The 288,358-nt window shown below is 43.0% G+C and overlaps 1 protein-coding gene, 1 long non-coding RNA gene and 1 other non-coding gene across 8 annotated transcripts; 2 read left to right on the top strand and 1 right to left on the bottom strand.

Annotated features, from left to right (window-relative positions):
• Nucleotides 1-71,854: 71,854 nt before the first annotated feature.
• Nucleotides 71,855-182,200, top strand: LOC130281834 (uncharacterized). Of its 6 annotated transcripts, XM_056529507.1 has the most exons (19): nt 71,855-71,925; nt 100,838-101,323; nt 104,201-104,245; nt 104,331-104,387; nt 107,418-107,492; nt 109,383-109,960; nt 118,756-118,894; nt 121,280-122,098; nt 132,199-132,377; nt 133,937-134,084; nt 134,907-134,977; nt 136,779-136,797; nt 153,661-153,722; nt 154,705-154,836; nt 156,062-156,232; nt 161,284-161,384; nt 172,379-172,532; nt 180,208-180,374; nt 181,868-182,200. In XM_056529507.1, the coding sequence occupies exons 6-19, from the start codon at nt 109,661-109,663 to the stop codon at nt 182,184-182,186; spliced, it is 2,781 nt and encodes a 926-aa protein (XP_056385482.1). In that variant the 5' UTR covers nt 71,855-71,925; nt 100,838-101,323; nt 104,201-104,245; nt 104,331-104,387; nt 107,418-107,492; nt 109,383-109,660; the 3' UTR covers nt 182,187-182,200. The 6 variants fall into 6 exon arrangements, with proteins under 6 accessions (XP_056385482.1, XP_056385487.1, XP_056385486.1 ...); XM_056529512.1 differs by lacking the exon at nt 104,331-104,387 and having other exon boundaries at nt 121,280-121,339; XM_056529511.1 differs by lacking the exon at nt 104,331-104,387 and having other exon boundaries at nt 121,280-121,792.
• On the top strand, nt 79,457-79,646 carry LOC130283547 (U2 spliceosomal RNA). Its single transcript, XR_008846733.1, has one exon. It is a non-coding gene; the product is annotated as a U2 spliceosomal RNA (small nuclear RNA).
• A 21,164-nt stretch (nt 182,201-203,364) lies between the features above and the next one.
• On the bottom strand, nt 203,365-266,183 carry LOC130281892 (uncharacterized). The gene is made up of 8 exons (XR_008846155.1): nt 265,763-266,183; nt 254,075-254,098; nt 236,596-236,631; nt 230,758-230,793; nt 228,098-228,133; nt 208,782-208,823; nt 204,342-204,446; nt 203,365-203,544 (listed from the first exon to the last, which is right to left on the bottom strand). It is a non-coding gene; the product is annotated as an uncharacterized LOC130281892 (long non-coding RNA).
• Between the last annotated feature and the right edge of the window lie 22,175 nt (nt 266,184-288,358).

Here is a 288,358-nt window from a genome sequence, read left to right as displayed (position 1 = left end):
TATTTGATAGAGGACAACTCTTTTCATTTGAGCACATAAAAAGGGGGTATGACATTAGTGATAAAGATTGGCTGTACTATTGGCAAGTTAGTCATGCAGTCCATAACACGATAGATAAGGAGATATATGTAGCAAAGAAACACAATTTCATAGAAGCACTAATTCAAATAGAGCACTTTAAAAAAAAGGAATATCAATTTTGTATAAGAAATTAAATAAGATTATTGGAGTAAGGGGCACCGATAGAATTAAAGAAAAATGGTCCGGGATAGTGGGTACTGTGTCTGAGGATGACTGGGACATTATGGCCCAAAATATAAGCAAGGTTTCTCGTAATATGGAACATAAAATTACACAATTTAAGATATTACACAGGACCCACGCTTCATTTACATAGGATAGGGGTGAAAATCACATCACAGTGTGTTAAATGTGGTTTGGAAGAAGCGGACTATCTACATAGCTTTTGGTCGTGTGAGAAGATATCTGTTTTCTGGGAATCTGTAATAAAAGAGGTAGAAAGTAAAATCCATTTGAAGGTACCTCGTACGATAGAGTTTATACTGCTGGGAGCTATTGTTAAGATGGGCAAATTTGAGTGCCTACTACATCGGATTTTGTTCTTCGCCAGACTGACCATATTAAGGAATTGGATATCCCCTAAAGAACTGCAAATAGAGGAATGGAAGGAAGGTTTGAAAACCATGAAAAATAAGGAGTTTAGATGGATGAGGAGTAGGGGGGGGGGGGGGGCAAAGAGAATGTAGAAAAATTTGGAATTTATGGTAGACTTAAAGGTTCTCCTCTTTTTTTTTTTCCCTCTCTTTGCTCTTCTCGGTGCCAGTGGGTGGGGGGGGGGGTTATGGGGGGGGGGGATTGTTGATTAGGTATACTCTTAGATGTAAACAAGCATAGCTATTTGGCTTCTATGGCTTTTGTTTTTCTCTTGATTGGTAATGTTGTTTTATCTGAATTGTACAATGTATTTTTGTAATTGTTTAATATTAAAATAAAAATGTTAAAAGAAAAAAAAAAAGAGTCTTCTAAAATGCTGTATATGCGCTTGTTTTTAACCCTTTAAGGACCCAGCCAATTTTCACTGTAGGACTCGGCCATTTTTTGAACATCTGACCACTGTCACTTTAAACATTAATAACTCTGGAATGCTTTTAGTTATCATTCTGATTCCGAGATTGTTTTTTCATGACATATTCTACTTTAACATAGTGGTAAAATTTTGTGGTAACTTTGGCATCATTTCTTGGTGAAAAATCCCCAAATTTGATGAAAAATTTGAAAATTTAGCATTTTTCTAACTTTGAAGCTCTCTGCTTGTAAGGAAAATGGATATTCCAAATAAAAAAAAAATTTTGATTCACATAAACAATATGTCTACTTTATGTTTGCATCATAAAATTGTCAACTTTTTACTTTTGGAAGACACCAGAGGGCTTCAAAGTTCAGCAGCAATTTTCCAATTTTTCACAAAATTTTCAAACTCACAATTTTTCAGGGACCAGTTCAGGTTTGAAGTGGATTTGAAGGGTCTTCATATTAGAAATACCCCACAAATGACCCCATTATAAAAACTGCACCCCTAAAGTATTCATAATGACATTCAGTCAGCATTTTAACCCTTTAAGTATTTCACAGGAATAGCAGCAAAGTGAAGGAGAAAATTCACAATCTTCATTTTTTACACTCGCATGTTTTTGTAGATCCAATTTTTTACAAGGGGTAAAAGGAGAACATTTATACTTTTGTAGCCCAATTTCTCTCGAGTAAGCACATACCTCATATGTCTATGTAAATTGTTCGGCGGGTGCAGTAGAGGGCTCAGAAGCGAAGGAGCGACAAGGGGATTTTGGAGAGTACGTTTTTCTGAAATGGTTTTTGGGGGGCATGTTGCCTTTAGGAAGCCCCTATGGTGCAAGAACAGCAAAAAAAAAAACACATGCCATACCATTTTGGAAACTAGACCCCTTGAGGAACGTAACAAGGAATAAAGTGAGCCTTAATACCCCACAGGTGTTTCACGACTTTTGCATATGTAAAAAAATAAAAATAAAATGTCACTAAAATGTGTGTTTCCCCTCAAATTTCCCATTTTTGCAAGGGTTAATAGCAGAAAATGCCCCCCAAAATTGTAACCCCATCTCTTCTGAGTATGGAGGTACCCCATAAGTTGACCTGAAGTGTACTATGGGTGAACTACAATGCTCAGAAGAGAAGGAGTCATATTTGGCTTTTTGAGAGCAAATTTTGCTCGGGGGGCATGTCGCATTTAGGAAGCCCCTATGGTTCCAGGACAGAAAAAAAAAAACACATGGCATACCATTTTGGAAACTAGACCCCTTGAGGAACGTAACTAGAAATAAAGTGAGCCTTAATACCCCACAGGGGTTTCACGACTTTTGGATATGTAAAAAAAAAATAAAAAATCACTAAAAGATGTGTTTCCCCCCCAAATTTCAAATTTTTGCAAGGGTTAATAGCAGAAAATACCCCCCAAAATTTGTTACCCCATCTCTTCTGAGTATGGAGGTACCCCATAAGTTGACCTGAAGTGCACTACGGGCGAACTACAATGCTCAGAAGAGAAGGAGTCATATTTGGCTTTTTGAGAGCAAATTTTGCTCGGGGGGCATGTCGCATTTAGGAAGTCCCTATGGTGCCAGAACAGCAAAATAACCCCCACATGGCATACCATTTTGGAAACTAGACCCCTTGAGGAATGTAAACAGGCGTAAAGTGAGCATTTACCCCCCACTGGTGTCTGTCAGATCTTTGGAACAGTGGGCTGTACAACATTTTTAATTTGCACAGCCCACTGTTCCAAAGATCTGTCAGACACCAGTGGGGTGTAAATTCTCACTGCACCCCTCATTACATTCCGTGAGGGGTGTAGTTTTCGAAATGGGGTCACATGTGTTTTTTTTTTTGCGTTTGTCAAAACCGCTGTAACAATAAGCCACCCCTGTGCAAATCATCTCAAATGTACATAGTGCACTCTCCCTTCTGGGCCTTGTTGTGCGCCCCCAGAGCACTTTGCGCCCACATATGGGGTATCTCCGTAGTCGGGAGAAATTGCATTACAAATTTTGGGGGTCTTTTTTCCCCTTTACCTCTTGTCAAAATGAAAAGTATAGGGCAACACCAGCATGTTAGTGTAAAATATTTATTTTTTTACTCTAACATGCTGGTGTAGACCCCAACTTCACCTTTTCATAAGGGGTGAAAGGAGAAAAAGACCCCCAAAATTTGTTAGGCAATTTCTCCCGAGTACAGCGATACCCCATATGTGACCCTTAACTGTTGCCTTGAAATACGACAGGGCTCCAAAGTGAGAGCGCCATGCGCATTTGAGGCCTGAATTAGGGATTTGCATAGGGGTGGACATAGCGGTATTCTACGCCAGTGATTCCCAAACAGGGTGCCTCCAGCTGTTGCAAAACTCTAGAGGGCTCAGAAGCGAAGGAGCTACAAGGGGATTTTGGAGAGTACGTTTTTCTGAAATGGTTTTTGGGGGGCATGTTGCCTTTAGGAAGCCCCTATGGTGCCAGAACAGCAAAAAAAAAAACACATGCCGTACCATTTTGGAAACTAGACCCCTTGAGGAACGTAACAAGGAATAAAGTGAGCCATAATACCCCACAGGTGTTTCACGACTTTTGCCATGTAAAAAAAAAATTTTTTCTTCACTAAAATGTGTGTTTCCCCCCAAATTTCACATTTTTGCAAGGGTTAATAGCAGAAAAGACCCCCCAAAATTTGTAACCCCATCTCTTCTGAGTATGGAGGTACCCCATAAGTTGACCTGAAGTGCACTACGGGCGAACTACAATGCCCAGAAGAGAAGGAGTCATATTTGGCTTTTTGAGAGCAAATTTTGCTCGGGGGGCATGTTGCATTTAGGAAGCCCCTATGGTGCCAGAACAGCAAAAACTAGACCCCTTGAGGAATGTAACAAGGAATAAAGTGAGCAAGGAATAAAGTGAGCCTTAATACCTCAAAGGGGTTTCACGACTTTTGCATATGTAAAAAAAAATAAAAAATTTTCACTAAAATGTGTGCTTCCCCCCAAATTTCACATTTTTGCAAGGGTTAATAGCAGAAAGGACCCCCCAAAATTTGTAACCCCATCTCTTCTAAGTATGGAAATACCCCATGTGTGGATGTCAAGTGTTCTGCTGGCGCACTACAATGCTCAGAAGAGAAGGAGCGCCATTGAGCTTTTGGGAAAAAAAATTTTGGAATGGAAGTCAGGGGCCATGTGCGTTTACAAAGCCCCCCGTGGTGCCAGAACAGTGGACCCCCCCCCCCCCCCCCCGACATGTGACCCTATTTTGAAAACTACACCCCTCACAGAATTTAATAAGGGGTGCAGTGAGTATTTACACCCCACTGGTGTTTGACAGATCTTTGGAACAGTGGGCTGTGCAAATGAAAAATTTGAATTTTCATTTTCACGGACCACTGTTCCAAAAATCTGTCAGACACCTGTGGGGTGTATATGCTCACTGTACCCCTTATTACATTATGTGAGGGGTGCAGTTTCCAAAATGGGGTCACATGTGGGTATTTATATTTTTGCGTTTATGTCAGAACCGCTGTAAAATCAGCCACCCCTGTGCAAATCACCAATTTAGGTCTCAAATGAATATAGTGCGCTCTCACTCCTGAGCCTTGTTGTGCGCCCACAGAGCATTTTACGCCCACATATGGGGTATTTCTGTACTCAGGAGAAATTGCATTACAAATTTTATTTTTATTTTTTTCCTTTTAACGCTTGTGAAAATAAAAAGTATAGGGCAACACCAGCATGTTAGTGTAATTTTTTTTTTTTTTTACACTAACAAGCTGGTGTAGCCCCAACTTTTCATTTTCATGAGGGGTAAAAGGAGAAAACGCCCCCCAATATTTGTAGTGCAATTTCTCCTGAGTTCGGAGATACCCCATATGTGGCCCTAAACTGTTTCCTTGAAATACGACAGGGCTCTGAAGTGAGAGAGCGCCATGCGCATTTGAGGACTAAATTAGGGATCGCATAGGGGTGGACATAGGGGTATTCTACGCTAGTGATTCCCAAACAGGGTGCCTCCAGCTGTTGCTAAATTCCCAGCATGCCTGGACAGTCAGTGGCTGTCCGGAAATGCTGGGAGTTGTTGTTTTGCAACAGCTGGAGGCTCCGTTTTGGAAACACTGCCATACAATACGGTTTTCATTTTTATTGGGGGGGACAGTGTAAGGGGTGTATATGTTGTGTTTTACCCTTTATTATGTGTTAGTGTAATGTAGTGTTTTTAGGGTACATTCGCACTGACATGTTACAGTGAGTTTCCCGCTAGGAGTTTGAGCTGCGGTGAAAAATTTGCCGCAGCCCAAACTTGAAGCAGGAAACTTACTGTAAGCCTGCCCGTGTGAATGTACCCTGTACGTTCACATGGGGGGGGGGGGGGGCAAACCTCCAGCTGTTTCAAAACTACAACTCCCAGCATGTACTGACAGACCGTGCATGCTGGGAGTTGTACTTTTGCAACAGCTGGAGGCACACTGGTTGGAAAACCTTCAGTTAGGTTCTGTTACCTAACTCAGTATTTTCTAACCAGTGTGCCTCCAGCTGTTGCAAAACTACAACTCCCAGCATGTACTGATCGCCGACGGGCATGCTGGGAGAAGTAGTTATGCAATAGCTGGAGGTACGCAACTACAACTCCCAGCATGCCGAGACAGCTGATTGCTGTTTGGACATGCTGGGATTTGCAGTTTTGCAACATCTGGAGGGCTACAGTTTTAGAGAACACTGAAAAGTGATCTCCAAACTGTGGTCCTCCAGCTGTTGCAAAACTACAATTCCCAGTATGCACTGACAGCCAACAGTTGTTTGGACATGCTAGGAGTTGTAGTTTTGCAAGATCTGGAGGGCTACAGTTTAGGGACCACTATACAGTAGTCTCAAACTGTAGCCGTCCAGCTGTTACAAAACTATATATTCCAGCATGCCCAAACAGCTGTAGTTTTCCAACATCTGGAGGGCTACAGTTAGAGACCACTGTATAATGGTCTCAAACTGTACCCTGCAGATGTTGCTAGGCAACTCACCGTCTTCCGTCGGATCCAGCCGCACGTCATCGCCGCCCGCCAATCTCCGTCGCCTGCAGCCTCTGTTGCCCGCCCAGATCGGTAAGTGGATCTTCGGCGCCAGTCCCCGTTGTTTCCCCGTCCTGCCCCGCCTATTGTGGGAGGGCAGGACGGGGAAAATGAAAGTAAACCCCCCCGCCCCCGATCTGCTATTGGTGGTCGCGTCCAGACCACCAATAGCAGGGATAGGAGGGGTGGCACCCATGCCACCTCATTCCTATCGCTTCAGGGGGAGGATCCTGGGTGTCTTAGACACCCGCAATCCCCCTTACATTCCGGGTCACCGGGTCACTATAGACCCGTAATGACCCGGAATTGCGCAAATCGCAAGTGTGAATTCACTTGCAATTTGCCACGATCGCCGACATGGGGGGGTCTAATGACCCCCGTGGGCATTTGCACGAGATGCCTGCTGAATGATTTCAGCAGGCATCCCGGTCCGATCTCCGCCCGGCGCACGGCGGGGACCGGAACTGCCCATAGTTACATAGTTAGTATGGTTGAAAAAAGACATACGTCCATCAAGTCCAACCAGGGAATTGAAGTGAAGGGTGTAAGGGGATAAGGGAAAGGGATGTAATGTTATAATTCTGCACAAGCATTAATGTTATTTTGTTCCAGGAATGTATCTAACCCTTAAAAATAAGGTGCAGCTCACAACAGAAGGACCGAGGCAATTGAAGCTTAAAGCCGGCAACAATAATGTAAATTAATAAAAACCTATAGCTTATGCCTCTGTTTTAAAGCTGTTAATTGTTCCTGCTGTGATCAGTTCCTGAGGTAGACCGTTCCATAAATTCACAGTCCTCACGGTAAAGAAGGCGTGTCGCCCCTTTAGACTAAACCTTTTCTTCTCCAGATGGAGGGAGTGCCCCCTCGTCCTTTGGGGGGGTTTAACCTGGAACAGTTTTTCTCCATATTTTTTGTATGGGCCATTTAAATACTTATATACGTTTATCATATCCCTTAACTTAACTGTACGTCATGGGTCCTTAAGACCCAGTGTGTCGGGACATAACGTTACGTCATGGGTCCTGAACGGGTTAAAAAACAGGTATTTTGTCATGCTTCGCGGCAGCTTACCTTTCCGGGAGTTAGCGGGTTACCAGCACCGGTCGATGAAAAATAGAGACACGCTAATCCGTACAGTGGAGCTCGCCTGCGGCCCCGGAAATCTGAGGGAATAACACACATGGTATTGCTCGATCTCGCAATTGATCATGCAAAGGTAGGGGGTTATTAAAGCCTCTTGTGTACTGCTGAGGCCTACTCCTGACTGCTCCTGGTGTAATGTATGGGGTAATTAAACACTCTTGGGTAGTGTTTTTTTTTTTATTTACTGATAATTTTATCGGTAATAAAATTGAATTTTCCAGAATGCTAATCGTTACACAACAGAACGCTTGTTGCGTGTGATTTTTTAATGAAAATAAAAATTTTAAAAATGGACAGGGATTAACTGCTTCATCATTTTGGGCGAAAAAAGTCCTTTGGTGATCTGATCTTTTGAAGACACACATAGTGAATTCGTTTTTGTAAAAAAATTTCAAACATTGTGTGGTTTATTATTTTTGAGAAGAATGTCTTTGGTTGGTCCACCGTCCTGCATTATAGAGTCTTGTCAACTGTTGGATATGCGCTTGTTCTTACACAAAGGTATTTCTTTAAAAAATTTCTAAAATGTTGTTGTTTTTTGGAGGGGATTGTGAAGCCCGGGTGTGTACTGGTGCATCAGCCAACTCCAGGCTGTGTCCTTCAGGCAATATATGGGTTCCTGATGCCGCAGAGGTGGGGCCTGGATCTGGAAATTTCAAATTTTTGGATAGCGGGTGCTACCAATGAGAAATCTTTGACAAAAATTTCTCATTGTGTTGTTTTTGGAGGGGGGCGAGTGTGAAGCCCTGGTGTGTACTGGTGCATCAGCCAACTCCAGTCTGTGTCCTTCAGGCAATATATGGGTTACTGATGCCGCAGAGGTGGGGCCTGGGTCTGTCAATTTCAAAATTTTGGATAGCGGGTGCTACCAATGAAAAATCTTTGTCAAAAATTTCATATATTGTGTTGTTTTTTTGGGGGGGATTGTGAAGCCCTGGTGTGTAGTGTACTAGTGAAAGTAAAGAAAGTTTCCGGCTCTATCCCTGGTCTGGATCCCAAGCAAGGAGAGGGTGTGGACCTCACCCAGAACAATGGAAATAAAGAAAGCGAACTCCAGCTCGGCTCAGGTAAGTGCGGCTTTATTCATATCAACGAGGCAACAGGTACAGGGAGGAAGTGACGCGTTTCGGCCAGGTGCTGGCCTTAGTCGTACAATGATTACAAATTCCAAGTACTCTTATATATGGAACCAGGGGCGAGGGGAGGCACCCAGGGCTAATTGGCCAGGAGTGGCTCCCGTTCACACCCGGATCCACTAGCATAGAGAACAAAATACACTTATGCACTGTTATATTAATCATATGATGCGATCGGAGTTAAAAAGAAATAACAACAAATTCTTTATTAACTATATATAGAAAAAATAAGTGCAAATGTAATAAAAAATATAGTAACTATGCGATTGCACACCGGCAGCCCAAGAAAAACATAGGCTGATCCGCTGTGCATCCGCTAGAGCTATAAAAAGTTCTCCAAAGCATTGTGTGAACTGCGACATGGAAATATGTATTGTATAATAATGATTAGAGAAATATATATATATAAACGCAAATGTCGCAATTCACACAACGGCATAGGAAGAATTGCAATACATGAGATATTATATAGAAAGAAAATAATAAATTTGTAAATATCAAAATATCTTAGATCTCATGCAGTAATAATGAATATAAAAAATGGAGGACCTTATGCAGGTAATGGTGAGAGATATAATATTTGTATAATAGTATAATAAAAAGTATATAATTATATATATATATATAAATAGTATTAATACATATATTAAGGCAAAACTTGAAAAATATAAATATTCAAGAGCATAGTAGGGACAAACCTCTATCAATGGGCGAATATCATGAGTAAACTAATGAGACCAAAAAATGAGAAAAATGAAAAGAGGAGAAAAGGGGGAAAATAATAATGGACCGCTAATAATGGAGCACTACGTCCAACCTTTTATTAAGACCCCTAGGAAACCTAGTGTCTAGCCTAAGGATCCAGTAGATTTCTCTGTCCAAAAGTTTCTTTTTATGATCTCCTCCTCTCTTCGGGCAAAATACTTTTTCTATACCCTGCAATTTAACACCTGTCCAATTCCCGGAGTGGCATTCTGCAATATGTTTAGTTATCATGGAGGTGTTTCTACTGTCAAAGTGTGGAGTATCGGACAGATGTTTTCTGACCCGCACCTTTAAAGTATTGGTTGTGCACCCCACGTACTGCATATTGCATGGCTCGCATGTGAATAAATAAATCACGTACTTTGTATTGCAATTGATATAATGCTTTATCGGAAAGGAGTCATGATTAGTGCAGGACGTGAAGGTGGAAGATGGTGATATTACATTACAGCATTTACATACTCTATGGCCACATTTATAGGTTCCCCTATGTTCAAGCCAAACCGGGTTCATTTGAGTTCTTTCAGAGTATAAACTGGGAGATAATTTTCGTCCCAGAGTAGGTGCTCTACGGGCCACACAACTATATCCTCCATCCAGAGCAGGCGCTACTGTGGGATCCGCTAGGAGTATGGGCATGTACTTATTAATGATTTTACAGATTTGCCCATATTGTGTACTATATGATGTAGAAAAAACTACCTTATGTTAGACAGTGTGTGCAGGAGCACAAGGTTTGGTTCCAATGGGGGAAATCATATGTTTCCTATCACTATGTAACGCTACATTGTAGGCCCTGTCTACATTCCACCTAGGGTATCCTCTCTGGCTTAATCTTTCTTTTATGTCGTTGGCTTCAAATTCAAAGTGTTCCAATCTCGTACAATTTCTCCTAGCCCGTATCATTTCCCCAGCAGGGATATTTTTAATTACGTGGGCAGGATGGCACGAATGGGCATGGAGGATTGAATTTACAGCTGTATCTTTTCTATAAGTTCTGGTAACTATAGAACGAGATTGAGTATCCCCCATCAAAAATAAATCTAAAAAAGAAATTTCACTGGAATGAAATTGGATGGTAAAAATCAAACCTAAAGGATTATCATTGAGATAATCAGAAAATCCCTGTATGGCCGCCACATCAGACCCCCAAATAAATAGGAGGTCATCAATATAGCGGCCATACCAGGAGATGGACTTGGCATAGGGGTTATGGGGGGGCGAAGAGATTCTCCCTCTCCCACCAACACATATAAATGTTGGCGAGAGAGGGCGAAAACTTCGCCCCCATCGACGCCCCAGTGATCTGTAAGTAGTATCGGTCGTTGAACACGAAAAAATTATGAGATAAAAGAAAATCAACAACTAGGACCAGGTACTCCTGCAGATCACTGGGGTAGGATGTAAAAGTGGAAAGAAACCAACTCAAGACCTCTAGAGCCAGACTGTGGGGAATGATGGAATACAGAGCAGTAACGTCTGCAGTGATCCACATATGACACTCTTGCCACACAAAATCATCAAAGGCTGCTAAAACATGCTGTGTATCTTTAATGTAACCGGGCATGTGGGGAACAAAAGGTTGAAGCATACTATCGGTCCAGGCGCAAAGCCTCTCATTTAGTGACCCTATGCCTGCCACGATAGGTCTCATCTGTGGTGGGAAAGAGTTTTTATGAACCTTGGGTAAAGAATGGAATATAGCCACCACCGGACACTCAGGTACAAGATAATCTGCAATTTTTTGTGATAGTATTCCACTCTTTACCCCCAACTGTACAAGATTAATAAGGGCTTTCTTAAAAGCGGGTGTCGGATTCCCCGACAGGGGCCTGTATGTGGTGCTGTCCAACAGCATGGCGGTGTTTAACTTGCAATACAGGCCACTGTCCAGGAGAACGACACCCCCTCCTTTGTCCGCCTGACGTATAATCAAATCATCCCATTTACCCAGTTGCATGAGAGCCTTGCGTTGCTTTTTATTAAGATTATCTTTGTGATGCATATCTTTCACTGAATGTGATAGCATAGCAAGTTCACGCTCCACCACATCCTGGAACATGTCCAGGGATGGGGTTCGTGATGCAACTGGGTAAAATTGGGGGTTCGACGGCTCAAAGATAGGCATGTCATCTATTTTGGTGTGGTCCTGTAAGTCTTGTAGATTAGATAAAACAACCAAATCATCAAATAAAATGTTAGTACCACTAGAATTACTTATGCATCAGCCAACTCCACGCTATGCCATTCAGCCACTAAATGGTCTCCTCTTGCTGCCAACATGTCCACGCTATGTCATTCAGTCAATATATGGTCTCCTGACACTGATGCCACCACCAGGCTCTGTCATTGTGCTGCTGTGCGGCAGTGATTCTAAGAGCGATGCCGGTAATCTGCATGCTATTCTGAATAACAGTATTATTTCACTACCCCAGCACACTCCATATGTGTTTTAGGACACAGCAAAGTGTTCTATACCCCTATAGAGGCTGTATGTAGGCTAGAAATAGCCTTTTTTAATATTGATTCGCCGCGAACAAATTCGGATCGAAACAAACTTTTCGGGAAAATTTGGCGAATTGGCCGAATCAAATTTTTGAAAAGTTCGCTCATCTCTAATGATAGGATATCAGAGAATCCAAGGTTGATGCTGAGTTAGAAATGTAAGTTTGGGCGCTGAAGAAGATGGCCGCACAGTGCTAGTGCTCCGCCACCACGAGGTACCTTGTCCGCTGAATCAGCTGAGAACGCCGCCTGCTTTATGGGGAAATCCTTGTGGAGGACCCCTAGGAAACCGCCTGCCACTTCCCAGCCACCTCTGACGCCCGGCGGCATCCGGAGATACCTCGCCCCGGCTCCCGCTCCTGGGTCTGTGGGCCTGCACGCTGCCGACAGCCCGGCGTATGGTCTCCGCTCCCGCCCGAACCTGCTTGCACCTACTCCGGAGGCTGCACCGAGCTCCCTGCACAAGCGCCTGTACCCGGACCCCGGGGCGAGCCACTTACCTGCCTCAGGACCCTCTGGCTCTGTCGACAAGGACCCCCGCCTGCCGCCGAGGGAGAAGCATCAGCCGGAAGATTCCCTGGCATCCCAGTGGGACGCCGCTGAGACGCAGGTACAAGTAGGACCTCCGGGAGCACAGCTGAGCTCTCCCCTCCTGCCGGGCCGCTCTGCTGCTGTAACTCCCTGCTCCCCCTGCCGCTCTCCACCACTGCTGCGCCCTCCACATAAAGGGCTTCAGGACACCACCCTAAACTCCTGGGCTGCTGTTGCTCGGGGGTCCCCCTGCCTCTCCTTCCCAGCTGCCAGTTGTGCTGTCCGTTCTGGTTATAGGGGCACCCCTGTCTGCCTCTGTGGGCCCCCTGTTGGACCCCCCGGATCGGTCTGCACCCTCTTCTGTTCTACCCCTGGGGGATTCCACGGCTTCTGCTGCCCCCAAGCTGCCTCGGACACCCCGCCACCCCACTTCACAAGGGGGTCATCTTTGCCTGCGGCCTCATCTCCAAAGATATTGCAGGTCCTGATGTATGGTTCCAGCTCACCCCCTGCTGCGGGGAGGTCCCCATCCTGGGATGATTTGCCTGGCTTAGCCCTGGAGTCCTCGGGCCGGCCGGCCCCTACAACTACTCCTATTGATTTCTTGCAACATTTATCACTCATCCCTTCTAAGGAGGACTTCCGTTCTATGGTGGACGAGGTGAAGAGGCTTGCCGGGCTGAAATCGTCTCCTTGCGCAAGGACTTACAGCATGTCTCCGACAGGGTTGATACGCTGGAAGATACTCATAATGCTACCAGGGTGTATGTTGCCCAACTTCAGTCCACGATGGTGGCTCAATCTGAATTTCTCAGTGACATGCACAACCATCTTGAGGACCTTGACAACAGGGGCCTTCGCCACAATATCCGGGTGCGGGCCTGCCTGAGGCTACCAGGGATGAGGATCTTCCTGTCACTCTGGAGGCCATCTTTAACCTCCTCCTCGGCGAGTCTCCCCCTGTTCAGATCCAGCTGGACAGGGCGCATCAAGCTCTGCTCCCTAGACCCACCAATGGGCCTTCCAGGGATGTCATCTGCTCTGTTAATGACTTTCGACTAAAGGAAGCTATTATGGCTAAAGCTCGCACTATCCAATTGTACCAGGACCTCTCCTGGATTACTCTCAGGAAGAGACGCTTGCTTCAACCACTATTGGCTACCCTCCAGCAGCTTCAAATACCCTACCTCTGGAGCTTCCCTTTTGCCCTGCAGGCTAGAAGGGATGGACGCTCTGCAGTTATACGTGCCCATGCGGATATCCCCGCCTTCTGTTCTGCTCTGGACATCCCTGTGCCTCAAGTGCTGGACTGGGGTCTCTCTCCCCCACCTCCACCCCTCCCTCCTGTGTGGCAACCTGTCCGTCGGCGACGATCAGGTGGGAGCAAGAGCAAGCTGTTCCTGCACCCCCGGTGACCTGAACTTTGGCAGCCAGATGATGCCCACAAGTTGACTTTTGCTTATTTTAGTTCCATGCTCTGCCGTTGGCGCTGCCTTAATGGATACTCAGGCTCCTGTGCTACTGGGAAACAGTGTTTTCTACAATGTTGTACTGCTGATTTTGATGTTTGCTGCTTATGGCAGTCTCTTTATACTTTTGGTAGCTTTTGGCAAGGCCTCGTGGGGTGGTCCTTACTGGGCTGGTTTTGTCTTCCCATATGTGAGCTCTCATTACCCCGCTGAGACTTTCCCAAACGTTATGGTGCCCTTATGGTGCCGAACAGTATTGATGTGGTTTATGATCTTAGCCTTTTGGCTAAGTTGGTTTGTTTTTTGATTAATAGTTTTTTTCTGTGTTTGCCTTGTCGGTCCAGTTTTATGTTGTTTGTCTTGTCCCTCCATTTACTTTTGTGTTTTCCTTCTCTCCCCCCCCCCTTCTCTCTTCCTTTTACAGGCTATTTCTGTCATCAGGGCTCTCGAGTGCACCTTCTCCTGCCCATCTACCTACGGGGTGTGGAGAACTCTTCTGCTGCGTATGGGTGAGTCTACTCTCTCCTTTTGATGTTTTCCCCTGTTATTTCTTTGATCATGGCTAAATGTGTCTCCTTGAATGTAAAGGGTCTCAACTCCCCCCCCTAAACGGCGCCTTCTGCAATGGGAGTTGGTTATGCAGAAAGCCGATATAGTCTTTCTTCAGGAGACGCATTTTGACCATTCAGGCTCTTTTCAATTTCTTCACCATCTCTATCTCCTTGCCTTCTCGGCCACCTCGGGTAGGAAGGTGGCCGGGGTAGCAATACTCGTCTCTAGATCCTGTCCCCTCCAGGTTTCCTCTACATTTTTCCCTGGGCGGGAAGCCCCTTCTTCTTTGTAATATCTATGCCCCTAATTTGTCTCAGATTCCTTTTTTGCGACGGGTGCTCGCGCGGCTACATAAACACCCTCCGTCGGTGTGGCTGCTAGGCAGTGATTTTAATCTTATTTTTTCCCCGACTATGGACCGCCATTCCGCTACGGGTGCTCCTATCCCTCCGGCCCAATTGCGCCTTGCTACCCTATTCAGGCGGCTTATCCGCTCATCCTCCTTATATGATCTGTGGCTGATTAACCACCCTACTGATCGGTTGTCCTCGTTTTACTCTCACCCCCACAAGCTCCACACTCGCATAGACTATTTTTTCGGGAACTCGCTTATGGTACGCATGCTCTCCTCTGCTTCCTTGGACCCCATCTCTTGGTCTGACCACGGTCCGCTGCTTCTGTCCTTCTCTCCTTTCTCCTCCTCTCCCCGGCTCTGCCATTGGCGGCTAAATGAGTCTTTGCTTAAGTCTCTGCCACCCCGGGACTCGATTCAGGCTGCTATCTCCGAGTATTTCTCACTCAACCAGGGATCGGTCTCTTCTCAATCGATCCTCTGGGAGGCTCATAAATTGGTCATCCGGGGGCATTGTATTGCTTGGGTTCCTGCTTGAAACGTAATGCCCTGGCCCGCTCCCAGGAACTGCAGACGCAAATTCACTCACTGGAGGCTGACCTCCTTACCTCACCCTGCCTTTCGATTCTGAGGCTTCTGGTGGCGGCCCGTGCCCAACTAGGTGAGCTTGCGCTCGAAAAAGTGGAGAGGCAACTTCTTTACACTAAACAAAGGTTCTACGAAAAAGGTAACAAAGCCCATTCCCTACTAGCTAAATGTTTAAGGGACCGGGCTGCCGCTCAGATGCCCTCGGCTTTGAAAGATTCCTCAGGTACTCTCCATTACCATCCCGATGCTATCTCTCGTCTCTTTACAGACTACTATTCTAAACTTTACTCCCTTCCCTCTCGACTCCCCTCTGATCCCGGGGAATGGGACGCCCTATTAGATTCTTTTCTCACTGAGTGCCACTTTCCCTCTCTTACTCCTGCTGATCAAACTGCTCTTAATACTCCAATCTCGCTGGAAGAGGTGACGGAGGTGCTCAAATCATTGCCCTCTGGCCGTTCCCCGGGACCAGATGGGTTTACATTTCTGTACTACAAGACTTTCTCCGCTTTGCTCCTCCCTCATCTTGTGTCGCTCTTTAATTCTTTTCTTGGGGGGGGGATTGGATCATGTTGGTCATGCTTGCGAGCAGGGATCGGGGGGGGGGGGGGGGTTTGTCCATACCAGATGTCACAAAGTATTATTGGGCTGCTCACTTGCACCATCTAGCTGCATGGACAACGTACCGTGCCTATAGTCGCTGGATGGAGCTGGAGAAATTATGGTTAGCCCCGATCCACCCCAATACGTTCCTATGGAGTCATTTACCCCCGACCTCTGTCCCAGGCCCCTGGTTAGGTCCCATAGCCTTTTCTCGATATGTTTGGGGGTACTGTTCTAAGAAGTTCCAACTCGCTTCCCGTGTCTCCCCTCTACAATCTTTTCTTTACCATCCATCTTTCCCCTCAGGTCTTACTTCTCCTATGGTCCGAGAATGGGGGGGTAGGGAGCTTTTCTGCTGGGCAGATTTGGTTAGTCCCCTCAATCGTACGCTACTCTCTTTTGAGGACCTAGTCTCTCGTTTTGGTCTTCCCTCCTCCGAACGGCTTCATTACCTTCAGCTTAGACACTTCATGTTGTCATCCTTGGGTACCTTTGAGGTATCCCTCCCGTCAGCTTTCGAGCGGCTATGCTGCTTGGGGCCGCAGTCAAAGGGCCTGCTTTCGGATATTTATTCAATTATTTTAGCCTCACCGGGTTGGGATTCCCCACCCACTGATACATGAGCCTTTGGGAAGAGGCATTGAACACCACTATCACTTTTCCGCAGTGGCGGATCATTTGGGAAAGGGCGTCTAAAGTGGAAGGGTTGACGGGGGGTTGAGGTCCCATTAGACACTTTGGTATATTTATTATTCCTTTCCTGTAGATCTCTCCCTAAGAAGCTCTTTAAACTTTTCATGCACATAGTCCTAGCGGCCAAAACTCTAATTGCCAAGCATTGGAAGTCCTCCCTTCCTCCTTCTGAGCAATGCATGCTGAGATAGACCAATGGAAGAAGAAAGAAGTGGTACAGGGCAAAGACGGCATCTGGAGAGTTGGTAAGAAACTGTGTGTGCCAGCAGTCTTGTACCCCATGGTTACATATATGACCCCATACACTAAGCAGAGGGGAGCTATGTGTGTAGTAATGTCCGTACATTGGGTTGCCTCAGGATTCAGCAATGCAGAAAGAAGGTTTGTACAGACGTCATCATTTACATCTGTTATGATCTAGGTAAAACAATAAAGGTACCTGACTAATACACTCCATAATCATCTTACCTGTTTCAGAGAATATGAGTTAGACTTCATCTAACTGCCTGGGGTGGGCCAATATCAGTATATCCTTGTTTGATTGTACTGATCCCTAACCATAGATACAGTAAAGAATACAATTAAGAACCTTTTACAAAATTGTGCCTAGTTTAGATTCTGTAATTGTCACCCATTTCTTTAAAACCTATGAGTGTATGTCAGGAAATAAGTGAGGAAAGAGACGCTTTCATATGATGATCCCGTATAGATGTGTTACGCCTAGCGCTCCGGGTCCCCGCTCCTCCCCGGAGCGCTCACGGCGTCTCTCTCCCTGCAGCGCCCCGGTCAGTCCCGCTGACCGGGAGCGCTGCACTGTCATGGCCGTCGGGGATGCGATTCGCACAGCGGGACGCGCCTGCTCGCGAATCGCATCCCAGGTCACTTACCCGTCCCGGTCCCCTGCTGTCATGTGCTGGCGCGCGCGGCTCCGCTCTCTAGGGCGCGCGCGCGCCAGCTCTCTGAGACTTAAAGGGCCAGTGCACCAATGATTGGTGCCTGGCCCAATTAGCTTAATTGGCTTCCACCTGCTCCCAGACTATATCTGCTCACTGCCCCTGCACTCCCTTGCCGGATCTTGTTGCCTTGTGCCAGTGAAAGCGTTTAGTGTGTCCAAAGCCTGTGTTACCTGAACTTCTGCTATCCATCTTGACTACGAACCTAGCCGCCTGCCCCGACCTTCTGCTACGTCTGACCTTGCCTCTGCCTAGTCCTTCTGTCCCACGCCTTCTCAGCAGTCAGCGAGGTTGAGCCGTTGCTAGTGGATACGACCTGGTTGCTACTGCCGCAGCAAGACCATCCCGCTTTGCGGCGGGCTCTGGTGAAAAGCAGTAGCCTCTTAGAACCGGTCCACTAGCACGGTCCACGCCAATCCCTCGCTGACACAGAGGATCCACTACCTGTGAGCCGAATCGTGACAAGATGTATCTAAGATATATTCTCTGATAACTGTTAAATCTATGTCTGTACATAACCATGGTTGTTCCAAAGGGAAAGATAATCACAACGGATTGTTAGGAAGCGACAATGAATGTGGAGAATCAGTGGGTGAACATGTACAAATAGCGGGGTGAAATAAGTATTTCAGTGGGTGATAATGTTATAAAGAAAAGGAATACTTGGTGTAAGATTATAGAAAGGATAGATCTAGCTAGCAGGATGAGTAAATGGTAACTATCATAAAGTATGGGATACTCGGGAATATGAAGCTTAGAATCGGATTAGAAGGGAATTGAACTGGAGAATGCACATTAGTCAAGACACGTCTGCCCATACACACTTCCACACACTAAATGTGCAGCCCCTGCTGGGAGTCTTGATCCCTTTGTGTATATTGATGTTATAGGAGTCCCAAGGGGGGTCCCAAATGAGTTTAAAGCTATAGGTCAAGTAAAAAGCCAGAGTTGAGTCAATAATATCCCAGATTTCCATGAGCAAGATTAATTATATCTATTATAACCAACAGAAATTAATACATTTCTTTGTAAATGCTCTGAAAGGTCAGGCCAAACAACTAAGAGCCACATACGCTTTAACATTCCAAAATGGTACGGCATTAGACATGATGTATGGTGTAAGAGGAAAAAGGGGGTATGTAAAATGTTTGGGGAGACCTGTTGCACATATATCCCAGCCAATACAGGACCGGTAAAATAACCATACTCATAATTCTGATAATCTTGCTTTGTTGTGTGTTGTGTTTTGCCTTGCCTAAAGAAGAAGTGTGAGACAACCATCGACAATGCCACGCCAGTGATGACGAATGTGGACTTCAAGATTACAGATGAAGCCTATACCCCATTACAGAGCTTCAATGCCATATATAAAACCAGTAAACCTTAGGGAAAGCATCTGATTCCATATGTGTAAAGTCTGAGGCTAAGGAGGTCCATGGACAAGTACAGTGAAACGTTCGAGAAAACATATTAGGGAAGATTAGTTAGGATGATAGAAATTAGGGAGAGCTAAAATGATAAATTTAAGGGGGATTGTAATGGATGTATATATATGTGTATATGTATACTCATATATGCTTACGTATGTTTATGCATAAAATGTTCATTGAGGAGCCACCCCTCCCCCTAATGCTATTTTGCTCCTTCCTGTCTGACCCCTCCCATCATGTAGAGTTTCTGAACAAAGAAGCCGCCAAACTTTTCGGGAAAGGCCAGGAGTAAGATAGTTACAAGAGCACTGATAAAATCCATATCAGAGGAGGGAGGAGGGTCCCCTTATCTGCCACCTGCCATCCAATTGCAGATTTACTGATGTTGCCAGACTTAGCCAGGCTTTATCAGTGGATCGTCTATCACACTGTATAATGCTATGCAATAGGCATAGCATTATACAGTAAATGCAATCTAATGATTGCATATCAAAGTCCCCTATGGGGATTTAAAAAGTGTAAAAAATAGAATGTAAAAGTTTTTCAAATTACATAAAACTCCCCTCGCTAATAAAAAAATGTAATCCCCCTTATTTTCCCATTTTACAAAAAAAAAAAAAAAATAAAGGAGGGAAAAACAAAAACACAAAAATGTAAATTGGCCTGGTCCTAAAGGACAAAATGGGCTTCATTCTTAAGGGGTTAACTTAAAAGCTTTTGATACAGTAGGTTAAAAAGAACTCTAGAAATTGTTTTGCACCAAGATGCTGGATCATCCATTTACAGCACATCAACTGAAACACAAATGTAAGAAAACTTATCCTGATCCCTGTTGTGTTAGAATAACGAGCCCCGTGTACCCAGTCTCGCTCAGACCTTTGAGGTGACAGTGGCTGACAGAACCTTCGATCATTACCAGACTCGACTCGGGCAAGCTTGGCCATGGCAATAATAATAGCAGAAAGGATAAGGAACACATGGCACTTTGGCACCTGAATGAAAAGAGAAAGTATTGGAAACACTGAAATTATTTCAGGGTAGCCCAGCATACCTTGCGGCTATCAGTACCCCGCAATCAGACACTTATCCAAAGGATAAGGGATAAGAAGTGAGATGTAATACTACCCCCTTTAACATAACTACACATTTAAAAATGTAAAAAGTGAATGCCATCTAAGGCTAAGTTAAGTAAGGCTAAGTTTTGTATTTCCTGGGTTTAATCAGACATACAGTGATCCCTCAACTTACAATGACCTCAACATACAATTGGAGATGAGTGAAGTTACAGTGATTTGTTTCGTCATGAACCTCGCGGCTCAGCAGTTGCTGACTTTAGCCTGCATAAATTAGTTCAGCTTTTAGGTGCTCCGGTGGGCTGGAAAAGGTGGATACAGTCCTAGGAGACTCTCTCCTAGGACTTTATCCACCTTTTCCAGCACACCGGAGCACCTGAAAGCTGAACTAATTTATGCAGGCTAAAGTCCGCAAACGCCGAGCCGAGAAGTTCATGACGAATCGAATCACTGTAACTTCGCTCATCTCTACATACAATATTTTCAACATACAATGGTCTTTTCTGGACCATTGTAACTTGAAACCAGACTCAACATGCAATGCTATGGATAGTCCAGATCTGTGAAACATGTCAATGGCTGGAAGAACTGACCAACCAGAATGTGCATTCACTAGTAACAGTACCAATCACCCTGAAGAATGGCAGTGAGGTGGCAGGGGTGCCACCTCCTCCTAGCCCCTGTGATTGGCCGGTCAGGACTGACCAGCCAAAAGCAGGGCAAGGGCGAGGGGATGGGTAATGTTAAGAACAACGGCTCTGCCCACCCATGGAAGTTCAGGCAGAGTGGGGGAAAACGGCGGTGGCGGTCTGCGGCATCTTACTGGTGGTTGCATTAGTGGGCTCCCCTGACGTGACCTGCGGCGGACTGCAGAGTTGTGACGGCGGGCGGCAGTAAAGATCGGTAAGATATCTTCAAACTGTGCCCCACCAAAACTACAACTCCCAGCATGCCCAGGCAGTCTGGGCATGCTGGGAGTTGTAATTTTGCAACATCTGGAGGGCAACAGTTGGGAGACCACTGTGCAGTGGTCTCCAAACTGTGCCCCTCCAGATGTTGCAAAACTACAATTCCCAGCATGCCCAGACAGTCAGGCATGCTGTGCGTTGTAGTTCTGCAACATCTGGCCCTTCAGATGTTGCCAAACTACAGCTTCCAGCATGCCTGGACAGTCTGGGCATGCTGGGGATTGCAGTTTTGCAATACCTGAAGGGGCACAGTTTGGAGACCACTACAGTGTGGTTTCCAAACTGTGCACTTCCAGCTGTGGCATAAGTACAACTCTCAGCATGCCCTTCGACTGTCAGTGCATGTTGGAAGTTGTAGTTAAAAAAAAAAAAAAGTACAGAGTACATTCATCTGGGCAGGGGTTTACAGTGAATTTATCACTGCAAGTTTGAGCTGAGGCAAATTTCCCGCCATAGCTCAAACTCCCAGCGGGAAACGCATTGTGAACCCTGCCCAGGTGAATGTACTCTAAAAACATTACACTACACTACACTACACTATACTATACAAAATAAAGAGTAAAACACTACATACACACACCCTTACACAGTTATACCACCCCCCCAATAAAAATAAAAAACGTCACGTATGGCACCATTTCCAAATTGGTGCCTCCACATGTTGCAAAACAACTCCCAGTATTGCCGGACAGCCATTGACTGTCCAGGCATACTGGGAGGTTTGCCACAGCTGGAGGCACCCTGTTTGGGAAACACTGTCATAGGGTATTTTTGGTAAATCTGGGTCCACCACTATGCAAATCCCTAATTTAGGCCTCCAACTGTGGAGCCCTGCATATTTCAAGGCAACAGTTTTAGGCCACATATAGGGTATTTACATACTCAGGAAAAATTGCATTACAAATTTTGGGGGCTTTTTCTCCTTTTACCCCTTATGAAAAGGAAAAGTTGGGGTCTACACCAGCATGTTAGTGTAAAAAAACAAAACATTTTTTTTTCACTAACATAACATGCTGGTGTTGAACCATACTTTTTATTTTCACAAAAAGTAAAAGAAAAAAAGACCCCTAAAATTTCAGAAATGTACAGAAATGCCCCATATGTGGACGTAAAGTGCTCTGCGGATGCACAATATGGAGTGAGAGTGCACCATGTTTACAGCGGTTCTGACATAAACACCCACATGTGACCATTTTGGAAAAGACACTCCTCAAGGAGTGTAACAAGGGCTACAGTAATCCTTAACACCACACAGGTGTTTGAAGGTGTTTGACAAATTTTCGTTAAAGTTGGACGTGAAAATAAAATGCTGATGTTACCCCACGTTTTTCATTTTCAGAAGGGGTAATAGAAAAAAAGACCCCCAAATTTTGTAACCCCATTTCTTCTTAGCATGGAAATACCCCATATGTGAATGTAAAGTGTTCTGCGGGTGAACTACAATGCTCAGAAGAGAAGGAGCAAAAAGTTTTTTGGGAGAGAGAATTTGTCCGGAATTGAAGGCTATGTGCGTTTACAAAGCCCCCATGCTGCAAGAACAGTGGCCCCCCCCACATGTGACCCCATTTTGGAAACCACACCCCTCACAGAATGTAGTAAGGAGTGCAGTGAGCATTTACACCCCACAGGTGTCTGATTTTTTGAACAATAAAAATGAAAAATGTAATTTTTATTTGCACAGCAAACTGTTCCAAAGATCTGTGAAATGACAGTGGGGTGTAAATGCTCACTGCACCCCTTATTGCATTCTGTGAGGGGTGTAGTTTCCGAAATGGGGTGACATGTGGGGGAGTCCACTGTTATGGCAGCATGGGGGCTTTATAAACGCACATGGCCCCCGACTTCCATTACAACCAAATTCTCTCTACAAGCCTCTACTAGCCGAGTAGAGCCTGCACCCTTTCAAATAACGCAGCGGAAAACTCGCAAAAACAAAGAGCGTGTGAACACACCCTACAATTGTATTGTTTTGCTGTATTGCCCCAGTGTTTGCTTGGGCTCTTGAATTCGAGGAGTCTTGTCACGGACACATGTTTCACAGGACCGAACAAAATCAGAAACATCACGTTTGTCACGATTCGGCTTCCAGGTAGTGGATCCTCTGTGTCAGCGAGGGATTGGCGTGGACCGTGCTAGTGGACCGGTTCTAAGAGGCTACTGGTGTTCACCAGAGCCCGCCGCAAAGCGGGATGGTCTTGCTGCGGCAGTAGCAACCAGGTCGTATCCACTAGCAACGGCTCAACCTCGCTGACTGCTGAGAAGGCGTGGGACAGAAGGACTAGACAGAGGCAAGGTCAGACGTAGCAGAAGGTCGGGGCAGGCGGCAAGGTTCGTAGTCAATGTGGATAGCAGAAGTTCAGGTAACACAGGCTTTGGACACACTAAACGCTTTCACTGGCACAAGGCAACAAGATCCGGCAAGGAAGTGCAGGGGAAGTGAGGTAATATACACAGGGAGCAGGTGGAAGCTAATTAGATTGATTGGGCCAGGCACCAATCACTGGTGCACTGGCCTTTTAAATCGTAGAGCGCTGGCGCGCGCGCGCCCCGGAGAGCGGAGCCGCGCGCGCCAGAACATGACAGCCGGGGACCGGGACGGGTAAGTGGCTTGGGATGCGATTCGCGAGTAGGCACGTCCCGCTATGCGAATCGCATCCCCATCGCGAATGTCAGTGCAGCGCTCCCGGTCAGCGGGTCTGACCGGGGCGCTGCAGAAGGGAGAACGCCACGAGCGCTCCGGGGAGGAGCAGGGACCCGGAGCGCTCGGCGTAACAGTTACCCTTATTCAAAAAGCTATTTTTCAGTGAAAGTTTGTGAATAAAGGGACGTATATTTTGCAAGTGCTGCCTTGGACTCTATTTCTGTGGATTGCATGGTCCATGGACCAGACCCAATGAGGCGTGCACCCATATTCTATTCATTTGAATTTACCAGTGCTGTTTGTATTTTATTATCAGTAAGCAGTTGTAGTCACATAACTATTAGTATAACAAATATATTACCACCTATATCATTTTACTATGCTGTATATATATATACAATAAATAGAAAATATATTTAAAAAAAAATCAAGCAAGCAAAAAATCAAACAATGGCAATTGAATATAAGGTATAATGGCTGTAAATGGATAGATAAATAGATATCAAAGGAAGGCAGCGGCACTCACGGAATGCAGGTGAATAGTGTGTGGCTTTGATATTTACCTGGGACTTGGGACCGAGTCAACCAGCGAGCACCATCCTGCACACTGTAGTGCTGCCCGTTTCTTTTTAGATAAATAGATAGATAGATAGATTGAAATATATCAATCCAGAGGATAGGCAGCACAACCACAATATTGGCAAAATAATCCTGGGGTGCAGGCAGGTGAATACAGTCCCAGTCGCAGACTGTATAGATACATCCAAGAAAGAACTTCAGCAGCACACCCGTCAATTCAAGTGGATATGGTGGTAACTTATTGACCCATGTCAGATACAACATTTCAACGGTATCACACCATCTTTTTAAAGTATGGTGTGATACTGTTGAAACGTTGTATCTGACATGGGTCAATAAATTACCACCATTTCCACTTGAATTGATGGGTGTGCTGCTGAAGTTCTTTCTTAGATAGATAGATAGATAGATAGATATTTGTTTGAAGAAAACAAATATATTCCTTGGATCCCTGACCAGGATCAATGGTGGCAGGCACCCACGCACTTTATTTGAGAGTGCTACCATCTCTACTACTAGATAAATAGATAGATAGATAGATAGATAGATAGATAGATAAAGATGTAAAAATGTTCCTCTGTGCTCCCTGCACTGATTATATTGTGGCACAGAGAGAAAAAAAAAAAACCTCAGCAAAAGAAGGCAAGAGGAGAGTGGGAGACAGCCATAGCTTTAGCTCCAGATGATTTTTCTTTCTGCTCCATCAGCAGGCACATTAATGTTGGACAAACAAAGTTTCTTTCCCTTATCTTTGTGTGAGTGAAGGTGACAGCAGAGGAAGTCCTGGGATAATAATGCTGCCACGATGTGTACAGCATGACAGTGCATACCAGGGAAGTGGGGGGGGGAGGTTTGTTGGTATTGGCGGTGGTGGACATCCTTAACTTAGGGAAGTGGAAGCAACTATGACCTCTACAACCCTAGCGTTGCGGATCCGCCAATGATGGACCCTACAGTGCTGCCTCCTCTGCGCCTGCTCATAGCAGCAATCTGCCGCTATGAGCAGACATGCTGTGATGTGTGAGTCGCCTCACACATGCGCAGTGTACTCACACACATCGCGGCCACTCCCCCTGTTCCCTGAGCTAGGCCGAGAGCAGTCACAATGTGTGCGAGTATACTGCGCATGCACGCAGCGTGTCTTCTCATAGCGGCGGATTGCCGCTATGAGCAGGCACAGATGGAGGCAGCACTGTAGGGTCCATTGTCAGTGGATCCACAGCATAAAATACGCTGCAGATTCGTCTGTGTGAATGAGCCCTTATAGGTTTTACCCTTTTTCCAAGTGGCAGATTATATTATATGCCCCCTAAACAGCTCATATTATAATCCACAACTGGCTGATTTTATGAGATCTTTTGCATAATAGTCATTGTTGGCTTCAGGGGACAGTTTTCCTTCTTTTTAAATCAGATCTGCACTGAAAATAATGCCATAGTTACCTAATGGCACAACTGAGCTACAAATGACTCTGAGCATGAGACTGTATTGTTGCTGCTTTGTTTTGATTTTAACATTGTCTAATATTATACAAGTACGATTAAAAACACAATCTTCAGGAAACATTATGAGTAGTGTTGCTCGCGAATATTCGCAATTCGAATATTATTCGCGAATATCGCATATTCGCGAATTCGCGAATTTCGCGAATATAGCGCTATATATTCGTAATTACGAATTTTCATTATTTTTTTTATTTATTTTTTTTTTTTCTTCACAGTACACATCACAGTGATCACCCCTCTCTGCTTCCAGCTTGTGTGGTGTAAAGAAGGCTCTAATACTACTGTGTGAGACTGGCGTTCGAAAATTCGCATCTGCGAAAATTAGTGTATGCTAATTTTCGAATATGCGAATTTTCGGGTATGCGAATTTCCTATATGCTAATTTTTACATATGTTAATTTTCGCATACGCGAAAATGCGCATATGCGAAAATAAAACGAGAATATAACGAATATGCGAATATTCGCGAATATATGACGAATATTCGTCCATATATTCGCGAATATTCGCGAATTCGAATATAGCCTATGCCGCTCAACACTAATTATGAGTAAATGAAAGTGAAGACCGAGAGCAAGACATGTGTTAATGTACTTTAACCCGTGTTCTATGAGTAATCAGCCAAAGATTCACAAACAAAAACCACCATAAATTCTGGGCATCTGAAACTTTCACACCATAAATTCTGGGCAGAACTACGTGTGAGCAGCAGCACGCACACAGTTTTTTTGTACTAATTCTTTAGAGAATTTTTTTTTCAAGTATTGCACAAGAAATGCATGGTAAAAATGCAAGTGTGGTTGAAAGTATTTTCAGAAGTAAGTAATGGGCTTTGGTATTGCTGGTTTTCCTGGTTTAAAACAAGAAAATGGGGAGTGTACTCCTTCCAGGCTGTTTCATGATGGTTTTATTAAGAAGATAATATATCTGAATCCCACAAATGCCCAAAGTAAAGGTTTTAGACCTTAAAGGGGTACTCCGGTGAAAACCATTTTTCTTTTAAATCAACTGGTGGCAGAAAGTTAAACATATTTGTAAATTACTTCTATTAAAAAATCTTAATCCTTCCTGTACTTATTAGCTGCTGAATACTACAGAGGAAATTCTTTTCTTTTTGGAATGCTCTCTGTTGACATCACGACCACAGTTCTCTGCTGACGTTATTATAATAATAATAACGCTTTATTTATTGTTGTCCTTAGTGGGATTTGAACCCAAGTCCCCAGCTCTGCAAGGCAGCAGTGCTAACCACTGAGCCACCATGCTGCCCTTATGATACATCTGCCATGCATCTGCTATGCATGGTTGCTAAAATGGACAGAGATGTCAGCAGAGAGCACTGTGTTCGTAATGTCATCAGTGTCCCAATAAGAAAGGAATTTCCTCTGTAGCATTCAGCAGCTAATAAGTACTGGAAGGATTAAGTTTTTTAATAGAAGTAATTTACAAATATGTTTAACTTTCTGCCACCAGTTGATTTAAAATAAAAAAGGTTTTCACCGGAGTACCCCTTTAAAAGTTTTTGTTTTTTTTTACCTCTTAGTAAAGGTTCCCTCTGAAATGTGGCCACCTCAGCCTAGATGACCAAGATGTACACTAAGGGTCTATTCACATGGCAGAATTTCCGCATATCTGCACCACATTCATTTGGGTGGTGCGGAACTGGTGCAGAATGTGCATGCAGAAATTTAGAAGAGTGAATAGGAGTGCGGAATCCCGCAGAAGTCTATTGGGCTTTGATTTAAGGTGGAATCCGCATGCAGAAATTCTGCCATGTGAATAGACCTTAAGAGCCCCAATTCTACATACAAAGGAAGAGTAGCAGTAATGCAGTTCTGGAGCCTCTGAGCGCCCCATTTGCGCCTGTATCCGTCATCCCTCTACTCTCGTTTAAGGAATGAAGTGAAAGGAGACATTGTTGCGGTAAGTGCTCTCCATTTATTTAATACTTATTGCAGTTCTGTTGTAAATTCTGTGTGTTTTACTTTTATTGGTTTGGAAAAGTGTTGTGTCAATTTTACAATACAAATTAAAATAAAATGTATTATGAAGAAAAGTAGTTCATTTAAACTATGTACAGGAGGGGGCAAGTACCAAGTTTTGATAATCACATGCGGGTGAAACCGTGCCCACATGCAAAGTCCAACTGCTGTACAATGTTGCCGATGTTATGGTGATATGGTTTCACCCACATGCCATGATCACAAACTGGTACCCGCCTCCCCTCATCTCAGAAAATATACTATGAAGGTGTGGGCAGAGTCAAAGTCTTGCTCCCTGAACAACCCTTTATCCACTTGACCATGAGCGCTGCTTAGCCATTGACAATGAGTGCTAAACATTTAGGGCATGATTTTGCTTTTATACTATGAAGTGAGCTCTAAAGCTGACCTTTTTTCATAGTCGGTGAGCAAGGGCTGTTATCAGCAGCTGACACACACCATTAACGTCAGACATCAATAATCATGCTGCGGAAATTCCACTGTGTGCACTATGCAGCAGCAGAATTCCATTGAAGTCAATGAGACTCTGCTGCAGCAGAATTTCCAAGCAGAATATTTCAGTGGAATTCCATTTGGAAATTCTGCGGTGTGAACATTGCCTTACAATCACAGTCTAATGTCATGTGTGCAGTAAAGACCAGAAAGGGCTGGGGCACTTGAACCTACAAACAGTGTATCACAACCAAAAGTAATGTGTGTTTTTAAGTGTGTCACTGGCTCAAGGGAGCAAAATGTGCCCAAACTAACAGCATAGCGATAGGATATAACATATATATATATATATATATATATATATATATATATATATATATATATATCTTTATCCCTATATATTGTTATCTTTAATAGTTCCTGTTATTTTTGCAATTTTCGAGAAATTCCTATGCAGTTTTTTAACCCCTAAAGGACCCATAAATGTTAATTTATGTCATGGTGTCCATGATGTACATTTATGTCATTAACATGAAGCAAGCACTATTTCTGGACTAGGAAGAGCCTCAATAGGGGTGTAGAACACTCTGCCTTGCCGTAACACGCATAGAGGGTGCTGTGTTATTGAAATAACACTGTTATTCAGTATGACATGCAAATTAGAGGCATCACTATTAGAATCACTGTTGCAGAGTGGCACAATGACAGAGCCTGGAGGTGGCATCAGTATGAGTAGACCATATAGTGGCTTAATGACACAGCGTGGTGGTGGCGGCAGCATGAGGAGACCATAGAGTGGCTCAATAACCCAGCCCGGGGTTGGCAACAGCATGACGAGACCATAGGGCCTCACAATTGAAAAGATTAAAGATATTTTCTAACATTTAAATTGAAGATTTAAATTAGATGAAATTAAAAAGTTGTATGTAATGTGCCAGCAGCATGGGGAGACCACATGGCGGCACAGTGACACAGCCTGGAGGTGGCAGGAGGATGAGGAGACCATAATCTGGCAGAATGAAACAGCCTGGAGGTGGCAGAAGCATAAGGAGACCATTTAGTGGCTGAATGACAAAGCCTGAAGGTGGCAGCAGTAAGAGGAGACCATATAGTGTCTGAATGACACAGCCTAGAGGTGGTGGAAGCATGAGTAAACCATATAGTGGCTGAATGGCACAACCTGGAGTTGGCGGCCGCAAGAGGAGACCATATAGTGGCTGAATGACACAGCCTGGAGGTGGCGGCAGCATGAGGAGACCATATAGTAGCTGAATGGCACAACCTCGAATTGGCGGCAGCAAGAGGAGACCATATAGTGGCTGAACAACACAGCCTGGAGGTGACGGAAGCATGAGGAGACCATGTAGTGGCTGAATGACACAGCCTGGAGTTGGCGGTAGCAAGAGGAGATCATATAGTGGCTGAATGACACAGCCTGAAGCTGGCATCAGCATGAGGAGAACATATGGTGGCAGAATAAGACAGCCTGGAGCTGGCATCAGCATGAGGAGAACATATGGTGGCAGAATGAGAAAGCCTGGAGTTGGCCTAAGCATAAGCAGAACGTATGGTGGCAGTATAAGACAGCCTAGAGGAGAACATATGGTGGCAGAATGAGACAGCCTGAAGTTGGCACCAGCATGAGGAAAACATATGGTGGCAAAATGAAACAGCCTGGAGCTGGTATCAGCATAAGGAAAACATATGGTAGCAGTATGAGACAGCCTGGAGGTGGCATCAGCATTAGGAGAACATAGTGTGGCAGAATGAGACAGCCTGGAGTAGGCATCAACATGAACAGAACATATGGTGGCAGAATAAGACAGCCTGAAGTTGGCACCAGCATGAGGAGAACATATGGTGGCAAAATGAAACAGCCTGGAGCTGGCATCAGCATAAGGAAAACATATGGTAGCAGTATGAGACAGCCTGGAGGTGGCATCAGCATGAGGAGAACATAGTGTGGCAGAATGAGACAGCCTGGAGTAGGCATCAACATGAACAGAACATATGGTGGCAGTATAAGACAGCCTGAAGTTGGCATCAGCATGAGGAGAACATATGGTGGCAGAATGAGACAGCCTGGAGCTGGCATCAGCATGAGGAAAACATATGGTGGCAGAATTAAACAGCCTGGAGCTGGCATCAGCATGAGGAAAACATATGGTGGCAGTATGAGACAGCCTGGAGCTGGCATTGGCATGAGGAGAACATATTGTGGGAGTATGAGACAGCCTGGAGCTGGCATCAGCATGAGGCGAACATATGGTGAGAGAGTGGGGCAGTGGGTGGCAATACCATTACCCCGGTGACAAAGGTGGGTGTAAAAAGGAAAACTTGGCATCAGATGTGTGGCATCAGGCGGGTGACAGGATCAGAATAGTAGCTGAGGCTGGTACGCAAGTATTGAGGATATGCATTATGTAAAACAACTTCATAATAAACTTAGGATAAAATATATGTACCCCCAAAAATGTATTTATTTAACAAAAGGAACGGTGTGCAAAAAACACCATGTGCCACCTACACCACAAAGTATTGATGTGATGCAAAGACCTCTAAAAGGTGGAAGGGAACAATGAATGGTCCATAGTAACCGGTGGGGGTAAAAACTTCCCCTATAAGGCCTTACTCTTGAACTATTAATTCCCTTCTTGGCAAGTGTTACTCACCCTAAAAAGGGCAGACCACACAGCAACCTCTCCCTATTTCCACCTAGAAACACTGCCATTTCCCAGGGTTTTTAGGTGGAAATAGGGATTGGTTACTGTGTGAGACCGCCCTTTTTAAGACGAGTAACATTTTTAACACAGTTTTTACCCCCACCGGTTAAAATGGACCATACGTTGTTCACTTACACCTTTTAGTGTTGTAGGTGGCACATGGTGTTTTTTGCATACCTTTTCTTAGATATAAAAAAAAATGCGGTCCATATATTTTATCCTAAGAAAAGTTAAGTTTTAGCTAATGCATATCCTCAAAACATATTTGTGGACTGATGCGGAGGAATTTCTGAAACTGGGGAGCAGCACCTTAAATATGTTTTGCACTATCCATATTTGTAAAGTGTTGGTGTGGCACCATGGTCAATCTACTCGAAATCCTGGCTGATCACCCGCTCTGATGGCACACTACTGGCCGGCCAGGACAGCTTTTCCAGGGCAAACTAGTTGCGGCCACAAATCAAGTTTGGCTGCCATCACCTGCTTGTTCAGGTCCTGCTCCAGGTCTACCTGCTGCTGATGATTCGCTTCACTATGCAGGTGAAGAAAGCTACTCATCAGCAACTGTAGACTCAGGCAGCTGCTGATGGAGTTGGTGCTGCTCCTGCCCCCCACCCCTCCCCAGCAGCCATGGCAGTGGAAGGTTTGCAGAGGGCCCCACGAGTCAGACCTGCGAGAGGATGGACGATGGCGCAGATAGGCATCGGCCAACTGACTACGTAGGATGTCTCTGTAGTAGGTCAGTTTGTCCTCCCTCTCAGTGGGTGTAAAAAAGGCCTCCATTTTTGCCAGTAGTGAGGGTCTAATAAGGTGGAGAGCCAGAAGTCATCCCTCTGCCGAATGGTGACAATTCGGCAGTCACTACGCAAGCAAGTGAGCATGCATCGTGCCATTTTTGCAAGTGACTCGGAGGGACTCCCTACCTCCCTCTCCACTGCATACTGCGATGGTGTGTCTGGGTCCTCTGTCTTTTCTTCCTCATAATCCTCTAGCTCCTCTGGCTGCTCCTGCTTCTCCTCCTCCTGTCAGATGACTATAAAAACCACCCATTTCGCGAAACCTAAACTGTACTCTACTGTGCCCCTCCCCCTCCTTTTCCAGTTCAGCCCCCACAGGGCTCATGTGGCCATGAGATGTAGGCGCCATGTCTCCAGTACCCTGACCAGGCATAGCTTCCAGCACGTGTTGTGGTAAATGAAGCAGTGGAATGACATCATTCATCCTGTAATCCTGGCGACTGACTAATAATGTGGCTTCCTCAATGGGCCTGAGCAAAGGGCAGCTGTAACATATTAGCTGCCACTGGTTGACATTGAAGTTACACAGGGGACTACCCCTATCTGCTTGGATCATCAAGAAATCGGTGATTTCTTTTCTCTGTTCATATAGTCAGTTCAACATATGGAGGGTGGAATTCCAACGTGTGGAAACGTCGCAAATCAGACTATATTGGGGATACCGTTCTGACGCTGCAGCTCAATGAGGGTGTGCTTTGCAGTGTACGAGTTGCTGAAGTGCATGCAAAGCTTCCTTCCCATTGTTATGAAGTCTTGCAGATGGGGGAACACTTCAGGAACCACTTGACAACCAGATTGAACACTTGTGCCATGCAGAGCACATGGCTCAGGCTTCCTTGTCGCAGTGCAGACAAGATGTTCTTCCCGTTGTCGGTCACCATGGTTCCCATTTCCAGTTTTCATGGAGTTAGCCTTGATTCGATTTCTTGATGAATGGCTTTTAGCAGTTCCTCCCCTGTGTGACTCCATTCGCCAAGGCAAACCATGTGAAGAACAGCATGACACCGCCGTGCCCTGCACACATGGTATGCTGGAGGGGCACTGAGACTTGTCCGTGCAATAGAGGTTGAGGACACGGTGGAGAAAGAGGAGGCAGAGTCGCACACTGTCACAGGACCAACGGCCTGAGAGCGTGGAGGCAGAAGCGGCGTGACCTGTCCAAGTTGCTGTCGTGTCTGTGCAGGAACCACATTCACCCAGTTGGCCATAATGGACATGTATTGTCCCTGACCATAGTTACAGCTCCAGACGTTGGTGCTGCCGTGCACATTGGTACACACCGACAGGCTCAAGGACTGGCCCACCTTCTGTTCCACAAAATTGTGCAGGGCTAGTACTGCCTTTTTCGCAAAGAAATTACGGCTTGGGACTCTCCACCTTGGATCGGCACAAGCCATCAGTTCTCTGAAAGGTGCAAAGTCCACCAATTGAAAAGGGAGGGACTGCAGCACCAGCAACTTGGACAGGAGAACATTCAGCTTCTGCACCGTTGGATGAGTGGGCGCATACTGTTGTCTGCTGGACATGGCTTCGCCGAGTCGAAGTAGGAGGAGCAGTAGCATCGGGAACGACAGAAGATAGGTATGACAGACAGCTCCCTTTGGCTGAGGTGGTGGAGCCTTGGCTGAAACAGGGAGTGGCATTCCACTGGGTGATGCAGCAGGCTGGAGCACCCCATCAGAGCCACAGTTCTCCCAGGCCGCATTATGGAGACACTGCATATGTTGACACAGGGCCGTGATGCCAACATTGGTACCCTGACCATGCTTCATCCTCTGTTGCTTGATGAAAAACTGCCTCACCACCGAGTAGCTGATTTTCCCCCCAACAGTCCGCACTGATTTACTGCTTTTGCAGTACTCCAGCAACCCCTGTTCCACTACCTTCTGAGAAGGTAGGCTGCCATGAAGCAGGTGGTCTACCCCGGCACGTTTGGCTCCAGACTTCCCACTTCTGCCACCATGCTGAATGTAACCATGCTGCCTGTAAGGCAGCTGCTGCCTTATGGGCAACTTTCAACCCTCTTCTCCTTATGATGATAAAGCCCCTTCTGCACCCGGCTCCCAATTGCGATCGGCTTCATCATCATTAAGTGTCTGCACTTCACTGATGTCCTCCTCAGGTTCCTCAACAGTGTCTGCATTAGGAGTAGTGTTGCTCGCGAATATTCGCAATTCAAATTTTATTCGCGAATATCGCATATTCACGAATTTGCCAATATTTGCGAATATAGCGCTATATATTCGTAATTACGAATATTCTTTTTTATTTATTTATTTATTTTTATTTTTTTCACAGTACACATCACAGTGATCATCCCTCTCTGCTTCCAGCTTATGTGGTGTAAGAAGGCTCTAATACTACTGTGTGAGACAGGTGTGCGAATTTTCGCATATGCGAATTTTAGCTTATGTTAATTTTTGTATATGCAAATTTTCGCATATGTTAATTTTCGCACACGCGAATATTCACATATGCAAAAATAAAACGAGAACATTACGAATATGCGAATGTTCGTCCATATATTCGCGAATATTCGCGAATTCGAATATGGCCTATGCCGCTCAACACTAATTAGGAGCACGAACGCTCGCAACACCACCTCCCACGCCACTGTCCTCATCACTACTTGCCTGCCTAGCGGGAGAGGCGGCGGATGTCTCCTCTACTTCTTGGCTAGGCAGTAGCTGCTGACTGTCCTCTATTAGATCATCCTCACTAAATAGTGGAGCTGAACCCACAGCATGCAATACTTCTGTGGGGTAGGGAACAGCATAGAACAGAGGCAATGGAAGGACAGGGACTGCTCACAGGCCATGCCAACTGAGGGTTGTGTCTAAGGAACCCACCAACTGTTGACTGGGGATGTCAGATGTCACTTGTGATGAAGGGGATGACCAAGTTAACCAATTGATGACGGCAGATGGGTTGCTGGTTAAGACACGACCGCTAGCTGATACCGGGAGCTCAGGCCTCTAACTGCGACTCCTGCTGCCACTCGCCCCAAGTCTTCTGCGACCTCTGCCTGTGCCTGATGAATTTGCCTCTGCCACTCCTCTGTGCACGTCCTGGCACTTCTCTGCCTGACATACTTAGTGCGAATATGATGGGGGACAATACTTTTGGCTGGCCTTTCACAGTAACTAGGCCCTTAAGACTTTAACAGGAACAAAATGGTACACCATGTAGATGTACGTACGCGGTATGTACTTATTAGGGAAGGACAATACGCTCCACTAAGCTTAAAACAGTATTTGTCTACAACACCAGCAGGTGGGTAGTTTTGACTGGCCTTTCACATTAACTAGGCAGGCCCTTAAAAATTTCACAGTTGGGGACCACTGCTTAAAAGGGGAACTCCGCTGGCAAGCTTTATTTCTTTAAAACAACTAACTACTACAGTATTCAAAGGGCTGAAATATTTCAGTCCGTGTGTTTTGCAACAGCTGGAGGCACCCTGGTTGGGGACCACTGCATAAAAGGGGAACTCCGCTGGCAAGCTTTTTTTCTTTAAAGCAACTAACTACTACAGTATTCAAAGGGCTGAAATATATCAGTCCGTGTGTTTTGCAACAGCTGGAGGCACCCTGGTTGGGGACCACTGCTTAAAAGGGGAACTCCGCTGGCAAGCTTTTTTGCTCATTATCACACCAGTGCAAATCACATTAGGTGTGACAGTTGTAAAAAAAAATAATAAAACCTTTTTTGGCTGTTAAATAAAATCAGTAGTCACTGTCAGTTCACGTCACAGTTGCCAGTTTTTTTGCCTGCAGGGCAAATTGTGTCACCCTAGTGCAAATCACATTAGGTGTGACAGTTGTGCAAATAAAAAAAAAAAACTTTTTTGGCTGTTAAATAAAATCAGTCGTCACTGTCAGTTCACGTCACAGTTGACACCCAATCTACACCCAATCTACTACAGCTTCCACTCGGGAACCTTGACGCACCGTCCTTCTCCTCCTCTAGCTTAGCTTCAGGCACCTCTCATGCTACCACTTGCCCGCCTGCCGCCACCACCAACACTAGCACCACAGCAGCTTTACTTGATCCGTCAGAGGAGTTATTTCTACATCAGTTTGAAGACATGAGTGATGCGCAACCATTATTGCCAGAGGATGTAGTTAACAGGGATATGTCTTAGTCAGGCAGCATTACACACATGGACTTACGGTGTGATGATGATGTTGTACCCGCTGCTGCTTCCTTTCTTGAGCTGTCAGATAGCGGTGAAGGTGTTGATGATGAAGATGTGTCCGTGGATGCCACGTGGGTGCCCGCTAGAAGAGAAGAAGAGGGGGAAAGTTCAGATGGGGAGACAGAGAGGAGGAGGAGACGAGTTGGAAGCAGTGGGAGGTTGTCGCAAGGAGCTATTGGCACAGTCAGACAGCATGCATCAGCACCCGGGGTCAGCCAGACGGGACGCCAATCAACGCATGCTGTTGCCACCACCAGAATGCCGTCATCGCAGAGCTCAGCAGTGTAGCATTTTTTTTGTGTGAATGCCTCTGACAACAGCAAGGCCATTGGCAACCGGTGCCAGAAGAAACTGAGTCGTGGGAAGTCCAACACCCACCTAGGCACAACTGCACATGATGTCACATCACAAACACCTATGGGATCAACATGTCAGTACAAGCAGCACACAAAGTCAATGCCGCCATCCTCCTCCTGGCCCAGCATCTTCAGCCAGGTCAACCACTGCTGCCCTCCTTGCCCCCTCTCAACCATCCGCCTCTCCGTCTCTCGCCTTGAGCAGTTCCTGCTCATCTGCCCACAGTCAGGTGTCTGTCAAGGAGATGTTTGAGCGCAAGAAGACAATGTCTCAAAGTCACCCCCTAGCCCGGCGTCTGACAGCTGGCTTGTCGGAACTGCTAGCCCGTCAGCTTTTACCATTCAAGCTGGTGGAGTCTGAGGCCTTTAAAAAATTTGTAGCCATTGGGACACCGCAGTGGAAGGTACCCGGGCGAAATTTTTTTGTACAAAAGGCAATCCCCAACCTTTACTCAATTGTGCAAAAGGAAATTATGGCATGTCTGGCACACAGTGTAGGGGCAAGGGTCCATCTGACCACTGATACCTGGTCTGCAAAGCATGGTCAGGGCAGGTATATCTCCTACACTGAGCTTTGGGTAAACCTGATAATGGCTGCCAAGCAAGGAATGCGTGGCTCTGCAGAGGAGTTGGTGAAACTGCCACTACTTGCAGGCAGGCCTGCTGCCACCCCCTCTACTCCTCCTACCCCATCCTCTTCCATAACAATCTCGGCCGAGTCCTTTTCCACTGCTGCGTCTTGCTCCACATCACTGGCACCCCGCCCCTCCCCCCCCCAGCTCCCCAGGTGCTATTCCACATCCCGGATACGGCAGTGTCACGCCATCTTGGGGTTGACTTGCCTCAAAGCGGAGAGTCACACCGCACCAGCGCTCCTGTCGGCCCTGAACGCACAGGTGGACCAGTGGCTGACTCTGCACTAACTGGCAAGGTGGTTTGTGACAACAGAACAAATTTGTTGGCGGCATTGAGGTTGGGCAAGTTGACACATGTGCCGTGCATAGCACATGTGTGTAATCTGATTGTACAACGCTTTGTGCTCAAGTACCCAGGCTTACAGGATGTCCTGAAGCAGTCCAGGAAGGTGTGTGGCCATTTTAGGCGTTTCTACACGGCCATGGCGCACTTGTCAGATATCCAGCAGCGAAACAACATGCCAGTGAAGCGCTTGATTTGCGACAGCCCGACACATTGGAATTCAACACCCCTTATGTTCGACCGCCTGCTCCAACAAGAAAAAGTCATCAACGAATATTTGTATGACCAGGGTGCAGGGACATCATCTGCGGAGCTGGAATTTTTTTTGCCACGTTACTGGAGGCTCATGCGCAATGCCTGTAGGCTCATGCGTCCTTTTGAGGAGGTGATAAACCTGGTCAGTCGCACAGAAGGCACCATCAGCGACATCGTACCGTTTGTTTTCTTCCTGGAGCGTGCCCTGCGAAGAGTGCTGGATCAGGCAGTAGATGAGCGTGAAGAGGAAGAGTTGTGGACACCATCACCACCAGAAACAGCCTTATCAGCATTGCTTGCTGGACCTGCGGCAACGCTGGAAGAGGATTGTGAGGAAGAGGAGTCAGAGGAGGAATGTGGCTTTGAAGAGGAGGAGGAAGACCAACCACAGCAGGCATCCCAGGGTGCTCCTTGTCACCTATCTGGTTTCCGTGGTGTTGTACGTGGCTGGGGGGAAGAAGATTATACCTTCCCTGACATCACTGAGGACGAGGAACGGGACATGAGAAGCTCGGCATCCATCCTTGAGCAAATACGGTCTTTCATGCTGTAGTGCCTGTTGAGGAACCCTCGTATAAAAAGGATGAAGGAGAACGACCTGTACTGGGTGTCCACGCTACTAGACCACCGGTATAAACATAAAGTGCCTGACATGTTACCGCATTACAGCAAGGCAGAAAGGATTCAGCAGGTCCAAAATAAATTAAGAAGTATGCTGTACACAGCGTATAAGGGTCATGTCACAGCACGATAGGGATCTAACAGGGGAAGAGGTTAAAGAAATCCTCCTCCTCCCACGAACACGCTGGCAAGGACAGGATGCTGTACAGACATGCTGTTGATGGAGGACATGTGGAGCTTTTTAAGTCCTACGCATCGCCACAGCCCTTCGGGGTCTACCATCAGAGAACGACTTGACCGACAGGTAGCAGACTACCTGGCCTTAACCGCAGATATCGACACTCTGAGGAGCGATGAACTCCTTGACTACTGGGTGTGCCGGCTTGACCTGTGGCCTGAGCTATCCCAATTTGCGCTCGAACTTCTGGCCTGTCCCGCTTCAAGTGTCCTGTCAGAAAGGACCTTCAGTGCAGCAGGAGGTATTGTCACTGAGAAGAGTAGTCGCCTTGGTCAAAAAAGTCTGGATTACCTCACCTTTCTTAAGATGAATGAGGGATGGATCTTGAAGGGACTGACACTGGGCGATACATTTGACTGAACAAGTCCTGATCAGATGAGCTGCCTTGGGCTAAAAATGGTCCACACACTGCTGTATTTGAACTCTGAATGCCGGATGACTTGCGTGACTTATCCACCACCAACTAGGGTTCAAGCCGCAATGTTTTAGGGCACTTTCTGGCTGGCAAAACAAACAGAAATTTTTCTGGATGCTGCTACAGCAGCGGCTAAGACAATACCAAATTTTCCAGCCAGGTGTACATGCCTAATTTTTCTGGCCTCTGCTGCTGCACTTTTTCTGGTGCTGCAATTTTTCTGGCTGCTGCTACAGCTGCGACAATACCCAATTTTTCATCCATGTGTACATGCCTAATTTTTCTGGCCTCTGCTGCTGCACTTGTTATGGTGCTGCAATTTTTATGGCCGCTGCTACAGCTGCGACAATACCAAATTTTCCAGCCAGGTGTACATGCCTAATTTTTCTGGCCTCTGCTGCTGCACTTTTTCTGGTGTTGCCATTTTTCTGGCTGCTGCTACAGCTGAGGCTGCGACAATATCCAATTTTTCATCCATCTGTACATGCCTAATTTTTCTGGCCTCTGCTGCTGCACTTGTTATGGTGCTGCAATTTTTATGGCAGCTGCTACAGCTGCGACAATACCAAATTTTCCAGCAGGTGTACATGCCTAATTTTTCTGGCCTCTGCACTTTTTCTGGTGCAGCAGTTTTTCTGGCTGCTGCTACAGATGCTGCTACGACAATACCAAATTTTTCATCCATGTGTACATGCGTAATTTTTCTGGCCTCTGCTGCTGCACTTGTTATGGTGCTGCAATTTTTCTGCCCGCTGCTACAGAAGCGGCTGCAACAATTCCAAATTTTTCAGGCATGTGTACAGGGGTGCTCTATGTGCTGCCTAAAGGGGGCTAAAGCACGTTATTCCAAACAATTTAGGAATAATAGGTGATTTATACCCTTTATGGATTAAAACCAGACTCTGCATCAACTATGGTTTTACCATGGATCCCACTCCGGCACACCACAGTCCAGGTGTTAGTCCCCTTGAAACAACTTTTAAATCACTATTGTGGCCATAAAGAGTCCCTGTGGGTTTTAAAATTCGCCTACCCATTGAAGTCAATGGCGGTTCCCCGGTTCGCAAAGTTTTGCGAAGTTCGCGGTTCGCAAACCGAAAATTTTATGTTCACGACATCACTACCCTCCACCATGCTTAAAACAGTATTTGTCTACAACACCAGCAGGTGTGTACTTTTGGCTGGCCTTTCACAGTAACTAGGCCCTTAGGACTATAACAGGAACAAAATGGTGCACCACATAGATGTACGTAGGTGGTATGCACTTATGAGGGGAGTACAATACGCTCCACTACACTTAAAACAGTATTTGTCTAGAACAGCAGCAGGTGTGTACTTTTGGCTGGCCTTCCACAGTAACTAGGCCCTTAGGACTTTAATAGGAACAAAAGCATACACCTATGTATTCACAGGTTACACTTAACAGAGGACAATATGCTCCGCTACGCAACCTATATTAGACACTAATAGCAGGTGGTTATGGCTTTTAGTGCTCTGCTCACCCCAACTGGCTCGCTACTTTCAGCTTTTCAGTTGTTGTACACACCAGTGCTGCAGGTTTCAGTCTGTGCAGCTTTCTGTAAGAATCTGTGGAGCTTTCACTTTCTGTGCAGCTGTCAAGCTCAGTGCAGAGAAACACCTCCTGAGTTTGGTCTCCTGCCAGGTTCGTGGAGAGACCAAACTAACTGTATTAATTGTGGCAGGGAACAAAACAGAGCCACCTAGTGGCCGTTTTTTCTATTACATTTTAAACGTTTATGTTGATAATTTTAAAAGAAAGTGAATGGGAAAGTGCCTGCTAATTTCACAAGGAACACTATTTTAAAAGTTTTATTTGGAAAACAGGTACTCTTTAACCCCTTAACGACCATTGACGTGTATACACATCCATGTGCCATTGACGGGGTATGGTGCGGGCTCCCAGCTCGAGCCCGCGCCATACCGGCCAGCACCCAGCTGAATACTGTTGCTGGGGGTCAGCGTTAATAGCCAACATGCGCCGTCGATCGCTGCGGCCAGCTATTTACTCTTTAGATTGTCACTGTTAAAGCTCCACTTTTGAGGTAGCCGGAGGGGTTTCCTCACCTTCCCCGGCAGCTGCTGTGCTGTGAATGACAAAGCCTCGCAGGTATAGGCTTTATCAATCGAGCACAGAGCGTAGAGATCAATGGGGTTCTATGGAACCCCATTGATCTGTATGAGGAATCAAATGATTCCACCTAAAAGTCCCCTAAGGGGACTAAAAGTGTAAAAAAAAAAAGTTTAAAAAAGTTTAAAAACACACACATTAACCCCTTCCTTTAAATCACCCCCCCCCCCTTTTCCCAAATTCCATATAAAAATATATAAACATAATAAAAATTAACATATGTGGTATCGCCGAGTGTCTAAATATCCAAACTATGAAAATATAAGATTAATGTAACCGCACGGTCAATGGCGTACACGTGAAAAAAATACCAAAGTCGGAAAATTGTGTATTTTTGGTCACTTTGTATACCCCCAAAAAATGTATAAAAAGTCCCATCAAAACAAAAATGGTACAGATGAAAACTTCAGATCATGGTGCAAAAAAATTAGCCCTCAAACATTCCTGAATACGGAAAAATAAAAAAGTTATAGGGGTCAGAATAGGAAGCGTTTAACCTACTAAAGTTATGACTTTTTAAACAGAAGTGTCATAATGTGTCATTTTAGGGAAAAGTGCCCTGCGTAGAAACAGAAGCCCCCAAAAGTTACAAAATGCCGTTTTTTTTTTTTGTTTTTTTTTCATTTTAGCCCCACAAATATTTTTTTTTCTGGTCTTGCCGTAGATTTTGTGGTGAAATTATTTATGTAATTACAAAGTAAAATTGGTGGCACAAAAAACAAGCCCTCATATGGGTCCATAGGTGGAAAACCTGTGGTCCTTAAGGGGTTAAATATCCCTCCTGCTAAGCTGAATGGCCAGGATCTCTAACACTATGCTGACCAGAGTGCTTGCCAAATTGGTCAGGGCAATTTAAGTTGCTAAGCCTTTTGTAGCTCTAATAGGTGTCAGCTCCAGAAATGAGTGGCTCTGATTTACTACTGTGAATCCAATCTGATTTTGTCAGGTTGTGCCCCAAAATATAGGGGAGTGGTCACCAGAAAAGGGGGCATTCGGCACTCACAATCTGTGTATAAATAATAATAACAATAATAACATTAAAAAGTTTGAAGTTTCTTACACAGAACATGGATAATCGTTTCTGTAAAGGAACGTTTCTGCTTGAACAACTGAGCACCACATTAACAGTGGAACGCAGCGTGAGTGGATTTACGGGCCAAGCTCATCAGTGGAACAGGTGTTCAGGCTAACCAGTAGTGCTGACCTTGTATTTCTGTTGGATTGAGCTATTTATTCACACAAAATTCTGCAAATATATGGCAGGAAATTCCCATTCCCAAGAAAAAGCTGGTAAGAACATTCCCGACCTGTGTAGTAGAATCATGCAAGTCTGAATCCACATTCCACACTAATACAAACCAGAGACTTTTAGTAAATCATGGCCAGTGTGTTTCTCTGCCCTGGAGATTTAAAATGTCACAGTGTAGTCAGGGCCTTAGGTTCTGGATTAGGACTGTAATACCAAGGCTTTGCTTCCTACTACCAAGCCCTATATTAATCAAAGGCAATTGGCTCAGTTTAACCACCTGGGATCATGGCATAGCAGATGTTACATTGACCCAACATTGTGTCTGAATTATGGACATCTGTAATTGGCCTTATGCAGGACAAGTATCAGACTTAAGATTCAGGGAGATAGTGGTGTGGACATATCTTTTCAGGGGCGCCATCAGGGCATGAATTGCGGGCCTGCAGTCAGGGGCCAGACAAAAACAAAGATTAAGGGGGGCCAGGCTGTCTGCTGTGCTACTTGATATTAATTTTTTTATGTTCCTTAATGGGCCCAGCCTCTGCACTTCCTGCAGTACTCTGTGGTAAATAGAACAGGCCCCTTGCAAGACAGCAGGGCAATTCTTTTTACCACAATACAATCACAGGATCTCAGGCTTCTACATTCTGAGGAGGAGCGGGAGGGAAGGGGAGAGAGAGCACAGTGCTGGTGGGAGCAGGGGAAAGGCCCTATAGCATGGTAACTGGACGCAGGGGAGAGCCAAGTAAAGTCTATAGAAGATGGTGACTGACTTGAGGGCTCAAAATGTAAGTGTCCCTGCATGTATATATATATATATGTATGTGTGCATGTTTGTGTGCTTATGTAATGTGCCTATTTAGTGTTAGTACTGTGGATGAATGTATATAAAGGGCATGTGTGTGTGTGTGTGGAAATATCTGTATAATGTGTGTCTATGTATGTAATGTGTACAGTAAGTGTGCTGTCTGTGAATGAAGCATACATGTACAGTATGTAATGTGTACAGTCTGTGTGCTGTGTGTGAATGAAGCATACATGTACAGTATGTAATGAGTACAGTATGTGTGTTGTGTGTGAATGAAGCATACATGTACAGTATGTAATGAGTACAGTATGTGAGTTGTGTGTGAATGAAGCATTCTTGTACGTGCATATGTATATACAGGTATGCGTATATGATCTATATTTAAAGTAGAACTGTCCCCAGGTTTTACCTCATAAGCTCAGACTGTGCTATGGGCCTTTTAATGGAAAATGGTCACCCATTCACCCACATTATACCTGATACACTGGGTTATAGTGTGGGTGAACAGGAGACCGATGCAGGGTCTTTGAATAATATACATAGCTGCTTTCCGGCGATCGGTCCCTCTAAAGCATAATACCACCAAAGAAAAAGATGATATACTAAAAAGAAGCGCACACCCACTGTTCAAATTTTATCAAAGACATAATTTTTATGGTATTGAAAAACATGATTTAAAGCAGACAGACATTTAAAAACCATTAAAATGCACAAAGGCCACCTCACAACAGGGGGGACCCCCTAAAAAAAGGAGACCGCTCCCAGGACACTTGCAAAATCGATGGTAATCAGTACATCCTCTAAGCCTAAGGAGGGATAGAGACAGCAAATTAAGGATTGACAAGCAGGTGCCCCCCTGGACCCCACGCGCTCCGTTGCCCATCAGCAACTTCCTCAGGGGTGTTGTGTCCTATGTTGTAAGTGCTGCTTTATATATGCTTAGTAATAAGTCTTAATTAGTATCATAAGGAGGTACCTGGTGGTCCGTGGCTCCCAGCATACACACCCACCATGACGCACTCTCACTCATGCACTCACCGGCACTTCCGGATCCTCCCCAAGCTACATCCGCTCGACCGCACCACTCATACGCATGCGCTCACCTTATTCACACATCACAGGCTTACATCCTCAATTGTTCTAGTGCGCCTGCGCACAATCTTAGAGTCTCCGCCAGTGTCTGTATATGTTAGCGGTGCCTCGTGCGCACGGGCATAGCCAATTCAATCGTCTCGTGCCAATAATACATTGTATCAGTTCTATTCAATGTATCCCAATAGTGAGAATGTTCCACAATACAGTGACCCCCCCCCCCCGACCTATGATAGCCCCGACATGCAATAATTTCAACATGCGATGGCCTCTCAGAGGCCATGGCATGTTGAAGGCAACATCAACAAACGATGCTTTTGTATGTCGGGGCCATCACATAAACGGCTATCCGGCAGCGCTGACTGCTTCAGCTGCCGCCGGATAGCCATTTATGGTGCCCCGTGTGCTCCGGTGATGGTCTCCTACCTGTCCTCGGGGCTCTGGAGCGTCCTCTTGGGGATCCCCTTCAGCACCGGCGCTCTCCATCGTCATCATCACGTTGCCGGGCACGCCGTCCCGTCATCCAATAGGAGCGGCGTGCGTAGTGATGTGATGACGGCGACGTGAGAGCGACGTACCTGGGCAGCTGAGACGTTCCAGATCGGTGGGGACACCACGGGGAAGCGGCGACAGCGATGGAGCGCAACATCCAGGGCAGCGGTGACCAGCGGTGACAGGTCCGGAGCGGCGGGGACAGGTGAGTACAACGTCTTATTCTTTACATTGCACGGATCCCTCAACATACAATGGTTTTAGCGAACGATGGTTCATTTGGAACAGATTACCATCGTATGTTGAGGGACCACTGTATATCTCAATAGGGAGCATATTCCACAACTTGTTTTAAGCATAATAGTATACCAGCAATTCATGCAACTAGTATGAAACATATATTATGTATTAACAATGATTGCAAGTTGTATGGCCAATATTATGACACTATGGGAAAGGAAATATTCAGTACCCAAATAGAGAAAGAGACCACCTAGTCTGTCCCCTTATTCAGGTCTATATGTCACATCACAAATCAATGTCCATATACACACTGTCCATATAAACACAGCAGCGATACCTCATATAAAAAAAATACCCCTATATATATATATATATATATATATATATATATATATATATACACATATATCATCACCCCATGACCAATTATAGGTCACATTTAGTGTTGAGCGGCATAGGCCATATTCGAATTCGCTATATTTTGCGAATATATGGATGAATATTCGTCATATATTCGCTAAATTCGTATATTCGTAATATTTGCATTTATTTTCGCATATGAAAAATTTGCGTATGCGTAAAATTTGCATATGTGAAAATTTGCATATACAAAAATTTGCATAAGCGAAAATTTGCACGCCTGTCTCACACAGTAGTATTAGAGCCTTCTTTACACCACACAAGCTGGAAGCAGAGAGGGGTGATCAATGTGATGTGTACTGTAAAAAAAAAAAAAAAAAAAAAAAAAAGAATATTCATAATTACGAATATATAGTGCTATATTCGCAATATTCGCGAATATGCGATATTCGCGAATAAAATTTGTATTGCGAATATTCGCGAGCAACACTAGTCACATTATTTTGTTAATACTAACATTTAAATGTGATGAGGACAAACTACAAGAATCCAAAATTATTCCCTTTAAATAGTATTCTGCATAATACTGCAGTTACTAAACCTTGTATACTTACATTATTACATATCTAACATACCAAATTTCAGTGAATTAATACCGATTTTCTAACTTATTCTTGTCTTTACAACTTAAAGTGCACAACAATACATATTAATAAACCATAATAATATAGGTAGACATGGTCCCTCTAAAGTTCGCCTTTTTTAGAGCTGAATTGCGCGTTGGAGGCGGGCCCGCCATCTGGATTTGAATATTCATCAGCGCTGGTCACATAAGCTCTTTTCCTACTAAGCGATCATTTGACCACCGCCGATGAATATTAAAATGCAGCCGGCGGGCTTGCCTCCAACACGCAATTCAGCGCTGGAACAAGACGGACTTCAGAGGGACCGGGCACAAGACAGCAGGTACGTATATAGGTCAGAAATCCCGCATCTGTCTCCTGTTCACCCACACTATAACACGGTGGATCGGGTTTAGTGTGGATGAACGGGTGACCATTTACCTTTTACCCCTTAACAACAATTGACATAAATGTATGTCATGATGTGGTGGGACTTAATGCACATTATGTACATGACGCGAGCACCGGACCGATGCTCGCTTCATGCACGGCAGATCACGGCATCTGCAGCAATGCGGGCGTTTAAATGGATGATCGGCTCCGATCATCCTACATGGCAGCCGGAGGTCCCCTTACCTGCCTCTGGCTGTCTCCAGGGGTCTTCTGCCCTGGTCTGAGATTGAGCAGACCAGAACAGAAGATCGCCGATAACACTGATCAGTGCTATGCATGTGCATGGCACTGAACAGTATTAGCAATCAAATCGATGCTATAAATAGTCACCTATGGGGACATGAAAAGTATTTTAAAAAAAAGTTAAAGAAAATGTTAAAACATTTTTTTTTTATTCCCTCCCCCAATAAAAAATTTTCATGTATTTTTTTCCCCATTTTACCCCAAAAAAGAAAACATATTTGGTATCGCTGCATGTGTAAATGTCCAAACTATCAAAATACAATTTTAATTATCCCGTATGGTGAATGGTGTAAATGTAAAAAAAAATAGTCCAAAATTGCTGCTTTTTGTCACATTTTATTACAAATTTTTTTTTTATAAAAAGTGATTAAAAAGTTAAATATAAGGAAAAGTGGTACAGATAAAAACTACAGATCATAGCGCAAAAAGATGAGCCCTCATAATGCCCCATATACAGAAAAATTAGAAAGTTATATGTGGTCAAAATAGGGGAATTTTAAACATACTAATTTTGTAAAAAATTAGATTTCTTTAAAGCAGTACAGTTACAGAAAAGCATATAACATGGGTATCATTTCAATCGTATTGACCCACAGAATAAAGAAAACATGACATTTTTACCATAAAGTGTACAGCATAAAAACAAAACCTTCCAAAGTTGCGGTTTTCTTTTAAATTACCCCACATAAATAATATTTTTTTGGTTGCGCCGTACATTTTATGGTGAAATGAGTGATAACAAAGTAAAATTGGTCACGCAAAAAACAAGCCCTCATATGGGTCTGTGGGTGGTCTGTGGAGTTATGACCAATATTATGGCCAAAAGGGTGAAATGCTGCTGTGCCAGGATGATCTCTCACTCCTGGAAGGTTTTCTGCATCGATCCTTTTCCTCACACTGCATTTAAGGCTTTTACATTACATTATCCTGTACTGATCCTGAGTTACTATACATTACTTATCCTGCACTGATCCTGGGTTTTATCCTGTATTATACTCCAGAGCTGCACTCAATCTGGTGGGGTCACTATGTACATACATTACATTACTTAACCTATATTATTCTCCATAGCTGTACTCACTATACTGCTGGTGGGGTTACTGTGTACATATGTTACCATACTTATCCTGAACTGATCCTGAGTAATATCCTGTATTATACTCCAGAGCTGCACTCACTATTCTGTTGGTGGGGTCAATGTGTACATACATTACATTACTTATCCTGTACTGATCCTGAGTTATATCCTATAGATCTTTTATTTAAAAATATAAAACATTACAATAATTATAAACGACACCATAACAATAATACAAACAACATACAATATATACAAGTAATGAGTCCATATGCGTCCTTAAATGTCCATCAAAGTATTTCCTGGTTCAGCCACATTCTCACCAAACACACCACTATGATAACAACCCCACAAATGTAAACTACTAAACACTACTTAATAATAATATTAACAAATAATAATCATAATAATTATAACCTTAATACTAATAATTAAACTAAAAACCCCTGGCCTGGTTGCATTTTTCTCACCCAAAATAAATAAATAATTAATAAATAATTAATTAGTGTCACAAACCACCAAAACACCACAAACGGAAAATAGAATTCCTGTATTATACTCCAGAGCTCCACTCACTACTCTGTTGGTGGGGTCACTGTGTACATTACCTGAGTAATAGTGGCTCGATGATTGAAAAATCAGGAGTAACATGTTGCTGATGTGTTGGGGGGGGGGGGGGGGTTAGGAACTTCAGCTGTATGGGGCCCTAAAATTCCTGATGGCGGCCCTGTATTTGCTGGCAACATTTTCTTTAGAGAGAATAGGGAGGATTTATCAAAACCTGTGCGGAGGAAAAGTTGACCACTTGCCCAAAGCAACCAATTAGGTTGTTTTATTTTTCAAAAATAAAAGAAGCAATCTGATTGGTTGCTATAAGCAATGGTCAACTTTGCCTCTGCACAGATTTTGATAAATCTCCCCCAATGTACTTACATTTAGTGTTATTGCTTAGATGTAAGTCTATTTTTTTTATTGTAATACTATTTAGTTTATATTTTTTTTACTTTACTGTTAAAGTCACATGTGTAGGTAAATGGCTGCATGACAGAGAGTGCAGCCAAGGCTAGGTAAGCCCTCAGGCTACCTCAGTAGTGGATCGCTCCCCCGCGATTGTGCTGCAGGGGGGGCGATCCACCCCACTGGACAACCAGGGACGGGATACAGGCACCTTTAGATGCCGCTGTCAACTTTGACAGCAGCGATCTAAAGGGTTAATAGCCGGCCGCGGCGATCACCGCATGTCAGCTATTAACGCCGGCCCCCAGCTACAGGAATCAGCTGGGGGCCGGCCGGTATGACGCGGGCTCGAGTCGGGAGCCCGCGTCATACCCCGTTAACGGACATTGGACGAGTATAGATGTCCATGGTTGTTATCAGGTTAATGCCATCGGTCAAGATATGTGGACACTTGGGATCAAGGAAGGCATTAAAAGAGAACTCCACAAGAGGGTTTTTTTCTTGCTATGGCCATTGTGTGGGATATAAAAAGAATTTACATCTACTTACCTCCAGCACTCCAGTGGTGCCTTCGGTCCCCTGCTCTGGTTCACCAATGCGATTGTCTTCCTGAGACTGCCGTCTATGGAAGCACTAAGGCTCAATGTGCCATACTGCAGCTCAAGGAATTGCTGGCCAAGGTAGGACATTGCTGCATTGAGCGACACTTGAATACATACCTAGCAGTGTTAAACAGGGCATTAGAGCTCTTAAGCAGTGTTATACATACGTTTTGAGGCTTATTTCATAGCTGGTTTGTGGCAAAACTAACTATTTTGAAAAGTTTGCTCAGCTCCACTTCCAATCACTGATGAGCATTATAAAGCTCTGGCACATGGAGGGATAGAATGGGCCCACAGCAGGCATATTATGCAGTACGGACACAGACTCACAGTGAAGGAGATATTGTGAAAACTGTAAAAATGTGATACGTGTAATGTGTAGAAGGTATACATAAAAAAAAAAAAAAAAAAAAAAAAAAGCTAGGGGGTAGAAATGTTGTGGCCCGGCCACACTTCTTTGACTCCTAGGGCCAGTAATTATAGACCACTTATAGAAAATCAAATAGTTGTCACTACTGCACCTCATGCAGTCCTGTGTGTATTGCAGCCAACACTCATGGCACGTCACCAATCGCTCCTTCCCGGTGATCCTCCAGAAAAATCCAATGATCCAAGCATAGAAAAAAGAAGAATACGGAGGCACTCTGCTTATCAGCGATGACTTATTTTATTCCATTTCCGGTCATGGATGCAACACTGGCCTTGAAATGGAATAAAGTAGTCATCGTTGATAACCAGAGTGCCTCCGTATTCTTCTTTTTTCTATGTCAGTAATAATTGATGTCTTTTTTTACTTTAGCACCAATGTAGATGCTACATACAGGAACAGATGCTCTTATTGCAATTAAAGATATATGCAGATCTCGACAATTTACTAGGCAATTCCTTTTAAAGATGTATGACTTTTGTGGCAATATAGACAAACCCTTTTTTATATGATATGATTCTTATATCAGACTGCATATCTTTTTCTTTTGTTTACTCAATGCTTTTCTACACTGTATGTTTTCAAGATTTGTTTCCTCAATGAACTTAAGAACAAAGTTGATATTTGCATTGAGCTTTCTGTCACTTAAGAATGCTACTTAAGATACAACAAGGAAGTGAAAATAGAAAACATACTTCCCTTAAGCAAAGTGTCAGTAATACGTGATAAAGGTTCAAGTACAGGCAGCACATGGTCCTGGAGCTCCATGAAAGTAAGTACAATTTATTATAGATTATTCATGATAAACTGAAACTGATTGTATTTAACTGTTATGTGGATTCTATTAACCAGCCAAAGAATATTTCAGATCATAGAAACATAGGGTTTTGTCAGCAGAAAATTAACATATGGTAAATTTCGTCTTCCCTTTCTTGGGATAGATAAATATTTATGCCAAGCATTTTAAATTTGCTTACTGTATATTTACCGACCGCACCTACTGGAAGTTTGTACCTACTACTGTTAGTAAAATAATCTTTTTTTTAATTTTTTTTTTATTTTTTTATATTGCTTCTGATCTTTCAAAAACCTCAAGTATGCTGATATTGAGGTTCTACTTCCCCCTGAATCTTATTTAACCCTTTAATATATTTAAAGGATTTGATCATGTCCACTCTCTCCATTCCATTCTTCATACTACACAGATTTAGTTAAGTCTTTTCTGATTGTGTATTCTTGTGGACCATCTTTGGAACTGTTCTATTTTATCACTAAAAATGTCTAGGGAACTGAACACAGTATTCCAGATGTATCACTAGATCTCTATACAGCAGGATCTCCATTTTTCTCCAGGCTTTACCTCGGGGAATGCATCCAATCATTTTTGTCGCTTTTCGACTGCCTGGCTGACTGTTGCCACATTTTGAGGCTGTCAGAAATCATTACCCCTAAATCCTTTTCTACTGAAATCCTTACTAACACTGAACTCCTGATTCCAATCCTCAAACAGATATACTTTGTATTATTCCTTTAAAGGGGGTTATCCAGGAATAGAAAACAAAGCTACTTTATTTGAAATAGCAAGAGGAGACTTCTGAAGATGGTGGGATTCAACGGCGCTGACCAGAAGCAGACACGTCAGGTAGGTAGGAAGGTAGCTTTATTAAAACAATGCAACACGTTTCACCGCAGGTGCGGCTTCATCAGGCATGGCACCTGCGGTGAAATGTGTTGCATTGTTTTAATAAAGCTACCTTCCTACCTACCTGACGTGTCTGCTCCTGGTCAGCTCCGTTGAATCCCACCATCTTCAGAAGTCTCCTCTTGCTGTTGTCTTGCTCAGATGGGAAGGCTGCAGACTGGGCCTACTCTGACCACTGTTGTGTGTGAGCTTACACAACCACACTTGGTAAGGGCATTTTCCATTACACTTGTGGACCCTAAACCTGCGGTATTACGCTATGAAGCGCTCTCTCTTTTCTTTCTAGCTAATTTATTTTAAAAACAGTTCCACGTCTGTCTCCAAGTTGGGTGTGGTTTTACAACTTGGCTCCATTCACTTCAATGGAACTGAGCTGCAGAACCACACCCAAACTGGACATAGATTGGGAGAGGTTTTTGAAAGAAATTAGCTCTGTTTTTTCTATTCCTGGACAATCCCTTTAATGCATATTTTAGCTGATATTGATTTTTTACACGGTGATACATTTTGGGAAAGAAGATATTGTATAGATAACACATCTTCACAGACAACGTAAAGTGGTGTAGCTCGATGAAGCTTGAGCTCAAATATTGAAGACAGTAGTAAAATAACACCACTCCTCTAGGCTGTAATCAAAATTCAAAATATATTCTAGATAATAAAATATGATTGTATCTGATTAAGAATTAATGGATATTATTATGTTTAAAACAATAGATATTTATTGTGCATAGAACACATTGTGATAAACGGATCATTTTCACACACACCTTTATTTTTATACAATTAATATTGTATGGTATTCATACCATTTATACTGTGTGGTTAAAAGAGAAATTAACCCTTAGCACATGTCTTTACATCGTAATATGATTTGGGTTGTAACTCCACTATGTTTTATGTTTTTATTGAATTTTAAACATAAGAGATACAACATATAACATAGTAAAACATCAAACATGTCAGGTGTTACCATGTTGATAAAGGTTGTGAATGTGATGACTGAAACATTAGTACTAGTATTTTCATATGTCAATTGGATTGACTAAATTGCCATAACCTGTTAAGGACATAGGGCGCACAGGTACACCCTTGTGTCCTGGTACTTATGTGGCTGGTACGCCCTGAGTCCTTAAGCAGCTTTGAAGTGAGAGCAGGAGCTGCGCTCGCTTCAGAGCAGTGAGTGTCAGCTACTATCAGTAGCCATACACTCACTGGTAATGACAGGCAGCAGCAATCCCACCGCTGCCGATCATTTAACCCTTTAGATGCCGTGATCAATGCTGATCTCGTCGTCTAAAATGAAAGTGAAATTTGCCACAAGCTCACTGAACCCCCACAACGTTTTGTGAACTAAAATGGCAGAGGAGGGTCACCTTAACGGTCTCCTGCCGTTGAATGACAATTTTATGCATACCAATTTTGTTACAACAAGTTTGCATTTTTTAAATAGTACAATAATAGAAAAACTATATAAATTGGATATTGTTTAATAGAATTGACCTACAAAACAAAGATAATGGCCCTGATTTACTAAGAGTGTAGTGTAGTTTTCTTTGTGGGTTTTAATTCCCTAAAATTTTTTCCCACTGTATCATATACTGTTTCCCCCTTTTTTAGGTTTTCTCAGTAAAATGGAGAGTTGGTCGTTTTTTTTCTGGTGCAATGAGACAGAATCTGGCGCACAACCCAAGAAAACATGTCTACGTCTAAGTTTACAATAGTAAATCAGGGCCAATGTATCATTTTTACCATAAAGTGCACTTTGTAAAAACCAAATCCCCCAAAAGTAGCAAAATTGCAGTTTTCTTATAAATTTACGCTCGTAAATAATATTTTTTCAGTTGTGCCGTACATTTTATGGTAAAATGAAAGAGTAAGTAGTAGTTAGCTACACATGGGTCATTTCTTTCCTGGCAGCCTCCCAGTCTGACTGGGAGAGCATGGTAGGTGAGCTATTGGACCTTGTTCACACTGGTGTGGTGCTGTGCGGTGTCCGTTGCTGCCGTGGCGCCGTGTCTGTGGGGGGGGGGGGTGCGGCCCATAGACTGGTTTGAGTGGCATTGGGGCTGCTCTGCCGGTGGGTCTTTCCACCCTGTGGGCATTGGTGTCGCGGCGGTGGTGGTCGCCGCCCAGTGCTGCGCCATTTTATGCTAGGGACGTTAGGGACCCACTCTAAATAGGTGGCCTTGACATGGCGAGTGGGCTTGTACTTTTTGATCAAAAATGTATACTGACAACCTGTTAGTTTTTGATATTATGCTGAGAAGCAGTCAGATCATTATACAAGATTGTAGATGTGCACCATGTCTGTTTTTCTACCCGAATTCGTAAAATGAAAGATGTAATTACAAAGTACAATTGTTTGCACAAAAAACAAGCCCTCATATGAGTCTGTAGGTGAAAAATAAAAGAGTTATGGAATTTAAAAGGAGAGGAGGAAAAATCGAAAAAGCAAAAATGAAAATTGGCCCCGTCCTTAAGGCCAAAATGGGCTTGGTCCTTAAGAGGTTTAGGCCAAAATGGGCTATGTCCTTAACCCCTTAAGGACTCAGGGTTTTTCCGTTTTTACACTTTCGTTTTTTCCTCCTTACCTTTTAAAAATCATAACCCTTTCAATTTTCCACCTAAAAATCCATATTATGGCTTATTTTTTGCGTCGCCAATTCTACCTTGCAGTGACATTAGTCATATTACCCAAAAATGCACGGTGAAACGGAAAAAAAAATCATTGTGCGACAAAATCGAAAAAAAAACGCCATTTTGTAACTTTTGGGGGCTTTCGTTTCTACGCAGTGCATATTTCGGTAAAAATTACACCTTATCATTATTCTGTAGGTCCATACGGTTAAAATGATACCCTACTTATATAGGTTTGATTTTGTCGCACTTCTGGAAAAAATCATAACTACATGCAGGAAAATTTATACGTTTAAAAATGTCATCTTCTGACCCCTATAACTTTTTTATTTTTCCACATATGGGATGGTATGAGGACTCCTTTTTTGCGCCGTGATCTGAAGTTTTTATCAGTATGATTTCTGTTTTGATCGGACTTTTTGATCACTTTTTATTCATTTTTTAATGGTATAAAAAGTGACCAAAATACGCTTTTTTGGACTTTGGAATTTTTTTGCGCGTACGCCATTGACCGTACGGCTTAATTAATGATATATTTTTATAGTTCGGACATTTATGCACGCGGCGATACCACATATGTTTATTTTTTTTACACTGTTTTATTTTTTTTATGGGAAAAGGGGGGTGATTCAAACTTTTATTAGGGAAGGGGTTAAATGACCTTTATTAACACTTTTTTTAAACATTTTTTTTGCAGTGTTATAGGTCCCATAGGGACCTATAACACTGCACACACTGATCTCCTATGCTGATCACTGGCGTGCATTAACACGCCTGTGATCAGCATTATCGGCGCTTGACTGCTCCTGCCTGGATCTCAGGCACGGAGCAGTCATTCGTCGATCGGACACCGGGGAGGCAGGTAAGAGCCCTCCCGGTGTCCGATCAGCTGTTCGGGACGCCGCGATTTCACCGCGGCGGTCCCGAACAGCCCGACTGAGCAGCCGGGTCACTTTCACTTTCACTTTAGAAGCGGCGGTCAGCTTTGACCGCCGCTTCTAAAGGGTTAATACCGCACATCGCCGCGATCGGCGATGTGTGGTATTAGCCGCGGGTCCCGGCCGTTGATTAGCGCCGGGACCGACGCGATATGATGCGGGATCGCGGCGCGATCCCGCTTCATATCGCGGGAGCCGGCGCAGGACGTAAATATACGTCCTGCATCGTTAAGGGGTTAAAGGGGTACTCTGGTGGAAAAAACTAATGTTTTCAAAACAACTGGTACCCGAAAGCTAAACAGATTTGTTAATTACTTCTATTTAAAAATATTAATCCTTCCAGTACTTATCAGCTGTATTTGGAATTTATTTATTTGGGATATTTCATTTGGGAGAACGTTTGTATTGGATCTTTGATCCTTCAGTGCGTGGAACAGGAGCAGGGACCCTGCTCGTTTATGAGTCTTCATTTACACAACATTTAGTAAATTTCTTTGGTTTCATAAATCCTGAATTGAAGACACTGAGAAAAATTGCTACCTTAAGGGGTACTCCAGTAGAAAATATGTTTTTTCATATCACCTGTTGCCAGAAAGTTATACATATTTTAAATTTCTTCTATTTAAAAATCTTAATTCTTCCAGTACATATCAGCTGTTGTATGCTCCAGAGGAAGTAGTGTAGCTCTTTTCAGTCTAACCACAGTGCTCTCTGCTGACACCTCTTTCCATGTCAGGAACCGTCTAGAGCAGGAGAGGCTTGCTTTGGGGATTTACTTGTACTGTGGACAGTTCCTGACACGGACAGAGGTGTTCATTCTGTTTTCTCAGTCCCTAATACTTTCTAATTTTGTCGGTTATTCATGTATATTTGTTCTTACTCTATAGATTTTCTCTTCTGCACACAACAGAATATATTGTGCATGTCGATGTTATGAACATACATAGAAACGCAATATATACTTCTAGTGTCTTTTCTCTTTGTATCGTATTTTCTCTTTTTGTCTCCTTTTCAAATTTAGATTACATCTGACGGTTACATATGGATCTCTATATATATATATATATATATATATATATATATATATATGTATGTGTATATGTATGTATGTATGTATATATATATATATGTATGTATGTGTGTATATATATATATATATATATATATATGTATATATATATATGTGTATATATATATGTCAAGCGATATATAGATTTGTTAAGGGAGTAACATAATTCCAAGTTTTTTACTGAAGTATATTGTCACATGGACGCATATTGTGTCATATTGTGTTTTAGAGCATACACCAACATTTATGCATAATATATATATATAAATATATATTTATAAATTTTATGATATTGAGAATAATTTTATAAAGCACAATTACATAATCAGTCCTACCCATATGTGGTTATTATCAATTAAATTTTTTCCTTTTTTCATATTTTACCATGTACTTTGTGTTTTTATGCACCTTTGTGTCATCCCCGTATGTTGTGCGGTAGAAGAATGGCCTCATTTATAGGCCTTTTATCACCTGTACAAATGGGGAGGTCAGTTCACACCTGGTCCCACCCCTCCATTGCCGGGGGAGGACCATAATGTGTTCTGACCCATATATAAGACTTGTGTCAGTGTGTGTGCAACTTGTATGACTAAGGCTCATTCCACGAGCCGAAACGCGTCATCTGTGCCTACTCTATCCACGCACTGAGGTTTTTAATCAATAAAGTGCTCCGTTGGATTCACTTGGCGCTTGACATTCCAATTTCTTCCAAATATATCTCATAGAACACACATTATCCAAACGGACCGCCACCCTTACCGCAGTTAAAGTGCAGGAGACTGTTCAGATTCACTTTCTCCTATGCCAACATATAACAATCCTTAATTGTTAGCACAATTCTCAGTTCATTATGATTTGTCAGTCCCATGCAGTATTGGCCAGTGCCAGTCCGCACACTCAACATTAACTTGCATGTACAGGTAAATGGAATTTTTTTTCTTCAGTCTTAGGTGTGTTTGTACAGACTAACAATATTGCACACAATTTCCTTTAGTAGATGTTCATTAAATGATTATAGGTGTCAATGGTTATCTCATGCGCACGTATTCCTCTTTCATATTGCACATGCGAACTGCATTCAAACCATTGTGCCACTGTATAAACTCTTGTTGCAGAGATTGTATTGCACTATCATCCAGGTCAGTTTGGCATTGCACTTCTATTATTAAAACACATAGAAGCCAATCAAGTCCACAGTTAATTGAAACTTGTTCAAATATATTGAGTGTATTTACTTACGTATCCATAGAGGGCCTACGCGTTTTTTTTGCCATCAGTCATCAGGGACCATTTTCTGTGGCGTTATTTTCTTTCACTGTGTGTACGTGTGGCTCTAGTGGCGGCCGTAACCCTGCTCCTGGTATACATTTCATGCCTTACCACTCAGTGTGTGTGGCTACCCTCTGAATCGCCCACCTTTGCATTGCTGTTTACACTCAAGATATTCTCTCGGGTGGGTGCTCTCAGGCCAGCCTAAAGAATGTTAAATGGGTACTCCGGTGGAAAACTTCTTTTTTTTTTTAAATGAACTGGTGCCAGAAAGTTAAACTGATTTGTAAATGACTTCTATTAAAAAATCTTAATCCTTCCAGTATTTATTAGCTTCTGAATACTACAGCAAAATAGACAGAGATGTCAGCATAGAGCACTGTGGTCATGATGTCAGCAGAGAGCTCTGTGTTCCAAAAAGAAAATAATTTCCTCTGTAGGATTCAGCAGCTAATAAGTACTAGAAGGATTAAGATTTTTTAATAGAAGTTATTTACAAATCTGTTTATCTTTCTGGCACCAGTTGATTTAAAAAAAAAAAAAAAAAAAAAAAAAGATTTCCACCGGAGTACCCCTTTAACTGAAAGGTAAGGCATACTGTGAATAGCTTGCCACTCAGTAAGTGTACAGGTGTCCTTGATCTTGTATGTACTTTCTGTGGTGCCATATGCTATCTGGGTAGGGTGCCATGGTGACTAATGCAGGAGCAGAGACTCCTATCAAACAACAGTAGTCTTTTCTCCCGTATGCACAAAAGCATACAGTTTGCCTCAGCACTCAAAAATGTTGTGCTGAACGTAGAGCACCTGGTCCAGTAAATGTGCCAAACCATCCAGAGGTAAATGATAATGTTGTATTGATCGTCCCTTACTCTCACTATATTATTTGGGTTCTCTGAGCTCAGCAAATGTTGAGGAATAGAATGAGGAAGAGATGCATATACTGTCTTTTGCTAGGGGTCCCTGCTAATTTAATAATCCATCAGCTGTTGAATTCAAATGAATCCTCATCAAGGCTGATTTCCCCTTGGCAGTTCTTTTGGGAAAATTACCACTGCAGTTATTGAGCCAAAACCAGAAGTGTATTCAAAAGGAATGGAAAATATAAGTAATGGAATATACTTCTTGCTGGTTCCTCTTCTGGCTTTGGCTCAAGGACTTGCAGTTTTCCAAAAATCTGCCAAGGGAAAATCCAGTCTAAATTTATTCTGGGATGTTCACTTATTTCTTATAGAAATGTAAACACAAGGTGACTTTTTACTTTGCATGGGTGGTTTATTTACTCTTCTAATATTACTAAAACAGGTTAAGAAATTTTTCACCTAATCTGTGTTTAGCTGATTCTCTACGCAATCATTTATATGTGAAGGTGAAGTTACCAGGCTTTACATATCGTTTTGACATTCATATGGGAACAATAAATACACTGATTCTTCTTGTCTTTCTCCTCTCCACATATGAGTATACTTTTTATGACTTACTAATAGGCTCATGCTTACCTTATCTCTAATTTTGTATTCAATTTTCTTATAAAAACCCATTCAACACAATATCACAACATGCTATTGGAACACGTAAAAGGCTTCCTTAAATAACAATTACTGAGCATGCACAACTATTCCAACACATCATATACATCTCATGAAAGAGTTTCACAAAATCATGGTGTTGTGAAAACATGTCAGGATACCTTGAGTTCAGAGGCAAGTTAGGAAAGAACACATCTGTATATTTAGCAGAGCAGTACAGAATAATACATTTTGGCATTTTAATAGTTAACTATATTTATAATCTCTTTTTTTTTCTTTAATTAATTCTATTGCAGACTGAAAAATGAATAACACAGATTGTCCAGATTGTGGGCAAAGAACCGTTGGTGAGTACTAGAAATGAGCGAATTTTTGAAAAATCAAATCCCAAAAATTAGTTCCATTCTATATTTATTCGCAGCAAATCGCTATTAAAAACAGCTATTTCTGGCCTACAGAGAGCCTCACTAGGGGTGTAGAACACTTTCCCTTGCTGTAACACACATGGGGTGTGTGCTGGGTTATTGAAATAATACTGTTATTCAGTATGACATGCAGATTCTTTTGGAAATGTCCTTCATGCCCTGAAAATGTAGTAACAAGAGTTACCTTCCATTCTGGACTTCTTACCTGGCTTTTATGGATCAACATTATTTATTTAAATTATATTACATTTTATTTCAAAATTCACAAGTCACTTTCCTTAAATTATAAAAAGTCTTTAAGCAAACTCTGCAAACTACAAGGTGATCAGATAAGTGCTAAACATTGTCACATGTACATTACAGACAGAGCTGTAGCTAGCTCTTTTTGCTCCATCTGGCACAGGACATCATGGAACCTGCAACACAAACATATTAGTATTAGGCTCTTTTCCAGCATTATCCTACCCTTTTCCCTACAAATGACTCCAGTCTCCTCCAAACCCAATGCCACCAGCCTTCCCACAACACACAATAAATTATGATTATTGATTAAATTTACAAGTCAATTTTCATAAATTATGAAACCTCTTTAACCCCTTAAGGACCACAGGTTTTTCTGTTTTTGCACTTTTGTTTTTTCCTCCTCACCTTTTAAAAATCATAACCCTTTCAATTTTGCACCTAAAAATCCATATGATGGCTTATTTTTTGTGCCACCAATTCTACTTTGCAGTGACATCAGTAATTTTATATATCACAGCAACTGAAAATAACCTTTTTCTAAAACATATATACTTTAATGATATGCTTTAAAATAAGAAAAACTAAAGCAAAAAAATTATAAACTATAATTAGTGACCTATAGGTGAAAAAATATGTCAAAAAAAGAGACACAGGTCCTATTGGTAAATGGGCAGCCCCCTATGAGAGAGACAATGTACCACAACCATCGATCACTACGGATATATCAGTGGTACAATTAGATACATTCTCATATATATACAATGGTGCTACTCATTATCTAGGACCTCTCCCCACACCACGTGAGAAAAGTGATAAGATAAATGTTACAATTTGGTATCCGTTCCGACGCGTTTCCCCCCAACTTGTGGGGTTTCTCAAGGAACTAAATAGGATACAATCAACAGTCATCGTCTCTGGTGTTTTTAGATTGTCTCTGATGCAGTAGGTGTCTGAATAAAAGAATACATAAACACACTAATTTGCATCTCTCTCAAACCAGCATAAAAACTGCTAAATATGTACATGAAAGAAATGAAAATAAAAGGATATTTATATAGAAACTCTCCCCAGGAGGGGTACATACCATAACTTGATTGACACCACTCTCAAGGCAGATAAATTATGGACAGTATAATGTACTGCATCTCCAAAGAAGAAGCACTAGATAAACAAGCAGCAGTACATGTCCGTCAGTTTTTAAACTACATTGCAATAACACAATAAAGCAGGGGGGGACATGATATAAAAAGAAGTACCCAGTTGTGATACATACCTATCTTATGCCCGCCTTGTACCAACGATGGATACCGAGCGCCAGGATAAGCGCACTGTTTAATCACAGGCGGCATGTGTATGGCTCAGTACACTGCCATTAAATACACAGGCCGGCATACATTTCCGGGGTAGCACCGATTCACTTCCGGTGTTTACCCGGCTGTGTAATGCGCATGCGTGACTTCCCTGCTTCTGAAGGTGTTTTCTATGATGTAACTCCGATCAGGCGCAGGCGCACTCAGATTACACAGAGATCACAACAGTGTCTCCGTGTGTGCCTATTGCGCATGACCGGAGCTACTCCCGATCATGTGGCCGTCATGTGATTTTAATGTTTACAAACAATATGGTAAAGAATGGACCAGGTCAGTCCACTCAATCCCATAGTGTACAATCAAGGTAAGTATGACCTGCTGGCCATCGGGGAGGTTTATATTACAAAAGATGTAAATTTATTATTATTACAAGACAAGATGTAAATTTATTATTATTACAGGACACCTTATATGGTAATTATTATGAGGGTTTGTGATTATGTCCGCAGATTTGGATGTACTTATGATCACCAAAGCCATTGTCCTTCCATATTATTTAACAAAAAGGAGGAGAAAGAGGTGGTTATAGAAAAAGAAGAAGAAGAAGTTGTAAGATAATAATGAAGATAATGATACTAACACTTAGAGTAGCAGAGGAAAAGATCAAAAGATCAAACATTCTGGTAATATATTGAGATGATATAGCTACCCAGAGTACATAATACCTTCCTCTTAAATCTATATCTGTTTCGGATCCCCATTAATATTATCATTGCTCCCAGCCAAATCAGGTTTTATGACTATATCTTGTTATGGGAGACATATGTAAAGTGGGCTCCAGAACTTATGTAGAGGAAATGAAAAAGATAGGAATAAACAAAAAAGAGGGGGAGACAGCGGTGCCCCCCCCCAATCTAAATCCTCAGCCCTCTGTCCCTACCTTTTGAGGGACCCACCTCCTTAACAGGGTGGCCTCAACCACGAGGACTTTCCCTCCCTTACTAAGTGATGGATCTATCCGGTTCACATCCTACAGAAAGGAAAAATGGGACAAATGTCTTTGGCGATCCCATCCACACAAATCTATAATCACAGCCTGTCACCAAATTATAGTTAGTCTTCATAATGTTCACCAAATAAGTATTAGCTCCTATGTTGGAGACGAATAGATACCCTAAAACAAGGGGGGGGGGAGAACAAGGCAATTTATCACATCTCCTAGTCTCCTGTAGCCTAAGCTAATCCTCCTTTTATCATCCAATAAAGTGACACTGTAAATTATCCCTGTTCAATAAAGGGTGTGAATAAGAGGCTCTCATTTAAGCCATAAGGTCTCACTGTCTTAAGTCTGAAAATCCATTCGGCCTCCTTCCTCAAAATCTTTCTATCCATATCACCTCTCCTTATACTCGATCTGATGACCTCTATCACCTGAAATGTTAATACCTTAGGATCTCCATTGTGTTGTTCCCACACATGTTTGGCTATAGAGGTGTCATGTCTGTGTCGTATGTCACCTAGATGTTCACCCACCCTCCTTCGTATCTCACGGCTTGTTTTCCCCACATAACCTAATGGGCATGTACATCTACATAAATAGACCACTCCACTTGTTTTACAGTTTGCGAAGTCCCTGATCTTAAATTCTTCACCTGTATGATCGTTCTTAAAGGTTTTAGATTTGTCCATAAAAGGGCATGCTATACAGTTCCCTCCACATCTAAAAGTGCCTATAGGCTTTCTCGCCAACCATGATCCTGATGTTTCTTCTCTTTCGAAGTGGCTATGGACCACAAAGTCCCTGATGGATCTTCCTCTTCGAAAAGTGATGGACGGATGGTCAGATAACACATCTTTCAAGTGAGGGTCAGTTTTTAGAATGCCCCAGTATCGACCCAAAATCCTTTTAACCTGTTCTGATCTTTCATCAAAAGTGCCTATCAGGCGGATCTGTTTGTTGTTATTGGGTGGTCTATTTTTAGGAGTTAGAAGGTCTGTCCTATCACTCTTAAGTGCATGTTTAAAGGCTTTCCTAAGGACCCTATCGGGATACCCCCTTTCTTGAAACCTTTTTCTCAGGTCAGCCGACTGTCTAATAAAGTCCTCCCTATCTGAGCAATTGCGTCTCAGTCGTAAATACTGACCCTTGGGGATCCCGTGTTTCTGAGGGTTGGGGTGGTGACTCTCGTATCTTAATAAGTTATTGGTCGCCGTGGGTTTCCTATATATGCTCGTCCTAAGGCTCCCCCTTCCGTCTTTCTCAATTAGCACATCCAAAAACGGGAGGGATACAGAGCTGCTTTCTGATGTAAACCGCAGCCCGATAGGATTATGATTGAGGGATGATACGAACTCCTTAAACAAAGCCTATCATCCCTATCAATCAGTCTTTTATCTAAGGCATCAACAAGCACATTTTCTAGTTCCAATAAGAATTCATCAGTCGGATCGGAGGTAAGTACAGCATATCCATCCCTGTCCCGAAGAAGATCTAAACACATGGTCTTGTATTTGTCAATGGGTAAGATAACCAAATTTCCCCCTTTATCTGCCGGTTTAAGCACAATACTTCTATCTTTTTCAAGTCTCCTCAGAGCCTGCATTTCCATATTATTGAAGTTGTTCTCAAAGTACATGTGTCTTGTATCTAGATGTTTAAGATCATCTTCAACCATTTTCTGGAAGATGTCGATTTCTGGAGAATCAGTGGGGGGGGCATCCTCTCACTCTTCAATTTTAAAGACGTGAATGGGCCAATCCCCGACTCCTCTGGTCTCAGAGTATTTAAATCTGCCAGCATTCTGACATCTTCCAGGATAGGTCTTTCTATACCAAGGCCCAGACTTTCTATTTCTTCCTGCTGAGAGAAGTGTTTGTGCCACCTAAGTTTGCGGACGAAAAGATGTAAATCCTTAACCCATGAAAATAATTTAAATCTCCCTACAGGTACATAAGACAGCCCTTTTTTCAGGATAGAAATTTCATCTACAGTCAATACCTTGTCTGACAGATTAATAATGCGATTTTCTACTGTCTCCTCTCTCTCAGTCCGTATTGGGAGGTCTCTAAAGGGGCAGCCTGGGAGGTTAATGATGTAATTAACGATGATGTAGAGGAGGAGGATGATAGGGGCTCTGAAGGCTCTCCCCCTAGAGCTCTCCCTGATTGTTTCCATTTTCCCCCTCTTCCCTTACCTCTTCCTCTTCCCCCCCTGCCTCTACCACGTCCCCTATTTATCCGTTTGTACCCTGAGTCAATCTCTGACTCTATCTCCGAGGAAGAGACTTCACTGCCTCTTGTTTCAGCTATTTTATCCGAGGTTGTATTGTATGCCCTGTGTTCTTTAAATTCCAAGAGATCCCTCTTGAATTGTTTATGTTTTCTTTCTTTTATATTATTGACAAAGCGCTCAACGGAGGTTTTCAAAATATTATCCCGTCTCTGGAATTCAGGATCTTCCTTCTGATCCAATGCTTTCTCTATCAGAGAGTTCAATTTTTTGGAGCTCTCAGACAGGGAAATCTTTTCCTCTTCTAAAAGTAGCTTCATTAATCTAATGGAACTTTCTGTTAGCTCTGTCTCCCACTTAGTTTGAAATTCCGGGGTACGTGGTTTTGCTGCAGGTATTATAGCAATTCTAAGTCCCTTTGGGACTATCCCAGATTCTATATAACTCTCAAGGGATTGAATTTCCAATAGGGCCCTCAAGTGATCTTTATATGTATTATATAGATCATTAAACAGACTTTTTATGGAAGGGGTATTTAGATCCTCAGTATAGTCAATGTCAGAAAAAACCTTCTTAGCATCACTTAACAATTTTTCAGTGTCCAAAGGACCTGTGAGGAAGCTGGCCATTTATGTTTGTAAATAAACTTTTCACAGCAGCAAAGAACTGTCAGATTAAAGGTTCCTCTCTATATATCACAGCAACTGAAAATAACCTTTTTCTCCAGAAATCGACATCTTCCAGAAAATGGTTGAAGATGATCTTAAACATCTAGATACAAGACACATGTACTTTGAGAACAACTTCAATAATATGGAAATGCAGGCTCTGAGGAGACTTGAAAAAGATAGAAGTATTGTGCTTAAACCGGCAGATAAAGGGGGAAATTTGGTTATCTTACCCATTGACAAATACAAGACCATGTGTTTAGATCTTCTTCGGGACAGGGATGGATATGCTGTACTTACCTCCGATCCGACTGATGAATTCTTATTGGAACTAGAAAATGTGCTTGTTGATGCCTTAGATAAAAGACTGATTGATAGGGATGAGTTTAAATTCCTCCTCCCCAATAAACCACTAATAGCGACCTTTTACGCGTTGCCAAAGGTCCATAAGGGGCTTCATCCTCTAAAAGGACGACCTATTGTATCAGGTGTCTCATCAATCACACAGAATTGTGGCATATATGTAGACAGGATCCTGAGAGAGTTTGTAACTGCCCTTCCCTCTTATATTAGGGACACTTCTGACTTATTGCAAAAACTTGACGGGATAACAGTGGAAACAGATGTTCTACTAGCATCAATAGATGTAGAGGCCTTATATAGTAGTATACCACACGAATGGGGTCTAAAAGCCACTGAACACTATTTAAGGTCTCGAGGTATCCCTTGTCAAGAACATAGTCGTTTTGTTTTATCCCTCCTCCAATTTGTTTTGCAACATAACTATTTCATATTTGACCGTCGTATCTACCACCAACTCAGGGGCACAGCGATGGGGAGCCCTTGTGCCCCCACATACGCAAATGTGACCCTGGGTTGGTGGGAGGATAACATTGTATTTGGAGAGGAGGAAAACCAGTATACATCAAAAATTCTATATTGGGGAAGATACATAGACGACGTGTTTATATTGTGGAAAGGAACGGAGGCTTTGTTTAAGGAGTTCGTATCATCCCTCAATCATAATCCTATCGGGCTGCGGTTTACATCAGAAAGCAGCTCTGTATCCCTCCCGTTTTTGGATGTGCTAATTGAGAAAGACGGAAGGGGGAGCCTTAGGACGAGCATATATAGGAAACCCACGGCGACCAATAACTTATTAAGATACGAGAGTCACCACCCCAACCCTCAGAAACACGGGATCCCCAAGGGTCAGTATTTACGACTGAGACGCAATTGCTCAGATAGGGAGGACTTTATTAGACAGTCGGCTGACCTGAGAAAAAGGTTTCAAGAAAGGGGGTATCCCGATAGGGTCCTTAGGAAAGCCTTTAAACATGCACTTAAGAGTGATAGGACAGACCTTCTAACTCCTAAAAATAGACCACCCAATAACAACAAACAGATCCGCCTGATAGGCACTTTTGATGAAAGATCAGAACAGGTTAAAAGGATTTTGGGTCGATACTGGGGCATTCTAAAAACTGACCCTCACTTGAAAGATGTGTTATCTGACCATCCGTCCATCACTTTTCGAAGAGGAAGATCCATCAGGGACTTTGTGGTCCATAGCCACTTCGAAAGAGAAGAAACATCAGGATCATGGTTGGCGAGAAAGCCTATAGGCACTTTTAGATGTGGAGGGAACTGTATAGCATGCCCTTTTATGGACAAATCCAAAACCTTTAAGAACGATCATACAGGTGAAGAATTTAAGATCAGGGACTTCGCAAACTGTAAAACAAGTGGAGTGGTCTATTTATGTAGATGTACATGCCCATTAGGTTATGTGGGGAAAACAAGCCGTGAGATACGAAGGAGGGTGGGTGAACATCTAGGTGACATACGACACAGACATGACACCTCTATAGCCAAACATGTGTGGGAACAACACAATGGAGATCCTAAGGTATTAACATTTCAGGTGATAGAGGTCATCAGATCGAGTATAAGGAGAGGTGATATGGATAGAAAGATTTTGAGGAAGGAGGCCGAATGGATTTTCAGACTTAAGACAGTGAGACCTTATGGCTTAAATGAGAGCCTCTTATTCACACCCTTTATTGAACAGGGATAATTTACAGTGTCACTTTATTGGATGATAAAAGGAGGATTAGCTTAGGCTACAGGAGACTAGGAGATGTGATAAATTGCCTTGTTCTCCCCCCCCCCCTTGTTTTAGGGTATCTATTCGTCTCCAACATAGGAGCTAATACTTATTTGGTGAACATTATGAAGACTAACTATAATTTGGTGACAGGCTGTGATTATAGATTTGTGTGGATGGGATCGCCAAAGACATTTGTCCCATTTTTCCTTTCTGTAGGATGTGAACCGGATAGATCCATCACTTAGTAAGGGAGGGAAAGTCCTCGTGGTTGAGGCCACCCTGTTAAGGAGGTGGGTCCCTCAAAAGGTAGGGACAGAGGGCTGAGGATTTAGATTCAGGGGGGCACCGCTGTCTCCCCCTCTTTTTTGTTTATTCCTATCTTTTTCATTTCCTCTACATAAGTTCTGGAGCCCACTTTACATATGTCTCCCATAACAAGATATAGTCATAAAACCTGATTTGGCTGGGAGCAATGATAATATTAATGGGGATCCGAAACAGATATAGATTTAAGAGGAAGGTATTATGTACTCTGGGTAGCTATATCATCTCAATATATTACCAGAATGTTTGATCTTTTGATCTTTTCCTCTGCTACTCTAAGTGTTAGTATCATTATCTTCATTATTATCTTACAACTTCTTCTTCTTCTTTTTCTATAACCACCTCTTTCTCCTCCTTTTTGTTAAATAATATGGAAGGACAATGGCTTTGGTGATCATAAGTACATCCAAATCTGCGGACATAATCACAAACCCTCATAATAATTACCATATAAGGTGTCCTGTAATAATAATAAATTTACATCTTGTCTTGTAATAATAATAAATTTACATCTTTTGTAATATAAACCTCCCCGATGGCCAGCAGGTCATACTTACCTTGATTGTACACTATGGGATTGAGTGGACTGACCTGGTCCATTCTTTACCATATTGTTTGTAAACATTAAAATCACATGACGGCCACATGATCGGGAGTAGCTCCGGTCATGCGCAATAGGCACACACGGAGACACTGTTGTGATCTCTGTGTAATCTGAGTGCGCCTGCGCCTGATCGGAGTTACATCATAGAAAACACCTTCAGAAGCAGGGAAGTCACGCATGCGCATTACACAGCCGGGTAAACACCGGAAGTGAATCGGTGCTACCCCGGAAATGTATGCCGGCCTGTGTATTTAATGGCAGTGTACTGAGCCATACACATGCCGCCTGTGATTAAACAGTGCGCTTATCCTGGCGCTCGGTATCCATCGTTGGTACAAGGCGGGCATAAGATAGGTATGTATCACAACTGGGTACTTCTTTTTATATCATGTCCCCCCCTGCTTTATTGTGTTATTGCAATGTAGTTTAAAAACTGGCGGACATGTACTGCTGCTTGTTTATCTAGTGCTTCTTCTTTGGAGATGCAGTACATTATACTGTCCATAATTTATCTGCCTTGAGAGTGGTGTCAATCAAGTTATGGTATGTACCCCTCCTGGGGAGAGTTTCTATATAAATATCCTTTTATTTTCATTTCTTTCATGTACATATTTAGCAGTTTTTATGCTGGTTTGAGAGAGATGCAAATTAGTGTGTTTATGTATTCTTTTATTCAGGCACCTACTGCATCAGAGACAATCTAAAAACACCAGAGACGATTTTTATGACTGTTGATTGTATCCTATTTAGTTCCTTGAGAAACCCCACAAGTTGGGGGGAAACGCGTCGGAACGGATACCAAATTGTAACATTTATCTTATCACTTTTCTCACGTGGTGTGGGGAGAGGTCCTAGATAATGAGTAGCACCATTGTATATATATGAGAATGTATCTAATTGTACCACTGATATATCCGTAGTGATCGATGGTTGTGGTACATTGTCTCTCTCATAGGGGGCTGCCCATTTACCAATAGGACCTGTGTCTCTTTTTTTGACATATTTTTTCACCTATAGGTCACTAATTATAGTTTATAATTTTTTTGCTTTAGTTTTTCTTATTTTAAAGCATATCATTAAATTATATATGTTTTAGAAAAAGGTTATTTTCAGTTGCTGTGATATATAGAGAGGAACCTTTAATCTGACAGTTCTTTGCTGCTGTGAAAACATCAGTAATTTTACCCAAAAATCTACAGCGAAACAGAAAAAATAATCATTGTGCGACTAAATTGAAGAAAAAACGCCATTTTGAAACTTTTGGGGGCTTCCGTTTCTAGGCAGTACATTTTTCGATAAAAAATGACACATTCCCTTTATTCTGTAGGTCCACACAATTAAAATGATACCCTACTTATATAGGTTTGATTTTGTCGTACTTCTGTAAAAAATCATAACTACATGCAGGAAAATTTTGACGTTTAAAATGGTCATCTTCTGACCCCTATAACTTTTTTATTTTACCGCTTATGGGGCGGTATCAGGGCTCATTTTTTTTTTATCTGAAGTTTTTAGTGGTACCATTTTTGTATTGATCTGACTTTTTGATCGCTTTTTATTCATTTTTTCATGATATAAAAAGTGACCAAAAATACGTTATTTTGGACTTTAGAATTTTTTTGCGCATACGCCATTGACCGTGTGGTTTAATTAATGATATATTTGTTATAGTTCGGACATTTACGCACGCGGCGATACCACATATGTTTATATTTATTTTTATTTACATGGTTTTTTTTTATGGGACAGGGGGGTGATTCAAACTTTTATTAGGGAAAGGGTTAAATGACATTTATTAACTTTTTCTTTACACTTTTTTTTTGCAGTGTTATAGCTCCCATAGGATTGTACCCTGATCTTATACCCTGTTCACTGCAAAGACATAGCTTTGCAGTGATCAGTGTTATTGGCGGTCGATTGCTCAAGCCTGCATCTTAGGCTTGGAGCTATCAATCGCCGAAGGGACACACTGGAGGAAGGTAAGAGGACCTCCGCTCGTGTCCCTGCTGATCAGGACACCACATTTTCACTGCGGTGGTCCCGATCAGCCCCGCTAAGCAGCCGGGCAACTTTGACTTTCATTTTAGACGGGGTTAATAGCGTGCGGTACCGCGATCGCTGCCGCGCGCTATTAGCCCCGGGTCCCGGCTTCAGAAGCCGGGACTGACCCGCGGGAGTCGGCCAAGGATGTAAATATACGTCCTTGGTCGTTAAGGGGCTGCAAACTACAAGGCTCTTATAACCAGCCTTACCCCACACAGTGACAGAGGGTAAACATGGGAGACAGGGGTGTAGAGGGGTGTACATGGGTGACAGAGGGGCATACAGGGGTGACAGAGAGATTTAGTGGGGTGACAGAGGGGTGTATGGGGTAACAGAGTGGTGTACAGGGGTTACGGAGGGGTTTAGAGGGGTGACAGAAAGGTGTAGATGATTGAAAGAAGGGTGGGCGTGCCACTGCTGCCCCTGCTCCTTCCCTCCATCAATATCATTCTGCTGAGGGACCAGGGAGAATCCAGAGTCCAGAGCTGCTCCACAGAAGAGGGAGGATACACGAGGATTGTAGCTGCAGCATCACCTGTCCCGGCACTGGACACAGACTTCCTTCCCACCTGGCGTGCAGCCTGTGACTCGCAGGTGCGCAGGCCTGGGCAGAAAAATCAAAAAATGTTAGCGCCATATTTCCCACCAGAGCGTTCTGGCACCCTGGTTGGGAATCAATGCCTCAGTGTAATGTGTGCTGGACCCCCCTTGCAACTTTTAATAGGGAAGGGGTTAAATGATTTTTATTCACTTTTTTTTTCCACTTTTTATTTGCAGTGTTATAGGTCCCATAGGGACCTATAACACTGCACACACTGATCTTTTACATTGATCACTGGTTTCTCATAGGAAACCAGTGATCAATGATTCTGCCGCTTGATTGCTCATGCCTGGATCTCAGGCACTGAGCAGTCATTCGGTGATCGGACACCAGGAGGCAAGGTAGGAGACCCTCCCCGTGTCCTACAGCTGTCCGGGACGCCGCGATTTCGCCGCGCCAATCCCGAACAGCTCCCTGAGCTAACCGGCATGGTTTCACTTTCACTTTAGACACGGCGTTCAACTTTGAGTACCCCTTTAAGTAAACCTACCACAGAGCTTAAAAGAGAATCTGTTTGCTCAATATAATGCTCAGAGCTGCAGACTAGTGTTGAGCATGAATATTCGAAATGCTAATTTTTACCACAAATATCGGCGCTTCGCCGATGTGGAATATAGTGAGATATATTTGTAATGGTGAATATTCGCCGATTTAGAATATGGTAATATATATTCGTAATGGCGAATAAGCCCCTTTTTCTGATAATATGCGAAGATATGCAAATATATGGGAATATGCAAATATTTGTGAATATGCAAATATCGGCACTTCCAGTCAGAGGACCCTGATCCCTCCCTTCTTTTAGGTGAAAGATATCATCGCGCATGCGCACTATGCGAACTTCTTTACAAATTTTTGCATAAAAAAAAAAGTGAATGAACATAGTGAATGTGCGAATTTCTCAAACATATTCGACATTTATATACACAAAATATTGCGAATTCGAATATGGCCCCTGCTGCTCATCACTACTGCAGACATGTACAGATAGAACATAGGAGATAAAACAAATAATACCTGTCTCTTAGCTGATGGCTATTTGCTAAGTTATAAACCCACCTGTCCCTGCTTGGTTTCCGACACTAAGCCCCTACATCAGTCATGCAGGGCAGGTGGGGGAAGAAAGGAAGTGTGCATGCTGCAGCTCAGCCCACCTCTATAACACTTGAGCTTGGAAGGAAAACATGATTGTATAGCTTTCCAAATAGCCATCAGCTAAGAAACAGGTTTCTCCCTTAGCTTTGTTTTATCTCCTTCTGCCCATGTCTGCAGATTTGAGAATAATATAGAGCTGGCAGATTCTCTTTAAGAAGTAATTTATCACAATAGAAATAATTAATGACACTGAATGCCATAAGCAGGGCCGCCATCGGGGGGGGGGGGTGGTACAATCTGGCCCGGATTTTTTTTTGTGTGTGTTCAGTGAGTGACTGTCTGTCTGTCACTGGGGGCCCGGATTGAGAGGGTCATGTCCCGCTGTACCGGAATGCCCCCCTTCTGTCTCGCTTGTAAGCAGGCCCAGTGTACCACATAGACATATAAGGCAGCTGCCTACAGCGCACAGCCACAGCTTTGTTTTTTTAGGAAGCCCTAAGACAACACTGGTGGGGCTACATTACCCCCACCCTCAGTGGCCTAGATGCTGATGGTATAGGACCTGTGATGATGTCACTATCATGTGACCATCATGTGACTGTGCAGGATAGATGTAATAGTGGTTGAAGGACCTGTGTGATACTGTGGAGGAGGCGGGGCTGAGCTGAGCTGGAGTGGAGGTCGCATGTCACCCCAGTAGTAAGGAGATCACATTAGGAGGGGGGTTTGTTACAGTGTGTCACCTAAGTAGTAAGGAGATTACATGAGGAGGAGGTTTGTTACAGTGTGTCGCCCCAGTAGTAAGGAGATTAGGGGCGTGGCTTGTCCCTCTTTTCTCTCAGTAAAAGTTGGGAGGTATGCAGTAGCACTGTAGTGGAGCCCGGACCCTTTGTTTTGCACCCCCCCACCCGCACCCCCCCTTAATTACATGCCCCCTCCCCCCCCCCTCTAATGGTAAATATATACCACCACACAATAATTGGATAATACCACCATATTGTACTGAATAAAACCACTATACACAGACCAGTATACTATACAGGATCTGTACACAATATAAGTGATTATATACAGGACCATATGGCAGTAGATATCAGCTGTACACAGGATGGGGGGAATTTATAATTGTATATAGAGCTGTTTTGTGTCTATTTTTTTGCGCAAAAATATGCGCAAGTGTTTTTTTGAGTTTTTTTTGCGCAAATTTTGATAGAATTCCTCATCACCTTTTCTACGGTTAAGTTTACTGTAGAGTATTTTCTACTGTAGAATCAATTTACTAACTGCGTTTGTTTTGTTTTGTTTTTGCGGAAAAAAAATGCGCAAACAGCATTTTCTTGCACAAATATAAACCACTTCGGAGACTCTGACCATGATGGGAGTTGTAGTCCAGGGGCTGAGGTGCAGATCGCAGCAGGTCATTATCCAGAGACCCGCTGCCATCCGCATTTATTAACTGTAAAAAGCTATTAACCCATTAAGGACGCAGGACGTAAATGTACGTCCTGGTGCGGTGGTACTTAACGCACCAGGACGTACATTTACGTCCTGTGCATAACCGCTCCGATGCCCGTGTCATGCGCGGCTGATCCCGGCTGCTGATCACAGCCAGGGACCCGCCGGCAATGGCCGACGCCCGCGATCTCGCGGGCGTTCGCCATTAACCCCTCAGGTGTCGGGATCAATACAGATCCCGGCATCTGCGGCAGTGCGCGATATCAATGAACGATCAAATCGCCCGCAGCGCTGCTGCGGGGATCCGATCATTCAGAACGCCGCATGGAGGTCCCCTCACCTTCCTCCTTCCGGCTCCCGGCGTCTTCTGCTCTGGTCTGAAAAATCCCCTCCCCCAATAAAAAAGTAAAAAGTCAGTTTTTTCCTATTTTACCCCCAAAAAGCGTAAAAAAATTAATTTTATAAACATATTTGATATCACCGCGTGCGTAAATGTCCGAACTATTAAAATAAAATGTTAATGATCCCATACGGTGAACGTCGTGAACGTAAAAAAAAAAAAAAAGGTCCAAAATTGCTACTTTTTTAATACATTTTATTTAAAAAAATTATAAAAAATTTATTAAAAGTTTTTTATATGCAAATGTGGTATCAAAAAAAAGTACAGATCATGGCACAAAAAATGAGCCCTCATACCGCCGCTTATACGGAAAAGTAAAAAAGTTAGAGGTCATCAAAATAAAGGGATTATAAACGCACTAATTTGGTTAAAAAGTTTGTGATATTTTTTAAGCACAACAATAATATAAAAGTATGTAATAATGGATATAATTTTAATCGTATTGACCCTCAGAATAAAGAACACACGTCATTTTTACCGTAAATTGTACGGCGTGAAAACGAAACCTTCCAAAATTAGCAAAATTGCGTTTTTCTTTTTAATTTTCCCACAAAAATAGTGTTTTTTGATTGCGCCATACATTTTATGATATAATTAGTTATGTCATTACAAAGGAAAACTGACCGCGCAAAAAACAAACCCTCATACTAGTCTGTTATTAACTGTAAAAGCCGGCGGTACATGTGACAACACTGTGCTGCCACCGGCTTCTATATACACTGTAATAATTCATAATCCCCGCCGGGAGAGGAGAGCTCTGATTGGTCAATAGCTATCCACCAATCAGAGCTCCCGTCTTCCAGCAAGGATTATGAATTATTACAGTTTATATAGAAGCGATGTAGACGTATGTACCACCGGCTTTTTAATTTAAATGCGGATCGTAGCAGATCATTTTGGAGATCTGCTGCGATCTGCATTGCATTATGCCGTTTATAGTTAACCCGGCAATGCGCGGCATCGCATGGGTTAACTGGCAGAAGTCCCGCTGTTTCCAGCAGGGGACAACTTCTGCAACACCCCCATCTGTCAATGGTCCTGGTCAGCGATCACTGTGATTGGTCCCTGTGGACCAATCACAGTGAATGAGCTGACTGGGGGGTAAAGTTCATTTCCCCTGCTCTGCCCGCCGCTAGAAGTCCGAGCAGAGCAGGGGAAGATGACGCCGAGAGCTGCGGTGGGGACCGCGGCACTTACCATGGACCGGTGACAGGCTCTCAACAGCTGGAGGCACATGGGTTGGCGGCTGCGGCGGCGGGTAAGTGGAGGAGGCGGCGGCAGCATCTGCATCAGAGGCAGCAGTGAAGCTCTTCACTGCTGCTTCTGGTAGTTTCAAAACTACAAGTCCCAGCATGCCCAGACAGCCTTTGGCTGTCTGGGAATGCTGGGAGTTGTAGTTTTGCAACATCTGGAGGGCCGCAATTTGGAGACCACTGTGCAGTGGTTTCCAATCTGTGCTCTTCCAGATGTTGAAAAACCAAAACTCCCAGCATGCCCAGACAGTCCAGGCATGCTGGGAGTTGTAGTTCTGTAACATCTGGCCCTTCAAATCTTGCCGAACTACAATTCCCAGCATGCCTTGGCAGTCTGGGCATGCTGAGAGTTGTAGTTTTGCAAAATCTGGAGGGCTACAGTTTGGACACCACTATACAGTGGTCTCCAAACTGTTCTCCTCTCTCCTCCAGTTGTTGCAAAACTACAACTCTCAGCATGCCCTTCGGCTGCCTGGGCATGCTGGGAGTTGTAGTTTTGCAACAACTGGAGGCACACTGGTTGGGAAACATTGTCTGTTTCTTAACTCAGTTCTTTCCCTACCTGTGTGCCTCCAGCTGTTGCAAAACTATAACTCCCAGCATGCACTGACAAACCGTACATGCTGGGAGTTGTAGTTTTGCAACAGTTGGAGGTGCACGGGTTGGGAAACACTGAGTTAAGTTACAAACTCTCAGTGTTTTGCAACCAGTGTGCCTCCAGCTGTTGCTTAACTACAGCCCCTCATGATGGGAGTTGTAGTTTAGCAACAATTGGAGGCTCCCTGTTTAGAGGACAAAAAATGTACTAACCCATAACCCATAAAATGGTTAACGAGAGCTGTGGGGGAGTGTTTTTTTTTTAAATAACATTTTTTTTCAATGTGTCCGTGTTTTTTATAATTGAATTTTCAGGGTTAGTAGTGGAAGCCGTTTTATAGACTGAATCCATTAATATGCCAGGGCTTGGCGTTAGCCCCAAAATCAGCTAGCGCTAACGTCCAATTATTACCCCGGTGCCCTCCGTCACAGGGGTGCTGGGAAGAGCCGGTACCAACAGGCCCGGAGCGTCAAAAATGGCGCTCCTGGGCGTAGGCGGTAACAGTCTGGCATTATTTAAGCTGAGGAGGGCCAGTAACAATGGTAACGTCAGGCTGTTGCTGCTTGGTTGGTATCTGGCTGACACTGAAAATAGGGGGAACCCTATGCGTTTTTTTTTTTTTTTTATAAATAAATTAATAAAAAAACTGTGTGGTTCCCTCATTTTTTCATTATCAGCCAGATACCAACCAAGCAGCAACCGCCTGACGTTACCAGGGTGGGCAAGGACCATTGTTACTGTTCCTCCCCAGCCTAAATAACACCAGCCTTTTACCGCCTAGGCCCAGGAGCGCCATTTTTGACGCTCCGGGCCTGTTGGTACCGGCTCTTCACGGAACCCCTGTGGCGGTGGGTACCGGGGTAATAATTGGGGGTTAGCGCTAGCTGTTTTGGGGGCTAATGCTAAGCCCTGGCTTAGTAATGGATTCTGTCTACAAGATGCCTTCCACTACTAAGCCTGAAAATTCAATTATAAAAAAACACAACACATTGAAAAAAATATTTTATTTAAAAAAATACGCCCCCACAGCCCTCGTTAACCCTCTTATTGACATTTAAAAATCCACCAAATCTGACATAGTCCTCCGCATACACGTATCTAAATTTCGAGGAAAAAACAAAACAAAAAGTTTAGTACATTTTTTTGTTTCCACACACCAGCAAAAATGCAAAAAAAAAATGCAAGAAAAAAGGACAAAACGCAGTAAAAAGCTGGGACAGTTTTTCTGGCATTTTTGCTGATGGACAAAAAACCTCAATAGAATCCTGGCCTCAAAGCAATAGAACAAAATCCCTACTTCCACTTTTCCTGTGAGGTAGAGAAGGAGTGCACGGTAGAGCGAGGGGGGGGGGTGTTTCTATATTTGCACAAGATTTATCAAAGGAGTGTACAGCCTTAGCAAATTCTTAGCAAGAGTGTACAATAGACAAGCAGTGTAAAGGGGTAGAACTGTGTCTACAATAGACAAATAATGATAAATTCCCCCCGATGTGTACACCATATAAGTGATTACAGTTACATTTTGGGACTCAAAATTACGTCTTTTCTGATCAGCGGCGTCCTCTTTCCTTTTCTTCTCCGTCCGGATAAGACCGACATGTGGATCTCTTAATATCTGCAGGAAAAACATGTCAGACTCCGCATTTTTTCAGTGCCCTCCTCTACACAATCTTTCAATCAATCTATAGGCCCACAAACTGTAATAATGCCCTCCTTGGTGTCCTGTACAGTAAAAGGGCAGGTAGGTAGGTAGCCAGGTAAATAGGTAGATCAGGAAGCCAGATATGTAGGTAGGTGACAAACCAGGTAGGTAGAAGACTAGCTAAGTAGTTAGGCCAGGTTTGTACATAGTTAGGTTGCTATCTATGTAGGTAGTTAGATTGCCTGGTAAGTAGTTAGGCATCCAGGAATAAAGTTAGGTAGCCCCCTTCCCTGCAGGAATAGGAAGCAGAGTTAACCCCCCCTCCCTGTAGGTATAGACAGCAGGGTTAACTCCTCCCGTTCCCTGTAGGTATAGGCAGCAGAGTTATCCTCCCCTACGCTGTAGGTATAGACAAAAGAGTTAACTCCTTCCCTTCCCTGTAGGTATAGGCAGCAGAGTTAACCACCACCCTTCCCCATAGGTATAAGCAGTAGAGTTAAACCCCCTTCCCAATAGGTATAGGAACAGAGTTAACCCCCATTCCCCATAGGTATAGACAGAGTTAAACCCCTTTTCCCCTTAGGTATAGGCAGAGTTACACCCCCCCCTCCTCTACGTCATAGGTATAGGCAGTTACCCCCCCCCCCTTTCCCCATAGGTATAGGCAGAGTTACCCCCCATATTCCCCATAGGTATAGCCAGAGTTACCCCCCCCCCCCTCTTCCCCATAAGTAAAGGCAGAGTTACCCCCCCCTTCCCGATAGGTATGGGCAGAGTTACCCCCCCTTCGCCATAGGTATAGGTAGAGTTACTTCCCCCCCCTTCCCCATAGGTATAGGCAGAGTTACCCCCCCCCCCCCGATTTTCCCCATAGGTATAGGCAGAGTTACCCCCCCTCTTCCCCATAGGTATAGGCAGTTACCCCCCTTCCCCATAGGTATTGGCAGAGTTACCCCCCCCCCTTTTCCCCATACGTATAGGCAGAGTTACCCCCCTCCCCTCTTCCCCATAGGTATAGGCAGTTACCCCCCCCCCCTTTCCCCATAGGTATAGGCAGAGTTATCCCCCTATTCCCCATAGGTATAGGCAGAGTTACCCCCCTTCTTCCCCATAAGTAAAGGCAGAGTTACCTTCCCCTCTTCCCCATAGGTATAGGCAGAATTACCCCCACTTCCCCATAGGTATAGGCAGAGTTACCCCCCCCCCTCTTCCCCATAGGTATAGGCAGTTACCCCCCCCCCCCTTTCCCCATAGGTATGGGCAGAGTTATAGGCAGAGTAACCCCCTCCCCCCCTCTTCCTCATAGGTATAGGCAGAGTAACCCCCTCCCCCCTCTTCCCCATAGCTATAGACAGAGTTCCCCCCCCTTTTCCCCATAGCTATAGGCAAAGTAGCCCCCTCCCCCTTCTTTCCCATAGGTATAGGCAGAGTAACCCCCCCACCCCCCTTTCCCCATAGGTATAGGCAGAGTACGCAGAGCAGAGCGCACTGTCATGTAAGGAGCTCTGGTCTCTTCTTACATGACAGTGCGTTTAACCTATCACTGGCCGGGGCGGAACATCGCTGCGGCCGGTGATAGGCTGACGGCTGTCCGACGTTCCAGTCCCCAGGAAGAGCATGAGGCCGACGTAGGTAAGTGAATGTTTATTTTGTTTATCTTTTGCAGCCCGGGCATAGGGATGCAGCATACAGCAGTGGTCTCAAACCTGCGGACCTCCAGCTGTTGCAACACTACAACTCCCAGCATGCCCGGACAGCCGTGCCGGGCATGCTGGGAGTTGTAGTTTTGCAACATCTGGAGGTCCGCAGGTTGGAGACCACTGGCATACAGTATGGAGTTCCAGCGCCGGTGTGAGGTGAAAAATTCAAACCCGTGAAAAAAACGGACCGCTCGCATGCTGTGCTTGCGGGTGACATATGTGAGTAGTACCCCGCTGGGCTGATAATTAATTGGGGGGGGAGCAGAACAGTGCTGGCAAGTAACATGATTTGGGGGGGAGGGGGCCAGAACAGCTGGGCTGATAATTCCTTCCCAAGGGGGAGGGGCCAAACCGGTATTGCGGTATGGGAAAAATTCATATCGTGCAGCACAAAAATTTCAGTATTCGGTATGAACGGGTATATACCGCCCAGCCCTACTCCGGAAAAAAAAAAATAAATAAATAAATATATATATATATATATATAACTAAAGGGGATGAGTATTTAACTCAGGGCGAGTTCACCACTCCTGGTGTGACGGAGCTTTCAAGGGCCTCTTAGCACTCCACGGGCATTCTGGGTAGGGGAATATGCAAAGCAGCTCATTACATCACCTTCTCAGGCGATGTTCCCTGGTATCAGCTTAGCTCCAGTTACGGAATATAAAAAATTGATCGGCCCCTCATCTCAGTCAAGCCAGATCACCCTGCTCTGTACTGACGAGGGGCAAGAACCCCGAAACAGCTGTCTGCAGATGGGTAGAAACTTCCCTTTTGGGGAGTAAGTCTGGCTTGGCATTAATCCTGATCAGTTTTTTATATTCAGTAACTGGAGCTAAGCTGATACCAGGGAACATCGCCGGAGAAGGTGATGTAATGAGCTGCTTTGCATATTCCCCTACCCAGAATGCCCGCAGAGTGCTAAGAGGCCCTTGAAAGCTCCGTCGCACCAGGAGTGGTGAACTTGCCCTGAGTTAAATAGTCATCCCCTTTAGATCGTCTAAGGCCCCTCATCTCAGCCAAGCCAGATCACCTTGCTCTGTACTGACGAGGGGCAAGAACCCTGAAACAGCTGTCTGCAGATGGGTAGAAACTTCCCTTTTGGGGAGTAAGTCTGGCTTGGCAATAATCCCGATCAGTTTTTTATATTCCGTAACTGGAGCTAAGCTGATACCAGGGAACATCGCTTCTCGGCCTTTTGGCTAAGATCAAGTGTAGTATCTGTTCTTATCAGTTTTCATGCCGGTGGCAAACTACGCCGGTATGGGGCTGGTGAGGATGGGTGCTGCATGGAGGGTGCAGGTGTACCAGGGCTTTCCAGGGCTTGTTCTGAGGAATCAGCTCGACGGCTGCCCTGATGTGACCTGTTCCCTCCGGGTCTCGCCATGAGGCTGAGAGGGTCTAGAGCCGAGGTACTTTTGTGCCTCGGGGAGTGGTGACCCCGAGGTGCCGAAACTCACTGGGAATACTGGCTCACTGAGTTGAAGCACGGGCACCATAATCTCTTCACCTTGTCTCACTCACCTCTTGATTCCTGGCCTTCTTGCTAGGATCAGAGAAATTTTTATAGATTCGGCCGGATGTCCGGGCAGTATATCTGCGCACATTCACTTATTTTATTTTTTTGTCTCACTGTGTCACTTTTTGCGTGTTGTGTGTTCACAGGATTTGTCAGGATGCGGTAGCCCTTCTTGGTGTCCCTCCTGGCGGTCTAGGGGAGGTGTGTGTGGCCATTAGGTTCCGCACCTCCCTGCAAACACCCCGGGTACTCCTGCTTTGGCAGGGTACCTACCGTTATCTGCTCTGCGGGCAGATACCTTGGCTAACGCCAAGGGGGATGCCGGGAGCATTTGTGGTCCCCTAGTAGCTTCGGTGAAAAGGGACATCGAACCTGGAACCGTGCAGGTACCTTTTGGTCCGGAGGCGAAGGGTAAGGTTTGTTGGGGGGCCTCTCTCCTATCGGAGAAGGGCTTGCGATAGACCGCATCCTTTGTGCACGTTTTTTTTAGTGTAACACGTTTGCACTTTTTCATGCACTTTGGGTGATTCGAGAGCACGTTCCTCTGCTTTTAAAAAAATTAAAAAAAGATACCAGGGAACATCGCCTGAGAAGGTGATGTAATGAGCTGCTTTGCATATTCCCCTATATATACATATATACATATATACATATATATATATATATATATATATATATACTGTATAATCGGTGAAGTGAAATTGAAATAGTAAAAGATCATTTTGCTAATTTGGTGGTTTTCTTTCTACGCCATTTATCTTGTGGAGCTAACATGTTGTTTTGATAGTTTAGGTAGGCCTGATTACAGCAATACCAGATTTGTATAGTTTCTGTCATGTTTTACTAATTTAAAAAAAATTCTGAAAATTTTCGAATTTTTTTAATTGTCATTTTTTGACTTCTGTAGCTTTTTTTTTTTTTTTTACATACCAGGCTGTATGAGAGCTATTTTTTTGTGCCATAATCAGTTTTTTGTATTGGTACCATTTGACTTTTTTTCTGGGATATTATAAAAATTGCAATTCTGTGATTTATTCATTTTTTTTACATTTACGTCATTTACCGTATGGGACCTCATAATGTTATATTTTAATAGTTTGTACAATTACACACGCAGCGATACTAAATATGTTTATTTTTATTATGCTTACATGTTTTTATATAGGAAAAGGGGGTGATTTGTATTTTTAACATGGAAGAGGTTAATGTGTCTTTTAAACTTTTATTAAAACATTTTTTTAACACTTTATTAGACTTTTAGAAGGAATCATCAGATTCCTCATACAGATCAATAGAGTTCTATTTAACTCCATTGATCTGTGTGCTCTGCGATCCATTGATAGAGCCTAGTCCAGCCAGGATCTATCAATGAAAGAGCCACGGACACCAGGGAAGCAGAAGTAAGTCCTCCGGCTACCTTTATAGTAGATCCCCCCCACGCGATCATGCTGCGGGGGGGGGGGCAATCCACCCCACTAGCCCACCAGGGAGCATTCACATGTCCCTTTAGATGCCGCTGTCAGCTTTGACAGCAGCGATCTAAAGGGTTAATAGCCAGCCGTGGTGATCGCCACATGCAGGCTATTAGTGGCCGGGGGCTGCAGAGTATGGAGCAGGCACGAGTCAGAAGCCTGTTCCACACAGACTGCTGAGCGCCACCGTGCTTGTCAGGTCCAGCCCTGCTTGCCCAAAGGTGAAAAATTCACCTGCCTGGCACCTGGAACTGCATGTCCCGGGCGTCGGGCGATAGGAATTCCACATCCCTGGATATAATATGACTTGGGGCTGAGGGCCCGAGGCAGGATTTTATTGCAGTGGCAGCTAGCTGGGGCCTGCTGCCTGGGGCCAAGGGCTAAAGACTACAAGTATATGGGGTGGGGGGAGGCAACAATTAGCAGAGAGAGGCCTAGAACTAACTATATAGGGGCAAGTTGTGTACACATAGTTGTTGTAGGCCCTGTTTGCAAATAGTTTCCCCCAGGCCTACATCAACTATATTGGGGCAACTATTAACCGAGGGGCCCACCCAAACTATATGAAGCCCCCATATAGTTTGGGTAGGCCCCTCTGTTAATGGTTTCTTTTATTGCATAATCCCTTAAAGGGGTATTCCGGGATTTTTTTTTTTATTTGACTATGCTACAGGGGCTATAAAATTAGTGTAGTTCATAATATAGTGTCTGTACCTGTGTATGACGGTTTCCCCCAAAATTCTTCTGTAATTTTCACCCCAGTATTTATTTTTAACAGCATAAAAAATGACTGTTTTTTTCCAGGTTGCAATGTGGCCGAGACCTGACCTCACTAGTCAGCTAATGACAGGGAGACTGTCTGCTTCAATGGGTGGAGCAAGCGCTTGGTGGGAGAGAGATCAATATGCAACTAATGCAACAGCTGTAGGCACCCTTATTGAAAACCACATGTCTTTTGAATGGATGCAGCTCATTTATGTTTCAATGGGTGGGTTGGCTGATGTGTGGGAGGGAGGAAAATTGAATTATGGGATGGGATTTGTAGTCAAAAGAAGAAAACTGAAAAAGGAAATACCAGTTCACAAAAAGCTAGCCACAGTGTTATAGCAATCTCACAATATAGCCATTTAGCCCCAAGACAAGTGCAGATCCTTCCTAAGCATGTCCATTACTGCCTGCCAGGTACGTACTGAAATCACCTAATGGTGGATAACCCCTTTAAGGACACAGGCAATAAGTGTACGCCCTGCAACCACTTTTGCAATTTAAAGCTGAGAGTTTCATACCCAGTGGGTCCAGGCTGCTATCAGCAGCAGCGACCCATGGCTAATGGCTGACATCGTGGATCGGGCGATGAACCCTCTAGACGCCTAAATGCGGGAAATTGGCTCCAGTGGGCTAATCATTACCACCGTGATGAAATCATATCCTATAGGGATAAAATTATTGTGAAAAAAATGTGTAAAAAAAAAAAACATTCACGTGAATAAGCCCCTTCCCTAATAAAAGTTTGAATCATCCTCCTTTTCCCTTTCTTCAAATGAAATTAAACATGTGGTATCGCCTCATTCATCACACATGTCCAAACTATTTAAATATAGCATTAATATATTAATTTAGGTCTGGGGGAGGAGTCACGGGTATATGGGTGGAGTCGGGGTGGGGGCCCAGGCCTTGAGCTGTGTAAGGGGCCCTAAAATTTCTGATGGCAGCCCTGGCCATAAGATGGTTGTAATCAATGGAAATAGGGTATTAAAACAAAGCAGGCACATGGGGAATTAAAGGAGTACTCCACCCCTAGCATCTTATCCCCTATCCGCTGGGGACCCCCGGGATCTCTGCTGCGGCACCCCGCTATGATTACTGCAGAGAGCAAACACGCTCTGTGCACAATGACCAATGTGACGTCACGATGCTCCGGCCCCTGTATTGCCTGTTATTACCCAGAAAGCGTGTTTGCTCTGTGCATTAATGATACCAGGGTGCCACAGCAATCTGACATCTTATCCCCTATCCTTTGGATAGGGGATAAAATGCTAGGGGTGGAGTACCCCTTTAATATGTATATAGCTCTCAAAAAGTTATAAAAAAAATGCTTGTACATTTAAAATATGCTTAATTTCACATATATCATTTTAAACCTACTATATTTTTTGGACTATAAGAGCCACCTGACTATAGGATGCACCCTTGGTTTAGATATGTCATGTTAACCTTATTCTACTGACTGGGATTGACAGCCTAACTGTGCAAGACTTTGGCAAATGAGGGGAAGAAAAGTGATAGTGGCTGTCACAGGCAATAGAAGTGATGCTCTGCACTGATTACATACAGCTATGTCCATTGACTCATGGGGGTCATCTACTAAATCACATTTGAAGTCTCTTCTGCTCAAACTCATTCACTTTTCTTTTTCCTCTCCACCCATCCCAAGCCATCATAAAAACTTCTCCCAGCCATAACTCATGTGCAGAATCTGCTGGACAAACATTTTAGGCTACTCACTCCAGCACCCAGAGACTCCCTACCTGGATTTCCCCACACAGTTATAGTACCCACCTTGTGTCCTCATATAGTAGTAAAAAAAACTTTTTGACCCCATATAGTAGTTAGGCCCTCTATGCACAGCCAACTAGTTATATCTCAAATAGTTATATGCCCCACATTGTACCCAATTCTACCCCCACATTGTGCCCTCCTGTAGTTATAGTACCCCAGTACTGTGGCCGTGTAGTTATATGCCTCCCACACTGTGCCCTTCTGTAGATATAGGCTCCCACACAGTCCCCCGCTGTTGTTACGCATCCCCCACACTGTGCCCACATGTAATACAGTGGGTATCAAAAACTTGGGCACCCAGGTAAAATTTGTATTAATGTGTATAAAGAAGCCAAGGAAAGATAGAAAAATCTCCAAAAGGCATCAAATTACAGATTAGACATTCTTATAATATGTCAACAAAAGTTAGATTTTATTTCCATCGTTTACACTTTCAAAATAACAGAAAACAAAAAAATTGCATCTGCAAAAGTTTGGGCACCCTGCAGAATTTATAGCATGCACTGCCCCTTTTGCAAAGCTGAGATCTGCCAGTGTCATGGATTGTTCTCAATCATCATCTGGGAAGACCAGGTGATGTCAATCTCAAAGGTTTTAAATGCCCAGACTCATCTGACCTTGTCCCAACAATCAGCACCATGGGTTCTTCTAAGCAGTTAACTTAACAAATACCCCCTAGAGGGTCTACGGGCACTTAATTATTAAACAACAAACTTGGGGATATATGTCCCCTCAGGGAAACCCTGAATAGAGACCCTCTGTGGTCTAAAACTTAACTTTTAATCAATTTCAATATAATAACTTTTGTGCTCAAAATTACAACTAGGTGGCAGTGTGTGCTTTAAAATTACAGTCCCTATTTGTAATAATTTTTATCGCATTCTATGCGGGGATGTATCCGATCACGGGGCTCTGTTTGCAGCACTCTGATCTGACACCGTCTACAGACATAGTGTACATCGCTCCGTGATCCATCCATATTGTGAGTACGGGGACTGAGCTAAAAACTTCCTCCTCTGTCTCAAGGTTTTGCTAGTTGGACCTAGCTTTTTCAAGAGTATGAATGTATGAATGTAATTAAGAAATGGCAGTCATCAGGAACAGTGGAAGTTAAAGCAAGATCTGGGAGACCAAGAAAAATATAAGACAGAACAGCTCGCAGGATTGTGAGAAAAACTATTCAAAACCCACGTTTGACTGCGCAATCCCTCCAGAAAGATCTGGCAGACACTGGAGTTGTGGTACACTGTTCCACTATAAAGAGATACTTGTACAAATGTGGTCTTCATGGAAGAGTCATCAGAAGCAAACCTCTTCTACGTCCTCACCACAAAAATCAGCGTTTGAACTTTGCAAATGAACATATAAACCAGCCTGATGCATTTTGGAAACAAGTTCTGTGGACTGATGAGGTTACAATTCAACTTTTTGGCCGGAATGAGCAAAGGTACGTTTGGAGAAGAAGGGAAACAGAATTTAATGAAAAGAACCTCTGTCCAACTGTTAACCATGGGGGTGGATCAATCATGCTTTGGGGTTGTATTGCAGCCAGTGGCACAGGGAACATCTCACGAGTAGAAGGAAAAATTGATTCAATAAAATTTCAGCAAATTTTGGATGCTAACTTGATGCCATCTGTGAAAAAGCTGAAGTTAAAGAGAGGATGGCTTCTACAAATGGATAATGATCCTAAACACACCTCGAAATCCACAGGGGATTACATCAAGAGGCGTAAACTGAAGGTTTTGCCATGGCCTCCACAATCTCCTGACCTCAACATAATTGAAAATCTATGGATAGATCTTAAAAGAGCAGTGAGTGACTGACAGCCCAGAAATCTCAAAGAACTGGAAGACTTTTGTAAGGAAGAATGGGCAAAGATACCTCAAACAAGAATTGAAAGACTCTTGGCTGGCTACAGAAAGCATTTACAAGCTGTGATACTTGCCAAAGGGGGCAGTACAAGACATCAACTCTGCAGGAAGCCCAAACTTTTGCAGATGCCATTTTTTTATTTTCTGTTATTTTGAAAGTGTAAATGATGGAAATAAAATCTAACTTTTGTTGACATATTATAAGAATGTCTAATCTGTAATTGTATGCCTTTTGGAAATTTTTCCATCTTTCCTTGGCTTCTTTATGCACATAAAATTTTTTTTTACCTGGGGTGACCAAACTTTTGATCCCCACTGTAATAGGCCCCTCTTTGCCCTCATGTGGAAAAAAGAGACACAGGTACTTTAACCCCTTAACCCCTTAAGGACATAGGGCGTATCCATACGTCCCCGTTTCCAAGTCCTTAAGGACCGAAATCGTTCAGCAGGCATCCCGGCATATCGCCCAGGGGGGTCATTATGTCCCCCCATGTCGGCGATTGCCGCAGATCGCTGGACAATTCAGTCCAGCGATCTGCGGCGGATTCCGGGTCAATCGGGTCTCCAGTGACCCGATGACCCGGAATTACTGGCTGATCAGCCAGAACAGCCAGAGCCTGCAGGAGTGAGGTGGCACTGGTGCCACCTCACGATCGCCCTGATTCGTCGGCCGGATTACCGGCCGACCAATCAGGGCGCCTGCTGCGGGTGTCACTCCCGCAACCCGCTCCGCCCCTCTTCCGGAGGACGTGAGCGGGTGCGGGAAGACGACCCCGGGTGCTGGAGACCCCGATCCCCGGCGCCCCTGTTGGGATCGGGGCCCCAGGAGCGACGGCGGCGGCGGCGAGGGACAGTCCTGTGTGGATCGTTGGAGGTGAGTGACAGCCTCCTGCTGTTGCTTAGCAACAGCTCCCAGCATGCAACAAGGGCATGCTGGGACTTGTAGTTTTGCAACAGCTGGAGGCACATTCTTTCTATGGAAAAGTGTACCTTCAGCTGTTGTGTAACTACAACTCCCAGCTTGCACAAACAGCTCAAGTGCATGCTGGGAGTTGTAGTGGTGCATCTGGTGGTTGCATAACTACAACTCCCAGCATGCCCGTTGGCTGTCTGTGACTGCTGAGAGTTGTAGTTTTGCAACAGCTGAAGGCACACTGAGTTAAGTAGTAAACCAGTGTGTCTCCAGCTGTTGCATAACTACAATCCCCAGCATCCCCAGCCAATGTAGTATGCCTCCGGCTGTTGCATAACTACAAGACCCAGCATGCCCTTCCGCTGTCCGTACATGCTGGGGGTTGTAGCTTTTGCAACAGCTGAAGGCACACTGGTTGCAAAACACTGAGTTTGTTACCAAACTCGGTGTTTCACAACCTGTGTGTCTCCAGCTGTTGCAAAACTACAACTCCCAGCATGCACTGATAGACCGTCCATGCTGGGAGTTGTAGTTTTGCAAAAGCTGGATGTTCCCCCCCCCCCCCAATGTGAATGTACAGGGTACACTCACATGGGCGGAGGATTACAGTAAGTATCCGGCTGCAAGTTTGAGCTGCAGCAAATTTTCTGCCGCTGCTCAAACTGCCAGCGAGAAACTACTGTGAACCCCCGCCCGTGCGACTGTACCCTAAAAACACTACACTACACTAACACAAAATAAAATAAAAAGTAAAAAACACTACATATACACATACCCCTACACAGCCCCCCTCCCCTCCCCAATAAAAATGAAAAACGTCTGGTACGCCACTGTTTCCAGAACGGAGCCTCCAGCTGTTGCAAAACAAGTACTCCCAGTATTGCCAGATGGCCACTGACTGTCCAGGCATGCTGGGAGTTTTACAACAGCTGGAGGCACCCTGTTTGGGAATCACTGGCGTAGAATACCCCTATGTCCACCCCTATGCAAGTCCCTAATTTAGGCCTCAAATGCGCATGGCGCTCTCACTTTGGAGCCCTGTCGTATTTCAAGGCAACAGTTTAGGGACACATATGGGGTATCGCCGTACTCGGGAGAAATTGGGCTTCAAATTTTGGCGGATATTTTCTGCTATTACCCTTTTTAAAAATGTAAAATTTTGGGGAAAACAGGCATTTTAGGTAAAAAAAATAATTTTTTTTTACATATACAAAAGTCATGAAACACCTGTGGGGTATAAAGGTTCACTTAACCCCTTGTTACGTTCCCCGAGGGGTCTAGTTTCCAAAATGGTATGCCATGTGTTTTTTTTTTTTTTGCTGTCCTGGCACCATAGGGGCCTCCTAAATGCGGCATGCCCCCAGAGCAAAATTTGCTTTCAAAAAGCCAAATGTGACTCCTTCTCTTCTGAGACCTGTAGTGCGCCAGCAGAGCACTTTTCACCCCCATATGGGGTGTTTTCTGAATCGGGAGAAATTGGGCTTCAAATTTTGGGGGGTATTTTCTGCTATTACCCTTTTAAAAAATGTAAAATATTTGAGAAACCAAGCATTTTAGGTAAAAAAAAAATAATTTTTTTTACATATGCAAAAGTCGTGAAACACCTGTGGGGTATTAAGGTTCACTTTACCCCTTGTTACGTTCCCTGAGGGGTCTAGTTTCCAAAATGGTATGCCATGTGTGTATTTTTGCTGTCCTGGCACCATAGGGGCTTCCTAAAGGTGACATGCCCCCCAAAAACCATTTGTCGCTCCTTCCCTTCTGAGCCCTCTACTGCGCCCGCCGAACAATTAACATAGACATATGAGGTATGTCCTTACTCGAGAGAAATTGGGTTTCAAATACAAGTAAAAATTTTCTCCTTTTTACCCCTTGCAAAAATTCAAAAATTGGGTTTACAAGAACATGCGAGTGTAAAAAATGAAGATTTTGAATTTTCTCCTTCACTTTGCTGCTATTCCTGTGAAACACCTAAAGGGTTAATACACTTACTGAATGTCATTTTGAATACTTTGGGGGGTGTAGTTTTTATAATGGGGTCTTTTATGGGGTATTTCTAATATGAAGACCCTTCAAATCCACTTCAAACCTGAACTGGTCCATGAAAAATAGCGAGTTTGAAAATTTTGTGAAAAATTTCAAAATTGCTGCTGAACTTTGAAGCCCTCTGGTGTCTTCCAAAAGTAAAAACTCATAAATTTTATGATGCAAACATAAAGTAGACATATTGTATATGTGAACCCAAAAAAATATATATTTTGAATATCCATTTTCCTTACAAGCAGAGAGCTTCAAAGTTAGAAAAATGCTAAATTTTCATTTTTTTCATCAAATTTTGGGATTTTTCACCAAGAAAGGATGCAAGTTACCATAAAATTTTACCACTAAGTTAAAGTAGAATATGTCACGAAAAAACAATCTCGGAATCAGAATGATAACTAAAAGCATTCCAGAGTTATTAATGTTTAAAGTGACAGTGGTCAGAATTGCAAAAAACGCTCCGGTCCTTAAGGTGAAAAAGGGCTCGGTCCTTAAGGGGTTAAGGACCGAGGGTTTTTCTGTTTTTGCATTTTCGTTTTTTCCTCCTTGCCTTTAAAAAATCATAACTCTTTCAATTTTGCACCTAAAAATCCATATGATGGCTTATTTTTTGCGCCACCAATTCTACTTTGTAATGACATCAGTCATTTTGCCCAAAAATCTACGGAGAAATGGAAAAAAAAATAATTGTGAGACAAAATTGTAACTTTTGGGGGCTTCCGTTTCTACGTAGTACATTTTTCGGTAAAAATGACACCTTATCTTTATTCTGTAGGTCCATACGATTAAAATGATATCCTACTTATATAGGTTTGATTATGTCGTACTTCTGGAAAAAATCATAACTCATGCAGGAAAATTTATACGTTGAAAATTGTCATCTTCTGACCCCTATAACTTTGTTATTTTTCCGTGTATGGGGCGGTATGAGGGCTCATTTTTTGCACCATAATCTGAAGTTTTTACCGGTACCATTTTTGTATAGATAGAAATTATTGATCGCTTTTTATTAGTTTTTTCATGATATAAAAAGTGACCAAAAATGCACTATTTTGGACTTTGGAAATTTTTTGCGCGTACGCCATTGACCGTGCGGTTTAATCAATGATATATTTTTATAAATCGGACATTTCCGCATGCGGTGATACCATATATGTTTATTTTTATTTACACTGTGTTTTTTTTAAATGGGAAAAGGGGGGTGATTCAAACTTTTAATAGGGAAGGGGTTAAATGATCTTTATTCACTTTTTTTTTTGCAGTGTTATAGCTCCCATAGGGACCTATAACACTGCACACACTGATCTTCATCATTGATCCCTGGTTTCTCATAGGAAACCAGTGATCGATGATTCTGCCGCTTGACTGCTCATGCCTGGATCTCAAGCACTGAGCAGTCATTCGGCGATTGGTCAGCGAGGAGGCAGATAGGGACCCTCCTGCTGTCCTGTAAGATGTTCGGGATGCCACGATTTCGCCGAGGCTATCCCGAACAGCTCCCTGAGCTAACCGGCATGCTTTCACTTTCACTTTAGACGCGGCGTTCAACTTTGAACGCCGCGTCTAAAAGGTTAATAGCGGTACATCATGTGTCCTTAAGGGGTTAAAGGAAGTGTTTTTATTGCCAAAAACAGCTTCTTATGTTCCAAAAAATACAGTATTTATCCTAATGGGAAAACCCATTTTGCTTCTTAATATCTTGATATATCTTAGAAAACCCTGTAAATTGTGTTTGTTGATAATGTAGACGTGGCCGTTTCATTACTTGACTGTATTCTATTAAAGCCATAATAGAAAGTCTAAAGTTCTATATAGCAATAAACTGAAATCACTAATCAAATATTTTTTTATTGCTAAACTAATAAAGCAAACCTTACAATCTAAATACAATATTGGACAAAACAAAAAAATGTATCTATATAGAAATGTTGGATTGTCATGTAGATATGTAAATAATTATAGGTGGAGTCTGATTTGACACGGAATCCTGCCAGAAGAGGGCATACAAGGGTTTTCCTTGTTATCCTTTAAAGGAAAACAGTCATCTGTTCACCTACACTAAATCCGATACACTGGGTTATAGTGTTGGTGAACAGGAGACCGATAACGGGTTAATGGGTTAATTACGTACCTGAATGCTGGAGATCTGTCTCTCCGAAGATCTTCTTCCATCTTCAGTGAATTGCATGCTGGAGGCTGGCCAGCTGGCTCAATATGACTATTTATTTCCACAGGTCATGGGAGCGCTCAGTCGACACAGCTCTCACATGACCCACGGCGCTGAATATTCATATTGAGTCGGCGGGCTCAGTTCCATTGAAGTGAATGGGGCCAAGTTGTAAAACCACACCCAACCTGGAGACAGACTTGGAACTGTTTTAGAAAAAAAATAGCTGTTTTTTTCTATTCCTGGAGAACCCCTAATTTTGGAGGCTTTCTGGTGAGCATTTCAATTCTGCTTTGCTGTAGAACAAACCCAACTGCTGGTGTGATGATCTGGGAAGCCATCGTAAATGTGGTAGTGAGGTGTGTGGTGCAGGGGAGATGTTGTTACCCTAGGGGCAGATGGCATTAACCCCTTCTATTCGTGATGCCAGGGCGTGGTTTAGCCTATAACCACCCAAAGGTATACCACTGGATCCTGGGCTAGGCATGGGGGCAATAAAAACTCCAATGCCAAATTACGAACAACGGTAGCTTTACTGAGGGTAGACAGTTGGTAAAGTCTATACAGTTCAGCCAGGGCCCAAGGAGGTGGCCAGTGATGCAGAGACTTTAAGGGTTTGCTGGGACTTGTGGTAGGACTGGACAATTGAATGCAGACCATGCTGACTTGACAGATGACAGGGACTGACTTGACTCATAAAGCTGTGACTTTAGCTTACTTGACTTGATGGTGGCTGCAGGAATTGACTTTGAGGCCTCCAACACTCTGGACACACACACACTAAGCATGACTGCACTGGACCTCAGCTTAGCAGAAGAGCAGAGCTCAAAGAGAGAGAAGCTTCACCCAGGGCTTATATGGGGGAGACTAGCAGGGAGCCCATAGGTCACTCTTGGGATCACCTGGTCACTGGTATCTCCTGGGTAACAACCACATGACATATCAAATGGTATAACTCTTAAAGTAACATTACATTTTATAACACTTTACATGGTAAAACATATTTACAATGGGGAAACAAGTGCAGGGGGCATTGGGGCCCGTTGAAGCACTACTAAGTGCGAAACACTGGTGTCGCCTCTCTGTGGTACCCCCCTTTGTTACCATCCGTCGTCTCCCCTAGAACTGTACTTGTGGCTGTGAGTATTGTGCAATAAAACCTGCTGAATTGGAAATCCGGTGAGTGCCGACCTTTCATTCTTCTTCTTATGCACTTATGTCATATCCTACATGAGTCTGAGCACCACTGAATCCTCTCCCCGCAACAGCGACTTAGTGTCTATCAGCTTCAAAGTACAGAAGTTAGCAGTGCCGAACATCTCCCACATACGTTTGCAGATTTTTAAATTACTTCTATTTAAAATCTTAATCCTTACAGTACTTATAAGCTGGTGTATGCTCCACAGGAAGTTGCGTAGTTCTTTCCAGTCTGACCAAAGTGCTATTTGCTGACACCTCTGTCCATGTCAGGAACTGTCCAGAGTAGGATAGGTTTGCCATGGGGATTTGCTCCTACTATGGACAGTTCTTGACATGGACAGGGGTGTCAGCACAGAGTACTGTGGTCAGACAGAAAGGAAATTAAAAAAGAAAAGAACTTCCAGTGAATCGCTTATACAGCAGCTAATAAGTACTGGAAGGATTAAGATTTTTAAATAGAAGTAATTTACAAATCTGTTTAACTTTGTAGCACCAGTTGATAAAAAAAATGTTTTCCAGTAGAGTACCCCCTTGAGCAGTGGTGAGGTTATGCTGGGAGTTGTAGTTTCACTCACCATAACTGTAGAACTGACAAGCGACTACAGCTCTGATAGGACATAGAGAGGAGAATGTACAATGATATCAGTGACTACAGGTGACATCTTCTCTATAGTTTTTCCTTATCTAATTCAGATGGTACATACCGCCAGGACTTGTTCCAGCTAAAACTTCTCTCTGCAGAATGTGACGCCCAGACGTCTCCTCACTATGTCAGCACATTCTCATCCTTTATATGAAAACAAGTATTATTATAAACCTGCCAGACACTGTATCCTCTAAATATAATACTACTATACACTATACTCTTTGATTATAAACCTTCCATACACGATACCCACTGAATATAATACTACCACACACTGTACATTCTGAATATAATACCAACACATACTGTACACTCTGAATATAAATCTGCCACATACTTCACCCCTGAATATAATACCGCCACACACTGTACCCTCTGAATATAATACTACCACCCACTGCGCCCTTTGAATATAATACTACCACAAACTGCGCCCTCTGAATATAACGTTGCCATACAGTGCACCCTCTGAATATAATACCACAACCGCAGTAACACCCCTCAACATCCGTTAGCTGATGCTATTACCACGGGAGGGGGGTATTGGTGGTGTTGCTAGTGGATGATGGGGGTGCTACTACTGGGGGGGTGTTGCTGGAGGATGATGAGGGTGCTACTGGCCATCCCCCCTGGCAGTATCACCCCCATCATCCATCGGCAGGATCATCCTCCTGGCAGGAGCACCGCCATCATCCACCATCAGGATCTGCTGATGGAGGTGCTACTGCTGGGGGGGGGGGGTTGCTGGTGGATGATGAGGGTGTTACTGCCAGGGGGGAGCATTAGGTAGGCAGCAGTTCCCCCACTTTAGGTAGGCAGCAGTTCCCCCAAATTAGGTAGGTACCAGTTACCCCACATTAGGTAGCAATTTTCCCACATTAGGTAGCACAGATTCCCCACATTAGGTAGCACAGATTCCCCACATTAGGTAGCAGTTTCCCCACATAAGGAGCATAGATTCCCCACATTCGGTAGCACAGATTCTCCACATTAGGTAGCATAGACTCCCCACATTTGGTAGCACAGATTCCCCACATTAGGTAGCATAGACTCCCCACATTAGGTAGCATAGACTCCGCACATTTGGTAGTAGTTTCCCCACATTAGGCCGCAGGTTCCCTTGCAAGTTCCCCACAATGGGTCAAAGTCTCCCCACATTAGATCGCTGGTTCAAACCCCCCCACCCCCCACAAAAAAAAACACATACAACACAGAGAGCCACACACACAAACACACACACAGTCAGAGAGACACACACTCACAGACAGACACACACACAGAGTCACACACACACACACAGAGTCACACACACGCACAGTCACACACACAGAGTCACACACACACAGTCACATACACACACACAGATTCACACACAGACAGTCACACACAGACAGAGACACACAGACAGAGAGACAGACACACACACACATCCAGCGCATTGATCCCTCTCTCCGGGCGCCCTGAGAGTGACGTCACTGACGTCCCATACGGTGGGACGTCAGGCCGGCGCAACCGAAGATGTGGGAACGGAGGCCGGGCACAGTGCTGGTGAAGGAGAGGGAGGGTGATGACGGACGGCGCACAGTGCAGGTGAAGGCCGGGGGTGGGGTGGGGGGGGGGGATGGTGCTGACGGACGGGCGCACAGCGGCGATGAAGGCCGGGGGTGGGGTGCTGACGGACGGGCGCACAGCGCAGGTGAAGGCCGCGGGGGGTGCTGACAGACGGGCACACCTCACAGCGCAGGTGAAGGCGGACGGGTCGCAACGCCACTGGGATTGCTGTAGTGAAATAAAATGTATCCCCTATCCTGCGGATTGCCAGGGCATTGTGGAGGAGATTGCAGGTGGTCCCAGCTGTCAGACCCCCTGCGATCTATAACTTATCCCCTATCCATTGGATAGAGGATAAGTTTTACAGTATTTCACTAGAGTACTCCTTTAACATGCCAAAACATTTCTACAGCCCCCAGTGGACTGGATAAGCATATGCTGGGTAAATATGCTTATCTATATATATAAAACTCAATGGCCCTTATTTACTAAGAGTGGAGTGTAGTTTTCTTTGTGGGTTTTAATTCGCTACAATTTATTTTCCACGGTATTTTCTAAGGTTTCCCTACATTTTCCACTTTTCCCTACACTTTGCTTTTTTTTACACACGCTCTGACCTGTAGGGTTTTCCTCAGCTGAAATCCACCACATTTTCTGTGGAAACTTTAGTAAATATGTTGGGATTTTGTGAAAATGTCGGGAACACGCCCCTTTTCTGTGACCATGCCCCCTTTTCTCGACAGCCACACCCCTTTTTGGGGTTTTCTTAGCAAAATGGAGAGTTAGTTAGGGGTTTTTCAATTCAGGTGCAATTTCAGGCGCAAATTCAGGCGCAGACAGAATTTCAGGTGCAATGCTCCTGAAACTGGCGCACAACCCAACAAAACATGTCGGGTTTGCAATAGTAAATGAGGGCCAATGTGTGTGTGTGTGTGTGTATGTATGTGTGTGTGTATGTATGTATGTATGTGTGTATGTTCCAGCATCAAGTTCAAACGGCTAAAGATATTAACATGAAACTTGGCACACATGTTACTTATATGTCAACAACAAACATAGGATAGGTGATTTAACCCTTACTCACCCCCATTTGCCAGGGGCAGGGTTTTTGTTTAAAGTCACATACAAGTCTATGGGAAATATACTGTATGTCACTGCATAACTTCCAAACGGCTGGAGATATTTCGATAATACAGTGACCCCCCCGATATACGATGGCCCCGAAATATGATCAAATCAACATACGATGGCCTCTCAGAGGCCATCGCATGTCGATGTCAGCATCGACATACAATGCTTTTTTATGTAGGGGGCATTGCATTAAGTGCTATCCAGCAGCGCAAAATGCTTAAGCTGCATTAAGTGCTATCCAGCAGCGCATTAAGTGCTATCCAGCGCATTAAGTGCTTAAGCTGAATTAAGTGCTATCCAGCAGCGCAAAATGCTGAAGCTGCTGCCGGATAGCAGCTTAATGTTCCCCGTGTGGTGCGGTGAGTATTACTTACCCCTCCACGATGCTCAGGGGTGCCCTTCGGGTCCAGCGCTGGTCCTCCGGTGTCTTCTCGGCCCTCTCCGGTGACGTCAATACACTGTTGCGCACGCCGTCCCGTCATCCAATAGGAACGGCGTACGCAGCGGCGTAATGACATCGCTATGCAGGCCCAGTAAGGCCTTGCGGAAGACTGCGGAGAACCGGAGAAGACCAGGAGAGCCCAGCGGAGTACCGGAGAAGACCAGGAGAGCCCAGCGGAGGCCCAAGGTCACCATCGGGAGCGGCGGGACGCGGTGCGGAGCGGCGGGGACAGGTGAGTACAGCTTCCTATACTTTACATTGCATGAATCCCTCAACATACGATGGATTCGACAAGCGATGGCTCGTTTGGAACGAATTACCATCATATGTTGAGGGACCATTGTACTTGTTCACATGTTACTTTTATGTCCACTTAAAATATAGGATAGTTAATTTAACCCTTTACTACCCCCATTTGTGAGGGTCGGGGTTTTGTTTAAAGTCCCATGCAAATCAATGGGAAATGTATGTTCCCACATAACTTCCGTGCGGCTGGACATATTTCAATACCTGGTACAAATATTACGGGTCAGGATAGGAGGTCGGGATGGAAGGTCAAGATAGGAGGTCGAGATAGGAGGACGGGATATGAGGATGGGATATGAGGACGGGATATCAGGACGGGATAGGAGGTCGGGATAGGAGGTCAAGATATGAGGACGGGAAAGGAGGATGGGATAGGAGGTCAGGATAGAAGGATGGGATAGGAGGATGGGATAGGAGGTCAGGATAGGAGGTCGGGATAGAAGGACGGGATAGGAGGATGGGATAGGAAGTCGAGATGGGAGGTCGGGATAGGAGGTCAAGATAGGAGGATGGGATAGGAGGTTGGGATAGGAGGTCGAGATAGAAGGTTGAGATAGGAGGTTGGGATAGGAGGATGGGATAGGAGGTCAGGATAGGAGGTTGGAATAGGAGGTCGAGATAGGAGGACAGGATAGGAGGTCAGAATAGGAGGTCGGGATGTGAGGAAGGGATATGAGGACGGGATAGGAGGTTGGGATGGGAGGTCGGGATGAGAGGTCGGGATAGGAGGTCCAGATAGGAGGATGGGATAGGAGGTTGGGATAGGAGGTCGGGATAGAAGGTTGAGATAGGAGGTTGGGATAGGAGGACGGGATAGGAGGACAGAATAGGAGATTGGGATAGGAGGTCGAGATAGGAGGACGGGATAGGAGGTCGGGATATGAGGAAGGGATATGAGGTCGGGATAGGAGTTCGAGTTCGGAGGACAGGATATGAGGACGGGATAGGAGGTCAGGATAGGAGGACGGGATAGGCGGTCGGGATAGGAGGTCAGGATAGGAGGTCGGGATACGAGGTTGGGATATGGCAACAATATATGAGGATGGGATATGAAGTCAAAAGCTTTCTCCTTTGTTTATTTTCCTCCCCAGCAAGGATTAGGAAGGAAAAACTGGGCAACCCCGGGTACTCAGCTAGTATTTTATATTTAAATTCATCATTTAACACTGGAGGGGAAACACATCAGTTCAAACCCTCAGAATACACAGATTTATCAACAGACAATAGTCATTGATCTTCATTCTTTTTTTTATGACTTTATTATGTAAAGCCCATCATATATTAAAATATCCACATATGAATATTAAGTTTAACCCCTTAACGAAAACGAACATAAATGTACGTCCTGATGAGTTGGTAATTAATGTACATGTGGTGTCCCGGTACCGTATTGTATACGTTACCTGTACAGAGGTCCCCATAGTCAGAGTCCCTAGGACGTCGGGGTCCCTCTTTTGTAGTTTTCCCCTTTTCACCCCTCAGTTAGTCAATGACTATATAGCAGTTCTTATCAATGTAAGTATAAGTATAGATATGTATATATTTAGTTATCTACCTGTTCCGAGAGTAGCAGGACCTGCGGGTCACGTGATTAGGTTAGAACACTATGGTTTTGCTACAGGACCTTTGGAGGTTCTCGTGACGTATTCACCCACAATGCACTGTAACGGTGAGTGACAGTCGTTACAGAGAAATTAAAAACTGCCAGCCCCTGCCCATATAAGGGACCTGCGCCATCTTGATCGCTTTCTTCTCTCTTGGGTTGCTGACTCTGGAAGAGGTAGGACCTCCGCAGCTTACAAGACGATTTGCTAGGCCAAAGCCTTGCGGCCTAGGCCTTTAACATAGCGTATAGACTAAGTAAATCCCCGCTACTCATCGCAAGATCACTGGACCTAAATACTCCCCTAAATCAAGCAGATCTCTGCTATACAATCCTTAAGAAGCTTAATTGGGCTTATCTGATCCCAACCAACTGTCAATCGCTGCTCAATCTATATGAAAAGAGACTCTGTTATCTGGACTGTTACTATTACTACATGTACAGAAATTCTTCAGTAAAAGTTCCAGCAAGTTTTCAGTTAACAGTGGTTGTGGACAATCCTTTATTTCTGCATCACCTATTGCTCTTGAGAAGGGTGGCAATAGGCCTATCAAGAACACAGCATTTAACCCTCACCCTGGCATCACGAGTGACAAGGGTTAACAGCGCCCTTAACTATCCTGAACAGCAACACCCAACTACCCTACACTCCCACGAGACTTTATCCTCTCATCCGCCACTACATATATGTACATTTACATCATGTAAATGCCCCAAGCACTGGTGCTTGCTTCATGCATGTCCCGTAGCCAGGGAACTGCCTGGAATGGCGGACATCAGCGATCGCGCTGATGTCCACCATTAACCTCTCAGATGCCGTGATCAATACAGATCACGGCATCTGCGGCAATGCGGTCGTTTAAATGGATGATCAGAACCAATCATCCAACATGGCGGCCGGATACCCCTTTACCTGCTCTGGCCATCATCCCAGGGTCTTCTGCTCTGGTCTGAGATCGAGCAGACCAGAGCAGAAGATCATCGATAATACTCATCAGTGCTATGTCTATGCATAGCACTGTTCAGTAAATGCAATCTATTGATTTCTTTAAATAGTCCCCTATGGGGTCTATAAAAGAGTAAAATAAAATAGTAAAAAAAAGTTTCATAAAAATGTGAAAAAAGCCCTCGCCCAACAAAAATTTAAATAGCCCCTTTTTCCTATTTCATTCCAAAAAAGCGTAAAAAAATGTATAAACATATTTGGTATAGCCACGTGCGTAACTGTCTGAACTATCAAAATATAATGTAAAAGATCCCATAAGATGAACGGCGTAAATGTAAAAATAAAAATATATAAGCAAAAATGCAAAAAATGTGCCCTCTATACAGAAAATTTAGAAAGTTATAGGTGGTCAAAATAGGGCAATTTTAAACATACTAATTTTCCTAAAAAAAGTTTGCGATTTTTTTAAAAAGTGGTACAATAATAGAAAAGCATGTAACCATAGGTATCAATTTAATTGTATTGACCCACAGAATAATTAAAACATAATTAAAACACCATAAAGTGTAAAGCATGAAAACAAAACCTTACAAAATTTGCTAAATTGCGGTTTTCATTTCAATTTCCCTAGATAAATAATATTTTTTTGGTTGTGACATACATTTTATGGTAAAATTAATGATGTTATTACATCATACAAAAAATCATGCTAAAAAAATAAGCCCTAATATGGGTCTGTAGATGGAAATATAAAAGTAATGATTTTTAGAAGGCGAGGAGTACAAAACGAAAATGCAAAAAATATAACTGGCCTTGTCCTTAAAGGGGTACTCCAGCCCTGAGACATCTTATCCCCTATCCAAAGGAACCTCCGCTATCTTGTATTTGCCACCCACCTGTTTGAGCTGCACGCCACAGTGCCAGCTCACAAACAGCCGGGTGGCAACCACGGGGCCGGAGTATCGTGACATCACGACTATCGTGACAGCCGAAGTATCGTGACAGCCAGAGCGTGACGGCACGATACTCCGGCCCCGTGGCCGCCACCCAACTGTTTGTGAGCTGGCACCGCGGCGTGTGGCTCAAACAGGTGGGTGGCGAATACAAGATTAGGGATAAGATGTCTCAGGGCCGGAGTACCCTTTTAAGGCCAAAAGGAGCTTGATCCTTAAAGGGGTACTCCTAAAATGGACAAAGGTGTCAGCAGAGAGCACTCTGGTCAGACAGAAAGGAAATTCAAAAAGAAAAGAACTTCCTGTGGATCATTACAGCAGCTGATAAGTACTGGAAGAATTAAGAATTTTTTTAAAGAGACAATTTACAAATCTGTTTAACTTTCTGGCACCAGTGGAGTAAGGGGTTAATGAAATTAAAATAGATTTATGATATTAATGTTATGTTATGGTAAACTGTGATGCATAAAACATAAATACTGTATTTTACTAAACCTAATCTTACATGATGGCATCTTTTGTTTTATATGATTTGATACCTAAAGGCTGGAAAGAAGAAAAAAAAAGCCCCATAAAAAGCTATATTTGCCATATGGCATTTTTAAGGGCCAAATACACTGTGGCCAAATTTTAGCTAGGAGTCAGAAGGGAACTATGAAACGCTGTACCTACATGGGGTTTTTGCTTTTATCATTTTTTAACCCTTTAGTAGTGCTTTTTAGCTCATTGTCAATTTTCAAAAATGTCAGCAAGCTCTCTCTGGCCTTGAATCACATGATAAAAGAATCACACGACTTGTAATAAGAAAATTACAGGAGGCCGGTGGGGGGATGAGAGGGAATGGCACATAAAAACTCCTATACTAATACACATTGGGAGCAGAACAGTTTCCTATAGCAACCAATCAGATTTCTCCTTTTTTTCAGAGGCCTTTTTCAAAATAAAAGAAGAAATCTAATTGGTTTCTATGGGTAACTTCACCACTTTTCCTCTTCGCTGGTTATGATAAATCTCCCCCACTATTTTGAGGAAAACTGCCACAAAAACTGCTTCATTTTTCAGGCCAAAAATTCCAAACAAAATTTGTTCCTTAGAATGGTTATATTGATTCCTTTATATCTGTACTTGGATTGATTGTCTTTATTGTTTAAAATAAAGTGAATGTCAGAAAGATTTAACCTTTATAGTAAAGATCAGAATTGGCACAAGAATAACCATCAATTGTTTTCATTTTTTCTTAGGAAATGTAATATCCCACGATGTTTTCTGCTGTGATTTCTATGTTGTGTCAGCACCATATCCTACTGTAAAGCAAGAAGAAATTGATAGGGTGATGACTGAGAAAATTGTCAACCCTCTTGAGCAACGTGGATATAAGTGTTACCTTGGATATAGGGACATACCTGGTGGTGAATTTGTGATACAAGCCTTAAGTTACCCAATTACCATCATCCCAACTACCATTATACCAGTTTATAAGGATAGGAATTTCTCAGCAATTCGTAATCTTCTTATAATACCAGAATTCCTGAAGAGAATTGTGTTTGTCTGCTTTGATAAAACACCCATTGAACCTTCAGCTGTTTCCAAGATCTGTTTATCAGTTGACATTAATAGTGCCTTTCTTTTATCAAAACTGGAAAAAACAATCAGGTCAAATTGCTTGCGCGTTCCACTTATAGTCCGGAAAGAAAAATTTGAAATGTCCAGCTGGGGGAGTGATCCTCGTAAGTATGAGAGATATAAATTCTTATTTTATTGTTACAAAATAAAACAAAAATTATGACTTTGGAGTAGAGTTGAGCAAACTTTTCAAAAGTTTGGCTTGGCGAGCTCGCCAAACTCTTCAAAAAAGTTTGGTTCATGATGAACAGGTTCTCAGTGATCTGGCAATTATATAAGCCTCAAAACATGTGTAAAACACTGCCTAAAAGCTCTACAGTCCTATATAACAATAATGTCAAAGTTATGGGGACATGTAGTAACCCATGGTTACTAACATCTTGTTAAAACCACACTCCACTTGCGGATTTTGTATGCTTTTTAACACTACAATAAAGGTGCCTAAAGTATCCCTGGTTGTTGCCAGATGCATGTTGGTGTTAAAATGCAAATGGAGGTAACAGAATACACAATGGGGGAGATTTATCAAAGGATTTAGACTGGTTTTTCCTGTCTAAATTTGTCTCACAGAAAGTCACAGTCTAAATATGTGCAACTTTTCTGCGACTTTTGCTGTAGAGAATTTTTAGAACATGATGCATGCAAGTCTATTTTAGACGGACATGCATTGGAAAATGCATTGGTGCTGAATTTATCAAGTGCGACTTTTGTGCGACAAGTCGCATCTGCCCAAAATACACTGAAATGTCAGACCATGTTGGAGCAGGTCTAAATGCAGTTTAAGCTGTAGACCCTGAAGTCTGAGCACAGAATTTATCAAGGGCCGTGAGACCTTTGATAAATTAGGAGCACAATAGACAGGAGACTACCACATACGCTGGTCTATAAGCATACCCAGAATAGACTAGATTAGTAAATGTCCCCCAATGTCTTTTTCCAAGCATTTCAAAAATTCCCTCTTTTGGAGAGTTGCAACAGGATTGGTGTCTCAAAATAGTGAGGAAGAGATAGCTTTTGTATGAAAATCTTTAAAAAATATATGCTTTTTTGGGAGATCATGGGTTGTGTATGTGTAGGCCTGGTCGGTAGTAGTGCTAGCAGCAAAGATGGTAAACTGGTGGAAGTTGTAGTAGCCAGCAGACAACAGGCAGCAGAAGATTGGTGGGTGGTGGACTGGTGGGAGTTTTAGTAGCTAGCAGACAGCAGGCAGTGGGGGACTTGTGGGAGTTGTAGTAGCAAGCAAACAGCAGGCAGTGGTGGACTGGTGGGAGTTGTAGTAGCCAGCAGACAGCAGATAGTGGTTGACTCGTGGAAGTTGTAGTAGCCAGCGGGCCGGACAGCAGGCAGTGGAAGATTGGAGGGAGTTGTAGTAGCCAGCAGACAGGATTGAATGCAGTGGTGGACTGGTGGGAGTTGTAGTAGCCAGCGGACAGGACAGCAGGCAGTGGTCGACTGATTGGAGTTGTAGTAGCCAGCAGACAGGACAGCAGGCAATGGTGAAATGGTGGGAGTTGTAGTAGCCAGCATGCAGTGGTGGACTGGTGGGAGTTGTAGTAGCCAGTGGACAGCAAACAGTGTGGACTGGTGGGAGTTGTAGTCGCCAACGGTCAGGACAGTAGGCAGTAGAAGACTGGTGGAATTGTAGTAGCTAACGGAAAGTAGGTATGTAGGTAGTACTGTCTAAACAGTGGCATCTGGCACAGCAGGTTTAAAATCCTCACTGATTCATGGCAGATTCACTTGCTGGCAGACAATCTGGTTCTCTTAGGGGTGATGCCTGTGCCTGCCATGCTGAACACTTTCCCTAATGCTACACTGGATTGTGGACAAGACAAAAGTCCTATGGCAAACTGGGCAAGTCTTGGCCAATGTTATAATCTAGTGGCCCAGAAGGCCATGGGATCTGGGTTCATGGTGTCTGTCAGAGAAAGGGCACAGTATAGGTATGCATCAACCTGGTTGCTTAGGTTGTGGTGTACATTCCTTTGGGGACGATTCACCCCCACTTACTCTGACCCTCCCTTCCCCAGTGTAGTACAATTGCAGCAAGGAGAAGTGGTGTTAAGCATGTGCACTTCTGCTGCATTTAATGTCTATAGCACTGATTTAAAGCATTGTACAAATGAATGAACCTGTACAGTGACTATGAATACCATTTAACTATAACTTCTGCTGCCAAGGATTATGAGTGACCCGGTAGTCAGACCACCATGGATTAGGAAGTGATGGCATATCCTAGTGATGAGACATTGATTCTTAAAGTCAAAAAATCCTTTTTAACAGGGTTTTCTTTTTTATTTAATATAACCTATTTGTGTCATATTTTACAAGGCTAGGATAGTGCATCCACAAGCCATGACTGGTTTTAAACTGACTAAACTAAGGTAACGAGTCTAAAGGAGCCTTGGTATATACCCTTAACCCAAGCAAGGAGGTTTAAACTTTGCTGCAGGATATTGCCAGATCATGGTCCCCAGATGCAGCACTGATGACTGGACTCTCACAAGAAGTCGAGACTATAACATGGCCACAAGATAGGAGCATAGTCAGATGGCCTAGGGTCAGAAACAGATGTAAAACTACAAAATCCAGGCAAAACATGAATGTAGTCAGTAGAAGACCAGGTTCAGAATCAAGGAGAAGCCCTTTTTAAACAGTGTGTGAACTATTTGATAGATTTTCATAGAGCACATCATTACATAAAAAAATGTCTGTTTTGTACACATTTTATTGCTGTATTTGTCATGTAATTTTATGTCGTATAAACCTAGCCTCTTAATGTTAATTATTCAATATTTTTTCATAACCTAATACTCATTATAAAATTCTATTAACATATTTTTTTTAATCCTAATTAACTAACATTGCATATTATATAGTAATACATATTATAGTATAAATGTTTTTAAATAGACATTCTTAAGTATATTTTGCATCCTTAATAGTAAATTTACTAAGCAAACTTTCATATTTCATTCTAGAATTGACTGTATCATCAGCAGGATCATTTGGATTTAATAGGGACAGTAAGTATTTTCAGTCCTATGAAATAATCTGTATTATAATGCAGTTGGTGACAAGACATTTGCTAACTGTGTTCCATATTGGCAGTTCTGTTTTAGTGAAGCCTTGATAAGAGAAGGACTTACATTGTGACCAGGCAGTAGGGTAAGCAAGTCAAATTGGCATGGGTAGAAGTATTACCAAGAGGAAGAGGGAGATTGTAATCCCACTGTATGGCGTGCTAGTGAGACCACATTTGGAATACTGTATTTAGATCTGGAGACCTCATCTACAAAAGATTTTAATAAATAGAAACACATGTACATGTATGTCTATTTTAGTGATCTCTTATTGGCCTCTGGACTGCTAAATAACTAAAGAAATAAACAATCCTCCTTTACAAATTACGTATTTAGGAAAACAATTTTTCATTTTGGGGCACCCCTTGAAAAAATAATAATAAAGGACACAAAATGGCTAAAAAGAAGCAATGCCCAGTATCCATGTATCTGGTAGCTACATGATGTAGATTAGTGAGTTATATGTGACTCATAGGTGATATAATCTCTGATCGGAGTCATTCATTTTCCATTTTGCGGATCCATCCATCCCAGAATGTCATAACGATCTCCCCCAGCCACACTTCATTGCCAGAGAACCCACCAAACAAATATCTTAAGCTCTGCATTTTTCCTGCCTCCTCCTCCTCCTCTTATCCGTACATATAGGGTCCCAAACAGTAATAATTTTGCCATTTGGCCATTTCCATCAGTAAACTGTCATCCACAGTAAGAAGGTTTTTTTTAATATGCTGTGTCCCCTGTAGGTAGTTTACCCAGTATGTCGTTTTCCTCAGTAGGTAATTTGTAGGTAAATTTCTCCCTGTAAGTAGATTTCCCCCTGTATGCAGGACCCATCTGTAGGTAGTTTGCCCCCCTCCCTTTGTAGATAGGACTGTCCTGTAGGTAGCTTTCCCTCTTGTAGAAGTTTGTCATGGGTAGAGCCCCCTTGTAGAAAGTTTGTCATAGGTGGGTAAGACCCCCTTGCAGGAAGAATGTCTCAGATAGGTTGGTAGAAACCCTTGTAGAAAATATGTTTTAGGTAGGTAGGTAAATAGGACCCCCTTGTAGGAAGTTTATCCCAGGAAGGTAGGACTCCCTTGTAGGAACTTTGTCATAAGTAGTTAAGGAGTTATGTAGGTTCCCTCAACCCATAACAGCCACCCGCATACTAATGAACATTTCGCTGCCCCACAATATACAAAATTGCTTATATGTGTTAAGCTATGTGTTAAGTTAGTCATAAGTAACATATGCAGGTGGCTGCTAGGAGTGGGCAGTAGAAGAGTGCCATCTTACCCGAGAGCAGTCAGATACACAGAGTTCCTCTCGGGCCCTTCCTGCTGCAGTGATGTGGATGCTTCCCATCCGATGTCTTGTGTATGCTGGGTCCAGCAGAAAGCGGCCAGACCTCATGGTCAGAAAATTTAAAAAAATAATTTAATGCGATCTTTCCCATAGAAGTGTCACTGCACCTTTAGCGGTGTCCCGGATCACCCCCGTTTTATCCAAATGTTATACATCTCCCAAAATGGTACAAAAATTTACTTTTTCCACAAAAACAAGCCCTCATGCAGCTCCATCAGTGAAAAAATATTAACTTTATGGATGTCAGAATATGGCACACCTTTTTTTCTTACAAAATATTGTTTTTATTATGTAAATGTAATAAACCATAAAAAGCGTGTAAGGTATTGCTGAAGTTAGGTATTAAAGTTAACATGTCATATATACTCCATGGAGAACAATGTTAAAAAACATAGCAGAACTGATTTTTGTTATTCATAATGCTTAAAAAATGGAATATCAATGTATCAATGAAAACTAAACAAAGATTTTGATACCCCAGAGCCTCAGCAAACCTTGAATGGTAACTGCCAAGATCTCTGGCAACAGGATATGATTAAAGGGGTACTCCACCCCTATACATCTTATCCCCTATCCAGGGGACCCCCTGCAATGTTAGTGACATCACGCCCCGCCCCCTCCATTAATGTCTAAGGGAGGGGGCGTGACGGCTAGTACACACCCATCACGCCCCCACCTATAGACATGAATGTAGGGGGCCTGGCGGGCCATCACGAACACAGAAGCCCCAAGCTTGCATGTTTGGAATGCCAGGATGGCCCGGAGATCACGGGTGATCGTAGCGGCCAGACCCCCTGCTATCAGACATCTTATCCCCTATACTTTGGAGATTTGAAAAATGGGCCTTGGTCTATAAAGGAGTACTCCAGCGTTTTCACACTTATGCTCATCCGGGAGGGGGGGGGGGGGGGGGTTCCAACCACTGAGAGGCACCCATATGTCTCTGTGCACAAAGCATGGGGTAAACACGCCCCTCCATGCACTGTCTATGGGGGCAATAGAGATACACAAATACAGCATTTGTGTATCTCCTGTATCTCCAGCACTCTCATAGAGAATGCTTGATGGGTATATCGACCCAATGCTTTATGCATGCATTCTCAATGGGAGCACGAGAGATACACAAGCACTGTACTTGTGTATCTCTGGCGCTTCCATAGACAGTGGATTAAGTGCATGTCGACCACACACTTTGGGCATCATTCTGGAGACTCCCCCGTTATCAGACAGTTTGAAAATGCAGGAGTACCACTTTAAAGGAAATCTGTCACCAAATGTATCATGGTGACAAGGACCCTGACTAAAACATTTTATTTTTCTGTTAGGTGCAGTAGATTTCATATAATTTCTGTTAAACACTGTGGAGCTTGTGTGTGCTCAGTAGTCTGCAATATTCATGAGTGGCTGTTCTGAACTACCCACTTGCTAGTGATTGGCAGCATTCTTTTTGCATCATAAACTTTGCAGACTACTAAGCCCATTCTTGCTCACTACTCCTCAGTGTTTTACAGGGATTTTATTCCATCTACGGCACCTACAAAGAAAAGTAAACCAGTGGTTTAGCCAGGATCCGTGTCCCTGGACTTTTGGGCTATCAGAAGGGAAGTCAGAAAATGTTCTTTTACTGAAAGAGTAGTAGTTGCTAGGTACAAGGATTTAGTAGAAAGTACATTTACAGTAAGTACATTTATTTTTTTCACATTATAATTATGTTTTTTCTTTGTTCAGAATAAACATGTAATTGTTTTTAATTCCATTTGCATTACAGGTCCTTTTAGGAGATCTGACATGTCTAGGGTTTCATTTCGAATAAGACAAAAGTCTGTATCAGGTGTCTTAGAAGGTAATTTTTTCAGCACTTTACAGGAGTACTCTATTATATGGGGGGGGGGGTTCAAATTTACCATTCTGTCAGGTATACAAAAAACAAACTTCTACTTACTCTTTGCCCCAGTGCCTCTGTCCCACTGCGGTCCCCAATGTGCTCCTCTTCCAGGTTCTCTGTTGGTAACACATCATGCTGGAGCTCAGCAATTACTGGTCCTATCGATGTCCTGCCTCAGCCTTTGATTGGCTGAGTGGCAATGCGACATATTGAGTCCTGGCACTAGGAAGTAGACCAGTGCTGGGGCTTAATACGTCAGCAATAACTGGCCGAGACAGGGCATCGCTGCAGTCAGAAATTGCCGAGCCGCAACATGACATGTTGACCACAGGAGACCCGGAAAAAGAGCTCATCAGGGACTGTTGTGGAATAACGGAGGCACCGAGTGAGCAGCAGAAGGTAAGTAGATGTTTGTTTTTTATACCTGACAGAATGGTAAATTTGTTAAACCACCCCCTTATATGGAGTACTCCTTAATTTTTGCTAAACTGTACTAAGAAATGTGGTTTGAATAAACATAGGTATCACAATTACATTCCTAGTTTAGCCTCATAGCTGAGCCTCAGTTTCAGATACACCCGGTATTCTAGCTAGCATGCGCCTCTTGATGCATCCAGTGTGAATATACACTGGGGGGGGGGGGGGGGGGGGTAATTAAGACCAGTGTATGAAACACAGGTGTTACATATAGTTTCTGCAATGTTAATAAAAAAGTAAATTTGAAAATGTTAATAAGTAAACCAGCTGTAATATTACTATAGATTATAGGTGGATTATAGGTGGATTACTGTGAATTATAGGTGGCTCAGTGGTTAGCACTGTTGCCTTGCAGCGCTGGGAACCTAGGTTCAAAACGTCCAAGAAAACATGTGCAACAAGTTTGTACATTCTCCCTTTGTTTGTGTGGGTTTCCTCCAGGTACTCCAGTTTCTTCCCATACTCCATAACATACTAATGTTAATTTAGATTGTGGGTGCCAATGGGAATATGGACCGATGACAATCTCTATAAACCACTATGGAATATCAATAAGTTAGATGAAGAAGAAAGAAGTCGCACTCACCATCGGAAGCAGTATAAAAAGTCTTGTCCTTTATTCCCACCGGCAGAGTGGAATGATAAAATACGGTCACACACGCGGGGAGTGAGAGCAGCCGCTCTCAAGATGCGGGGGCACACCACCAGCGTCAACTAGTTTCGCGTCACAGGCTTGACGCTTCTTCCGGCCAATAAGGTGTACACCTTATTGGCCGGAAGAAGCGTCAAGCCTGTGACGCGAAACTAGTTGCTTGCTCTAATGGATAAGTACATGTTACTAAAGTATCCTTTAGTTATCAGCTGCCACACCTGCTACACTTTAGGAGAGTTGTATGTTATAGTCTTTGGGGGAGATTTATCAAAGCTTTCTATGTCCCGCATCAATATAGACCAAACTACAGAGGGTTAGGCCGGTCTATTGTGCTCCTAATTTATCAAAAGTTGCATGGCTCTTGATAAATTCTGCGCACGGAATTTGGGATCTATGCTTTAGACTGTATTTAAACCTGCTCCAACGTGGTCTGACATTTCAGCGTACTTTCAGCCGATGCGACTTGTCGCTGAAAAGTCGCTATTGATAAATTCAGCACCAATGCATTTTTCTGTCTAAAATAAACTAGAATGCATCATGTTCTAAAAATCCTCTAAAGCAAAAGTCGCAGAAAAGTCGCACATATTTAGACTGCGACTTTCTGTGTGACAAATTTAGACAGGAAAAACCAGTCTAAATCCTTTCAGAAATCTCCCCCTTTGTATCTAAGAATTTTACTTTACAAGTAGACAATTTTTGATTCCTATTTTTCTCAATAGGGGAGATTTCAATTGAAATTAAAAGTGAATTAACCTCCCCTGAAGAACTTCTCAGTTGTTGCTATAACGCAAATGAAAATATTAGGAAGTGCGCAGCCATACGTCTGAGAAAGTTATTCCAGGAAGACTTTTGGAGCGACAACCTTTTACAACTACAAACCTTTGAAAAGCAAGTCAGGAGCTTGACTGAAAAGCATGATTCACTTATCTATATGAAGCTGTACTTTTGAATTTCAGTTGCAATATTTTTTAGAATATACAAAGGCAATGACTTGAATATGAAGAAGTACATAAAAATTCTAACATTACCACAGTATAAAATCAGCAAAAATCCAATTGATCGGCTTTGTCAACAAGTCTACCTCAACCTTGTTGCTTCTCTACACGCAAAGATGAAGGCATGGCCTAATAAACTGGACAACAATAATCTTTATGTCAAAAAATTTGAAAAGTGCCTTGAAATGATCAATGAGAGTTCACTAGATGAAGAGAGTATTCCACCAGATGCACTGATCAAGATTTTAATCAGTTTACCATGGGATATGAAGCACATCTTCATAGTAACCATTGCAGAAAAGGTATGTTACAAACCAAAGATATATGTATTACATTCCATTTCAGATGAGAAAACACTTCTCACTTAGCTTCCACTTGTATAATGAAATTGACATCCAGGCATTGCAAAGTGAAGTGATACACCTCCTTGATTATACATCCTTGCAAAAAAATATGACACTTTACTGGAACCAAAGCACTAGCAGGCCACCATTTTGCATCCATTTCTTCCATGCTTGACAAATGATTTATTTTACTCAGAAGAGTGTTGAAGTTTGGTTTTGTATTTTAATTTTTATTTATTGTTTTATTATTTTCTATTTGCTGTTTTGGTGTATTGGTCGGTAATTTGTAGGCACATGTGTTTTTTTTTTTTTCTTTTACGAAATTGGGACGTGAATTTCATACAAATTGCACAATTTTTTTTATTACATAAAAACTATTGAACTTAACTTGCCATTTTTATTTTATAGTTATGTTTTAGGTCACCCTACTTCCCTTCACCCCCCCCCCCCCAAAAAAAAAAAATATATAATTACAAACATAATAAATTAATACAAGAAAAAAGAATGTTATTGTTTAAAAACAATATGAATAGATTTACCAAAAACTTGTGCAGAGAAAAAGCTGACCAGTTGCCCAAAGCAACCAATAAGATTGCATATTTAATTTCTAAAAAGGCATCTGAAAAAGAGCAATCTAATTGGTTGCTATGGGCAACTGCACCCCTTTTCCTCTGCACAGGTTTTGATAAATCTCCCGTTTTATGCTTAACCCCTTGGGGACAGGGGGTTTTTCCGTTTTTCCACTTTCGTTTTTTCATCCTTACCTTTAAATAAATCATAACTCTTTAAATTTTGCACTTGAAAATCCATATGATGGCTTATTTTTTGCGCCACTAATTCTACGTTGCAATGACATCAGTCATTTTACCCAAAAATCTACGGCAAGCAGAAAGAAAATCATTGTGCGAAAAAATTTAAGAAAAAACGCCATTTTGTAAGTTTTGGGGGCTTCCGTTTCTACTAAGTAAATTTTTAGGTAAAAATGACATCTTATCTTAATTCTGTCAGTTAATACAATTAAAATTATACCCTACTTATATAGGTTTGATTTTGTCATACTTGTCAAACTGGAAAAAATCATAACTACATGCAGGAAAATGTATATGTTTAAAATGATCATATTCTGACCCCTATAACTTTTTTATTTTTCTGTATATGGGGCGGTATGAGGGCTAATTTTATGGGCCATGACCTGAAGTTTTTAACGGTACAATTTTTGTATTGATCGGACTTTTTGATCGCTTTTTATTCATTTTTTCATCATATAAAAAAGTGACCAAAAATACGATATTTTGGACTTTGGATTTTATTTGCGCATACGCCATTGACCGTGTGGTTTAATTAACAATATATTTTTATAATTCAGACATTTACTCACACGGCGATACCCCATATGTTTATTTTTATTTACACTGGGGTTTTTTTAAATGGGAAAAGGGGGGTGATTTAAACTTTTATTAGGGAAGAGGTTAAATGATCTTTATTCACTTTTTTTTTTGCAATGTTATAGCTCCCATAGGGGGGCTATAACACTGCATACACTGATCTTTCACATTGATCAATGGTTTCTCATAGGAAACCATTGATCAATGATTCTGCCGCTTGACTGCTCATGCCTGGATCTCAGGCACTGAGGAGTCATTCGGCGATTGGACAGCGAGGGGGAAGGTAGGGAACCCTCCTGCTGTCCTACAGCTGTTTGGGATGCCGCGATTTCCCCACGGCGAACCCGAACAGCTCCCTGAATTAACTGCCATTAGTTTACTTTCATTTTAGACGCGGCGTTCGACTTTGAATGCCACATCTAAAGGGTTAATGTTACGCCGAGCGCTCCGGGTCCCCGCTCCTCCCCGGAGCGCTCGCTACACTCTCCTCACTGCAGCGCTCCGGTCAGTTCCACTGACCCGGGGCGCTGCGATACCGCCTCCAGCCGGGATGCGATTCGCGATGCGGGTAGCGCCCGCTCGCGATGCGCACCCCGGCTCCCGTACCTGACGCGCTCTCCGTCAGTCCTGTCCCGGCGCGCGCGGCCCCGCTCCCTAGGGCGCGCGCGCGCCGGGTCTTTGCGATTTAAAGGGCCACTGCGCCGCTGATTGGCGCAGTGGTTCCAATTAGTGTTATCACCTGTGCACTTCCCTATATCACCTCACTTCCCCTTCACTCCCTCGCCGGATCTTGTTGCCATCGTGCCAGTGAAAGCGTTTCCTTGTGTGTTCCTAGCCTGTGTTCCAGACCTCCTGCCGTTGCCCCTGACTACGATCCTTGCTGCCTGCCCCGACCTTCTGCTACGTCCGACCTTGCTTCTGTCTACTCCCTTGTACCGCGCCTATCTTCAGCAGCCAGAGAGGTTGAGCCGTTGCTAGTGGATACGACCTGGTCACTACCGCCGCAGCAAGACCATCCCGCTTTGCGGCGGGCTCTGGTGAAAACCAGTAGTGACTTAGAACCGATCCACTAGCACGGTCCACGCCAATCCCTCTCTGGCACAGAGGATCCACTACCTGCCAGCCGGCATCGTGACAGTAGATCCGGCCATGGATCCCGCTGAAGTTCCTCTGCCAGTTGTCGCTGACCTCACCACGGTGGTCGCCCAGCAGTCACAACAGATAGCGCAACAAGGCCAACAGCTGTCTCAACTGACTGTTATGCTACAACAGTTACTACCACAGCTCCAGCAATCATCTCCTCCGCCAGCTCCTGCACCTCCTCCGCAGCGAGTGGCCGCTTCTGGACTACGACTATCCTTGCCGGATAAATTTGATGGGGACTCTAAGTTTTGCCGTGGCTTTCTTTCCCAATGTTCATTGCACTTGGAGATGATGTCGGACCAGTTCCCCACTGAAAGGTCTAAGGTGGCTTTCGTAGTCAGCCTTCTGTCTGGAAAAGCCCTGTCTTGGGCCACACCGCTCTGGGACCGCAATGACCCCGTCACTGCCTCTGTACACTCCTTCTTCTCGGAAATTCGAAGTGTCTTTGAGGAACCTGCCCGAGCCTCTTCTGCTGAGACTGCCCTGTTGAACCTGGTCCAGGGTAATTCTTCCGTTGGCGAGTATGCCGTACAATTCCGTACTCTTGCTTCAGAATTATCCTGGAATAATGAGGCACTCTGCGCGACCTTCAAAAAAGGCCTATCCAGCAACATTAAAGATGTTCTGGCCGCACGAGAAATGCCTGCTAATCTACATGAACTCATTCACCTAGCCACTCGCATTGACATGCGTTTTTCCGAAAGGCGTCAGGAGCTCCGCCAGGATATGGACTCTGTTCGCACGAGGCGTTTCTTCTCCCCGGCTCCTCTCTCCTCTGGTCCCCTGCAATCTGTTCCTGTGCCTCCCGCCATGGAGGCTATGCAGGTCGACCGGTCTCGCCTGACACCTCAAGAGAGGACACGACGCCGCATGGAGAATCTCTGCCTGTACTGTGCTAGTACCGAACACTTCCTGAAGGATTGTCCTATCCGTCCTCCCCGCCTGGAAAGACGTACGCTGACTCCGCACAAAGGTGAGACAGTCCTTGATGTCTACTCTGCTTCCCCACGTCTTACTGTGCCTGTGCGGATGTCTGCCTCTGCCTTCTCCTTCTCTGCTGTGGCCTTCCTGGACTCCGGATCTGCAGGAAATTTTATTTTGGCCTCTCTCGTCAACAGGTTCAACATCCCGGTGACCAGTCTCGCCAGACCCCTCTACATCAATTGTGTAAACAATGAAAGATTGGACTGTACCATACGTTTCCGCACGGAGCCCCTTCTAATGTGCATCGGATCTCATCACGAGAGGATTGAACTTTTGGTCCTCCCCAATTGCACTTCTGAAATTCTCCTTGGACTTCCCTGGCTTCAACTTCATTCCCCAACCCTGGATTGGTCCACTGGGGAGATCAGGAGTTGGGGGCCCTCTTGTTCCAAGGACTGCCTAAAACCGGTTCCCAGTAACCCTTGCCGTGACTCTGTGGTTCCTCCTGTAACCGGTCTCCCTAAGGCCTATATGGACTTTGCGGACGTTTTTTGCAAAAAACAAGCTGAGACTCTACCTCCTCACAGGCCTTATGATTGTCCTATTGACCTCCTCCCGGGCACTACTCCACCCCGGGGCAGAATCTATCCTCTGTCCGTCCCAGAGACTCTTGCCATGTCTGAATACGTCCAGGAAAATTTAAAAAAGGGCTTTATCCGTAAATCCTCCTCTCCTGCCGGAGCCGGATTTTTCTTTGTGTCCAAAAAAGATGGCTCTCTACGTCCTTGCATTGACTACCGCGGTCTTAATAAAATCACGGTTAAGAACCGCTACCCCCTACCCCTCATCTCTGAACTCTTTGATCGCCTCCAAGGTGCCCACATTTTTACCAAACTGGACTTAAGAGGTGCTTATAATCTCATCCGCATCAGAGAGGGGGATGAATGGAAAACGGCATTTAACACCAGAGATGGACACTTTGAGTATCTGGTCATGCCCTTTGGCCTGTGCAACGCCCCTGCCGTCTTCCAAGACTTTGTTAATGAAATTTTTCGTGATCTCCTATACTCCTGTGTTGTTGTATATCTGGACGATATCCTGATTTTTTCTGCCAATCTAGAAGAACACCGCCAGCATGTCCGTATGGTTCTTCAGAGACTTCGTGACAATCAACTCTATGCCAAAATAGAGAAATGTCTGTTTGAATGCCAATCTCTTCCTTTCCTAGGATACTTGGTCTCTGGCCAGGGACTACAAATGGATCCAGACAAACTCTCTGCCGTCTTAGATTGGCCACGCCCCTCCGGACTCCGTGCCATCCAACGTTTTTTGGGGTTCGCCAATTATTACAGGCAATTTATTCCACATTTTTCTACCGTTGTGGCTCCTATTGTGGCTTTAACCAGAAAAAATGCCGATCCCAAGTCTTGGCCTCCTCAAGCGGAAGACGCCTTTAAACGGCTCAAGTCTGCCTTTTCTTCGGCTCCCGTGCTCTCCAGACCTGACCCATCTAAACCCTTCCTATTGGAGGTTGATGCCTCCTCAGTGGGAGCTGGAGCTGTCCTTCTACAAAAAAACTCTTCCGGGCATGCTGTTACTTGTGGTTTTTTTTCTAGGACCTTCTCTCCGGCGGAGAGGAACTACTCCATCGGGGATCGAGAGCTTCTAGCCATTAAATTAGCACTTGAGGAATGGAGGCATCTGCTGGAGGGATCAAGATTTCCAGTTATTATTTACACCGATCACAAGAACCTCTCCTACCTCCAGTCTGCCCAACGGCTGAATCCTCGTCAGGCCAGGTGGTCTCTGTTCTTTGCCCGATTTAATTTTGAAATTCACTTTCGGCCTGCCGATAAGAACATTAGGGCCGATGCTCTCTCTCGTTCCTCAGATGCTTCTGAAGTTGAACTCTCTCCTCAACACATCATTCCTCCTGACTGCCTGATTTCCACTTCTCCAGCCTCCATCAGGCAAACTCCTCCAGGAAAGACCTTTGTTTCTCCACGCCAACGCCTCGGAATCCTCAAATGGGGTCACTCCTCCCATCTCGCAGGTCATGCGGGCATCAAGAAATCTGTGCAACTCATCTCTCGCTTCTATTGGTGGCCGACTCTAGAGACTGATGTGGTGGACTTTGTGCGAGCCTGCACTATCTGTGCCCGGGATAAGACTCCTCGCCAGAAGCCCGCTGGTTTTCTTCATCCTCTGCCTGTCCCCGAACAGCCTTGGTCTCTGATTGGTATGGATTTTATTACTGACTTACCCCCATCCCATGGCAACACTGTTATTTGGGTGGTCGTTGATCGATTCTCCAAAATGGCACATTTCATCCCTCTTCCTGGTCTTCCTTCAGCGCCTCAGTTGGCTAAACAATTTTTTGTACACATTTTTCGTCTTCACGGGTTGCCTACGCAGATCGTCTCGGATAGAGGCGTCCAATTCGTGTCTAAATTCTGGAGGGCTCTCTGTAAACAACTCAAGATTAAATTAAATTTTTCTTCTGCATATCATCCTCAATCCAATGGACAAGTAGAAAGAATTAACCAGGTCTTGGGTGATTATTTACGACATTTTGTTTCCTCCCGCCAGGATGACTGGGCAGATCTTCTACCTTGGGCCGAATTCTCGTATAATTTCAGAGTCTCTGAATCTTCCTCCAAATCCCCATTTTTCGTGGTGTACGGCCGTCACCCTCTTCCTCCCCTCCCTACCCCCTTGCCCTCTGGTCTGCCCGCTGTGGATGAAATTTCTCGTGATCTTTCCATCATATGGAGAGAGACCCAAAATTCTCTCTTACAGGCTTCTTCACGCATGAAGAAATTCGCGGATAAGAAAAGAAGAGCTCCTCCCATTTTTTCCCCTGGAGACAAGGTATGGCTCTCCGCTAAATATGTCCGCTTCCGTGTCCCTAGCTATAAGTTGGGACCACGCTATCTTGGTCCTTTCAAAATTTTGCGCCAGATTAATCCTGTCTCTTACAAACTTCTTCTTCCTCCTTCTCTTCGTATTCCTAATGCCTTTCACGTTTCTCTTCTTAAACCACTTATCATTAACCGTTTCTCTCCCAAATCTGTTCCTCCCACTCCTGTCTCCGGCTCCTCGGACATCTTCTCCGTCAAAGAGATTTTAGCATCAAAAAAGGTCAGAGGGAAAACCTTCTTTTTAGTGGATTGGGAGGGTTGTGGTCCAGAAGAGAGGTCCTGGGAACCTGAGGACAATATCCTGGACAAAAGTCTGGTCCTCAGGTTCTCAGGCTCCAAGAAGAGGGGGAGACCCAAGGGGGGGGGTACTGTTACGCCGAGCGCTCCGGGTCCCCGGTCCTCCCCGGAGCGCTCGCTACACTCTCCTCACTGCAGCGCTCCGGTCAGTTCCACTGACCCGGGGCGCTGCGATACCGCCTCCAGCCGGGATGCGATTCGCGATGCGGGTAGCGCCCGCTCGCGATGCGCACCCCGGCTCCCGTACCTGACGCGCTCTCCGTCAGTCCTGTCCCGGCGCGCGCGGCCCCGCTCCCTAGGGCGCGCGCGCGCCGGGTCTTTGCGATTTAAAGGGCCACTGCGCCGCTGATTGGCGCAGTGGTTCCAATTAGTGTTATCACCTGTGCACTTCCCTATATCACCTCACTTCCCCTTCACTCCCTCGCCGGATCTTGTTGCCATCGTGCCAGTGAAAGCGTTTCCTTGTGTGTTCCTAGCCTGTGTTCCAGACCTCCTGCCGTTGCCCCTGACTACGATCCTTGCTGCCTGCCCCGACCTTCTGCTACGTCCGACCTTGCTTCTGTCTACTCCCTTGTACCGCGCCTATCTTCAGCAGCCAGAGAGGTTGAGCCGTTGCTAGTGGATACGACCTGGTCACTACCGCCGCAGCAAGACCATCCCGCTTTGCGGTGGGCTCTGGTGAAAACCAGTAGTGACTTAGAACCGATCCACTAGCACGGTCCACGCCAATCCCTCTCTGGCACAGAGGATCCACTACCTGCCAGCCGGCATCGTGACAGTTAATAGCACGCAGCACCATGATCAGTGCCGCACACTATTAGCCACGGGTCCCGGCCGTTGTTAGAGGCCAGGTGTGGCCCCACGTTATAGAAAGGGAGTGGGCGAAGGCCGTACAGGTACACCCTCCATCCCCAACAGGTTAAAGGGGTACTCCGGTGGAAAACTTTTTTTTAAATGAACTGATGCCAGTAAATTAAACAGATTTTTTAATTACTTCTATTAAAAAATCTTTACCCTTCCAGTACTTTTTAGCAGCTGTATGCTACAGAGGAAATTCCTCTTACCTTTTTGAATTTCTCTTTTGTCTTGTCCACAGTCTGCTCTGCTGACACCTCTGTCCATGTTAGGAACTGTCCAGAGCAGCATAAGTTTGCTATGGGGATTTTCTCCTGCTCTGGACAGTTCCTGATACGGGCATCAGGTGTCAGCAGAGAGCACTGTGGACAAGACAAAAATGTAATTAAAAAATAAAAGAATTTCCTCTGTAGCATACAGCTGCTAAAAAGTACTGGAAGGGTAAAGATTTTTTAATAGAAGTAATTTACAAATCTGTTTGAATTACTGCCATCAATTCATAAAAAAAAAAAAAAGTTTTCCACCGGAGTATCCCTTTAACCTGTTGGGGCCGTAGGGTGTACCTGTACGACCTTTGATTTTTTAATAGAAGTAATTTACAAATCTGTTTAGCTTTCTGGCACCAGTTGATTTAAAAAAAAATGTTTTCCACCGTGGTACCCATTTAAAGTTAGAATTTAGTACCCTTTATCCCCATAAATCCTACATTATTTCTGTAGAAACCACATTAGCACAGTAACGATGGTTTTGTGAGAACATTTCTGACCCCCTTTTTCGCTCTTTTTTTTTGTTGTTGTGTGCCAACATGTTGGGAACCCATTAGTAAATTAGAGCCACTCTCTTTAAAGGAGTACTGCAGCCTTAGACAACTTATCTCCTATCCACAGGATAAAGGGATACGTGAATGATTGTGGGGGGTTTGACCGCTGGGACCCCCCGCAATCTCCCGTATGGGGACCTGGAACTGCCGCAGCTCTGCAGGCTAATGCTTGTGTTGTTGACCTCACTGGGGTCGACAGATACGCCCCCTCTATTCAGCTCTATGGGAGAGGCAGGGATGCACGAATGCTGTATCTCCACCTCTCCCATAGAGATACATGGAGGGGGTGTTTTACTTATTTTATCTTCGTTTATCCTGATTTTAAAAAATCAACCCAAAAAGGGAATAGCTGCTTTATTTGTATCATTTTTCCTAGTTAGTTATTCAATATTATTTCATTTTTTCTAGCAATTTCAAAAGAAATATATACCATCAAGTGTGACCTTTTTCAGTAAAATATTTGATATACTTGGGAAAAAGCATTGGGCATTGTTTCTTGATGTGCTTGAGAGACTAACAGAGTATACTCTAGAAGACTACACTGAAGGTAAATGTCCCTTTGCCATGATGTTTTATATTTACAGCCTAACAACATTCCATTAATAATATGTGAACTGATCACTCTTGATCCTCCAAATTCAATATACTTCTGTCAAACGAATACATTGTTGCTAGTCCCTAAGTTAAAGGGGTATTCCAGGCCAAAACTTTTTCATATATATCAACTGGCTCCGGAAAGTTAAACAGATTTGTAAATTACTTCTATTAAAAAATCTTAATCCTTCCAATAGTTATTAGCTTCTGAAGTTGAGTTGTTGTTTTCTGTCTAACTGCTCTCTGATGACTCACGTCCCGGGAGCTGTGCAGTTCCTACGGGGATATTCTCCCATCATGCACAGCTCACGCGACGTGACATCATCATTGAGCAGTTAGACAGAAAACTTCAGAAGCTAATAACTATTGGAAGGATTAAGATTTTTTAATAGAAGTCATTTACAAATCTGTTTAATTTTTCGGAGCCAGTTGATAGATATAAAAAAAGGTTTTGCCTGGAATACCCCTTTAAAGTTTTGGCTTATTACTAGAACAGAATGGATTGATCTCCTGAGCATTGTTCTCCTTTATTTATTCTGATCATCTGAATAGTACTTCCATATGCTTAACAGGGGTTTTTCAAAATTCCAACATAAAAATATCAGGAATGCTGTACATACAATGCCCTACTATCAAGAGTAAAGAAGTGCAAAGCTTGTTTTTTCATTAATTGGTAAATGGAAAAAGAAATTACACCCCCAATACCCCAATGATCTTTTATAAGCAATAATTTGCTTAAATACAATGTCTTCCATAAGTATTCATAATATAAAAATTAAACGTTTTGCCCATTTGCTACTGTTACAAACTGGAATTCAAATAGACTTAAATAGACTTTTATCATTTGATCAACACAATATGCATAGTGCTGTGAAAGTGCAAAATACCTTTTATTGTGACACAAACATTAATGAGAACAAAAAGTTGGCATCCTTTGGCAATACTTGGTTGAACCACATATTGCTGCAATTACAGCTGCAAGTATTTGGGGGTATTTTTCTACCAGCTTTGCACATGAGATGGAAATGCCCATTGCCCATTCTTCTTGGCAAAAAAGCTGAAGTTTAGTCAAATTAAAGGGGTATTCCAGGCAAAACTTTTTTTTTATATATATATATATATATATATATATATATATATATATATATATGTCAACTGGCTCCGGAAAGTTAAACAGATTTGTAAATTACTTCTATTAAAAAATCTTAATCCTTCCAATAGTTATTAGCTTCTGAAGTTTTCTGTCTAACTGCTCAATGATGATGTCACGTCCCAGGAGCTGTGCATGATGGGAGAATATCCCCATAGGAACTGCACAGCTCCCAGGACGTGAGTCATCAGATAGCAGTTAGACAGAAAACAATAACTCAACTTCAGAAGCTAATAACTATTGAAAGGATTAAGATTTTTTACAAATGTACAAATCTGTTTAACTTTCCGGAGCCAGTTGATATATAAAAAAAAAGTTTTGTCCTGGAATACCACTTTAAATAAAGACCATCTACAAACAGCAATTTTCAAGTCTTGCCTCAATTGATTCACGTCTGGGCTATGCCATTTTAGGACATTAACATGATTTGCTCTAAACCATTCCATTGTAGGTCTGGCTGTATGTTTAGGGTCATTGTCCAGCAAAAAAGATAAACCTCTGTCCCAGTTTCAAGTGTTGCCCCATATTTGGCTTCATCCATCTTTCCATCAAGTCTGACCAATTTCTCCCCACATTATGATGCTATCACAAAGTTTCACTTTGGAGATGGTGTATTCAAGGTAATGGGCAGTGTTAGGTTTCCGCCACACACAGCTTTTTGCTATGTTCAATTTTAGCCCCATCTGGCCAGAGAACCTTCGTTTGCTGTGTCTTCCACATGACCAGTGGCAAACAGGATTTCTTGTGACTCACTTTCAACAATGGCTTTCTTCTTGCCACTCTATTAAAAATGCAGATATAAGAACTACACAAGGATATTTAGCGAAAATGTAAGCAAATATCCTGCAGCCCGCGCCATCACCAGAGTTGCGCTATAACGGATTATTAGTATTTAGTGGGTGTATAAACTGGTGGAATTTAAGTTAGGTGTCCACATACAGTACTTGGGGAACTGACCCCGAAGTTTTTAGTGTTCATTGATCTGTGGCCCATCTGTATAGTTAACACTATTAACATATAGTTATAATAATTTTATTGATATAATAGAATTTGGACTATCACAATAATTTCAACTGGTTGAAGCCCATCACAATACAGGATATGTTTTGAGAACTGTATGATCATTTGAGAGATTTGTTGTGATGCAACTTGCAAATTTCGATTTTTGACATTTGCTCTTTACCATAGGTTCATTGAAGGCCTGTATGGAAATCCTTCACAGTATTATTATCTGGAATTTACAAAGAGGTAGGAGAAAAAATGATAAGCTCAGCATTGTACTGAAAAATGTTATGAGCAAACTTGTCTACCATCATGATTATTTTGTCAGACGCTTTGTCACTCCATTGATGCTTGGTAAAGACTTTGTTTCTTTTGATGTTTCCAAACTGGGTAACAGTTTTATCAAAGTGGATGAAGACCTAGTGGAGATGTGCATACGAGAACATATAAATCATAACTGCCCTGGTATAGTGCTTAATCATGAAGTACCAACAAAATCTTTACATTCTTCACTGTATGAAGCAAAAACTCCAGAAGGTCATTCACTGGTGTACGTATTTAAACAAAGGACCCTTAATGATATCCTGCAAACCAACCGCACAGTTGATGCCTACGAACATTTCCAGGAAATGTCAAGACTCATTAAAACTTGTCAAAAACATGAAAATATCGTAGCACTGAGAAATGTGCCAGTAAAAGGTATTCTGCCATTTTTTGTAGTTGAAAATGGGAAACCTCTTTTAGAATATTTGCATAAAAAGGAAAACCAACTTACTTGGTTTCAGATGATTCAGATACTCATTGATATTACTACAGCAGTCCATCACTGCCACAGCAACAAGATTTTACTTTGTGATATCACGCCAGCCAGCTTTATTATTGTGAATGATGGATCTTTGAAAACTAAGCTGGCCAGTTTCCTGCATGCTAGAAGTGGGGAATGCGAAGACTCAAGCAACACTGCTGACGGTTACATTAATGATATCAACTTCCTGTGCTTCCAAGGTAAAACCAAAAATTACATGTTGCTATAAAATATGATCTTTCAGCAGAAAAACATTGATGTAAATAAGAACATGGCTAGATAGGGCTAGGCGTCAGATTTTCAGGCATAACTTTATTCATCTTTATAGTCCTTTTCAGCGCCAAGATATAAATGTTTTTGTTATTAAGCTAATGAGCATCCAAAGCGCAGTGGACGTTTCCCAGCCTGGCAAGAGTCCAAGTAAGTCCAGTCCATGTCCTCCTTATTACCTCCTATTAGCCATTCTGCATCTGCCAACCCAGTTTGACTGATCTAGGAGGACAAGGGTTAGACATACCTGAGCTTTTGAGCTTTATTTGCCAATGAATAAAAAGGCATATCTCAGCCTGACGAAAAGCTCTATCTAGCCATGTGCTTATTTACACCCATGTTGTCCTGCTGACAGGTCTGCTTTAACCCCTTAAGGACCAGGCCATTTTACACCTTAAGGACCAGAGCGTTTTTTGCAATTCTGACCACTGTCACTTTAAACATTAATAACTCTGGAATGTTTTTAGTTATCATTCTGATTCTGAGATTGTTTTTTCGTGACATATTCTACTTTAACTTAGTGGTAAAATTTTATGGTAACTTGCATCCTTTCTTGGTGAAAAATCCCAAAATTTGATGAAAAAAATGAAAATTTTGCATTTTTCTAACTTTGAAGCTCTCTGCTTGTAAGGAAAATGGATATTCAAAATAAAACATTTTTGGGTTCACATATACAATATGTCTACTTTATGTTTTCATCATAAAATGTATGAGTTTTTTCTTTTGGAAGACACCAGAGGGCTTCAAAGTTCAGTAGCAATTTGGAAACTTTTCACAAAATTTTCAAACTTGCTATTTTTCATGGACCAGTTCAGGTTTGAAGTGGATTTGAAGGGTCTCTTCGTATTAGAAATACCCCATAAATGACCCCATTATAAAAACTACACCCCCCAAAGTATTCAAAATGACATTCAATAAGTGTATTAACCCTTTAGGTGTTTCACAGGAATAGCAGAAAAGTGAAGGAGAAAATTCACAATCTTCATTTTTTACACTCGCATGTTCTTGTAGACCCAATTTTTGAATTTTTGCAATTGGTAGAAAGGAGAAAATTTTTACTTGTATTTGAAACCCAATTTCTCTCGAGTAAGGATATACCTCATATGTCTATGTTAATTGTTCGGCGGGCGCAGTAGAGGGCTCAGAAGGGAAGGAGCGACAAATGGTTTTTGGGTGGCATGTCACCTTTAGGAAGCCCCTATGGTGCCAGGACAGCAAAAAAAAAACACATGGCATACCATTTTGGAAACTAGACCCCTCGGGGAACGTAACAAGGGGTAAAGTGAACCTTAATACCCCACAGGTGATTCACGACTTTTGCATATGTAAAAAAAAAAAAAAAAAAATGTTTTACCTAAAATGCTTGGTTTCCGAAAAATTTTACATTTTTAAAAAGGATAATAGCAGAAAATACCCCCCAAAATTTGAAGCCCAATTTCTCCCGATTCAGAAAACACCCCATATGGGGGTGAAAACTGCTCTGCTGGCGCACTACAGGTCTCAGAAGAGAAGGAGTCACATTTGGCTTTTTGAAAGCAAATTTTGCTCTGGGGGCATGCCGCATTTAGGAAGCCCCTATGGTGCCAGAACAGCAAAAAAAAAACCACACGGCATACCATTTTGCAAACTAGACCCCTCGGGGAACGTAACAAGGGGTAATGTGAAACTTAATACCCTACAGGTGTTTCACGACTTTTGCATATGTAAAAAAAAACATTTTTTTTTTACCTAAAATTCTTGGTTTCCCGAAATTTTTACATTTTTTAAAAGGGTAATAGCAGAAAATACCCCACAAAATTTGAAGCCCAATTTCTCCTGATTCAGAAAACACCCCATATGGGGGTGAGAAGTGCTCTGCTGGCGCACTACAGGTCTCAGAAGAGGAGGAGTCACATTTGGCTTTTTGAAAGCAAATTTTGCTCTGGGGGCATGCCGCATTTAGGAAGCCCCTATGGCGCCAGGACAGCAAAAAAAATAACCCACATGGCATACTATTTTGGAAACTAGACCCCTCGGAGAACGTAACAAGGGGTAATGTGAATCTTAATACCCCACAGGTGATTCACAACTTTTGCATATGTAAAAAAAAAAAAAATACTTACTGTAATCCTCCGCCCATGTGAGTGTACCCTGTACGTTCACATGGGGGGGGGGGGGGGGGAACATCCAGCTGTTGCAAAACTACAACTCCCAGCATGTAGGGTCTATAAGTGCATGCTGGGAGTTGTAGTTTTGCAACAGCTGGAGGCTCCGTTTTGGAAACAGTGGCGTACCAGACGTTTTTCATTTTTATTGGGGAGGGGAGCTGTGTAGGGGAATGTGTATATGTAGTGTTTTTTACTTTTTATTTTATTATGTGTTAGTGTAGTGTTTTTAGGGTACAGTCGCACGGGCGGGGGGTTCACAGTAGTTTCTCGCTGTCAGTTTGAGCTGCAGCAGAATATTTGCCGCAGCTCAAACTTACAGCCGGATACTTACTGTAATCCTCCGCCCATGTGAGTGTACCCTGTACGTTCACATTGGGGGGGGGGGGAACATCCAGCTGTTGCAAAACTACAACTCCCAGCATGTAGGGTCTATAAGTGCATGCTGGGAGTTGTAGTTTTGCAACAGCTGGAGGCTCCGTTTTGGAAACAGTGGCGTACCAGACGTTTTTCATTTTTATTGGGGAGGGGGGCTGTGTAGGGGAATGTGTATATGTAGTGTTTTTTACTTTTTATTTTATTATGTGTTAGTGTAGTGTTTTTAGGGTACAGTCGCACGGGCGGGGGGTTCACAGTAGTTTCTCGCTGTCAGTTTGAGCTGCAGCAGAATATTTGCCGCAGCTCAAACTTGCAGCCGGATACTTACTGTAATCCTCCGCCCATGTGAGTGTACCCTGTACATTCACATTGGGGGGGGACATCCAGCTGTTGCAAAACTACAACTCCCAGCATGTACGGTCTATCAGTGCATGCTGGGAGTTGTAGTTTTGCAACAGCTGGAGGCACACTGGTTGTGAAACACCGAGTTTGGCAACAAACTCAGTGTTTTGCAACCAGTGTGCCTTCAGCTGTTGCAAAAGCTACAACCCCCAGCATGTACGGACAGCGGAAGGGAATGCTGGGTGTTGTAGTTATGCAACAGCGGGAGGCATACTACTTTGGCTGGGGATGCTGGGGATTGTAGTTATGCAACAGCTGGAGACACACTGGTTTGCTACTTAACTCAGTGTGCCTTCAGCTGTTGCAAAACTACAACTCTCAGCAGTCACCGACAGCCAACGGGCATGCTGGGAGTTGTAGTTATGCAACCAGCAGATGCACCACTACAACTCCCAGCATGCACTTTAGCTGTTTGTGCAAGCTGGGAGTTGTAGTTACACAACAGCTGAAAGTACACTTTTCCATAGAAAGAATGTGCCTCCAGCTGTTGCAAAACCATAAGTCCAATTAGGGAATGCTGGGAGTTGTGGTGGTCTGCCTCCTCCTGTTGCATAACTACAGCTCCCAGCATGCCCTTTTTGCATGCTGGGAGCTGTTGCTAAGCAACAGCAGGAGGCTGTCACTCACCTCCTGCTGCTGCTGATCGACGCTGCAGGTCAGTCCCGCCGCCGCCGTCGTCGCTCCTGGGGCCCCGATCCCAACATTAATGCCGGGGATCGGGGTCCCCAGCACCCGGGGTGCACGTCCCGCACCCGCTCACGTCCTCCGGAAGAGGGGGACGAATCAGGCCGACGAATCAGGGCGATCGTGAGGTGGCACCAGTGCCACCTCACCCCTGCAGGCTCTGGCTGTTCCGTCCGTCTCTGACGGCCCCGATCAGCCAGTAATTCTGGGTCACCGGGTCACCGGGTCACTGGAGACCCGATTGCCCCGGAATCGCCGCAGATCGCTGGACTGAATTGTCCAGCGATCTGCGGCCATCGCCGACATGGGGGGGGGCATAATGACCCCCCTGGGCGATATGTCGCGATGCCTGCTTAGCGATTTCAGCAGGCATCGGGCACCGGCTCCCCTCCAGCTAGCGGCTGGGGGCCGGGAATGGACAGGACGTACTCTTACGTCCTCGGTCCTTAAGGACTCGGAAACGGGGGCGTAGGAGTACGTCCATTGTCCTTAAGGGGTTAAACCATACTGTTAGTTAAAAAAATACTATGTTAGCAAATGAAAATCTTTAAAGGGGTTGTGCGCTGCCCTGCCTTTCAGAGCTCCGCTCACAGCGTCCGGAAGTTCATTACTCCGAACGCTGTGTGCGGGCTTCCGTGTTCGCGGCCACCCGGCGTGACGTCTCTCCCGCCCCCTCGTGACGTCTCGCCCGGCCCCTTAACAAAAGTCTATGGGAAGGGGGCGCTGTCACGCCCCCTTCCCATAGGCTTTGGTAGAGGGGGCGGGCGGGATGTCACGAAGGGCCGGGCGTGACGTCCGGGGTGCTGCAGGGGCCGGGCGTGATGCAGGGGTGCTGTAGCCAAGATCCCAGGGGTCCCCAGCGGCGGGACCCCCGCAATCAGACATCTTATCCCCTATCCTTGGTATAACGGATAAGATGTCTAGGGGCGGAGTACCCCTTTAAGTTTTCACACAGATTTTTGAGAAAACTGCCACTGCAGTTTTTTAACCAAAGCCAGAAGTATATTTAAAAGTTATAGGAAATTTAATGGAAGGACATATACTATGTGAGTGAATATTAGGGGATGGGCAGGATTATACAGTCAGGGGGTCTAATTGATTTACATTGAGGGATGTGTATGGCAAATACACACCCCTGAACATATAATCCCACCCATTCCCAGGACTCCCTAAGCTATGTAATGATAATGTAAACACATTTTTTGGGGGTTGGCCACAGGTCCTATTTAACCCTTAAGGACGCAGGAGTTTTCCGTTTTTGCATTTTTGTTTTTTCCTAATCACATTCTAAAAATCATAATGCTTTAAATTTTGCACCCACAGACTCAACTGACTTTTTTTTGCGCCGCCAATTCTACTTTGTAATGACATCAGTCATTTTACCCAAAAATCTACAGTAAAACAAAAAATCATCATTGTGCAACAAAATAAAAAATGCCTTTTTGTAAGTTTGGGGGCTTCCATTTTTACGCAGTGCGTTTTTCGGTAAAATTGACAACTTCTCTTTATTCTGTAGGTCCATACAATTAAAATGATACCCTACTTAAACAGGTTTGATTTTGTCTTACTTCTGCAAAAAGTCATAACTACATGCACAAAAATTTATATGTTTAAAAATGTCCTCTTCTGACCCCTATAAATGTTTTATTTTTCCACATACAGGGCCGTATGGGGCAAATTTTTTGTGCTGTGATCTGAAGTTTTTATCGGTACCATTCTTGTTTTGATCAGACTTTTTAATCGCTTTTTATTTATTTTTTTATGGTAAAAAAAAGTTACCGAAAATATGCTATTTTGGACTTTGGAATTTTTTTATGTGTACGTCATTGACCGTGTGGTTTAATTGATACATTATTGTAGTTCGGACATTTACACACGCTGCGATACCACATATGTTTACATTTATTTTTATTTACATACTTTTTTTTTTATGGAAAAAGGGGGTGGTTCAAACTTTTATTATGGAAGGGGTTAAAGGAGTACTCTAGATAGGAAAATTGTACTCCATACTGCCAGCAGTAAAAAAAATAAAGAGGTACATACCTTCCTTCGCTCCCCCGGTGCCTCCGGTGCTCCGGTCTCCACCGCGATCCTCTTCCTGGTTGCTGGTGGTTGACGGGTCATACTGCGCTCAGCCAATCACCGGCCGCAGCGAAGTCCCAACTCGGCTGGCGATAGGCTGAGCGGCAGTGTGACGTTTTCGGCTCTGGCAGCAAGTATGGAGTACAATTTTCCTATTCTGAAGTACTCCTTTAAATCATCTTTATTAACTTTTTTTTTACACTTTTTTTTGCGATGTTATAGCCCCCATAGGGCACTATAACATGCATTACACTGATTGCCCCTAGTTATCTGCGATCACACGAGGACCGGGGGCCATGCGGCAGAAAGAAGGCGCAGGCAAGTGGAGGCAGCGGCGGCGATGTCAGAGGCAGCAGTGAAAATTGCTGTAAAGTGATCTTCACTGGTGCTTCTACGAGGTTCAAAACTACAACTCCCAGCATGCCAAGACAGTCTCGGCATGCTGGGAGTTGTAGTTTTGCAACATCTGGAAGGGCACTGCTTGGAGACCGTTATACAGTGGTGTCCAAACTGTAGAGCTCCAGATGTCAATTCAAAGCATGCCGAGATTGACCAGGCATGCTGGGAGTTGTAGTTCGGCAACATCTGGCCCTTCAGATGTTGCCGAACTACAACTCCCAGCATGCCTGGGCAGTCTGGGCATTCTTGGAGTTGAAGTTTCTCAACATCTGGAGGGCTACAGTTTGGAGACCACTACACAGTGGTCTCTAAACTGTTCTTCAGTTGTTGCATAGCTACAACTCCCAACATGCCCTTCGGCTGTCTGGGCATGCTGGGAGTTGTAGTTCTGCAACAACTGGAGGCACACAGGTTGGGAAACATTGTCTGTTTCCTAACTCAGTGTTTCCCAACCCGTGTGCCTCCAGCTGTTGAAAAACGATAACTCCTAGCATCCACTGACAGACCATGCATGCTGGGAGTTGTAGTGTTGCAACAGCTGGAGGCACACGGATTGGGAAACACTGAGTTAGGAAACTCCCCCCCCCCCCAAATGAATATACAGCGAATTTACAGCGAATTTCCCGCTTCAAGTTTCAGCTGCTGCTAATTTTCCGCAGCTGCTCAAACTCTCAGCGGGAAACTCCCTGTAAACCTCCGCCTGTGTGAATGTACCCTAAAAAAACTACACTACACTAACCCTAAATAAAGAGGAAAACACTACATCTACACTACACCCTTACACTGTAACCCAGCTGGAGGCACCCTGTTTGGGGAAAACTGACGTCCAGTATTTTTGATGAAGGAGGCAAGTATAATGCTTGCATCTGGGTACACCCCTATGAAAATCCCCCCCCCCCCAAAGAAAAAATTTAATACCCACCTGTGACCCCATTTTGGAAACTAAACCCCTCACAGAACGTAACAAGAGGTATAGTGAGCATTTATACCAACAGGTGTCTGAAAGATTTTTGGAACAGTGGTCCGTGAAAATGAAAAATGTAATTTTTCATTTACACAGCCCACTGTTACAATAATCTGTCAAACACCAGTGGGGTGTAAATGCTCACTGCACCCGTTGTTACGTTCATTGAGGGGTGTAGTTTCTGAAATGGGGTAACATGTGTGGGGGGGGTCCACTGTTCTGGTACCATGGGGGCTTTGTAAACGCACATGGCCCCAGACTTCTTTTCCAACCAAATACTCTCTCCAAAATCCCATTGTCGCTCCTTCCCTTCTGAGCCCTCTAGTGAAAATAAAAAAAATATGGGTGTAGAAGAACGTGTTAGTGTAAGAAATGAAGATTTTGAATTTTCGCCTCCACTTTGCTGCAGTTCTTTTTTTTAAACCAACTGGTGCCAGAAAGTTAAACAGATTTGTAAATTACTTTGATTTAAAAATCTTAATCCTTCTAGCACCTATCAGCTGCTGTATGCTCCATAGAAAGAAAATAACTTCCTGTGGAGCATACAGCATCTGATAAGTAATGGAAGGAATAAGATTTTTAAATTGAAGTAATTTAAAAATCTGTTATTTTTCTGGCACCAGTTTATTTAAAAAAGAAAATTGTTTTCCACTGGAATTCCCCTTCAAGGGCTTAAAAATATGTTTAACATAGTCACTTAATTTAAACAAACACACGGGATGGGGGGGGGGGGTATCATTCCCAGTTCCAGCGCAGAGTGGAAATATTGCAATTCTGTGGCACAAGAAATAAAACTAATTTTGGTAGGTATTTTTTAGCTAAAACGACGAGTGCAACTGACAGAGAAAAACTATCATTTTGTGATTTGAATCCGTTCCTTGTATTGCCAAAAAAAAGTACTGACCAAATTTTATGTGTAACTATAGGCTCAGCATAACATAGATATATCTGTAACCCTATAAGCATCTACTAAAGATTGTGATCAGTCCATGTCCCCACTTAGGATTACAATGTATAGTATAAAAAATTAACCCCTTAACGACCACGAGCGTAAACTTACGCTCGTGGCCGGCTCCAGTTATGTGAAGCACGCTCAGGAGCTAGACGCGCTTCATACCCGGCAGGTTGCTGTCAGCAGCCAGGACCTGCGGCTAATACCGTTGCCGATCGAGCTGATATCAGGTATTAACCCTTTAGACCCCATGATCAAAGTTGACTGCGGCGGTTATAAAGGGAGAAAATTGTTGCCAGTTAGCTCAGTGGGCTGTTCGGGACCGCCGTGGTGAAATCGCAGCGTCCCGAACAGCTGAGAGGACAACGGGGGGCTTCTTACCTTGTCTTCCGCCGTCCAATCGTCACTCTGCTGCCCGGTGCCTGAGAACCAGGCTGGAGCAGCAGAGCACCGATAACACTGATCAATGCAATGCTATGGCTTTTCATTGATCAGTGTCTGCAATCAAGGTATTGCATGTTATTGTCCCCTAATGGGGCTTTAACATTACAAAAAAAAGTGTAAAAAAATTGTTAATAAATGGGATTTAACCCCTTCCCTAAGAAAAGTTTGAATCACCCCCTTTTCCCATTTAAAAGCAAAAATATGTAAATAAAACCGTATGACGTATATGTAAAAAAAAGCCCAAAATTGCGCATTTTTGGTCACTTTGTATACCCTAAAAAATTTATAAAAGGTGATCAAAAATTCCCATCAAAACAAAACTGGTACCAATAAAAACCAGATCATGGCGCAAAAAATCAGCCCTCATATATCCCTGTATACGGAAAAATAAAAAAGTTATAGGGGTCAGAACATGACAATTTTACACATATTAATTTTGTTGCATGTAGTTATAAGTTTTTTTTAAAGTAGTAAAATAAAATAAAAACGATATAAATTAGGTATCCTTGTAACCGTATGGACCTACAGAATAAAGATATGGTATCATTTTTACCAAAAAAAGTACTGCATAGAATCGGAAGCCCCCAAAATTTACAAAATGGCTTTTTTTTTTCTTAAATTTTGCCCCACAAATATATTTTTTCTGGTTTTGCCGTAAATTTTGTGGTGAAATGATTAATGTCATTATAAAGTACAATTGGTGGCACAAAAAATAAGCCATCATATGGGTCTGTAGGTGCAAAATTGAAAGTGTTATGATTTTTAGCAGGTGAGGAAAAAAACAAAATGAAAAAACTGAAAAAACCTGTGTCCTTAAGGGGTTAAAGGGGTATTCTGGTGAAAAGTTACTTTTTTCATATCAACTGGCTCCAGAAAGTTAAACAGATTTGTCAATTACTTCTATTTAAAAATATTAATTCTACCAGTACTTATCAGCTGCTGAAAATGAGTTGTTCTTTTCTGTCTGACAACAGTGCTCTCTGCTGACACCTTTGTCTGTCTTAGGAAATGTCCAGAGCAGGAAAGGTTTGCTATGGGGATTTGCTTCTACTCTGGACAGTTCCTGAGACAGACAGAGGTGTCAGCAGAGAGCACTGTTGTCAGACAGAAATGAACATCTCAACTCCAGCAGCTGATAAGTACTGGTAGGATTAATATTTTTTAATAGAAGTCATTTACAAATCTGTTTAACTTTCTGGAGCCAGTTGATATGAAAAAATAGTTTTTCACAGGAATACCCCTTTAACCTATTATTATGTTTTGGAATGTGGAATAATCCATACATGGAGCAAACCCATACAAAACATAAAAAAAACATACAAAGCTGATCTGAACCACTATGCTACTCATGTTGTAAAGGGTTCCTTAACACACCAGAAATGTCAATTCATGTCCCAGGAAAGAAGAATTGGAAAGTTGGATTTCAATTTGGTATGTGTTTGTTCTCTGGGATATAATCCAACGCAGTGCTAAGAAATTGATAAACCATAAATGGATGCAATTGAATGATAACAAGTTACAATCGGAAACTATACATTCATTTTATTATTCCTTTTTAATAACATTTTTGTACTTTATAAGGTGACAGCAAGGAGAATATAGCAGCGTATTTTAGTTCTCCTGAGAGCCTTTCCAACAGAACTTTTTCCAAGTATACAGATGTATGGATGCTTGCTACAACCTTATATTCAGTCCTTCTATATGGCAGAAGACCATTTGAAGAGCTTTCTCATGTCAACATTTTTGATTTTGTGAATGAGGTATGTTTTAGCATATACATTTCTCTTGGTGAACTAAGCAAAGTATTTTTTGCAATGTAAAACGAAGATAAATATTCTCGCTTCAAACCACATCATTTTTCTCTGTCCTAAAAATTGAACTGAATTAGATCGTTCAAGAATCTGGGATGAGCATGATGAGCATGAAGCTAATATCTTTATTACACAGAGTGTCGTACCGGCTATGAAATACATGAATCGGGCACAAAACATACACATTTCATAGTCATTAGGAATGTAAGACACACCCCAAATTTATAAGCATGTAGTGATAATTATCACCGAAGAAAATCTTCAATAATACATGTTGACATATTTTAGCTACCACCTTTTTCTAGACTTTTTTTTTTTTTTTAACTGACACAATTCCAAAGCACTGCCAAAATGGACTGTTCCAGATGTCTCCAATATGGTGCAAAAGCATTTTATGGGAAGTACAAATAGAGAACAATGTCGTATTTCGGGGGCATGTCCCATTTATCAGATTGCTTGTAACTATCACACTTGGCCTGGCTTGGCATGTTGCGCTCTGGTCAGTTAGGAGTTACAGGCCCGGGCCAATCAACAGTACCCTTAACCATATACCTGCCGTGAGAACATTATGCATACCTGCTGTTATATTTTTTTTCTGGTTCCCTGTTTGTTTTTGTCTGTTTACTCTTCTTGTCCTGACTTGTTTCCCTGACTTCTGTAAAGTTTTGTTTAATATTTTGACTAGTTTCGCCTCTGCACTTTATATAATACAGGGAAGCAACACTTTGTGTGGACAGCTCTCTTGCTCGTGTTTCCAGCACCAGTGCATGGCATGGCATGACTAAGGACCTGTAAGGGTCCGAAACGCTTCAGCTCCTGCCTGATGCAAGTTTGTGTCTGCTGATCCTACAATAATGACCTGTCGTTTTACCGCACTTGGCGCTGGACACTCCTTTGTTATACCGTTATATAATACAGGGACCACTGTCTAGTTGTGGATCCAGTGTCTAGGTCGGATACACAATTAGGCAGAGAAAGTGGTTCTGGGTGAGCTCAGAGCTGTACTTTTCCCTGCCCTATGTGATATTGCTACTGCAGAGTTACATACAGAGCATCTTTAAACACATTAGAATGGCGCAATAAAATTGTAGGAGTGACTTCCCTAAATAGACAAATATGCACAAAATTTATAAAACATAATTAAAGATGCATATGCCACTCTTACCATTTTCTAGCACCATTCTAGTGTGTACAAAAAGGCTTTGCATGATGTTAAAGAAATCTGGAGCCCATTTAAAACAGGTTTCTTTTCCATGTTCTTTGAGAGTATATGTGTATTGACTTCCTGCTGATATTTCCTGGCTGAGCAACTCAATTTTAACTCTAGTACCTCCATAGCATGTTTGAAATACACACCACTTCTACAAGGTGAGAATCCATCCATTGATTGGGCCATCTAGGGGTGACTCTCAACTGGGTTTGTGATCACAAGGAGTTGTCCTTTTTTCTTTTGTGTTTTCTAAAACTGCAATTTTTGATGTAACAAACATGAATTTTGATCATTGCAGATTAAATCACAACATACTGCAAGAAAGCCAATCTCAATCCCTCCTGATTTGTGGAATATTTTACAAACTAATTTGGATTTTCATGCCACAACACGAACACTAACAGAAGCTGTCTTACAAGACCTGAAAACATATCAAAATAATTTGGGTATGTGAAATGTTATATTTTTGGTTGCTTATACAGTATAACCCATCTTTCATAAAATTAGTATGTAGAGTTGCATTCTTTTTAAGAAACGAATAGAAAGTAAAAGTCAGGGGCAACTCACCACTCCCTGTGTTCAGACTTTTATTTTCACATGCTTCCTTTGGCTCACAGCGTTTGTTGGCCAGAAGAATCACAGCCATGTGAAATGTATGTTGCCCAATTTTATGCACCTTGCCTGTACACCCACACCTTTTGGAAAATAAAAGCTTGAACACAGCGAGTGGTAAGCCACTTACTTTCATCTTCTATTCGTTGCTGAGAGTGATACTTGAAACAGTTGTTGCTGAACACCACTACATTAGGCAGACAACAGAAGCGACTGCGCTAGCTAAACTGTGGTAGAAGAAAGTACCCAAGAAAGGGGAACAGTAGTACCAATTGCCCCTTTAATATTTGATGGACATTAAAGGTCCATTTTTTTTTTTTTTTGTTAGCAACAAAGATGTGTGGAGCCTATTAGTAAAAAAAATTTACATTTTAACTTATAGGCTATGTTCACATGCCAGAATTTCTGAGCAGAGTCCTATTGATTTCAATGGGATTCTGCTGCAAAATGAAATTTGTTTCCCCAGTAGAAAAGTACTGCCTCTCTCCACTATTGCTAATGCCTAATGAACTGATTTCTATATTGTACAAATATGTAGTTATTTTATTCTATATTAATAAATTGTATTTTTTACTATATTTTGCTAAGCATTATAAATAATATGTTTATTTTGTAATATTGTATAAAATATTTATAAGTCTTTCCTTGTGTTTCAGGACCTAGAAGTCATACCTTCTATACAGTGACCTCTGTCAGCAGTTATATAAATCCAGAAGAGATACAGAGGGTAGTATCTATTCTATAAAAGTTGTGAAAACAGTAGAAATACTATGTAGAATATACAATTTAATTTCCTTTTCTATTGGATTTGACAGCTGTAAAAGACAGCAAAGAAAAGTGAATTTGACAAAAAAAAAAGACTTCTCCCAATTTTGGTAGATACATTCGTAACCTGCACTATGAAACATAGCATGAGCTTTATAAGTGGTGCAGACATAATAGTCACACCCATTCTAGCTTTTCTGGTGCCTGAGACAAAATCTGACATGGTATGCATGCAGATAGTCTATAAGTATATATAACAGTACAAGCAAAGATGGCTGTATGCCTTTATACTTCTAAATAAGCAATACCCAAATATTGCCTATATACAATGAACAAATATTATCACCATACATACTACCATAATACAAGTGGTGCACCTATCATTTCTGCTGCCTAAGGCAAAAAGTAAAACAGTGCTCCTTCCACTTCCCTCCATGTTGCAGATTAGCAATGTGCCGATTATGATTTTATTCCATGCAAATCAATAGGATTTAAAGGGGTACTCCGGGATAGAATCTTTTGTAACATACTGCTCAAAGTCCTGGCATTTATAAAAACAAAACAAAACAAAAAATCAGGACTTCCCCAGGACAACAGGATCTCCCCCCACTCCCCCAATGCCTCTAATGTCCTGCTCCCTTCCTCTGCTGCGGTCTTCTTTCTGATTCTCGTGGTGGACTTGTCAGACTGCAGCTCAGTTATGGTAATCACCATCTGCATCGATGTCCCACTCTGGCCAGTGATTGTGAGCAACAGCATAATGTATTGAGCCCCAACCTCAGTCTTCTTCCTGGTGCCGGGGCCAAATATGTCAGACTGATTCTCGGCCTATCACCGGCCGAGGTAGGACATCGATGTGGCCAGAAATTAGCTAAGATGCAGTGTGACAAGTCGACCACAAGAGTCAGGAAGTGGACCGCAGCGGAGAATGGGAGCAGGATAATAGAGGAATCAGGGGAGTGGTGGGAGGTAAGTCTAGTATGCTTTATTAAATGCTAACTGTTATTTTTCATAACTTAAGTCATGCCAAATTATAGTATAGATTCTGACAATTAAACACATGTAATCACTATCTGACTTTATTCAGTCTATTAAACTTAATGAGCCCATTACCAGTTTGCTGCAGTACACATTATTATTTCTTTATGAGAGGTTGCATATATGTACCTCTGACATAATGGAGAAACATAATGTAAACATGGCCTATGCTCTAATCGATGGAGGTTTTTCCTACTTTAGTTTTACATTTTAAGAGTTTTAAATTTTAGTAATCTGGAACAGCCATCCATTGGTCAACAATGATCATCTTACTACTATAGGCTTAGACTCTTATCTTAAGTGCAAGACAGGGCACACTGTAGAGTACTAAGTCACTTCAGCCATCTCATTTCCTGAGGCATACATAATGTTTACAGACAAGAAATATAGTGCATTACTTTTTACAGTTGTCCTGTACATAAATTGAAGGCTACAATTTATGTTCACATCTGCATTATGGTTTCCTTTATAAACACAGTGCTGGATTAAGTGCATGCCAGACTCTGGCAGTGCCCTACAGATTGTAGTGACTCACACAGGGGACTGCCAGGTTTTGACCGGAAAAAGGTTTGCACGTAGTGCTATTCTTTCTGTCAAAACTTATGGAATATGTGACAGCTCCTCATGATGCCTCTTATGCAGATGTGAGCCTTACTGTGTCTTGGCTATATATGGGTTTTTATGAGTTAGTGTTATTATAACTTTTTCCATAACTTTTATTTCAGGGCTATGTGGATGACACTGGTACGTATTATAACTTAAATGTCTGTCCATAGTCGAAAACTACACCGTCACATACAGTACTCTTCGGGTCAGCACATCTGTTGGAGTTTCCTGTCAAATTCTAAAACTCAATGGCAACATTTTAGAGACAACATTTTTCCATATTACCCATCACTCAATTTGGAAAGTAATGAGAAAAATGGGTGAGGAGATGCAGTTAAGGCCAGATTTATTAAGCAGAATAGGTGGAATGACATTGGCAAAAATCTTGTGCATAGAGTTTAACTTCTGACTTTCAGGCTTTTTATTTATAAATTCAGCACAAATCACTCCAACTACTTTATGTTTTTGTAAATATTGGCCCATGCATTTGCACATCTTATCCATAAAGTCTAAGAAGGAGCGCTTTGGGTTCATGGAGAACTGGGCTGATTTCGCTGACGGATACCGGCTCTACCATAGGGATGGGCTGCACCTCAATGGGGAGGGTGCAGCTGTGCTTGGGGAGAAGATGGCTAGAAGGGTGTAGGAGTGTTTAAACTAGGGACTGGGAGGGGGAACCTACAACATAGGGGGAAGATAGTGTAGATAGAGAAGGGGGACTTATTAACGTACCTGGGGGTGGAACGGACGGAGAGGTTAGAATAGTTAATATTGGCTTCATAGGAAAAAAAACATACACTATTGAATTGCATGTTGGCTAATGCCAGAAGTCTGTCCAATAAAACGGATGAACTGGAGTTGATAATCTCGGAGGAGAATTATGACATAGTCGGTATAAATGAGACTTGGTTGGACGATAGCTGTGACTGGGCGGTCAACATACAAGGTTATAGTCTATTCAGGAAGAATTGGACAAAACAGAAATGGGGAGGAGTTTGTCATTATGTAAAGTCCAGTCTGAAGGCCGCACTGCGGGAGGATATATGGGAGGGAAACGATAATGTGGAGGCATTATGGATAGATAGAAGGAGATTAAAAGGAAAAAATTCTGATAGGGGTTTGCTATAAGCCACCAAACATAATGGAAGAGGCAGAAGATCAATTACTGAGGCAAATTAACAAGGCAGCAAATCAAAATGATGTGATAATAATGGGGGATTTTAACTATCCTGATATAAACTGGGAGACTGAGACCTGTGAATCTCATAAAGGAAACAGGTTTCTGACTATAGCTAAAGACAATTATCTGTCCCAAATGGTGCAGAGCCCGACCAGAGAGGGCGCCCTACTAGACTTAATATTAACCAACAGACCTGACAGAGTAACTAATGTGCAGGTATAAGGACACCTAGGAAATAGTGATCATTATATCATACATTTTAACTTGTTCTTCAATAAGGGAATCTCTCGAGGGGCCACAAAAACAAAGAACTTTAGCATGGCAAAGCTTGATCAACTCAGAGGAGCCCTTAAAATTATAAAATGGGTTAATGTCCTCAAAAACAAGAATACTGACACTAAATGGGAGACTTTTAAGAATATTTTAACTTCTCACTGTAAGATGTATATACCTTATGGGAATAAAAGGGTCAGAAATAAAAGAAAACCAATATGGATGAATAAAAATGAGGGCGCAATAAATGACAAAAATAAAGCATTTAAAGTACTTCACGGCAGTGAAGAAGCATTAAAAAGCTATAGAGAAAAATGTAAAATATGTAAAAAAGCTGATAAAAGCTGCAAAAATAGAGACAGAAAGACTCATTGCCAAAAGGAGTAAAACTAACCCCAAAATGTTCTTTAACTATATAAATAGCAAAAAGGTAAAAAATGAAAGTGTAGGCCCTTTTAACCCCTTAACGACCCAGGACGTATATTTACGTCCTGCGCCGGCTCCCGCGATATGAAGCGGGATCGCGCCGCGATCCCGCATCATATCGCGTCGGTCCCGGCACTTATCAACGGCCGGGACCCGCGGCGATGTGCGGTGTTAACCCTTTAGAAACGGCGCTCAAAGCTGACCGCCGCTTCTAAAGTGAAAGTGAAAGTGACCCGGCTGCTCAGTCGGGCTGTTCGGGACCGCCGCGTTGAAATCACGGCGTCCCGAACAGCTTACAGGACACCGGGAGGGCCCTTACCTGCCTCCTCGGTGTCCGATCGGCAAATGACTGCTCCGTGCCTGAGATCCAGGCAGGAGCAGTCAAGCGCCGATAACACTGATCACAGGCGTGTTAATACACGCCAGTGATCTGTGCAAGAGATCAGTGTGTGCAGTGTTATAGGTCCCTATGGGACATATAACACTGCAAAAAAAAAAGTAAAAAAAAAAAGTGTTAATAAAGGTCATTTAACCCCTTCCCTAATAAAAGTTTGAATCACCCCCCTTTTCCCATAAAAAAATAAAACAGTGTAAAAAAATAAATAAATAAACATATGTGGTATCGCCGCGTGCGTAAATGTCCGAACTATAAAAATATATCATTAATTAAACCGCACGGTTAATTGCGTACGCGCAAAAAAATTCCAAGTTCAAAAAAAGCGCATTTTTGGTCACTTTTTACACCATTAAAAAATGAATAAAAAGTGATCAAAAAGTCCGATCAAAACAAAAATCATACCGATAAAACATCAGATCACGGCGCAAAAAATGAGTCCTCATACCGCCCTGTACATGGAAAAATAAAAAAGTTATAGGGGTCAGAAGATGACATTTGTAAACGTATAAATTTTCCTGCATGTAGTTATGATTTTTTCCAGAAGTGCGACAAAATCAAACCTATATAAGTAGGGTATCATTTTAACCGTATTGACCTACAGAATAATGATAGGGTGTAATATGCACTGCGTAGAAACGGAAGCCCCCAAAAGTTACAAAATGCCGTTTTTTCTTCGATTTTGTCGCACAATGATTTTTTTTTCCGTTTCGACGTGCATTTTTGGGTAAAATGACTAAGGTCACTGCAAAGTAGAATTGGCGATGCGAAAAATAAGCCATAATATGGATTTTTAGGTGGAAAATTGAAAGGGTTATGATTTTTAAAAGATAAGGAGGAAAAAACAAAAGTGCAAAAAAAGTCCTTAAGGGGTTAAAAAATTCTTCTCCACTGCATTCACTGAGGAAAATGAAATGTCAGGTTAAATACAGCGAAATAAGGTAAACTCCCCAGTACAGGTCACCTGTCTAACCCAAAATCAAAATAGACAAATCACCAGGTACAGATGGCATTCACCCCCTTGTTCAAAAGGAATTAAGTAATGTAATAGAGAGACCATTATTTTTAATATTCAGGGACTCTATAGTGACAGAGACTGTTCCCCAGGACTGGCACATGACAAATGTGGTGCCAATATTTAAAAAGGAGTCAGTACAAAAAATGGAAAACACTATAAAGGACAGTGCAATATTACAATGCACAATGGATCTGGATAGGTTGGAGGTTTGAGCTGGGAAGTGGCAGATGAGGTTCAACACTGATAAATGTAAGGTAATGCACATGGGGAAGAAAAATCCGGGCTGGGATTTTGTATTAAATGGGAGAACACTTGGGACGACTGACATGGAAAAGGACTTGGGAGTCTTAGTTAACAGTAAATTTAGCTGTAGTGACCAGTGTCGGGCAGCTGCTGCCAAGTCAAATAAAATCATGGGGTTTATCAATAAGGGCATAGATGACCACGACAAGGAAATGATTCCTCTGTACAAATCACTAGTCAGACCACACATGGAATACTGTGTACAGTACTGGGCACCAGTGTACAAGAAAGATATAGTGGAGCTGGAGAGGGTTCAAAGACGGGCAACCAGAGTAATACGGGGAATGGGAGGACTACAGTACCCAGAAAGATTATCAGAATTAGGGTTATTTAACTTAGAAAAAAGAAGGCTTAGGGGAGACCTAATAACAATGTATAAATATATCAGGGGGCAGTATAGAGATCTCTCCCATGATCTATTGTATCTATAACAAGGGGGCATCCTCTACGTCTAGAGGAAAGAAGGTTTCTACACCAGCCCAGACGGGGGATCTTTACTGTAAGAGCAGTGAGACTGTGGAATTCTCTGCCAGAAAAGGTGGTCATGGGGAACTCTGTAAAAGAGTTCAAAAGGAGTCTGGATGCCTTTTTGGAGAGTAATAACATCGCTGGTTATGTATACTAAATTTATAGGGACAGAACGTTGATCCAGGGATTTATTCTGACTGCCATATTTGGAGTCGGGAAGGAATTTTTAGGGATAAAGGTTGAACTTGATGGACTGTGGTCTTTTTTCAACCATATGAACTATCTTATTATGTAGTATCATTTTTGCATGCTACCTTTTGATCTTTTTTACTCCGCTATTTGTATTAAAATTGGCAAATTTTGAGCTTTTTGTTGTTTTTTTACGGCGTTCACCGTGCAAGATAATTTACATGATAGCTTTATAGTACATGTCATTATGGATGTGGCAATACCTAGTATGTATATGATTTGTGTTTTAATTTTTTGGGGATGATAATACAGGGCTTTTATTGGGGAAGGGGCTTTTTTTTATTTTTTTTTTATACTGCTGCCATAGCAACCAACAATGACCCGCAATCGTGTCGCAGCGCCGCCGTTGGTGAACAGGGGAGCATCCTCCCTCTGTCACTGGCGATCAGTGCTGCAGTCACATTGACCGCAGCACTGAAGGGGTTAAATGCCAGGATCGGAGCGCAGCTCCGCTCCTGACAGCTGCGGCGGGTGCCCAGCGATATGCGAACGCTGGCCCCAGCCGCCGATCATCACCTGCACACTCACGGTGCCCTGATCGAGAATGGACGTATACATATATATATATATATATGTATATATATATATATATATCCATATATATAAAACTCAATAGCCCTGATTTACTAAGAGTGTCGGGTTTATCTCTAAGTGTTTCTTCATTTACTCCGTGTATTTTTCTCCCTGATTTACTAATGTGTCGCATGGGAAAAAAAATTGTGTCCCACGGGTTGGAAATTGTGTTGCACGGTAAATTGTATATATGCCCCCAGCACAGCGCTATCATATACCCACCGCAGCGCATATATATATATATATGTCCCCCGCACAGCGCTATCATATGCCCCCAGCAGCGCATGTTATATATGTCCCCTGCACAGCGCTATCATATGCCCCCAGCAGCGCATGTTATACATGCCCCCGCACAGCGCAATCATAAGCTCCCGGTAGCGCTATCATTGACAAGCATTCTATTAGTAGAGCATCTCTCCAGGAAGCCGCTGACCGATGCTCTGCTAATGCTCTGCTTGTCAGTGATAGCGCTTCAGAGGCATATGTGTATAGAAGCGAAGAGGGGACCAGATATATAGCGTTATCTGGTCCCCACTTCACTTCTATACGCAGTCCTCCTCAGTGCAACCACCACAGCTGCCCCTTCGCCTCCCCCATCCCCGGTGTTATAATTACCTGTTCCCGAGGTCCGCGATCCTTCTGGCCCCAGCGCTGTTGCTGTGCGCTAGAGTGTTTTTCTTTTTTGTAGGGAACACGCCCCTTTTTGTGATAACCGCGCCAATTTTGACGGGTTTAAAAAACACTCGGAGTGATGATATATTTTGTCGGGTTGTGCGACCAAATTTGTGTCGCATGGGCTATGCAACACAAATTTTTTTGCACAACCCGACGAAAAGAGTTGGGTTGACATTAGTAAATGAGGGCCATTGTGTGTGTGTGTCTGTGTGTGTGTGTATGTTCCAGCATCACATCCAAACAGCTGAAGATATTAACATGAAACTTGGCACACATGTTTCTTATATGTCAACAACAACCCTTACTCACCTCTATTTGCCAGGGTCAGGGTTTTTGTTTAAAGTCCCACACAAGTCTATGGGGAATATATGTTACTGCATAACTTCCAAATGGCTGGAGATATTTCGATAATACTTGGTCACATTTTACTTATATGTCCACTTAATTTAACCCTTAACTACCCCCATTTTTGAGGGTCGGGGTTTTTGTTTAAAGTCCCATGCAAATCAATGGGAAATGAATGTACCCACATAACTTCCGTACGGCTGGAGATATTTCAATAATACCTGGTACACATATTATTCATATGTCAAATAAAAAGATATGATAGTTAAATTAACCCTTACCTACACCCTTACAAAAAATATGGGTTTTTGTTTCAAGTCCCATGTGAGTATATGGGACTTCCAGTACCTTACTCCACAAGCGGGCTGCATCTCTTGGTGAATGTGTCAATCCGGCTTGCAAGCCACACCCCATCTCACAAGGAGAGGAGGTCGGGATAGGAGGTCGGGATACGAGGTCGAGATATGAGGATGGGATATGAGGTCGGTATAGGAGGTCAAGATAGGAGGAAAGAATAGGAGGTAAGGATATGAGAACGGGATATGAGGTCGGGATAGGAGGTCGAGATATGAGGTCAGGATATGAGGATGGGGTATGAGGATAGGATATGAGGTCGAGATAGGAGGACGGGATAGGAGGTCGGGATATAAGGTCGGGATGTGAGATCAGGATATGAAGACGAGATATGAGGATGGGATATGAGGTTGAAATGTGAGGATGGAATATGAGGATGGGATAGGAGGACAGGATAGGAGGATGGGATAGGAGGTCGGGATATGAGGACAGGATATGAGGAGGGGATCGGAGGATGGTATATGAGGTCGAGATATGAGGTCGAGATATGAGGTCGAGATATGAGGTCGGGATATGAGGACGGGATATGAGGTCAACATATGAGGACGGGATATGAGGATGGGATAGGAGGACGGGATAGGACGTCGAGATGTGAGGACGGGATATGAGGACGGGATAAGAGGACAGGATATGAGGATAGGATAGCAGGCCGGGATATGAGGTCGAGATATGAGGACGGGATATGAGGACAGGATAGAAGGTCGGGATATGAGGACGGGATATAAGGACAGGATATGAGGTCAGGATATGAGGACAGGATATGAGGTCAGGATATGAGGTTGAGATATGAGGACGGGATATGGGGACAGGATAAGGGGTTGGGATATGACAACCATATATGGGGATGGGATATGAAGTCAAAAGCTTCCTCTTTTGTTGATTTTCCTCCCCAACAAGGATGAGGAAGGAAAAACCGGGCACTCAGCTAATATATATGTGTGTGTGTGTGTGTGTATATGTCCATTTGCGTCAAGTCACGGGAAAAATTGATGTATATATGCATCCATTGGTGGGAAGGGGTTAAGGCTATGTTCACACAAAGTATTTTGCCCAGTATTTTTAACCAACCAGTGGAACCAACACAGAAAAAAGAGGCAAATCTCCTGGTTACTCCTGGTTCCACTCCTGGTTTTGGTTAAAAATACCGAACAAAATTCTATGTGTGCACATAGCCTGAAGCAGATTTGGTGCGTATTTGACACATCAAAATTCAAAAGAATTATTATTTTTTTTTTTTTTTTATCGTGAGGGATGTGTTTTAAAAATCCACATAAAAATGTAACACATCCATGTCAAATTTAGAAAATAATAATAATGATGATCATAATAATTTTCATATATATATATATATATATATATATATGTCAACATATTCCACAGCACTTTACAATTCCAAAAGTACATATATAGACACAATTTAGTGATGAAAAATATAGATTGTATTAAAGACAGGAGGTTGACTTAATAGGCACTTAAAAGAAAAAAGTTGAACCTTTATACAATATATAATACAATAAGTTCATTGCATAAGGATATCAGCTTAAGATCCTCCTGACTAACTTTGGTGGGCATGGCACTTCTAGTCAAGTGAGCACCAAATATGGAGGTATTTCTGCCTGCTAAGGACATAGTTTGTTTAATCCACCTTGCTACAGTAGAAGAAGAAACCTGAAGGTGAGGTTTACAAAAAGAAATGCGTAATTGAGATGTTGAATTACTTCTAAGAGGTTGTGTCCTAAATTTGTATAATTTCAAACAACAGACAACATATAGATTATCCTGATGAGGGTAAGCTGGATAAAAACCTGACCGAATATTAGTCTTGGTACGTCTGTAAATGTACGTCTTGATGTGGCAGTACTTTGTGCACCAGGACGTACATTTACGTCCTGTACATGATCGTGAGCATCGGAGCGATGCTGATAGCAGCCAGGCACCCGCTGGTAAGGGCCGACATCTGAGATCGCGCGGATGTCTGCCATTAACCCCTCAGAGGCCGTGATCAATGCAGATCATGGCATCTGCGGCTGTGCGGCTACATTTTATGGCAATCTGATCACCCACGGCACAGCTGCGGGGATCTGATCGGCTAAGGTGGCGGATGGAGGTCCTCTCACCTGCCTCCACCGCCTTCCCAGCTTCTTCTGCTCTGATCTGCCTTCCAGCAGACCAGAGCAGAAGATCGCCGATAATACTGATCAGTGCCGTGCCCAAGTTATTTCTATAAATAATCCTCTATGGGGACATAAAAAGTGTAAAAAATAAGTAAAAATAAAGCAAAAAAAAAGTAAAAAAATGTGAAAAATACCCTCCCCCAATAAAAATGTCCCTTTTTCCCATTATACCCCCAAAAAGTGTAAATAAAATAATTAATAAACATATTTGGTGTTGCCACATGCGTAAATGTTCAAGCAATTAAAATATAATGTTAAGGATCCCGTATGGTGAACGGCGTGAATGTAAAAAAAAAAAGTCCAAAATCGCTGCTTTTTTGTCACATTTTATTTACCAAAAAATTATAAAAATAATTATAAAGTTTTATATACACAAATGTGGTATCAATAAAAAGTATAGATCACAGCGCAAAAAATGAGGCCCATACCGCCGCTTATACGGAAAAATGAAAAAGTTATAGGTTGTCAAAATAGAGGGATTTTAAAAGTACTAATTTAGTTAAAAAGTTAGCGATTTTTCTTAAGCGCAACAATAATAGAAAGGTATGTAATCATGGATATCATTTTAATCATATTGACCCACAGAATAAATAACACGTCATTTTTACCGTAAATTGTATGGCGTTAAAACAAAACCTTCCAAAATTTGCAAAATTGCGGTTTTCTTTTTAATTTCCCCACGCAAATAGTTTTTTTTAGGTTGCACTATACATTTTATGGTAAAATGAGTGATGGCATTACAAAGTAAAACTGGCCACGCAAAAAAGCAAGCCCTTATACTAGTCTGTGGATGAAAATATAAAAGAGTTACGAATTTTAGAAGGCAAGGAGGAAAAAAGGAAAATGCTAAAATAAAATTGGCCTGGTCCTTAAGGTCAAAATGGGCTTGGTCCTTAAGGGGTTACGATATATCCAAGGCTCGGACATCTGATACTCTTTTAAAATAAATATGGCATAGTAACATGGTAAGTTGAAAGGATACTTATTTAAGTGGGAGATGATCATTCTCTCCCCAAGAATTAAGAAAATTGAATACTAAGGTTACATCCCAAGTAAAATGATATTTGGGTAATGGAGGTCTTTTTAATTGTATACCTTTCATTAATTTGCATATCAATGGATGTTTTCCTAAGGCTCAGGCTTGTATTGGTGTATGGTAGAAGGAAATAGCTGAACGATATACACTGCTCAAAAAAATAAAGGGAACTCTGAGAAAACACATCCTAGATCTGAATGAATGAACTAATCGTATGAAATACTTTTGTCTTTACATAGATGAATGTGCTGACAACAAAATCACACAAATATTATCATTGAAAATCAAATTTATCAACCCATGGAGGTCTGGATATGGAGTCACACTCAAAATCAAAGTGGAAAACCATACTACAGGCTGATCCAACTTTGATGTAATTTCCTTAAAACAACTCAAAATGAGGCTCAGTAGTGTGTGTGGCCTCCACATGCCTGTTTGACCTCCCTACAATGCCTGGCCATGCTCTCGATGAGGGAGGCCCTCCCGGATCTGGACTAAAGCATCCGCCAACTCCTGGACAGTCTGTGGTGCAACATGGCGTAGGTGGATGGAGCGAGACATGATGTCCCAGATGTGCTCAATCAAATTCAGGTCTGGGGAATAGGCGGGTCAGTCCATAGCATCAATGCCTTCCTCTTGCAGGAACTGCTGACACACTCCAGCCACATGAGGTCTAGCATTGTCTTGCATTAGGAGGAACCCAGGGCTAATCACAACAGCATATGGTCGCACAAGGGGTCTGAGGATCTCATCTCGGTACCTAATGGCAGTCAGGCTACCTCTGGCAAGCACATGGAGGACTGTGGGGCCCCCCAAACCCAAAACCATTACTGACCCACTGCCGATCATGCTGAAGGATGTTGCAGGCAGCAGAACGTTCACCACAGCGCCTCCAGACTCTGTCACATCTGTCACATGTGCTCAGTGTAATTCTGCTTTAATCTGCGAAGAGCACAGGGTGCCAGTGGCAAATTTGCCAATCTTGGTATAATCTGGCAAATGACAAACGTCCTGCACAGTGTTGGGCTGTAAGCACAACCCCCACCTGTGGACGTTGGGCCCTCATACCACCCTCATGGAGTTTCTGACCATTTAGTGGACACATGCACATTTGATGCCTCCTGGAGGTCATTTTGCAGGGCTCTGGTAGTGCTCCTCCTTGCACAAAGGCGTAGGTAGTGGTCATGCTGCTGGGTTGTTGCCCTCCTACGGCATCCTCCACTTCTCTTGACGTACTGGCCTGTCTCGTGGTAGCGCCTCCATCCTCTGGATACTACGTTGACAGACACAGCAAACCTTGCCACAGCTCACATTGATATGCCATCCTGGATGAGCTGCACTACTTGAGTTGACTGTGCCATTTGCAAAACAGCATGTGAAATTGATTCTCAATCAGTGTTGCTTCCTGAGTGGACTGTGATTTCACAGAAGTGTGATTGACTTGGAGCTACATTGTGTTGTTTAAGTGTCCCCTTTATGTTTTTTGAGCAGTGTACATTAATGGTACGATAAGCCTTTCCTTTGTCAAAAGAGTTGGACAAAAATTGATGATATGAACTACAGATGTTTGTACGGGATCCAGAGCCCGTTGTGTGCACCAATCAGACCATATTTTCCAGGCTGATCTGTAAGCAGATCTAGTACCTGGGGCCCATACATCTGAGAGAATATTTCTAGCTGATTGTGAGATTTGGATATCAAGTTCTGTTGGCCCGATATGTGCCAGACTATCAGGGATAGAAGACTTGATGTAATGAGAGGATGAGTATTCCCCGAAGGATCTAGTAGAATGGAATGGTGGACTGAAAGGATGCGTAGAAAGTCTATAGACATCTCCAGAACTTGAGGGAATCATGTCTGAGTCAGCCATAAAAGAGTTGTCAGAACTATGGTTGATTTCTGTAATTTGGTGAGAAGCAGGACTCTCGGGATCAAAGCGAACAGGGGAAACGCATAGAGTGTAGAAGAGCATCCATTCCCTGAGACTTCGGATCGGGACACCAACTGAAAAATAAAGGAAGTTCAAGATCAAATTGAAGAGGGCACCAAAGATGGGATCTAGTCTCCAATCGTTGGAGTCTGTTAGAAAAAGTATGTTCCAATCTGCTATGAAGTTGGAGAGACCAGATAGATGTTCTGCCTTCAGAACGATGTTCTTGTCCAAACAGAAGTGGCAAATGTTTTTGGCTATATTGGCTAATATTTCCAATTTGGTACCTCCTAATCGATTCACATATTGAACATCGGAAATATTGTCCATCTGAAGGAGGATGCAACAATGTGATCTGTCCTTCGCAAAACTCTTCAGGGCGAAAGGCCCCGCTGGAAAGTGGACCACAGCAGGCACTCCAAGTGACATCTGATTCTATTATGAGATCTGGAATGGTATGAAAAATAGTTTTTCCTTTCCAAGATTGAATGTGGTGTAACCACCATAAGAGTTCCGCTCTGGTTTCCGGAGTAAGAGTAATCTTGTCTGAATAAGTTAAGCCGTCTCTGAGATGTTGTGCTTTGAGACATTAAAGAGCTCTGTAGTAAAGAGAAGCTGGGAAAAAAGCCTGAATAGAGGCCAAAAGTAGACCCACTATGCGGGCAGTCATCCGTAGAGATACTAACTGTTTGTTCACAACAGATCGAATCTCTCTGAGGATGTTGTCTCCTCAAAATAGCTACTACTGGTCCTCAAAATATCTACTACTGGTTTAATTAGTATTGTAAAGCACCGTGGAGTTGAAGATGGGCTGGTAAATTTTTGACCTTCCCATAAAAATTGGAGATATGGTTGTGACATGGGGTGCATAGGCACCATGAGGTAGTCGTCTTTGAGGCCTATTTTGGCCAACCAATCATTTTGTAATAACAGATATCTCAGTAAATGTATACCTTCCATTCTGAAATAGTGGTAGAGTACAAAATTTCTAAGGTTTCTCAGGTTTATGACTGGTCTGTAACCGCCGCCCTTTTTTTTTTTTTTTTTACCAAGAATACATTGCTCAGAAAATCTTGTGAATATAATGGGACTGGAATTATTGTGCCTTTGGAACATAGTTCCTTGATTTCTTTTTGATTGAGACCACAATCTGATTGAGAAAAAAATTATTGGATGAGGATTTTGAATTTGCACAAGAGGGCATGAAAATTCAATTTGATACCCCATCACTGTGTTTAGGATCCATGAATCCGAAGTGATCATAGCCCAATCCCAGATAAAATGTGCTATTTTCCCCCTAATGGTATTTGAGAAGAAAACGGAAAAATATTGCTTACCTGCAGAGGGTCTTAATCTTGGATAGCCTCTGTTTCCTCTGGCTCTCCATGGACTTCCTCTTGTGAGGAAAAAGGGGGTTGGTTGGTAAGAGGTGGTCAGTAGAGAGAACCCATCTGGTCTAGATGGGGGAGGGTCTCTAAAAGACGATTGGGCTTTATCTAGGGAGGAGAAAAGCCTAATATATTTATTTATCTCCTTGATAAAGGAGTCACCGAATATATATATATATATATATATATATATATATATATGTATATATATATATAGATACATATATATATCTATAGTAACCCTGTATAGAAAAGGATACTGAGAAGTAAATAGATATAGAGATAAATGAAACATTGAAGTGAGTGACAGCAGCGGTGTCAGGAGGCAGTAGGAGAATTCATGTGCCGGGAACTAAGCTCCGAGACTACCGAATGTACGGAGAGGGCAGAAAAAGCGTTTGTAGCAGCGTCTGGGGACCAGTTGTCCGAACACCTCAGAAAGGGTGCGGGAACGCTGCTGATGGGAAAATACAGCTGGCTAACAGCGGGCTTGCGCTGTAATATATATAGGTCCATCACAACAGATAGGGGAATATAAGAGGAAATATATATGAACGATACCTATAAATAAAAGAGAAAATGGCAAAATAATAATAATTATGGAGAAAAAAAAATATATATATATATATCTATTTATGGGTGATTAAGAAAGGAAGGAGTAGCACTACTTGCGATTAATTCAGAAATGACAGGGTTAAAATCCAGTCGAACAACTCACACGGAGGCGGGTCTAAAAAAGCCGTCAGCTTAAATATATTTATATATATATATATATATATATATATATATATATATATATATATATAGCAGCAAAATATCACTGTACTTTTCTTTGGGCCTAGCAGTAAAGAAAGAGGAATGGTTTAGCCTGAATGACTGTTATATCTAGTTGGACCGTACCATTGTTGATTATGCAACAAACTTATTGTATGTTTCAACTTTTTTCTTTTAAGTGCCTATTAACTCTTTGTTTACGGCTATAAATTTAAGCAAAGAAAGATAAGCACAATGTGAAGCCTCCAGTCTTGTAATAAAATCAAACATTACATAGTAACAAACCAGTAACAAAACTCAAATCTATTAGGATACAGTGTTGATTTATACAATTGTCCAACTATTTTTTTTTATAAGTACCCCTACCATTCTACTAACATTGTTTGGCTCTGGAGATTGCATGGCTGTGTGCTTGATTGCATACACTGCAACACTCTTAGCCCCACACTGCTGTCCTCTATAACTCAGCCTATCAACTGTCACGATGCCGGCTGGCAGGAGGTGGATCCTCTGTGCCAGAGAGGGATTGGCGAGGAACGGGAGTAGGCAGAAGCAAGGTCGGACGTAGCAGAAGGTCGAGGCAGGCAGCAAGGATCATAGTCAGGGGCAACGGCAGGAGGTCAGGAACACGGGCTAGGTACAGACAAGGGAACGCTTTCACTAGGCACTAAGGCAACAAGATCCGGCAAGGGAGTGCAGGGGAAGTGAGGTAATATAGGGAAGTACACAGGTGATAACACTAATTGGTAATTGGGAAGATTGGGCCAGGCACCAACATTGGTGCACTGGCCCTTTAAATTGCAGAGACCCGGCGCGCGCGCGCCCTAGGGAGCGGGGCCGCGCGCGCCGGGACAGGACCGACGGAGAGCGAGTCAGGTACGGGGACCGGGGTGCGCATCGCGAGCGGGCGCCACCCGCATCGCGAATCGCATCCCGGCTGGAGGCGGTACCGCAGCGCACCCGGTCAGTGGATCTGACCGGGGCGCTGCAGCAACGAGGATGAGGCGAGCGCTCCGGGGAGGAACGGGGACCCGGAGCGCTCGGCGTAACAGTACCCCCCCCCTTGGGTCTCCCCCTCTTCTTGGGGCCAAAGAACCTGAGGAAAAAAAAGTCAATTTTTCCGTGATGAGGTCCGATGCACATTAGGAGGGGTTCTGTGCGGAAACGCATGAGACAGTCCAATCTTTTATTGTTAATACAATAGATGTAGAGGGGTCTGGCGAGACTGGTCACAGGGACGTAGAACCTGTTGATAAGAGAGGCCAAAAAATTTTTTCCTGCAGATCCGGAATCCAAGGAGACCATAGTAGAGAAGGAGAAGGTAGAGGCAGATATCCGCACAGGCACAGTAAGGCGTGGAGAAGCAGAGTTGACATCAAGAACTGTGTCACCTTTGTGCGGAGTCAGCGTACGTCTTTCCAGGCGGGGAGGACGGATAGGACAATCCTTCAGGAAGTGTTCGGTACCGGCATAGTACAGGCAAAGATTCTCCATGCGGCGTCGTGTCCTCTCTTGAGGTGTCAAGCGAGACCGGTCAACTTGCATAGCCTCCGCGGCGGGAAGCACAGGAACGGATTGCAGAGGACCAGAGGAGAGAGGAGCCGGGGAGAAAAAACGCTTCGTGCGAACAAAGTCCATATCCAGGCGGAGCTCCAGACGCCATCCGGAAGAACGCATGTCAATGCGAGTGGCAAGATGAATGAGTTCATGTAGGTCAGCAGGAGTCTCTCGTGCGGCCAGAACATCTTTAATGTTGCTGGATAGGCCTTTTTTAAAGGTCGCGCAGAGAACCTCACTATTCCAGGACAACTCGTAAGCAAGAGCACGGAACTGAATGGCGTACTCGCCAATGGAAGAAACACCCTGTTCCAGGTTCAGCAGGGCAATCTCGGCAGAAGAAGCTCGGGCAGGCTCCTCGAAGACACCACGGACCTCAGCGAAGAAGGACTGGACTGTGGCTGTGGCAGAATCATTGCGGTCCCCATCAAACTTGTCCGGCAGGGACAAGCAGGGGTTAGGAACGGCCGGTTGCTGCGGAGGAGTTGCAGGAGCCGGCGGAGGAGATGGTTGTTGCAGCTGTAGCTGTGACTGAAGTTGCTGTATCTGCGGCAGCAGCTGCTGTGACTGAAGTTGCTGTATCTGCGGCAGCAGCTGCTGTAACTGTGACTGAAGACGCTGTGTCTCGGAGATCAAGTATGGCAGCTGTTGATCTCGTTGGGCGATCTTTACGCCAAATTTGTCCGGCAGGGACAAGCAGGGGTTAGGAACGGCCGGTTGCTGCGGAGGAGTTGCAGGAGCCGGCGGAGGAGATGGTAGTTGCAGCTGTAGCTGTTGCTGTATCTGCAGCTGCTGTATCTGTGACTGAATACGCAGTGCCTCGGAGGTCAAGTATGCCAGCTGTTGATCTCGTTGGGCGATCTTTAGGGCTAGCTGGGCGACCAGTGTAGGATCTTCAGCGGGATCCATGGCCGGATCTACTGTCACGATGCCGGCTGGCAGGAGGTGGATCCTCTGTGCCAGAGAGGGATTGGCGAGGAACGGGAGTAGGCAGAAGCAAGGTCGGACGTAGCAGAAGGTCGAGGCAGGCAGCAAGGATCGTAGTCAGGGGCAACGGCAGGAGGTCAGGAACACGGGCTAGGTACAGACAAGGGAACGCTTTCACTAGGCACTAAGGCAACAAGATCCGGCAAGGGAGTGCAGGGGAAGTGAGGTAATATAGGGAAGTACACAGGTGATAACACTAATTGGTAATTGGGAAGATTGTGCCAGGCACCAACATTGGTGCACTGGCCCTTTAAATTGCAGAGACCCGGCGCGCGCGCGCCCTAGGGAGCGGGGCCGCGCGCGCCGGGACAGGACCGACGGAGAGCGAGTCAGGTACGGGGACCGGGGTGCGCATCGCGAGCGGGCGCCACCCGCATCGCGAATCGCATCCCGGCTGGAGGCGGTACCGCAGCGCACCCGGTCAGTGGATCTGACCGGGGCGCTGCAGCAACGAGGATGAGGCGAGCGCTCCGGGGAGGAACGGGGACCCGGAGCGCTCGGCGTAACATCAACATAGCAAATTATCCACTCATCCATTGTTTTCATTACAGACAACAAAAGTGTACACAGGGTTAGCCCATTCAACACGTTTCTTGTGCATCACACACTCTTCCTTGTGGTCATTACCCTACCTTAATTGCCATAAAGAAGAATGCATTATGCACTAGAAACATGTTGCAGGTGTATAGACTAACCATGTGTACACACTTGCTGTCTGTAATGTCCACTACAAACAAAAGTAAGGTTTCAGTCACATGAGAAGGCTGAATTTGTGGATTGTTTCCCAGATTGTATATGCCATAGTTACAATAGTATGAGCTCAACACCTGAACTCAATAATTAGGAGGAGGGTTCTCATACTTTTGTCCATAGTGAAGGTTTTAATTCTTCCTGCAGGAAATTATATACTAGAAGAAACTGAAGAACTAGAAGGGAATTCCGTGGACAGCGTAATACTGGTAAGTTATATACATTAAAGGACATGTTCCCAAATATCAAGTTATTTTCAGTAAAGCATGTAAGTTTTCTTCTTCTGTCAAGTGGCTAAAATTCTTATTTAAATCTTTCTTGATTAAATCATTTCATGGGTGACAATTACTATGGAAACTAAAGGTACCAACATTTTTGGTCCTGCAGCTTTCCCCAAAAACAGATATAACTAATGGCATGTTGACAGCTTGTTTTATGATTACATATAATGTATATGCAAGAAAGGCTTTTGCATCACACATTGAGCATATCCATAGGCCCCAATTCACCTAACAGATTGATTTTCGCCTCCCTCTTGCAGTTATGTATCACCATTTTTACTGTAAAGGCAAGTACAGAAGATTGCACTGTTCTTTATAGTGGGCCACTAAAAAACTTGTGCATTATGTCATTGTGCATTATATTATTCTTAACATTGAAGCCAATGGGCAATGTATGTGTAAATGTGGCCATACGGTGCCTTCTATTAGTGTAATGTTTCTGATTTATATGGAAGGCTCTGACATGATGGGGGACACCTAGGGGCATTAAAAAACATTATTGAATGAATGATCTTCCAGTGTTTTAAAATTTTATTTTGAAATAATTTTTATAATGCAAAACATGAAGAAGAGCACTTTATTAAAAAAAAAAAGCCATGCCATTAGGTGACCAAACCAGAAAGGGCATTAGTTCCAGACCTACAACCCTATCAACAGATATTCCCAACATAAGGGCATTATGCATTGCAGAAGTTAATCCTGATAAAACAAACTTTTTTAAGATAAGATTTATTCTTTTCTAGTTGCATAAAGAACATGTGACATTATTTATTATATAAATATAAAAACACCTTATAACTGGCAACATATTATTAATGTGACATTATTTTATGGGTCTGTTGTGTTAAGTTTTAGTCAAACAAAATGTAGAGAACTAAAATCTAAATTTACATTTGATTTTTTTATTTAGCAGGATGGCTATCTCATACAAACCGTAACAGCGAGGATGAGTCGAAACACAAGAAGACAAATCTTGCAATTAGACAATGAAAATATTTTAAAAATAAATGAAATAAAAACAGATTTCTATAAGACAGTTTTGGTAAGCAATTTTTCAAGTAAAAATTTTTTAAAGGTATAATACATAACTTATTGCTTCTTAGGTGAATGACTACTATGATTGATTCCTGCATCAGCAATGCCATAAATAGCTGGAAAAAATGGTTGTAAAGTGAAACTTCTAAGTTTGTTACTTCAGTACCCTATTTCTAAATGTAGATTGTATGGAGTAGTTTTCTGTTGCTGGAGGAGAAGTCAACTTCATCCATTACCTCTATCGACCATAGACTACTGACAATGTCCAACATTTCCTTGAGCAAATCTATTATAAGTGTCTGTCTATGAGCTCATGTGTAGAAGTGCTCATGTATAGAAGTCTTCATATGTGACAGCTACACATACAGTATATCACATAAGTGATAACATTTTTATGTGAAAACACTGAAGAAACAACACTTTGCTAAAATGTAATATACATTGTGGTAGAGTGTCATTTCTCTAGTGTTGTCAAGTGTTGTATGTGATATACAGTGGTCCCTCAAGTTACAATACTAATTGGTTCCAGGACGACCATTGTATGTTTAAACTATTGTATGTTGAGACCATAACTCTATGGAAACCTGGTAATTGGTTCTTAAGCCACCAAAATATCATCCAAAAATAGTAAAAAGTGAGGATTAAACAAAAATAAGTAGATAACTAATATAGATAAAGCAAATCCTTACATATAAAAGTAAAAAAGATCTGCTGGAAGCTGTAAATCACTGTCTATGTAGAGGACAGGAGCTTCTTCAGGGTCCTGTACAGTACACCCAGTGTCCTAAAAAAGTAACATGGAGCCGACATTACATGATGTCCAAAGGAGCAGCTAACTGTGTCATAGGTTAAGAGTGGTGCAGAACATGTAGTACCACCCTGTACTGTAGGGGCGCTACCAGACCGGAATTCAGTGCATATACTCCAGTAATACATGGGTTTTAGCAGTGAATGCCCATTCTAATTGGTCAGTTTTTTCATTTATTGACATGTTTCACAGATCTGGACTGTCTATAGCATTGTTTGTGGAGTCTGGTTTCAAGTTACAATGGTCCAGAAAAGACCATTGTATGTTGAAACTCTTGTATGTTTACGCCATTGTAAGTTGAGGAATCACTGTACTGTAAATCTTGAATGGCTGCCATATTACAATGTACTTTTTTTGCTTGGTATTGCTGATATGTGTAATGTTCATTTGTTTTGATTTACTGTTTCTTTATCATGTTATAAAGTTGTCAAATGCTTTCAATGGACATCTTCTCAGTGAGACCAACCAAGAAGTTTCAAGAGACCAGCTCTTTTCTTACTTCCACCAAATAACTCTTGGCTTACAGGAGCTACACAAGCACAACATTGTACTCTGTGACTTGAGATGTAGTAGCATCTACATCAATCCAAACGAGGTAACTTATGTTTTTTTTAATGAGTTATAGTCATGACTCTACATACACTTTGAAGTAAACATGTAGGGTAGGCTCACACACAGCGTATTTAATGCTGTGGATGTGCTTCTGGCAGTCACAGAACGACAGCAGAGGGAGTTCCCTACAACCTATAGCTCTGTATGTCCGCTCATAGCGGCAGATTTTCTGTCGGCAGTCACAAGCTGACACACTGAGCTACCCAGCCACAACAGATAGCTCGCTCTGCAGTCACTCTTCAATGATACTGCAGATGCGCTGTGTGTGAATCTACCCTAAGGCTGTGTTTACACGGTACCACAACTAATTACTGCATATGTTCTTGATGCAAATGACCAAATCATAGTAAGGGTACGTTGATATGTACAGGATCTGCTGCATATTTTTGCTGCATATTTTGTGCAGCTGATTTGCTACCCAGAAAATTCAGTGGGAAGCAAAATCCGCTGCAGAAAAAATGCAGCATAATTTCAGTCATTCGCAGCAAATATGCACAAGGTAATTAGTTACAGTACCATGCCATATGAACACGGCCTAAGCATTAAAGGGGTACTCCACTGGAAAACATTTTCTTCTACTCTGGACAGTTCCTAAAATGAACAGAGGTGTCAGCAGAGAACACTGTAGTCAGAAAGAATGGAAATCCAAAAAGAAATGAACTTCCTGTGGAGCATACAGCAGCTGATAAGTACTGGAAGGATTAAGATTTTTAAATAGAAGTAATTTACAAATCTGTTTAACTTTCTGGCACCAGTTGATTTAAAAGAAAATGTTTTCCAGTGGAGTACCCCTTTAACATTTAGGTTTTTAATTACAATTATCAAGTACAAAGCCATGACGATGGATTTAAAAAAAGGAGAAATCACAGTCTTTCCTTTACGCATGTCCTTCATTTATAATTCTGGCTTTGCATTTAATAATTGCAATTATTATTATTGTATATAATTCCCCTATTTCAGGGGTACTCAAGTACTTTTTTGTGATGGTCCGCTTATCCAGATCTGCCATCCGGTGAACGCTAAGGTCCGAGATGAACGCTAAGGCCCTGTTCACACCTAGCGGCATCAGTGCCATGAAGGAAAGAGAAAACGAGCGACTGAAGTGTGGAGGATGTATGACCTGAATACTGTCCCACACTGTACCCCTGTAATACTGTCCCACACTGTACCCTCTGAATATAATACTACCACACACTGTACCCCTGAATATAATAATGCTACATACTGAGCCCCTGGTATATTACTGCCACACACTGGGCCCCCGGTATATTACTGCCACATGCTGTACCCCTGAATATAATCCTACCATACACTGTGCCCCTGAATATAATATGACCACACACTGTACCCTCTGAATATAATACTACCACACACTGTACCCCTGAATATAATAATGCTACATACTGAGCCCCTGGTATATTACTGCCACACACTGGGCCCCCGGTATATTACTGCCACATGCTGTACCCCTGAATATAATCCTACCATACACTGTGCCCCTGAATATAATACGACCACACACTGTGCCCCTGAATATAATACGACCACACACTGTACCCATGAATATAATACTGCCACATACTATGCCCCTGGTATATTACCGCCACACGCTATTCCCTTGCAATATTACTGCCACACGCTATGCTCCCAAATACATTTTTGACAAACATTGTCAAAAATGTTGTGCCCTGTACCGACTAATTGTACCTCTGTGCCCCAAATAATTAATACCACTGTGCCCCCAGAATTAATGATGCCACTGTGCTCCAGAGTTATTTATGCCACTGTGCCCCCAGAATTAATTATGCCACTGTGTCCCAGAATTAATGATACCACTGTGGCCCCAGAATTAATTATGCCACTATGCCCCCAGAATTAAGGATGCCACTGTGCCCCCAGAACTAAGGATGCCACTGTGCCCCCAGAATTAATGATGCCACTGTGCCCTCAGAAATAATGATGCCACTGTGCTGCACACAATTAATGATGCCGCTGTGCCCCCAGAATTAGTGATGCCACTGTGCTCCCAGAATTAATGATGCCACTGTGCCCCAGAGTTATTTATGCCACTGTGCCCCCCGAATTATTATGCCACTATGCCCCTAGAATTAAGGATGCCATTGTGCCCCCAGAATTAATTATGCCACTGTGCCCCCAGAATTAATTATGCCACTGTGCCCCCAGAATTAATTATGCCACAATGCCCCCAGAATTAAGGATGCCACTGTGCCTCTACATTTACTTTGCCACTGTGACTCTCCAGCTGTTGCAAACTACAACTCCCATCATACACAGACAGGAGGTCATGATGGAAGTTGTAGTTCTCTTAAAGACACCGCTACAAATGAATAAAGGGTGATCCGGCCATAGGTCCGGATGACAGGCGGCTGCAGTCCGGATCTGGACCGCGGTCTGCCAGTTGAATACCCCTGCCCTATTGTACATTATTTCCCCTTTTAAAAATTGTAGGGAAATTGAACACTTGTTGTCAGGTTGTCCCACAGATTAGAGCTGACTGTTCTGGGTTATAGCAGTGGAACCCTTTTAACAAAACAGGCTGTTCCAAAGTGAGCACAACTTTTATTTTATTAAAGGGGTATTCCAGGAAAAAAACTTTTTTTTATATATCAACTGGCTCCAGAAAGTTAAACAGATTTGTAAATTACATCTATTAAAAAATCTTAATCCTTTCAATAATTATCAGCTGTTGAAGTTGAGTTGTTGTTTTCTGTTTGGCAACAGTGCTCTCTGCTGACATCTCTGCTTGTCTCAGGAATTGCACAGAGTAGAATAGGTTTGCTATGGGGATTTGCTTCTAAACTGGGCGGTTCACGAGACACGTGTCATCAGAGAGCACTTAGACAGAAAAGAACAACTCAACTTCAAAAGCTCATAAGTACTGAAAGGATGAATATTTTTTAATAGAAGTAATTGACAAATCTGTTTAACTTTCTGGAGCCAGTTGATATATAAAAAAAAGTTTTTTCCTGGATAACCCCTTTAATATCTGTGGCATGCATGAATTACTTTTTAAGTATTGTCAATGACTGCATCGAACAGCGACTAAATTAAATCCAACACAACAATTCTATTTGTCTCAAGATATTCTTCATTCAATGTCTGACACAGTCTTTCATGTTACCAGAAGACAGAAGAAAGCCAACACATGATAACAAAGTGGACAAACTCTGCTTTTATGGGCAGAAAACTCAGTCACCAAAGGTCCAATTTCACATTATTGTACTATTGCAACAAAAAATGAAGCAACTTTGCATAGAGCCTTAACCCCTTAGCAATGCACGACATGTATTTTTATGGAGTAATGCACGGCATGTATGGAGATGGCTTGGGAACCCAGCCCGCTGCAATTTTCAATGCAGACAAAGGCATTTATAGCATCATAAGCGCCATCATTGATGGTTCAGGATCCAATCGGCTTCCAGCCATGCAATCCCAGGGTACCAATTTGTTGTCATGGCAGCCCAGGACCATTACTAGGCCTCCATGGCTGCCATCAAATGATCTGTTCTTTAAAGGGGTACTCCGGTGAAAACCTTTTTTCTTTTAAATCAACTGGTGGCAGAAAGTTAAACATATTTGTAAATTACTTCTATAAAAAAATCTTAATCCTTCCAGTACTGCTGAATGCTACAGAGCAAATTCTTTTCTTTTTGGAACACTGATAACATCATGAGCACATGCATAGCACATGCACAGCAGATGCATAGCAAGTGTATGTTAAAGGCAGCATGGTGGCTCAGTGGTTAGCACTGCTGCCTTGCAGTGCTGGGGACTTAGGTTCAAATCCCACTAAGGGCAACAATATATAAAGTGTTATTATTATTATTATTATTATAATAACGTCAGCAGAGCGAACTGTGCTCGTGATGTCATCAGAGCATTCCAAAAAGAAAAGAATTTCCTCTGTGGTATTCAGCAGCTAATAAGTAAAGGAAGGATTAAGATTTTTTAATAGAAGTAATTTACAAAAATGTTTAACTTTCTGCCATCAGTTGATTTAAAAGAAAAAAGGTTTTCACCGGAGTCTGACTTGGAAAAGCTGGACTAGCAGCTTGAAATAGAACACATCCATAAAGGGACTAGAAAGTTTTTTTGTTTTTGATTTAAAAAATGTATAATATAAAAAATATATATATATATTTATATATATAAATAATTCTAAATAATAAAAATTTGAATAATTTCATCCTTTCTGTTTTTTAAATAAAAATGTAAAAACAAAGAAACATATTTGGTATCACCATGTGCTGAATTGTCTGACCTAAAATGAAACATCATTGCTCTTGCATGGTAAATGGTCAGAGATTTAGGGTAGGGTCACGCGTAGCATATATGCAGCATATTTGACACTGTGTTTTTGATGCTGCATAATAATAAACACCCATAGACTTTGCTAGCACTGAAATATGCAGCGACAAATACTCAACATATTTTTACTGTTTTAATTTCTTTAATAGTAAACCATAACAAACTATACAAAATGTATATCCTTATAATCTTATCAACTGAAGAATACAAATAACATGTCAGTTTTACTGCACAATTAACTATGTAAAAAAGGCATACTTCGAAATTTGCCAAATTGCATTTTACTAGAAACTTTTGTTCTTTTTTTGTGTAAACTCCTTTGAAAATGTGGTGTGATTCAGATGTCAGACATCTTAAGTCCAGTTTGTGTCCTTTTTTAAGTATAGTGAATAAAGAATGTTTTATACCAAAGTTCATGTGCTGAGCATTACTCTACTTACCTACAAATTCTATGTATTCTGATCCTGCAGTCATATTGATCTCCATTTGTCCCCTATATCTTGCTAACCTACAAAATGGTTATTATTAAGAAGTAGAGGATAGGTGAAAGTGAATCTGTACTGCAGCATCAAACTACAGAGGGAGTTTCGAGAAGGATGTTACATGGTGGTTACAGAAGTTTCCCTAGTGACTATAGCCTTGCCTACATCATTATATTTCACAATTTCAGATGACCACTGATTTATTTTGTTTTGCAAACAACAGGGCACATTGAAAATTGGACATGTAGGAAGAGCAGTGTCTTTGGATGGCATATCAACATTCCCATATGCTATGAAATTGATGCCTGCAGATGCTTCAAAATGGTACAATTCATATTAATACTAATGGTCGCATAAGGATGGTTTCAGATATGGCAAGCTACGTTGTTTGAGCAACTCCCAGTGAAGTCAATGTGATTTGTTCAAATTGTGTAAAACAGCTGCAAGCAGGTCACATGTTCTCAATTTCAAAATAGGCACAGGTCCTAGAGGTGGAACATGCTTCCACATAGGAATATCCCTTTAAAGAGTTTGTCCCCCAAATTACATTTATCAGTCACATTTTAGGATAGGTGATCATTGTATGGTTGATGTAGATTTTATTGCTGTGACACCCAACAATTCTCTATTTAGTGAATTGAGGTAGAAGAAACAGACATGGTCGCACATCTACAATATTGTAAAATGATCTAATTGCTTCTCAGCATAATATCAAAAACTAACAGGTTGCTAGTATACATTTTTGATCAAAAAGTACAAGCCCACTCGCCACGTCAAGGCCACCTATTTAGAGTGGGTCCTTAACGTCCCCAGCATAAAATGGCGTAGCACTGGGCGGCAACCACCACCGCTGCGACACCAGTGCCCACGGGGGGGGGGGGGGGGAAACGACCCACTGGCACAGCGGCCCCAATGCCACTCAAACCAGTCTATGGGCCGCACCCCCCCACAGACACGGCAGCAACGGACGTTGCACAGCACCACACCAGTGTGAACAAGGTGTAACAGCACACTTACCATGCTCTCCCAGTCAGACTGGGAGGCTGCTAGGAAAGAAATGGCCCTTGTGTAGCTAACTACTACTTATATAGGGTTGGGCTGAGGGGGTGGGGAAGAGTGCAGACACATGTTCAAACAAAAAAAAAGGAGGGGATAGAAAACAAAATGTGAATTCAGGTAGAAGAAACTGACATGGTCGCACATCTACAATATTGTAAAATGATCTAATTGCTTCTCAGCATAATATCAAAAACTAACAGGTTGTAAGTATACATTTTTGATCAAAATGTACAAGCCCACTCGCCACGTCAAGGCCACCTATTTAGAGTGGGTCCCTAAGGTCCCCAGCATAAAATGGCGTAGCACTGGCATTGAGTGGCATTAGGGCCGCTCTTCCAGTGGGTCGTTTCCCCCCCCCCCCCCCCGTGGGCACTGGTGTCGCGGCGGTGCTACACCATTTTATGCTAGGGACGTTAGGGACCCACTCTAAATAGGTGGCCTTAATGTGGTGAGTGGGCTTGTACTTTTTGATCAAAAATGTATACTAACAACCTGTTAGTTTTTGATATTATGCTGAGAAGCAATTAGATCATTATACAAGATTGTAGATGTGCGACCATGTCTGTTTCTTCTACCTGAATTCAAATTCTCTGTTTAGAGTGGCAGTCATGTTTATGCACTAATTCTTTTTTGTAGACATTCCCATAGACAGTAAACATAGCAGTATTGCACATGTATGGTAGCGGCTCCAGTCAGTCAGGAAACTCGGGTTGCCACTCTCATGATTAGTGTTAAGTGTTAAAGGCTATGTATCCCTTTACAATATTTTTTAAAATGTATTTAATGCTTCTAAAATAAACAATCATTGCAAATAGTCTAAAGGGGTATTCTGGTATCAGAAAATTATATTTAAATAAATCTATCACCCCAATTTGGGAATTGTAGTTCTGAGCAACTGCTTAACCAGGAAGTAGTAAGAGGACATGGTAGAGGAGAGGACTACATACAAAACAAATGGATTCTTGGAGGTTTCAGAAGTGGGCTGACAGTTCTTCACTTTCACCCTGCTACTTAGATGTTTCTTCTCAGTCCCTACATCATTTTGTGACACTTGAAAGAGGATGCTGATGTAGGATGAGTCTGTGCCCCTGTGGCGTCTGCTACCTTTCTCAGTAACCGTTACTCTTCTCTGTGCGGTGGTGTTTAAAGTATATGGGAGTTGACCTAGCTACCTCCACGGCTGGCAGGCCATTCCACAGTTAGGGACTATTCACACTATAGACCCTTAGTGAGCAGCAGGTGCAGCCAAAATCAATTTGCACCATGGCTGCACAGACATGCAGTCTGCACAAACTTCTGTTAATAGAATGAACATGTTCATTCTTTTAGCAGAGCCTGCAATCTAGAATTTCTGCTGCAAAAAAATTAGAAAAACCATGGTAGGCTGCTGCACCCAAATTTTATTTTTACATTTTCTTTTTTTCCTCCTCCCCTTCAAAAAATCATAACTCTTTTATATTTTTATCCACAGACTAGTATGAGGGCTTGTTTTTTGCGCGACCAGTTGTTCGTTATAATGCCATCACTCACTTTACCATAAAATGTATGGCGCAACCAAAAAAATACTATTTGTGAGGGGAAATTAAAAAGAAAACCGCAATTTTGCTAATTTTGGAAGGTTTTGTTTTCACGCCGTACAATTTATGGTAAAAATTACATGTGTTTTTTATTCTCTGGGTCAATACGATTAAAATTATACCTGTGATTATACACTTTTATATTACTGTTGCGCTTAAAAAAGAAATCGCAAACTTTTTAACCAAATTAGTACGTTTAAAATCCCCCTATTTTGAAGACCTATAACTTTTTCATTTTTCCGTATAAGCGGCGGTATGAGGGCTCATTTTTTGTGCTGTGATCTTTACTTTTTATTAATACCATATTTTCTTATACAAAACTTTGATTACATTTTTTATAAATTTTTTTGGGAATAAAATGTTATAAAAAAGCAACTATTTTTGACTTTTTTCTTTTTTACGTTCACACCGTTAACCGTACGGGATCATTTACATTTTATTTTAATAGTTCAGATATTTACGCACGCGGCGATACCAAATATGTATATAAAATAATTTGTTTACACTTTTTGGGGGTAACATAGGGTTTTTCAAATTTTTTTTACTTTCTTTTTTTACTTTTATTTTTACACTCTTATAGTCCCCATAGGGGACTATTTATAGCAACCATTCGATTGCTAATGCTGTTCAGTGCTATGTATAGGACACAACACTGATCAGCATTATCGGTCATCTTCTGCTCTGGTCTGCGGGAAGGCAGATCAGAGCAGAAGACTCCCGGAAGGCAGGGGAGCCAGGTGAGGGGACCTCCGTCTGCCGTGCAGGATGATCGGATCGCCGCGGCAGCACTGCGGGCGATCCGATCATCCTGTTAAGTGACCGCGATGCTGCAGATGCCGTGATCTGTATTGATCACGACATCTGAGGGGTTAATGGCGAACATCCGCGGGATCGTGTGTGTCCGCCATTAGCAGCGGGTCCCTGGCTGCAATCAACAGCTGGGACCTGCTGCGCATGATGCCGGCATCGCTCCGATGCCCGCGGTTATGCTCAGGACGTAAATGTACGTCCTGGTGCGTTAAGTACCACATCACCAGGATGTACATTTATGTCCTGCGTCGTTAAGGGGTTAAAGAGCCCCTAGGGACACCAAGCCGGTCAGTCCTCTGGCTAGCACTCGGTCAAGTACCAGATTTAATCAGGTGCTGAGTGCTGATAATGTTTCACTGTCTGTGATTCTTTTATGCTTCCTAGCTCCATACCCATTTGCTTTTATATTCTCTTTGGTATTTTAGATTACTCTGGCTTTCTGATCCTGGACTAAACTTTGGTTTACTAATTTGCCTGCTAATTTAATTCATCTGTATCCTATTGGTTCTGACCTTGGCTAGTTGACTACTCACTGTCTGTCGCTAATCTGGTTTTGTTTGTCATCATGGTGTAGTATTGCACCATCTATCTGTCACCTTTAGCGGGCTCTGGTGAAAACCTTTTTTATTTACCTTTGTCCATTTGCTCATGGTTTCTCAGGGATCTTTCGACGTCGAGGGACAGGAAATCTCAATCAGGCTTTGCTGTCACACTGTACAAAAATTGAGCGTGCACCACAATGTGCTGTTTTCTGTCGGTTTTACTGTTGCACTGCGCCAAAATTGAGCATCCGCCACAGTGTACACCAGAAAAGTAAATACAGTGGGGCAAAAAAGTATTTAGTCAGCCACCAATTATGCAAGTTCTCCCACTTAAAAAGATGAGAGAGGCCTGTAGTTTTCATCATAGGTATACCTCAACTATGAGAGAGAAAATGAGAAAAATAAAATCACATTGTCTAATTTTTTAAGAATTTATTTGCAAATTATGGTTGAAAATAAGTATTTGATCACCTACAAACAAGCAAGATTTCTGGCTCTCACAGACCTGTAACTTCTTCTTTAAGAGTCTCATCTGTCCTCCACTTGTTACCTGTATTAATGCCAGCTGTTTGAACTTGTTATCAGTATAAAAGACACCTGTCCACAACTTCAAACAGTCACACTCCAAACTCCACTATGGTCAAGACCAAAGAGCTGTCGAAGGACACCAGAAACAAAATTGTAGACCTGCACCAGGCTTGGAAGATAGAATCTGCAATAGGCAAGCAGCTATGTGTGAAGAAATCAAATATGGGGACAAGTATTAGAAGACATAGAAGACCACTGATAATCTCCCTCGATCTGGGGTTCCAAGCAAGATTTGCTTGGAACCTCAAACATGGCTGGGTCTTTCAACATGACAATGATCCCAAACACACCGCCTGGACAACAAAGAAGTGGCTTCACAAGAAGCATTTCAAGGTCCTGGAGTGGCCTAGCCAGTTTCTAGATAGAAAACCTTTGGAGGCAGTTGAAAGTCCGTGTTGCCCAGCGACAGCCCCAAAACATCACTGCTCTAGAAATGATCTGCATGGAGGAATGGGCCAAAATACCAGCAACAGTGTGTGAAAACCTTGTGAAGACTTACAGAAAACATTTGACCTCTGTCATTGTCAACAAAGGGTATATAACAAAGTATTGAGATGAACTTTTGTTATTGAATAAATACTTATTTTCCATCATAATTTGCAAATAAATTCTTTTAAAAATCAGACAATGTGATTTTATGGATTTTTTTTCTCATTGGGTCTCTCATAGTTGAGGTATACCTATGATGAAAATTACAGACCTCTCATCTTTTTAAGATGGTGGATGACTAAATACTTTTTGCTCCACTGTATAATGAAAACCAGCAAGTCAGGAAAGAAACTCAAATAAGCTACCTCTAATAGTTAAAGGGGTACTCCAGTGGAAAACAATTATTTTTGTATTCACTGGTGCCAAAAAGTTAAACAGATTTGTAAATTACTTCTATTTAAAAATCTTAATCCTTCCAATACTTATCAGTTGCTGTTTGTTCCAAAGGAAGTTCTTTTTTTTTTTTTTTTTTTTTTTTCTGTCTGACCACAGTGCTCTCTGCTGACACCTCTGTCCATGTCAGGAACTGTCCAAAGCAGGATAGGTTTGCTATCAGGATTTTCTCCTGCTCTGGACAGTTCCTGACATGGACAGAGGTGTCAGCAGAGAGCACTGTGGTCAGACAGAAAATAAATTCAAAAAGAGAAGAACTTCCTCTGGATCTTACAGAAGCTGATAAGTACTGGAAGGATTAAGATTTTGAAATAGAAGTCATTTACAAATCTGTTTAACTTTCTGGCACCAGTTGATTAAAAAAAAAAAAGTTTTCCACTGGAGTACCCCTTTAACCCCTTAAGGACCAAGGGCGTACAGGTACACCTTTGCTCCCTGGTACTTAAGGACCAAGGGCGTACCTGTACACCCGTGGGAATTTCGGTCCCCGCCGTGCGCGGGGCGGGGACCGGGTCGGGGTGACTGCTGATATCTATCAGCAGGCACCCCGCGCAAATGTCCAGGGGGGTCATTAGACCCCCCATGTCGGCGATCGGCGCAAATCGCAAGTGAATTCACACTTGCGATTTGCGCTGATTCCGGGTCATACGGGTCTATGGTGACCCGGTGACCCGGAATAGAAGGGGGATCGCGGGTGTTCTAGACACCCATGATCCCCCTGTAGCGATAGGAGTGAGGTGGCAGGGTTGCCACCCCTCCTATCTCTGCTATTGGTGGTCTAGACGCGACCACCAATAGCAGATCGGGGGCGGAGGGGTTTACTTTCAGTTTCCCCGTCCTGCCCACCCACAATAGGCGGGTCAGGACGGGGAAACCGACAGGGACCGGCGCCGAAGATCCACTTACCCATCGGCGACGGCAGCGGGCGACGATCAGCGGCGGCAGCGGGCGACGATCGGCGGAAGAAGAGGACCGCGACGCAGCTCCCTGGATCCAACAGAAGTCGGTGAGTTACTTAGCAACATCTGGAGGGCTACAGTCTGAGACCACTATAGTGGTCTCTAAACTGTAACCCTCCAGATGTTGCAAAACTACAACTCCCAGCATGCCCAGAGAGCTGTTTAGGCTTGCTGGGAGTTGCAGTTTTGCAACAGCTGGAGGTCTACAGTTTGAGACCACTGCAAAGTGATCTCTATACTGTGCACCTCCAGATCTTGCAAAACTACAACTCCCAGCATGCCCAGACAGCAGTTTGCTGTCTAGGCATGCTGGGAGTTGTAGTTTTGCAAAATCTGGAGGTCCACAGTTTGGAGACCACTGTGCAGTGGTCTCTAAACTATAGCTCTCCAGATGTTGCAAAACTGCAACTCCCAGCAAGCCTAAACAGCAAACAGCTGTCTCTGCATGCTGGGAGTTGTAGTTGCGATCCCTCCAGCTGTTGCATAACTACATCTCCCAGCATGCCTTTCGGCGATCAGTACATGCTGGGAGTTGAAGTTTTGCAACAGCTGGAGGCACACTGGTTGGAAAATACTGAGTTAGGTAACAGAACCTAACTGAAGGTTTTCCAACCAGTGTGCCTCCAGCTGTTGCAAAAGTACAACTCCCAGCATGCACGGTCTGTCAGTACATGCTGGGAGTTGTAGTTTTGAAACAGCTGGAGGTTTGCCCCCCCCCCCCCCCCCCATGTGAACGTACAGGGTACATTCACACTGGCGGGTTTACAGTAAGTTTTCTGCTTCAAGTATGAGTTGTGGCAAATTTTTCACCGCAGCGCAAACTCCTAGCGGTAAATTCCCTGTAAACCCGCCAGTGTGAACGTACCCTAAAAACACTACACTACACTACACTAACACATAATAAAGGGTAACTACATATACACCCCCTTACACTGTCCCCCTAATAAAAAATAAAAAACGTATTGTACGGCAGTGTTTCCAAAACAGAGCCTCCCGCTGTTGCAAAACAACAACTCACAGCATTTCCGGACAGCCACTAACTGTCCAGGCATGCTGGGAGTTTAGCAACAGCTGGAGGCACCCTGTTTGGGAATCACTGGTGTAGAATACCCCTATGTCCACCCCTGTGCAATCCCTAATTTAGTCCTCAAATGCGCATGGCGCTCTCTCACTTCAGAGCCCTGTCGTATTTCAAGGAAACAGTTTAGTGCCACATATGGGGTATCTCCGTACTCGGGAGAAATTGCATTACTAATTTTGGGGGCTTTTTTTCCTTTTACCCCTTATGAAAAAGAAAAGTTGGGGTCTACACCAGCCTGTTAGTGTAAAAAAAAAATTTTTTTTACACTAACATGCTGGTGTTGTCCTTTACTTTTTATTTTCACGGGAGGTAAAAGGAAAAAAAGACCCCCAAAATTTGTAACGCAATCTTTCCTGAGTAGGGAGATACCCCATATGTGGGCGTAAAATGCTCTGCGGACGCACAACAAGGCTCAGGAGTGAGAGCGCACCATGTAAATTTGAGACCTAAATTGGTGATTTGCACAGGGGTGGCTGATTTTACAGCGGTTCTGACATAAACCCCAAAAAATAAATACCCACATGTGACCCCATTTTGGAAACGACACCCCTCATGGAACGTAACAAGGGGTATAGTGAGCCTGAACACCCCACAGGTGTTTGACACATTTTCATTAAAGTTGGACGGGAAAATGAAAAAAAAAATGTTTTCACTAAAATGCTGGTGTTACCCTAAATTTTTCATTTTCACAAGGGAAAATAAAAAAAAGCCCCCCAAAATTTGTAACCCAATTTCTTCTGAGTAAGAGCATACCCCATATGTGGATGTAAAGTGCTCTATGGGTGCACTACAATGCTCAGAAGAGAAGGAGCGCCATTGGGATTTTGAAGAGAAAATTTGTACGGAATTGAAGGCCACTTGTGTTTACAAAGCCCCCATGGTACCAGAACAATGGACCCCCCCCCCCCCATATGTGACCCCATTTTGGAAACTACACCCCTCATGTAATGTAATAAGGGGTACAGTGAGCATTTACGCCCCACAGGTGTCTGACAGATTTTTGGAACAGTGATCCGTGAAAATGAAAAATTTAATTTTCCATTTGCACAGCCCACTGTTCCAAAGATCTGTCAAACGCCAGTGGGGTGTAAATGCTCACTGCACCACTTATTCAATTCTGTGAGGGGTGTAGTTTCCAAAATGGGGTCACATGTGGGGGGGGGGGGTCCACTGTTCTGGCACCACGGGGGGCTTTGTAAATGCACATGGCCCCTGACTACCATTCCAAACGAATTCTCTTTCCAAAAGCTCAATGGTGCTCCTCCTCTTCTGAGCATTGTAGTTCACCCGTAGTGCACTTCAGGTCCACTTATGGGGTACCTCCATACTCAGAAGCGATGGGGTTACAAATTTTGGGGGGTATTTTCTGCTATTAACCCTTGCAAAAATGTGAAATTTGGGGGTAAACACACATTTTAGTGAAAAAATATATATATTTTTTTACATATGCAAAAGTCGTGAAACCTGTGTGGGGTATTAAGGCTCACTTTATTCCTTGTTACGTTCCTCAAGGGGTCTAGTTTCCAAAATGCTATGCCATGTGGGTATTTTTTGCTGTTGTGGCACCATAGGGGCTTCCTAAATGCGACATGCCCCCCGAGCAAAATTTGCTCTCAAAAAGTCAAATATCACTCCTTCTCTTCGGAGCATTGTAGTTCGCTCGTAATGCACTTCATGCCAACTTATGGGGTGCCTCCATACTCAGAAGAGATGGGGTTACAAATTTGGGGGGGTATTTTCTGCTATTAACCCTTGCAAAAATGTGAAATTTGGGGGGAAACACACATTTTAGTGAAATTTATTATTTTTTTTTACATATGCAAAAGTCGTGAAACACCTGTGGGGTATTAAGGCTCACTTTATTCCTTGTTACGTTCCCCAAGGGGTCTAGTTTCCAAAATGGTATGCCATGTGGGTTATTTTTGCTGTTCTGGCACCATAGGGGCTTCCTAAATGCAACATGCCCCCCAAAAACCATTTCTGAAAAACGCACTCTCCAAAATCCCCTTGTCGCTCCTTCGCTTCTGAGCCCTCTACTGCGCCCGCCGAACACTTTACATAGACATATGAGGTATGTGCTTACTCAAGAGAAATTGGGCTACAAATATAAGTATACATTTTCTCCTTTTACCCCTTGTAAAAATTCAAAAATTGGGTTTACAAGAACATGCGAGTGTAAAAAATAAAGATTGTGAATTTTCTCCTTCACTTTGCTGCTATTCCTGTGAAATACCTAAAGGGTTAAAACACTTACTGATTGTCATTTTGAATACTTTGGGGGGGTTTAGTTTTTATAATGGGGTCCTTTGTGGGGTATTTCTAATGGGAAGACCCTTCAAATCCACTTCAAACCTGAACTGGTCTCTGAAAAAAAGCGAGGCTCAAAATTTTGTGAAAAATTGGAAAATTGCTGCTGAAGTTTGAAGCCCTCTGGTGTCTTCCAAAAGTAAAAACTTGTCAATTTTATGATGAAAACATAAAGTAGACATATTGGAAATGTGAATAAAAAAAAAATATTTTGAATATCCATTTTCCTTACAAGCAGAAAGCTTCAAAGTTAGAAAAAGGCAAAATTTTCAAATTTTTCGTCACATTTTGGGATTTTTCACCAAGAAAGGATGCAAGTTACCACGAAATTTTACCACTATGTTAAAGTAGAATATGTCACGAAAAAACATTCTCGGAATCAGATTGATAACTAAAAGCATTCCAGAGTTATTAATGTTTAAAGTGACAGTGGTCAGATGTGCAAAAAACGCTCTGGTCCTAAGGTGTAAAATGGCCTGGTCCTTAAGGGGTTAATCAGGGTCCCTGTGTGCTAAAGAGCCTGGTATTATGTGTTTTTTGTTGCATTTTTCCTAGTATATGTACCTGTGTTTTTTGTTTGGTCATTTGCAGAAAACTGCTGCAAAAAGATGTTAGCTGGAAGTAATTATGAAAATATAACACCCTACCTAAAATGCTTTTTTGTTGTTGCATTTTTCTTCCTTGCATTTTTGGGGGTTATTGGCAGTTTAAAGCAAGCTTTAGATATGGTGTTTTTAACGTAGTTAGTGGCTTTTTGGTGTATTATAAATTATCACAGGTGTTCTCTCTATGACAGTGTTTCCCAACCAGGGGCCTCCAGGTGTTGCAAAACTACAACTCCCAGCATGCCTGGACAGCAAAAGGCTGCCAAAGGTTGTTCAGGCATGCTGAGAGTTGTAGTTTTGCAACATCTGGAGGCACCCTGGTTGGAAAACACTGCTCTATGGTATTATTCTCAAATTAAGATTTCGGCCAATAGCCACTTATCATTAGTGTTGAGCGGCATAGGCCATATTCGAATTCGCGAATATTCGCGAATATATGGACGAATATTCGTCATATATTCGAGAATATTCGCATATTCGTTATATTCTCGTTTTATTTTCGCATACGCGAAAATTCGCGTGTGCGAAAATTAACATATGTGAAAATTTGCATATACAAAATTAGCATATGCGAAAATTAGCATATGCGAAGTTTGGCATATGCGAATTTTCGCACGCCAGTCTCACACAGTAGTATTAGGGCCTTCTTTACACCACACAAGCTGGAAGCAGAGAGGGGTGATCACTGTGATGTGTATTGTGAAGAAAAAAAAAAAAAAACGAATATTTGTAATTACGAATATATAGCGCTATATTCGCGAAATTCGCGAATTTGCGAATATGCGATATTCGTGAATAATATTCGAATTGCGAATATTCACGAGCAACACTACTTATCATTTCAGATAGATGTAAACATAATAATACTGAAATGTATTAGTCAACTAAATGATATGTTTAATTTACAGGTCAGCACCAGAAGTCAGGGATAACAGCATGTATTCTAAAGCTTCTGACATCTTCAACTTGGCGGCTGTATTTTGGGAAGCAATAAGTCTCCATATAAACACAATTTATCAAAATCAACCCCTGGAGTCATTTCAACATTGCAGGACACATTTGGTAATAAAGACATATTTTTAAGACATTCATGAGATCAACTACATCACAAACCAGTTATAACTCCTCACTAAGGAATAGTCACACACTGAAGATGTGTTGTTGAAACTTCTACAATTGTTCTGTACATCTTAAAGGGGTACTCTTTAAATCAACTGGTGCCAGAAAGTTAAACAGATTTGTAAATTACTTCTTTTAAAAAATATTAATCCTTCCAGTACTTTTTAGGGGCTATATACTACAGAAGAAATGCTTTCCTTTTTGGACCACAGTGCTCTCTGCTGACCTCTGCTGTCCATTTTTGGAACTGTCCAGAGCAGGAGAAAATCCCCATAGCAAACATATGCTGCTCTGGTCAGTTCCTAAAATGGACAGCAGAGGTCATCAGAGAGCACTGTGGTCCTGACATCAGAGAAATCCAAAAAGAAAAGCATTTCCTCTATAGTATACAGCCCATAAAATGTATTGGAAGGATTAAGATTTTTTTTAATAGAAGTAATTTACAAATCTGTTTTAACTTTCTGGCACCAGTTGATTTAAAAAAAAAAAAAAAACATTTCCACGGGAGTACCCCGTTAATGTAATAAGTTAATATCCATTTACCTGCTATACAAAAATCACATTTAGATGTACAATAAGTAATAGTGTCTGTATTTTAGCATCTATTATATAACCCCGACCCCCAGACCTTCCACAGTTTAACTGAGCCAAACCTAAATGATCATATGGTTTTATGGTAAGCTAAGGATCAGTTTACATAACATTTCAGCTAACAACAGTATCTTGTACCAGGTTCTACGGTACATGCACACTGTAGAATAGATTGCCTAAATGCTCCCATGTTTAAAACTCAGCTCAGCATACTTTTTTGCATAGAACATACAGAATACACATTATAATAGTTATTCCAATGTATAGCAGCTGAAAAGATACAACAAAATTAATTTTGGCATTCCTTGAAGGGGTACTCTGCCCTAGACATCTTATCCCTTACCCAATGGATAGGGGATAAGATGTCTGATCATGGGGGTCCCGTCGCTGGGGACCCCCGTGATCTCGACGGCGGCACCCCAGACATCTGGTGCACAAAGCGAACTTTGCTCCGTGCCGGATGACTGGTGATGCGAGGCAGAGGCTCGTGACATCCCCACTCGGGACGTCGTGGCCATGCCCCCTCAATGCAAGTCTATGGGAGGGGGCTTGATGGCCGTCACGTCCCCTCCCATAGACTTGCATTGAGGGGGTGTTGCCGTGACATCACAAGCCTCCGGCGCTGCACTTGACGCTCTAAACAAACGTTGGGTGCAGCAGGGAGATTGCAGGGGTCCCCAGCAGCGAAACCCTCGCAATCAGACATCTTATCCCCTATTCTTTGTAAGTCCGAGTGTTTCATATCAAGATGCAGATGTAAAATGCAGTCACATGGCAACCTAAAACCAATCCAAAGGCAATAACAAAGAAACTACCATTTTGCAGAGTTGACCATGATCACAGTAGATATTTCATATACAGTAACCCCCCCCCCCCCCCCCCGACCTGCAATGGCCCCGACATACGATAATTTCAACATATGATGGCCTCTCAGAGGCCATCGCATGTTGAAGGCAGCATCAACATACAATGCTTTTGTATGTCGGGGCCATCACATAAACGGCTGTACGGCAGCACAGACTGCTTCAGCTGCCGCCAGATAGCAGTTTAAGGTTCCCCGTGTGCTGCGGTGATGATCACTCACCTGTCCCCGGCATTCCTGACCATCCTCTTCAGGATCACCTGCATGGCCGTCGCCCTTCTTCATCGTCATCACGTCATCGTGCAAGCCGTCCTGTCATCCAGTAGGAGCAGCGTGCGCAGCGACGTGACGACGGCGATGAAGAGCGTCAACCCCGGGCAGTGATGGTCCGGAGCGGCGGGGACACCCCGGGGACGTGGCAACAGTGATGGAGGGTGACATCCAGGGCAGCGGTGACGGTCCGTAGTGGCGGGTACAGGTGAGTATAACTTCCTATACCGATGGTTTCAACTAACAATGGTTCATTTGGAACGAATTACCATCGTATGTTGAGGGATCACTGTATTTGGTTGTTCCCATATATATATAATTATACAAATGTACACAGTACAGAAGTATAACTATAGAAGGTGTAGAGGTAGCAGTTGCCACAGGGCCCTGGTGGTTGAGGGGTCTATGTTTCACATGGTAGGCATGGAGTCCTGTTACAGATTTTGCACTCAGGCCTAGAAGCTACAAGTTATAGCTCTGCATCCATGCATATGCAATAGATACAGTAGATAGAAAGAGTTTTGATCCGTTAAAGTCTGAGTGCTGAGACTTCCCACTAATCGCTAGATTGGTGAGAATGTATAGCTTGGAAGAAAGACAAGACAGAGGGATATGATAGAAATTTGTATACATAAAGGGAATCAACAAGGTAAAAGGGAAGAGTATATTTAAAGGAAAACGGTCAGCCTGTTCACCCACACTAAACCCAATACACTGGGTTATAGTGTGGGTGAACAGGATTCAAACGAGGGGTCACTTACTTATTTTTGTCAACTGGCCGTCATTATAACTTGTTCTGAAGTTCCGAGATTTCTAATGAGAAAAATCGCACTGAAGGCATCTCCCCCGCCGGCTGGCCGCCTCTCGCTCCTGTAGTAAGGCTCCTAAGCCCGCCCCTCCACTATGCATATGCATTGGATTCAACTCTACGACCTAGTATGGAGTCCCACATCACGTGATCGCAGCGCTCAGTCTGAAGAGCGCATGCACCACTATATTTTCCCCAGCTCTTACGCTGGGGAATGTGAAAGCTGGGGAACATATAGCGGTGCATGCACTCTTCAGACAGAGCGCTGCGATCACGTGATGTGGGACTCCACACTAGGACGTGGAGTTGAATCCAATGCGGGGCGGGCTTAGGAGCCTTACTACAGGAGCAAGAGGCAGCCAATCGGCAGGGGAGATGCCTTCAGTGCCCTTATTCGCATTACAAATCCCGGAACTTCAGAAAAAGATATATTGGCGACCAGTTCACGAAAATAGGTAAGTGACCCCTAGTTTGAATCCTGTTCCCCCACACTATAACCCAATCTATTGGGTTTAACGTGGGTGAACAGGCTGACAGTTTTCCTTTAAGAGAAGAATAACTACAAGAGGACATAGTTTTAAATTACAGGGGCAAAAGTTTCTGCAGTGATACCAGGAAGTATTTATTTACTGAGAGAGTAGTAGATGCATATAATAACCTTACTGCAGAAGAGGAAGCAGCAAATACAGTGAAGGAGTTTAAGCATGCATGGGATAGGCATAAAGCAATATTTTATAAGATAAGACCAGGGACTACACATAGTATTCAGGATATTGGGCAGACTAGATGGGCCAAATGGTTCTTATCTGCCGTCACCAACACATTCTATGTTTTTATACAGTTGTGTGCTTTTCTCCCCAACTTGCAGCTCCATCCAAGGCACGAGACAGCTTTACAGAAGTATATTGGAGCCTGTCTCTTACAATGAGTTGGATTGACCAGCGAGTCAGGGAAAGAAGTGCACAGTGGCCTGCTCCCTCTGACTATATCTAGTGAGGCTCTCAGCACTAATACTGACCAATATAAATTTTTTAATAACATTTTTTTTTTTAAATTATATTTATATACATTTTTTTTTTTATGACAGAAACAGTGTAATCTCTTAAGGATGCAGGGCGTGCCTGTATGCCCTGAGCCCGGTCCCAGAATTTAAAATGGGGTCACGCCGTGACCCCGCATCATACGGGGTCGGTCCCGGCTGCTAATGATAGCCGGGACCCTGGGCTAATATCGCCCAGCACAGATCGTAGTGCCACGCGCTATTTACCCTTCAGACGTGGCGATCAAAGTTGATTGTCGCGTCCAAAACAAAAGTAAAAGCTTCCAGGCAGCTCAGTCAGGTTGATCAGGACCATCACGATAAAATCACGATTTCCTGATCAGCTAGGACGCGAGCGGAGGCCCCATTACCTTTGCTGCGTCATGTCCGATCTGCGTTTGATTGCTCCAAGCCTGAGCTACAGGCTTGAGCAATCGAGCCCCTAGAACGCTGATCCATGCAAAGCTATGGCTTTGCAGGGATCAGGGTAAAAGATCAGTGTGTGCAGTGTTATAGCCCCCTATGGGAGCTATAGCACTGCAAAAAAAAAAAAAGTGAAAAAAAAATGTTAATAAATGTCATTTAACCCCTTCCCTAATAAAAGTTTGAATCACCCCCCTTTGTTCCATAAAAAAAACCAGTGTAAATAAAAATAAACATATGTGGTATCGCCGCGTGCATAAATGTCCGAACTATAAAATGATATAGTTAATTAAACCGCATGGTCAATGGTGTACGCACAAAAAAATTCCAAAGTCCAAAATAGCGTATTTTTGGTCATTTAAAATTTGGTCATGAAAAAATTAATAAAAAGCGATTAAAAGTCTGATCAATACAAAAATGGTACCGATAAAAACTTCTGAACACAGCGCAAAAAATTAGCCCTCATACCGACCTGTACGCAGAAAAATAAAAAATGTTATAGGGGTCAGAAGATGAGAATATTTAACGTATAAATTTTCCTGCATGTAGTTATGATTTTTTTTCAGAAATACGACAAAATCAAACCTATATAAGTAGGGTATCATTTTAACCATATGGACCTACAGAATAAACATAAGGTGTAATTTTTACCGAAAAATGCACTATGTAGAAACGGAAGCCCCCAAATTTACAAAATGACTTTTTTTCTTAAATTTTGTCGCACAATGAATTTTTTTTCCGTTTCGCCGTGGATTTTTGGGTAAAATGACTAATGTCACTGCAAAGTAGAATTGGTGGCGCAATAAATAAGCCATCATATGGAATTGTATGTGCAAAATTGAAAGTGCTATGATTTTTAGTAGGTGATGAGGAAAAAATGAAAATGCAAAAACGGAAAAACGCTGAGTCCTTAACCCCTTAAGGACAGGGGTTTTTTCTGTTTTTGCATTTTCGTTTTTTCCTCCTTGCCTTTAAAAAATCATAACTCTTTCAATTTTGCACCTGAAAATCCATATGATGGCTTATTTTTTGCGCCACCAATTCTTCTTTGTAATGACATCAGTCATTTTGCCCAAAAATCTAAGGCAAAATGAAAAAAAATAATAATGGTGAGATAAAATTAAAAAAATATGCAGTTTTGTAACTTTTGGGGGCTTCCGTTTCTACATTGTACATTTTACGGTAAAAATGACACATTATCTTTATTCTGTAGGTCCATATGATTAAAATGATACCCTACTTATATAGGTTTGATTTTGTCGTACTTCTGGAAAAAATCATAACTACATGCAGGAAAATTAATACGTTTAAAGTTGTCATCTTCTGACCCCTATAACTGTGTGGGGCAGTATGTGGGCTCCTTTTTTGCGCCGTGTTCTGAAGTTTTTATCGGTACCATTTTTGCATTGAGAGGACTTATTGATCGCTTTTTATTCATTTTTTCATGATATAAAAGGTGACAAAATGCACTATTTTGGACTTTGGAATTTTTTTGCGCGTGCGGTTTAATTAACAATATATTCTTATAATTCGGACATTTCCGCACGCGGCGATACCATATATGTTTATTTTTATTTTCATTTACACTGTGTTTTATTTTTTTTTTTTTTACGGGAAAAAGGGGGTGATTCAAACTTTTATTAGGGGAGGGGTTAAATGATCTTTGTGAGTTCGGGTAGAAAACAGACATGGCGCACATCTACAATCTTGTATGATGATCTGATTGCTTCTCAGCATAATATCAAAAACTAACCGGTTGTTAGTATACATTTTTGATCAAAAAGTACAAGCCCACTCGCCACGTCAAGGCCACCTATTCAGAGTGGGTCCCTAACGTCCCTAGCATAAAATGGCGTAGCACTGGGCGGCGACCACCACCGCCGCGACTCCAGTGCCCACGGGGGGAGCGACCCACTGGCAGAGCGGCCCCAATGTCACTCAAACCAGTCTATGGGCCGCACCCGCCCGCAGACACAGCGCCACGGCAGCAACGGATGCCGCCCTGCACCACACCAGTGTGAACAAGGTGTAATGGCTCACTTACCATGCTCTCCCAGTCAGACTGGGAGGCTGCCAGGAATGAAATGGCCCTTGTGTGGCTAATTACCACCTATATAGGGTTGGGCTTAGGGGGTGGGGAAGAGTGCAGCACATGTTCACACAAAAAACAAAAAAAAACAAAGGGAAGGATAGAAATCACAGTGTGAATTCGGGTAGAAAACAGACATGGCGCACATCTACAATCTTGTATGATGATCTGATTGCTTCTCAGCATAATATCAAAAACTCACAGGTTGTTAGTATACATTTTTGATCAAAAAGTACAAGCCCACTCGCCACGTCAAGGCCACCTATTCAGAGTGGGTCCCTAACGTCCCTAGCATAAAATGGCGTAGCACTGGGCGGCGCCACCACCGCCGCGACTCCAGTGCCCACGGGGGGGGGGGAGCGACCCACTGGCAGAGCGGCCCCAATGCCACTCAAACCAGTCTATGGGCCGCACTTGCCCGCAGACACAGCGCCACGGCAGCAACGGACGCCGCCTTGCACCACACCAGTGTGAACAAGGTGTAATGGTTGGGCTGAGGGGGTGGGGAAGAGTGCAGCACATGTTCAAACAAAAAAAACTAAAAAATGATCTGTATTCACTTTTTTATTTCACTTTTTTTTTGCAGTGCTATAGCTCCCATAGGGACCTATAACACTGCGCACACTGATCTTTTACATTGATCACTGGTTTCTCATAGGAAACCAGTGATCGATGATTCTGCCGCTTGACTGCTCATGCCTGGATCTCAGGAACTGATCAGTCATTCGGTGATCGGACAGCGAGGAGGCAGGTAGGGACCCTCCAGCTGTCTTGTAAGCTGTTCGCGATTTCGCTGCGGCTATCTCGGACAGCTCCCTGAGCTAACCGGCATGCTTTCACTTTAGACGCGGCGTTCAACTTTGAACGCCGCGTCTAAAGGGTTAATATTGATCAATAGATCAATGGCGCGCGCTGGTCCCGGCCATGTGTATGGATCGGGAGAGGACTCATGACATAACGTTACGTCATTGGTCCTTAACAGGTTAAGGGGTTAAACATTATACTAAGAATGCATCAGCAGTAAACCATACACATACCAGTAAAATATAAATATCATATCTATGCTGTTTTGAACAAGGGTGGGACAAGATGCTCTGGGGTTATAAGTAGATTAAAGAGAGCCTGTCATCAGAATTTACCATATATAACTCCTGGCAAAATATTATATAAGGTACAAACTTCTTCCTTACCATCTCCGGGAGATGTTCCTGCCTGGAGGGATGGTGAGGATAAGATGTTTGAAAGTGTCCCCCGCCAGCCCGTAACTAGTCCCCTGGGTGGGAAGATATACATTGCAATAAGGTGCTACACTGAGTTTCTATGTCTCCGCAATACAGAGCTGTAGGGACCCTGTATGCTGCTGCACAGGCCCTATGTACATAGCCATGCCACACAACGGCTCAGAAAGATATAATACATTGATGACATGTGAATAAAAATGGAGCTTGATGTATTGATTTATGCTAAATGGACTTTGTAGAATACGATTATTAGTACAAGATTTTAACAAACTATGTCTAACATGCCATTTTGTAGGAAGAATATTGTCACTCTGTAAGCATTCAAAACACAAGTGAAGATCCAGTGAATAAACTAGTGAAATGTGTACTGAAATGTTGGAATCGAAATCCTACAAGAAGGCCTACTTTGGACGTGATACTCAATACCATTAAAGAAATAACAACTCATAATGCTACGGGCTGGTAAGTTAACTTTTGGAACTTTTCTGGCCTCATGTATTCTTTCTGTCTGTGAGGTCCCAAAAGTTAGAACTACACCACTCATATACTGAGCCATACACATATTCAGCCATACCATTATATGGGTTTTCCACTCTGGACAATGCCTAGATTTCAAAAGGTTCTCATGGCTACAAGTTTATCACAAAGTATTACCCTGGGAGCCCCTTTGTACCACCAGTAGGCACGTCAGCATCAGAATTGGATCATGGAACAATGGGAAAAAAATGGTTTGAACAGGTTCTTTTTTATTTAAAGGGATATTCTGGTTTCATACATCTTATCCCCTGTCCAAAGAATAGGGTATAAGATGTATGATCGCAGAGGTCCTGCCGCTGAGGACCCCCGCACTCTCGGTGCAGCCCCCGGCATTCTGTGCCAAGCACTGCTTCAGAGATGGAGACGTGACATCACGGCCACACACCCTTGTGACGTCATGCCCCCTCCATTCATGTCTATGGGAGGGGGCGTGACGGGGGCTGCACAGAGAGCATGGGTTTCCCCAGCAGTGGGACCCCTGCGATCATACATCTTATGCCCTATCCTATGGATATGGAAGAGGGCCATCATGAATGGAGGGGCGTGGCACGATGTCACTAGGGGGCATGGTCATGACGTCAAGTCCCCGTCTCGGAGGCAGCAACCGGCACAGAATGCCGGGGGCTGCACCGAGAGCACAGGAGTCCCCAGTGGTGGGACCCCTGCCATCATACACCTTATTCCCTGTCCTTTGGTTAGGGGATAAGATGTATAAAGCCAGAATACCCCTTTAAGTGATCAGCCAGGGGCATGTCTGTCACAGGTTGCACTATGGGAAGAAGACAAGCAAGTGAAGGCAGTATGATGCTCTGGGCAATGTTCTGCTGGGAAACCTTGTGTCCTGGCATCCCTGTGGATGTTACATGTACCACTTACCTAAACACTGCTGTAGACCAGGCATTGGCTTTTCAAACAGGAGATTGCAACCTGCCGCACTGCATAAAATATTCTGAAATGGTTTCAAAAGTTTAAGGTCTCCAAGTTCCCCAGATCTCAATCTGATTTGGCATTTGTGTAATGTATGGTTCAATATCTAAGCCTATATCCTTCAAAACTCACTCTGGTTAGGTACATTAGCTCACTGTTATAATAGGAGAACTATCCATCTTGCATTTTTCTAGCATATAAAGAAGCATATTGGCCCAGATTTATCAATCTGTGAGAGAAAAAGTGGAGTGATTTCCCCACAGCAACCAATCACAGCTTAGGTTTCACTTTACCAGAGCTCGTTAGCTGAGCTGTGATTGGTTGCTGTGGAAAAATCTCTCCACTTTTTCTCTCACACAGTTAGATACATCTGGGCCATCGTATTGCTAGAAGGTTGATAATAACAGAAAAGAGCAAAATAACAGAAAAATGGACAATAGTGAAAGTAAAATTCTTCTTTTCTAAAATATCCAAATGTTATTTTTTCTTAGCTCAACGGCTGTAGAAAGAATTGAATATTTTGTGTCTGAAGATGAAGAAGAGGAGGAAATGTCAGAAGATGTATATGAAACAATTATTGACTGTTCCTCTACTGATCTCTCATCTGACTCCTCTGATTTCTATGATTTTTCATCTACTGGATTCTATGTTGACTATGCTTGGGGAAGTGTGGTTAGAGAATTTACACTTATACATGTACCTTCAAACAACACCAGACCCTTTATTGAGTTGAAAGAAACATCTACTTATAATGACATTGGTATTTCACCGAGGAACAAAACACATTCTAAGAGAGGAATTATTTTATAGGTGGTTCCTCATGAGTACAGTTATATATATATATATATATATATATTTTTTTTTTTTACTAAATTCGATTTTAGCTCAAATCACAAGTTTGCATAAAATTGTCAACAGGCATAAGATACATGTGACAAATGCAGTGATCAGAAAGTGGCTGTAAAAGTTTACATATACTGTAAATATGTACTGTGTATATATAATTATACTGTGTAATTATATGTATATGTAATTATCCTGTGTAGAAACATCAGTATCTACATGCATTTGTGTCATATGTGTATTAAAGTGCTACTCCGGTGGAAAACTTTTTTTTTTTTTAATCAACTGGTGCCAGAAAGTTAAACAGATTTGTAAATTACTTCTATTAAAAAATCTTAATCCTTCCAGTACTAGAGTAGGAGAAAATCGCCATAGCAAACATATGCTGCTCTGGACAGTTCCTAAAATGGACAGAGATGTCAGCAGAGAGCACTGTGGTCATGATGTCAGAGAGCACTGTGTTCCAAAAAGAAAATAACTTCCTCTGTAGTATTCAGCAGCTAATAAGTACTGGAAGGATTAAGATTTTTTAATAGAAGTAATTTACAAATCTGTTTAACTTTCTGGCACCAGTTGATTTAAAAAATAAAAAGGTTTCCCCCGGAGTACTCCTTTAACTGTAATATTATGTTAGACTTCCATAAACTTGTTGTGTGTGAATGTAAATAAGTAAATATTTAAGGATGTTTATTATACATAAATGTATGTAATGAATAAATGATTAAATCAATATTTTTTCTGGTTTTACAAAAAGGAGATCTGTGTAACTTTATATTTTTACAGTTGTACCCCTCTAAGGACAAATAAATGTACGTCCTTTGTCTGCTCCCAATGTATGAAACAGACTCAGCAGCTTAGTGCACTTAATACCCAGTGAATCCCACTTACTGATGCAGGACATCACTGATCCGGGGTCTAAAACTGGAAAAATCCCTCTCCGGTACCTAATAGCAAAATCTGTTGAGCGGCATGGTCCAGTGTTTGCAATAAAAAAGATTGCAAGCAATTGTCCCCTATGGGGGCTAAAAAAAATGCCGAAAATATGTTCCCTTTTCTCTTTTTGTTTCTTTCAAAAATCTATGTTTATTGAAAGTAATTCAAAGTTTACAATTAAACAAGTGTAAGAAAAACCCAAACAGAGCAGCTGGGGGAAAAAAAAAATTATTAGGGGAGAGCAGGCAGAGGAGGTCTCACATCCCAGCCAAGGGACCACACTGCGTGCGAACGCAAAGATGTGATCATGAAAGATAAGCAGCAAATGAGGGGCCAGGTGTAAAATCACGCCATGCCTTCCAAGCAGACAAAGCATCATTTCTTGTTGGATCAAGCTCTGCCATCAGAGGCTCCATTCTATGGAACATGTACTACAGCTACCATGTACAGCTGCAACCCATGTACAGCTGCAACCCATTTCCCAACAGTAGGAGGCATGTTAGATTTCCATTGTTTGGGAATAATAGTGCAACCTGCTGCAAAAAAATTGTCGCAACAGACCACGTTTGATCAGTTTCAATGGACCAATGATAGCATAGCCAGTTGTAAGGTAGGTGAGAGGAACAGCAACCTGAGGATATGAAAAACAGGGTGCCAAAACGTTTGAATTGTAACACTGTCAAGGATGCCTTAAGGTGATGCCTTAAACTGTGAGTGACTACCGCTGTGCTATTTTGCTGAGTGTCGACATAAGCAAATTCACACCAGACAATGTTGGTATAAATCCCCTTCTCAGCATTGACTCCCAAGGAGATCTGCCCTTTATTAGAAAGTCACAATAGTTTTTACAATTGACAAAAAGGGGAGGGTAAAACTATTGCATCAAATCATCTTTTTATATGCTGATTGGTCATTTGAGCATGGCTTAGTATAGGTCACTTATGTTGCAACTTCTCTATCTTGAGATTTTTCCATCCTTCCACGAATGCCCAATGTTTGGACTTCAACTCCTAACTTCACGTATCTTCAGACTCCATCCCAAGGTTCTCATCTTAATTACAGGCAAAGAGCAAGCCGAAATGTTTTGAATTAAAGGAGTAGTCCAGTGGTGACCCAGTGGTGAACAACTTATCCCCTATCCTAAGGATAGGGGATAAGTTGCAGATCGCGGGGGGTCCGACCGCTGGGGCCCCCCGCGATCTCCTGTACGGAGCCCCGACAGCCCGCGGGAAGGGGGCGTGTCGACCTCCGCACGAAGCGGCGGCCGACACGCCCCCTCAATATAACTCTATGGCAGAGCCGAAGCGCTGCCTTCGGCAATCTTCGGCTCTGCCATTGAGATGTATTGAGGGGGCGTGTCGGCCGCTGCATCGTGGGGGAGTCAACACCCGCTATCTGGCCGGAGAGCCTGGCCCCCGTACAGAGAGATCGCAGGGGGCCCCAGCGGTCGGACCCCCCGCGATCTCAAAACTTATCCCCTATCCTTAGGATAGTGGATACGTTTTTCACCACTGGACTACCCCTTTAAGGAAAACCAAGTTCTTCTGCAATATTTTAGCAATAGCATATAGCATTTAGCAAAGGCATATGATTATACAGTGGAGATCAAAAGTTTGGGCACCCCAGGTAAAAATGTTTTATTAATGTGCATAAAGAAGCCAAGGAAAGATGGAAAAATCTCCAAAAGGCATCAAATTACAGATTAGACATTCTTATAATATGTTAACAAAAGTTAGATTTTATTTCCATCATTTACACTTTCAAAATAACAGAAAACAAAAAAATGGCGTCTGCAAAAGTTTGGGCACCCTGCAGAATTTATAGCATTCACTGCCCCCTTTGCAAAGCTGAGACCTGCCAGTGTCATGGATTGTTCTCAATCATCATCTGGGAAGACCAGGTGATGTCAATCTCAAAGGTTTTAAATGCCCAGTCTCGTCTGACCTTGCCCCAACAATCAGCACCATGGGTTCTTCTAAGTAGTTGTCTAGAAATCTGAAAATAGTTGACGCTCGCAAAGCTGGAGAAGGCTATAAGAAGATAGCAAAACGTTTTCAGATGTCAATATCCTCTGTTCGGAATGTAATTAAGAAAGGGCAGTCATCAGGAACAGTGGAAGTTAAAGCAAGATCTGGAAGACCAAGAAAATATCAGACAGAACAGCTCGCAGGATTGTGAGAAAAACTATTCAAAACCCACGTTTGACTGCACAAGAAAGATCTGGCAGACACTGGAGTTGTGGTACACTATTCCACTATAAAGACATACTTGTACAAATATGGTCAGTGTTTGAACTTTGCAAATGAACATATAGACAAGCCTGATGCATTTTAGAAACAAGTTCTGTGGACCATTGAGGTTAAAATTGAACTTTTTGGCCGGAATGAGCAATGGTACGTTTGGAGAAGAAGGGGAACAGAATTTTATGAAAAGAACCTCTGTCCAATAGTTAAGCATGGGGGGTGGATCAATCGTGCTTTGGGGTTGTATTGCAGCCAGTGGAACAGGAAACATCTCACGAGTAGAAGGGAAAATGAATTCAATAAAATTTCAGCAAATTTTGGAAGCTAACTTGATGCCATCTGTGAAAAAGCTGAAGTTAAAGAGAGGATGGCTTCTACAAATGGATAATGATTAGAGATGAGCGAACTTACAGTAAATTTGATTCATCACACACTTCTCGGCTCTGTGGTTGCTGACTTTTCCTGCATAAATTAGTTCAACTTTCAGGTGCTCCCGTGGGCTGGAAAATGTGGATACAGTCCTAGGAGTCTCTTTCCTAGGACTGTATCCACCTTTTCCAGCCCACCGGAGCACCTGAAAGCTGAACTAATTTATGCAGGAAAAGTCAGCAACCGCAGAGCCGAGAAGTTCGTGACGAATCGAAATTACTGTAAGTTCGCTCATCTCTAATAATGATCCTAAACTCACCTCAAAATCCACGGGGGATTACATCAAGCGGTGTAAACTGAAGGTTTTGCCATGGCCTTCACAATCTCCTGACCTCAATATAATTGAAAATCTATGGATAGACCTTAAAAGAGCAGTGCGTGACAGACAGCCCTGAAATCTCAAAGAACTGGAAGACTTTTGTAAGGAAGAATGGGCAAAGATACCTCAAACAAGAATTGAAACACTCTTGGCTGGCTACAAAAAGCATTTACAAGCTGTGATACTTGCCAAAGGGGGCAGTACAAGATATTAACTCTGCAGGGTGCACAAACTTTTGCAGATGCCATTTTTTTGTTTTTTGTTATTACGAAAGTGTAAATGATGGAAATAAAATCTAACTTTTGTTGACATATTATAAGAATGTCTAATCTGATGCCTTTTGGAGATTTTACCATCTTTCCTTGACTTCTTTATGCACATTAATACAAATTTTTACCTGGGGTGCCCAAACTTTTGATCCTCACTGTAGATATGTTACAGCCTGCACTCCGGCAGCACATGTCGGCCGCGAGCACATTGTTCCTGCTCCCGGCGGGCTGGAATTCGCATTGCGGGACGCGCCCGCATGTGAATCCCGGCCCATCACTTACCTCATTCTTCCCCCTGTGTCTCAGCTCCGGCGCGTGTGTTCCCGTCTCCTAGGGCGCGCACGCCGGAGCTCTGAAATTTAAAGGGCCAGTACGCCCATAATTATGTGTAACACCTGACACTACTCTATAGTCCCTGCACCTCCCACACTTCTCTGCCGCATCTTCAGTGCCATTTGCCTGAGAGGAAGCGTACCCATTGCCTGTTTTGCCATTCCCGTGTATCCAGACCTTCCTGCTACGTTTTTTGACTACAAACCTTTGCCGCCTGCCTTGACCTACTGCTACGTTGACTATGCTACAGCCTCATCCACCCCAGTTACCTGTGTGGTCGAGCCGTGTCGGGGGTAGCGACCGGGCTGTCGCCTGCCGCAGCAAGCCCATCCTGCCTTGCAGCGGGCTCTGGTGAATACCAGCGGTACTTTAGACTCTGCTCCCTGATACGGTCTGAGACATCTGCCACACAGGTGGAGGATCCACTTCCAGTCCCGTGACAGGCTACATCCAGGTGCGTGACAAGATATAGCAATCAATATATCAGAATATTATAGACCCAACAAAACCTGCGCTAAAGCCAGACACGCCGGCCGTGAGCACACTCTGCTTATATCCCCGCTGCTGGTGGGGCTGAGATTCGTATTGTGGGACGCGCCTGCATGCAAATCCCAGCCCGTCACTCACCTCCTTCAACTTACGCCTCTCCGTGCCCTTGCAACCACCTCCGCGCTCGCCAAAGCTCTTTCACTTAAAGGGCCAGTGCTCAATTAATCAAGTGTCTACACCTGTCCCCTGTCCTTAAATACCTTCTCCTCCCTTGGTTCCCTGCTGGATCTTTGGTTACCTTGTGCCATAGGGAAATTTCTGTGTCTCTGTTACTGTGTTCCTGTTCCTTGCTACCTTACCTCCCCTGCACCTGTGTTACCTGCCCTGACCTACTGCCATCTTGCCATGTCCTGCCAGTCTCCTTCTGGGGTACCTTTGCCAGATGTCTTGGATCTTTCCACCATCGTGGCTCAGCAGTCGCAGCAGTTAGCTCATCAGGTGCAACAACTGAATAAACTTTCAACCATGGTGCAACCGCTCCTTGCCGCTCAGCAGCAACAACAGCAGCAGCCACCGGTTCCTGAGCCTCCTCCTGTGTCTGCAGCTTCCTCCAGGACAGAGCTTTGTTTGTCCTTGCCTTCAAAGTATGACAGAGATCCCAAGCTATGTAGAGGCTTTGTGACACAGTGTTCTATCCATCTTAAACTCATGGCAGATCTGTTCCCAACAGAGCGTGCTAAATTGGCATTTGTGTTCTACTGCTTGGAAAAGATTTGGCCTGAGCTACTCGTCTCTGGGATCATAGAGATCCGGTCTCCTTGAACCTGTCAGCCTTCCTTGCAATGCATTTGAAGAACCCGCGTGCGCCTCCTCTGCCGAGACTGCTCTACTGAACCTCTGCCAAGGGAACTCCTCCGTTGTCAACTACGCGGTTCAGTTCTGCTCTCTTGCCTCTGAACTATCTTGGAACGACGAGGCCTTGTGTGCTACCTTTAAAAAAAGGACATTCCTCTCGAATCAAGGATGCTCTCGCTGCACGAGATTCTCCAGATAACCTAAGCGAACTTATACATTTAGCCACTCGAATTGATGTGTGTTTTGCCGAGAGGCAGGAGAAACTTCCTTTGGAAAAAGAACCTGCCCGAACACGCCATTTACCTTGTCCGGCCCCCGTGTTCCAACATCCACCCCTACTCTCTACTTTGCCTCTTGCCAAAGAGGCTATGGAAGTGGACCGTTTTCACTTAACACAGCAGGAAAAATCCTGTCAACGCAATGAGAATTTGTGCCTATATTGTGCCAGTCCGGGAGAACGCTCTCAACTTGGACAAGTAGGAGTGGCTTCCCTAGATGTTAATATTACCTCTCCTCGCTTGACCACCCCGGTTCAGGTATTTTCCTCTGCCAAGATGTCTTTCTTCGCTTCTGCTCTTTTGGACTCCGATTCCGCAGGTAACTTCATGGGTGCCTTCCAGGTCCATAATTACCGTCTTCCAGTGTCTCGTCTTGCTAAGCCCTTCTACATCTCTTCTGTTAATGGACAAAATCTGAACTGTACGGTGCAATTTCGCACGGAACCCCTCGTCATGCAAGTAGGAAATTTGCATAAGGAAAAAATTTAGTTCTATGTGCTACCACATTGTACTCCGGAGCTTCTTCTTGGTCTTCCTTGGCTTCAATGTCATTCACCACAACTTGACTGGAAATCTGGTGAAATCACTTGTTGGGGACAATATTGCCAAGATCTTGTTCCCTCTGTGATATATTCTGTGCCTGTTAAACTCAGACGTAAAGTCTTGAATTGGGGACATTCTTCCTTACCAGTTCGTCACCTTAGAAGACGGAAGACTCCATGACAGAAGCCTGCAAGTTCCTTAAAGCCTTTGCCCATTCCAGAAACCCCCTGGTCTCATGTAGTGGGGAACTCTCTGAATTCCAAAGAAGAGGGGGAGAACAAAGGGGGGGTACTGTGACACCTGCACTCTGGCCGGACACATCGGCAGTGAGCGCTCTCTGCTTACATCCCCGCTTGCCCGCATGCGAATCCCAGCCCATCACTCACCTCCTTCACCTTCCGCCTCTCCGTGTCCTTGCAGCCCTGGCACATGTGCCCCCGCCTCCTAGGGTGTGTGCGTGCCGGAGCTCTTTCACTTAAAGGGCCAGTGCTCAATTAATCAAGTGTCTACACCTGTCCCCTGTCCTTAAATACCTTCTCCTCCCTTGGTTCCCTGCTGGATCTTTGGTTACCTTGTGCCATAGGGAAATTTCTGTGTCTCTGTTACCGTGTACCTGTTCCTTGCTACCTTATCTCCCCTGCACCTGTGTTACCTGCCCTGACCTACTGCCATCTTGCCATGTCCTGCCAGTCTCCTTCTGGGGTACCTTTGCCAGATGTCTTGGATCTTTCCACCGTCGTGGCTCAGCAGTCGCAGCAGTTAGCCCGTCAGGTGCAACAACTAAATAAACTTTCAGCCATGGTGCAACCTCTCCTTGCCGCTCAGCAGCAACAACAGCAGCAGCCACCGATTCCTGAGCCTCCTCCTGTGTCTGCAGCTTCCTCCCGGACAGAGCTTTGTTTGTCCTTGCCTTCAAAGTATGACAGAGATCCCAAGCTATGTAGAGGCTTTGTGACACAGTGTTCTATCCATCTTAAACTCATGGCAGATCTGTTCCCAACAGAGCGTGCTAAATTGGCATTTGTGTTCTACTGCTTGGAAAAGATTTGGCCTGAGCTACTCGTCTCTGGGATCGTAGAGATCCGGTCTCCTTGAACCTGTCAGCCTTCCTTGCAATGCATTTGAAGAACCCGCGTTCGCCTCCTCTGCCGAGACTGCTCTACTGAACCTCTGCCAAGGGAACTCCTCCGTTGTCAACTACGCGGTTCAGTTCTGCTCTCTTGCCTCTGAACTATCTTGGAACGACGAGGCCTTGTGTGCTACCTTTAAAAAAAGGACATTCCTCTCGAATCAAGGATGCTCTCGCTGCATGAGATTCTCCAGATAACCTAAGCGAACTTATACATTTAGCCACTCGAATTGATGTGTGTTTTGCTGAGAGGCAGGAGAAACTTCCTTTGGAAAAAGAACCTGCCCGAACACGCCATTTACCTTGTCCGGCCCCCGTGTTCCAACATCCACCCCTACTCTCTACTTTGCCTCTTGCCAAAGAGGCTATGGAAGTGGACCGTTTTCACTTAACGCAGCAGGAAAAATCCTGTCAACGCAATGAGAATTTGTGCCTATATTGTGCCAGTCGGGGAGAACGCTCTCAACTTGGACAAGTAGGAGTGGCTTCCCTAGATGTTAATATTACCTCTCCTCGCTTGACCACCCCGGTTCAGATATTTTCCTCTGCCAAGATGTCTTTCATCGCTTCTGCTCTTTTGGACTCCGATTCCGCAGGTAACTTCATGGGTGCCTTCCAGGTCCATAATTACCGTCTTCCAGTGTCTCGTCTTGCTAAGCACTTCTACATCTCTTTTGTTAATGGACAAAATCTGAACTGTACGGTGAAATTTCGCACGGAACCCCTCGTCATGCAAGTAGGAAATTTGCATAAGGAAAAAATGTAGTTCTATGTGCTACCACATTGTACTCCGGAGCTTCTTCTTGGTCTTCCTTGGCTTCAATGTCATTCTCCACAACTTGACTGGAAATCTGGTGAAATCACTTGTTGGGGACAATATTGACAAGATCTTGTTCCCTCTGTGATATATTCTGTGCCTGTTAAACTCAGACGTAAAGTCTTGAATTGGGGACATTCTTCCTTACCAGTTGGTCACCTTAGAAGACGGAAGACTCCATGACAGAAGCCTGCAAGTTCCTTACAGCCTTTGCCCATTCCAGAAACCCCCTGGTCTCATGTAGTGGGAAATTCTCTGAATTCCAAAGAAGAGGGGAAGACCAAAGGGGGGTTACTGTGACACCTGCACTCTGGCCGGACACACCGTCAGTGAGCGCTCTCTGCTTATGTCCCCGCTTGCCCGCATGCGAATCCCAGCCTATCACTCACCTCCTTCACCTTCCGCCTCACCGTGTCCTTGCAGCCCTGGCACACGTGCCCCCGCCTCCTAGGGCGTGTGCGTGCCGGAGCTCTTTCACTTAAAGGGCCAGTGCTCAATTAATCAAGTGTCTACACCTGTCCCCTGTCTTTAAATACCAGCTCCTCCCTTGGTTCCCTGCCGAATCTTTGACTACCTTGTGCCATAGTGAAAGTCCTGTGTCCCTGTTACCGTGTACCTGTTCCTTGCTACCTTACCTCCCCTGCACATATTACATGCCCTTGCCTACTGCCATCTTGCCACATCCTGTCAGTCTCCTCCTGTGCCACGCCATCTCCCAGCTACTTGTGTGGACGAGTCGTGCCAGGGGTAGCGACCTGGGTGCTGCCTGCCGCAGCAAGACCATCCCGCTTTGCGGCGGGCTCTGGAGAAAACCAGCGGCACCTTAGACTCTGCTTCCTGGCACGGCTCACGTCATCATCCACACAGGCCCAGAGGATCCACCACCTGCCGTGACCCGTTACATGAATCTTTGAACAGCCCCGCCAAATGTGTGGCAGGGAACCTAACTTTGTCCCACAACATCAGCACAACTCGGAAAAGCACCGATACAAGACATAAGGCCACCTGTACCATCTTGTAAGAATTTTGAAATTCTTTTAATGAGTGTGACAAGCAAGCAGCATCTTGTGGAAAAGAACAAATACCTTGTTTCAATCAGAATGGAAAATAGAAAATCCAAACTCCTGTTCCCATGCACTCATGAAAGCAAGTTCCCTGCAAACAGACATGTAAGTAAAATCTGGTAGAGGAGAGAGATAGCATGATCAGGGGCCGCAGACTGCAGCAGAAGAGATTCAAAATCTGCCTGAGAAGGTGCCACATAACCCTGAGGGAATCAGCAATACAAGTAAGTCTGAAGTTGGGCATACTACAACCAGGAGAGGGTCATCCCAGGGCAGGCCTCAGGTAGTACAGAAAAAGAAGTGCACACCATATCTCACAAAAAGACATGACTGAGGTGGGGATGGTCAGAAGCCTTCCAAATAAAAAATGAGGCACAGCTCACTGCAGGAGGGAAAGAGGGATTGTCAAAAGGAAGACACATAACCTCGACCTAGGCGAGACACCCCAAATCTGTACCAACCTGTCCCAGACTTGAAGAAAAGAGTGGGTCAGAGGGGAAAAAGATGCTGTATTGGGTACACCCAGGGTAATGACCTGAGTGCCAAAGGAGAGAGAGTGCCCTCAAGTCAAACCAACTGCTTGGTAGACAAGTTAAAAGTCCAATCAAAAAGCCGTTTAAGAACCGCTGCCTTATGATACAGTACAGACCTGCTACACCTCTATCTTTACAAGGGATAAGAGACTGATACTTAAGACTCTGTCTGATGAATCCCCATATGAATGTAGTTAGCATGATGAAACTTAAAATAGCTCCAGATTCCTATTGGGACAGTTAGGAAAAGGTATAGGAACCTAGGCAAGATGTCGATTTTGATCACATTCATCCACCGAACTTTGAAAGTAGAAGGTGACTAAAGGAAGTCAAGTCCGACTTGGTACGATTGAGGAGAGGGGGGGGGGCAAAATTCAATGAGAATAAATCAGCAGGATTAGAGGAGAGCCTCACACCCAAGTATTTATTGGAATGAGGTTGCCATTTGAAAGTAAAAGTGTTACTCAATTGGCACACTGGATAAGAGGCGGAGTGATAATCCACGCTTCCATTTTGGAGTAATTCCCCTTAAAATTGCTTACCTGGCCAAAAGTGTAAAATCACCTAATAACCACTGGGAAGACTACAAGGGGGTTAGAGATAAAGAGCAAGACATCATCTGCATAAAGCAATAGGCATGAGGGAAACTAACTCCTTTGATATAGTGTGATTTGCAAATGGCCACGGCAAGGTGTTCCATGGCATACAAAAGAGGAGACAGTGGGCAACTTTGATGCATGCCATTCACTATGGCAAAGGACTTAGAGCCATAGGGACAGTATAAAACACAATTATCTTAGAGAGGAACAAAGGGCCCAAACCCACCTGTCGCTTGTGGATTGCATAAAGATCAATTAAAGTGATGAAACCCTATTTTAATATCTATCGACGTCAGACAGCCAGAAATAGACTGCTTACGCACATGGGAGAGGAGCAAAAGCATCTTGTTCACATTATCCCTAACCAACTTGGTCAGTGTGGATAAGAAAACGAAGAAGGCAAGCCAACAGATTGGCCAACACTATAGAAAATAATTAATAATAGAAAATCATTAAGGATATAGGTCTGTAGCTACCAAAGATAGATATATCCTTATCGGATTTGGGGATAACAGACATGGTAGCCATGAGAGAATGGGGGGCAAAGGGAGAACTGGCTGAGATGGAATTAAACAAGTGTGTCATGAAAGGTACCAGCTCAGGGGTAAGCGATTTGTAAAACTTAAAAACTGTTTAGGATAGCTTAATCAGAGTCCTGAATAAATAAAACTGTCAGGCATTTTTTTTTTTATAGCACCAAATTTTGGCACGCATGGCCTCTTCCACGCTGCGCCAAACTATGTGCCAATCTGCATCCAAAACATCATTCACCAACATTTTCTGGTGCAGCTTTTTGGTTCATTATATACTATGTTTTATCTGGTGGAGTGACAGCTTTTGGTGCAGATGCACCAAAGATACACCACAATTTAACAACATTGACTGCTTTCCTTTATAAGAAGCCTCATGTAGGTGGGCTTCTTATAAAGGAGAGGTAATTCCACATTTCTGCAGATTTACAGTGCTGATATGTAAATGAAAATGTAAAAAAAAGAAAAACCTGTGGTGTGATAATTATGATATGATATATGATATGATATGTATGTCCAAGATGAAGGCATAATACAGTGAAATGGCTTTTATTGGGTGGACTTTTTCACTTCCATGTAACATAGCCTTGACATTCCAAGGTTTCCTTCAACCTCAGTTACACAGCCTCGAGGTGGTGTCTATAATATACAGTGGTCCCTCAACATACGATGGTAATTCGTTCCAAACGAGCCATCGTTTGTTGAATCCATCGTATGTTGAGGGATTCGTGCAATGTAAAGTATAGGAAGCTGTACTCACCTGTCCCCGCCGCTCGAAATGGTGTCCCCGGGCCTCCGCTGGGCTCTCCGCTGTCTTCTCCGGTCCTCCGCTGTCTTCTCCGGTCCTCCGCTGTCTTCTCCGGTCCTCCGCTGTCTTCTCCGGTCCTCCGCTGTCTTCTCCGGTCCTCCGCTGTCTTCTCCGGTCCTCTGCTGTCTTCTCCAGTCCTCTGCTTTCTTCCGCAAGGCCTTACTGGGCCTGCGTAGCGATGTCATTACGCCGCTGCATACGCCATTCCTATTGGATGACGTGCGCAGCAGAATATTGACATCATCGGAGAGGGCCGAGAAGACACCGGAAGACCAGCGCTGGACCCGGAGGGCACCCCGGAGCATCGTGGAGGGGTAAGTAATACTTACCGCACCACACGGGGAACATTAAGCTGCTATCCGGCAGCAGCTTAAGTATTTGGTGCTGCCGGATAGCACTTAATGCGATGGCCCCGACATAAAAAAGCATCGTATGTCGATGCTGACATCGACATGCGATGGCCTCTGAGAGGCCATCGTATGTCGATTTCATCATATGTCGGGGCCATCGTAGGTCGGGGGGTCACTGTACCTGCATGATGGTGGTAAATGTTTTTCTGTTTTCTTTTGTTAAAAAAAATAAATAAATCGACAGCACAGGTCAATGTCTATTGAATATTTTTTGCAGCATTTGACCACGTCAGATGCTGCAAATTCTAAGGCTATGTTCACACGCTAGTATGTCTGCACGAACCTGCTCAATGGAAGAAATTAGCTCTGTTTTCCTAGAGAACCCCTTTAAGCTGGTCAGTATGATCATTATGCAATTTAGCAGATTAGTTTTTATTAGTCATCTTTGCATTTGTCTTGGCATCACTTAAAGGGGTACTCTGCCCCTAGACATCTTATGCTGGGGACCCCTGTGATCTCCCTGCTGCATTCGGCATTCTTTTAGAGTATAGGGTGCAGCGCCAGAGGCTCCTGACGTTATGGTCATGCCCCGGTTGTGATGTCACGTGACGCCCCGCATCGTGAGTCATCCGGGCTGAGTACCCTTTAAACTAAGTAAGATGCTTTAGAGCAGGGGTCTCAAATTCCCGGCCCGAAATTTTGCGGCCCGCACCAGGGATCTGGAATTTGTATCGCCCAATGCCCGGGACATGCAGTTTCGGGTGCCGGGCAGATGATTTCTTCAGGCATTTAGCCCTGCTTCGGCCAAGCAGGGCTAAATGCCGGAAGACTTCACACACTTCGGCACACACTGCTACATGGGACCCAGTGCACAAATGACGGGGCAACCAGTCTTGCCCCGTCACTAAACTGGTACTTACATCTGCCTGTGGGGACTTCCTGGGGGAGGTGTGCGCGGTGAGTGACGTCATCGCAAGTGCCGCGCAAGGATGCCGACATCCTGCGCAGCGCGTGCGATGACATCACTTATAGCCCACACCTCCACCAGGAAGTCCCCACAGGCAGATGTAAGTAGCGCTGTCCAGGTGGGGAAACTGTGCTACGGCTACCTAAAGTGGGGAATCTGTGCTAAGGCTACCTAATATGGGGAATCTGTGCTAAGAAGGCTGCCTAATGTGGGGAAACTGTGCTGCGCTTCCTAATGTGGGGAACTGTGCTGCACTACCTAATGTGGGGAAACTGCGCTGCGCTACCTAATGTGGGCAAACTGTGCTGCGCTACCTAATATGGGAAAACTGTGCTGCGCTACCTAATGTGGGGAAACTGTGCTGTGCTACCTAATGTGGGGAAACTGTTCTGCGCTACTTAATGTGGGGAAACTGTGCTACGGCTACCTAATGTGGGGAATCTGTACTAAGGCTACCTAATGTGGGGAATCTGTGCTAAGACTACCTAATGTGGGGAAACTGTGCTACGGCTACCTAAAGTGGGCAATCTGTGCTACAGCTACCTAATGTGGGGAAACTGTGCTACGGCTACCTAATGTGGGGAAACTATGCTACCTAATGTGGGGAAACTGCTACCTTCCAAATGTGGGGAGACTGCTGCCTACCTAATTCTGCACGCTGCATAGCATGTCCCGGCATATTGCTTTGATGCACGATGGGGATACTGAATGTTGATCCATAATAGTGATTGAAACAATCCCAAAGGAACCCCCAACAGATTCCAAAGATTAATGAATAGGAAATCTTTCTGGATATATAACCTCAACACATTGTCCCCAGAAGGTCTGAATGATATTATTGAAAAAAAAAGATTTTTAGAATATCGCTATACACGCTCATGATGTGTCATTTTTATGTATATATATGTTTTTGATTATATATATATATATATATATATATATATATATATATATATAAACTGTATTGTTTTTAGTGAAGTTGATATTGATGTGAAGATGCACTATGTCATTTCTGGAGGAGGGTTTATGCCCTCCGGTGTATATTTAAATGGATTTTGTTTAATATGTAACCACGTCTGACGATAAAGCCGGTGCGGCTTTGAAGGGTGTTGCGTGGATCCCTATTTATGCAATAAATTATTCTTTTTTTATACATATTCCTTGTGGCAGTATGATTCATCTCCCTTTTCTTGGATCTCTTCTAACCTTCATCATGGATAAGGGTATTTTTGTCGGTTGAGACAAAGGTGTTTTTGATGACTGTCCACCATTCCTCAACAGTTCTTTTAGATGAAACCTCTGAAACACAAGCCAACCAACAACCAATTCCACACATGATTTTCCAGCCATTAAGCTTTGAATTTTCTTCTCAGCTAGGCCTTATGACCCAGATGAACTTCTGTGCCTGCCAATGGGAAAAGAACAATACCCCAATAACCATGTTGTTGCTACCACCGAATTCCGCAAACAGCTCTCCATTTTCAATATTTTTACTAGAACATAACGCTCCATGATGAGTTCAAGCTCGGAGTAATCACAGCTAATCTTCTAAATATGGAGTATAGCTCTCAGGCATCTCCAGGGCTCCTATAAACAATGTCGACACACTGCTCCATACAGTGGAAAGAACCTGGGCCCCATTCCAGAGATCACAGGGGATCACAGGGGATCCCAGCGATTGCACCCTCCCCCCCTAGATCAGACAAACGTATTGCCTGACATGTTGCCAGCAGATCCATTTTTGATGTCCCATCATGGGTTTAAGGGTTGGGTATCAGATGTCTTTGGTCATAAACGAAAAAATTATTTTTACTGTTTGCTCCATGTGTTCATGTTAATGACAGGCCTAAAAAAGTTACACCTTAGTCAACACCCCAATAATTGTGTTGCCAAGTTATACACAACTTAGGGAACACTTCCATAAAGTAGGCATTTCTTAGTTCTCCACTCACCATTAGATATGAGTAAGCTGAACCTGTAGAACCTGGTCTCGCTCAAAACTTTGGCCAACATGAGGTTTGGTGAACATAAGAACTTTGCAAATTTTTGCGAGCCTGGTAACAGTGCTATTGTAGAAGAAGGAATGAGGAACACATGCTGTTGACATGACCACAGGTTAGCTGATCGTTGCTTGCATCATGTTGCATACAGCATAGGGGTGGGTCTAAGAGACTGACAAAATCCTATGCACTGCGTTGCAGCCGCCATCTTGGAGAGAAGTATGTTCACACGGCAGAATTTCTGCATGGATTTCTACATTGAAATCGGCATGGAAATTCTGCATGTTTTTAAAGCCACTTCACTTCAATGGGATTCCGCAGTGAACAGTTCTAGCAGTGAGACTGAAAGTTCACTAGGCATAGCAACCAATCAGATTGCTTCTTTCAGTTTTCAAAGGACTTTTTAAAAATGAAAGAAGTGATCTGATTGGTTGCTATGGGCAACTCACTGAGCAACTTTTCCTTTGGACAGGTTTTGATAAATCTCCCCCAATATGTCTAGTAAGTTTTATGTAAAATAAATAAATTTAAAATAAAACATTTCTACTGGTATTTTCTGGGTTGTAGCAAAAACAAAGCATTTCTAACTGGTTTTAATAAAAGCAGCATTTCTAGGTGTGAGAGTAAAATTTTACTAGGCCTTATATTTTCTTGGTTTTAACAAACACAGATAATTTTTAGCTGGAATTAATTTCAAGGTGTGAGAGTAAAAGTTGACTGGCAGTTTCTCCACCACTTGACTAGTTGGTAAGTGATAAATCACCCTTAAAAAAACAAACAAATAAAAAGCAAATGTCTGGTAAAGGAATGGTTGGATGAGGGCAGGCTAGAAGACAATGCACCCATGCCATATCCTTTGCCAGTAAGCATGTTGGTGGCTGTACTAGCACTATGGGCACCATCCATTTGCTTAGGACCAGTACAGGTGGCAGCAGCAGCCTGGTGGTGGTAGTAGATGCAACATTTGCAAGCAAAAGTTGTCCATGTCTTTCAGGCATTGTGTTGTTTTGGAGCATAATATGGTCATTGCGGACTGGTTGGCTCCTTCTCATCTTAGGAGGAGGAACAGTCTGATGATATGACATTGTGCCGAGTGTCAATGGATTCCTCATTGTCTAAAGTTACAAAACATGGCACGGTAAAAATTTCCTTCCTAGTCTATGCTGTTATCTGTCTTTGCCTTCCCCTCCGTAGTGCTAAAAGTAAGGATGGCATTAGTCACAAGAACGAGTTGTCTAAGGACAGTCAGCCTTTGGAATGTGGGACTAGTGTTGGTAGGTGTGGTGGTGATATTGTAAGGTACCATGGTGAATATGATGAGTGGGTTCATGGAGCCCATCAGACATGAGAAGGTGAGGCTGAGAGGAGTAAAGCAGTAGCAGAGTAGTAGCAAAGATGATGAGAAGGGGCAGTGAAACTGTCAGTGAGGAAAAGCGGAGCAAAGGGTCAGAACATCTGTCAAATATAGCAGATGTAGGCCTGCTGGTATGAACAGCTCAGAAACAGGTGATGGCAATCCTTCTGCATCTGTAGGCTGAAGAGAAAAACCTTACAGAGGAGGGGCACAGTCAGGTGATGTTGTGCTTGTCCAGTATTCTACTGTGTGGAAATTCTTTTCTACCTTACCAAAACATGGCACAGTGTCCTCTCTGCATAGAGAAAGTAAGGCATAGCCAGGTTCTGAGTATTGGAACTATGGCCCAGATTTATCAAACTGTGTGAGAGAAAAAATAGAGTAATTTTCCTACAGAAACCAATCACATACTTAGCTACCAAGCTCTGGTAATGTGAAAGCTGAGCTGTGATTGGTTCTTGTTGGAAAATTCGATTTTTTCTGTCACATAGTTTGATAATTCTTCACGTAAGCACTATGCCCCACAATGTAAAGAAAACCTTGCCCTTGTTGTTGCTGCTGCTTTTCCAAATCCCTCTCATCTATCTAGCAGCAAGGCCTTGTCCACAGGAAGGGCAGTCTCTGTCTCATTCTCATTACTAGAGATGAGCGAATTTTTGAAAAATTTGATTTGGCCGATTCGCTGAATTTTCCCCCAAAATTTGTTTCGGTCCAAATTTATTTGCGTCAAATCACTATTAAAAAACGGCTATTTCTGGGCTACAGAGCCTCAATAGGGGTGTAGAATACTTTGCCTTGTCGTAACATGCATAGGGACTGTGCTGTGTTAGTGAAATAATACTGTTATTCAATATGACATCACTGCCACAGATCGTCTGGATGTGGCAGCAGGGAGACATATGGTGTCAAAATTGAATAGATTAAAGAGATTTTTTTAATGTGATTATTATTTAATTCAGTTAGAATTTATTAAAACTTTTTGAGTACCCATTCTGGTGAGCATCAAGCTGGCGGTCTGCAGCGAGGCGAGCTACCACCTGTTCCAGCCCCTGCCTCTCAGCGATCAGAGCTGAGTATGTGTGTGTATGTGTATTTAGCAGAGCTTAGTGTGTGTGTGTGCGTGTGTGTGTGTGTGTGTGTGTGTGTAGTAAGCTGTGTGTGTTCAGCAGAGCTGAGTGTGTAGGGCTAAGCTGTGTGTGTGTTTAAGAGAGTAGTAGAGATTTGTATAAAAAATTAAAATAACATAAAAATACCTATTTTTTGTAGCTCACTTGTTTTAAAATCCTCTCAAAGGGAGGGGGCAAAGCCTTACTGTGCATGTCTCAGGGGGGAGGGGGGTTTATGGAGGCGAGGGGGGCAGTGTAATGCAGCTTTATCCATGAGTCATCTCTTGGACAAATGCTGCTGTGGGACTCGTTGGTGTCTCACTAGTGGTGGTATTTTCAGGGGCCATTTTCATGTAGAAACTGTCATTATTTTGAAGGATTAAAAACATATTAAAAGTTTTTTCATCTGACATTGGTTTAAATCTGGCTGCATTGTGATGTTGCCTGGATTGTGTACACATTGTAACATCTAACACATGCAAACATTTACCAAAAAGTATTTACTTTGTTACAACTGTATATGGAAAAAAATGTGAATAGTCCTGCACAGTGATTGACAGCTCTCTTGATTTGCATACTTATGCACAGATAGCGGTCTATCACTGAGAAGGACCGCACACTTGACTGCTTAGCCTGGAATAAGCAGAGGTGTACATCAATTAATGACAAGTTACCCTGGAACTTTCCTAGAAAACGATATATCAATCTGCTCAGCATCTTCTACTCTATAGCATGATTTCTGAATTTTCAATGTGATAGGTTCAGTTTATATATTTTTAATGTTCCCTTTAAAGGGGTACTCCAGTGGTTGATTTTTTTTTAAATCAACTGGTACCAGAAAGGTAACCAGATTTGTAAATTACTTCTATTAAAAAATCTTAATCCTTCCAGTACTTATTAGCTGCTGAATATTACAGAGGAAAATCTGTACAATATTACAGAGCTCTCTGCTGACATCATGACCACAGTGCTCTCTACTGACATCTCTGCCCATTTTAAGAACTGTCCAGAGTAGAAGAAAATCCCCATAGAAAAGATATGCTGCTCTGGACAGTTCCTAAAATGGACAGAGATGTCAGCAGAGAGCACTGTGGTCATGATTTCAGCAGAGAGCTCTGTGTTGCAAAAATAAAAGAATTTCCTCTGTAGTATTCAGCTGCTAATAATTACTGGAAGGATTTTTTTTTTTAAATAGAAGTCATTTACTAATCTGTTTAACTTTCTGGCACCAGTTGATTTAAAAAAAAAAAAGTTTTCCACCGGAGTACCATTTTAAGTACTAAATTAAAAAGGAAGGGAAAAACAACCAAATCCTTAATTTCGATATCACATGAATTTATTTAGCAAAATACAAAAGCTCACACATTCTTATACAGTATCTGCAATATCCCCATTATGTTTCTTAAATAAAATGAAAATATATTTTAAATGTACATATTAAAAGCAGTAGTGGAATTTGAAGAAGTCTTAAGACCTGCTGTGAGTTTCAAGTCAATGTAGTACACAGTCACGCGATTCACTCCCTGGCTGCCAGCTCTATCTGACTCAATCCGTGCACAGACTAACGCTGTGAATGAGGTGGATTTGATTGGCAGCCAGGGAGTGAAGTGCATGCTGCCACGCACTTCGCTGGCTGGACAACATGTGAAAAGTTTTTATAAATGGCAGTAACGCTTTAAACATTAAATATCAGTGCATCATAGTAAAGTCTTAATGATTTTCTACTATTTCCCTGCATTAAATTATTTTTTATGTATAAATGATAAAAAAAAATGCATATACAAAGTGATTATATAACAATATAAAGAAACAGACTCTACATGGGGCACAATTGTTCTCTGCAATGGTAAAGAGGAACTTCTTATCTTCAATAAAAAAAGTAAACAAGTTGTCAGCTGTTGTATAATATGAGAAAATAAGTATGTATATTGTCCTGTGAGGACAATTAAATTAGTGAATAGCCTAATAATAAAGGTTATTCATGGCCCAGGATACAGGAATCCAATGGTTTTGGGGCTTTATATTTTTATAATAAATGACAGTTACTTCAGTTACGCCTGGATTTCTGTAGTAGTGGCCCCCAATGCAGGTTAACCCCATTGCCCCCCCCTTTCACTGGGACAACCAGGAGTGGCCCTAACAACTGAGGAATCCTGTATTTGGAAAGTGAAAAGCCACCTTGAATGACAAGTCTCCAGTGACTATACATTGCTAGGGAGACGACACTCGAAGTGGCTGGGCATGGAGATGCCACCAGGACCCACCCCAACTACTTGTTACCCAGGTCCTGGCAGCATTTTTAAACTATGATTGCTCTGAAACACCTTGGCATCTCACAGTAATTCAGAGTGTCCCACAATCGCGATGCCCGCATCAATTTTGCACGTGGATGACAGGTTCCCTTTAAAACATCATTCTAATGGGCTCAGTGAACCCAATAGCAGATCTATCCTTCTGCAGGGTGTGGAATTTATAATTCTATCATTTCCAGAGCAAATAGCTTAGAGAAAACAGTGCATGGCGAGACTGAGATGGGGTGCTTTGAAACTGGATACCTGTCCTGAAATGTCTTGTATAAACTTCCTGCACATATACTTCCGACAGGCATTTCCAAAGCCAGTATGTCACCGTGCAGACACACAAGGGCATACAGCTCTCATAGGCTCCCATTTTATTTATTTTAGGCTTACCACAAAGTATATTTTTTTGTTACAAGATTCCTCTGTATATAATAGCAAAGACCCATACAAAACCTGTGCAAAGGAAAAGTTGTCCAGTTGCCCATGGCAACCAATCAGCTTGCTTCTTTCATTTTTAACAAGGCCTCTGCAAAATGAAAGAAGGGATCTGATTGGTTGCTATGGGCAAATGGGCAACTTTTCCTTGGCACAGGTTTTGATAAATCTCCCCCTATGGGGGAGATTTATCAAAACCGGTGCCAAGGAAAAGTTGCCCAGTTGCCCATAGCAACCAATCCGATCCCTTCTTTCATTTTAGCCAAATGGAGGCCCAGAGGACACTATTCAAGCCTTTATCAGATGAATGAGGGCCTGTAGATATCTGTGGCATATACGCCAGGATCTTTTCCAGTAAACACCAAACATACATTGCATATGTAATGTTAATGCACCCTAATGTCTGTGGCCAATTTAAGAACTATTTATGGATAGAAAAAGCTTTTAACACAGTTGGGCCTATGTTTTAGGTAAAACGTTTTCATACACAGAGCTAAATGTTCGCAGGACTGTCTCATACACAGGTTCATTTCCACAAGGAATGGCAACGTCATCATAATAATTATTTGGAGGTCTTGGGATAGTGATAGTTGTGTCATAAAATGATCCAGGACTGCTGCATTCTGGTTCTTCTTTCTGTACCTAATAAAAAAAGGAAACATATTGTAAACTGCTGATTGTTTGATATCAGTTGTTCCCTCATTTTGCATAACATTAGAAAGTTATTTAAACATTATGCTCAGGTGTCATGGGTACTCCGGTGGAAAACAATTATTGTTATTTTTTTTTATAACAGGTGGTGCCAAAAAGTTAAACAAATTTGTAAATTGCTTCCAGTACTTATTAGCTGCTGTATGCTCCAGAGGAAGTTGTATAGTTATTTTCTGTCACAGTGCTCTCTGCTGACACCTCTGTCTATGTCAGGAACTGTCCAGAATAGGAACAAATCCCCATAGCAAACCTCTCCTGCTCTGGACAGTTCCTGACATGGACAGAGGAGTCAGCAGAGAGCACTGTGGTCAGACAGAAAAGAACTATACAACTTCCTCTGAAGCATACATCATCTGATAAGTACTGTAAGGATTAAGATTTTTATATAGAAGTCATTTACAAATCTGTTTAACTCTGGCACCAGTTGATTAGAAAAAAAAATGTTTTCCACAGGAGTACCCCTTTAAGGCTTCATGTATGGAGAGATTCTCTATGAGAATCAACAGAAGAATATCTTCATACATAGGGTTCCCAATGCTGCTTGTATGACATCACACAGAAGCATTGCGTTTCCATACTAAAGGGTAATACAGCCTTTGCGCGCTACAATCCTGAATGAAAATTCAACTATTTTTTTTTTAATTATTGTAACATCCCCTTCATTCCTATTGAAAAATAAGTTATATAACAAAAGGGAAAAAAGTATTGCTTCATAGACTCTGTTTTACCTGAGGTTTTTTCTGTTTCTTGTAGAAATAGAGAATGGCTACGGCTAATGCAATTATCACCACTAGAACACATGGAATTCCAACAGAAAGACCAATTATTAATCCCTATAGGAGGAAAATAGAAGATAAGCAGAATCGGAAAATTTGCTAAACACAGCTTTTAAAAAAAACTAAGAATATTAGCCAGAATTATTTTATGCTACAAAATGTAAGATGGCATAAACATACGCTAGGGACCTATTGCAGCTTATTCTGTAAAAAGCAAAGGTAATCTTGCAGAAGCAAAAGTACTTTATGGTGAAAGTTTATAGCTTGAACAAATGATTGCAGCGCTTCATCTTTATAAATAAAACTCAATGTGGCCCTCATTTACTAAGAGTGTCGGGTTTATCTCTGAGTGTTTCTTCATTTACTCCGTGTATTTTTCTCCCTGATTTACTAATGTGTCGCACGGGAAAAAAAAATTGTGTCCCACGGGTTGGAAATTGTGTTGCAGGGTAAATTGTATATATGCCCCCACCACAGCGCTATCATATACCCACCGCAGCGCAAGTAGAGATATTATATATATATGTATATCTATGCCCCCCACACAGCGCTATCCTATACCCCCTGCAGCGCATGTGTATATATATATATACCCCCCCGCACAGCGCTATTATATACCCCCCACAGCGCAAGTGTATATATATATATATATATATATATACCCCCGCACATCGCTATCATATACCCGTGTATATATATATATATATATAGATATACACCACGCACAGTGCTATCATATACCCCCCGCAGCGCATGTAGATATATATTATATATGCTCCCCGCACAGCGCATCTATATACATATGCCTCTGAAGCGCTATCAATGACTAATGCAGTGGTCTCCAACTTGCGGACCTCCAGATGTTGCAAAACTACAACTTCCAGCATGCACGGACAGCCGTTGGCTCTCCGGGCATTCTGTAGTTTGTAGTTTTGCAACATCTGGAGGTCCACAGCTTGTCAATGATAGCGCTTCAGAGGCATATGTATAAAGAAGTGAAGTGGGGACCAGACATATAGCGTTATCTGGTCCCCACTTCGCTTCTATACACAATCCTCCTGAGTACAAACACCACAGCTGCCCCATCGCCTCCCCCATCCCCGGTGTTATAATTACCTGTTCCCGGCCCGAGTCAGCGATCATACTGGCTTCGGCGCTGTTGCTTTGCGCTGTCACTGTGCGCACTGACGGTGACGTCACAACGTGCGTTGGGGACATCACTCGTCAGTGCGCACAGTGACAGCACACGGCAACAGCGCCGAAGCCAGAATGATCGCGGACTTGGGCCGGGAACAGGTAATTATAACACCGGGGATGGGGGAGGCAATGGGGCAGCTATGGTGTTTGCTGAGAACTGTGTATAGAAGCGAAGTGGGGACCAGATAACGCTATATGTCTGGTCCCCACTTCGCTTCTATATACATATGCCTCTGAAGCGCTATCATTGACAAGCATTAGCCAGTGGTGTCCGACTTGCGGACTTCCAGATGTTGCAAAACTACAACTCCCAGAATGCCCGGACAGCCAACGGCTGTCCGTGCATGCTGGGAGTTGTAGTTTTGCAACATCTGGAGGTCCGCAAGTTGGTGACCACTGCATTAGTCATTGATAGCGCTTTAGAGGCATATGTATATAGATGCGCTGTGCGGGGAGCATATATAATATATATCTACATGCGCTGCGGGGGGTATATGATAGCGCTGTGCGGGGGGTATATATATATATATATATATATATATATATATATGTACACATGCGCTGCGGGCGGTATATAACAGCTCTGTGCGGGGGGTATATATATGTATATATACATGCGCTGCGGCGGGGGACAAGACATATAGCGAAGCAGGGGGCAAGATATATAGAAGCTGTGGGGACATATACAAAACCCCCAGCGATTCTATATATCTTTCCCCACCGCAGCTCGCAGGGATTCCTGAATGGCTTCTCAGTACTGGCCAATCAAGGATCCCGGCGGGGAATTTGAAAATGAAAGTGAAATACATCGTACATCGCTGGGGGCCGCCGGCTCCCCTGCTTAATAACTTTTGATCGGATCAGGTCTCAGAAGTGAGACCCAATGCGATCAACCCCTTAGCCCCTGTACTACTACCCCCAACATGGAACAGACCCTGTTCCATGATGGGGGTAGGATTCACCCGGTTTTCAGTAATTTCCTGACAGCTCAGAGCTGTCGGGTTTTAGTGAAGAAAACGTTTTTCATCATACTCCGAGTGTTTTTTCTTTTTTGTCGGGAACACGCCCATTTTTGTGATAACCACGCCCATTTTGACGGGGTTAAAAAACACTCGGAGTGATGATATATTTTATTGGGTTGTGCGACCAAATTTGTGTGGCATGGGCTATGCAACACAAATTTGGTCGCACAACCCGACAAAAAAAGTCGGGTTGACATTAGTAAATGAGGGCTAGTGTGTGTGTGTATGTTCCAGCATCACATCCAAATGGCTAAAGATATTACCATGAAACTTGACACACATGTTACTTATATGTCAACAACAAACATAGGATAGGTGATTTAACCCTTACTCATCCCCATTTGCCAGGGTCGGAGTTTTTGTTTAAAGTCCCATTCAAGTCTATGGGAAATATATGTTACTGCATAACTTCCAAACGGCTGGAGATATTTCGATAATACTTGGTCACATGTTACTTATATATCCACTTTAAATATAGGATAGTTAATGTAACCCTTAACTACCCCCATTTGTGAGGGTTGGGGTTTTTGTTTAAAGTCCCATGCAAATCAATGGGAAATGTATGTTCCCACACAACTTCCATACGGATGGAGATATTTCAATAATACCTGGTACACATATTATTTATTTGTCAAATAAAAAGATATGATAGTTAAATTAACCCCTACCTACAACCTAATATAAAAAATGGGTTTTTGTTTCAAGTCCCATGCAAGTTTATGGGACTTCCAGTACCTTACTCCACAAGCTCCGCTCTGCATCTCCTGGTGAATGTGTCAGGCTGTCTTGCAAGCCCCACCCCATCTCATAAAGACACGCCCACTGTTTAAGCCCCACCCTTCTTATTATCTACCTTTTTGTGCATCTGTCTGGCTTGCAAATCATGCCCGATCCCACAAAACCACGTCCCCTTCTATTTTCAGCTTACAATATCTTCATCAAAAATCAGTCCCACCTGAGGACAGGATATGAGGACAGCATATGAGGACGGGATATGAGTATGGCATATGAGGACGGGATATGAGGACTGGATATGAGGACTGGATATGAGGACTGGATATGAGGTCGAGATAGGAGGTCGGGATATGGGGACGGGATATGGGGACTGGATATGGGGACAGGATATGAGGTCGGGATATGGGGACGGAATATGGGGTCGGGCTATGAAGACGGGCTATGGAGTTGGAATATGAGAACGAGATAGGAGGACGGGATATGAGGACGGGATATGAGGACGGGATAGGAGGTTGGGATAGGAGGTCAGGATAGGAGGTCGGGATAGGAGGTCGGGATAGGAGGATGGGATATGAGGTCGGATAAGAGGACGGGATTCGAGGTTAAGATATGAGGACAGGATATGGGGATGTGATATAACAACAATACATGAGGATGGGATATGAAGTCAAAAGCTTCCTCTTTTTTTGATTTTCGTCCCCGACAAGGATTAGGAAGTAAAACCAGGCAACGCCGGGTACTCAGCTCATTGATTATATATATAACTCAGTAACTATCTATGGTCACTTCCCCTCTATTGTTCTTTGCTTTTTTTTTACACTGTTCAAATATTTTACTTTTATGCACCTAACAAATACTTGACGTGGTATTCTCTATGGGTAGATAGCTCTAGTATTTATACTAATACTGACATACTGATACAGGGGAACCTCTAGAAATATGAAGAAATCTCTTAGGTAGGCAACGCTGTTTACATGTTTGCAACCTTTTAAGTGGCTGCACGAATAAGCTATGAGGTTAGTTTACAACTCTAAAGCCACAGATAGACCAAAGGCATGAGGGGGGAGGTCATGCCATAGAAAATGTGGCTGCTATGGGGCCCTTGGAGGAAAGGGGCCAAACTTTATTGCTCATTACTTTGAGATAAGACATTTCTTCAAGTGAGGGGAGCATGGCGAGCTGGCTCCTCTCCTCCATTGCAAAGAGCTGCAAAATGCAGCTAGAAAATTAACCTGCAATAACACTACAACTACTACCCCAATTAAAGTAAGGACATTTTTTTTTTTTAAAGCTCTTCACACACACACACACACACACACACACACACACACACACACACACACTATAACTCAGTACATCGGGTTTAATGAGGATGAACACCCTGTCAGATTCTCTTTAAACTGTAAAGAGAAGTGGTCGAAGTAAAAGAAATACATACCTGGTTTTGCTGATTATTTGGTTTTGGGGTGTTACTAAAGAGCTGAGGATAATAAAGACAGAAAGTACGGTACATTGTAAGTAATTCCCCAACTCACTGAACACACTATATACAGTTGTCAACCAGTTTCCCATAGTAACTAGAGATGAGCAAATTTTTGAAAAATTCGATTTGGCAGATTCGCCTAATTTTCCAAAAAAATTTGGTTCGGTCGCTACAGAGGGGCAAAGAACACTTTGCCTTGCCGTAACACTACTATACAACCATGGGCAATTAATACAGTAAAGTTGATGTAATGTATAACTGCAAGTGCTGTTATATTATACTAAATCTACGTCCCATGTGCACGCCATTGAATGCAAAGTTAACAAGAAAAAGGGGACAGAGTCACTTTTCGTTATAAAACATATATTTTATTGATATACATTAAAAGACATAGTATAAAATCTTACATAGAGGGGAGAACTCCACTCCAGTGGTGTCTCTCCAGTGGTACTCTGTGTATTGTTACATTGAGCAGTACAGCTAATGCTTAATACGAAATATTCAGACACTCACTGTTAGATGCTTTGCAGTAGTATTTTCTTTATTCGAACATTTTCGTAGAAAAATTCAGAGCTGTGAATATTTGAAGCTTGCAGATGTAAATTCGGCATACAACCGTCCCAGCAGAGATGACAAACACTAGTCGGGAGCCATCAGGGTCTGACGCGACGTTTCGGGGGAATGCCCCCTTACTCATGCGTTTAAGAGCCTGGAATCAAGTAGAGTGCACACCTTATTTTAATCAAGAAGTTTTTCTTAAAGGAACATTCACCTCTATCTAAAGCGATAGGATATTGTTTTAAATTATGTGCGGTGTGCTCTATACTAATCATCATGGATTACAAAATTATTTCAAGATAAGCTTTCAAACTACAGACTTCATTCAAGCCTGATGGGGAAATAGTTTCCAGGTAAGTTATCCAATATGCTTCTCTTTGCAAGAGACGCATGCGGTTTATATTATCATTCGCATCAGTGTGAATTTGTTCCAAGATTTGCCATCTTAATTCATTAACATTATGTTGTTTCTCTAAAAAGTTTTTGCCACAGTGGTTTCACTGAATTTAGATGATTCACCTACTATTTTAGTATTTATAGCTTTTCTAATGTTATTTTTATGTTCCATAATTCTAACTTTTATTTTTCTGCTAGTTTGTCCCACATAACATATGCCGCATGGGCATTTTAACATATGAATAACATTGTCAGAATTGCATGTGAAAAAGCCTTTGCTTTGAATTTTCTTACCACTTTTTGGGTGATGGATGTTTTCACCTTTTATTATATTATTACAATGTGAACAGGATAAGCATGGGTATGTGCCTTTTTTTCTAGTTCCTATAAATGTTTGATAACTTTTCTTCTTTTTTCTGATATCTCCTTTTATCAATATATTTGCTATAGTTTTACCTCGATTATATGCAAACATGGGGGGTTCTTTAAAAAGTTTGCCATATTTAGGATCTGAACTGATTAAAGTCCAGTATTTATTTACTGATTTTTTTATTAAATTGGTGTGTCTATCGTAAGAACTAATGTACATTACTCTTTCAGTTTTTTTCTTTTTTGTTTCTTTTTTCTTCAGTAATTCTGATCTGTCTACTTGGGCTACCTCTTGTTCTATTCTTTTTAATTCTGTTTGTGAATATCCTCGATTTTTAAATTTTTCTGTGATATTTTAGTTTTTTTCATATTCCTCTTCCTTATTGATAAGGCGTTTAGCTCTAATATATTGGCTTTTCGGCAATCCCTTAAAAATATTAGGATTGTGAAAACTGTCTTTATGCAGCATGTTATTTTTATCATTTTTTTTAACAAATAATGTAGTATCAAAATTGTTCTCATTTTTTGTCACCTCGACGTCAAGAAATTGTATTTTCTGGACATAATAAGTGAGTGTGAATTTGATCTTTGCACGAAATCGAGGAGGGACTGCTCCCTCCTAGCCCAAGTAGACAGATCAGAATTACTGAAGAAAAAGGAAACAAAAAAGAAATAAACTGAAAGAGTAATGTACATTAGTACTTACGATAGACACACCAATTTAACCCCTTAAGGACCCAGCCCAAATATACCTTAAGGACCCAACCATTTTTTTGAACATCTGACTACTGTCACTTCAAGCATTAATAACTCTGGGATGCTTTTACCTTTCATTCTGATTCCGAGATAGTTTTTTCGTGACATATTCTACTCTATGTTAGTGGTAAAATATTGTCAATACTTGTATCATTTCTTGGTGAAAAATTCCAAAATTTGATGAAAAAATTGAAAATTTGCATTTTTTTTTTACTTTGAAGCTCTCTGCTTATAAGGAAAATGGATATTCCAAATAAATTATACATTGATTCACATATACAATATGTCTACTCTATGTTTGCATCATAATGTTTACATGTTTTTACTTTTGGAAGACATCAGAGGGCTTCAAAGTTCAGCAGCAATTTTCAAATTTTTCACAAAATTTTCAAAATCTGAATTTTTCAGGGACCAGTTCAGTTTTGAAGTGGATTTGAAGGGCCTTCATATTAGAAATACCCCACAAATGACCCCATTATAAAAACTGCACCCCTCAAAGTATTCAAAATGACATTCACTAAGTGTGTTAACCCTTTAGGTGTTTCACAGGAATAGCAGCAAAGTGAAGTAGAAAATTCAAAATCTTCATTTTTTACACTCGCATGTTCTTGTAGACCCAGTTTTTGAATTTTTACAAGTGGTAATAGGAGAAAAAGCCCCCAAAATTTGTAACCCAATTTCTCTCGATTAAGAAAATACCACATGTCAAGTGTTTGGCGGGCGCAGTAGAGGGCTCAGAAGGGAAGGAGCGACAATGGGATTTTGGAGAGTGAATTTTTCTGAAATGGTTTTTGGGGAGCATGTCACATTTAGAAAGCCCTTATGGTGCCAGAACAGCAGAAAACCTGACATGGCATACCATTTTGGAAACGACACCCCTCAAGGCACGTAACAAGGGGGCCAGTTAGCCTTAACACCCCACAGGTGTTTGACAACTTTTCGTTAAAATCGGATGTGTAAATGGAAAAAAAAAATGTCACACTAAAGTGCAGTTTTCCCCCCAAATTTACCATTTTTAAAAAGGGTAATGGGAGAAAATGCCCCCCCCCCCCCAAATTTTTAACCCCATCTCTTCTGAGTATGGAAATACCTCATGTTAGGACGTAAAATGCTTTGCGGGCGAACTACAATGCTCAGAAGAGAAGGAGTCACATTTGGCTTTTTGAAAGCAACTTTTGCTGAAATGGGTTTTTGGGGCATGTCGCATTTAGGAAGCCCCTGTAGTGCCAGAACAGCAAAAAATACCCACATGGCATACTATTTTGGAAACTACACCCCTCAAGGAACGTAACAAGGGGTCCAGTGAGCCTTAACACCCCACAGGTGTTTGACGACTTTTCGTTAAAGTTGGATGCGTAAATGAAAAAAAAATTTCTTACTAAAATGCAGTTTTTCCCCTAAATTTTTACAAGGGGTAGTAGGAGAACATGACCCCCAAAATTTGTAACCCCATTTCTTCTGAGTATGGAAATACCCTATGTATGGATGTAAAATGCTCTGCTGGCGAACTACAATGCTCGGAAGAGGAGGAGCGCCATTGAGCTTTTGGAAAGATAATTCGTTTGGAATGGTAGTCAGGGGCCATGTGCGTTTACAAAGCCCCCCGTGGTTGCAGAACAGTGGACCCCCCCCCCCACATGTGACCCTATTTTGGAAACTACACCCCTCACAGAATTTAATAAGGGGTGCAGTGAGTATTTACACCCCACTGGCGTTTGACATATCTTTGGAACAGTGGGCTGTGCAAATGAAAAATGTAATTTTTCATTTTTACGGACCACTGTTCCAAAAATCTGTCAGACACCTGTGGGGCGTAAATTCTCACTGTACCCCTTGTTACATTACATGAGGGGTGTAGTTTCCAAAATGGGGTCACATGTGTCGGGAGTCAATTGTTCTGGCACTATGGGGGCTTTGTAAACACATGTGGCCTTCAATTCCGGACAAATTTTCTCTTCAAAATCCCAATGGCGCTCCTTCTCTTCTGAGCATTGTAGTTCGCCCACAGAGCACTTTAAATTCACATATGGGGTATGTTCTTACTCAGAAGAGATGGGGTTACAAATTTGGGGGGCTTTTTTCCTATCTTCCCTTGTGAAAATGAAAAATTTAGGGTAATACCAGCATTTTAGTGAAAACATTTTTTTTTTAATTTTCCCATCCAAATTTTATGAAAATTCGTCAAACACCTGTGGGGTGTTCAGGCTCACTATACCCCTAGTCACGTTCTGTGAGGGGTGTAGTTTCCAAAATGGGGTCACATGTGGTTTTTTTTTTTTTGCGTTTGTCAGAACCGCTGTAAAATCAGCCACCCCTGTGCAAATCACCAATTTAGGCCTCAAATGTACATGGTGCGCTCTCATTCCTGAGCCTTGTTGTGCGTCCGCAGAGCATTTTACGCCCACATCTGGGTTATTTCTGTACTCAGGAGAAATTGCGTAACAAATTTTGGGGGTCTTTTTTCCTTTTACAGCTTGTGAAAATAAAAAGTATGGGACAACACCAGCATGTTAGTGTAACAACAAGTTTTTTTAACACTAACAGGCTGGAGTAGCCCCCAACTTTTCCCTTTCACAAGCGGTAAAAGGAAAAAAAAAGACCCCCAAAATTTGTAGTGCAATTTCTCCCGAGTACGGAGATACCCCATTTGTGGCCCTAAACTGTTTCCTTGAAATACGACAGGGCTCCGAAGTGAGAGAGCGCCATACGCATTTGAAGACTAAATTAGGGATTGCATAGGGGTGGACATAGGGGTATTCTACACCAGTGATTCCCAAACAGGGTGCCTCCAGCTGTTGCTAAACTCCCAGCATGCCTGGACAGTCAGTGGCTGTCCAAAAATGCTGTGAGTTGTTGTTTTGCAATAGCTGGAGGCTCCATTTTGGAAACACTGCCGTACAAGACGTTTTTAATTTTTATTGGGGGGGACAGTGTAAGGGGGTGTATATGTAGTGTTTTACTCTTTATTATGTGTTAGTGTAGTGTAGTGTTTTTAGGGTAATGCTGGGAGATGTAGTTATGCAACAGCTGGAGGTACCCAACTACAACTCCCAGCATGCCAAGACAGCTGTTTAGCTCTCCAGATGTTGCAAAACTGCAAATCCCAGCATGCCCAGAAAGCACAGTTTTTAGACCAGTGCACAGTGATCTCCAAACTGTGGACCTCCAGATGTTGCAAAACTACAACTCCCAGCATGCCCAGACAACAAACAGCTATGTGGGCATGCTAGGAGTTGTAGTTTTGCCAGATCTGGAGGGATATAGTTTAGAGACCACTGTATAGCGGTCTCAAACTGCAGCCCTCCAGCTGTTGCAAAACTACATATTCCAGCATGCCCAAACAGCTCTCTGGGCATGCTGGGAGTTGTAGTTTTGCAACATCTGGAGGGCTACAGTTTAGAGACCACAGTCTCAGACTTTAGCCCTCCAGATCAACTTATCGGCTTCCGTAGGATCCCGGGAGCCGTCCTCTTATGGCGCATGTCACGCCGCCCGCCGATCACCTTCGCCGCAGCCTCCGGATCGGTAAGTGGACGTCGGCGCCCGGTCCCCTTCGGTTCCCCGTTCTGCCCCGCCTATTGTGGGTGGGCAGGACGGGGAAAACGAAAGTTAACCCCCCGCCCCCGGTCTGCTATTGGTCGTAGCAGACCAATAGCAGGGATAGGATGGGGTGGCACCCCTGCTACCTCACTCCTATGCCTACAGGGGGATCGTGGGTGTCTTAGACAACCGTGATCCCCCTTATATTCCGGGTCACCGGGTCACCATAGACTCGTGTGACCCGGAATCAGCGCAAATCGCAAGTGTGAATTCACTTGCGATTTGCGCCGATCGCCGACGAGGGGGGGGCTGATGAAATTCCCACGGGCGTATGAATACGCCCCTGGTCCTTAAGTACCAGGACGTCAAGGCGTATCCATACGCCCTAGGTCCTTAAGTGGTTAATCAAAAAAACAGTAAATTAATACTGGACATTAATCAGTTCAGATCCTAAATATGGAAAACTTTTTAAAGAACCCCCCATGTTTGTATATAATCGAGGTAAAACTATAGCAAATATATTGATAAAAGGAAATATCAGAAAAAAGAAGAAAAGTTATCAAACATTTATAGGAACTAGAAAAAAAGGCACATACCCATACTTATCCTGTTCACATTGTAATAATATAATAAAAGGTGAAAACATCCATCACCCAAAAAGTGGTAAGAAAATTCAAAGCAAAGGCTTTTTCACATGCAATTCAGACAATGTTATTTATATGTTAAAATGCCCATGCGGCATATGTTATGTGGGACAAACTAGCAGAAAAATAAAAGTTAGAATTATGGAACATAAAAATAACATTTGAAAAGCTATAAATACTAAAATAGTAGGTGAATCATCTAAATTCAGTGAAACCACTGTTGCAAAACACTTTTTAGAGAAACACCATAATGTTAATGAATTAAAGGGTACCTCTCATCAAATAAACTTTTGATATATTTTAGATTAATGAATGTTGAATAACTTTCCAATAGCATGTTAATGAAAAATATGCTTCTTTCTATTGTATTTTTCCCGATCAGTCCTGTCAGCAAGCATTTCTGACTCATGCTGGAGTCCTAAACACTCAGAGCTTCCAGTCTGCTTTGTTCACAGCCAAACAGGCTGTGAACAAAGCAGGCTGGCAGCTCTGAGTGTTCTCCTTTGTGAACAAAGCAGATTGGCAGCTCGTAGTGTTTAGGACTCCAGCATGAGTCTGAAATGCTTGCTGCCAGGACTGGTAGGGAGACCCCTAGTGGTCATTTCTTCAGGCTTGAATGAAGTCTGTAGTTTGAAAGCTTATCTTTGAATAATTTTGTAATCCATGATGTTTAGTATAGAGCACACCGCACATAATTTAAAACAATATTCTATCGCTTTAGATAGAGGTGAATGTTCCTTTAAGAAATACTTCTTGATTAAAATAAGGTGTGCACTCTACTTTAAATATCCTGGCTCTTACACACATGAGTAAGGGGGCGTTCCCCCGAAACGTCGCGTCAGACCCTCATGGCTCCCGACTAGTGTTTGTCATCTCTGCTGGGACGGTTGTATGCCGAATTTACACCTGCAAGCTTCAAATATTCACAGCTCTGAATTTTTCTACGAAAATGTTCGAATAAAGAAAATACTACTGCAAAGCATCTAACAGTGAGTGTCTGAATATTTTGTATTAAGCATTAGCTGTACTGCTCATGGTATTATCCCATACAGACTTGCACTTGGGGATTAGGTGAATACCCACACCTGAGCACAGCCTTGAAGTCTACACAGGACATTTATTTTTACTATTGTTACATTGCATTGGTATGTATTTGTTCTTTCTATGTTTGCAATATGAAGAACAGCCATTTTATACTATACATGTGACTTGTTGTTAAATGGACCATCTGGATTGAAGCCTTTTTTCTCCAATCAGTGGAGTTCTCCCTCTATGTGAGATTTTATACTATGTATTTTAAAGTATAGCAATAAAATATATATATATGTTTTATGATAAAAAGTGACACCACCCTCTATTTTTTTTGTTTTTTGTTAAAATTGCAGTAACACGCATAGGGAATGTGCTGTGTTAGTGAAATAATACGGTTATTCAGTATGAGATGCAGATTAGGGGTTTAGCTATTAGAATCACTGTCGCAGAGTGGCACAATGACAGAGCCTGGAGGTGGCATCAGTATGAGGAGACCATATAGTGGCTGAATGACACAGTGTGGAGGTGTTGGCAGCATGAGGAGACCATATAGTTGCTGAATGAGAGTGTGGAGGTGATGGCAGCATGAGGAGACCTTATAGTGGCTAAATTACATCCTTTTCTTAGATATAAAAAAAATTGGGGTCCATATATTTTATCCTAAGAAAAGTTTTAGCTAATGCATATCCTCAATACGTATTTGTGGTCTGATGTGGAGGAATTTCTGCAACCGGGGAGCAGCACCTTAAATATTTTGTACTATCAATATTTGTGAAGTGTTGGTGTGGCACAATGGTCAATCTACTCGGATGCATTAGGCATTGGTGGGTAGAAATCCTGCTGATCCATGCCTGATTCATCTTGACAAACGTCAGTCTCTCCACATTTTTCGTCGACAGACGAGTTCTCCTTGGGGTTACTATGGCCCCCGCCGCACTAAACGCCCGCTCTGATGGCACACTACTGGCCGGGCAGGACAGATTTTCCATGGCAAACTCTGCCAGTTGCGGCCACAAATCAAGTTTGGCTGCCCAGAAGTCCAGCGGATCTTCAAAGTGTGTTGGCAGGAGGTCATGGCGCAGAGCTCGCATATCTACATAGACAGTGGTTGGGTCAGGACCTGAAGTGCCCTGTAAAATGAACAAAGTTTTTTTAGTTTTTTTCAACTGATAAACAATACGGAGACATTATTTGGAGCAGGGACTGTCATGCAGTGATTATAAAGAAAACTTTCGGACGGATCCGAAAAAAGGAGCGAATGAATAACTGTGTGTCAAGTACCTGGATGGCGTGGTGAAAGACGAACTCATTCGCAGGCTGGCCAGGATTGAGGGGGGTTTAAGGACGAAAAAAACCCTCTCGCCGAAGTAAGTAGGATTGCTCCCTTAACGCAGGAAATTGGCTGCATATGAATATCGATCCTGTCCGCTCTCCTATTTTAGTTTTTTTGTTTCTCCATTGGCAGGGTTATGTCAATGTGGTGTCCCGGCACCGGATTGCATCCGTTGCCTTGTGGTGAGGTCCCCAAAGTCAGAGTCCCTAGGTGTAGGTGGGGTCCTCAGCCTTAGCTAGCCCCTTGTCACCCCTTTTTTAATTAAAATTATTTAAATTCAATTTGTATATATTTATATAGTAAGTGTACTTACCTAGTTAGCGTCGCAGGACCTGTGGGTCACGTGATGCCTTCCAAAGACTCTATGGTTTGTAGTTCAAGGACCTTTGGAGGAAGTCAGGTGTTTACCCATCAGGCTATGTAATGGTCAATGACAGCTGACTTGGACCAATCCAAAACGGCCCTGCCCCTACCCATATAAGGGAACGGCGGCCATTACGCTCTCTCTTTTCCTCGTGGGCTGTTGACAGGGAAGGATCTGCGCTGCTGTCATCAGTGAGTTAGGCCCGAGCCTTGCGGCGACGGCTGATCTTTACAAAACTGTGAGTGTAATCAATCATCAAGCACTCTGCAAGATCACAGGACCATATCTAACTCCTAAATCCGGACGGATCTTCGCAAATTACCCTAAATTCTGAGACTTATATCAAAAGTCAAGGTCCTCAACAACTGTCAGTCACTGAAGTGTATGGAGACTGTATTAATGAGACTGTTACTGTTCATTGGATGTACCGCAAGTCTTTAAGTAAAGTTTATCCAAGTTCAAGTTCAACTACCTTGTGGACCTTCAGTCATTTTATGCATGCACCTATCGTTACCGGGAAGGGCGGCGATAGGCCGGAGAATTACCTCAGCATACTAGCCCTCACCCTGGCGTCACGAACAACAGGGTTAACCTTAACCCTTGATATACTGAAGCAACACCCTGACTACACTACCCCTACCCCTGAGGCCTATCACATCAAGGTATGCCACCACCTGCTGGTTCAGATCCTGCTCCAGGTCTTCCTGCTGCTGATGAGTTGCTTCACTATGTGGGTGCAGAAAGCTATTCATCAGCGACTGTAGACTCAGGCGACTGCTGATGGTACTGCTCCTGCCACCCTACCCCTCCCCAGCAGCCATGGCAGTTGAAGGTGAGCGCATAGGGCCCCCGAGTCAGACCTGCGACAGGATGGACGATGGTACAGATAGGCATCGGCCAACTGACTATGTAGGGTGTCTCTTTAGCAGGTCAGTTTGTCCTCCTTCTCAGTGGGTGTAAAAAAGGCCCCCATTTCGTGGCGGTAGCGAGGGTCCAATGTGGTGGAGAACCCGAAGAATCTCGCTGCCAAATGGTGACAATTCAGCGGTCACTACGCAAGCAAGTGAGCATGCATCGTGCCATTTCTGCAAGTGACTCAGAGGGACTCCCTGCCTCCATCTCCACTGCATACTGCCACGGTATGTCTGGGTCCTCTGTCTTGTCTTCCTCATAAACCTCTAGCTCCTCTGGCTGCTCCTCCTCTCCTGTCAGATGACTAGAGAAACCTCCCATTTTTCTAGTCAATTGTAATCAAGGTCATCTTGAATTTGGGCATTAGGGGCTGCATCGGCTAACTGTATTGCACATGTGACCTTCTCTGTTATCCACTGTGTATGTGAGGAACCATGTGCGTGCTACTGTGTGTATTGTGTGCCTGACAGTAGGAGGAGTAGGCTGCCTGCCCAAGAGACAGCAGAACTATCAGCAGGGAAGCAAAACAAACCTCTTATAATTGCAGCTTGCTCCCGTGTGGCATTAATACACTGCTTATCCAGCAGGATGGTGCAGCTATTGTCAGGGGGGTGATCTCCTGTCCTCATTCTCACCACATATACAACGTGAAAGGTAGAGGGGATGTTGCTCCCCTTTGGGGTATAGAATGGTCCTGCTTAGACTGCTGATATGTTATAGTACTGGATGGTACCACAGTCCGTGCTCCCCTCAGAGATGGGGGTAAGGGGGTAACACTGTCCGGTCAACTGTTACTGTATATTCAGAGTATTATGCTGGAAGAAAGTGGCCAGTGCCAAACTCACTTGACTTAAATATGACTTAAACATGTGACAAACATTATCATGTGACTAACAATCATGTGACCAACATGAAAGGTCCTTTAGACTTAATATACAACCTATTCACATTATGGAAGAACACTGCAGGAGAGCCCTGAGGACGTACAGGGACTTAGCCTGACAGGACTGTAGGAATATATCCCGTACTGGGACATTACATTACTATGGACAACTAGTCAGAGTTCCTCTGCACAAGTTTTGATAAATCTCCCCCAAGGTCTTGAGTAGGGCAGCACCATTCCCGTAAGCATTCATTGTGTGTGATCTTCCCTCTACATATCTATCATACTTTATGTCAGTGTTTTTCCAAGTGCCTCCAGCTGTTGCAAAACTACAACTCCCAGCATGCCCAGATAGCAGGGATATACACACATAAGAGCAAAACGGGCTAGAGCCCTGTGACGGACTGACTCCGCCAAAAGTGACTTCTCCTTCCGGATGACAAGCCCCAGCATATCACAGGCAATATCCCCAGGCAGAACTAGAGATTATTGCATCCTTGTACCCAAAGAACCAGGCAACACCAGTCTTCAGGTATAAAATGAGAACTCTTTATTGTGGAACAAGCGACTTCTTTTATAGGAAGGACATCACAGGGGGAAGGGTCAGTAAAGGCAATAGTGCCTTGAGTGCAAAGGGTGGAGGTGTGCAGAAGTTGGACTGTGTGCAAAAAGGAGAAGCATGTGTAGAATTAGTGTATTGTACAAAAGGTGAACCGTGTGCAAAAAGTGGACCGTGTGCAAAAAGTGGACCGTGTGCAAAATGTGAACCATGTGCAAAAGGTGTATTGTGTAAAGGAGGTGGACAGTGTGCAAAAGGTAGACCATGTGTAAAAGGGTGTATTGTGCACCGAAAGTGGACCATGTGCAGAAAGAGTATGAAAACAGTAAATAAAAGTATTTTAACTCTGAGCTTTATGTCACTGGACAACATCAACTGAGGGGCACAAATAGTGATGTCCTAAAGTCCATCCAAGTAGGTAGTGTGACTCTAGGATCCGTCACAGTGCCAGTCCTTCACAATTGCTGGCAGCGGTGGGATGTGACTTCTCCAGGATTGACACTGAGACCAGCCCAGCTGGGGGAGATACAGCCGCTGGCTTTACCCCGGTCTCAGCAACTTACCCTGGCAAGGAAGAGCCTGTAAGGATGGAGGATTTCCGAAGAGAGGTGCAATGGTTCCTGGGTCTCTTCAAAGATCCTCCACGAGAGTGTGTGAACACTGTCCTTACACAGCTGACGCAACTCCGTATAGCGAAGCTGCAGTATGCCATGGAAGAGATGTCCATGCAAGAGAAAGCCTTAATTTGCTTGCAAATTTGGGAAGTTGTTCTTGAGGAGTCAGTGAGAAGCCGAGCACAAGTCCTGCCCACCCCAGAACAGCGCTTCAGGGAACAGGTCCACTTGCAGCTTCGCTACCTCAGAGAGCAACCCACGGGCAGCAAAATGGTTGAGTTGCACAGATTGGTGCAGAAAGAAATGGAGCTCGAGGCTCATTACCGTGCCCTGTACTGGTGGGCAAGTTGCAGGCAGTCGGAGCCAAACACAGCCTGTTCTCCTGAAGGGACAGACTTCGGCTGGCCTGGTCTATTGTGGGATGCATTCGAGGAGTGATACGACTTCGGTCGTACCGAGGCATACAGACTCTGGGATATCCAGGACAAGCGGAGAGAGATGCTGCCGCAGTCGGAGGTGCCAGACCTGGAACCGGATCTATCTTGGCTGACGTATCAGGAATGGTACCTCGAGGAAGACTACCTGTCCTTGTTTGAGGGGGATTTCTACGGTCAGGAGCCATGTACAGCAGAGGAAACCAGCACAGATGAGACGGCTGGTCTCTGTCTCCCCCTTCCCATGGATTGCACACTGGACCGCGACTCTCTAGCAGTATCCGGTCAGGACACCAGGGTGGAAGCGCCAGCATTAGGCCTGAGTTCTGCTACACTCTGTCCAGCATCAGACACCAGTGCAAGCTCTACAGCTACAGAGGGGTCAGTGATCCCTGTACCAGTCCACCCTGGATCGCAGGCAGTTGGCCTGGATCCACATAGACTGTTTAACAGCCCAGGAGCAAGCACAGACGGTGCGGCTCCCCAGATGGAGAATTTTACATCGGGAGATGGAGCGGTCAGCTCATCTCCCCAGCGCAAGAGGTTGCAACCGGATGAGGAGGCAGATGACCTCCCTCTCCACCTACTGAGCACAGCCCCGACTGAAGCGCCGGCTTCAGGGCTGAGTCCTACTATACTCTGTTCAACAACGAATACTACAGCTACAGAGGGAACCGTGATCCCTACACTGGTACAGCCGGGATCGCAGGCAGTTGGGCTGGATCCCCAGCAGCTGTTTAACAGTACTGGTGAAAGCAGAGTTGGTGCAGCTCCCCCGCTGCAGAATTCCATATTGGGAGATGGAGTGGTCGGTTTACCTCCCCAGCGCTAGACATTGCAAACAGGTGAGAAGGTAGTCGACCTTCCTCGTCACCTAGTGATCACTTCTCCGGCTGAAGTGCTGGCATCAGGGCAGAGTTTTGCTACAATCTGCCTAGCACTGAAGACTGCCGGCAGGTCTGCATTTACAGATGGGACTGTGGTCCCTGTATCGGTCCAGTCAGGATCCCAGAAGGTTGACCCGGATCCCCAGCGACTGTGGAACAGTACAGGGGCTGGCACAGTCGGTGCGGCTCCTCAGTGGCAGATATTGCAACCGAGTGAGGTAGCAGTCGGCCCCCTGTCCCTTCAACTGGTGACAGATGGAGTTCTCCTTTGGGAAATGTTGCTTGGGAGGGGCTAAGAAGCTAGCCTCCTTCCCACAGACTACGGGCCAGGCCTTCCCCCTCCCCTGGCCAGGGAGGGGAGGAAAAGCAGAAACATTTTTTGAGGGGAGCCCCAGTAAGCTTCATGCAGGGTTTGCTGGTATTGGATTACATTGTTGCCGCACACCCCAACCAAGAGGAGGACCAGGACAACTGTGTTGGGTTCGCACCGGGTCTGCCATTTTATTAGGGGGAGCACTGTGACGGATCCTAGAGTCACCCTACCTACTTGGATGGACTTTAGGACATCACTATTTGTACCCCTCAGTTGATGTTGTCCAGTGACATAAAGCTCAGAGTTAAAATACTTTTATTTGCTGTTTTCATACACTTTCTGCACACGGTCCACTTTCGGTGCACAATACACCCTTTTGCACATGGTCTACCTTTTGTACACTGTCCACCTCCTTTACACAATACACCTTTTGCACATGGTTCACATTTTGCACACGGTCCACTTTTTGCACACGGTTCACCTTTTGTACAATACACTAATTCTACACATGCTTCTCCTTGCACACAGTCCAACTTCTGCACACCTCCACCTTTTGCACTCAAGGCACTGTATAGGGAGAGCTAATCACCTTTATTGGATTATCTCCCAGACTCACTGTCACCTGTATTGTCTTTACTGACCCTTCCCCCTGTGATGTCCTTCCTATAAAAGAAGACACTTGTTCCACAATAAAGAGTTCTGATTTTATACCTGAAGACTTGTGTTGCCGGGTTCTTTGGGTACAAGGATGCAATAATCTCTAGTTCTGCCTGGGGATATTGCCTGTGATATGCTGGGGCTTGTCATCCAGAAGGAGAAGTCACTTTTGGCAGAGTCAGTCCGTCACAAGCCCCTACTCCCTTTCTGCACCTGCCCCTCTAGTGCCCATACAAAAGGAGCTACAGACTCAGACAGGTGAAGTAAAATGATTTGTTGCTGAGAATTTGTAAGTGCTTTCAATGCAGGGTGCTGTGCCCTCCCAGCATAAAGGGGCACCAGTTACCCTGTCATTATCTGCTATTTCTCTGCTCCTCTCTGCACGTCGGAGACAAGAGCAAAGAAGGCAGAAAGAAGCTCCACCCACAGTCTGTCCTGGCAAGAAACCCCAGGCTGTGCAGAGGCATGGGCTCTTACTGTAATAAGGCTGGTTTCACCTCACATTTTCAGCCATATGGGACCACATACGGCTGGGGGGAGCTAAAACCGGGCGCTCTTTTATCCCTGCCGTATGTCGCCCGTATGTAATTTATTTCAATGAACCAACCGGAGTGAAACACTGACTCCGGTCGGCTCATTTTTGCCCCGTATGCGGTCTTCCACTAGACCTAAAACCATGGTCAACCTCTTTTGCGGGGGGGGGGGGGGCAAAATCCACTGCGCCGCGCGCTCTCTGCGATTTAAAGGGCCAGTACGTCCTTAAAATGGTTATTGCTGTCAGCACTTCCTGTTTCCCCTTGCCGGATCTTTGTGTCTTTCTGCCTAAGAGAAAGCGTACCTCCTGTGTGTTCTGCTATTCTGTGTACCAGTTCCTTCAGCTTCGTTCTCTGACCACACTCCAGTGCCACCTGTCCTGACCTTTCAGCCTTTCCTCGACTACGAATTTGCCTCATCCTTCCTGTACCACGTTACACCTCGGCAGCCTGTGTGGACGAGTCGTATCAGGAGTAGCGACCTGGGTGCTGCCTGCCGCTTTAAGTCCATCCCGCTTTGTTGCGGGCTCTGGTGAAAATTAACAGCACCTTAGACTCCACCCTTGTACAGCCCATGCCATCATCCACACAGGGTCAGCGGATCCACTTCACCACTACCATTACAGTAAGATCCGGCCATGGATCCCGCCAAGGTGCCTCTGCTGAATGTCGCTGATCTTTCTGCTATTGTGACACAACAGTCTACACAGATAGAGCAACAAGCATAACAACTGAACCAGCTATCCACAATGATGCAGCAGCAGCTCCTCCCCGCACAACAGCTGCAACAGCCACAACCAGTTCCAGTGGCTCCTCCAGTGTCTGCAGCTTCCGTGGTTTCCATAGGCTCCAAGATACAACTGTCTCTGCCAATGAAATATGAAGGCATTTGTGACTGGGTTTGTGACCCAGTGTTAAATGCATTTGGAACTTATGGCTGATCAGTTCCCGACAGAGTGTGGAGTTTGTGGTCAGTATTCTTTCTGGAAAAGCCCTGGCCTGGGCTACTCCTCTCTGGGACAGAAATGATCCAGTGTCCTCCAATCTGCAGGCATTCCTTTCGGAAATCCGCTGTGTCTTTGAAGAACCTGCACGGACTCCTCAGCCGAGACTGCACTACTGAACCTTTACCAAGGGGACTTCTGTTGGTGATTACGCAATTCAATTCTGCACCCTAGCCTCCGAATTGGCCTGGAATGACGAGGCCCTGTGTGCCACCTTTAAAAAGGGACTTTCTAGTAGAGTCAAGGATGTTCCCACTGCACAGGATCCTCCGTCTTCCCTGAGTGATCTTATTCAGTTGGCGACTTGAATTGATGTGCGCTTTGCCGAGAGGCAGGAGGAGCTACGTCAAGAGCATGAACCTACTCGGACACAACGTTTTCCCCATTTGGCACCAGTGTTCCAGCATCCATCTCAACCATCCTCATTGCCCTCTGCCAAATAGGCTATGCAGGTGGATCATGCTCGATTAACCCAGCAGGAGAGGTCCCGCCGGCGCAATGAAAACTTGTGTCTCTCTTGTGCCAGCCCGGAGCATTTCCTCAAAGACTGGTCTACACGACCAACATCTGGGAAATGCTCGCACCTAGGGCACGTGTGAGAGGCCTCCCTAGGTGTGAATTCTACCTCTCCTCATTTTACCATGCCAGTCCAAGTATATACTCCTTCAAGGGCATTGTTCTCCAATGTAGCCTTTTTGGACTCTGGTTCTGCTGGAAACTTTATCAATACCTCCCTGGTCCACAAACACAGTCTCCCAATGACTCGGCTCGTTAAGCCTATGTACATTTCTTCTATCAATGGAGAATCCCTGAATTGTGCACTGCAATTCCGCACTTAATCTCTTCTCTTACAAGTGGGTGTGTTACACAAGGAGAAGATCGAGTTCTACATGCTTCCTCATTGTACTTCGAAGCTTCTCGGTCTTCCCTGGCTACAACGTCAAGCTCCGCATCTCGACTGGCAAACTGGTGAGGTTACCCGCTGGGGACCTTACTGTCAGAACCACTGTCTGACGACTGACGAATGAGGGTTCAGTCTTTGAGGTTAAGGAAATTTTAGCTACTAAAACCGTTAGAGGGAGACGGTATTTTCTTGTAGACTGAAAGGAGTTCGGTCCTGAACAAAGATCCTGGGAGCCAGAGGAGATTATCTTGGTCCGTGGCCTGTTCCTTAATTTTCTGCAACCTAAAAAGAGGAGGAGACCAAAGGAGGGGTACTGTTACAACTAGCGCTCTGGCCAGACATGCTGGCCGTGAGCGCTCTCCTGTCCTGCTGGCGGTGCTGCAGTTCGCATTCTGGAACACGCCCGCATGCGAACACCGGGCCATTCGTTACTCACCTCCTGCTTCCTCTGCTGTCCCAGGTCGCCGGTGTGTGTGTACCTCTAGGGCACGCGTGCGCCGACTCTCTACGATTTAAAGGGCCAGTACGCCCTTAAATGGTTACTGCTGCTCGCTGACACTATAAGTGTCAGCACTTCCTGTTTCCCCTTGTCAGATCTTTGTGCCTTGCTGCACAAAAAAGAAAAAGCGTACCTCTTGTGTGTTCTGCTATTCAGTGTACCAGTTCTTTCAGCTCCGATCCCTGACCACGCTCCAGTGCCGCCTGTCCTGACCTTTCAGCCTCTCCCCGACTAAGAGTTTGTACCACGTGCCTGTACCACGTTACACCTCGGCAGCCTGTGTGGACGAGTCGTATCAGGTAGCGACCTAGGTGCCGCCTGTCGTTGCAAGTCCATCTCGCTTTGCGGCGGGCTCTGGTTAAAACCAGCAGCACCTTAGACTCCAATCCCTGGAACGGCCCACGCCATCATCTACACAGGTTCACCACTGCCGTTACAGCTGCGCTGTGAATGATAAAGCCTGGCAGGACCAGGCTTTATTAATCGAGTGCAGAGCACAGATCAATGTGGTTCTATGAAACCATATTAATCTGTATGAGGAATATAATGATTCCTCCTAAAAGTCCCCTAAGGGGACTAAAAGTGTAAAAAAAAAAAAAAAAAAAAAAAAAAAAAGCACCCATTAACCCCTTCCTCATTAAAAGTTTAAATCACCCCCCTTTTCCCAAATTCCATATAAAAAAAAATATAACCATAATAAAAATAAACATATGTGGTATTGCCGCGTGCGTAAATGTCCGAACTATAAAAATGTATTGTTAATTAAACTGCACGGTCAATGGCGTACGCAAAATAAAATTCCAAAGTCCAAAATAGCGTATTTTTGGTCACCATTTATATCATGAAAAAATGCTCAAAAAGTTCAATCAATATGACAATGGTTCCCCTAAAAACTTCAGATCAAGGCGCAAAAAAATTGCCCTCATACTGCCCCATATGCAGAAAAACACAAAAGTTATAGGGGTCAGACAATTTTAAACATATGCATTTTTGTGCATGTAGTTATGATTTTTTTCAGGAAGTAAGACAAAATCGAACCAATATAAGTAGGGTTTTAATCGTATGGAGCTACATAAGAATGTACTGCGTAAAAATGGAAGCCCCCAAAACTTACAAAATTGTGTCTTTTCTTACATTTTGTCACCCAATGATTTTTTTTTTTGTTTTGCCGTAGATTTTTGGCTAAAATGACTGATATCATTACAAAGTAGAATTGGTGGCACACTAAATAAGCCATCACATAGATTTATAGGTGCAAAATTGAAAGGGTTATGATTTTTAAAAGGTAAGGAGATAAAAACGTAAGTGCCAAAATGGAAAAACGCTCGGTCCTAAGGGATTAATGGAGGCACAGTATATAGGAAAATAATAGAGGAATGTAAGCACAGTATATAGGGAATTAATTGAGAAATGTAAGCACATATATAGGAAATTTGTGTGGTGTCGTGTACATCTCTTCAGTGTGAGAACTAGGACTGTGTGGAGTTTGCTTCATGGAGTAGGTGCTGGGTGATTGGTGCTGGATGAGGTCGGGAACAGTGCACGTTCTGTCATATAGAGGTCAGGCCGGGCATAAAGGGAGAAATTTACCAAAACCTTTGAAGCAAAAACCCTCTGCAAAATAAAATAAATAATCTGATTGGTTGCTATGGACAACTGCACCGCTCTTCCTCCACCCAGGTTTTGATAAATCTTTTGATATGCATCTGTCACATGTTTTATGTAAATAAAACCGGCGGCACAGCCAAAGTGTATATACACAGGGCAGACCTTCACAGAAGCTGTTCTTGACTTTATTTAAAAAACACCCACTTTTATGAGGGCTAGAAATTTCAAGGAGGCCTTTCCGGAGGTCCACTGTGTCCCTGGGGCGCAGCACCTCTCCCCTGTAACATTACTCCCACTCTCTGCAGGGCATACCCATTAGGTCTGACAGACATTTATTTATATTATGAAAGATGCCCTCTTTTTACTTGAGCCCCTGCCCTCCAAAATGTCTGTGCACATCCCTGCCAAACAGCTTAATCATATTCAAGTGAGTGGGTGCTAGCCAGCCATAGGGATATATTACAATACTCACAGTTTCTGTTATTGTTGATAAGGCATTTGTAGTTGTCTGAAAGTAAAACAATTGCAACAAATATAAAACAATGGTGAGTTAATGCATTAAAACATTGTACTTTAAGTTAATAAAAAACTTTTTAATCAACTTTAAAAGAACACATAAGTTAAAATATGTTATATTAAAAAAGAAGTCTACATTTCATGATCTTTTCATGACATAATCATTAGAAATATCAAAGACCAGTTAAGAAACAAAGAGGTGAGGTATCTAGGTATCAAGACTCCACATTCTAACTCATGGTTAAAAGAAAGGCTTTTGTGGCCTTGGTTGCCATTGAACACTATAGGATTAAGTCATGTACCTCATTGTTTTTTACTTGACAATGATGAAAGTTCTTTTATTTCAATATGTAAAATTTTCTATAAAAAAAGAAATTACACTTTAAGCCCATTTTGATGCTGGAGCCGGCGCCTGGAGCTCATGACGTCATAACCTCACCCCTCATGATGTGACGCCCTGCGCCCTCAATGCAAGTCTATGGGAGGGGGCGTGACAGCGGAGTACCCCTTTAAGTACCAGGTCAATTTTAGTTTTTTAATTTTGCACCGACAGGCCCATATGAGTGCTTGATTTTTGCATCATCAATTGTACTTTGTAATGGCATCAATAATTTAATAAAATCTATGGCAAAACTATTTTTTTTTTATGGGACTTTTTGATCACTTTTTATTAGTTTTTAAGAAGTGAAAAAAATGCACAATTTTTTACTTTGGTGGTTTTTTTTTTTACGTGTACACCGAACTGTTTTATTAACTTATATTTTAATAGTTCAAACATTTACGAACGCAGCAGTACGATGTATGATTGTTTAATTTTCGTTACATTATTTTATTAAAAAAATTGGAAAAGAGCTCTGATTCAAACTTTTATTATGGAAGGGGTTAATTTATTATGGGCTATACCATGCAATCTGAAGATTGAATACACTGTTTAATGCTAAGCCATAGACTAGCACTGATCAGTGTTTTTGGTGCTCTGCTGCTCCAGCCAGCATGGCTGGCTGGGAGCAGCAGAAGACCAATGGGAATGTGAGGAGCCAGGTAAGGGCCCTCCCACCATCCACTCAGCTGATCGGGACCTGCGATGTTGCTGCGGATGTCCCGATCAGCTCCACTCAGCTAACCGACACCGCTAACTTCACATTTACGACGCCGCAATCAACTTTGTTCATGGCATCTAAAGGGTTAATGCCAGGCATCGGCTCAATCAGCCTTGCCCAGCATTAACCGTGGGTCCTGGCTACTCATAGCAACCGCGACCCACTGGTTTTGAAGCGTTCTCTGCTTGTGGGAATGGTTTAAATCCCGGAAAACAGGACCAGTGTGTACAGGTATGCCCTCGGTCCTTAAGTACCAAGATGTCCTTTGTCCTGGACTGGTTAAAGCGGTATTCCAGTATTTGCATACCATATGTTGCTGGGGCCTGTAAAAAAAGCCATACTTACCTACCCTGAATTGCCTTCAGCGCCCATTCTTCTTGTTCCCCAAAGCTTCTGTCTTCTTCCTGCTTACAAGACAAGCGTAGGATGCAGGAGATGCCCGTGTAGGCAATCACTAGCCACAGAGGTGTCCCGTCTCAGCTGGTGATTGGCTAATTGGACAAGTACTACACCAATTGCTCTTTTTGGAATCAGGAAAAAAAGACAGAAGTTTCAGGTAACCAGAAGAAGAATCAGAGCTGCGGTGGCACCAGCGGGGGATTGAGGGTAGGTAAGCATGCCTTTTTTTTATTTATTACTGGCCTCAGCAACATATGAATTTTTATGCATACACTTGATTGAATACAGAGATTAACAGAGTAGTAATGATAGCAGTTGCAGGGATACAGTTGTGTACCTTGCCTGCAAGAAGGGGGGCCTGTCATAGCGTATAGTGTTTTCAGTCAGATATTTAACGGTGTTATCCAAATAGACATACATGAGCATGAACTGAGTCCGATCAACTGGTTTACTCAAAATGGAGAAGGAGAGGGAGGTGGAAAAAAAACTGATACAACAAGGCATAAAAATCAACTGACACAAAAATGTAGATTTAAGGGGCGATATGATCAACTTATTTAAGTATATAAATGGCCCATTCAAAAATATGGGAAAAAACTGTTTCTGGTAAATGCCCTTTAAAAGACAAGGGGGCACTCCCTCCACCTGGAGAAAAAAAGGTTTAGTTTCCAGGGGTGACAGCTTAGCCTTCTTTATCATAAGAACTGTGAATTTATGGAACAGTCTACCTCAGGAACTGGTTATGTCAAAAACAGTTGAGGGGTTCGTAGCAGGCTTAGATATATTTCTAGAACAAAATGCACATGACATACCTTCACAGAAGCTGTTCTTGATTTTATTTTACAAAAAAAAAAACTTTTATGGGGGCTGATAATGTCAAGGAGGCCTTTCCACCGTGTCCCTGGGGCGCAGCACCTCTCCCCTGTAAAATGACTCCCACTTTCTGCAGGGCATGCCCATTAGGTCTGACAGACATTTATTTATACTATGAAACGTGCCCTCTTTTTCACTTGAGCCCCTGCCCTCCAAAATGTCTGTGCATATCCCTGCCAGACAGCTTAATGATATTCAAGTGAGTGGGTGCTAGCCAACCATAGTAATATATTACAATACTCACAGTTTCTGTTATTGTTGATAAGGCATTTGTAGTTGTCTGAAAGTAAAACAATTGCAACAAATATAAAACAAACAATGGTGAGTTAATGCATTAAAACATTGTAATTTAAGTTAATAAAAACTTTGTATCCAACTTTAAAAGAACACATAAGGTAAAATATTTAATATTAAAAAAGAAGTCTACAATTTCATGATCTTTTCATGTCATAATCTTTGGAAATATCACAGACCAGTTAAGAAACAAAGAGGTGAGGGGTCTAGGTATCAAGACTCCACATTCTAACTCATGGTCAAAGGAAAGGCTTTTGTGGCCTTGGTTGCCAAACGGCCCCTATCATCCTTTAGCAGCAGGAGTGAGGTGGCACTGGTGCCACCTCACGATCGTCCTGATTCAGCGGCCGGTAAATGAGTACTCCTGCTGTGGGGGTGTCCCTAACGGCACCCGCTCCACCCCTGAGGGTGAGTGCGGGTGTCTGGAGTCGTTACCTGAGGCTAGGGCCCCTGATCCACGGCTTCAGCGGTTGGATTGGGGCCCCAGGAGTGGAGCCGGCAGCAGCGGCGGCAGGAGGATCCGGCAACTCACTGATAAACCGTACTTGCTGGGAGTTGCAGTTTTGCAACAGCTGGAGGCACACTGGTTGCGAAACACTGAGTTAAGTAACAAACTCTCAGTGTTTTGCAGCCAGTGTGCCTCCAGCTATTGCATAACTACAACCCCCAGCATGCACGGACAGCCAAAGGGCATGCTGGAAGTTGTAGTTTTGCAACAGCTGGAGGTTTGCCCCCCCCCCTCCCCCATGTGAATGTACAGGGTACATTCACACGGGCCGAGGTTTACGGTGAGTTTCTTGCTAAAAGTTTGCCGTTAGGGACACCCCCACTGCAGGAGTCCTCATTTACCGGCCGCTGAATCAGGACGATCATGAGGTGGCACCAGTGCCAACTCACTCCTGCAGTAAATTTTGCTCTGCAGCTCAAACTCCCAGATGAAAACTCACTGTAAACCCCCTGCCCGTGTGAATGTACCCTGAAAACACTACACTATACCTACACAAAATAAAGGATAAAACACTACATATACCCCTACACAGTTACACTCCTCAATTAAAATTAAAAACGTCTGGAAAGGCACGGTTTCAAAAATGTAGCCTCCAGCTGTTGCAAAACAACAACTCTCAGTATTGCCGGACAGCCATTGATTGTCCAGGCATGCTGGGAGTTTTGCAACAGCTGGAGGTGTGGTGTCTCGGTACTGGACTTGGTCCCGTACCTTTGTCGTAAGTCCCCACAGTCAGAGTTCCTCCATGCTGGTAGAGCTTTCCAGATGGGTTAACCCCTAGTCACCTCATGGTGCTATTTAAAAGTGTATATATTTAATATATTTTATTATAATGTCATTTATGTACAGGACCTTTGGTCACTTGATTTATGGACAATTGTGTTTTGCTAAGGTTCAAGGACCTTTAGGTCATGTGATTAGGTCATGTGATGTAACCATAATGCCTTGGTTTAGGACTGACAGGTCTGGGAACCAATAAGCTTTGATCCTGCCCCTTCTGTATATAAGGGCGCTGTATCCAATAATCGCTCTCTTTCCCTTGGGATCTCAGAGAAAGCAGATCTGTGATCACAGCTACAAGACAAGCTAGGCCTGAAGCCTTCCACATCAGCGCATTCTAAACCGTGAGTTAATCCGACTCAAATCTCACCAATCCTACGTGACTACTGAACCTAAATATACCCCTAAATTCAGTGGAACAGCGTACAGCAAAAATCAAAGCTTATTTTACCTCAAATTTCCAGCCAACCTGTGAGGAGCCTAAGTCCCAGTCCTCTTGCAAAAGACTGTTTGTTATCATCATCTGCATAAAATCTTATCCAGTTTATTACTACTTCTGCTGTGGACAATCCTTTATTCCTCCCTATCGTTCTAGGGACGGGTGGCGGTAGGACATTTATATATCTAGAGGAAGCCCGCACCCTGGCATCATGACAATCAAGGGTTAATGCTACACCCTGCAACACTATCTGCCACACCCCTGTTCACCCTACATCCCCCAAGCTCACCACAGAGGCACCCTGTTTGGGAAACACTGACGTAGGGTAATTTTGGTATCGGAGGCAAGTGTCATTCTTTCATCCGGGTCCATCCCAATGCAAATCCCTAATTTAGGCCTCAAATGCGCATGGCCCTCTCTCACTTCGGAGCCCTGTCATATTTCAAAGCAACAGTTTATGGGTATTTCCATACTCGCGAGAAATTACTTAACAAATATTGGGGGGCTTTTTTTCCTTTTACTCCTTATAAAAAGGTAAAGTTGGGGTCTACTCCAGCATGTTATTGCAAAAAAAAAAATATTTTTTACATTAACATGCTGGTGTTGCCCCATACTTTTCATTTTCACAATAGGTAAAAGGAAAAAAAGACCCCATACGTGGGCGTAAAATGCTCTGTGGGCACACAACAAGGCTCAGGAGTGAGAGCGCCATGTACATTTGAGGTGATTTGCACAGGGGTGGCTGATGGTTTCAGCTGTTCTGACATAAACGCAAAAAAAAAAAAACACCCACATGTGACCCCATTTTGGAAACTATACCCCTTATGGTATGTAACAAAGGGTATAATGAGCCTTAACACCCCACAGGTGTTTGAAGAATTTTCGTTAACGTTGAACGGGAAAATTACATTTTTTTTTTTTTTCACTGAAATGCTGGAGTTATCCCAAATTTTTCATTTTCACAAGGGGTGATAGTAAAAAATCCCCAAATAATTTGTAACACCATTTCTTCTGAGAATATAAATACCCCATATCTGGATGTAAAGTGCTCTGCTGGTGCACTACAGGGCTCAGAAGAGAAGGAGCACCATTGTGCTTTTGGAGAGAGAATTTGGCTGGAATTGAAGGCCATGTGCATTTACAAAGCGTCAATGGTGCCAGAACAGTGGACCCCCCACATGTGACCCCATTTTGGAAACTGCACTCCTCACAGAATGTAATAAGGGGTGCACTGAGCATTTACACCCCACTGGTGTTTGACAGATTTTTGGAACAGTGGTCCATAAAAATGAAAAATAAAATATTTCATTTGCACAGCCCACTGTTCCAAAAGTCTGTCAAACACCAGTGGGGTGTAAATTCTCACTGCACCCCTTATTACATTCCATGAGGGGTGTAGTTTTCAAAATGGGATCACATGTGGGGGTCCACTGTTCTGGCACCATGGGGGGCTTTGTAAATGCACATGGCCCCGACTTCCATTCCAAACAAATTCTCTCTCCAAAAGCCCAATGGCGCTTCTTCTCTTTTGAGCATTGTAGTGTGCTTTTACATCCACACATAGGATATTTCCATACTCAGAGGAAATGGGGCTGCAAATTTTGGGGGCATTTTCTCCTATTACCTCTTGTAAAAATGGTAAATGTGGGAAAAATACAACATTTTAGTGAACAAAAATGTTTTCATTTACACATCCAAATTTTAAGAAAAGTTGTCAAACACCTGTGGGGTGATCAGGCTCACTGTACCCCTTGTTACATTCCTTGAAAGGTGTAGTTCCAAAATAGTATGCCATGTGGGTTTTTTTCTGATTTCATGGCACCACAGAGGCTTCCTAAATGTGACATGCCCCCCAAAAACCTTTTCAACAAAATGTGGATCCTCTTCTGAGCATTGTAGTGCACCAACAGAGCACTTTACGTCCACACATGGGGTATTTCCATACTCAGAAGAAATGGGTTAAAAAAATTTTTTTTGGGGGGGGGGCACTTTCTACTATCACCACTTGTAAAAATTGTAAATTTGAGGAAAACTGCATTTAAGCAGAAAAAAAAGTCATTTACACATTCATATTTACCGAAAAGTTGTCAAACACCTGTGGGGTGTTAAGGCTCACTGGACCCCTTGTTACGTGTCATGAGGGGAGAAATTTTCAAAATAGTATTACATATGGGTTTTTTATTTTTTGCTGTTCTTGCACCATAGGGGCTTCCTAAATGCAACATGCCCCCCAAAAACCATTTCAGCAAAATTCCCTTTCCAAAATCCCATTGTCGCTCCTTCCCTTCTGAGCCCTCTAGTGCGCACAAATAGCACTTTACATCCACATTAGGTATTTCCTTACTCAAGAGAAATTGGGTTTCAAATTTTTGGGGGCTTTTTCTCCTTTTACTCCTTGTAAAAATTCAAAAACTGGGTCTACAAGAACATGCCAGTGTAAAAAATGAAGATTTTGAATTTTCTCCTTCACTTTGTTGCTAAGGGTTAACACACTTTCTGAATTTCATTTTGAATACTTTGAGGGGTGCAGTTATTATAATGGGGTAATTTATGGGGTATTTCTAATATGAAGGCCCCTCAAATCACTTCAAAACTGAACTGGTCCCTGAAAAATTCAGATTTTGAAAATGTTGGGAAAAATTGGAAAATTGCGGCTGAACTTTGAAGCCCTCTGATGTCTTCCAAAAGTAAAAACATGTCAACTTTATGATGCAAACATAAAGTAGACATTTTGTATATGTGAATAAATGTATCATTTTTTGGGGATGTCCATTTGACATGGAATGTCCGAAAAAACTATCTCGGAATCAGAATGAAAAGTAAATTAAGAGTTATTAAAATGGGTTATTCAGAAAAAAAACTTTTTTATATATATATCAACTGGCTCCAGAAAGTTAAACAGATTTGTAAATTACTTATATTAAAAAATATTAATCCTTTCAGTACTTATGAGCTGCTGAAGTTGAGTTGTTCTTTTCTGTCTAAGTTCTCTCTGATGACACGTGCCTTGGGAACCACCCAGTTTTGAAGCAAATCCTCATACCAAACCTCTACTACTCTGTGCAGTTCCCGAGACAAGCAGAGATGTCAGCAGCAGAAAGCACTGTTGCCAGACAGAAACATCAACTCAACTTCAGCAGCTGATAATTATTGAAAGGATTAAGATTTTTTAATAGAAGTAATTTACAAATCTGTTTAACTTTCTGGAGCAAGTTGATATAAAAATGTTTTTTTTTTCCCTGGAATACCCCTTTAATGCTATTAAAATGATCTGGTCCCTAAGGTAAAGATCGGCTTGGTCCCTAAGGGGTTATGTATTGACTTGGGGAGGGAAGAGTACATAAGTCAACTGTTTCGTTCCCATTATTGTTTGCTTCACAATCAAAGCACTATCCATGTGTGTTGATCAAATGGCAAAAGTCTATTTAAGTCTATCTGAATTCCAATTTGTAACAGTAGCAATGTGTAAGATAAAAAAAAGTACAATCGCCATTATTCCATCTGATACAAAAAAACACAAAGAGCGCTCCGTAGTGCAATAAAAGATGGGTAGGAACCGCATATAATAATAATTTGCGCTTACCCAAAGAGTTGTGCTGACAAACAGGCACAGCTCTGGTGATCGTGTATAGGAAAATGTCCAAAGTGCAGCCGGTCCCTCTCCACCACCTCGTGGTGTTCAGTATTCCAATAAAACCTCCAAGTCACTTAGGGTTAATTCAGGCGCATGCAATGGATCGTGGCATGTACAGCAATGCTGATTAATGGCTTATAGAAAAGTAGGATCAATGTGGATAACCAAGGGTCATTTATTCAGAACAACGCGTTTCAACGCCGGAGCAGGCTTCTTCCTCAGGTTCAACTTGAGGAAGATGCCTGCTCCGGCGTTGAAACGCGTTGTCCTTTGGATACTGGATAAGATGTATAAAGCCGGTATACCCCTTTAAGTAAAAATTCTTTGAATTCTATCAATCTATAATAACATAAATAATGTAATTAAAATTCATTACTTCAAGTAGCTTATATCATAAGATATCATAAGTTCATAGTATAATATTTACCTCATATGTGTTCCTGCTGGCAAAATCTGCACTTGTCTACAAAGTAAACAATATCAAAAAGAGTTAATAAATAAGGCATGGTGCAGTGTTAAATGGACACTCATTAAAACTAATTTTGGCTACTGCACTTCTTATGGTATATAGAAAATCTTTCTAATGCTTTGTTTAAAAAAAATGATGTTTTCTATGTTTTATTTGTGTTTAAAAAAGCTGCCACTATGTGTCTCCCTACTTGTCCAGAGCACATTTCCCCCTATCTCTTGCACAGAATCAGGAGATGCAGTCTGGACTGCTAAGGGGTGTGTGTGCAGCCTTAGCCAATCATAGCTCATCTCACAAACTGAACTGCTCCGGGCTGTGTGTAACAGAGTGAGGGAGGAAGTTCTCCCCTGTATGGCTTCAGATGATGTCACCCCTGCTGGGTAACACCCCTTCCCAGCCTGTGAATCTGACTGAGACTGAGCAGAAAATACAGAGCAATATCAAGGTAGAAAACTAACAAATAATAAAAATACAGGCAGGGGGTGGTTTACTATAATGGGGGCAGTGAACTGGGAGGATTATTACATTTAACAAGATTATAAGAGGTATTTTTTAAACACCGATATGGTATAATTTAAATTTTAAACAAATTTCACTGGTAAAAAAGGCTTTTGGCATGGAATGTTAAAACAATTCAACAGTTAAATGGGGGAGGGGAACTAATTAGTTTTAGTGAATCTAAGAGGACATTTTGGCTGAGTCACATAATTTAGATTGGTCACTATTGGAAGTGTTGCCCAATAGAGCTTTTAAACGAATTATTAATCAGCAAAGAGGGAAAAAATTATTGGTATACATATATGGAACTCTAAGGAAAGAAGCCGGTAAAGGGAGGAAAATTAGTAGTAGAAAAAAGTGGGAGAACGACATTGGTCAGATTTCTGAAGAAGAACATAGCTAGAAATATTAAATCGGTTACATTGAACTCAAATTTGAGGAGGACTCAATTTAACATTGTTCATAAATTATACTATTATACCAATTGTCCCAGGTGTTCCTGTGATGCAGCAGATTTTAAGCAGATAATATGGCAGGAAGATTTTTTTCAAACTATTCTTTGAGGTAAAATAGATTAAAGGGGTACTCCGGTGAAAACCTTTTTTTTTTTTTAAATCAACTGGTGCCAGAAAGTTAAACAGATTTATAAATTACTTCTATTAAAAAATTATTTTCCGTTTGAAACACAGAGCTGTCTGCTGACATCATGAGCACAGTGCTCTCTGCTGACATCTCTGTCCATTTTAGGAACTGTCCAGAGAAAAAGGAAATCCCCATAGCAAACATATGCGGTTCTGGACAGTTCCTAAAATGGACAGAGATGTCAGCAGAGACAGCAGAGAGCACTGTGCTCATGATGTCAGCAGACAGCTCTGTGTTTCAAAAAGAAAAGAATTTCCGCTATCGTATTCAGCAGCTAATAAGTACGGGAAGGATTAAGATTTTTTAATAGAAGTAATTTACAAATCTGTTTAACTTTCTGGCACCAGTTGATTTAAAAAAAAGAAGTTTTTCACTGGAGTACCCCTTTAAGTGAATGAAATTGCTGTGTTCAAAGTGTTTATGTTGGCTAAAATAGTTATTCTGAGGATGTGGTTGTCAGTAGTGTTGAGCGGCATAGGCCATATTCGAATTCGCGAATATTCGCGAATATATGGACGACTATTCGTCATATTCGCGAATATTCGCATATTCGTAATATTCTCGTTTTATTTTCGCATATGCGAATATTCGCATGTGCGAAAATTAACATATATACGAAAATTCGTATATGCAAAAATTAGCATAGACGAAAATTTGCATATGCGAAAATAAGCATATGCACATTTTCGCATATGCGAAAAGTCGCACACCGGTCTCACACAGTAGTATTAGAGTAGTATGTGAAAAAAATGTAAAAAAAACGAATATTCGTAATTACGAATATATAGCGCTATATTCACGAATATTCGCAAATTCGCGAATATGCGATATTCGCGAATAAAATTCGAATTGCGAATATTCGCGAGCAACACTAGTTGTCAGATAAACTCAGTTTTTGTTGTTTTGGTATAGCTTGAGTAATAAAATGTTATTAGTACTTGAGGGCAATTAATAGTACAAAAGCAATAAGTGAACACAATAAGGTATGGAAGGGATGGAAATGATGAGTCTGACATGGGTTGTGGGTGTTTTTCTCTGTTTAGTTTTTTTTTTCTTTCTTTTGGGTGGGGTGGCTTGGATATTCATGGGGATGGATTAATCCTATTTTCTATGTTTAAAATGTATACTTATTTATTTTTGTAAAAGAAAATGATGAAGAAAAAAAAATTTCAAAATGAATATAATTTGTTAAAGCATCCCTATAAAATAATAAAAAAAAAACTATATTTATTTTAAGAAGCACAATAGGAAGAAGGTTAAAAGTATCTTGACCTCTCCTGCCCTGTCTGACTTAGTAAATTCTTGTATTTATCATGAAATAACAGTTTTAGAGCATTGCGCTTTATGAATAAATAATTCGAACTCAGTGTTACCAGTTGGGGTTGTGTCCCTACACAGTCTGACTCTGACTCTTAGCGCTGACTATGACAAACTTTGTAAAGACACACTCCTTTAATAAAGGGAACAGTAACATCCAATTGTCAATTATTAAAAACATATTCAGAAGTGATAGCAGAGGAATGGCACAATGCAGTTTTAAAGATCTTTCCAAATTTCTATTTTATGGGGAATTGAACGATTTACTAAAACATCAAGAAAGCGGACAGGCTCTCATTAATTAAACACTTCTGTCCAATTTTTTTTATAATATATGAACAAGCTTTATGTGACGATAAGAAATATTTGAATGGAAGGTTCTTTTTGCTAATGTTAAGACCATCTCTGTGTGCACTTATATGGCATGAAGGCCAATTGCTTGGCTCTCCTGTGTAGGTCAGCATTGCTGTACAAGGAGACAATGTGACACCACACACCACACCCAGGGCTGGTGCAAGGATTTTTGCCACCCTAGGCAAAACCTCATATTGCCACCATCCCACAATACCACTCCTAAGACAGTACTAGTATGGTATATATGGTAACACTGACTTATTTAGACATATAAGTAAGATGTATATATATGTGGTGAGGGTGCGATGAAAGGGCAGATGTTATTACCCTAGGGGCAGATGGCATTAACCCCTTGTGTTCGTGAGGCCAGGGCATGGTTATCCCATACACCACCCAAGGTATGGCCGCTGGTTTCTTGGCCAGGCGGGGGGGGGGGGGGGGGGTATAATCACTCTGATGCAGGGACTTGTAGTGGACTTGGACTTAATTATGCATTCCCACGCTGACATTAGTAGGCTTGATATACTTTACTATGACTGACTAGACTTCTCCCCTGTGGTTACTTACCAGGTTTTGACTTTCACCTGAAGGGGTACAGGGTTGATGGAAGCGTGGCTGCATGTTTAGGCCTAGACCTTGACTGTACTGTAGTTAAGCAACAGCTGAACTAAGGCAGCTCCTCCCTAGTATATATGGGAGCAATTTGGAGGACTCTCATAGGTCACCCACAAGTCATCTGGTCACTGACACCTTCCATGGTTACATGACTTAACAACAGGACTTAAAGACATATTCACTTAAATACAACACATTAACCCTTTATATAAACCATAGTGTGACGAGAGTCCTGAGGAGTGTGGGGCCAGGGGACTGGGACAGAGTCCACCTGAAAGGACCAAACAGTGTACAGAAGGGCCACCACAAAATCCCTATCTTAAAGGAAGATGGGTGAGGGAATAGGCCACTGGCCCAAAACAAGAGTGAACAGTTCCTGGGGCATTTTTAGTGAGTGTCCTGCACAGGGCTGGTGAACTGAAGAAAGAGTTAATGTGGCATATTGAACAACGTCCATACATACACAAACAATAGGGTGTTTGAACTAAGGGTGTTTTTTTTTTTTTTTTTTTTTTTTTAAAGTCAGGAACACGCCCATTTTCAGTGATAAAGCCCCCATTTCCACACAGTTACACCCCTTTATCAGATATTCCGAGTAAAATGGAGAGCTAGTCGGATTTTTCTCAATTCTCAAATCTGCCACACAACCCAACAAAATATATTGGGTTTGCAATAGTAAATGAGGGCCATAGTCTTCACGTTACACATACATAACCACAAGTATAAACATATAGACCCTGATTTACTATTGTAACCCCGACATGTTTTGTCGGGTTGTGCGACAGATTCTGGTGCATTGCGCCAGAATTTTGTCTAATTGCGCCAGATATAAGAAGAAAAAACCTGACCAACTCTCCATTTTACTGAGAAAACCTGAAACGGGGGCGTGGCCATTGAGGATAGGGGGCATGGTCACATAAAAGGGGCGACAGATCGGAGCATGTGTAAAAAAAAAAAAAAAAAAGCAAAATGTAGGGAAACCTTTGTAAATATAGGGGGGGGGGGGAAATTGTAGGGAATTAAAACCTACAAAGACAACTTCACTCCACTCTTAGTAAATCAGGGCCATAGTGTATATACAGATACACACATAGTATACATTATAGTTATAGAACACAGGTATCTTACCACGAGGAGGCACCCTCAGCCAATGTGCGCTGACAATTAATGCGTAGAGTGTACTGGAGGGGATATTACATGGGAATGTCACATACATTAGGGGTAATATAAACAAAAAAAAGCATAAAAAGTTGACCAGCGCTCAATGAAGTACGACTTGAAATATGTAGGTAAAAAGAGTGGTATATGCACTTACTCCACAGTGGGGAATCTAGGTGATCCTTTCACCAAAGATACCCCCTCCAAGACAGCTTGTATCACTCAGCGCCGAAAATAGGTAACAAGTCACAGCGCCAGGACAGCCAGAGATTCAGGAATTCATTTAATATAGCAATGCGTTTCAAAGGTTAAAATATACCTTCTTCATCAGGCTTACACATAATAATGAAACATCCATTCAATTTATACTCACACAGCGTCTCCTCAGACACCGGCATCTTCCGCTCACTTCATCCCTTCCGGTCTCATGGTCACATGACCACGGTCACGCAACCATGGCTGTTACGTAGCAGTCACATGAACTAGGTTAGTCACTTGCGCTTGCTGTTACGGCCCGCTGTCCCGCTCGGGGCCGCCTGCGGCTTCTTCCCCGTTCCCGCATGCCGGTGACGCCGCGGTCCACTCCCCACTACTCACCTCGGTCCTCTGGCGTCTCTCCCCGGGGCTCCTCCGGCGTGCAGCTTCCTCTTCCTGCTCGCACGGGAGCCGCGTCCCTGGGGATGTCATGGCGCACCTCCTGTGCTCCTTCCTGTGGTGTTGCTGCGCGCACGTCTCCCCCTTAGGGCGCGAGAGCACCACCCTGTGAGATTTAAAGGGACAGTGCCCTTTTTCCATTTGTCCCTGTTTTTTCCCTCCTCTATTTAAGGAAGTCACTTCCTTGGTTCCCTGCCGGATCTTTGTGCGTATTGCCCTAGAGAAAGCATTCCCCGTGTTACTTCTCCAGTCTGTGTATCTAATCCTAGCCTATGTTTCTCGTATACGAATCTGAGCCGCCTGCCCCTGACCTTCTGCTAGTCCTGACTACGAGTTACTCTCCAGCCTGGTCGCCTCTCTGCTCCCAGCCTTCCAGCTCCACCTCTCCGTGCCAAGCTTCACCGCGGCTACCCGCGTGGACGATTCGTGCCGGAGGTAGCGACCTGGACGTCGCCTGCCGCAGCAAATCCATCCTGCTTTGCGGCGGGCTCTGGTGAAGACCAGCGGCGTCTTAGATTCCGCTCTCTGGTATGGCTTTCTACACCTTCCCAGCGGATCCACCTCCTGCTTCCTCTGGTGAGTGTCACACTTGCTCTGTGATTGAAACCATGTGTCCCAGCCTGGAACGCACAGGTATCAGACACGTGTATCGTTTGCGCATGCGCTATGGCTATACCCGTGCGTCTCGCACAGTGAGCTAGGTGCATAGATCTATCCACGCATGCTCTGTAATAACCCCATGTGTCCTAACCTGGAACACACAAGGAACAGGCATGTGTAGAGAAGCTCCCGGTACGACCTCCATGCGTCCCACTCTGGAACGCAAAGAAGATCGGTATGGGTATATAATATATAAGTCTGTGGTTACAATGTGAACATTTACAACCTGGAGCACAATTAAATATCCAGGATAAAGGCCTATATTCTAAAGCTTTATAAATAACTTAGCCTTAAGCCTTAGTTTCATTGTTTTTGTTATCCTTATTTTGGAGCGGAAAATTGCCGTTATCATTGCAGACTATAATATAAGACATACATTATATAAATACCTATAAAATACTATAAAAATAACAATATTAAATTTTATATTAGATATAGACACATTATTGTGCCATTTCTGAAAAAGAAAATTAATATATTATAAAATATTATAAATGGTTTTATATCTAAAATATCAATTTAAAAAAGAAAAAAAAACAATACATAGAAACCTTTAATACACATGTTCTAATGATTCGTTCAACCCATATGGTTGGAGGGTGTTGAGTCTAAAGATCCAATACATCTCTTTTTGACATAAATTCTTATAATTCTTATTTCTTATTTTTTCCAATGGGGTAACTTTCATGAGAGTAGGATCTTTATTATGACACTCACTAAAGTGTCTAGAAACACTGTGTAATTGGAAGCCATTAACTATAGTAGAACGGTGCTTGTTTATCCGTTGTCTAAGACTGTTAATGGTTCTTCCCACATATTTGTGTTTACAAGGACACTCGATTAGATAAATAACTAATTCACTGGCACAATTTAAATATTCCTTTATATAATATGGTTTCTCTTCTAATGGAATAATAACCTCAGTCCTTTTGTTAGAGATGATGGAGCAACATTTACATCTACTCATACCACACCTGTATGCTCCTTTTATCTCTTTTGCTCCAAAGTGGACACCTACCTTTTTAATTTTAATTTTCTCTTTTTGTTTTTTTAGGATGGAGGGGGCTAACATATTTTTTAAAGTTTTAGCTCTCCTAAAGATACATTTTGTTTTTTTTGGAACAGATGGACCTATAATGGGGTCTCCAGTAACTAGATTCCAACTATTCCCCAGTATCTTTTCAATTTCCTTATGAGATATGTTGTATATCTCGTTAGGAAGGCTAGGTCGAAGGATTCTATATTATCCGATTCTTTTGGATTTCTGGTCCTTTTTGTTTTTATTTCCAACGATTTATCAAAACAATCCTCTTGTTTCATATTAGTTATTCTATCTACAGGATCATTGACAAGGGGTCTCGGATAAGCAAAAGAGATAAAAGGAGTATACAAGTGTGGTATGAGTAGATGTAAATGTTGCTCCATCATCTCTAACAAAAGAACTGAGGTTGTTATTCCATTAGAAGAGAAACCCTATTATATAAAGGAATATTTAAATTGTGCCAGTGAATTCCTTAGTTATCTAATCGAGTGTCCTTGCAAACACAAATATGTGGGAAGAACCATTAACAGTCTTAGACAACGGATAAACAAGCACCGTTCTAATATAGTTAATGGCTTCCAATTACACAGTGTTTCTAGACACTTTAGTGAGTGACATAATAAAGATCCTACACTCATGAAGGTTACCCCATTGAAAAAAATAAGAAATAAGAATAAGAATTTATGTCAAAAAGAGATGTATTGGATCTTTAGACTCAACACCCTCCAACCATATGGGTTGAACGAATCATTAGAACATGTGTATTAAAGGTTTCTATGTATTTTTTTTTTCTTTTTAAAATTGATATTTTAGATATAAAACCATTTATAATATTTTATAATATTAATTTTCTTTTTCAGAAATGGCACAATAATGTGTCTATATCTAATATAAAATTTAATATTGTTATTTTTATAGTATTTTATAGGTATTTATATAATGTATGTCTTAGATTATAGTCTGCAATGATAACGGCAATTTTCCGCTCTAAAATAAGGATAACAAAAACAATTAAACTAAGGCTTAAGGCTAAGTTATTTATAAAGCTTTAGAATAAAGGCCTTTATCCTGAATATTTAATTGTGCTCCAGGTTGTAAATGTTCACATTGTAACCACAGACTTCTATATTATATACCCCTACCGATCTTCTTTGCGTTCCAGAGTGGGACGCATGGAGGTCGTACCGGGAGCTTCTCTACACATGCCTGTTCCTTGTGCGTTCCAGGTTGGGACGCATGGGGTTTTTACAGAGCATGCGTGGATAGATCTATGCACCTAGCTCCCTGTGCGAGACGCACGGGTATAGCCATAGCTCATGCGCAAACGATACACGTGTCACTCTGATACCTGTGCCTTCCAGGCTGGGACGCATGGTTTCAGTCACAGCGCAAGCGACTAACCTAGTTCACGTGACTGCTACGTAACAGCCATGGTTGCGTGACCGCGGTCATGTGACCATGAGACCGGAAGGGATGAAGTGAGCGGAAGATGCCGGTGTCCGAGGAGACGCTGTGTGAGTATAAATTCAATGGATGTTTCATTATTATGTGTAAGCCTGATGAAGAAGGTATATTTTAACCTTTGAAACGCGTTGCTATATTAAATGAATTCCTGAATTTCTAGCTGTCCTGGCGCTGTGACTTGTTACCTATATCTGGCGCTGAGTGATACAAGCTGTCTTGGAGGAGGTATCTTTGGTGAAAGGATCACCTAGATCCCCCACTGTGGAGTAAGTGCATATACCACTCTTTTTACCTACATATTTCAAGTCGTACTTCATTGAGCGCTGGTCAACTTTTTATGCTTTTTTTGTTTATATTGTCTATGTATGGGCATTGTTATGTTCCCAGAAGACTGTGCGCTCTCCAGAATTGTGGATTTGTGAAGAGACTACGTTTATATTGATTGATTTGACTGCTATCTAGGCCTGTGGGTGTTAGTGGAGAGTTGCCTAAGGCACCACTCCACATACACCGGTGAGTTTATATTTTGATTCTTGATATAGGTGGTGGGACTTGGATTTGAGTGCTAATTCCCTCTGTATTTTCCTGTACATATACTCCCCATACATTAGGGGTATTAGTCATGGGTTAGAGAAGGTATTAGATGGGGAACACCATATACCAGAAGATGTATTAGAAAGGGGTGTTATGTACAGGGAAAGAGTATTAGATATGGGAATTTCATGCACCACTAGGGGGTATTAGTTGGGGATAGCATGTATTGGGGGGGTATTAGATGGGGAACATCATGTACGGGAGGAGGTATTCGAATGGGACGGTAATGTGCTGGAAAAGGGTATTAGATGGGGAACCTCATGCACTGGAAGGGGATATTACATGGAGGATGCCATGTACTGTACCTGGAGGGGTATTAAATTGAGGGAATTCATGTACTTGTGGGGAGCATTATGTCATGCCATTATGTTATGTTATTTACAGACATTTTCAGTCAAAACAACTGTTTGTTGGGTAAAAGAACAATCGTGGTAGCCGACTTATGACAGACTGTCATTGTCTGGAAACAGGTTGGTTGTATTTAACACTTTCAGCCAATAGGCAGACAAAAGATTTGGTTCAGGAAAGAGCTTTCCTAAAATAATATTTTAGTTCAGTTGTTCAGCCACCAACCCATTTTTATCAATGTGTATGGCAACCTTAATTCAAGGGTCCAATCAGAGAGGGGCCAAGCTGAGGGGCCCCTATTCAAAAGTTTAGTTTGGGGTCCTTGTCCATTTTTTAAATATAAAAAAAAATTTTTAACTCCCAAACCATATAATACTATTAGTGATATTGTCAATTGTGTTAGACAACTGCTATGTCATCTACTGGCACATTTAGCATATTTTCACTGCCTAAAGGTAGCCATCAAACATCAAATAACTGTTGGCTGAACTCATTCGGCAGGCATCCATGGCTCCCTTCTAGGCTCCTCTGGTGGGGACTTTGCTCTCTTAGAATTAAAAAATTGTGAAGTTGAAAGTTCAGCATGTCCTTTATCATCTATCTGGGGAAAATCAGTAGCCCCCTATACACACTAGTTGCCATTGATCTTGTTTTAGCCATGTTCACCTAGATCAGAAGATTATTAGAGCCGTCGTTCTGAGATTCCTATCTCCCAAATACTATTATGATGAGGTTTATCTTACAGAGAACATCTTCCCCTAACAGCAGAAGTAAACTCGCAATAGTTTCCCGCAGATATTCAGGAATGTTTCTGCCTGACCAGGTTTAACTGTGTATTACTGCCCACACAAATTTAAAAAAATCTAAACATTTCCACGAATACCTCTAGCTGACGAAAGTGCCCCATAAATAGGCATAAAAAGGCTGTTTTTTTTATTGGATGATCCTGAAATTTTAAATCAATCCTTTGTAGAGAACAGGGTTGAACTTTAATACAATAACAAACCTTGATAAGAGTAGTGATGTCGCGAACATGAAATTTTCCGTTCACGAACGGGCGAACCACCATAGACTTCAATAGGCAGGCGAATTTTAAAACCCACAGGGACTCTTTCTGGCCATAATAGTGATGGAAACGTTTTTTCAAGGGGACTAACACCTGGACTGTGGCATGCCGGAGGGGGATCCATGGCAAAACTCCCATGAAAAATTACATAGTTGATGCAGAGTCTGGTTTTAATCCATAAAGGGCATAAATCACCTAACATTCCTACATTGTTTAGAATAACGTGCTTTAAAACATCAGGTATGATGTTGTACTGATCAGGTAGTGTAAGGGTTACGACCACTTCACAGTGACAGACCAAACTCCCCGTTTAACACACCACAAACAACCGCAAACAGTCCATTTGCACAACCCCAAACTCCTCATTTGCACAAGGTTGGATACCAAGCTAGCCATGTCCCGTTCCTTATCCTCACTGATGTCATTGAAGGTATTATGGCAAAATCGGATGTGGAGTCTGCTTTTCGGTTGTTGCAGGTTCATCCGGAGTGTTATCATCTGTTGGGTTGTAGGAGGGATGGGCAATTTTATTATGACGTTCGCCTGCCCATGGGTTGTTCCATTTCGTGTCACTACTTTGAAATGTTCAGTAAATTTTTGGAGTGGGTGATCCATTTTGAGACGGGCAGTGCATCTATCATCCATTATCTGGAGGATTTTTTGTTTGTGCTACCCCCCCACCCCCCCCCCCCCCCCGCGGGTTCCTCCAGGTGCCAATTTCTTTCGGATACTTTTCATTTTTCATGCAGAGGTTTGATGTTCCCTACACTGTCCTTTCTTTTTTGGGAATAGAGATCGACTCAGTGGAGATGGTTTTTCGGTTGCCGTCTGATAAGCTGGAGTGTTTGTTGCAGTTGTTGGAGAGTTTTTGCATGGTGCGCAAGGTGACTTTGCGCCAACTGCAGGTTCTTTTAGGTCATTTGGTTTTTGCCTGTCGGGTCATGCCCATGGGCCATGTTTTTTCAAGGCGGCTTTCTCTGGCTACGAAGGGCATGTCTCAGCCCGGTCATCACGTCTCAGCGGATGTATTCTGATATTTTGGTGTGGAGAGAGTTTCTCAGACATTATAATGGGCGCACCTGCTGGCATTTGTTTACGGAAGCAGCTGGTTCCTGTGGTTTGGGGGCCTTTTTTGAAGGGAGCTGGTGTGTGGAGGCGTGGCCTGAGTGGATGGACAATGGTTTATGTAGAAATCTTACGCTTCTTGAGTTGTCCCCGATTGTGATGGTGGTTGAGTCATGGGGGGAACGTTTTTGTAATCAGCGGGTGTGTTTTTGGTCTGTGGTACAGTGTATCAATGGTTTTGTTCTACTCTACTCTAAGAGTGTTGGCTTTGCTTCGTCATTTGGTTTTGCCTTGTTTTCAGCTAAATATTTGGTTTAAGGCCTGACACATGCCTGGTGTTGACAACGTTATTGCTGATGCTCTTTCCCGATTTCAGTTCCAGGTGTTTCGGCAACTGTGTCCGGAGGCGGAGATGGAGGGCCTCTCTTGCCCCCCGTTGGTCTGGGAGTTAGTGATCAATGTCTGATGCCCTTGCTGGTGTCTTCTATGGCTGCCGCCACTTGGGTCAGACATGGTAAGGCGGAGGGAATGGTGGCCGGTGGTTGGTGGGCGTGATGTGGCTACGAGTGTGGCTGAACGTTTGGAGGTTACGGTTGAGTATCTTTTTTCATTGCGCTCTCCTAAAGTTTCTGCTGTGGTGGCATGGCAACGTTTGTCGGGGGTGAGTTTTTATTTCAAATTGTTGGGATGGGATGACGTTACCAAGAGGTTTTTGATACAACAGGCTTTGAAGGATTGGCAGCAGACTCATGTTCGGGGGGAGACCAGGAGGCCGGTTTCCTATTCTTTATTGCTGTCGTTTTTGTCGGTTACTGGTTGATGTTGTTCTTCCCCTTATGAATCTGTTTTGTATTCCGCAGCGTTTTGTGTGGCGTTTTTTTGTGCATTGCGGGTAGAGGAGCTGGTGCCAGTGTCTAAGACTGGTGCTGTTTTTTTTTAGGGGGGATGATGTAGTTTGCTCTAATGGGGTTTTACAGTTGCGAATACGCAGGTCTAAGACGGACCAATTGGGGAAGGGAGCTTGGGTGAGCTTGCAGGCTGTGGATGGGGAGGCATGCCCGGTGCGGGCAGTGTCAGAGTTTTTGAAAATTCTTGCGGCCGGCACGCATTTTTTCGCGCACGCTGATGGTTTGCCTTTGACGAGGTATCAGTTCCAGGCGATTTTTAAGCGTTGTTTGGGGATTCTAGGTGCTCCAGTGATGGAATTTGGGGCGCATTTCTTCCGTATTGGTGCGGCTACAGAAGCCGCTAGGGCTGATTTTTCTGTTTCAGCAATTAAGCGCATTGGGCGGTGGCGCTCGGACTGTTATGCTGGTTATGTGCGTCCGGAATGGTTGTTATAATTTTGTTTCTTTTCTACATCCGATGATGGCATCAGTTTTCTTCCTGGGGCATTACTAATTCCACCGGGTGGCCCAGAGGGTGGATTGTCGGCCTGGTGGGCGATCCCTGGGCTGCAGCAGCTGGAACACACACTGGCGTTGTATTCTGGGCATGAGGTGGCCCCGTGTCCTGACGGAGGTTGTGGACATAGCAAGAACTGTTCGTTCTTGTGTGGTTTTGGTGGTACATGCAGGTGGGAACGACCTGTGCCATACCAGAGTACTGCATCTGATCACTTTCATGAAGGCCGACATTGAACGGCTCCTAGGGTTTTTCTCTGAAATTATTTTAGCGTGGTCAGAAATTGTTCCACGTGTTGCCTGGCAAGGTCCACGGGATGCGGAGGCCATCGAGCGGTCTCGCCGCTTAGTTAATTCATGCATGGTCCATTTTGTGAGAGGTAAGGGTGGGGTGGTGGTCCGTTACCGGGAGTTGGAGGGTGATAACCGCCGGTTTATGAAACCGGATGGGGTCCACCTCAATGAGATTGGGCTGGACATCTTTCTCTTGGGGTTGCAAGATGGTCTGGCGCAGACCCTGTTTCTACTTGGTGGCACTCGGAGCGCCGTGTAGTGGTACACGGGCTCCTCAGTGGCCTGGAGTTGATCTGTCTGGAGGTTAAAGGGGCTGATGGCACAGATGCCCGTCGGGGAGCCAACGGCTGGCATACTGCAGCAGCCTAAAGTAGGTCACTTTATATATTTATACCTGGTAAAATGTTTGGTTAACTGCTATGTAGTTGTTCGGTTGGTTGATATTGTAAAATAATAAAGAGAGCTGTGACCACCACCCGAACCCATTTAAAATGTTAATATGTATTGTGTAATTATTTTAGGATAAGGTGGAGGGACCAGTTAAAAGGGGTGTAAAAGGTTATTTCACTGCAGTCTTCCACCTCCTCAAAGCCACCTTCCTCCTCTGACTCCTCTTCTTCAGACTCCTCTCTCTGCGTTGCCTCTCTCTGCATTATTATAAGGTGTGTTAAGTAGTACTATTCCTATCAGTTTAATCCCTGTTGTATATGGCATCGATTTTAGGAATCGGAAGATGGAAAAAGATGCTTTGTTGGTCCTCCTATTCAAATTCAGATGCCGGACAAGGGGGTGACTTTGTGACATTGTCAAGGACATGTTTGAGCGTAAGAAGCCAGACACCTGACTGTGGGCAGATGAGCAGAAACTGCTCAAGGCGAGAGACAGAGTGGCGGATGGTTGAGAGGGGGCAAGGAGGACAGCAGTGGTTGACATGGCTGAAGATGCTGGACCAGGAAGAGGATGGCGGCTTTGAGTTTGTGTGCTGCTTGTACTCATGTGTTGATCCCATAGACGTTTGTGATATGAGATCATGTGCCTTCGCAAAGCAGTTGTACCTAGGTAGGTGTTGGACTTCCCACGACTCCGTTTCTTTTGGCACAGGTTGCAATGGCATCGCTGTTATCAGAGAAAGACACACAAAAAAATGCCACACTGCTGAGCTCTGCAATGATGGCATTCTGGTGGTGTCAACAGCATGTGTTGATTGGCTTGCTGTCTGGTTGACCCCGGGTGCCGATGCATGCTGTCTGACTGTGCCACTAGCTCCTTGCGATGACCTCCCCCTGCTTCCAACTCGTCTCCTCCTCTCTGTCTCCCCATCTGAACTTTCCCCCTGTTCCTCTTCTCTTCTAGCGGGCACCCACGTGACATCCACGGACGCATCGTCATCATCAACCGCTTCACTTGTATCTGACAACTCAGCAAAGGAATCAGCAGCAGGTACAACTTCATCATCACACCGTACGTCCATGTGTGTAATGCTGCCTGACTGGGACATATCCCTGTTATCTACATCCTCTGGCAATAATGGTTGCGCATCACTCATTTCTTCCAACTGATGTGTAAATAATTCCTCTGACAGATAAAGTGAAGCGGCTGTGGTGCTATTGTTGATGGTGGCGGAAGCTGTAGAAGATTGGGTGTCCTGTGTTAGCCAGTCAACTATGTCCTCAGAACTTTTCGAGTTCAGGGTACGTGGCCTCTGTACACTGGGCATTACTCTAGGGCCAAAGGGAATCACAGCACCACGACGGCCCCTGCGGGGTGGCCTGCCTCTGCCTGTCATTTTTTTTAATTATTATTACTGGTACTATGCGTGCAAGCTACTGTGACAACAGATATGAGTGGCACTGTGCACTGGCAGAAGTTGGCAGAGTAGATGCTGTAGGCCTAACACACATGCTTTCAGACAACTAACTGCAATTCAATCTATTACAGTCAAAATTGTATATATTTTTTTTTTTTTATGTACACTACTGTTACACCAGATATGAGTTGCACTGGTGTGACACTGTGCCCTGGTAGGCCCTGAAACGCACACGTGTGAATGAAACCGACTGCTATTATATTATATAATATTTTTTTTTTTTAAATGCAAGTTATTGTGACACCAGATATGGGTGATGACACTGAGCAAGTGGGCACAGTATAGGTTGTGAGCCTGACACACACCTGGCAGGCAGGCAACTGCAATTACCGTATTTATCGGTGTATAACACGCACTTTTAAAACTTAAATTTAAGGCAAAAAGTCTGCCTGCGTGTTATACGCCGATAAGTCTTCTGGTCACTGATTTAAAGCGGCCGCAGCAGTGTCTGCTTGTTAAGTATAAGCACGGCTGCGGCCACTTTGAATCAGTGACCAGTGGCGTCTCCTCCCCGAACTGTCACTTGTTTTCTCCCGCACTATCCACAGGAACTGGTGGATAGTGCGGGAGACGCTGATTAAAATGAGCCCTACCGTGTCCGGATTTGCGCTGCCTTTTAATCAGCGTCTCCCGCACTATCCACCAGTTCCTGTGGATAGTGCAGGAGAAAACAAGTGAGTTTTACTTTTCATTTTCCCTTCTCCCCCCCCTCCCTCATCATTCCCCCTTTCCCTGCTTTTTTATAGTTTTGTTTATTTTCCTTACCTGGCTGCACTTCGTCTTGCGGGGTCAGTGAAGCAGATGAGTTACGTGCTTTTCTGTGCGGCATCACTTCATTTCCTGTAGTCGCCGCTGAAAAGTGACATTCGTGATGCCGTGCAGAGGAGCCGGGAGAGGACGTAACTCATCTGCTTCACTGACCCCGCAAGACAGCTGAAGCGCAGATAAGTAAGGAAAGGGGAAGAGTGGTCTTCAACCTGCAGACCTCCAGATGTTGCAAAATTACAACTCCCAGCATGCCCGGACAGCAGTTGGCTGTCCGGGCATGCTGGGAGTTGTAGTTTTGCAACATCTGGAGGTCCGCAAATTGAAGACCACTGGATACCATAGGAGGAACATGATGGGGGGGGGGGATGTGATGAGACGGGGAAATGATGAGGGGGAGGGGGGAATGATGGGGGGATGATGAGACAGGGAAATGATGAGGGGGGAATGATGGGGGATGAGACAGGGGGAAATGATGATGGGGATGAGGGGGGATGAGAGGGGGAATGATGATGGGGGGGATGATGGGGGGATGAGACGGGGAAATGATGAGGGGGGGATGATGGGGGGATGAGACAGGGGGAAATGATGAGGGGGGCTGATGATGAGGGACATGATGAGACAGGGTGGGGGGATTATGAGGGGGAGTGATGGGGGACATGATGAGACAGGGTGGGGGGATGATGGGGGACATGAGACAGGGTGGGGGGATGATGGGGGACATGAGACAGGGTGGGGGGATGATGGGGGACATGAGACAGGGTGGGGGGATGATGGGGGACATGAGACAGGGTGGGGGGATGATGGGGGACATGAGACAGGGTGGGGGGGGGTGATGAGGGGGAATGATGGGGGACATGATGAGACAGGGTGGGGGGATGATGAGGGGGGAATGATGAGACATGGGGAGATGATGAGACATGGGGGGGGGCAGAGATCAGATGAGTCCTTCAGGACATTAGTGGACACTGAATACTGTAGTTGATTGAAAGAATAAAAGTTTTCCACCGGAGTACCCCTTTTAACCAGTGGTTCCCAACCAAGGGGCCTCCAGCTGTTGCAAAACACACGTGTGAAGGAAACTGACTGATATTATATTACAGTCCCAAAAAAATATTTTTTTTAAATGAAAGCTATTGTGACACCAGATATGAGTGGTGGCACTGGGAAAGTGGGCACAGGGGGGGGGGGGGGGAAATGCAGACTGATGTTCTAGCCCTAAAAAGGGCTTTTTGGGGTGCTGTCCTTACAGCAGAGATCAGATAAGTCCTTCAGGACTGAAGTGGACACTGAATACACTAACCTAACTATCGATTTCCCTATTAAATCAGCAGCAGCTACACTGTCCTTCCTCTCACTAAGAATGCAGCTTCAGAATGAAGCTAAAATGGAGTCTGGGAGGGAGGGTCTGCTGCTGAATGGCTGGAATGTGTCTGCTGACTGTGAGGTACAGGGTCAAAGTTTACTCAATGATGACGAATAGGGGGCGGATCGAACATAGCATATGTTCACCCGCCGCGGCGAACAAACTATGTTCGCCGGGAACTATTCGGGACATCTCTAGATAAGAGTAAGATGGTTTCGTTTCCCTTACAAACTTTTATTATAAATATTATTTAAACAATTCTTACCTGATAAGATTTGCAAGTAGTATTCTGGAAAGTAAATATTGGAAGATAAAGTTAGTTATCTGGTATAATAGTATATGTTATTTAGTCATTTAGTATAAAAATCTTATGTATCGAGGTCTTCTACCATACAACAAAGTTTTCGCGTAGAAGAGGCATTCATAGCCCAAAAGAGCAACAGATGTATTAAATATTGATGCACTGAAAAGTGAGGGTGAATAACACATGAGCTTTGAGGTTATATAGTAGGATGGACATCTTTAACCCGTTCAGGACACAGGGCGTCCTGGGACTTAAGGACCCAGGGCGTACCTGTACGTCCGTGGGAATTCCGGTCCCGCCGCTTGCGTCCTTTACGGCACCTGCTCCGCCCCTATTCCAGAGGGCGAGAGCGAGTGCCGGGAGTACGTACCTTGATTGGGGGCCCCCGATCCCCGGCGCCCCAGGAGCAGAGTCAGCGGCGGCAGGCAGCAGGAGGTAAGGCTGGCCTCCTGCTGTTGCTTAGCAACAACTCCCAACATGCACAAAAGGGCATGCTGGGAGCTGTTGCTATGCAACAGCAGAAGGCACAACTACAACGCCCAGCATGCCCTTTGGTAGTTTGTGCATGCTGGGGGTTGTAGTTATGCAACAGCTGGAGGCACATTTTTTCTATGAAAAAGTGTGTCTCCACTGCTGTTGCATAACTACAACCCCCAGCATGCACAGACAGCCAAAGGGCACGATGGAAGTTGCAGTAGTGTGCCTCCAGCCATAGGCGTGCGCAGCCTATTGCATTAGGGTGTGCACCCTAAAGCACAAATTCACGCAGCGCACGTGTGTGTGTGATATATATATACACACACACACACTCTTGCTTGCATGCACACATACATAAACATACCTACACAAATAAATATCAATACAAACAAAATTAAAAACTTTATTAAAACTTTTTTGGGGATTGGAGGCTCCATTATACATACACTGTACAGCAATCATACCTCCATTATACATACACTGTACAGCAATCATACCTCCATTATACATACACTGTACAGCAAGCATACCGCCATTATACATACACCGTGACTGTACAGCAATCATACATCCAATCCATTAATAATGGATTGGATGTATGATTGCTGTACAGTCACAGACAGTGTATGTATAATGGTGGTATGCTTGCTGTACAGTGTATGTATAATGGCGGTATGCTTGCTGTACAGTGTATGTATAATGGATGTATGATTGCTGTACAGTGTATGCATAATGGATGTATGATTGCTGTACAGTGTATGTATAATGGCGGTATGATTGCTGTACAGTGTATGTATAATGGCGGTATGATTGCTGTACAGTGTATGTATAATGGATGTATGATTGCTGTACAGTGTATGTATAATGGAGGTATGATTGCTGTACAGTGTATGTATAATGGATGTATGATTGCTGTACAGTGGATGTATAATGGATGTATGATTGCTGTACAGTGTATGTATAATGGATGTATGATTGCTGTACAGTGTATGTATAATGGTGGTATGCTTGCTGTACAGTGTATGTATAATGGAGGTATGATTGCTGTACAGTGTATGTATAATGGTGGTATGATTGCTGTACAGTATATGTATAATGGATGTATGATTGCTGTACAGTGTATGTATAATGGATGTATGATTGCTGTACAGTGTATGTATAATGGTGGTATGATTGCTGTACAGTGTATGTATAATGGATGTATGATTGCTGTACAGTGTATGTATAATGGTGGTATGATTGCTGTACAGTGTATGTATAATGGATGTATGATTGCTGTACAGTGTATGTATAATGGATGTATGATTGCTGTACAGTGTATGTATAATGGATGTATGATTGCTGTACAGTGTATGTATAATGGATGTATGATTGCTGTACAGTGTATGTATAATGGATGTATGATTGCTGTACAGTGTATGTATAATGGATGTATGATTGCTGTACAGTGGATGTATAATGGATGTATGATTGCTGTACAGTGGATGTATAATGGATGTATGATTGCTGTACAGTGTATGTATAATGGAGGTATGATTGCTGTACAGTGTATGTATAATGGATGTATGATTGCTGTACAGTGTATGTATAATGGATGTATGATTGCTGTACAGTGTATGTATAATGGATGTATGATTGCTGTACAGTGTATGTATAATGGATGTATGATTGCTGTACAGTGGATGTATAATGGATGTATGATTGCTGTACAGTGGATGTATAATGGATGTATGATTGCTGTACAGTGGATGTATAATGGATGTATGATTGCTGTACAGTGGATGTATAATGGATGTATGATTGCTGTACAGTGTATGTATAATGGAGGTATGATTGCTGTACAGTGTATGTATAATGAATGTATGATTGCTGTACAGTGTATGTATAATGGAGGTATGATTGCTGTACAGTGTATGTATAATGGAGGTATGATTGCTGTACAGTGTATGTATAATGGATGTATGATTGCTGTACAGTGTATGTATAATGGATGTATGATTGCTGTACAGTGTATGTATAATGGACAGGGCCGTCTTTAATTTTGATTGGACCCTGGGCAAGCTATTTTTTTTGGTCCCCCCGGTCCCCCACCCCCATCCCACACACACTCGGGATCAGTACAGTATCAGTAATGTAATGTATGTACACAGTGACCTCACCAGCAGAATAGTGAGTACAGCTCTGGAGTATAATACAGGATATAACTCAGGATCAGTACAGGATAAGTAATGTATGTACACAGTGACCTCACCAGCAGAATAGTGAGTACAGCTCTGGAGTAGAATACAGGATATAACTCAGGATCAGTACAGGATAAGTAATGTAATGTATGTACACAGTGACCTCACCAGCAGAATAGTGAGTGCAGCTCTGGAGTATAATACAGGATATATCTCAGGATCACTACAGGATAAGTAATGTAATGTATGTACACAGTGACCTCACCAGCAGAATAGTGAGTACAGCTCTTTAGAATAATACAGGATATAACTCAGGATCAGTACAGGATAAGTAATGTAATATATGTACACAGTGACCTCACCAGCAGAATAGTGAGTACAGCTCTGGAGTATAATACAGGATATAACTCAGGATCAGTACAGGATACGTACGGGGGATGGGATTATCAGATTATGCAAGTGAGGGGTGGATAATAATAATGATTATAATCCTCCCCTCACATATATGTAACATCTCCCCCTCACATGTATAATCTGATAATCCCCTCCTCACATTGATAATCCCCTCACATATAATCTGATTGTGATATTATATATGTGAGGGGATAATCAGTGTGAGGAGGGGATTATCAGCTTATACATGTGAGGGGGAGATGTTACATATATGTGAGGGGAGGATTATAATAAGCAATATCCTCCCCTCACATGTATAATCTGATAATCCCCTCCTCACACTGATTATCCCCTCACATATATAATATCACAATCAGATTATATGTGAGGGGATTATCAATGTGAGGAGGGGATTATCAGATTATACATGTGAGGGGGAGATGTTACATATATGTGAGGGGAGGATTATAATAATCATTATTATCCTCCCCTCACATGCATAATTTCCTCCCTTCTCACATTATATAATAAATCCCCCCACACTATATAATAATTCCCCCCTCACACTATATAATAAATCCCCCCTCACATTATATAATAAATCCCCCCCCACCCCCACACTATATAATAAATCCCCCCTCACATTATATAATAAATCCCCCCCACACTATATAATAAATCCCCCCCACACTATATAATGAATCCCCCCTCACATTATATAATAAATCCCCCCCCCACATTATATAATAAATCCCCACTCACATTATATAATAAATCCCCCCACACTATATAATAAATCCCCCCTCACATTATATAATAAATCCCCCCCCCACACTATATAATAAATCCCCCCCACACTATATAATAAATCCCCCCCACACTATATAATAAATCCCCCCTCACACTATATAATAAATCCCCCCCACACTATATAATAAATCCCCCCTCACATTATATAATAAATCCCCCCTCACATTATATAATAAATCGCCCCCACCCCCCACACTATATAATAAATCCTCCCTCACATTATATAATAAATCCCCCCTCACACTATATAATAAATCCCCCCCACCCCCACACTATATAATAAATCCCCCCCACACTATATAATAAATCCCCCCTCACATTATATAATAAATCCCCCCCACACTAAATAATAAATCCCCCCTCACATTATATAATAAATCCCCCCCCCACACTATATAATAAATCCCCCCCACCCCACACTATATAATAAATCCCCCCTCACATTATATAATAAATCCCCCCCACCCCACACTATATATTAAATCCCCCCTCACATTATATAATAAATCCCCCCCACCCCACACTATATAATAAATCCCCCCTCACATTATATAATAAATCCCCCCTCACATTATATAATAAATCCCCCCTCACATTATATAATAAATCCCCCGCACCCCCACACTATATAATAAATCCCCCCTCACATTATATAATAAATCCCCCCTCACATTATATAATAAATCCCCCGCACCCCCACACTATATAATAAATCCCCCCTCACATTATATAATAAATCCCCCCCCACACTATATAATAAATCCTCCCTCACATTATATAATAAATCCCCCCCACACTATATAATAAATCCCCCCTCACATTATATAATAAATCCCCCCCACCCCCACACTATATAATAAATCCCCCCTCACATTATATAATAAATCCCCCCACACTATATAATAAATCCCCCCTCACATTATATAATAAATCCCCCCCCACACTATATAATAAATTCCCCCCTCACATTATATAATAAATCCCCCCCACACTATATAATAAATCCCCCCTCACATTATATAATAAATTTCCCCCCACCCCACACTATATAATAAATCCCCCCTCACATTATATAATAAATCCCCCCAACCCCCACACTATATAATAAATCCCCCCTCACATTATATAATAAATCCCCCCCACCCCACACTATATAATAAATCCCCCCTCACATTATATAATAAATCCCCCCCCCCACACTATATATTAAATCCCCCCTCACATTATATATTAAATCCCCCCCTCACATTATATAATAAATCCCCCCCCACACTATATATTAAATCCCCCCTCACATTATATAATAAATCCCCCCTCACATTATATAATAAATCCCCACCCCACACTATATAATAAATCCCCCCTCACATTATATAATAAATCCCCCCCCACCCCACACTATATAATAAATCCCCCCCACATTATATAATAAATCCCCCCCACCCCCACACTATATAATAAATCCCCCCTCACATTATATAATAAATCCCCCCCACCCCACATTATATATTAAATCCCCCCTCACATTATATAATAAATCCCCCCTCACATTATATAATAAATCCCCTCCACCCCACACTATATAATAAATCCCCCCTCACATTATATAATAAATCCCCCCCACACTATATATTAAATCCCCCCTCACATTATATAATAAATCCCCCCACCCCACATTATATAATAAATCCCCCCTCACATTATATAATAAACCCCCCCACACTATATATTAAATCCCCCCTCACATTATATAATAAATCTCCCCACCCCACACTATATAATAAATCCCCCCTCACATTATATAATAAATCCCCCCCACACTATATATTAAATCCCCCCTCACATTATATAATAAATCTCCCCACCCCACACTATATAATAAATCCCCCCTCACATTATATAATAAATCCCCCCCACACCACACTATATAATAAATCCCCCCTCACATTATATAATAAATCCCCCCCACACTATATATTAAATCCCCCCTCACATTATATAATAAATCCCCCCCCCACCCCACACTATATAATAAATCCCCCCCCACACTATATATTAAATCCCCCCCACACTATATAATGAATCCCCCCTCACATTATATAATAAATCCCCCCCACCCCACACTATATAATAAATCCCTCCTCACATTATATAATGAATCCCCCCTCACATTATATAATAAATCCCACCACCCCACATTATATATTAAATCCCCCCTCAAATTATATAATAAATCCCCCCCACACTATATATTAAATCCCCCTCACATTATATAATAAATCCCCCCACCCACACACTATATAATAAATCCCCCCTCACATTATATAATAAATCCCCCCCACCCCACATTATATATTAAATCCCCCCTCACATTATATAATAAATCCCCCCACACTATATATTAAATCCCCCCTCACATTATATAATAAATCCCCTCCACCCCACACTATATAATAAATCCCCCCTCACATTATATAATAAATCCCCCCCCACACTATATATTAAATCCCCCCACACTATATATTAAATCCCCCCTCACATTATATAATAAATCCCCCCCACCCCACACTATATAATAAATCCCCCCCACACTATATATTAAATCCCCCCCACACTATATAATGAATCCCCCCTCACATTATATAATAAATCCCCCCCACCCCACACTATATAATAAATCCCTCCTCACATTATATAATGAATCCCCCCTCACATTATATAATAAATCCCACCACCCCACATTATATATTAAATCCCCCCTCAAAATATATAATAAATCCCCCCCCCACACTATATATTAAATCCCCCTCACATTATATAATAAATCCCCCTCACCCCACACTATATAATAAATCCCCCCTCACATTATATAATAAATCCCCCCTCACATTATATAATAAATCCCCCCCACCCCACATTATATAATAAATCCCCCCTCACATTATATAATAAATCCCCCCTCACATTATATAATAAATCCCTCCTCACATTATATAATGAATCCCCCCCACACTATATAATAAATCCCCCCCCCACATTATATAATAAATCCCCCCACCCCCACACTATATAATAAATCCCCCCTCACATTATATAATAAATCCCCCCCACCCCACATTATATATTAAATCCCCCCTCACATTATATAATAAATCCCCCCACACTATATATTAAATCCCCCCTCACATTATATAATAAATCCCCTCCACCCCACACTATATAATAAATCCCCCCTCACATTATATAATAAATCCCCCCCCACACTATATATTAAATCCCCCCACACTATATATTAAATCCCCCCCACCCCACACTATATAATGAATCCCCCCTCACATTATATAATAAATCCCCCCCACCCCACACTATATAATAAATCCCTCCTCACATTATATAATGAATCCCCCCTCACATTATATAATAAATCCCACCACCCCACATTATATATTAAATCCCCCCTCAAATTATATAATAAATCCCCCCCCACACTATATATTAAATCCCCCTCACATTATATAATAAATCCCCCCCACCCCACACTATATAATAAATCCCTCCTCACATTATATAATGAATCCCCCCTCACATTATATAATAAATCCCACCACCCCACACTATATATTAAATCCCCCCTCACATTATATAATAAATCCCCCCCACCCCACACTATATAATAAATCCCCCCTCACATTATATAATAAATCCCCCCTCACATTATATAATAAATCCCCCCTCACATTATATAATAAATCCCCCGCACCCCCACACTATATAATAAATCCCCCCTCACATTATATAATAAATCCCCCCCACACTATATAATAAATCCCCCCTCACATTATATAATAAATCCCCCCCCCACACTATATAATAAATCCTCCCTCACATTATATAATAAATCCCCCCCACACTATATAATAAATCCCCCCTCACATTATATAATAAATCCCCCCCACCCCCACACTATATAATAAATCCCCCCTCACATTATATAATAAATCCCCCCACACTATATAATAAATCCCCCCTCACATTATATAATAAATCCCCCCCCACACTATATAATAAATTCCCCCTCACATTATATAATAAATCCCCCCCACACTATATAATAAATCCCCCCTCACATTATATAATAAATTTCCCCCCACCCCACACTATATAATAAATCCCCCCTCACATTATATAATAAATCCCCCCAACCCCCACACTATATAATAAATCCCCCCTCACATTATATAATAAATCCCCCCCACCCCACACTATATAATAAATCCCCCCTCACATTATATAATAAATCCCCCCCCCACACTATATATTAAATCCCCCCTCACATTATATATTAAATCCCCCCCTCACATTATATAATAAATCCCCCCCCACACTATATATTAAATCCCCCCTCACATTATATAATAAATCCCCCCTCACATTATATAATAAATCCCCACCCCACACTATATAATAAATCCCCCCTCACATTATATAATAAATCCCCCCCCACCCCACACTATATAATAAATCCCCCCCACATTATATAATAAATCCCCCCCACCCCCACACTATATAATAAATCCCCCCTCACATTATATAATAAATCCCCCCCACCCCACATTATATATTAAATCCCCCCTCACATTATATAATAAATCCCCCCTCACATTATATAATAAATCCCCTCCACCCCACACTATATAATAAATCCCCCCTCACATTATATAATAAATCCCCCCCACACTATATATTAAATCCCCCCTCACATTATATAATAAATCCCCCCACCCCACATTATATAATAAATCCCCCCTCACATTATATAATAAACCCCCCCACACTATATATTAAATCCCCCCTCACATTATATAATAAATCTCCCCACCCCACACTATATAATAAATCCCCCCTCACATTATATAATAAATCCCCCCCACACTATATATTAAATCCCCCCTCACATTATATAATAAATCTCCCCACCCCACACTATATAATAAATCCCCCCTCACATTATATAATAAATCCCCCCCACACCACACTATATAATAAATCCCCCCTCACATTATATAATAAATCCCCCCCACACTATATATTAAATCCCCCCTCACATTATATAATAAATCCCCCCCCCACCCCACACTATATAATAAATCCCCCCCCACACTATATATTAAATCCCCCCCACACTATATAATGAATCCCCCCTCACATTATATAATAAATCCCCCCCACCCCACACTATATAATAAATCCCTCCTCACATTATATAATGAATCCCCCCTCACATTATATAATAAATCCCACCACCCCACATTATATATTAAATCCCCCCTCAAATTATATAATAAATCCCCCCCACACTATATATTAAATCCCCCTCACATTATATAATAAATCCCCCCACCCACACACTATATAATAAATCCCCCCTCACATTATATAATAAATCCCCCCCACCCCACATTATATATTAAATCCCCCCTCACATTATATAATAAATCCCCCCACACTATATATTAAATCCCCCCTCACATTATATAATAAATCCCCTCCACCCCACACTATATAATAAATCCCCCCTCACATTATATAATAAATCCCCCCCCACACTATATATTAAATCCCCCCACACTATATATTAAATCCCCCCTCACATTATATAATAAATCCCCCCCACCCCACACTATATAATAAATCCCCCCCACACTATATATTAAATCCCCCCCACACTATATAATGAATCCCCCCTCACATTATATAATAAATCCCCCCCACCCCACACTATATAATAAATCCCTCCTCACATTATATAATGAATCCCCCCTCACATTATATAATAAATCCCACCACCCCACATTATATATTAAATCCCCCCTCAAAATATATAATAAATCCCCCCCCATACTATATATTAAATCCCCCTCACATTATATAATAAATCCCCCTCACCCCACACTATATAATAAATCCCCCCTCACATTATATAATAAATCCCCCCTCACATTATATAATAAATCCCCCCCACCCCACATTATATAATAAATCCCCCCTCACATTATATAATAAATCCCCCCTCACATTATATAATAAATCCCTCCTCACATTATATAATGAATCCCCCCCACACTATATAATAAATCCCCCCCCCACATTATATAATAAATCCCCCCACCCCCACACTATATAATAAATCCCCCCTCACATTATATAATAAATCCCCCCCACCCCACATTATATATTAAATCCCCCCTCACATTATATAATAAATCCCCCCACACTATATATTAAATCCCCCCTCACATTATATAATAAATCCCCTCCACCCCACACTATATAATAAATCCCCCCTCACATTATATAATAAATCCCCCCCCACACTATATATTAAATCCCCCCACACTATATATTAAATCCCCCCCACCCCACACTATATAATGAATCCCCCCTCACATTATATAATAAATCCCCCCCACCCCACACTATATAATAAATCCCTCCTCACATTATATAATGAATCCCCCCTCACATTATATAATAAATCCCACCACCCCACATTATATATTAAATCCCCCCTCAAATTATATAATAAATCCCCCCCCACACTATATATTAAATCCCCCTCACATTATATAATAAATCCCCCCCACCCCACACTATATAATAAATCCCCCCTCACATTATATAATAAATCCCCCCTCACATTATATAATAAATCCCCCCCACCCCACACTATATAATAAATCCCCCCTCACATTATATAATAAATCCCCCCTCACATTATATAATAAATCCCTCCTCACATTATATAATGAATCCCCCCTCACATTATATAATAAATCCCCCCACCCCACATTATATATTAAATCCCCCCTCAAATTATATAATAAATCCCCCCCACACTATATATTAAATCCCCCCTCACATTATATAATAAATCCCCCCCACCCCACACTATATAATAAATCCCCCCTCACATTATATAATAAATCCCCCCCACCCCACACTATATAATAAATCCCCCCCTCACATTATATAATAAATCCCCCCCACCCACACACACTATATAATAAATACCCCCCACACACACATATTATACCTACTCACATATCCGGCGGTGGGTCCCCAAATGCGGCCTGGATCCTGGAAGCAGCCGTGTGGGGACTGAGAGGAGCGGGAGACTCTCTCTGCTCCGCTCCTCTCTATGATGCCGCCCGTGACGTCGTACGTCACGTCACGTGACCATCTCCCAGACAGCCATTGCGGTACTGGCTGCCTGGGGATGAGTGACGACGACGGCGGCGGCGAACATAAAAAGGTAGCGTGCGGCGCAATACGGGCCCATGGGGCAAAAGGGGCGAGCTGCTTTTGGGCCCCCAGGAATTACAGGGCCGGGGCAGCTGCCCCTTTTGCTCCACGGCCGCGGTGATTAGGGTGTGCCTGGGCACACCCGGCACACCCTGTGCGCACGCCTATGCCTCCAGCTGTTGCATAACTACAAGTATCAGCATGCCCTTCGGCTGTAAGTGCATGCTGAGAGTTGTAGTTGTAGTTGCGAAACACAGCGTTGGTTACCTAGCTCAGTGTTTCACAACCAGTGTGCCTCCAGCTGTTGAAAACTACAACTCCCTGCTTACACTGATAGACCGTACATTCTGGGAGTTGTAGTTTTGCAACAGCTGGAGGCACACTGGTTGCGAAATACTGAGTTAAAGGACAAGTCTCACAGTAAATAATTGTTCAGCTTTTAGTGCAGAAGGTAAAGTTATATAGGTTTGTAAATCACTTCCATTACCAATGCTGCTTAGAAACCAGCTTTATCTGCATTCTTCTGTCTGACAGGAAATTCAGCTGTTCCAGGTTTTCATGACTTTCGACCCCCTATTCAGGCTGTTATCAGCAGCATCCAGGGGCCGTGACGTGACAATTACCCAGAAAACCCCTGTGCTGCAGAGAGCTCCCTGAGCTCAGCCTTAGCCCCTCCCATCTGATGAATATTCACACTGTCCTCCCTCTGTTCTGCAGTGATTGGCTGAGCAGCACTGCCTATATGCCGGCTGATTCAGATCATAGCAGAGTCAGCAAACAGGCTGATTCTCTCCCCTCTCCTTGCTAATGTTTATACACTGAGAACGGAGGAGAGGGGGGAGGGGAGGGAGCTGTCACACAGAGCACTGGGGAGAGAGGAGTGCAGGGCAGAGGAGGGGGGAGGTGATTGTGCCAGTGTAAAGCTATTTCACTGAGAGGAGGAGGGGGAGGGAGTGATTTTACAGTGTAAAACTGCAGCTTCAACTCCAGGGTCCCTCTCTCTGAGCACTGAGATAACATTTTGTTTCCTCGTGGCCACCCTGCTGTATAGGGCTATGATTGGAGCTCAGTGTTATGTGGGAGTGGCTAACATAAGTTAGGGGAGGTAACAAGTTCTCTGCTCAGGCAGCTGAGAGCAGGAAATGTGAGCAGTGCATGCAGGGAAATGTAGTCTTTGAGATCACAGGGATAGCCACCATAACCAGGAAGTAACTGCAATTTATGAGCTGAATAGCCAGTGAATGGGGGCCGGGAAAAAAATCACAAACATGTCAGAGAGGTGATAGGTGAATATACTATGGAATGGCTAGGTATTTTTTTTTTCTTTGCTGCATGGGATATCTTCTTTAAGAAACAAACTTTCAGAATGAACAAAGTTCTATGGTGCTGCAATAAATCACCAGTTGAGGAGCTCCACTACTAGCTCCCAAACATGCAATATACAAAAAGTTCCTGGGCTTTCAACGCAAAGGCAGTGCTAGCATACACATGAAAGGATTAACCCCTTAAGGACGCAGGACGTAAATGTACGTCCTGGTGAGGTGGTACTTAACGCACCAGGACGTACATTTACGTCCTAAGCATAACCGCGGGCATCGGAGCGATGCCTGTGTCATGCGCGGCTGATCCCGGCTGCTGATCGCATCCAGGGACCCGCCGGCAATGGCCGACGCCCGCGATCTCGCGGGCGTCCGCCTTTAACCCCTCAGGTGCCGGGATCAATACAGATCCCGGCATCAGCGGCAGTTCGCGATTTAAATGAACGATCGGATCGCCCGCAGCGCTGCTGCGGGGATCCGATCATTCAGAACGCCGGACGGAGGTCCCCTCTCCTTCCTCCGTTCGGCTCCCGGCGTCTCCTGCTCTGGTCTGTGATCGAGCAGACCAGAGCAGGAGATGACCGATAATACTGATCTGTTCTATGTCCTATACATAGAACAGATCAGTATTAGCAATCATGGTATTGCTATGAATAGTCCCCTATGGGGACTATTCAAGTGTAAAAAAAAATGTAAAAGTAAAAGTAAAAAAAAAGTGAAAAATCCCCTCCCCCAATAAAAAAGTAAAACGTCCGTTTTTTCCTATTTTACCCCCAAAAAGCGTAAAAAACTTTTTTTATAGACATATTTGGTATCGCCGCGTGCGTAAATGTCCAAACTATTAAAATAAAATGTTAATGAACGGCGTGAACGAAAAAAAAAGTCCCAAATTCCTACTTTTTTTATACATTTTATTAAAAAAAAATGATAAAAAATTTATTAAACGTTTTTTATATGCAAATGTGGTATAAAAAAAAAGTACAGATCATGGCGCAAAAAATTAGCCCCCATACCGCCACTTATACGGAAAAATAAAAAAGTTAGAGGTCATCAAAATAAAGGGATTATAAATGTACTAATTTGGTTAAAAAGTTTGTGATTTTTTTTTAAGCGCAACAATAATATAAAAGTATATAATAATGGGTATCATTTTAATCGTATTGACCCTCAGAATAAAGAACACATGTCATTTTTACCATAAATTGTACGGCGTGAAAACAAAACCTTCCAAAATTAGCAAAATTGCGTTTTTCGTTTTCATTTCCCCACAAAAATAGTGTTTTTTGGTTGCGCCATACATTTTATGATATAATGAGTGATGTCATTACAAAGGACAACTGGTCGCGCAAAAAACAAGCCCTCATACTAGTCTGTGGATGAAAATATAAAAGAGTTATAATTTTTAGAAGGCGAGGAGGAAAAAATGAAAACGTAAAAATTAAATTGTCTGAGTCCTTAAGGCCAAAATGGGCTGAGTCCTTAAGGGGTTAAAGGGGTTCTCCGGTGCTTACACATCTTATCCCCTATCCAAAGGATAGGGGATAAGATGCCTGATCACGGGAGTCCCGCAGCTGGGGACGCCTGCGATCATGCACGCGGCACCCCGTTTGTAATCAGTCCCCGGAGCGTGTTCACTCCGGGTCTGATTACGGGCGACTACAGGGCCGACGGCGTGTGACGTCAAGCCTCCGCCCCCCGTGTGACGTCACGCTCCACCCCTCAATGCAAGCCTACGGAAGCCCCTCCTGTCGGCTTGCATTGAGGGGCGGAGCGTGATGTCACACGGGGCGGAGGCGTGACGTCACACGCCGCCGGCCCTGTAGTCGCCCGTAATCAGAGCCGGAGCGAACACGCTCCGGGGACTGATTACAAACGGGCTGCCGCGTGCATGATGGCTGGCGTCCCCAGCTGCGGGACTCCCGCGATCAGTCATCTTATCCCCTATCCTTTGGATAGGGGATAAGATGTGTAAGCACCGGAGAACCCCTTTAACTCACTATTCCAGTAGAGCATAAACGACCAGCCGGTCTTCTTTATTTTCCTCTTTTTTTCAATAAAGTGCAGTATGCAACATGAGTAAGGGGGCGTGCCCCTCGAAACATCACGTCATATCCTGTTGCCCTGAGCTGAGAATACCTGGCTGGAATGTAAATGTTGCATACTGCACTTTATTGAAAAAAAGAGGAAAATAAAGAAGACTGGATGGTCGGTTATACTCTACTGGAATAGTGAGTTAATCCTTTCATGTGTATGCTAGCACTGCCTTTGCGTTGAAAGCCCAGGAACTTTTTGTATATAACAAACTTTCAGTGTTTTGCAACCAGTGTGCCTCCAGCTGTTGCATAACTACAACCCCCAACACGCAAATTCCTAATTTAGGCCTCAACTGTGCATGGCGCTCTCTCACTTCGGAGCCATGTCATATTTCAAGGCAACAGTTTAGTGCCACACATGGGGTATTTCCGTACTCGGGTGAAATTGCCTTACAAATTTTGGTGGTCTTTTTCTCCTTTTACCCCTTATGAAAAGGTAAAGGTGGGGTCTACACTAGCATATTATTGTAAAAAATGTAAAAATTTACGCTAACATGCTGGTGTTGCCCCATACTTTTCATTTTCACAAGAGGTATAAGGAAAAAACGACCCCTAAAATTTGTTCTCCTGAGCAATTTCTCCTGAGTAGGAAAATACCCCATATGTGGGCGTGAAATGCTCAGCGGGCGCACATCAAGACTCAGGAGTGAGAGTGCACTATGTACATTTGAGGCCTAAATTGATGATTTGCACAGGGGTGGCTGATTTTACAGTGGTTCTGACATAAACGTAAAAAAAAAAAAAAATACCCACATGTGAGCCAATTTTGGAAACTACACCCCTCACGGAACATAACAAGGGGTATAGTGAGAATTAACACCCAACAGATGTTTGACGAATTTTCGTTAAAGTAGGTGGATGTGAAAATGAAAAAAATCTCATTTTCACAAGGGAAAATTGGAAAAAAGCTCCACAAACTTCGTAACCCCATTTCTTCTGAGTATGGAAATATCCCATATATGGATGTAAAGTGCTCTGCGAGCCCACTACAATGCTCAGAAGAGAAGGAGCGCCATTGGGCTTTTGGAGAGAGTATGTGTCCTGAATTGAAGGCCATGTGTGTTTACAAAGCCCCCGTGGTGCCAGAACAGTGGACGCCCCCACCCCCCCTCACATGTGAACCCATTTTGAAAACTAACCCTCCCCCCCCCCCCCCCTCATGGAATGTAATAAGAGATGAAGTGAGCATTTACACACAGGTGTCTGACAGATTTTTGGAACAGTGGTCCGTGAAAATTTTTTTTTTCCTTTGCAGAGCCCACTGTTCAAAAGATCTGTCAAATGCTAGTGGGGTGTAAATGCTCACTGCACCCCTTATTAGGATCACATGTGGGGGGGCCAATGTTCTGGCACCAAGGGGGTCTTTGTAAACGCACATGGCCCCTGACTTCCATTTCAAACAATTCTCTCTCAAAAAGCTCAATGGCGCTCCTTCTCTTCTAAGCATTGTAGTGTGCCCGCAGAGCACTTTACATCCACATATTGGGTATCTCCATACTCAGAAGAAATGGTATTAAATATTTGGGAGGCTTTTTCTCCTATTACGCCTTGTGAAAATGGAAAATTTGGGGTAACACCAGCATTTTAGTGAAAAAAAAATTTCATTTTCATTTCCAATTCACGTAAAATTTGTCAAACACCTGTGGGGTGTAGAGGCTCACTGTACCCCTTGTTTCATTCCTTGAGGGGTGTAGTTTCCAAAATAGTGCCATGTTTTCAGTTTTTTTTTGCTGTTCTGGCACCATAGGGCGACGTGTCCCCGAAAAACCATTTCAGCTAAATTTGCTTTCAAAAAGCTGCATTCTTGTCTTCTGAGCATTGTAGTGCGCCCACAGAGCACTTTACGTCCACACATTGGGTATTTCCATACTCAGAAAAAATGGGGGTTACAAAATTAAAATCAGCACTTTAGTGAAAAAAAAATGTAATTTACACATCCGACTTTACCGAAAAGTCGTCAAACACCTGCCACTCCTTCCCTTCTGAGCCCTCTAGTGCAGTAGAGGGCCCTATGGTGCTAGAACAGGAAAAAAAAACAACAAAAACATGGCACTATTTTGGAAACTACACCCCTCAAGGATCATAACAAGGGGTACAGTGAGCCTCTACACCCCACAGGTGTTTGACAAATTTCCGCTAAAATTGGACGTGAAAATGAAAAATTGGACGTGAAAATGCTGGTGATACCCCAAATTTTCCATTTTCACAAGGGGTAATAGGAGAAAAAGCCTCCCACAAGAGCACTTAACATCCACATATTAGGTATTTCCTTACTCAAGAGAAATTGGGTTACAAATTGTGTTTTTTTCTCCTTTTACCCCTTGTAAAAATTAAAAAACTGGGTCTACAAGAACATGCGAGTGTAAAAAATGAAGATTGTGAATTTTCTCCTTCACTTTTCTGCCATTCCTGTGAAACACCTAAAAGGTTAACACACTTACTGAATGTCATTTTGAATACTTTGGGGAGTGCAGTTTTTATAATGGGGTCATTTATTGGGTATTTCTTATCTAAAGGCCCCTCAAATCCACTTCAAAACTTAACTGGTCACTGAACATTTCCAATTTAGTGAAAATTTTGTGAAAAATTGCTGCTGAACTTTGAAGCCTCTGAGGTCTTCCAAAAGTAAAAATATGTCAACTTTATGATGCCAACATAAAGTAGACATTTTGTAAATGTGAATCAATATATAATTTATTTGTTACGTCTATTTTCCTTACAAGCAGAGAGCTTTGAAGTTAGAAAAATGTTTTCAGCTAATTTTTCAGCAAATTTTTGAATTTTTCACCAAGAAATAATGCAAGTCATGATCGACGGAAATTTACCACTATGTTAAAGTAGAATATTAATGCTTAAAGTGACAGTGGTCAGATGTGCAAAAAATGCTCTAGTCCTTAAGGTCATAATGGGCTTGGTCCTTAAGGAGTTAATAGTAGTATGCTGGGGGGCGTAGTTTGGCACTGAAGAAGATGGCAGCATGCTGAGATGGCTCCCGCTCCCTGAGGCCTGCCACAGATGTTTTTAGCTGGGGACCTGGCCCTATCTAATGGGGAGTACCTACCGTAAGGGGCAGAAGCCTTCCCATACCTTCCAGCAGCAGTCCCGCTCCTCTGGGGACATCTCCCAATTCCTCCTGAGGCCTTCAGCTCCTGAGGCCGGCCCACCACCATTGCAGGCCGTGCTCAAGGCCTGCGCTCCCGCTCTGTTGGGTCCTCCTCTCTCCCCCCTCCCTTCAAGCCTGCCGCTCCAACTCCAGGAAGATCGTGGCAGGTGCCCCAGCACCGTCTGTGCCGCTCTGGTCCTGGACCCCACCACTCACCAGCTGACGCCTGTCTGCCTCCCTGCTGCAGGTCCCGGAGCTCCGGCGGTGTCTGAGGTGCCTTCTACCCTGCAGTGTACCCCAGCAGTCCTGGTGCCTCCAGAGGTGAGCGTTCCTCCAGCATTATAACCTGGGGCGGTGTGCTCCTCTGGTGATTCCCCATATCCATCTACCCTGGGATCCCATTCTCCCCTCCCACTCCCCGGGCAACAAGCAACCTTCCTGGGCCTCCTTGAGGAGGGGCACCCCTTCCCCCCTCACGTGCCTCTAGTGCAGCCTGCAGCACCTTCATTGGGGGGACTGCCCTCCTCTGTCCAGCAACCCACCTGCCCTGCACCTCAGATTAAGGCTGACCCCTGGACCTTGCACCAGGTCCTATCCTATCTCCCTCCACTGAAGACCTCCTTGCTGGCACCCCTGCACATAGTGCACCTAAACCACAGAGGCTCATGTCCTCCAATAAACTGAACGATGGGGCCCCGATGTTTACCTTGCAGAAGGGCCACCCCTCTTCTCCAGCACTCTCAGTATCTGCTTTGATGGACGTTGCTACACCTTCCTGGGATGTCTCCTTGGATGCTGACCTTGCATGCTTTGGAATCCCAGCACCCTCTCCTGCTCCGCCAGATTGGAACCTGCTCCTCTCCCAGTTTCCCAATAAGGAGGACATTCGTTCTCTTATCTCTGAATTCAAAGACACTTGTAGAGCTGAGATTTGCTCCCTGCAACATGCTTCTGACAGAGTGGAGGGCTTGAAGGATGCCCATGATACTACCAGAGCCTATATTGCCCAGCTGCAGTCTTCCATAGCCTCTCAAACAGGCTTCCTTAGTGATAATCATGTGGAGGACCCAGACAACTGGGGAAGGTGCAATAACATTTGGGTGTGGGGCCTCCATGAGGTCACCTGAGAGGAGGATCTCCATGGCATCTTGATTCAACATGATTCTGGGTGAACAGTTTCCCATAAAATCAAGCTGATAGAGCTCTTCGCCTGAATTCTGCGAACGTGTGATCCCAGGGATGTCATCTGCTGCGTCCACGATTTCCAGCTTAAAGAATCCATAATGTCTAAGGCTCATTCTTTGTGGAACTTTGACGGTGCCCCTATTCAACTGTACCAGGCTTTATCCTGGCTTACCTGGAGGAAAAAATGGATACTCCAACCCCTCCTCGCGACCCTGCGATATCACCAAGTGCCTTACAGATGGAACTTTCCTTTTGCACACACTGTCAGTAGAGACGGGTGCTCTGCTGTGCTACACTCTTTTTCAGACCTGCAGACCTCCTGTCCCACAGATGGTCGACTGGGATCTGACCTCCCCCTCCTCCCCTGCCACCAGTCAGGCTAGAACCAGAAGACCCCTAGGAGCTCCCCGCTGCCCTCCCCCCCTTATCTCCCATGTTCTCCCCTCACTGATTCTTGAAGTGTTTATGCTCTTGGTTCTCCCCTACCTTTCTTTGATTCAATGCACTTTGCTTATTATTGTTTTATAAAATGATTGTGTTTTTTGTTATTCAGGTCACCTATACTTATAATCTTATGTCCTGTTGGTGCGGCCTCAGGGGAAGAGGATTGCCTTTCTGTTAGTGGGCTTCTTGTGTCATTTTCCCATTTCCCCCTTGAGGCTGCGTCAACTGGTAGGATGTTTTTGGGTTTCTTGTACTCCCTGTGTATTTCTGCAGTCTTAGCCTCCTCATTGACCAACAGGTCATTGGTTTATGTTCGAATTTTGTGTCTTTTCGTCCTATTAAGTGTTGTCCTGTCTTTTCTTAGTCTTCTTTGTTGTTTTCTTTGCTCTTCTTGTGTCTCTTCCTCTTTTTCCTCTCTGTTGCTTTTCAAGTATGCTGGACATGGATTCCTGTTGGTTGGAGAATCCTGGTTATCTCTTATCCTCCTACTTGGGCATGACAGCTACTGGGATCTGTATGAGTATGCTTCCTCATTTGCAGTTCCTCCACCTCCTGTACCATCATGTTTAAGTGCGTCTCCTTGAATGTCAAAGGTCTGAACTCCCCACGTAAGAGTCGTCTCCTACAAAAGGAACTTGTTACGCTGCAAGCTGATGTCGCTTTTCTTCAGGAGACGCACTTTGGCCATTCTGGCTCTTTTCAGTTCCTCCATCACGTATATCCTTAGTCCTATCTGGCCTCCTCTGATAGGAAGGAGGGGGGGGGGGGGCTGGATAGCCATCCTATTGTCTAGGTCCTGACCATTTCAGGTTTCCTCTCCCTATGCAGACCCTCTGGGCCGCTTCATCATTGTGGAGGGTTCCCTAGGGGGTAAATAACTTCTTTTTTGTAATGTCTATGCCCCCAATATGTCCCAGATCCCGTTCTTGCGCAGTATTAGCTAGACTTCACCATTATCCTCCTTCAGCTTGGCTTATTGAGGGGGACTTTAATCTTATTTTTTCTCCCTCTATAGATCGGCACTCACTAGTGTCTGCCCCTCCCACCCCTGCAAAAATACCCCTGGCCTCGATTTTTCGAAGGGTTCTCTGTACCTCCTCACTGTATGACCTCTGGCAGATTTACCATCCAACAGACCGGTCTTTTAGTTTTTACTCTCATCCCCATAAATTGCACCTGTGTATAGATTACTTCTTTGGTAGTCTCCCTATGGTCCGTATTTTATCTGCTGCTTCCCTGGAGCCGATTTCTTGGCCAGACCACTCCCTGATCTTGCTTACTTTTCCCCCTCTTTCCTCGGCGCTGTCATTGGCATCTCAATGACTCCTTGCTCAAGTCTTTACACTCCTGGGAGTCGATTCAGAAGTTTCTGGCTGACTATTTTGCCCTCAATGAGGGTTCGGTTACCTCACATTCTACTTTGTGGGAAGCTCATAAGGTAGTGGTACGTGGGCATTGTATTGCCCTTGGTACCTGCTTGAAACGCAATGCTTTGGCTCGCTCCGAGGAGCTTCGGCTTGAGGCTCTTGTTATCCTCCCCCTCTCTTTCGGTGCTGAGGCGCCTGGTGGCTGCTTGAGCTCAATTGGGAGATGTGGCCCTTTGTAAGGTCAAGAAACAGTTTCTGTATGCCAAACGGCGCTTCTATGAAAAGGGCAACAAGGATCACGCTATGTTGGCTAGACGCCTGCAAGATTGTGCGGTGGCTCAGTCTCCCTCAGCTCTGAAAGGTGCTTCTGGTGTTCTTATCGCCCGACTCTTTGTTAATTATTTCTCTGGCCTCTTTTCTCTTCCTTCTCAGCTACCCTCTGACCCGGTGGAACGTTCTGCGGAACTTGACTCTTATCTCTCCTGTCACCTACCGACACTCTTGGCACCTGACACGGATGTCTTGAATGCACCCATTACTCAGGACAAGCTTCTGGAAGTCCTCAAGTCTATTCCTGCTGGTCGTTCCCCCAGTCCTGATGGTTTCACCCATTTGTACTATAAAACTTTCTCTCCTATCCTCCTACCTCACTTGGTTTAACTTTTTAATTCCTTCATGAGGGAGGAGGAGGTCCCGCAGTCCTTTTTGCACTCTTTGATCCCCCTGATTCCTAAGCCAGGTAAGGATCCGCATGATTGCTCCAGTAATAGACCCATTGCTCTCCTTAATTCTGACCTGAAGCTGTTTTCTAAGGTCTAAGCTACCCGGCTTTGTACTTTGCTTCCCACCCTTATCCATAAGGATCAGGTTGGCTTTATACCTTGCCGACAGGGAAAAGATAACACCCAGAGAGTGGTGGGTCTTATTGACTTGATCAACCGAAAGTCAGTTATCCATTCCTTTTTGCCACTCTCCAGAAATTTGGTATCTCAGGCAATTTCTTAACGGCCCTCTATTCCTCTCCCATTGCTTCTCTCAAACTTCCTCATGCTACTTCCCCTACCTTCCCCCTTTTTATGTCCGTTATGTCCGTTATCAATTATGTCCGTTATCTGTATGCTCTGTATTGAACCTCTTGCTGACATGATCCGGGGGATCCGGACATCTCTGGTATAGCCCTTGATGACTGGGAATTTAAAATCTGTTTATTTGATGATGATGTTCTTCTTGCCCTTTCTAACCCCTTGCTTTCTCTTCCTAATCTTTATAGGGTACTTCATGCTTATGGAGTGGTCTCGGGCTATAAGGTTAATCTGTCTAAAACGGAAGCTCTTCCCTTGAACCTTCCTCTTTCTAACCTTCTGCATGCTAACTACTCTTAAGTGGTCTTCCTCTGCTATTACCTTGGGGTATCTCTCACTCCCCGCTATTCCTCCCTCTATTCTACCAATTTCCACCCCCTCTTTTGTGAGCTCAGGGCCCTTATGGAGAAACTCCGCACCCAGTACATTTCTTTCTTTGGCCACATAGCTGCGGTCAAAATGACCATTCTCCAGAAGATATTTTACTATTTTGAAACTTTACCAGTCTGGGTGCCCTTGGTTGTCCTACGCACCTTTCAATCTGCTATACTCCACTTTATATGAATGCTAAAAGGCATCATCTTCCGGTCAGTCATGCTAGTTTGTCGCTCTAACGGTGGACTGGGAGTCCCTGGTGTGGTGAAATATTACTGGGCAGCGCACTTGCGACACTTGGTGGCGTGGTCTACATATTATGCATATAGCCATTGGATAGAATTAGAAAAGTTGTGGTTAGCTTCGGCCAATTCGAATGTGGGGTTCCCCCCTCCTCCCCCTCCCTGTGTTCACTGTTAGGCCTGATGTCTTTCTCGCATTATGTATGGGGTTACTGTTCTAGAAAGTATTTCCCCTCTACGGTCCATTCTTTATCATCCTGACCCTACCTCTGGTCAGTCCTCGGGTATGGTGGGGGAGTGGGGGTCTAGGGGCCTTCTCTATTGGGAAGATGTGGTAGACCCCATCTCTCGCTCTCTTCTCTCGTTTGACCAACTTGTAAACTTGTAGCTCGCTGGGAGTTCCCTTTGTCTGAGAGGTTCCACTAAACACAAAAAGACAGGAGGGGCTCAACCTAACACAAGCGAGGTGCTGCCCAGTGAAAAAACAACAATATGTCTAGACCAGAAAAAGCTATCACTGATAAACAGCAGCACACCCAATATAATTAATCAACAATGTTTATTGGTACAAAAAATATATATTAGGACATGCAATTGCACACAAAAAAGGTTAAAAACAATAAAATCTCTGGCTAACTAAAGCCAGCACACAACTAGGGGAGGGGCCATGAACCCCCTTTCCTACCTGACACCCGTCCTCAATAATACAATAAACGACCTTGTGTCGGGTCCGCGGATCATATACAAACAGTATTACAGAAAGAAATTATATCAATAGGCAATATATATCAGAATATTAATATAATCAACCATACACTAACTGACTGCAACATTTGTACTATGCTGGATTATCACACAGACCAGACATCAAGGGCCAAATAAAGATGGAGTAGAAAGGAGGACGGGGTCACCAAATCCCCACGCGTTCCGTTGCCACACAGGGGAAGTTGTTTTTATTATATTGGGTGTGCTGCCGTTTATCAGTGATAGCTTTTTCTGGTCTAGATATGAGAGGTTCCACTATCTTCAACTTCTGCACTTTATGTCTTCCACCCTGCACTCTGTGACGGTGTCGTTACCTACAACCCTTGAAAGATTGTGCCATGGTAATCCCCTGGCGAAGGCACTCCTCTCTGCTATTTATTCTATCCTTCTTGTCTCCCTGGATGGTGATATCCCAAAGCATAGGTACATGAGACGTTGGGAGGAAGCTCTTGATACTACTATCTCTACCCCTCAATGGCGAATAATACGTGAGCGGGCATCTAAGGCATCCATTTGTACTGCCTATAAAGAGACTCAATTTAAAATGATTATGGGATGGTATCATACCCCTGATTTGCTAAATAAATTGAACCCTGACATTTCTCCCTTGGAAATTGATTTGCTGGCGCTTGTGCGGGAGATTTGCTCCCTTGAATCGCTCACAGCCTCCTTGTATAACTCAATTCCCTAGTTCCTGTCCATTTGGGAACCATGGGACCACTTCTCTGACAGACAACCTCCGTGATCCTGCTCTCTCCTTTATGTTTTGTCTTTTGTTCTCTTTGTCTTGTGATATTGTGTTCTTGTTTATTTTTAATTTGTGTTACCTTTGGATCCTTCATGTCCCCCTGTTGGTTTGCTGAATGTTCTTGCTCCCGAATTTTGCTCTTCAGGAGGGATGTCCTATCCTTCCTCTCCCTTCGGAGGGTTTGCATGCTAGTATACAACTTATTGTTCTTCTCTGAATGTGTTTTTTGATGACTTATTCACTGTGATATTGATGTCCTTTTTGATGCTACAGAGCCGCACGGCTCCTTGTAATTTTGATCCAATGTTTTATTTTTTGACTTTGTCTTATAGAAACTTCAATAAATATTACAGTTAAAAAAAAATAATGGTGTGCTATGTTGGTTTACCCTTACCTGGTATAGTCTACTGCTCAGTCAGTACTTTAGAAATCATTTATGACTTTTTCTGTATTCTGATGAGTACAACTTTACATAAGCTACCATATACAAGGCAATTTGATGCCAATTGAACAAACATTCTCTTGTGCAGCATAAAGTCATCATAGTGAAGTCCTCAAGGTTGGTAGTGTTTGCTATAGGCCTCTGAATGAAGACTCAGTAGAAAGCTAAATTAATTTCAATTGACTCTCTTACTCACGCAGTTCTAGGACCCTTCAGATGTCCATCAGACTGCCTGCTTTTGCATAAATAGTCTTATGGTGGATATTCAAGATTTACAGACCATTTGGTGCCAGATTAAAGATATTTCCATGTGGTGCTGAAAGGTCCTGTGAGAACACTTATAAATTATTGGTTTAGTCCTATCTTAATCTTCTGCTCACATTATTGAACAACTTCCTCTAATGACCTTATGGTAAACCATGAGTGGCCGTATGAGGGTTCATTTTTTCTCACCGTGATCAGTAGTTTTCATTGGTATCATTTTTGTTTTGATGGGACTTTTTGATCGCTTTTTATTATTTTTTCATACATATAATGAGACCAAAAATCCGCAAGTCTTGTATTTGGTATTTTTTTAAGTTTACACCATTCACTGTTTGGGATCACCTCCCTTTCAGGAATTTATCATGTGCGACTGTTCAGTTTATTGCTTCTGCGCAACTACACTTACTGAGGCCCAAATCTACACCAGCCCTAACTTGGCTTGCAAACTGCAGCATCAAAAAGGCACATTAAAAAGGTTAAAGCTTAAAAAGTCTTGCAAAAAGTCGCAGAAGGAACATCATACATAATGGAGTACTGAAGAAAGAAATGTGATCAGCAACATATTTATCACAAGCCTTGCACCATGTAATAACTTGGGCGCAGGTACACAGTTTCCACCACACGAATTAGGTAAATGGGAACGTGCACCTACACCACTCTTCATAAATTAATGTCTTTAAGAAAAGTTTTACAACAAAATAACATGTGCTACAGACTTATTCATGTTTGTAAAACAAATACATTATTATTAAACGCAATTCTTCAAAATCTTTATTATTTGTATCTGCATACTACTCAATCTCTTGAACAAGGAAGTTACAAAGTTTAATTTTCAGTAGAATAACAGTAAGCTTGGCAGAAGGAAGAGTACACACCCATATTTAACAGATTAATAAAAACACTAACAGAATGCGCTTACTGTTCTATCCCAGAGCGTGCGGGGCATCAGCTCTGTATACAATGAATCATCTGTCCAAGCATTGTTATTTGTAAAGACTTTAAGGAACAAAAAAAAAAGAGTTCTCAAGCCATAGAGGAAACTTACATTATATCACCGCTTCATTTAGTTTCACATTAGATTTAATTATTTTCTCTCCTATCTTACGTTATACCTCAAAACATTTGCATAATACATTCAGTCCTATGTAAGTTTAGGCCCACCTGACAATTTCCATGATTTTCCATAAAATAATTGGGTGTTTGGATCAGCCATTTAATTTTAAGCTATCAAATATCTGAAAGACACAGTAATGTTTCAGTAGTGAAATGAGGCTTATTGCATGAACAGAAAATGTACAATTTGCATCAAAACGAAAATAGACAGGAGCATAAATCCCCAACAGAAAACAATCGCATCAATATTTAGTTTCTCCTCCTTTAGCAGAAATAACGGCCTCTAGACACTTCCTATAGTCTATAATGAGGGTCTGGATTGTAGATGAAGGGATTTTGGACCATTAGTCCTTGTAAAACATCTCCTGTTCAGTTAGTTTTGATGGTTTAAGCATGGAGGGCCCACTTCACATTACACCACAGATTTTCAATGGATATTCAGGTCTGGGATGGCTATTCCAGGACATTGTACAGGGTGGGTCATTTATATGGATACACCTTAATAAAATGGGAATGGTTAGTGATATTAACTTCCTGTTTGTGGCACATTAGTATATGTGAGGGGGGAAACTTTTCAAGATGGGTGGTGACCATGGCGGCCATTTTGAAGTCGGACATTTTGAATCCAACTTTTGTTTTTCAATAGGAAGAGGGTCATGTGACACATCAAACTTATTGGGAATTTCACAAGACAAACAATGATGTGCTTGGTTTTAACATAACTTTATTCTTTAATGAGTTATTTACAAGTTTCTGACCCCTTATAAAATGTGTTCAATGTTCTGCCCATTTGGATTGTCACTGCAACCCTCTTCTCCCACTCTTCACACACTGATAGCAACACCGCAGGGGAAATGCTAGCACAGGCTTTCAGTATCCGTAAATTCAGGGGCTGCACATCTCGTATCTTCACAGCATAGACAATTGCCTTCACATGACCCCAAAGATAAAAGTCTAAGGGGGTCAGATCGGGAGACCTTGGGGGCCATTCACCTGGCCCACGATGACCAATCCACTTTCCAGGAAACTGTTCATCTGGGAATGCTTGGATATGACACTCATAATGTGGTGGAGCACCATCTTGCTGGAAAAACTCCGGGAACGTTCCAGCTTCAGTGCATAAAGAGGGAAACATCATCATGTAGGCCACTGGATATGCGACATTTCTACATGATGATGTGTTTCCCTCTTTATGCACTGAAGCCGGCATATTCCCTGAGTTTTTCCAGCAAGATGGTGCACCACCACATTATGGGTGTCAGGTCCAAGCATTCCTAGATGAACAGTTTCCTGGAAAGTGGATTGGTCGTCGTGGGCCAGTTGAATGGCCCCCAAGGTCTCCCGATCTGACCCCCTTAGACTTTTATCTTTGGGGTCATCTGAAGGCAGTTGTCTATGCTGTGAAGATACGATATGTGCAGCACCTCAAACTGCGGATGCTGGAAGCCTGTGCTAGAATTTCTCCTGCAGTGTTGCTATCAGTGTGTGAAGAGTGGGAGAAGAGGGTTGCATTGACAATCCAACACAATGGGCAGCACATTGAACACATTTTATAAGTGGTCAGAAACTTGTAAATAACTCATGAATGAATAAAGTTACATTAAAACCAAGCAAATCATTGTTTTTCTTGTGAAATTCCCAATAAGTTTGATGTGTCACATGACCCTCTTCCTATTGAAAAAACAAAAGTTGGATTCAAAATTGCCGACTTCAAAATGGCCACCATGGTCACCACCCATCTTGAAAAGTTTTCCCCCTCACATATACTAATGTGCCACAAACAGGAAGTTAATATCACCAACCAGTCCCATTTTATTAAGGTGTATTCATATAAATGGCCCACCCTGTACTTGTACCTCTGCATAAATGCCAATGCATAAGTGTTTTGGGTGGCTGGTGAAATATCCAGCCCCAGATTAATTCCAATTTTGTGACTGATTTCTCTACATTATTCTGAACTATCTGCTGATATTAAGTGGAATCCATGCAACCCTCAAATTTAACAAGACTCCCAGTACCAACACTGGCCACACAGCCCCACAGCATGATGGAACCTCCACCAACTTTTACTGTGGGTAGCAATTGTTTGTCTTAGAACAGTTAGATGCCGTGCATAGCGCCCCTTGTTATGACCAAATAACTTCAACTTGGTTTCCTCAATCCACAGCACCGTCTTTCAAAATGAAACTGACTTGTTCTAATGTGTGTTTGTGGCCTATGTGCAGAAAAAGGCTTCTCATGCATCACTCTCCCATACAGTTTCTCCTTAAGAAAAGTGCGCTGAATTGTAGGTTTTTGGAGGTCATCGGTGCGCTGTTTTTGACCATTCTTTGCCTCTTTAATATTTTATTTGACCTGCCACTCCCGCCCTTAAAGGGGTACTCTGGCCCTAATACATCTTATCCAAAGGTTAAGGGATAAGATGTATGATCGCGGGGGTCCTGCCGATGTCAGCAGACAGCACTGTGGTCAGACAGAAAGGAAATCCAAAAAGAAAAGGACTTCCTGTGGAGCAAATAGCAGCTGATAAATACTGGAAGGATTAAACATTTTTAATTGAAGTAATTTACAAATCTGTTTAACTTTTTTGCACCAGCTGATTTAAAGAAAAATGCTTTCCAGTGGAGTACCCCCAAGTAATTATAATTTAAGACTTAACAAAGGAAAGGAACTGCTATTTGAATGAGCCTCATGGTTTAAACTGTTTACATAAGACCAATTTCTGTAGTCCTTAATAAATTACACTAACCCTTGAAGTTCACTGTCTGGATTTGCGGTCTGGTCTAGTGCTGTATGGACAGGTTGCTAGAGAAGAAGAAGTGTTTAAAGGGGTACTCCAGTGGAAAACTTTTTTTTTTTTTTTTATCAACTGGAGCCAGGAAGTTAAACAGATTTGTAAATTACTACTATTAAAAAATCTTAATCCTTCCAGTACTTATTAGCTGCTGAATACTATAGAGGAAATTATTTTCTTTTTGGAACAAAGCGTTCTCTGCTGACATCCCGAGCACAGTGCTCTCTGCTGACATCTCTGTCCATTTTAAGAACTGTCCAGAGTAGGAGAAAATCCCCATAGCAAACATATGCTGCTCTGGACAGTTTCTAAAATGGACAGAGATGTCAGCAGAGAGCACTGTGCTCGTGATGTCAGCAGAGAGCTCTGTGTTCCAAAAAGAAAAGAATTGCCTCTGTAGTATTCAGCAGCTAATAAGTCCTGGAAGGATTAAGATTTTTTTAATAGAAGTAATATACAAATCTGTTTACATTTTTGGCACCAGTTGATTTAAAAAAAAAAAAATAGTTTTCCACTGGAATACCCCTTTAAAGGAAATATTAAGAACCTGAATAGTTTTGTTTATTTAACCCTTTAGAGTGGTGACATGGTGAAAGTTTCCTCTATGGTGCAAATATATTTCTCATTCTCTACATCACAGGGGGATAGACCAGAGTTAGGTTGTTTGCCAGTGGCACACACATAGGGTTTCCAATCACTAGCCAAGCACAGAACAGCCCCTTGTCCTTGTTGCTATGCTATGATAGTGCTGGTAAAAGTGCACTGAGCTGAACAGGCTGCTACCGTGCGGTGGGGGGGGGGGGGTTCGGGATTTACAGTACACTACTATAGGTGGTATGTCAGGGAGAAGGGATTATTTAAGAATTGGCTTTACTATGTGAGCAATGATGAAAAAACAGCAGCAATACAGAAGGGAAGGGGTTACACTAAACACTAAACTGCTGATGAGATTAAGGGAATTCTTGGATTTACCTTTTCTGCATTCAGCTATTTGAGAAAGCCTGTTGCTGTTGAACTGCAGTAAATGATAAGTCTAATAGATATGCTTGGAGGAATTACTATTTAAGTAAAACATAAACCCGTAAATGTAATACATAATGGGGTTGGTTGTCACCACCTAAAATTTTAAAAACACCTCAAAATGGTGTAAAAATAAATAACATTTGTAATACTCTTCTACCACTGACCATTCTAACACTTCGTGGGTCCCTTTAAACACAAATTACTGGCTGTAGCAGGGCAGTTCAACTCAGGTCCCACCAGGTGAGGCTGTTGCTAGATGCTACATATTAACAAAAAGTGGTGTATGGAAGTAAGTGAATGGAGATTGTTGCGAACATGTGTGGCCACATATTCAGCTATTCTTTGCATCCTGAAGCAACTAGTGGTCACCACACCAAGCAGAACAGGAGCCATGCGACTCCCATTAATGACAAATCTGTAGACCCCAGAGAACCCACATCCTTCAGTCATTCATGGCATATTCTGTGGTTATGCTATAATTGGCTAAAATTAAATTATCCCTGAAATTTACAGTTTTAGAGGGGTACTCCACCCCTAGACATCTTATCCCCTATCCAAAGGATAGGGGATAAGATGTCTGATCGCGGGGGTTCCGCCGCTGGGGACCCCGCGCTGGAGGGTCTGGGTCCGACCACAGGAACGGAAGTTTGTGACGTCACGACTCTGCCCAGTGGGATGTCACATCCCGCCCCCTCAATGCAAGTAGTCTTTGGGAGGGGGCATGATGGCCGTCACGCCCCCTCCCATAGACTTGCATTGAGGGGACGGGGCGTTACGTCACACGACCCTCCAGCGCTTCCGGAGCAGAAACAGGTGGGTGCCGCATGCTATCTTGCGGGGGTGCCCAGCGGCGGGACCCCCACGATCAGACATCTTATCCCCTATCTTTTGGATAGGGGATAAGATGTCTAGGGGTGGAGTACCCCTTTAAGTGAAATTGTATTATTTTTGTACATGAAACATTCTTAATCATCTCCCCTAAAATAAGAAGATCTTTGTCTTTGACAGATGTTAGATTAATCTAGGAATACGATAAGAATTCCAGAAACAGTCCTTGACATTAGAAAATACAATGTGTGACTTGTCCAACTTGGCATTTCATTTATTTTTGGTTAGTTCAGTGTGCGTGGAAGGTAGAAGGCATTGCGTACTATGGTGAGTTGTTACAAATACAGTCCCCCCTTTGTACCTCTTATTCTGATTACTTTAGTCCACTGGCGCTAATTCTACTATATTTTGGCTTATACCGTACCTGTATAGTTAATGAAATAGTCATTCACCTTTCATGACCACTGTAGATATGAAATATTGTTTTATTGCATTACTGCTATATTAAGTTTAAATGTTAATTTTTTTGGAAGGTGGTCACGGACCATTGACAGCAGCTTGTAAGAAGAATCCAACCTGTCCTGATTTTTCTTTTCCTCTATCTATGCCGTTGTGGCATATCAGTATGACAGATTGGCATGTTTTGTTTTGTTTTCTATAACAATGTTTTATACAATTATTTTTCTGTCAGATTTAAAGGGGTACTCAACCCCTAGACATCTTATCCCCTATTGCGGGGGCCCCGCCGCTGGGGACCCCCGCAATATAGCATGCGGCACCCAACTGTTTCTGCTCCAGAAGCGCTGGAGGGTCTGGGTCCCGACCACCGGAACGGAAGTCTGTGACGTCACGACTACAAGTCTATGGGACGGGGCGTGGCGGCCGTCACGCCCCCTCCCATAGACTTGCATTGAGGGGACGGGGCGTGACGTCACACGGGGGCGGAGTCGTGATGTCACGGACTTCAGTTCCGGTGGTCGGGACCCAGACCCTCCAGCCGTTTTGGAGGAGAAACAGGTGGGTGCCGCATGCTATATTGCGGGGGTCCACAGCGGCGGGACACTCTCGATCAGACATCTTATCCCCTATCCTTTGGATAGGGGATAAGATGTCTAGGGATGGAGTACCTCTTTAACTTACAATATTTCTTGGCTAGTTATAAATAAAGGAATAATGTTTAACATCGCTCTGTCTGATCGCTTCCATATTTGTGATATAGGACAATGCAGTCTCTGTCTGTAGTTGTAGTCTTTAGTTCTATTGAACAAATCTTGAGCCTTCTAAGCACTGGCATGAGGAACTGGCTTGTCACACAATATACACAAGATACACTTCAATCATAATAATTCATAAAAAGAATACCAGAAATCAACGAGACCATAATCTAATTTACAACATGCCAAGAAGTTTAACAACTCTATAGACATACGACCGTGTATCAGGGGAATAAATAGTGTTGCATTTCTATAATCTTCTTACAATCCCAATACTAGATAATACTCAACTATGGAGCAAACTATTAATGGAATAGACTCCAAATAGATGATCCAGCTCCAGCTACATATACAGAACAGCAGGTGATCCCTGCAGCATTACACAGATAACATACAATGAAAACATACCATTTCTAATGCAGTCTTTCCAGTAAGGATAATATATTCATTCTGGACGGTCCATTGTTTCTTATAGTTGTTCTTATCAGGGAAATAAAGTAGCTCTGATTAAATCAGTTTGCTCTGGTATGAAGCTACCCGGTTACTTCCTTGTCGGTCCGTCTGCTTTCATTTGCATTCCTTGTACCACAGTACGTAATACTTATTAAACAGAGATCAGTTCCCTACAAGATGTGAACAAAATATCTTCTAAAGTCTGAATCAGCTTTGTGGTTAAATATTGGTTTTACGTGAAATATTCTTCTTTCTTTTAGTTCGACCATCCTTCATCTACCAGGACGTCTGACACATATTTACGATTTTTCCCGTTATACAGTGTATTCACGGCTGCCAATGGCGCAATTAACTATGAATATATTTTAATATGGAGCAGACACCCCCTCCCAACATAAGTATACTACCCTTAACCATACCCACAGACACCAAGAACAGAGCATAAACCTAGGGTAACAACCAGCCCGGAGCACCACCCTGTATCAAAGACCCAAATAATTATAATTGCATTATATGAACAACACCCAGGCAGGGCACTCTGTAGTAGGGAGTAGTCTACCAGTAGTCTACACATAGCAGCATGGATAAAACTTTTGGATCTTGGAATGCAACCTGAATGTAGGCACAAAACTGTTGAAGTTGCTTATAAAGACTGTGCCTACCAATTTCAAGTAAAACCAACAAAATGTGATGTTTCCTTAAAGTGACAGTAATCTCAAAAGAGCAAGGTAGTACCATACTGCTTACACAACTCCACATTCCTAAATTATTATCTTTTTCCCCATTTTTCCAGCATAAATATTGGAATCGTGAAAAAAGGGACAACAAGGACCTTGTGTTTTTTTTAAATTCATGATATATCCAGCATATGCTACCTTTGATACACTCACTTATCCACAAACCCATGGAGGCTGCAGTTCCCATTAACTTGAATAACGTTTGCAGCTGATGCATATGCTGCAAATCCCCTCACTTGGTGAAACAGGGTCTGGTAACCTCACCAGATATGAAACATACAACTTTAACCCCTTAAGGACCAGGCCATTTTACACCTTAGGACCAGAGCGTTTTTTGCACATCTGACCACTGTCACTTTAAACATTAATAACTCTGGAATGCTTTTAGTTATCATTCTGATTCAGAGAATGTTTTTTCGTGACATATTCTACTTTAACATAGTGGTAAATTTTGTGGGAAATTGCATCCTTTCTTGGTGAAAAATCCCCAAATTTGATGAAAAATGTGAAAATTCTGCATTTTTCTAACTTTGAAGCTCTCTGCTTGTAAGGAAAATGGATATTCAAAATAAAAAAAACATTTATTCACATTTCCAATATGTCTACTTTATGTTTGAATCATAAAATTGACGTGTTTTTACTTTTGGAAGACACCAGAGGGCTTCAAAGGTCAGCAGCAATTTTCCAATTTTTCACAAAATTTTCAAACTCACTATTTTTCAGGGACCAGTTCAGGTTTGAAGTGGATTTGAAGGGTCTTCATATTAGAAATACCCCACAAATTACCCCATTATAAAATCTCGTGAAAATAAAAAGTAATGGACAACACCAGCATGTTAGTGTAAAAATTTTTTTTTTTTTTACACCAACAGGCTGGTGTAGACCCCAACTTTTCTTTTTCATAAGGGGTAAAAGGAAAAAAAAGCCCCCAAAATTAGTAGTGCAATTTCTCCCGATTACGGAGATACCCCATATGTGGCCCTAAACTGTTTCCTTGAAACACGACAGGGCTCTGAATTGAGAGAGCGCCATGGGCATTTGAGGACTAAATTAGGGATTGCACAGGGGTGGACATAGGGGCATTCTACGCCAGTGATTCCCAAACAGGGTGCCTCCAGCTGTTGCTAAACTCCCAGTATGCCTGGACAGTCAGTGGCTGTCCAGAAATGCTGTGAGTTGCTGTTTTGCAACAGCTGGAGGCTCTGTTTTGGAAACACTGCTGTACAATACTGTTACGCCGAGTGCTCCGGGTCCCCGCTCCTCCCCGGAGCGCTCGCAGCGTTATCCTGTTCGCAGCGCCCCGGTCAGACCCACTGACCGGGTGGTGCGCTGCGATAATGTCCCCAGCCGGGATGTGATTCGCGATGCGGGACGCACCCGCTCGCGGTGCGCATCACGACCCACTTACCAGACTCGTTCCCCGTCTGTGCTGTCCCGGCGCGCGCGGCCCCGCTCCCTAGGGCGCGCACGCGCCGGCTCTTTGCGATTTAAA

The sequence above is a fragment of the Hyla sarda genome, chromosome 7 (assembly GCF_029499605.1).
Source record: "Hyla sarda isolate aHylSar1 chromosome 7, aHylSar1.hap1, whole genome shotgun sequence".
Taxonomy (NCBI): domain Eukaryota; kingdom Metazoa; phylum Chordata; class Amphibia; order Anura; family Hylidae; genus Hyla; species Hyla sarda.
The sequence above is the reverse complement of the archived record's forward strand: the minus strand, read 5'-3'. Positions and strand labels throughout refer to the sequence as shown.

Excerpts from the sequence above, each read along its gene's own strand:
- LOC130281834 (XM_056529506.1), top strand. The coding sequence starts at position 109,661 with ATGAAGAAGTACATAAAAATTCTAACATTACCACAGTATAAAATCAGC. Across the intron at positions 109,961-118,755 it reads TAGTAACCATTGCAGAAAAG|CAATTTCAAAAGAAATATAT; the intron begins GTATGTTACAAA and ends CATTTTTTCTAG. Across the intron at positions 132,378-133,936 it reads TTTTTGATTTTGTGAATGAG|ATTAAATCACAACATACTGC; the intron begins GTATGTTTTAGC and ends TGATCATTGCAG.